The sequence below is a fragment of the Hesperophylax consimilis genome, chromosome 4 (genome assembly GCF_061612785.1).
Source record: "Hesperophylax consimilis isolate HC1 chromosome 4, BYU_Hcon_1.0, whole genome shotgun sequence".
In the NCBI taxonomy this organism is placed as follows: domain Eukaryota; kingdom Metazoa; phylum Arthropoda; class Insecta; order Trichoptera; family Limnephilidae; genus Hesperophylax; species Hesperophylax consimilis.
The window spans coordinates 27,548,055-27,836,412 of record NC_142839.1 but is presented as its reverse complement, the minus strand read 5'-3'; the positions used below and the strand labels follow the sequence as shown (position 1 = coordinate 27,836,412).

The 288,358-nt window shown below is 33.7% G+C and overlaps 1 protein-coding gene across 3 annotated transcripts; it reads left to right on the top strand.

The window, feature by feature from the left end:
* The first annotated feature begins 45,785 nt into the window (after nucleotides 1-45,785).
* Nucleotides 45,786-285,185, top strand: LOC149424497 (neural cell adhesion molecule 2-like). 3 transcript variants are annotated; one of them, XM_089631386.1, is made up of 16 exons: nucleotides 45,786-46,146; nucleotides 58,393-58,600; nucleotides 71,714-71,843; nucleotides 104,180-104,388; nucleotides 134,520-134,633; nucleotides 167,186-167,389; nucleotides 170,375-170,520; nucleotides 199,959-200,100; nucleotides 200,298-200,428; nucleotides 220,259-220,418; nucleotides 228,667-228,862; nucleotides 230,543-230,646; nucleotides 241,765-241,897; nucleotides 255,702-255,901; nucleotides 279,972-280,196; nucleotides 284,271-285,185. In XM_089631386.1, the coding sequence occupies exons 2-16, from the start codon at nucleotides 58,495-58,497 to the stop codon at nucleotides 284,498-284,500; spliced, it is 2,430 nt and encodes an 809-aa protein (XP_089487512.1). In that variant the 5' UTR covers nucleotides 45,786-46,146; nucleotides 58,393-58,494; the 3' UTR covers nucleotides 284,501-285,185. The 3 variants fall into 3 exon arrangements, with proteins under 3 accessions (XP_089487512.1, XP_089487509.1, XP_089487511.1); XM_089631383.1 differs by having other exon boundaries at nucleotides 279,969-280,196; XM_089631385.1 differs by having other exon boundaries at nucleotides 58,343-58,600; nucleotides 279,969-280,196.
* The last annotated feature ends 3,173 nt before the right edge of the window (nucleotides 285,186-288,358 follow it).

Genomic DNA, 288,358 nt, shown 5'->3' with positions numbered 1-288,358 from the left:
GGTTTGTAAGCCTAAAAATCCAACATATTATTTGATTAAAGACGTGCGTTGAATTCACCGCTAAACAATTAAGTAACTAAATTATCCACATTTGCAATGCGGCCATTGTATTCGTACGAAGAAACAAGAGCCCGATGGTATCGTGTGCGCCAGCGGTCTGGCCAACAGTCGGGTGCAAATACTCGGATAGCGTTTAGCATAATTACTCCCAAATCTCGCACCCGTTGCGCCCCGATCACAAGTCTGAGCAGAGATGAAGTGGTCGGGGCTACGGGCTACAAGGAGGTCCTTTTGACCCCACAGTGATTGCAGTAGCTGATGTCGGGGATACTGACGGAAATTAATTCAATAGACGTGAATCGGACGAACTGTAGATTGTGTTTTAGACAATGAGCACAAAACACGATCAGATGCGTAGTCAATATACTTTTACCTAATTATGACGGCCTCCGTAGTCGTGGGGTGAGGATCTCGACTACCAATCCGGAAGTCGCAGGTTCAAATCTATTTTAAAATTGAATAATTAAAAATAAAATAAGGTTTGTTTGCGGCACGTTCCAGAGTGAAAGATATTGTCATTATCACCCTGGTGTAAGACCATCATTCACAATTGGAAAGTTGCTTGAAATGGCTGTTTGGTTTTTAAATGACAATATGTATAGTTTTTACCGGAATGTCATCCTCTTCCTCTTCCCTATCTCACTCCCCTCTCCTCCCACTGGGGATCTCACTGCCTCCTGATGGTTGGGAGCAGCTGGGACTCTTGTGTGGTATTCACATTAAAAAATAAGAAAAACATAAGATAGTTCATATTATTACGATCATGAAGTTAAGTTATAACCGAAGCTAGTTACTATTTGTAAATGGTTTAAAATAAAGTTATTTTATATTTTACGTTGGTTGTACATTAAAATTAATTTTCTTATCTTATTTTAACGAAGCATTTTACTGCAGTATTTCCCATGTGCCATGTTCTTAATTTCTCTACCATTATTTTTATGTATGTATAGCAAATAGTTGACCCAACTGTATTATTTCTATGTATATACAGCAAATATTTTACACAATTGTATTATTTCTATGTATGAACAGCAAATAGTTGACACAACTGTGTTATTTCTATTTATGTACAACAAATATTTGACACACTATATTATTTCTATGTATGAACAGCAAATATTTGACACGACTGTATTATATCTATGTTTGTACAACAAAATAGTTTGTGCATGTTTCTATCGTTTTTTATGCATTTCGCTTCGTTTCTTTTACGTAATATTTTATGTTTCCACCAACACCAGATTACCAGTAATCTTGATTAATTTCAAATTCAAAATTTTTTATGTAAAAGCCCCTAAAAAGGTAGTTAAATATATATGTGGTCACGGAATGAGACTAACGGATTCTTCGCTAGAAATTTTCGTAAACTGTATATATATTTTCCAAAAAAATATTATAATGTAAGAAGAAACCACCAAATCAATCTTACACGCTGAAAATTATTGACAAAATAAGACTTCGTTTACTTGTATGTTGAAATGGGAAATGTAAAAAATACACTACCCTTTGTACTAAATAATTAATTAAAAATATATGTTGGTTAGACAGTTTATTTGACTGACTAAATAATGTGAATTAATACATTTGCACGTCAAAAACGTATCATTTTTCAATATCCCATAATACGTAACTATGAAATGTACAAACCTTTGCAAAAATGTCCAAATATCATTTAGTCCAATAACTATGTACATCAGACCTTGCGTCAGATCCGGCAGGTCTGATTTTTCTTACTTCTGTTTTTGCCAATTTTTACTATGAAGAACTAGTTTTTGATAATAACTTTAAAGTAAATTTTCAAACGACTAAATATGCTACATTTTGAGTTTAAAACCGCCTCCATAAACCCAATAATTAAAAAAAAAGCTTTTAAAAATTTATCATTTTTTAATTCGGAAATGGTTTGCAAAAAAAATTGGGAATTTCAACCCTGTAGGCCTATTTTCTTCGGAAAATGAATCCTCCCATATTCCAATAGATGCTGATGAGGTTGGAGGGGACCCACCATATTTTTCATATCTCTCACTTCTAGCCCTATTCTTTGTATTACATTATCGAAACCTTGTCTGAACATTTCATGATCAAAAACCCCCTGCCTTCCTCTCCAATTCTGAAAAGGAAGAAATTTATGAAGTTATATTGTTTAGTTCCCTTTACTTATAATGTTGTGATCTTATTGAAGAAAATGAGAATAATGAATAAACATTTAAATTTTAATTTCGATAAATTGATTCATAATTAACTGAAATTTTTAAGTATTAATAATGAAAAACACAACTTTTTTTTCAGATACGAAACTTTTTATCTAACCTGCGATCATGTGAATATAATGAGAGGAATTTCAGGGGAAGAATTTTTTTAAAATATACTTTGAATTTTTGTTGTTTTGAATATCTAATGAAATAGTAAATTACAATAGTAGGAAGGTTGCCTATTGAATAATATTACCTCATTTTCATGGCACATAACATTCTCAGTGCTTTTAAATATGTAGATTAGTTAGGAAATAAAAGGTTTCGCTTATTTTTACAATATATCGTTTATAGATAAATTCATGAAAATTTTGTAAGCGCAAAAGTTTTTTTCACCTAGTTAAAATTGTTTTTCTAGATCCCTTGATCGATGCGAAAATTAACATATCCATTCTCTTTGATCAAATACTAAAATGACACGAGGGGATTGTTAAAATATCAATAAATCAGAATTGCACCGATCATCGGTTAGTTTGTCAATCAAATGTGACAAGGGTTCAAACAACCCATCCTAAATATATGTATATCACGTACATATAATTTTTTATGCAAATTTATTTATTTATTTAATGTTTTTTGTACTCTTTATATATGCCCACGGGGCTTCTTTATTGGGTATATTAATATGAATACAATTTGTTCATAAGGTTATAAACAATGGTTGCAAAAAATCCTTACATTACAGTAACTTACAGTAGGATAAAATTAAAATAATAAACCGAATTTTTTGACGTTGAAAAATTGCAAGTCTGTTTTAAACATCGAATTTGTTACATTAAAGATGACGATATGATTGGTAAACTCATTTGCTAAACTATATGGGCGACGAATCGGCGAGTTTGCAATGGTGACATTGAAATACATCATTATGCCTAGTGTATCCAGTGTGTACTACATTGACTAGATAGATTCATCCGAATGTACCTACACTTTTTAAATAGAAACATAGGTCGTTTATCCTACGCCGATCCTCTTGTTATGTACTTTAAAGGTATTTAATAAAAAAATGCACTTTATTTGTTTTAATAGGATATTTAACTTAAAAGAAATTAATCAAAATTTTCGCTGTATTCATTCGATATTTTCAAAATGAATTTTATGGTGAGGTAACCAAATACCATTAAATAATAATAACAAATAATACAAATAGTTGGCTACACGTTGCAGCCACACGACATTATCCGAGAGAGGCGTTGTGGAACTGCGTCTCTGGCCATCATCATCCTGGGACTGAGGCAGGATGAGGTGGATATCCACTCACAGGCGAGAGGGTTCAGTTTTGCTTTCAACCACTTCTGCACCTGTAACAGAATTGTACATGTATAGTTGAAGAGAAAATTATGAAAGAGAATTTTTATTTATAAATAATATTCGACGGAGGTGCGGAAGGAGTGAAATTGAGCTGTGTGCAGGGGGTAACCTGGCAAGATTGAAGATCGTTTTCACTGCAGTCCTCGCAAATAGGTGATACTGCAGCTCATCAAGGTTTTGAGTATCAGGATTGTCACTGTATACTATTAATTATTGTACTATCATCCGCTCTCCTGCTGCTGCTTTTTCTTCTTACGAAGACAAATGGCAACTTCCTTTCCGATGTCCGGGTTTTTTTTACCATGGACAACATTTGGATATCGTGTCACACTTACTGAAGGCATGAATGAAAAAGAAAGACTCTGGGTTTAATTTGTACTTTGACGAGAAGATGCTGGAATAGATCAGATCACATCGCGTCAAAGCTTCGCTTCTTCCACATTTCTTCAAAAAAATCTCACTTTGGTGTCATATCCCAGTGATAAGTATCAACAAGTCAAAATCCTCACCAGCCAACACCACATCGAAAGAAGAAGCAAAGGTAACAGCTGCAGTGATGATGGCCCTATCAGGATCTTTCTCTGCCTGCAGTTTTCGAAAGTTATGGTTTTCTTTTTTTGTTTTCAGCAGGTCGATGCAACGAATTTTGGTTTTTGTTATTTGCAAGGCATTCTCCTGAGAAACCTGAGTAATGTTTTTTTCATCAAAGATTTTTTCCTAAGGTCAGTGTGACTTGACGCTGCAAAGTCGCTGAGATTTCTTTGTGCAGCATCTGTTGGGTATCCATCGATACTTCATCAAAAACTACTGTAACTTTGAGCCGTAATGAGCAGGGAAATACTGGATGTACCTGTCAGCTATTGAACCGAATGATGAGTTTCAAGGCCACACAACTTTGTGAAGTAGATGACTTTCATCCACTACCACATTTTTTTTTGTTCCTTGCTTCTCATCTTAGTTTACGGATTGAACTGACTATAATATTTCTTGCCCTTTCTCATTCCTTCTTTGGTGAATAGTGACATTAAAAATGATGACAGCTCGTGTGTGTGTGTGTCTCAATTCTTAATCTGACTGTTTTAGGACACATAACCCAACATATTCAACAGTGTTGTTTTGGGGATTGACAGTGATTTTTCTATTTATCAATAGCAATAGATTTTACAACTTAATAAAGGGACACCACATTATTGCCAGACGAGAACTGATGTGCCGAGGGCCTGGCTTTGTGAGTGGTGTGAAGGGATAGGGGGAGGGGGTGGTAGGGAGAGATAGGGGCCGGTCACTTAAACTGCAGCTGTTTAAAAAGGAACAATAAAGATGCCAGATTGATTGATTGATTGATTGATTCAAAATTGTAAAAATTCAAAACAGAAAAACCAAAAATTGCATTAAAAATTACGATTTCGAAAAGTTGATAAATTGTGAATAGCTGCGTTTTGGAAACTGTTGTCTATGGCGACAAGTTTGGACTTAAATTGTAGAAAATTTAGTTTACTTTGAAAATATACATATTATATGTCATAATTACAACAAAAACTAGTGGTTCAAGATTAAAATAGCTAAAAACTGAAGATGGGCAGAAAATTCAGTGTTTTTTTAGACTTATGACAATGTTGCGTTCGGCGCTCGAGGTCGAAAACGGAATATTCATTGGGTGAAACATCTTAAAAAACTCACCAAAAAATCAGAACTAGCGGATCTACTATAATGTACCCCTTTTCTAGCGACAAGGTTACTGGACTACTGTTTCTCATGAATGTTGAGGATGCCCATTGTTTGTGACAGCGTGTAACCGGTCAGACCGAAACAAAGTGGTAAAAAGTTATATAACGTTTTAGTCATAATTTAACGATACATATAATCCACATTTTGGCTATCAATTGAAAGTGTCATATTGTCTGCCCTTGGTAACTCCAACAGCTTTTACTCCTGTTAATAAAAAAACTTGTATGGAATCGTTATCTTTTCTGACAAGATTCGATTGATAAAGGTATTACTAAGTAGATACTAGTTTTATTCGCTTGTACAAATGGTCACTCGTTTGTCAATAAGCCTCTGATGGGGTATCCTTTGATTCAAGTGTACTCAAGTTTTTTTCATAAATCAATTTAATCAATTGTACTCCAAATTTACACAATAAACTGACAAACAACCCTTTCAGCATTTGAATCACCGTCCCCCGTTTTTAGTGACAAGAAAAAAGGTTCCAACATTTACGTGTTGGTATTGAAGGAAATCCAATGTTGGAATTGTTTACTTATTTGCTTAGACCCAAACGTGATCCAGCCATCACAATTATGTTTGTTTATATTCAAAGCATCCCTTTTGCTTGCATTAAAAAAATAATATTACCGAAAAATGTTCAAAAGCGGGTTTTTGGCATCCTAAAACACATTTTCATGTCTTTTATAAGACTTTCTTTTATTTCAGCTCGAAATATCGACTCGTATAAGTGTCACAAAAATATGCTTTTTGGTTAAAAATGCTTTTTACGGCAATAAAATGTTTATCAGCGTTATTTTTCAGGAAACGGTCTCCGTAAAAAAATGCCATGATAAAAAATAATTAATATTCGCGCACATAATAAAAATATTTCGCAAGACGCGCATTAACTAAATTTATTTTTTAAACTGACACAAAAAATATCAGAAGTCAAATGGAGATTTGTAAATTTACAGTGAAAACATGGCGTCAAAGTTTACTGGAAATTAATTAACCCTTTCAACTAGAAAAGAATTGGTAAGTATTTAATGTAAGACACAAAAGATAATTGTACTCAAGTTAAGTACCTTTTCCATGGTTTATTTTAAATGCGGGGTTGAAATAAATTTAGCAAATCGAATCATTGAAATGGCTAAACAAATGAAGTTCGTAATCAGTAAGGATGTTAGGTTTATTCCAACCTCAAGTCAACATCTGATCGCTTAAGCCATAGCTTAATACTTCGAACTTCCACCGTAGGAAAGCACGGGATCAACGGTTTAGCTATACTTACTTGTATCTGGAAACTTACCTACAAAGCAAGACCCTTAACCAGAATTGACCGATGGATTATTTTGCATTCACATAAGAACTGAAGACGTTGAAACCTGAAAGTTTTCAGATTCAAGAGTAAGAACAAAGGGCAATTATCTCAATTAATCTGGAAATTTCGGAACTTTCTTACAACCTTTCCTCTTGGGATTTCAATACGCAGCACTACTGCATTATAGAATACTCAATTTTATTCTCAATGTTTTTTTGTTTAACTGAAGTACATCCCGATCCTTTTGCGGTAAATTAATCATTATCTGCTAACTAATTATTACGTAAACTCTACCTGACAAGCTTTCCACGTTTTCTGAACAGCGAAAAAGGACGAAAAAAGTTTTAATAAAAACATATCAGTTATATTATTTGGTATTCATAACTAGACGCGCTCGTAGAAGGGGGGGTCCCAGCACCCGCGGTATTTGTCACTATTTAAAAGATTTGTTTTTGGTGTACAACAAAAAAGGTCTAACGCCCCAAGTTTGTTCACGATCCAAACTTAAATCATAAATACATGGGCGGCACGTGTGATGAATCTACATTTTCTACCCCCTTACAATAAACAACACTCTTAAGCAGTGACGGAGTGAGACAAATAACTACCCATTGCACAGAACACGTATCATTACTAGAAAGCCCTTTTTTCTTACAATGATTAAATTTCAATCTTCTAATGTTTAACTTTTATTGCTTTTGTCTGTAATTCAGTCTTGTTATTAAATCAGCTTAAAACTAAGGTGTGGAAAAAACTGAAAAATAACGTAGTTATTGCATAACAGTTATGTTAAATTGCGTGTTTATTATAAAACAGTTATGTTAAATGACATAGTTATTACATAACAGTTATATTAAATTACGTATTTATTAAATAATAGTCATGTTAAATTACTTTGTTATTACATCAAAGTTAACTTTTACAATTTCTTATTGATTGTTAGTTCAAAAAAATACTTTAAATGACAACAATTTACTGAATTGTTTTGGTTTTTTTGTGCTAGTGAATTATATCGGGTCAAATATAATTTTTAACTAGATATAGATTGCTTATTCCAGGGACCACATCATATGATCACACTGCCCAAACGTATAATTAAATAAAACACCTTTATGACTTTATTCTCCTTTTTTAAAGTATGAATGGACCTGTTTCGCAGCTAATTTAGACCTGTCTAAAGATGCCCGTCGTAATGTGATATCGGTCCGGTCAAAAAATTATAAGAATGTTAAAAAAACTATTTTTTATCAATTTTAAAAAATCATGTTAAAATGAATTATGGTTCCAAAATTAGAAACAAAATTGCTCGAGTAAATTTTAATTCTATTAAAACCACGTTTCTTCTACTTTTTAATTGATTTCTGAATCACCATGCTGCAAGAGAGAGTTTTACTTAACACAAGCAAGAAGCAGGTACACCTGTAATAATTCTGATAAATTCATCGGATGTTCCTTCTAAAAAAATTTTTTCATAGAACTATACTTTACCTATTTGGATTTCGAATTAAGCCTTAGACACGTAACGTATTTTATGTTGGGGTGACACACTACGCTATAATCTTACTCAAGAGAGGGAGTCATATCAATTGAGGAACTTCCGCCAAATTTCATTTCTTTGTTTGGGATCTATCACTTTGACAAATGACAATCGCGTAATTAAAATTAAATTCTTCTGACCCCTTCTCCTGCCGTAGGTTGAAACGCATATTGTCGCCACGCCCACATTTATAAGACGTCATCTTTTTAGGTGTGACAGGTCTGTATGCAATATGGAGTTATATAAAACGCTCTAAACTCATAGCATAATATGTCACCCCCTTTAACGCTGGAAGAAAAATATCTCTTTCTAACCTAATTTCATAGGTGACCGATGTCTTTAGCAACTTTCAGACTCTCAGGTCATCGTTATTTTTTTTATTTATTGTTTTTGTGTTTAATTCGTAGAACTCCATTTAATTTTTTTTAAATTAAAAAAAAAAACGTTATTTTCAATCGGATTATGTTATAAAGACATTAATACATTTACGTTCACACACAGTCTGTGTCCATTATGAACTTAACTAACAAACCAGGAGAGGTTTGTTCATTCATTTATAGTTACCTTATTCTCTGCCATTTTTTGGACAGATTACGTCAGCCTTCGTTTGCAGTACCTTCGTCTACATAAATTAAGCGATAAACTTTTATCGTGTACACAACATTAACGCTAAATAACACACCCTCCACTGGCTTGCGTACGTCTGTCTAGAAACAGTATCTTTTTCACTCGCTGTAGGTATTCATTATAAATTCCGTCCCCCGCAGTATGCTTGCTCAACATTGATTTATATTACCGGTTGTACTTGAATAATAGTGTGGAAGTTGGGAAATAAATCACAGACATAAGGAATTGTTGTTTGATTGAACTCCTACCATCTCCCTGGTCTTGTTTATAAGAAAGTGTTTTGTGGAACTACGGACCTACATTTGAGCTCCGAGTGGGTTAGACGGCATCCGCAACGTTCTTTGATAAATTAATTTATGACCGTCGCTTATTATTCTATACATTTTAATGATTTTATATAACAGTAAACGTTAATTTTTAGATTTTTTTGTATATATATATTTAATTATAACAATAGATTAAAAAACACGGCTTAAACAACTAATAAAATAAATTCGTGGTCAAGATTTTGCATAGTAATATGTTGGTGAATTTGTTCAATTCTTTCATCTAAATTTAAAGAGCGTGGGTTGAATTTCAAAAACTATTATTTAAATGGGGTTTTAAAACAATTATAAATAATGTCTTTGTTTAACACCTCTTGAAAGGTTTTAAATTTTTACTGACGCTTGTGACTTGGGTCATTATTCTTTTAGATTTTCCCCACTTTATAGCATTTGAAACACTAATCGCTGGGTAAAGCCTTTGAAAAGCTTTCAGACCGCCCCGCCTCTGGCCGCCACCGCCGCCCCGGCACCCAACCCAACATTCAAATCTCTCCGCACCCTTCGATTCATCCCCAGCGAGCCTTTTCTACCCCCGATTGCGGCCCGCAGTAGAACCAACCAACTTACTCCATTGTAATTAATCCTGGTACCTCTTAAAAGAATGGAATCGGTAAATGGCTTTTGCCGCAAAAAATCAGTAATTTGTTTCATCCCTTAGAGGGTTGTATTGTGTGAAAATTGGTGATTTAAAAAAATATATATGTATACTGATGGTACGCAAAGTGATGAGGATTTAAAGGGATGTAGCTTTGACTCAGAAGGATTTATTGGGACCCACAAGCAGTTTAATTCAATCTGCTTTCAATTTTATAAACCCATTGGATTTTATGAATTCTTTAGGATAGTGGGGAATAAAGGAATTCTCTTCTGGTTGTTTATCAAATAAAGAGGTTTTAATTTATTTAACTAATTTATTTATTTACAAATTCTCAGAAATTATTACCTTGCAAAAAACACTGTAGAATATAATATTGGGTGTTAACAATTTTGTAGGCTTCAAAGAGCAACTAATTTCATAAATATTTGCTAGTTATTGACTTTTAATATTCCTCATCTAAAAAAATTGTCTCTTGTAATAGTCCATACCGTACCTACGAGTACATCACATTATCTTTGTCTGTTTTATTTGTTTTTAACACACATATTTATGATTTTTGATTGTACTGTACGTTGATTTATTTATTATTTCGGGTCCTACTATTTAAATTCAATATTTATTATTGTATTCGCATTTCTTTTAATTCGTATCAGTTTTTATGTAGCTAAAATTTAAAGACATTCAATTCTTCTCCCTCTTATAATATTATTCTAAGCCTTTACTGATTTGTAACAAATTTCAGTAATTACATGCATTTTCGTTCATACTTATTTTATATTTTATGAAATGTTTTATTTAAAATATCTAGTTATTATTTGGATATGATGCTAATCTAAGTATTAGTATTTGTATTAATTGTAACATAGTTATGTTATTTGTACCACACAAAATAATACAAATGAAAGTTTCCTATTATACTTACATACTTATAATTTAAAAAATTATCACTTACAATTTTCATTAAGGTAAAATAATTATTTACTTAGCATTCAATGAAATATCTTGACACGTATCACAGTCAGTGCTTAAGTCAACACTTAATACTGAATAAAACTTTAGTTTGAAGTAACTTCAGATAGATACGCAGCTACGTGGAATATGATACTAAACCATTGTAATTAAATGTCACCACGAACAGAGAACTTCCTTAAGACTTAATAATGATGTCAAGGAATATAATACGTATCCCCACTGCATACCTTCGTAAATGGGTAAAGTTTTTCTTGATTTCGTTATTCTCCGAAGGTGTTTGGAAGCAAGTTTTTATGTGTGTCACGCACCCTGTGAAGGGGTGACAAAACAAAGCCATTACGGTTATTTTATAAAACCAAAGCATTATTTTCGTAGTGATAGCCTTTGAATAACCCTCAATTTAACAACAATAATATTTATTTGCATTTTATTCAGGTTTTCTCTTTTTTTCACGGGATTTTTGCATTTTCATTATATAAACTATGTTTTTGAATCGTTTTAACTGTTTTTTATTATTTAATATTTTTGAAATAATTAATCATAATTTCCATTTCTTAAATTTTCGGAAATTCTTCTGAAGACTTAACTAATATATTTTTTCTGAACATAGTATTAATATAAAGGTTTCTTAATTTTTTTAAAGATGTCTACGGTGGTAAAAAATACCATAAATAATCATTTGTCCTTGTATAACTTGTGTATACAATAATTTCTAAATTAGAATAATTATATTTCGTTGTTAATCTTTTGTTTTTCGTTAACTCGAAACAATAACAGAATAACTTTTGCGTACCGTTAATAATGACTGAACTTTGTATGATTTTGATATTAATTTTCAAACCCAAATTTAGAGTCAATGAACTTTTAAATAATTACTTAATCGATAAATCACCTGCCCTCGCGGTGTTTGCAAACATTAATAAATCAATTTCGGGTCTGCTGATACTGAATTCGTTCTCAAATATCTTTGAACTTCAATCATTCAATCGAATTTTTAAAGCAGAACACGATAAAATAAACCCAAATTGAAATGTTTCAAAAATTTTATTGAGATTATCACGATGTCCTCGTCAAAGTTTTAAGGAAAATATTGACTAAATTGTCCCTGTCTGAACTTCATGTTTTAATTCTGAAAAAATACTGTTGCATTTTCCTTTGTTGGCGAAGTAATTTGAACAAATTGGACTTAATCCCCCGGCACAACTGTGCTGTTTTTATTCCAACAGTTTAAGCCGAGCATTCAAAACACAGTAGTTGTAGAATTGAGGAATCCAGCAACAGCCGTAAATGCGGTAATCTCCAATTACTAGGGTCTCCGTATCGACGCTTACGCCGCGCCGTTTCCCCAAGGCGTGCTATGAGTTTTAATGCAATTGTTATTTGTTTGGGTTCTCCCAATTTACCCCGGGGAGCTTCACAGCAAATGCCTTGTTAAAGTACAATATTATAAATAATAAATTATAAATAAACTGTTGAGATGTGGCGCCTGATCCTTCAAATCGAGAACTTTGGTGAATTTTCGATTTCTTAGTTGTTGTACCTAAAACTTAAGTACACGTTTCTACAGCTGACTTCATTGATTGACTTTGTCTTGTGTATACTGTGCAGAGAAACGTGTCTACATTCACAACATTTAGTAAAGACGGGTTATTTCAGAGAATTTTAATAATTCTTCAAATTAATATTCAAGTTCCGTGAAAGATCTATTCAGGTTCTGTTATTATTTCATTTCTGTCCATTAACTGGCCTATAATGACTTGCATTAATTGCAGACATTCACAGGTCTTGCAAATGAACGTTTAAATTTGATGAATTGTTAAATTTCTATGAAACAACCCATCTGAAGTCATTCAAGTGTAACACATAAATTTAATATAACACATGTCAAATCTTTCAATAAGAAATTAATGTGTTCATAAAAAACTTGCAAAGCAAAAAACTGCAAGCTAGTGAGTATGTTGGATAGGTTGTAGACAATTTTAAAATATCATACGTTTTTAAATGAATGTTTAATTTTTTAAATGTTTAACTCTTTTTAATATTAACGAATCCATAATGTAGAAAAACGTTTTTTTGTTTCTTTACCAGCAAAACTAGCAGATGGTTATTTTTTTAAATTTTCACTTGGTTTTTTTTAATCTACGTATTTTCAACATTTGGAAGAGCAATTTTCAAAATAGCCGTGAAAATCTCAAACAATAATTCAAAGGGTAATACTGTATTTTTCTACTCTACATAAAAAAATAGTTGAAAATCGAGTAAAGAGGATAGTAATGTATAAATATAAGTATAAAAATGTTTTATTCTCCTTATCGCCGCCATCATTGCGGAAAAAGCTTCTCTTTACGACTAATAATTGTATTCATCCTCTTGCAATACATTTTTATTTATTTATTCAAAGCTACGAAGCCGGGTTTGTTTACTTCTCTGGATTCCTCTCACATCTCCCTAAAGGCGGTACGATCCTTGTTTATGCTAATGAGTTCATAAAATAAATTAATTCACCAAAACAATCTTACGGTAAAAGTTGCAACTTGAATACGGAAATCGCTCCTCAGAGCTACGTACTTAGTTAATAATTCCCACTGTGAATTCATAGCCGAACAACCTCAAGTAGTTGAATTAATCAAAGATCTAGGTTAATAAACGTTAATTCTCAACCGAAACAAGTAGTTAACCTTAGATTACGGTTAAACGCATTAAAATCCGATCGGCTGTTTGCTTAGGACTGCGTTTAATGTTTCAAATTATTACTTGCTTCATGCGGTCGCGGTACTAATATAATCGGTTGAACAATATTTACTCAAGCAGCAGGTAAACCTCAATAAAGGTGGGCTTATTGCAGGATTGAACTACATATATATACTAAGCCAAGTGAAATAACACTAACTTTATATCATAATAGAAGTGTATGAATATCATTAAATATTATGAACTTATTCATTTTGGCCGAATTCGTTCGCCTTACACTTGGCTTATAAAAACAATGAAACAATAATGACATGGAAATAAAAAATTTAAAAAGAGTTTTGATACACTAAATTCATTTTAAGATTTTAAACTTTTTTTAAAAAACTAGCTGACAATCGAAAAATCATAAAAAAAATGTTTCTAAATGAAAACAGTTGAATTGAATATTATATTACCTAGGTAAGCTTTGCGTCACATCATTGAAATTTAATTGCGCGGTGAGATCAAAATAAAATCTTCCGAAAGTGACACAAATCAATCGTCTTACGAGTAACAACTCAATTTGATTCATGTGCTTTTGCATTTAACATAACGTGCGATCAAATGTTTGTACAGTGGTTTCACAGAATTTTAACAATTCATAAATTTTCTAAATGAAAATTCAAGCTCTGTGAAAGTTCTATTTAAGTTCTGTTATTATTTTATAATGGACCGATTATTTTACAGTACTTGGAAAGTAAAATAATTTGAATAAAACTTACATAGAGTTTAAATATTATCTTTACAATTAAATAAGTTGTTCAAATTCTGTAAAACAACCCCTCTTTAGAATCACTGTCAACTTATTTATTTTTCACATCCCTGCAGAAGGTTTACGTCAATGCTGCTAATAAACGTTATGGTAATAATGAATTTTTGAACAAAAAATATTTTTTTATACGCATAAATAAAATTAATCAACGTAAAATCTCGACTTTACCTATCGATTCCAATGAAACTAGATTAAAATCATAATGCTTTTACATATCCAGTTCACCGAACATTAACAATTTCTTTCCTTTGAACACATTTTTTTTAAATTTTCATTCATTATTTCAAACATGCGTGTAAAATTTTAACGTTAGCGTGCCTTTTGATTGGAACGATTGAACTATCTCACCTATAGAAAAAATTATATGTTTATGTTGCATTTATGATTCAAATTCAAAAACGGATTTTGATTTTTTTGGTAAACCTTATTTACGAATATCCTAGAACCTAAAAAAACCAAATTACAAACTTCATTACATAGTATTTCCAAAAAAAAATTTGATAAATATTAAATGTTTTATTTATTCATACAGTTTAGTGTACATTTATTTCTGATAATTATGCAAAACTTCTAAAACCTTAATTATGTATGATATATTTTTTACTTTATCATGCATATTTTGGTATTTTTTCTGCATTATGTGTAAAAAACGCGTTCGACAAACAAATGAAGTAAAAGATGTCATCATTCAATGAGATGGGTTTTGGGTATTAAACAGATATTTTACAGATTTTTCAGAGAGATAAAACTCACATTTCATTAAATAATCACTTCCATGGCTCCAATAACAAAAGTATTTTTTTCAATAATGCTATTCGCGGCGCCTGGCATATAGGCAATAATCTGGACATCTCCCCGAGCCTGCCTGCGATGGTGTTAGAGTTGGGCCAGGGTAGCATGGTGTGGGGCGGGGGCCTGGGGCGGAACGCGGGGTACGGAGTTCGGGGTAGGCACCGCATTTTGACACGACAACTTGATTGGATCAGTGAGGTAATGTGAAACAAATCGATCACGACTTTCCGCCCACATTTCCAAGTAAGATCTTGAGAACCCATTTTTTTATGGCTCCAATAAACTTTCAATTTATTTAATACTTCTATTCTTGAGTTATGTTTGTCGTTAGATAGAAGGAATATTGATTTTAAAATAGATATAACTAATTTCTTTCAAGTTGTTTCATTAATAATAATAAGTATTTTTAGAAATATAATTTTTCATATAGGATCGATTATATGCATAAGTTACATTCACTAATTATATGGATTTGAAGCTATAAAATTTATTATGCGGGGCAGTGAAAAATTAGTAAAGAGTCATTTTTTATTGCATAGCAAATACTTAGTTCTATTGCAATATTATTGAAATAATAAAAACATGTTTCGTTTAATCAATAAGTTTTTAGATGCCGACAATGTACTCTATTTACTCATGCTGCCAAGACTGTATAATGTATTAGAAAAATGTTATTTTTGAAAACTTTTAGCTAATTCAGAAGTTCTGATCTTTACTCAAACAACAAGTTTTGACAAGTGAAGAAAAATTCCACAAATTTAAAAATTTCTCGTTCGTGGTGTGGTTGCTAGATCAAAATCCTATCTGTATCACCTAATTAAAAAAATTTCTGAGGATCACAAACTCTACAAACTTTTGGATCAACCTACCATTTTATTTGTGTATATGTAACATCTTTAATCCTGAACATAAGAAAATTATCGCAGACTAGAGTTAATCTTTCTTTGCTTTTGAATGGGTTTTACCTCTAACTACTGAAGCACTCTGAGTGGATTGAGCGATAGGTACTAGAAACTGCTTAAATATACTTAGAAACCAAGCCATTGAAATTAAAACTCTACGAACCGATATGTTTCTATCTTATGACAAGTTTTGTTGAGAAAAGCGGTGAGACAGTGGGTTTTTTGTTGAGATAATTTATGATTTTTGTTTGATTTGACCTGAAAGACTTTTTGTATGTAGAAATTTACAACCCTTCTTGATGATTTTTGATTCAACAACAGATAAAACATAGACGAATTTTTTTAAAGTTTTCTAGTGAAATTATGAATGAATATTGGCTTTAACGAGCTGTAAGTTATTTAAAAAAGGGCTGTAAGATGTTTTTTAAAGAAATGCATGGGTAAAAAAAAATAACTGCAAAAGCTTATTTACTGAATCCAAATTAAAAAGACTCCTTTACGATAAGTTATTTGTTTTTCAAATCTAATCTTAATAACGCTAGCCTTAATAATTTCAAAATGAAATTGTTTAAAAACAATATCTATGTAGTATATAAAAGTAGTTGTGTTACTATAAATATTAATAGAATTAGCAGTACCAAAACTATCGCTTAAGAAATGAAAGATTTTTTTTATAACAATATATACAGATAAATTTATTTTTATTACACGACTGGTTTTGGAAGAACCGTTCCTTCATCATGAGAATCTAAAAACCAAAATAAAATACACAATATTATACATTTTTGGGTGTTGGAGTGGGAAATTAACAAAAGAGAAGGGGTAAGTACAAGATTTCTGGAAAGAACAGAGCGGTTTACTGGAAATACGTCTAGAATAGGATTAAATGATAAATTTATTTGATTATTCAATAAACTACAGATTTTCTGATTTCAAGTGCTTCTAAGATATCTAGTTTTCTGCCTTTATTATAACGTTGAAGAATTTACAAATACGAGAGATTTTATAAAGGTAAAATATTTAGATAAGATTATTTAAATAGACTTTTCGTAGTACATTAGTGAAAAATCGATCGAAATAATTCTCTGGTAATGTTGAAAGACCATATAATAGCCAATTTTTGAAATCAACAGACAACTACCAGAATATCTCTATATTATATTATACATAAATAATTCTATAATATAAACATGGAGCGACACGAATAATTAACGACACATGGGATCGGCTTCTATAAATAAGGGTTTACATTGAAAACGCTAGGAGCACCTTCATAAGGGCGAGGTAACAATTTAGTAATGTAGGCATTCAAATAAATTTGAGAAGAATGGTTCGTTGTTAGGCTTTCTCTATCTCGGAATGGTGTCGAAACCAACTAAACCAAACATTATCAAGGAAGATAAAACGTCTTCTAAAAATAGAATGATAAATGTTATACGTCTTGGCATATCCTCAAACAACCAAAGATATCGTTAGGGTGAATAATAAAGTGGTCGTTCACCAAACGGTTATAATTATTTTCATTTTTTTTATTTGAAACACAGAAACTGCAATGCCTTGATCACATAATAAGGTGCACCAATTTTTGATCACTTATCTGACAACTACAAAGCATTGCACTATCGGAAAGTACTCATCACAATCAATGTCCTTGCAGTCAACTCCTCCGCTTAGCCCAGAAACATTTACAATACTTTGCGTGCCATGTGAAATGTTAGTCTTAGAATTACGCTAGGTACGTGATTCAACTGCATGTGTACACACACAGAGAGGGTTTAGGTGAGCCCATCTCTGCAGTGGTGACTCCAAGTGATTTGTATCGATCTTGTAATTAAATGGAGTATCAATTATTTGAGTTATTTCGGATAACAGTATGCAGGATGAAAATCTCTGAATAAATTAATGAAATCTGATCTTCAATGGAGGACTACTAAGAGTTTTGTTTCTGGCTTAAAAAACAAAAGCGAATATTCAAAATTTTCTCTCGTTTTATTTAATTAAGCAATAATGAAATGGTACGAAACTTTTGATGTTGTAAGAGGTAAAATTTCTATATCGTTACCTAAACTGGCTATTCAACAAGATCATGGAGACGAAAATATTAACTAGGTTACAAAAGATTCGTCAATTGATACATTTTGTTGGGATTTACTGATGTTTTTTAATTTGTTTTCAGAGTCCATCCAAATTAAGCTTTACTTTTTAATAGGAATACTCTTCGCGCTTTTCAAGCCACATATTCCAGTCACCCTAACTTTCCCGGAGAACCTTTTCAGTATAAGACCGATGTGTTTGTACCTCAGGAGGCACCTCGTTAGGGTAAGGACCGGAATACTCCCATAACTCATATTACGCTCAAGGTAGGCCTGGAAAAGCTTTATAGAACCGTTCTTGAATGAGGAAATAGTTTTAAAATAACCACACGCTTTGGAATGTTTTGAATTCATGCGATTCGGGCATTTTTTAAAAGTTCAAACGCTAAAAAATATTTGTCTCTAAAAATACATTTTTACCCATACATGGTAAAAGTTGTTCTTGAGTGGTTAGGTTCGATATATAGCAAGTACTTGCCAAATATACTAGGATATATTTATAGAAATGGACTGCAGTTCCTCATTTTGCGAATTTTGATAAAAAAATGATTTGCAAGAAATAAGTGAAAACGGTTTTCTTAGTAATAAAAAAATCATTTTGTACAGGTTTTTGTGTGATTTTTAGAACTACGTTGTTTCATAAAGTTTTATTTTGTTTTATAAGTTTTGATAATGTAATATATTTAATATATCACCAAAAAATTATGTCGTTTCCGGTTTGTAATAAAATTAAATGTTATTGAATTTCGACAAAAAAAAATATTTAGTCAAAAATAATGTATATATCTGAAATTTACAGGGTGTATCGGCACGTACCCGACAAACTTTAACCAGCTATTCCTTAGCATATTTGGAGTAAAAAATCTTATGTGCACTTTGCTGTCCGGTAACGTTTTTTTTAATAAAAAATTTAATATTCATATTTTTACCACGTGTCACCACTGTTTTATCCTTTTTCAAAGTTTGAAAACCCATCTGGCAATATTTTATTCGAATTCCGTTGAATAATGCACGTGTGTACCTATATTGGCGCACTTTTACAATCACAACGAAATGGCACGGCGCCATTCGTCTCATTTTTAACTATTATTATTTAGTGTGTGCGAAAGAGCGAAGATGCTTTTCGACATACTTGCTTATAACAGCTGTTGAACACGAAAAGCAATGCCAATGACAGTGATGTTGTGTGGAATTTTTTTTTTTTTGTTTTTAATTGAAAAAAAAATGGACAGCAAAGTGCCCATAACATTTTTTACTCCAAATGTGCTAAGGAATAGCTGGTTAAAGTTTGTCGGGTTAGTGCCGATACACCCTGTATATGGACATATTATAATAAACTTGTAGTAAAATCAATTGAGAACACTTAATAGCTCTAACAAATCTTGAGGTTTTTACCAAGAAAAAAGAAATAATTTTGACAAAATAATAGGATGGACACCCCTATTTCTAATTGGGTTAGGATCTCACCGCCATTATCAGGTTCTGTAAGAACCTCGTCCAGTACGAGCCTATTTTTTTTGCTATCATAAATTGATTTTCATAAATCGCTTGTCACAAACGGATTTCAAGAAATAAAATTTATTTTAGAAATTGAAAATAAAACTGAAAAATAGTTTTTGTTGTATTTATTTTGCATTTTAGTTAACATTCAAAAGGTCATCGCATTTTCTCAGTTCTTGTCTTCCCCCACAATAAAGTGGATTAGTAGAGTTTAACATTTGTTAGAACATTAAATAAATAATCCTACCCTTATTACTTTGTTACCTATATAACTTGACATTGTGGGTGTGGGACCGTGGGGGCTAAGAACCGGAAACCACCCATAACTCTGCAACACAACACAAGTAAAGCCTCCACGAGCTTACTGCGAGCCGAGCCAAAGGAGACCTACAACCTACAACCTTACAACCTACATCCCACGTAGCTAGTAGCTACTGGTACCAGCACTATCACCTTTCCTTCGGGTAACGGGGCACTAGGTACAAGGCACCAGGCACCGGGATGTGTTGGAGAAACCGTAACAATGTGGTTTGGGAACAGAGTTCGATCATGTTGAACAAATCAAAAGATTACTTTGTTCTTACACTGTTAACAGGTTGGCCTAAAATTTGGGAAGAAAATTAATTGCTTTTGTTCGAAGCGAATTCTCTTACCCCTTCACATCAATATTGTTAATAAATCTTGTAAAGTAGGCACTCGTACAAATCCACCTGTGCGTGACTGTGTTTACGCGTATTTAAATGAATCTCGTGTGAATTGAATATAAATTTGAGAATACAAAGTTTTTTTTCTAAAAAAATCATTCCCCAGCGTTGACTTATTCATGATCATATCCAAATACTTCAGAAAAAGAATGTGATGGGAAAACTCCGAAGTTTGTTTGGGTTATCCAGTCATATTGAGAAATTGTGTGTATCGGATCATCTTCGTATTTACATAATAAGGAAAAAGATATTCATATTTTCACACAATGTATCAATGCGTGTACATTATATGAGCAGATGTATTTTAGAACTTTATTTACGGGTGTGCGGAAAAATGAAACACAAAAGTTATAAAATCAACATGGTTGTCAATTCTGTAATATGACGAAATATGTATTATAACGAAATATTTTGCAGCCAAGAATAGTCTTCTGCTTTATCAATAAATCGTATTTTTGTTTTATTGTGCATATTTCAAGCTAAAAGCAAAATATTAATTATTTTCATCCACGGTACAATTTTATTCATTCAATATTTGATATGGTGGATTTGACATTTTAACGACCAAAGGTATTATAATAATTTTTTGGGGTATTATAAATACCCCAAATACAAATCACCATCATTCAATATTTATTTGTACCCTGCTGACACTTAGTGTTTTTAGAGTTATCATGTAAACTTTGGTGGCTTGTGCTCGAAAAATTCATCCTTAAAATATTTTCAATTTCAAAGTGAAATTTTTTTACCATGCACAAAAATAAAAAAAATGTAACTCAATAGAAGTGGCATACTTGGAACTTGTTTCAAACATTTTTAATTTACGTTTAAAATACCCAACTAAACTGAATAATATTTTTGTAATCAATATGTATTAACATTCTCTTGAGTAAATACATTATTTCGGTTTTAAATTGTAAAATACAGGCTATGTAAGCAATCGTATTTCCCTGGTTATAGCTAATTTGTCAAATATTTGTGAGGACGAGTATAAAATGAAAAATTCAAATTGCGAATTTGAAGCCATACGAACGAAATTTATTTTACATTATTGTTTTATCTGTGTTATCAATAAACGTTTTTAAATTTAATAGCGAACTCTTATTAAATTTTCAGTTGGTTACTTAATTTGGGAAGAATTAGGAGCAGAAACTGTTAGAAGATTTTGGGTTCGGTACCAGGATGACATAATGCATGAACGGGGTACTAACACAGAGCAGGGAGCAGGGAACAGGGCAACAGTCTTCGGGCTGCGGGCAGGAAGCCGTTTGTTAGAATCACCATCCGCCCATCACCGCCGGCACTCGGAACTTCACACCGCCCCTATATGGAAATTAGCCCCCGCCCTGGCCCGTGTAAAATACTGAGATACTCCCAGTGATCGTACCTCTTACCTACCAAACTTTATTTATCCAACTAACACAGTCGTTTATTTGAATAATTGCTCCAGGATTAGCTCGTTTCGTGCAATTACTAAACGGAATAAACAATAATGTACGCAAGTGCTGATAAATTTATATATCTATTTCAATTAAGAAGCGATTAACAATTGAATATTATATGTTACTATCTCTTGTGTCCGACTAGCTCACGTTTTCTTTTCAACTATATACTTAATTTTACCTTGGACAAGGTTTGTTGTTTTTATCACATAACTTCATAGTATTTCTGAAACTACGGTTTTTTTCTTTGAAATGTCCAATTTATCGCTATAAAACACGAAGAACCCAATTTTGTTCGGTATATTTAAAACAATTGATAATCTGCTATTTAATGGATGGCGCTCATTTAATTATTTCAGGAAAAAATACTTTTGCAAGTCATGCTTTAAATCGTATTAACATAAAACATAACAATAGAAACATTATAAAATAGTTTATCCTAGTATACACTCAATTATTACAAGAAAAGCATGCTGCCGTTGGAAGTAAATATACAGTAAATCACATGGGAGTCGTTCACATGAATCAGGGGTCAAAGTAATGCAGTTTTGTTTAACCACTATACCTTGGATGTATTTCAAATTGGTAGATGAAAACACAGTGTGTCGTACGTGTAAGTGTAAGTATACACGCAGTAATTTCAGAGCAAGAACTGTGTGTTTTTTTACAGAAACAGGAATACTGCGTCTTTACCTACCAAGAGAGATAAAATTTCAATAACACCAAAAAGAATATTCATCTTTTTTACTACAAAAAGAGATATTTAAAAAAATCTTTCGGTGAAACATAAAAACTTTCCACGCACAACTCATTTTTGCTAATTTTGGTAATTACTGTATATTAGTTACGACGCGTCGTACGCCGTCGCGACGGCAGCATATCGGCGTAATATTGTATCACCGATACAATATTGTATTTTGTACGCCAATATGAAAGTTTTGAATTTGAGTATTTGATTGAATTGAATTGAGCATCAAATAATTCGTCTTAATATGTTAACGCATAACTTGCAAAAAGTGTTTTTTTCCTTAAATAATAATAAACATCATCTATGAAAGAGCGGTATATGAATTGTTTTAAGTTCAACCTCAAGCAGTCGGTTTTGTGACTTCTGCTAATACTAAAAAAACCGTTTTATTAAGAAACTTTACACTAAGTAATTAAAAGTGCCTAATAATGATGATTTAATTAACTTCGGTGGCATTAAATTGCTACTTTCAATGGAAATTACAAATGTTCAAATCTCAGTGCGAACTGAAAATAGTTAACGGCGATCCACAGATTCACAGCAAACGTTATTATGAAAATTTTGAACCAATTCTTCAACTCCTATAATAAACATACTTTTTTCTAGGTTACGAACAAATGCCATCGAATGCAAGCGGGAGATTGTGTAAAATAAATTTATTTCATCCAATGTAACGAACAATCGTTATGAACCCACATGTCAGCATGTTGATAAAATAACTTGTCATTAGATTAATATTTTATCAGTACGATCATAAATGTCAGTTAAATGCATTCGCTTGAAATAGTGCATCACAAAATATTTCGATAACTTTTCACTAAACCAGTTTGAGAGCAAAGCTTCGCACTTGGTTATTTTCTACGTTCGAGTATATTGTTTTAGCAAGTTGAGGTGAAATTTTTAGAAGTACCTAATGACTTTTCTTGTTCGTTTATTTTTCAATCTCTATCTGTATTGGATTCAAGTTGAGAATAGAATATACGGTGCTAAACAAACCTCGGCTCCGGCCTGAGACAGATATTACAGAATTCGTACAAATTTTCGAGGAAAAGTTTGCAATTAACTCGGAATCATTATTATCCGAAAACAAAAACAGTGCCTACTGTTATTTATCAACGAGTTTCTCATCTCTCTGAGCAAATCTTTCCCGAGATTACTTCTATTGTTTGGTTGTAATCTTATTCATTCGAAAAATTATCCTTATATTTAATTGCCTTCTTTCAAACAGTTTCTTGCTGAAACACCACAAAGATTTAATGATTTTCACAGAAATATGCGAGTTGATATAAAATTCGAGATTTTGGTTGGTAACTTGAAATAACATTCGAGAATAAGTAGGTTGATCGATATTTTCAAGCATTTTCATACGTTTTATGCAATTAGTACATTTTTTTATTACAGACCTTAAGTCAGAAGAGAAATATTATTTATCGTAATAGCTTAATAGTCATGTATACAGAGGCAGTTCTGGGGATCCAGGAATGGTAGGTCATCTGAAAAAAATGTGTGACTAATCTTTATTTAATATTGTAAAAAATGCCCATCTGATATTATTATTATTATTAGTATTATTACGCCAAAGTCTGGACGGTTCCGGCCCTCTGATTGGTCAAATTCAAATCTTATGTTTCGAGTAAATTCCGCATTGCCTTCGCACAAAATAAATAAATCGTGCTTTACCGGCCCCGTGAGTAGTTTCCCTATTGGCTGACAGAACGCACACCTGGCTCTCTACCTTTCTTTACAATTCTTTACGTACAAATATCGTTTTAAAACGAATTAATGGAGTATCTTGATGTACGGCTGCGAAACATGGTGCCTATCCAAAAGAGATAAAAGGAGACTAGAGGCTTTTGAGATGTGGTCCTATAGAACAGTGCTCCGCAACCGGTGTGCCGTGGCACACTGGTGTGCCGTGAGCCGGACACAGGTGTGCCGCGGTCAAATTCAATGTATTTGATTAGATACTGTTAAAATACGTATTCACAATATAATAGAAACACTGATTAGAAAACTGTTATTCGCTGAAAAATTTGCACTTCGGATCAACGAAACAACCGATATTAAAAATAAAGCACAGTTGATAGCTATTGTACTTTTCGTTGACGAGGACTTTATTAAAGAACATTATTTATTTTGTAAGGAGGTTCCAGAGTGAACTACCGGTGAAGAATTTTTTCAAGTAACCGATGATTTCTTCAAAATATATAATATTAAATGGACCAATTGCATTGCTGTTTGCACGGATGGCGCTGCGGCAATGACGGGTAGGGTTTTGTCTCTTGTGTAAAACAAAAAAATTCAACGTTACAATTTACACACTGCTGCATACATCGAGAAGCATTGATGGTCAAAAATTTACCGGATGAACTTTTGAACACGATGAATGAATGCATAAAAATCGTAAACATAATTAAATCAAGAGCCCTAAACTCGCGAATCTTTGGAATACTGTGCAGAAATGGGAGCCGAATATGAATCCATATTGTTTTATACTGAAATTCGTTGGTTATTCCGAGGCAAAGTTTTGGCTAGATTGTTTGAGCTTCGTCACGAGGTGTGTGAGTTTCTTTTAAATCAAAATATGCCCAAACTATATCAGCACCTCGATGATAATTACTGGATAGCCAAACTTGCATACATGGCTGATATATTCGAGCATTTGAATGAACTTAATAACGAACTTTGGCAGAAAGAGTTGCAAAAAGGATGTTTGGAAATGTACCAAAGGACAAACCATAGTACAATTGAAAACAAACAATTAACTGTGGATCTGACCCAACAACATTTAAGTATGCTTCAGCAGAAATTTGGTCAGTATTTTTATTCCATTAATACGGAACAATACGATTGGATTCGAAATCCTTTTGCAATCAATGCAATAAATTCTACGGAAGCACTGCCTCTGCAAATTCGAGTGGAATTTACAGATTTAAATAATGACATGACATTAAAACTTCACTTCTCCGAAGAACAATTAGATGTTTTCTGGATTTACGTTAAAAAAGAATATCCTCACATTTCCTTCAAAGCATTCTTAACACTACTTCCATTTTCAACGACATATTTATTTGAGCAAAGTTTTTAAACGCTTATATTAATTGAAAATGATAAGCGGTCATGCTTAAAAGGTCTTGACCAAGAACTTCAGGTTGCGCTGTCAAAAATCGTGCCGAATTATTTACTTCTGTGTTCATTGAAACAAGCGCAAGTTAATTTAACAATTAATCGCTCATTGATTTATTATTATTTTATAATAATTATTAAGATTGCGTAAAAATAAATATGTTATATTTATATGTATGTATACTTTTCAAATAAAAAACAAGAAATTATTGTAAAATTTGTGTATCAATTTAATATCTATATATTTAAGCTTTTGGTGTGCCGCGGAATTCTAGGAAGAAATTTGGTGTGTCGTAGGTGAGAAAAGGTTGCGGAGCACTGCTATAGAAGACTGTTAAGAATTTCCTGGAGAGACCATATTACAAATGAGGAGGTTCTCCAAAGAATCGAAGGAGGAAGGCACCTGCTCAGGACCTTGTCCGAAAGGTGTGCAAGATGGATCGGCCATGTTATACGACAAGAAGGCCTCTTGCATGTCATAATAGAGGGTATGACCGAGGGGACCAACTCTAGGGGACGCCCACGCCGAGAGTACCTGGAGGACCTGCTGGTGGACGTGCGCTGCTCATCATATGCAGAAGTCAAAAGAGCTGCACAAGACAGGGAAGAATGGAAGAGGAGAGTAGATAAAATTGCTGCAAACCAATCCCAGGATTGAAACCAGAGAGAGACGAATTAAAAAAAAGCCAATCATTTGATTTAACTTAATGACAATAAACAACAACTCTTTCCTTTTTTTGTTATTTGTTTTTGGGGTGTTATGCCGTGTTGCGCTAACTCCTTCTTTAGCCAACGTTTCGGACAGCATTGCAGTGTCCATCATCAGGGCAGATGTGTTGTTTGAGGTTGTGTTAAAATGTGAGCTTATGTATGAGGTTGTGATACCGTGTTGCCAGCTCCAACCCTCTGAGCTAACATTAACGTATCATTTTTTATTTAAAGTGGTTTTCTTCGTTTAACTCTGGGGTTGGATCTGGTAACACGGTATCACAACCTCATACATAGGCTCACATTTTAACACAACCTCAAATAACACATCTGCATAAAGTCCTTTTAATATTAATCTAAAGATGAATTTCACATAAAATCCAAAAAATTACTCACTCGCAAAAAACACTTGATTTGACTGAGCTACAAGATAAATATGTTTGGCATTTTGTCTTCTTACTGCTGTACATCGTCTAGTCTCGAATTGATGGCCCAAGGAGCGAATGCTGTTTGTTCTTTAAATAATATGGATGAAAGTAATTATTTATTTAGCATTGGTTACAGCCGCGGAGTAAAGAAAATTTGCGGAGAAGTAAATAAGCACACATTTAGGCGAGGAAAATGGGAAAACAGAAAAAAGACCGTGAGATTATTTATCGAAACGTATTTACCTTCTCTTTGAACGAAAGCTTCAATTCGTACTTGTAACAATTGAGTACATATTAAAAAACAAATAAAAATTTCGTTCTCAAATAACTTGAAGAAAAAATTGCCTAGAATATTTTATATTTACCAATTGAAAGATAACAATTTTAATTTTAAAGGCTGCTTGAGGAAATTTTATTATATATTTTTTTAAATGTAACTTGTATTGTAAATAAGTAAATATATTTTTATTTAAAATATAAATTAAAATTTTTTATCATAACACTAAATTTATTTGACGCAAATGTCCATCGAGAAGAAATTAATTAATAAAATAATTACCCCTTTCAATATAATAATCAACGCCTTCCACGAAATTTCGATTACCGAAACTGACAACAATTTAACTAGCACCGAAATTCGTGGACTTGAAATTATCAAAATAAAAATTACAATAATTATTAGCTGGTTTCAAAATTAACAATATAGCCATTCATAGTTCGAAGTAGGTTATTTCAGACGAGCTGACTAGACTCGTGTTTCTAATTGATTCAGCTTCATTAGTTCTAGTGGGCTTGTATTGTTGCGTATTTACAACATTGTTCTTTTGATTAAAATAATAATTCCTCGCATTCTCTTCCGCTCCCGTTTATTCCCTCAAATTATACTTATTACATCATTTACAAAACAAATTATTTTAACCTCCAACCAATCTCAAGCCTACGAATGTTTTCTCTGTGTTTTTCCCTCCCTAACCCCATTTTCTCTTCAATAATAATGAATGAATTATTCATCTGTCAAAGCAACTCCTTTGATTTTACTTAGTGGGCAAGCATTTAAAAATGAATCACATTCAAATTTAAACGTAAATCTTACAAACAACCTATCCCAAATTCTGAACCAAATATCATGAAACATTTTAGAAAAATCTCAATCACATTCCTTAAGATGTAGCACCGCGTTTTCTTGCTTTATAACAAGAACCAATAATATTTAACGCAATAATATTCATAAATTTCACCTCAAACAATGATTATTAAATAAATTAATTAAAAATAACATTTATATTTCATTATTGATTATAATAAATTATTTCTAGAAGCGACTAAAAACCTATACCATGTTACCATGGTGACTACTTGTATATAACTTATTGGATATCAACGGTCATCGAACTTTATAAATACTTACATCATATGTACTTACACGTTACAAGGAAGATAAATTGTTGATTTTTCTTCAGTGATAAATCATACATAAATTTTCAGTGACGGGTAATTACACCAATGCATTTAAAAAGTTTTCCAGAACAATCCATCAATGCGATATAATGAATGAATAAGAAAAAACGCCTTTCAGAATCCATCTTTCTTTTGCTAAATTACCATAGTGTGCCATCTTCAAGCCGCGGATAAATACTATCTACTGACAAATTTTAACTAATGAAATACAAATAAAAGAGGCTGGTTTTATTTCTATGAAGTCTATTTTATTAATGAATTGAGATCCCGCCCATTGGCTGTCGGGCAACAGCTAACGACCTCAGTTGACGTCCTGAAAGAATAAAAGAAGACGATATTGTGTAAGCCTCCGTAGCGATGGTGAAAAAACCAGTGAGATCATGTTGATTTTGAAAAATAATTGGATTATAATAAAAAATTCTGCTTTATTGGGGAATTGCATTATTTCTTTCTGAAAGGGGGAATAGTATTAATTAAGAGAAAACGTTTGAACTCAAATGGTCAATATGTTATCTAGTCTACGATTCGAATGAAGAAAATTATATTAAAACACCCCTCTACGAATTTTACTTTGTGTGGTTTATTTTCAACATTTACTAACTTCATGTTTAAATTTTTTACAAAGGTAGTGTATTATTTTTAGGCAATCGTGAAAAAATGTTCTGGAGTTTGCTTTTTCAATTTTTTCTATCAGTGTTAGTTCAAATGATATCTTTGATGGCGTCACTTACCTAATGTGACCATATTGTATTATAACAAATATATGGTTTCCATTGCAAAAATGGCATATTTGAAATTAAAATAGAAATGTTCAGTAAACCTGCTGAAATAAATGCCAGAAGACAAACATTACGCTTACGAGGATCTTTTCCTTAAACAGGAAACACCATAAATGAATAGAAGATAAAAAAGGGGAGAATAAGACATGTCACAAATAATTTTGCAGTAAGTACCTGCGTATATTTCGATGCAGGAAAAGTTGCGCGATGAATGTTGCGTGGTCTCTACACATGGCAGGTATCAAGTAATAATTGTGTACTTTTTAGCCCTGCCAGTTTTTCAGATATATTTTTGCGCGTTTACCGGCTTTACGCTAAATTATCTTACCATCGTCAAATTGACTCGGGGATACTATTATAATGGTATTATTTAATTGTTACAGGTAATTTAATATTATTTTTTTATTTGACGAAATACTGAGAAGACGGCCAAATGGTGCGGAAACATGGAAACAATAACAAATGACTGTCGATCAAGTCAGTCACCAAGTGACGACGGGGTTGTGGAATTTTTTGTGATATTAATAATGTTCCTAAATAGTAAATTCCTAAAAATACTTTCAAATTATTTGTAACTAAAACCAACGTTATTGGTGAAAATATAATTAGAAGTTATGTGATATCAGCGGTGACGCGATGTCTTTGAACGCCGCAAAAACCCAACAATGCTTAACCGTCTGGAGCTAGTGAAACTATGGCATCCTCAATGGGCGTATGCTGTGAGGCTGAAGATAGTCGAGAGGAAGAAGAGACGTGGAAGCGGAAGGTGGGGAATTTGCCTGGCTAATCGGATTTGGTTGTCAAATACGGCTTAAGCCATTTAAAGCAACGTTTCAATTATGAATTGTGATCTTTCACCAAGCTCGCAAATATTATCTATATAACTTACCGTGCTCCTTAGTTAGCTTTCTGTATTCTTCGTACTTTTTAAACTCTCTGTAGTAGGCTGTATGGGTTGGGGCGCTAAGGGTGGTGGAATGGGGTGCAGTGCCGAGTGAATCCTCCCCCAGGGAAAGGTCAATAGAAGAACAATTAATTATTCGCAAAGAACTAAAAGAAATTAAGCTTTCTTCATTGAGCATTTGCAAAAGTGAGACCAAATTATATCAGCAGAATCTTCACTGGAAAATAATCGGTGCAGTTTAAAACATATTTATTTAAAATAAAAACAAATAGATGAAGAAATGGACAATAGGGAACCATCGAGTTGACTAAAATTCCAAAATTTGGCTTTGCTTATGAACAAAACAAATGTATTTAAAATTACATATTATACATGGAAATTTTTAATTGTAATATTAATTTCAGAGCTCTCACACCGATTTTGTTAAACATTACTATAGGGGGAGGAATATATACCTATACCGAAATAGTATATATACATATACTATTTCGGCAGCGTTCTTTAAAACTTGATTTCTGATTGGTAGTAAATTTCTGAAAGCTTTTACTAAGTACAAATTAGTTTTCAGTCGTCCAGTGAGCTTCAAATAAACGATGTTATACGACATTTATATATTTCGTTAGCATTCACAAATGGTTTTTATTTTGATAGAAAAAAAGAAAAGGTACCTATGTGATAAATAAATTCTTTTGCGATCATTCCAATAATTACTGTTGTACATACAAAGTTTACAAAATTTGGCGAAGCCCATCAAAAGCTGCCTGAGGGTTTTTATCAGCTTTTCTGGATTATTATAAGATACGCCTTAAAATAATTGGACAAATCACATTTGTCATAACCTTTCCCTTACTGTGCTAAAAAAATCCACGCGTTTCGGTGCTGTGTAGTCAATATACATCTCTAAGTAAGCGATTTAATATTCATAGCTAATCGCTTATGTTTATAATATTTTATATCAAAAGTGATAATAATTGTAATTTAATTTGCTGAAAACATGAAAAACCATCGGCAAATGCTAAAAAAACGTGCGTGGGGTCAACATCTAACGACGGTCAGCGACCAACTAATGGCCGGCTGGCACAACAGGCGCTGAACTGCACACACAGCTAGGTCGTAGGTATCGGTGGTCTAAATCAAAATACAACTGCGGACGTGTAAATTTCTCATGTTTCCACATAGCGAACTAAAGCGGGACATCAATAGCGTGTCATTTCCTAGCACACTCTCCGCGTAGCAGTGTCTCACGGTTGATTGTATTGATGTAATTGTTCCCGATTTTTAACAAAAATCTCTGATTTTTTAATTGAATTTGAAAACTACGTAAAATATTATTTTTTAATTGAGTGCATAAATGTATAACGGAAGAATACCTAAAATCTGAATCCAGAATTTATAATATTTATTGAGTTATTAAAGTTATTAGAAGCAATGTGTAGTAAATACACACCACAGATGAGGAAAGGATAAGAAAAGAATTTTTTTATATTTGAAAGTAGAAAAGAAAATAATTGGTTTTAGGAGAAAAGAGCGTCGAAACATGTTAAAGACGTCCAGAACTACTTTAGTCAAGGCGTATCAAAAGATTCGAAATAAGATATAATTATAATATTTGGCTAATTTATATAGCGCCGTTTTCGTGAGAAATCACCTCAAGGGCGCTAATCACCTCAATTATATTACGTGTGGTGATGAACGAATGTGGATGAAGCACGGATTACAAAAAGGATTTCCATATATTTTTTATTAATGTTCATTTTCTCACTTAAATACAAATATTTGGTTTTACTAATGTCGATTTCATAGTAAAATAAGATTCAAGGTTTGCGTGTTTTAAATCCCGCCATAACTATCGAAATCTGACGAGGTACGAGTGATGTCATAAGTAATTTGATTTTTTTGGTTAACAGTTACGTCAATCCCGCTCGAGTTGGTATGAAATAAATTAATTTTAATTTTAATTTTTAGCAATTTTTCCAAAAAAACATCATAAGCAGTCACCCGTGTAGGATTCTACACAGCGTAACTTGGAACAACATTTTCCACATTCTTGAGGCTCCGTAGTAAGCGTTCAGAGATGGTTTGAAAGGGAGATATGTAAATAAAAATGTTACGAACGTTAATTTAAAAAAACCAAAGCATAAATTGAGTGAAAATGGTGAAAATACTCAATAAAACACAACTCGTTTGAAATAGAGCAAACATCTATGTATTAAGTACAGAAAGAAAATATTTTGTTACATTTTTAAGTTAGTTGTAAGATTGTTAGTGAATGACACGGTTATGTCGAATTCGGTAACAAAATGAATAAAAAATAAGTAAAAAACGTTGAAAAATAAAACTCTATAAAACAAAAATATATGTGTTAAATTGATGGAGTGTGAGCCCAGACACGTTCTGGTAGCACATATTATTAATTTAATGTAAAGAGACATGCGACGTTGCGATGCGTATCCGTGTTTTGGTTTAATGTTATTATTTGTTTTATCGTTGAACACACTGTGATTATAATCTTAAACTAACTAACATGAAATTAATATCAACTAATATGGAATATTACACGTTCTAGCGGGCTTACATTTTTTGAATCATATACTAATTAATTATATAAAAGATGACGGGTACTTGTTTCTAAACAATTAAGTGCCATATAAATTACATATAATTGTCTAGTAAAGCAAAAAGTTCAAGTGAAAAATGGAAACTTTTTTCGTAATTGGCTAGATAATGAAATAATCTACCCGTATCGTGAAAAGCGACGTCTTGGGTGGGGTCTAGACGGGCTACTAGTTACTACCTACTCCGCTGAGCTTGCTGAGAATGTCCTCTTATTAGAGAGTTTATTCATTAATGGTATATTGGTTTAGCCAAAAGTACTGTAAGTATAGTTTGTGACAATTTTAAGCGAGGTCACAAATATCTACCTAGAGTATTTTAAACGAGGTCACAAGCATCTACCCAGAGTATTTAAAGCGAGGTCACAAACATCTACCCAGAGTATTTTAAACAAGGTCACGAACATCTACCCAGAGTATTTTAAGCGAGGTCACAAACATCTACCAAGAGTATTTTAAACGAGGTCACAAACATCTACCCAAACTTTTTAAACGTGGTCACGAACATCTACCTAGATTATATCAAGCGAGGTCACAAACATCTACCCAGAGTATTTTTAACGAGGTCACAAACATCTACCAAGAGTATTTTAAACGAGGTCAAAAACATCTATCCAAACTTTTTTAAACGTGGTCACGAACATCTACCTAGAGTATTTTAAGCGAGGTCACAAACATCTACCCAGAGTATTTTAAACGAGGTCACGTACATCTACCCAGAGTATTTTAAACGAGGGCACAAACATCTACCAAGAGTATTTTAAACGAGGTCACAAACATCTACCCAAACTTTTTTAAACGTGGTCACGAACATCTACCTAGAGTATTTTAAGCGAGGTCACAAACATCTACCAAGAGTATTTTAAACGAGGTCACAAACGTCTACCAAGAGTATTTTAAACGAGGTCACAAACATCTACCCAAACTTTTTTAAACATGGTCACGAACATTTACCTAGAGTATTTTAAGCGAGGTCACAAACATCTAACCAGAGTATTTTTTTGTGTGAATACTTCACAATGTCCTATCTGAAAATGTCTCTTTAAGGCATGGTAAGAGAGGAAGTTCTGGGAAGGAAAAAGTTATAAGGGGTGGGTATAAAGGTATAAGGCCTAAGGTAATCTTACCCGCCTCCCAAATTGAAAAAATGTTAAGTGTTACAAAAATTTCAGTTTCCCTGTTAAATCTACTCGACTCCACCATCTTTTCCACTGTGATAACAATAGCAGTAACCATTCATATTATCCCTCACCATTAGCGCGATTTCACTGAACTGCCAATACGCATTCAGACCTTTTAGATATTTTCAAAACCTCTCCGTCGTGCATCACAGCAAAAATAATTAGTTGTGAAAGAAACATAATGTATTTTTTTAAAGACAATCAGTATTTATTGAACCTATTACATTATATTCCTACAACACGTAAAATTTCGACTTTTATTATGTTTATAAAAGCCCTATAGGCGTTCAATAAACAAAAACTTCTTCCTACACATATATAAAGATAGTCCCAACTGGGGTGTAGTGAGGCTGAAGGGAGTCGGTAAGAAAGAAGATGGGGAAGAAAGTGGAATAAAAGTGCCGGCTATTCACATCTAGTCACCAAACGCTGCAGGCAACGCTTCGATTCTAAATGGTGCTCTTTAACTAGGGTGATAATCGCTTAATCCTGCTTTTTTTAGTTTAATATTTTTAAATCTTTGAAAATTAACACTATGAATTTTTTACCCATCAAAAATGCGTAATATTACACTGCTAACATATTTATGTACAAAAAAAAATTAAAGATAAATAATGTATTTTTCTTGATGTTAAATAATATCTCCCTAATTCAGAACAACTCGTATAAAGGTAGAGATTATTATATAGGATATTAAATAGGAATACTATCGTCAACATACATGTGCCGAAAAACAGATAACCTATTTACTATACGACGTCCTCGAGGTCATGGTCGAGGGGTGAAGTTTTGAGCTTAAATCCCGGCGTGCGGTAGTAAATTGTGTTTGTATTACTTAAAAATATATATTGTATATTTGCGGCACGTTCCAGAATGTAAGACACTCTCAGTATCGCCCTGGTGGATAACCACCATACAGAATTGAAAAGTTACTTGAACTGACTTTAGTCGTGTTTGGTTACCTGATTTGAATAACCAGGTACTCTTCCACCTTTCTCTTCCGCGTCGCCTTCCTCTCTCACTTCCTTCAACCTCCTACTTCCTCACAACACCCCAATCGGGATGCCCTAGTCTCATTGGATCTAGACGCTTATGAGCAGTTTGGACTCTTGTGTGGAAATCACATTAAAATAAAAAAATATGTACTGAATATTCCAAAAAAATCTATAAGAAAATTTAAATAATGAATTTTTTTTAAAGATTTTTTTTTCAAATATATATTATACATAACAACCAAATTAATTTGAGGTAAAATTAATTTAATGTTTTTTAAAACATTTAATGGCTGAGTATGTGCAATGGTATTTTTTATGTGACACCTCACAAGGGCGCTCCTGTCTGTATAGTGTGAAGACAGAGGAACTAAATCTAACCCGGGTTGGGCAGCGTTGTAAGGCGGGTTAAGGTAGGGTCTATAGGAAGGGAGTTATTAATGCCGGTCTTGAAGAGGCCCAGTTAATATGAAAGAGTAAATACGAATTGGGATAATATTGTTGTTTATTTCAAATGAAATATATTCATATCTTAGTCGATTATATTTGGACTCAAGTCCCCGGAATCCTGTATAAGTAGGTTAATATTAAAATTTCAGGGAACAACGCAAGAAAACCGACTCCATTGCAGCTTGTTTAATGTTAGGAATCGCTTTTGAACTTAATCCGAGTTTGAGTAGCACGAGCACCCATCTGATTTATCAAACTAGCGCTTAATTTATCGAATCCAGAACTCCGTCCACTGCATCTTCCTCAAAGTTTCCATAACCAACTTCTTATGCACTTAAACAACACACCGAAGCAAGGCAGATTTAACGTCTACCGCTCATGTTGAAGTGCAAACTAAAGCTTGTTAATGAAGATAAAGCGAGATTTTATAATACCTCCTTCGTGGCAGCCGAGCCTTTTATTTCTCAAAGCCTTTCTTTATCTTGCATCTAATGAAGACTTTTCCTCCCTTGGCAAGGGCGGCAGCAGCGGACGTATAATGTTTTGTTTTACCATAAACAACCGACTTAACGACCCAATCCAACGGCAATGAATGTCTCGGGGCACGTGCGGTCCTGGCTAGATTAGACCTTAAGAGATTATTTCGTGAAACTATTAAAACGATACACGCTTAAGCTGTAAATTCGGAAAACGTTTATTGGAACGGTCGTTAATTTCGATTGACTCAAAAAACGGATTTCCTAGTGCTGTTATGATTTGACACGGCTGATAACCTCTTGCTATTCCTGATAACGATATGATCAAGTTGTAAGTTTACCTTTACTCTTCAGATCACTCTGCAAAACGAAAAACATTGTAGCTATTAATACACAAGCGATAAAACATCTGAGAAAATAGTTCATTTTAATATTGGTTTTTGAAAACAACCTGAAATTTTATAAACATATGTAGATTATAACATATGAAAATTTCATGAAATAAAAAAAATATTTGTTGCTAAACATTAGCTACTCCTTTAAATTTTTGTTCTAGCAATTTACATTTGAGATAAGAAACCAAAAAAATAAGGAACTCTCCAGTCCATTAATCAGTCCTCGACACTGGCTAGTCCTAGTGAGGTTAATAATTAAAATGTAAACAGTGATACAGCATGTAAAGAAACAATAAATAAATAAATTTAAAGATATCTATAAATATCAATTTACCTTCTAACTAAAAAACCATTATATATTTTTAGTATTATAGTTAGTTTTAAAAGTCAAAAAAGTTTTCTAAGTTTTAATTTTTCTAGTCGATTTCTTTTTTCTGTTAAGTTAACTCCTTTGCTATTTTTATATACTTTACAGCTCAAACTGAGACACTTTTATATTACGGTGAGATATATGATTTAAGCGCTCGAAAGAAGGAAATATCACGCTTTGTTTTTTCTTCCAAAAGCTTATATTACACTTTCAAATAATTTTAATATTTTCCAAAAAGTCATCGAACCTGAAATTGTGCGGGTTTGCGACAGATTTGTCAAAGTTTGTGAATTTTTAAAAATTATTTTTTAAATTAAATGAAAAAAATGAAGCGATGATAATCTTTAGAATTCATTCGAATAGTAAAATATTTTAAAGATTCGTATAACGTGGAATTTCTACAGTTTACAAGAAAAAACAATCGGTAAACGACAAAAAAATCGTGAAAAAAATGATTCACTTTTCAAATCAGAATTCTAAAATATATTACAAATTATATACTGTTATATTAAAATCTCAAAGACTCTATAGAGAAGCTTTAACTAAAAAATAATGACATGTATTTACAATACATTATCATAATTTCAGTGGTTGGTTATTGATTTTCCCAAGATAAACTCTAGGTACGCTATACGCGTCATTATTAAAAGGTTTTTTAAATGTAAGAAAAAAACAATATACAGCTTAAAGTCACGTTTCAATTTCATCAGAAGAAAAGTAGATAGCAAAATTCGTAAAAGTAATATTCATATAAACCAGAATTAAATGACATGAGATGACGTCAGAATCAATAGAACCGAACAGAGCGTCTTGATGTGATGTTTTTTATTAATTTTTAAATAACGATTTATAAAAATAAATAAATTTTTAAATAACGATTTTTAAAATAAAACTTTTATATTCTGTTTATTTATTTTTTTACATTAGATCCACTAGTAATAATTCCCCGCCGGCCTATGTCATCTTTGGGGATGCTGTGTGTAGGGTATTTTTGAGAAATAAAGTTCTGGTAAGGAAAAAGGTACGAGGGGAGGGTAGGAATCATCAATCAATAAACAGGGCTTAACATATATACAGCCTTGAATAAATTACTAAAATTATTGTATAATCGATGACTGAAAGTGTGAAAAATGCAAAATACATGTTTTTTAAGAAATAACTGCTGTTCGCCATAAACATTTTACCGGACATCAGAAACCTGTACTTGTTTTAATATGTTATGTGTTTATCTTTTATAATCTAATTAATTAATATAATCTAATTTTTAATATTATGAATGTGTTTGATGCTCGGCAGCTATATGCAAAAAGTATCCTAACTCATCTATACTCAAATATACATAATTACTACGAAAAAATTCAAATACACGATGTACTCGAAGCAACAACAAAAACTTACTACAAATACCGATAACACATACTACGTCTTGTCAACGAAACTTTAAATACTTTACGACAAGACTCTACAACATTCTTTCAGACAGCATAAAACAATGTGATTCACAAAAAAATTTCAAAGATAATGTAAAAATTTGGATCAAAAATAAGAATAGGGCCTTCACCGGTGCATTCACCCAAATTCGCAGTTATTGAAGTCACCACATTATTGAGCGAATACATCTTAATACAAGTATAGGTATGTTCAAAGGTATTAGGAACTAACACAAAAAATTCTGCCTCAACACAGGCTAGCCTATTGAGGCGGTATTTGAGAAACCTCAACTGTATTTTTATTTTCTTTTTACCTTCAGAATATTATGTTTTTATTTTTCTGTTAATTTTATAACCTTAAATATAGAAGTTACAAATCAATGTACACCATAATATGTATGTATAGTTGTAATGTGTAAACTTTCTTTATTAAAAATATTATTATTATTATCTTAAATCGTGTAACGTAAATTACACGTGTTTGTACCATAACCGACCTTAAGCCCATATATTTCTTTGCCAATCTCCACTAGCTATTACACGTATGTACCCGCAGTATTTAATTTCAACTGCCATGCCAAACGTATAACTAAATTAAAGATTAAAATAATTACTATGTGTGCACGTGTTCAGTGATAAATCAAATTAAATGACTAACGATTAGCATGTTTAATCAGTTCCTCGCCAACATCGAAGGTGAAAAGTGTTTTCTTTAATTATACCTGAACACTCCCTATCCAGGTCACTAAACAAGAATCTGGTATCTACAGTCTAGATTGATATAATGGATATTATTTTCGTATTTCTAAATTAAAGAAAAACCCTATTATCGAAAATCTATTCTTTTAAGTTTACCGATTAGATGCCGCATTTCACCTTAAAAAGCATACAGTGAAATCTCTATTTGATCCGTAAAAAACTGATCCTAGGTGGGTGAGATATTATACCTACTCGAAAAATTGCGATATTTCGATGGCTGAGAGACTTGGATGCTGACGATTTTTGTTCATGTCACTTGGAAATTAATTACCGGACTAACAAGAGGACTAGCATCGTCTCCGTCACTCGCGTGATTATAAATGCCGCTGACATCCAAGAAGGCCGTCAATTTTATTAAAATATGATTTCATGCATGGCGATTTTTTACTTTGCATATTAAATATGTTTTTGTTGGAATTCTGTATAGATCTTCCTAAAAACACATGCTCGTATATATACCAATTGTTTTATGGGATATTTTTATATGGAATAATCATATCCCGAACGAGTAATGATGGTCTTCGTCATGCCGTGTACCATATGTAAAATTTACATATAAATGCAAATTTTAATGATTGCTTACTAAATGAGAAAAATATGTTTGATGCCTATGCGTCTACCACTAGAGGCGCAACTAGTAGCCAGGCATTCCACAAATAATGTGTTTCACACGGTAACCGGATAGAGCAGAACATTGACAAAACAGAACATGATAAAATAGGTGAGTTTAGTTTGGATTAAGTTAGGTTTCTTTCTGAACTTTTCTTCGGGCTTCTATTCTGTCACTCTCCTGTGTTGTCATTTAAACGTTTAACGCGGTCGTTAAAGTAATTTTAATCCATCTCAGTTTGTGGCGGATGGCCGTCAAATTCCTTCACCGATAGCGCCTGTCCAAAAAGCGCTGATATCAGAGGTTGTCAGTCAGAGTGAAGTTAACGTCTCCGGTGGCAGGGTGAGAAGGGGGTTCACAGTGGCTATTACTCCCGACAAATCATCTTTCTGACAATACATGTTGATTGTGAAGGAAATGTCTTGAACTCGCTCTCACTCTCTTATTTTGGAAAAAAATGTTTTTTAACCTGCCCTGCTTGAAAAAAAAAAGTATTAATCAGTGGCGGTCGGTGATTTTTTGTAGAAGGGATACTTGACATCAAATATTTATACTCGTCTAAAATTATTTTTATAAATCCATTAAGCTTCATAATTCAATAACTACAGATACAAAATATCTTAAATGTGTTATTCGTATAAACGAACAATAAACGAATAAAAAAACCACGACATACCTGAGTTTTCCTTCACTTAAACCTGAGGTCGATTTGACACTCCTTCTTCATGGAGTCGTCGATGCCACGGTCGTTAAATCTGTGCTTATTCCACACATTTGTATTGTTTTCATTACAAAATATAATACACAGCCAGCAAAATAATTTTGAGAATTGAGCACATCCACACAAACAAGAAAATTGAGAGTAAACTGAGTTTTGAAAATGTCTTAGAAACGATTTATTTCTTGAAGTTATCTTCAGAATGGGAGTCGGTTTTCAAGTATCCAGAAAAAGGTTTTTTTCTGCAAATGGCCGAGGCACAAAACTTTTTAGCATTAATGATTCAATTATACAACCACACATTTAAAAAACGTTGGCGAAGTATCCATCTCATTCATTTCTATTTATTGAAATTATGATTAAAAAGCAAATCGCAGGTTAATAATATTCAATAATAATTCAGCTTCAGTATTCAAGCTCAAAGCAAACTGTCACATAAAAAATAGCCTCGCAGCAGTATGAATGACTCTTTAGCGGCGTACTTCTCTTTTCTGAGCTGCAAAGATTGAAATCCGATTACGTCCATAATAAAGTTCGTTGGGTACAGCCAGGCATAGTTGCCTCATTCTCTCTTTTAGAGATATCTCAGAACCCTTTTTTTAATCCACTCCAGCATCAGAGGGCACTTCACCTCAAGATGATTCTAAACAGATAACCCACTCTCCAGCCTACTGCTGTCCAGGGAGAAATTTCTCAGAATACGGGTATTCCGACTATATGATATATGAACGTGAATAAAGCCAAGATTGTCTTACAAAATAGTGTTTTACATCCCATCGTATTATAATACGGCAAAGCGTGCCGGTAAAAGATGTAATGGTTAGTCAGCTATCTCAACATTCTAGAATGAGATTATTGTAGATGTTTTCCTACCTACCTTTTCTAACATGACACATACGTACCTGTCGAGAAGATTCAGTCAACCGCCCAATCATTTCATAGTTCATGGCGTTTGTAATCTTATTTACCCGCATACTATGTTTCCCGAAGTATTGGTCCCCGACCGCTGCTGGCCAACGTACTCGCGTGCTGGGTTTGAACCAAACCTTTACGGTCATAACGAGAAATTTATTTGTCCGATAAACCAATTATTATCTATAAATGAATTGTGCCTGATTTCAAAGGTCTCTTTTGAAATGTACAACTCTTATTAATTATCAAATTCCCACATAACAATTTCCTTGTGATTCCCTTGTTTTATTTCCGTATAGAATAAAAAATATATACATTCACCGTTGATTATCATCTTCCAATCAGGCTAGCTTAGCAATTAATACGTATACTGGTTCCAATGAGAGATAGTATGTGACATCATTATTCTAGCACACGAAGAAAAAGGATCCTGTTAAAAAAGTGTTAGCATGCCAATTTTATGATAAACATTAGTCATTCAGGATATATCGAGAACGCGTGCTTTTTCTTATAAATATAATGACGGAATGCAACAACATCGGTGTGTTAATATCAATATCAGTACTTGTTTGAACGCGTGTTCGGCTTTCCTCATAAAACACTTGCTTTTAACCGATACATTGTTAGGAACTCTGTCGATTCATTCGTTAAAGGCCTGCAGTCCTGTTATTAACAGGAAAACGAATAGTTTGGCCAGATTTTTAATAAATTAATCTGTTTAAATGTAATAATCTTTTTTTCGTTTTCAAACTAGACGCATGAGAAAGAAGAGGACAAACGTCGATGGCGTCCATACGAGCACTCACTGGGACTAAAAAATATAATTATAATTAAATCACTCATTAAAAACAGCAACATTTATGAAAAAAATTGTATGTGCTAATATAAATTCTATTTTTGAAAGCTTTATTTTGCGTTGAAATTGTTATTGTATTATTACGATTAAAATTTAATAAATCTGTTCCACTTACCTTTTGTAATTGATACTAGTTCACTCTGGTACAAACATTTTCAGATTAATATTGTATTGTTTTTGCCTCCCTACCCAAATGATATTAATACTTGTTTGAAATATACCAGTCAAATCGAACAAAGTTTTTCGTCAAACTACTTAAATATATTTTTAATTAATTAAGAGGTTATAGTCAACAACCAACAAAAAGATTAAAGACGATGACATTACAATATCTTATTATTTCACTGAAACTTTGTAATTAAAAAAATCTTTGTCATTAAATTCCCGACGAAAAAACAGGATATTTGCACACTCGCCCTCTTTTATAAATCTATTGATTAAAAAAACCTAAACGGTAAGCATTAAATTTCTTCCTGGACTAGATTTATACATGGACCTAGTCTCATATGTAACCAGAAATTGGGAGGGGTGGCCGCACACCTGGAGTCTTTCAAAGGCTTTATTTTTCTACCCTTTCCAATTCCTGCTCGCCTGGAACCTGCATTCATCATCCTTGACAGAGGACCTGAGTCAATCTGTTTATTAATATGCCAAATTTATTTTTCTCCCTTGGGTTTCGGCTACATTTGGCTGTTATTAGAGCTACCAATCCTCCGGGCATTTGGGCTTTTCTAAATAATTGGGTGCTTGTGGATTACTAATGATTCGGGAACATTGTGCTTCATTTGAAAAATATATTACATCATGGCGTGCACTATTTCTATACCGACGGTAATCTACATTATTATTCTGAACAATATGGAAGATTTAAACAAAAGGTTACGATAAATCAAGAATGATCATTTTGTTGATCTCATTTATTTTATACAATATTTCTGCCAGTGGGATAAAAATTTGATAAACGAGAAATTCCGCAAAAGATAAAATTCTGAAAATAATATTTTTTTCCACATACGCGTTGGTATGTTGTTAAATGGCATTTTAAATAATGTAGCATGAAGTCCGTTGGATTTATTTTCTTTTTAGGAATAAAGCATGTTTTTCATAATATTTTTGCGGTAAACCGAGCTTTAACCCGATGAATATAAAAGAGAACCTTTTTACATATGACCCCGCGTTTCCCTCAGATTCGTGAAAGCATACCATACCCTGCTTAACCCGTCGAAACCACTGGGATTCCTCATCAAAGGGTGACGAATCTCGGCCATATAATATAATATGAAATATTTACAAGTGTATAGTCGCATAGTCTCCGGGTGTGTGCGGGTGGTGCTCATATAATATGGGATATTGGTGTGTGTGGGTGGTGCTTATATAAAATGGGGTCCGACAACAAACATCAAACTTTTTCGACCGACATAAATCTCCATTCGTTTTATCTGTATAAAAAATGGTTTCTTCTTCGTGATTTGTGGTGATGAATACAAAAATGTTATATGATTTTAGACGTGTTGTAATTTCGATTACAGTTTACTTTTTTGCCAAATCTACCAGAAGTAAAAGTTCATTTGTTTCATTTATTTTCTTAGCGTTAGCGTTATTACAATTACATTCAATTATGTTAATGTTAGTTTAACAATTCATCTTAGTTCGGATTTTTTTTGTATACGGTTGATTTATTTGTTAATTGAACAGTACTTAAAAATCGGGGAATACAAATTGATAATATAACGCCTTGCGTCGTGTTATCGAAGTTTATTTATTATTTTGCAGCACGTCTCCGTAGAACAATGTGGAAATTACTTTTCATGCTGAAAACACATAGTTGTGTTAAGGCGAAGAACTACGAAGTAATGCAAAATCATGTGTTTTTGGTTTGAAAATTTGATCGCTTAAAATATTTAGCGTGCTTCGATTAAATACTGCTAGTAGAACACACTTCTGCCTTTGAAACTATCAAGATTTTTTTCATCAACTTCAAAATTTCCTTAAGAACCACTTTTCGTTTATGGGTTAATAATTTGGTAAATCATTTTTTTTTAAATGATGGTAAAACATTTAAAACCTTTGTGCTTTAACTTCGCAAAATAAAATAAAATACACTTTTCAGCGATGTTTTTTTCTTGTAAAACAGCGGAAACACGAACCTTGTCTACAGAAGTGTGATTGTTAGCGGCCACATTTCAATGTTTCAGGATGTGGTGCATCGCTTTAATCTATAAATTCGACACAGAAAAGGTAATGGCAAATTTATGATATTACTTTTGTAGGTTTTACAATAATCAAAAACAATATTATGTTATCATCTCGATACGTATGCGTTATAAACGAGTAAACTGGTTAACTCGTGTACGACCGTAAGCAGATGAATAAGGATATTCGAAAAGACGGTGGGGTGTTTTGAACATGAAGAGCAAAAGTTTTTTATATGAGTACCTACCGCTCAAGAGAACAAACTACTCTCAACCGTCTGTAACCATCCGAGGCATCCCCAATGTATGTTGAGAGGCTGAAGGAAGTGGAAAAGTGGAAGGAGATTTTAAGAAAGGAACGTGGAGAAATATCTGGCTATTCAGATCTGGTTACTAAAGAGGGCTAAAGGCAATTCGAATAACGTTTCAATTCTGAATGGTCATCTATCATCAGAGCAAAACTGTAAGTATCTACCACTCTGGAACATAGAAATATAACACAAATATTATTTTTAATAAATAAATTGTAAAATAACATAAATTACTCTGTTAATATCCTGACCTCTTGATTCCCAGCCGAGGGTCGTAACTACTCAACCAAGGACGCTGTCAATAAATGGTGAAAAGAATACCAGAAGAATAAAGGACACGCAATTGGATAGAAAAGTCATGAATGCCCCAGATAGGCAAGGAATGATCAGGAAAATCAAATATTTAGGGTATAAATTACTGAGGTTGAAAATATGATTAATTTTAAAAAGGAATTAAGAAATTGTGTTTACCTGAAATATTGATGTTTGATACGTGATTTAATATGCTTAAATTTAAAATATTTAAAGATATATATTATATTTGCCGAATTATTTTACATATATTTTTCTAAAATAATTAGCACACACTCCGATATGAGCAAACTTAAGATAAATAGAAAAAAATGTCAGATAGAAAGATTTTCACTGACTTAGTATGTCTGTATAAAATTCTAAATGATGCATTTAATAGTCCGGAATTGCTTGCATTGATAAGCTTTCGGATTCCACTATTTAAATAACAATACTTTATTGTAATACTATAAATCGACATATATTTTAGTACAGAAATGCTGGTACTAACCATGTATTTATCACTGTATTCCTTATTGTTCAGAATACTTATGGAGGGTGATAATTTATTTCAAGTCAGTGGACATCTTTAATTAATCACTTAAAAAAAAGGTTCCAGTTTAGTTATGTATAATAAATTTGAACTGTTTTAATATTTATATTTTTCTATTCATATGTAAAATCCTTTAAAAGGACGTTAAAAAAATAGTAAGTTGCGCCATATAAAAAGAGAGTTTGGCGTCCCATCCTTGTGGAAAAGTTACATATATTGGTTAAATAGTTATCAAAATACTATTTATTTTGCAAAATTCTCAAACGACAATAAACATTGTTTTTAAAAAGTAACTAAAAAAAAAATTTGTGTGCATTTTTTCTCATTGAAAAATCAAGTACGGTTTTTATGTTTAATATGGTGTAAGAAATACAATTTTAAACGGTCACTTTTATATGCTAATAATGTTAAATTGAATAATAATTAATGAATGGTACGTATATGAAATGTGCTATTTTCCTCCATGCAGCTGGCATCTCAAATTCGCTCAAATGAAAGCAACTCAATTAGATATACATTGAAGGTTCTAACGCTGGCGTACTACTTATTTATTCATGGTCTAATTAATGAGCTGCCATCATATTGTCCATTACCTCTCAAAACAATGCTGGCCCATATACTATATAAATGATAAATCATTAGCTACTCAGTCAGGTAGGCACGCGAGACGACTTGTCATCATCAAACCATAAGATCCATCACGTGAATAATGAAAACTTTCCCCGCATACGGAGCCATCTCAGTACAGGCCTCACTGGGCGTGCGCCTGCCCATACAGCCATACAGCCATAGAGCGGATAGCGCACAGCGTACACCGTACAGCCACTCTGCCAGCCTGGTAGGCTTCTCCGTCAACCACCCTCTCTAGTATCGCGTACAACTTCGTAGCGGTAACGTCCGTCCGCAGTCGCGCCGAGCTTTCACAGCTTTCACATCTCCCGAGCTTTCGACTGTTTCTCGAGCGAGGGTTTCAGGATATATACGCATCGGGCCGGAACTATACCAATACGGACGCGTGATCCGATTACAAATAATGCTTGTTATCGCGAATAAAAATGAGAATTTTTGGCACGCGCAAACGCTGTTTTTTAATTGCACTGTTCGGTGGGAGTTTTGAAGTGTCACCTGTGAATAAACGTTTGTATTCGTTTACTTTATGAATTATCAAAACTTTCATTTTCAGTGAAAGCGTTGTTTAAATAAGAAAAGTTTTCTCAGTTAAGTTTTAAGGTCTTAAATAAGTAAGTATTTTATGTTGTAATTTTATTTTGATTGTAAATCTTGAGACTTATTTTCTTTGCTTGAACCTGGTTTAATTCCAAATGTGATTACATAACTTTTTGTTTAATATTTTGATTTTGTACATTAATCTACTGTTGAGGAAAATCAACATTACTTAAGAAATAAGATTTGGTTCGGAAACATAATACGTAAAACTATAATTTTGATAAATGCAAATAAAAAGTTGGATCAAAATATTTTACCATATTTCCACGAATTCTATTTAATTTTGTGTTAGATTTTCAACAGCTTTAATGAGAAGATAAATTAAAATTTAAATCATTAAGTTAATTTTAAATTTTAGTCCAACAGCTTTCATTAAAGAAAAGGCTATAATAATAATAACTGGTGTTGATAGATTAAATCTATTTGACTTTATAGTTGAGTCAGGATTAAGTGTTTCTCGACATTTTCTGCTGATTTCGCTTTTTAGAAATTAAATCGGAATGTTAAATAAAATTACGTTAACAAAATGAGATTTTGAAAAATGTTTACGTTTCCAACATCAAAGGAAACTATCAAAGACAGAGCCTATTTGAAGAGCGGGTGAAAATCATCCGACCGAACCGGTACTTTTTTTCATATTCCCGTTTTTATTTTTTGCAGAACGCATATCATCAATTTAAAAGGCTCGCTTTGCGGGAGCTATCATCCAACTATGGTTATGATGAAGTACCTAGCATACATGAATACGTATTTTTCATATATTTCGCTACCCGAATGCGGCTTGGGCCTGCAATTACACATTTAAATTCATGCTTCCGTTCCCTTATCTTTCTGACGTTTTAAAACATCACCGAAATGGCATACGGCACGCTATTTGCCATTAGCTCTTTAGGCCAACAATTCATATTACAGCATGTGAAAAATATTGTTATCAGTAGACAAAAATGAAAAGCACTTATTATTTTATTTAGCTAATGACAGTGATCAAACCTACGCTCTTTAGCAATTCAACGCGAGCTAAATAGAATAAATTACTAAGTACTTTCGAGTGATAAATGGATCAAAAACTTCAAAGCAAATAAAATAAACTATCATTTTTGTTGTTCAATAGAGAACACAAATAATAAATTTCTGATGGCATGGAAAGAATCATAAATTTTTAACATAATTTAATGATACAATTCTTAAAGCCGTCTAGCATTTCTAAAAATATTTTACGGATTAAAGGAACGAGTCAAAATGAACAGAATTTATGAGCCAAATTTGTTAATTCAATTAAAGATCTCTCTGGCATCAAAATAAATAATAATTTCTGGAAACAGATAAACGTAATCAAGACCAACAAATTAAATCAATTATTCAGATTTCATTATATGCTTTCAACGCCTCCGGTACGATAGCAAAATCCACGTGATTTATATAAAAATGAGACAATATATTATTCTCATCTTGGGGATGTTCCGAAACAGCACAAAGAAGAAGTACACATTTGAATGCTGACATCCAATCATAATGCTCTGTGAAAGGGACGCAATTGGTTCAATCTTATCTCAATGCGTTATCCGAATGCCTTTGCCTCTCCTCCCTTTGTACCCTTTGACTTCTCACTCAGTTTTCTTTTATCGCTGGGATTCGTCATCCATAGAACCGAGGCTGGGCCGTTATTAAAGACCGGGACCGAACTGTGTTCGACATATTTCACGGGGAGTTGGCGATATCTTTCCCCGATCTGGAACGAAATGTTTTTTCCGATTGAAAATTTACAGAGACTAAAGAAAACTTAACTGATGATATAACAAATAATATTCATCGAGACAACTGCTGTTTAATATATTTGGTTAATATGGCAAGTTACAAAATTAATGTCTTTTACTAATATAACCTTAATTTATTTTTAACAAGCTCTTGAAATGTTTGTGAGAATTGAATCTAGTTATTTCCCAGTTATAATTTCTGGAAAAATTGATGGTGCAAATCACTTATAGAATTTATTATTGATTAAAACATCCATTGAGGGCAAGTTTGGAACGGGACTTTGGTCAAATTTCAACACTTTTTTTCTTAAATATTTACTATAATTTTTGAAATACAAAATATGGAACAAATATTATGGTTTAAGCTCAAAATACTCAAGGAATGATAAAAAGGTACATAGACATACAAACCCTAAATAATGAAAAATTTCCAAACATCTTATAACAAACGATATACAAGGGTGAATTGACTGTAAACCAAGGGAACGACCAGGTTTACGATTATGATAACGACGCATAAAAAGGCTTAATAGGTATTGTCATTGATCCCCATTCGGTACCGGTGCCCGACGGAGATAATTCAAACGCATGCCAAACAACGATGCCCAGTTGACATTTTAGTTTACAGATCGACATTATTTGCAACAACACAACTACGAAAATATGTGTCTTTTTTAACTCGTCAAAATGTCTTCTCTTCAAAGCTCTGGTTCACCAATACCCTTCCCCGACAAAACCCTTAAAACAGCGTCCCTTAATATGACAGTTCCATATGTATTAAAAAAATACACTGTATATTCAATTGCCAGATAGATGCAGGCCTATGTCCCGCCCTGACGCTTGGGTTAGTGGGCTCGCGAACCGCGAGTGTGACGGGGGTGGTTATCAGAAACAGGAACGACTATGATAAATAGTCTCCATAATGCGATAGCGCCGGATCGAGTCTGTATCTGTAATATTTCCCACGCATGTGGAAAACATTATTCAGATTTTTCGCGTTAAAGATGATCCGCGCCACTAAAGGATCCGAACAAAAACGCACCCTTGAGTGTGAATGGATTTTATGGGAGACTAGTGTGAATATCTCAATTTTGATGATTTTTTTCACTGGTAGAATTGACGTTCAATTGGGCATATCGAATATAAAAATCATTCTCACGAATTAACTCAAGTGCTACTTTTTACGTTCGTGTACACAATATAAAATTTGACTACTTACAGTAATTGATACACTGTGGGTTCTCACTCAACTACAACTAAACCATGATCTTTAAAATGTTGATGTTCGATTATTTTTTTAATGTGAACACCAGGGATCCCAAATACCTAAAATCGGTAGAACTATGGCATCCCCAAGTACTGTAATTGTGAGAATGGAGGGATTAGGGAGGATTAAGAGACGGGGAAAAGATTAAGAAACCCTTGACTATTCATAGCATAAGACCAAACACAGTTGATCCGTTAAAAGAAGTGTGTAACGTTTCGAACCTGAATGGTAATCTTTTCCAAGATGATAACAGGAGTACTCAAACTCATTATACCTCAGTTAGTTTGAGTACTCTTGGAAATAAAAACAATTTTCACGAAATAAAGCTGAAATAAGTTTTCAATTCTAGTATCTACTCAACGTCACATTGTATTCATTGAAATTTCGTGTTAATTTTAAATTTGTAATATCGTATTTGAGAATGAATTTAATAAATTGGAGGCCTTTTTCTAATAATAATAATAATAATAAATTATTGATTTTAAATTACCGTGTACCTACGGAAATCATGTTATGCTCTCCAATTGTCCAATTGGTTACAACAACTATTTTCACAGTTTATGCAAACTGATCCAAATACTAACTACATCTTTTAGACTTCATTCTTCCAAAGTGAATCGAAGTTCAAGACTTGTGAGAGAATACATTCTGGTTACGTAACACATTTTACCATTCGAATCTGAAAAATGTATTTTCTTACAACAATAGACTTCAAATCAGAATCAGAAATCAGCCTTATTTTTTTTTTAAGAAATACGAACATTCCCGGGTTACGAATAACCTAACAATAATTTACTACTCTCCTACTGCCACCCCAGTAAGCGGAAAATTTTGCTTGCTATGTCAAACTCACGGTGGAACCCAGACTCGATGTCAACTCAGCCACAAATTCTTCTGTTAAGATGTTAAGTTTTTCAGTTAACGGTTGACCTGAGTTTTGGTAAAAACGTATGGACCATTTTATAGGTCTCTTTCTTTGAGGATCTGGTGAACGAGCAAGTTTTTATGGCAATTTCTTGTAGGCAAGTTTGTGTGGGCCTTAATGTTGCAATAGTCATATTAGGCAATAAGTGTAAATGTATTTTTCATATATTTTCATAAATGTAAGTTTATATATTTATTTTAAAGTTATATAAATTATTGTACTCAGCCTTCATAAGCAAATAGAAAACAGCTTCATGCAAGTCGTATTCTGAGATACGAGAGCTTTCTTGTTTATCAACCTAATATAATCAAAAATTAACTTTTTTAGATGAATTTTTCGGATTATTTTGCTATATTCAAAATGCTTGGTTTTAAATATAAAAACCATGATTTGTAATATTATTTCAAATAAGGAATTATTCTATTTGGCCAAAGAAACATTATAATCTCAAAGACAATTCTCTTTTCAAACATTCTTCTGATAGGTAGAACCAAAATATTGATTATTCCGATTTGATATCTCGTAGAAGAATCCAAACCCAAGCGAACTCTGGCGGGGTAAAAAAACAGTATCAAACACGGCCACCGCCTTGAAACGGAAACGAAATGTACAAACAAATTTAGGGACAGATGCCAAATGGTCTACTTAAAATAGGACTTTGCTACGCGTAGTCCAAAATTGTTTGTCAAAAATATAGCATATTGAGTATAATTCTCAAAAATACAATGTATGTCTCACCTTTACTGTGTTTTTGCTCATGAAACGCTTAATGCCTAGTATTACTGCCGTTTTCGTAAAAAAAAATTAAAAACAGTACGACGATTTTTACCCTGAAATAATTTTTATACCACTGTTTTCAGAAATTTGTATAGAACATTTCTTCATATTAAATGCAAATTGTGATTTTTACCAAATAGTAGCCGTTTTGCTTATTAAAAATCTGTAACACAGATTCAAAAAAGAATTTTTTTATTGCCTATTGTTGTAGACTGCCTTTAATGACAATATCGATGGGACAAAATCTATTTCCGTCTCGCTCTGTTATATATTATGTGCGTTTCTGTTTACATCTACCCAAAACCAGTAATGTTGCTATTTGAAACGCAATTATTATAAACAAACAATTTTGCGTTTTTTATTTTAAGTCTATTCAATTTTGTCGTAGTTATTGCAGGAGATCGTTATTTTACATTGTAAACGTGTCTTGTTCTACAGCATTGACTGCCAACATCTTTCCCAACAATAATTTTGACGGATAAAGCAATTTTTTTGCAATGTGCAATAATCCTCATTAATATCAGCACCAACATAAAACAACAAAATGACTCCAGCTATAATTTTAAATAGTGATGCACACAAACCGCTATTATTATTTGTAGTAAGATAATGCCTTACTACAAGTATACAAGCCTTACTACAAGCCATTAATCTCAGTAATGCCCTGGTGAAAGACCACAATTCACAACCGAAAAGTTCCTTGTATGGCATAAGTCATGTTTGTTGACCAAATCTAAATATCCAGATACTTCCTAACCTCACCCTTCCACATATTCTTCTTTTACTCCAAAGCTTTTCACTCTTTTAGTCACATGACACATGTCGTAGTCTTACCGGCTTCGGACAGTTTTTCAAATAAAATAATTAATTAACATTATCTTTACCTTACAAAAGTGTTTTTAGTGAAAATTATATTGAATATCGTAACAAAACATCGCGGCTTGTTAAAAACACACACTCATAATTACACGTTATTATTTGTCATAATGAAATCATTATTAATAATTAATGTATTCATTTCATATAATATCATCACTGTCTGCGTTGTATCATCGCGCTGACATGCTATTTTCTGAGTGTCACAGACAATACTAGAATAGAAAATAATACATAACATTCGTTAATTATTTGTATCAGTTACAGACGTTAAGTAATAACGTCTCACGATATATATTTTCAGTTACATATAATAAAAATAATAATAATATTTATTCCAGGATGTGGGGAGGTTAGTGCAATTAGTTAGTTAGTACCTACATATATTTTCTTATTTTTTGGTACAAACTTTTTTTAAATCTGAACTGTAGAAAGTAATCTTTTATAGAATATTATGAAGAACGCTAAGCTTTTATGAATATGCTCAGCTTTTTCTGCCTGAATGTTAAAAAACAATTAATTTTTTTTAACTCTCATTACGATTTCCGTCAAGAGCTATAGAGTTTTTTTAAGTAACCAATATTATTTTTTAAATAACGATTACGGCCTCCGTGGTCGATGGATAAGGCCCTCGACTCGCAATCTGGAACGTCGCGGGTTCAAATCCCGGCGTGCGCAAATAAATTTTATTTGATTAATTTGTGTTTTTTAGAATAATATATAGTTTAGAATAATATATAGTATATTTGCGGCACCTTCCAGAGTGTAAGATACTGTAGTATCACCTTAGTTTTAGACCACCATTTAGAATTGAAACGTTCGTTGAAATGGCTTTGGCCGTATTTGGTGACAAGTTTTGAATATCCAGGTACTTCCCCACCTTCATCTACCCCATCTCCTTCCCTTTTTACTACCTACAGTCTCACAACATACCCCAATTCAAAATGCCACAGTCTCACTGGCTCCAGACGGTTGGGAGCGGTTGGGACTCTTATGCGGTTTCACATTAAAAAAATTAAAAATCATTTTTTCTACAATTCGTCAATAAAACTATTATTACTTACTTTAAATTAGAAAAATATTGTTGAAACTCGGGCTGATGTGGTTAAATTTTCTTTTTTGTCTGAATTTTAACGTCGACGTTCTGAAAAACTTGTTTGGAGAGGTGATGAAATATGCTTTCAAATTGTATTAGAAATGAACATAAATTTTTGATACCTTAAAAATTATAAATGCAAATTTAAAAAAAGTTTTTTAAAAATTGCTCACCTCACGTATTTTTGTCGAAACATTGAACTAAAATAATTTATAAAAAAAAAACTTTATTCTATTAAAAAAAAAATCACAATGCTCTTATTATGGTTGTTCTACATGATTTATGTAAGAATAACAATAATAAAACATAATTAAAATGCATATTATTATAGAAACCATATTATAAACATTACTATCATGTCACGTTTTTGCAGTTTCATACAAAAAAAATTTAAAAATCAACAAAGTTTCATAAATTTTCAATAAGTTTCATTTTATTTTATTAGTTTTATTTTATTTCATTAGTTTCATACAGGTGTTAGTACTTTTGTGGTTAAGATCTAAAATTGAATACAAAGCGTGGTGTTTTCTCTTTCTAACACTGTTTAAATTGTACTATTCGTCATAACAGCAAGGAAGACACAACTATTTCTATGACACCATATAAGCTGTTCCCAAAAGCGAACAAATGAACTCTTAGGATAATTACTGTTTATTCCCAAAACCGAAAAAAATAGCCTGAAAGGTTAAAGAGCAGAGAATAAAATTTCTAGTAAGGGTAGGTACTATAAAGACGAAAAACGTGACATATTAATTAATATTAAACCGAAATTTTATCGGAAATTCGAATTTGCTCCTCACATATTTGTTTTCAGAACCCTTATCATAAGATAATTTTTTAATTAACTTTGAATTTCCGAGTTGATTTTCTACAAATTAAATCAATTCTTAAACCAATTGTGTTCATTCTTTTTAATTATTCCTATCGGATAATTGTAAAATACACACACCGCCAATATAATCCGATGTTTTCGTACCGGTTTCATCAGGCAATCAGCCCAAATTGTGTTCGGCCCCCAATTAAGTCTCGAATTGTCCAACCTAAACCGTTTTAATGCCATTTTGATTCACCTGTTAAATTTGAATGTGTCCCATATAAAATAAACCGAAATTCCCAGAACCAAACTGATTCCACTATCGAAATTACTTCCAGTGTTGTTTCTCGTTTATTTTTTAGTATTTCCTTTCGATTTTATATTGTTTATTTGTTAATTAATTACTTTATATATTATTTATTGGTAGGCGCAATTAAGAGGTAAATAATAAATATATATGGCAACATGTACATAAATTTTAAAATATTTATGAAGAAAAAAACTATAATACATATATGGTAAAATATCTTTAAAAAAATAATAAAATATTTGGTTTGACTAAAAATTGAACATTCCTGACCAGAAACTGGAGTCGACAACTCTACTAACCTCGCCAAATACCGATTGGGTGAGACTGAACTTTATTTCGTATATTAATTGCTGTAATTTCATCCTATTTCAGAGAAATGCGTATACGTCCGCATGGATTGTGATTGTTCTAAGTTTATAGATTGACTTGTTATCGACAACTATTCTATCTGCCTGTAATCGTGTATCGGAAATTGGGTTAATTTCTGCTTCCGAAATTTGCATTCATTCATTACCGAAAACAAAAGAGAGATTCAAAAAGATATGTTTAAAAAACCTTTAAAATTAATTAAAAAAAAAAAATAATAATAAAAAAAATAATTAAAAAAACATTCTCAGATTAATAACATGATAAAATTTAAATTCTGCCATAATTATAAGCAGAATGTATTGCTTGTGCGATGATGGAGGATATGGCTATGAGAGGAATTGAACCCAAATACCTGAGTGGAAACAAATCAAATTTCTCAACTCAGCCACTAACTTGTAATTTTACGTATTAACTGATACTTGAAAGTCCACCCATACACCAAAGGGCAGCTCGGTGTGAAAGATTTGGAGTTGTGGGTGAGGTTCACTTTAGCGAATAGTGAACTCATATCCGTGTAGATGGTGAAATTTAGCCATTAAAAAGTATGTTGGTTAAAAATAAAAATAAAATTATAGAGGGAAAATGGTTTGTATTGAATTTATGCACGGTATAACTTTATTGGAGATACGATCGAATTTGTCATACAAACTATTTACATATACAGAAAATAATACTTTGGTTATCCGTTGATGTCTGAAACCAATAATAAACAAATTATCAATCAAATGGAATAATCCATTCCACTATGAAAAAACTTGATTCGATTGGCTTTGATTATAAATTAAGCTAATGAATGGCGAATGAATGATGATGCACAGGTACAGTAGAATCATTCTAATGCTTGCTTGTTTAATGGTGTACTATATTACCGTAGGACTAATTTGGGATAAGAAGAGACTTTGGGCGGGTGTTCCAAACTTCCAATTTGAACAATTATAGGTGTGCACAAACCATAGACATTCGAATTGATAGACCAGTTAATCGAATAAAGGGAAAGTATCTTCCTTTGTGTGATTTGTCAATTAATGAATCTAACAGGCAACTCACTTTGTAATATCACTATTCAGTGCTCGAAAATAAAATTTGCTTATAAATTTACAGTCCTTTTTGCCATGTCGCGCAAATTCATGGTAACTTAAAAAACTTGACAAATCTGCTGCACGCTTAGTACGCAAAAAATATAGAAATAACACTTGGTTTCAACTTAATAACCACAATACATAACTATTTATGTGGTGAGAGATTGTAGAAGATGCATTAAAGTTTCTTTTTTTTTAACCAAAGTTAAGTTCTCAGGTTAGGAAATACGCATAAATTATTAAAATAACCTAAACTAAACCATTAAAACCTATTTTTTGCATGTGCGACTTAAACTTCCGACATAAATACTTGTAAATATTAGATAGACAAGTTAAAATCGAGTTTTGTTTTTTTAAAGAGCAAAAGCGTACAGCGGACTTCGACAAATTTAGCAAAAACATAAATACAAATCGCAAGTCAAGTGCAAAATATATGGTCACGTGTTTTTACAGATTTCGTGTTATTGCAAGTCTATCAATTTGTATGTCTATGGCACAAACACCTTCAAATGTGCGCTTTTTGAAATGATTCGTTTTATGAACTGATAAAGAACGAGGGCTTACTGAAGTAATCTCTGTTTATTATTAATCGGAATCGGTAAAATGAATCATTTTTATAAAGGTAGCAGCCAATAAAAAATATTCGTTAAGAAATAAAATATCGTCGGTAGTTCGTATTCGAATTATGATATGACTGAAGGAAATAGTGATGGATTAGCGCAGTTGTTAGAGCTGCGCTCCGGCAAAGCGTAGGTCCTAAGATTCGAGTCCCAATTGCGTCCGTATTTTTTTCTGATTTTTCTGGTTCAAATTTTCGTTTGTGAATCGCTAGTATTTTCTTCAATAGTAAAAAATCCTTATGAGATCAGATCAGTTATTGAAATCAGGAATCAAGAAAGATATGTTTTTAACAAAATCAATCAGCAATTCCTACCTCAAATATACCGGTAGCCAAAATCTAATCGCTTTACACGTTCGTCGTGTTGTATGTAGTGCTCAAATCGTTCAAAACAGAAATCAAATATAACATAGTAATGTGCACACTAGTCAAGAGTGATTTTATTTTATTTTTAGAATTTCAAAACCCCTTAATGTTTATTCATTAATCCTGTACTGTGAAAAAAAACAAGATTTTTTTAACCGCGCCACCCGAAGATGTCGTCTCTGGTTAATAAATAGTAAAGGATCAATATAGCATAGGGTCAATGATTACACTTAAAAGGAATTTTAAAATACAAAAAAAAAATTTTGAATAATTAAAAAAAAAACTAAAAATACCATTTATGTTACTAGATCATTCATGTGTTAATCGTAGAAGTGAGTGCACATCTTCAAATAACTGCGCTAACTCTGTTAACTTATTAATTCGATATTTCTGTAGTCGTGACATGTGATCTCCCTATACCGTTGAGTTTAATATTGATTTATTATGACGAAGGCAAGTAATCACGAACATATAATGTCATTAAATGATAGTGGAATTTTTTGTATTTCTGAATAATTCAAAATTCAATTTCTCTAATTTTAGCGTAATTTCAGGTTGAAATATTATTTCAATATCTAGTACTAAATCCTCCTCCGAAAATGTAAGAGGACGTTCATGAAATAAATTTTATTCAATCTAATAAATTTAATTTAAAAATGGCGTAACTTTTAAGTTTTTTAAAATCTATTTATTATTAGGTTTTTAACTATCAACATTAACGTGAGTTTTTTTTAAATGTAGTTTCAATTACATCATTCACAATCTTAATATTTAAAAAAAAATGTTCTTCAGTTGAAAATATCGACCACATTTATCTGAGAATTGGTTTTACTTTATTAATATCTTTCAGGATTAGTTAATATATTTTGATATTTAAATGAAGCAGATTCACCCTCAACATTTTTACAAACTAATCTTTGCCCAAAACGCTTAATTATGTAGATTTTTAACCGGCTATCTAATTCAACAATTACTTAATGATACGTTTCAACAAATTCAATTTAAATCAATGTTTAATGAGAGAAAGGGCTGAAAAATACAGACAATTGGTCTTATTTTGAAAAAGTGCAGACATAAAACGCTGTACCTTGAAATCACTTGAAAAATTTGCACGCTATTCATTAATGCTGAATATGAAAAGATCTGAAGCTATTCGTATTATGCTATCACCACGTCAATAAAGCATCCAAATAGTCCCCTATCCCATCTGAGAGACTCCCCGCCTTCAGCGTTCTGAATGTCACTTTCTTTCAAAGCATTAGTGAAGTAAAGCGGGGATAGCTGGTAGAGCCTATGAGAAGGTAAACATTGCCTCAGTGTAGCGATAATATCGCTTTTCACGCCTGAAACTTTTCAGTTAATCTCACATAGATTGCTATCTCGTTGAGCAAAGGCTGTGGAAATATTTGCTTTGTTTCAGAGAGGGTTTGTTTTTAGCCATGAGAAATATTATAAAAGCACCCTCCGGCATGCATCTGTTATTCGATATAAAATTAGCGCTTTATCAGAAAGGGAAAAGGTTCATTGTAATTAACATTTGAGTATTATTAATACCCACCGGAACAGATGGTACTTCCTTCAACTGTTTAAATAGTCTTCAAATGCTTACGATATTGATATTTTTCAAAATAATTATATACTGTTTTGGTAAGATTTGTGAAACTAATAATCAAAAGCAATAACAGTTGCAAAATTAGTTGTTTTTTAATTTGTTTAGAATCAACGTCATTACAATTAATAATCTTGGGAAAATAAGTAATATTTTCTCAAATGTTGATTAGAGTCTACATTATTTTTCATTACTAAAATAGTATTACTTTAGCAGTGTTCAGATAGTTTATTTATCGATATTTTAAAATTTCAGATAGTGATAGTTGTAATGCAAAACTTAACTTATACCAAAACACAAGGGAAATGGAAAATATTATTTTACAACTTCTGTTTTTTTTTTATTATAGTTTATTGAACAGTACATGTTAAATAAATGGTTTTTTTTTATTTACGAAAGTGAACTAAAATAAAGTGCATCCCCGTGGGTTGAAAGATATAATATAATGTGTACCGCGTTATCAAGTGATTGTGACATAAGAGACTGCCAACACTGAATACCATGAGGAAATCAAACAAACATATTGGCAAGACAATCTTTACCTGGATTATTGCGGTCTGCTGTCATCTCACCATACCGATTTTCTCCACACTACTGGACAAGAATGGTAAGTAATTTATTTTGAATTTCATATAGCTTTACCCGCAAGAAATATTATTTGACGGCTGTCTTTGTAAATTTAAAATGAACGTCTTTCAGCTGTTTATTAATTGAAAGCTTCAAGACTTAAGTCAACAGCTTTTACTCTCCTTTCAAAACCACTCAGAACAAATCATCGTCAAAGGTAATATTATAATTTGGATCAACGACGTTTCCTGAACGAATGTAAGTCGGCATGCAAAATAATGTAAGAAACTTAGTCAACCAAAAGATATCCAGGTGGAGTCTTGCAGATTACAAGCTGAAATAAACTTTTTCGCGATATTATAATTCACGTAATTTTCGTGAAAATATATTGTTCTCTCTCCCTTCCCCGTTATTTAATCGTGCACTTCTGTGTGGCTTTCTGCGGAGTAGATGAGATTAAGCATTCCATCTGGACTCTGGACAGGTCACTAAGAGATTACTAACAACATGATTGATGCTCCATCGTGTGCTTACCGCTCCACGGGATGCTGCCAGTACTTGGATAACAACACGTTATTCTCGCAACTTATAATGAGGAATGAATAAGTTAAGTCTGTTACGTGATATTGTGTCAGAAAAGGTAATCTAAAAATATCTAAATTATAGTTTTCCAAAACGGATACAATAGTTTCCCATGATTTCGTTAATTTTAACTTATTACTTATTATCAAGTCCCGCGTAACAAACAAATCAAGTCATTCACACATTAGTAGATAGTCCTTAGACTCGCAGTCGAGGAATAGTTAATATATTCCATTCATACAAAAGGAATAGTTTTAAGCAATTAATCAATATAAAAGTTGAGAAGAAGAAGTTGATAAAATGGCTTTTTACATGATGAAATGATCTGATCCATCGATTCAACTCTCTGTTCCCTTTATATTTCTATTGAATCTGATTTTGTTAATCGTCTTGTCACATTACTGTGAATTTTATAACAATATTTTATGATTGATCGTTTATAATTTTCAATGCTTTTAGCAAAATTTTTACAGTCGAATTTAAAAAAAGGAAATTAATTGTTTTGATTTCCGGCCCAATTACATTACATGGGAATATACCGTCGATATATTAAATAGTATACACTATGTAAAGTACATAGTTGTAATTCTCAAGAATCACTGTCATAATAGGCAAACTGAATTTGTTCGCGATATACAACGTGTTACCATAATTGTATTCTTGGAACTTATAATTTTTAATATTTACAGGTGCAACATTATAATTTATGTTTGTGTCCAATCTAATCACGTTCTAAAATCTAAATCAATGAAATCAATATTCTTTTTTTGAAATAGTTAAATAATTGAGGTTTTTGGAGAGTTATTGAGCCATGATAGAATATGAAAATATTCATTTCTATTTTGTACATTCATCAAAACTACAAAGTACAAACTGACCAGTTCCCAGTAAGCTATCACATAAAATCCCTGAGGGGTAATTTGAGGGATGACCTACGATAAATTATTGGGTGTTGCGGAGTGAATAAATAATGTTGTTCATTTCCACAGCCATTCGGCAGACGACAGGATTGTAGATTAAAATAATTCCCTTTGATAAGCACAGACTCATTACTCGATGGGCGGATTTGATGTTTCCTTTGGAATTAGTTAATTAGTCGATCTCTGTAATTTTCTACATTGAAAAGGTGTCGAGTTGTTTCTTGCGTATAAAGCGAATACAAAATATAAATAGCAAATACATTATTAGCACTTGTGAAATGAAACTAAAAAGGGACGCCTTTGAGCGCCATCCACACCTGTTTGGCGGAAAATTGAGATTTCGTAAAGAAAAGTGCTCTTCCTCGGAAATCCTTTTCAGTGAAAATCCTCCAACACCTGTGACTTGATACATGATTTCTCATCAGAGGCAATATTTTATTTCACCCAGAGTTTTCATATTTAAAATATATTATGAATACGATTATTTTACCAAGAGCCGGAAAGTAAATAGTTTAATAAGTTGTTATTCCATTTAGAATCAAATGCAAACATCTTTATTTGTAGGTAAAATAAAATTTGTAACTTTAAAAAGGAAAACAAATTTTTAAAACTTCTTAAACTAATTTACAGGATTCTAATTGGTTTTGTTCGGCAATTTCTTTTGTTAATTTATGTTTGAATGGGTTACACTTTTTGTAGATAATTATTTTTATTTGTCTGTAAAATTATATCTAAGAATTATATACCTAGGAATTTAATTTAAGATTATTTTACTACTTCTAAAAATCCAAAAAACGATAAGTAACGATATTTTAAGGGAAGTATTTGAATTACTTCAACTAGCGATTCCTGGCATTATTTGGAGTAAATGTGAAACAAATTTTGGTTTCCAGTGCCTTTTATGTTTTTTTTATTTTTATATAGATTTTTTCAAAAACATTTTATTTAAATCCTCCACATGTTTACATTATTAACTCAGCAGTGTAATCACCCAAACGTTTACATCGACCCTATCTATCCAATTTATACTGTTTTTTTTTTAAACCATCGAAATGTAACCGGAGACCAAAATTTCGTTAAAATTTTTTTCTCCAAATAATGTCAGGAATCACTGGTAAAAGTAAGTCAAGTATCCCTTTATACTATGAAGATTGTTTTGAGAGTGCTTATTTCTTCAAGCAGTAATTTTGAATTTACTAGTTATCAACGCAATTCACCTGATCTAATATCAAACTCAGTTTTTCATCGAAATCTAAGTAATTGGATCTAAGATGAACACTTGAGTACTCCTAATGAATGGGCTGTACATTTTTACTCCAATGTTAAAATCATATGTTAAGAATATATTTTACATATCCTTGACGCCTTGACTAATTTTAAGGAAAGGAGAGATCAGTATTTTATTTGAATTTTAAAAATTTCTCCTTTCAAAAATTACTCTACCTATCACGAATGTTATCAATTGCTTACACTAACAAGTACTTACAAATACTTACACTAAAATTAGCATAAAAATATTTCAATTTCTATTTAGTGCATACTAACTTCTAAACCCTTTTAATCTGTTTTATGAATATTTTGTAAAATCCTTGTCATAAACTGAACACAAACTAGGTTCCCCAGAAAATTCAATTTAAAAAGTAATTCCATAGAAAGTGACAAAGGGAAATTTTATAAGCTCCGACATTCACAGTCCCAAATTAAATTACTCGAAATGTTTACAGTTCATTTCAGCAATCATACATACTTTCGCCTTAACAATAGGCTTCAAATACGAGTGAATGTTAACTGAAATACCCATTGTTCGCGCGCTGAAACTTTTCCTAAGAGCCTGAATTCCAAGTGCCGAGAATCGCAAGATAACCCAAATTATTAACTTACAAAATGCCATATCTACTGCCGCACCCCGCTTCACCGTGCCATCATTATTTCTATTGAAATATACTCGAGATATTAAATCTTATTGATATTACAAGTGGATGTTGTCAACGAGAAATGACGAGTTGAGAAATATGTCACAAGACGATTATTTCAACGATAAACTCATCTTTTTTTCTTAATTTATCGTCGTTCGTTTTTATCAAGGGCTTACATTATTTTTGCAATACATATTACGTATTTGTTTTTATATGTTGAGTTTACCTCTAATTTTTTTTTCTTTAGATATGTTTTTCCACGTTCCCTAGGGCAAATACAAATTTTATAAATGAAAATCAGTAAATTTACTGAAAAATGTTTGATTGTGAATTTCAAAGAAGGCTTCTTCGCCAAGCTATGATGAAACTTCCTTCTCAGAAAAAGAAACATTATGATTTATTAAGAATTGTGGTATACAAATACCTACTTTAAACTGTTTATTGTTCAGGTATAAAATATTCATGAGAAAAAAAAATAAGATAATATTTTAGTTCAGTTCAGTGCCGATAAATCGGAGTTATTTGAAATATAATTTTTACAATTTCATACAATAAAACGGAACAATTAATTGTACATTACCTATCTCACTAAGTGCGACCTACGAGTATTCTGAGGTAGGTGACAGGAATATATAATAAAAATATTTCATTGCCACGTTAATGACTGATTTAGGAAATGTTAAATTTACGTAAATATTAATGGAAAAGAATCAATAAAGATTCTAGTGTGTAAAGGAAGAAAAAACATTACATTTTTAGACATATGATTAATAATGCGACGCGTGACGATAATGTTATATAAAAATAATTAAAATAATATAAATTGTAACGCATATAGTAAAATAAGTTCTATCTCACAAGGTTTTCAATTTTCTTTCGATCTTTTCTCACTAGACATTCAGTTTTGTTTTTGTTAAAGAAATATATATTAGTTATTACTATGTTTTGCAGTTGCAGTTTGTTGTATGCATGAGGCGTTGAATACAGTGTCTTTGAGCAAAGGTTGTCGAATATTTCGGTATCAAAAGTCTCCCTTGTGTTTTTGCTATGGGTTATATATAAATTGATGGTTTTGATACATTAGTTCTGGGTTTACGTGAAGGTGTAATTCACTGCCTTGCTTGAGGTTAAGAACTCTCGAAGACTGGAAAAGCGACTTTGCTAGATGCCTGAAGGGCTTTTTTAATACGATTCGTGAGCTTACTTTTTGTATTTTTATATATTTACATAACACGATTTATGAGAAGAAATTAATATTAATTCGTCCTACATTCAAATACTTTGTCAACTTTTACACATAATATAGTATGTTAAGCCTAAAAATAAATTTTCTTGTTCCCTAAATTGGTTAATTTTGGGCCTAAGCATCATAAAAGTACTTTTCAACTTCCCCTTGTTCAACTTTGTTAAACATGAATTTAGCGTTATTTCAGTAGCTGTCTTCAATCGACTACATCTCCGCTAAATGTCTATTTTTAGTCCCAGAGTGCATAAACCCAAGCAAATTATGCAGGCAATCCAAGCAATGAGAAATCTTAATATTTCAATATGTGATCAGACGTTTTGAAATATCAATTCCCTTGTCTAATTCAAAAGGTAGTTTCTAGTAAGTTTGATTTGAACAATACTTTAAATTTCAAAGTTAATTTTCAAATTATTTGAAGTTCTGGAAAGCAACTGACCCATAATGATGTAATAACAGAATTTGATCAGGACTTTTACAGAACTTGAAAATTAACGTTGAAATTTGAGGAATTGTTCAACTTCTTTGAAACAACCCGTCCTCAGTCTCTTGATTATATTAATTTCAACCGTTGCACCAATGTTTCACCCATTCTCGATAAAGCAGCAATATTTTACAATTTCTTCCACCATTTTATTTTCATTTGTTATGTGAATGAAAACATCAGTACTATTTTATTTGGAAAATAACTTTCAATGACCCAACGCTTACAACTACACTAAATGTATGAATACGTGTAATTGAATTGCACTTATTTCTTCTTAACAAATGGTTTTATTTCATTTATAATATGTTATGTTTTTAGAACAATAATTTTGCAACATAAGTTTCCAAACTTTGCTATAATAATATAAAAACACCCGAAAAAAGATAGGGTAACTACTTAAGTATACCCCAAAAAAATCATTAATTCATAAAAATACTAGATTTAAAGGGAAGAAAACTATAAATCGAGAAGCAACAAATACAAGATAATTCAACTAATAATCCTTGGGAAGATGGACGGAACACATCGGGGTAGTATGGAAGACGCAGCACCTCGTGACTTTAAAACTCCCGTGACTGGTACGAGTCAAGTTCTATGGGTTGAGTTGGTGGCTTAGTTGCTAACTGGTGAGTTGTTTGGGGTCTGCAGTCTGCAGGGTGATTTTTTTCCTGGTGGTAGCCAATCTCCGACTGGAAAGGGTATTAGAACAATAATAAAAGATTAAATTATATTTTTTGCTTTTTAAAGAACCTTGAGGGTATATTTAACCTAATGAATAATTGAATATAACTGTAAAGATAGGTAATAATTATTTTTAAATTTATTGGTGCGTTTAAAGATCTTTAAATTAACATGAAAATCAACATATTATACACATGAATTAATCAAAATAATACTAAGAATGGTGACATATAGATCTGTTAATAAAATACCATTATCAGAAACTAATGTTATCGTTATCTGGATTCATGGAATAATTTCTTTAAATGTCTTTTCACAAGACAAACATAGAAGTAAATACATTATCAGGCCTTTAAAAATGCTTTGAAATATCAGGTTTCCTGCTAAATATCAGATTTTCTTAAGATGTTGTATTTTTTTATTTCAGAAAATTTTATTCTACAAATTTGGAGAGGGAAAATATTTCAAATATTGGGCTTGGTATGATTTCGGAAAATCATTCGTTAGATCCATAAAAAAAACATTGCAAATTTAATTTTCCGACAACAAACGGAAAACAAACGTTTTAATCAATAAATATTTTCCAGAGGGGTTTGTTTTTGGTGTGTGTTTTTTAAAATACCACAAAAGACCAAAGTTCATGAATCACAGAATAAATATTTTATTTTTAAAATAACTAAATTAGTAGAACCACAAATTTTAATATTGAGTCCAGGACATTAACCTTGCAGCAGAGCAGCGCCCAACAAGGCTAATGTCCTGGATTCAATTCCTAGACGCGACCGTATCATTTTCTGATTTTTTAAATGTTTTTATGTTCGTTTAAGAATTGCCAATATTGTCAAAATTGGAAATATTGTCAAAGTGTAAATATTACAATTTTAGGTTTTACTCACTAAGTTATTACAAAAATAAAATATTCATCCTAGACTTGCAGAAAAGTAAAAGATGTCATACTTTAAAATAAAAATTGGATATATTGTTTCAATATGCTATCTAGGTTGCATTTACCTCGGGAAGAATCTTGCGACCATACATAAAAGATATAGATATATATATATATATATAGCCACAGAAGACATCAACACGCTCAAGAATTTTTTCGACACTAATTTACTGTCACTTAATAATGAAAAGACATTTGTAATTCCATTTGCAATCCATACAAATGATACTCCTAAAAATTTTAACATTGTCATACATAATAATACTAAAATTCACAACCAAAACTATTGCAAATCAAACTGTACAATACTAAAAACAACAAATAAAATTAAATATCTAGGAGTAATTATTGATAAAAATCTGAAATGGAAGGAATAAATATGTCAAGTAGTAAACAAAATTAGAAAATTAATTTATATATTTTTTAGAATTAGAAACTTTCTGTCGATAAAAAATCTATATTTAATTTACTATGCCTTAGTTCAATCCACTTTACAATACGCTATTATTAGTTGGGGATCCGCGTATAAATGTAACCTTCTTCCAATTGAAATTATACAAAGAACAATTATTAAAATTATATTAAAAAAATCCTTTGACTACCCAACAGAACGCCTGTTTGAAGAATTTCAAGTACCTACATTTAAAGACCTATATATTAAAAACTCATTAATCAAAATTATAATAGAAAAAGATAAATATCAATTTTTAAATGAAAACAGAACGCGACTTAGACATGTTTTTCTATGCCCAAAACTAAATACGTCTTTTGCACAACATCCTTATACTTACCAGGGAAGAACTTTTTTCAATCGTCTACCAGAAGAAATCAGAAGCATTAATAATAAAACCCGAATACTGCTCTCTGTCAAGAGACACTTTAAAAATATTCTGAAAAAAAAAAAAAACTGCTGTCACTTAATTAATCTCACAAATATCCTTAGTTTTCCATAACTTCCTTTCTTTTTTTTAAATTTATTATATTAATATATTATCCTTCACTACTATCAAAAAAAATACTACAGCAAACATACATTTATGTACAATGAATTATTTTAAGTACTAACTAACAACAACATGTATGTACACTCCCCTTCCATACACAAGCAAATGCTTTCAATGGAAGAGTTGTAAAAAGACCCAAGATGAAAAATTAATTATGTACCATGTAAACATATTATTAAAAATAAAAAATAATTTATAAAAAAAAATATATATATACCTAATATGATTTGAGAAAATTAAGATGATGTTGGTAGTTCTTAGTCGAAAAATGAAACAGTTAAATATACCTTAGGAAATAGGGTCAGACTAGCCCAGTGATATAGCAGCGTCCCGGTAAGGCTAAGATCCTGGGTTCAATTCCTTGATACGACCGTACCTTTTTGTTTCAAATTTTCGCTAGAGAATCGTTAATTTTGTCTGCAAAGATTAAGCAGAATAAATTCTTTTGCATATTTACATAGAGGCAACAAACTACAGAGAGATGATATATTTTAGTGCGTTTTCCATCTATGAGCATTCGCCTCTCTCTTAATGAGTCTCTCTCTAAAACACGCGGGAGTCTGCAGCACAACATTCAAACTTTACACTTGGGACAAGAGCTTTGCAAACTCTGCATTGTTTTCCCACCAAAACAAATAGTTGAGCGGTTCCGGAGGCAGTTTCAAGCGATTATCGCCACTGGGGCCATTGTTCTGTAGATCTTTAGCCACAATTTCGGAAATCAAAGCTACACGGTGGTAAGAAAGAAGCGAAATAGATTAATTTTTTGAGAGACGTTAATTAATGTTCAATATTCCCTTTGAAAAGGAGACAGGAACTAATTCGACGTATTTATTAGAAATTTTATAAATTTTTCGGAAGATTTAAAAGTTTTGAAACCTGTTTCTGTGAAAAATGATTTGAAAATCAGTTTACTTTACGCTTTTAAGCGGAATCACCCAGTAAACCTTGAACAATATTATATTAACAATTTGAATGAACAGCAGTTGTTTATCTAAATCTTATGATTATTTACATTTTATTTCAATAATAAATTCCGTTTATAATCTAAAGTTTAAATAAATATTGTCTACATCGTAACTTCTGCAAATAAGTTCAGATAAAAGTTATTTAGGTATAAACTTGTCTGCTTTTTCTATGCAAGTTTACAGTATATTTATTTTATGTGTTTTTATTGCGTACCAGAAAAATATAATATCCACATTTTAAAAGTTCTAAGATTCTAACATCCATGGAACCTTCAGCTTAAATACCTTCCCGTGAAGGTACATTTTTCACCGTCGCGTCGCGTCGACTCTTGACGTCAATCTAACGCGTGAGTGATACACCATTGGGTTTCAGGTAATAAATTAAAATAAACCTTTTAAGGAATACAGGTAAAAAAAATTGAAAGCCTCTTCAGACGGAGGTGAATTGATAACGTTCATCTTGATTCCGTAAATGGTATATTGAATGGAAATGGTAAACCTGAAAACCGAGAAAAATTTGTATTATGATTTTCACGGAGCACATTCATCTTTTAATTAAAAGCTCCATCTTTCCGTACAGGGCAAAGAACAAATAACTTTCAATTGAATGGCGTTGGCAAAATAATGAACTTTTTGTGAAAAATCACAACACAAAAATATAATATATACCAAGGAACAATAATAATATTTGACATTTTCATTTGAGATATTCATCCCCCTCTTTTGTTCTTTTTTTAATATTTTTGCTCATCAAAGGCCACGCCTCTGATTACTCCCGCCCTGCCGCTGCCTCCGCCCTCCCCCGCCCACGGCCTCCCCGCCCACTCGTAAAGGATCATCATCATTAAGTAATATTCGCCAAAGGCGCTCATCTCCGACATCTTGCGGCTCTATAATAAAGCCTCCGGATAGCAGAAGGCATCTGGAGCCAGTCCTTACCAACTCCAATGCACTTTCCAGTAGTCCAGACCACATCAAAGAAAACTTATTTTTTACTAGAGATCGCGGAGATATTTTCATCTCGGTGGCATATTTTGCTGGAAAGCTCTACAACAATAAGATAGCGATTATGATGACACTCCGGCCTCAAAGCCTCATATCTCAATCTAGGAAAGAATTTTCTAAAAATATGTTGACTCGCATTAATATTGAAAGGATTTTTGTCAGAGATATTTTCTCAGACCGCTTTCTTTTCTTTGACGGAACTAATTCACAAATTATTGTATTGTTATTCAAAATCACACGGACGGTTTGCTAACAATATCCGTTCATAGACACTTTTATTTAGGTTTTCACACAAATGTTCTTATCATTCTACATTGTGGCATTATTTTACATGACTTTTTTGAAATTCCTGAATGAAAGTGTACGTTCCTTCAGCTCGATGCTGCCGCTACTAAGGAATATCTCTATAAAGGAAGATAACGCCGACACGCAATGTCCTGGTCAAATGCTTTTTAGCTTATGGAAGTAATTTTTATCTCTAGACTTTTCCTCGTTCAAAGAACGTTTCCGGAACTGCCTTTTTAACATCTTTATAATTTGGTTTTTCTTTAATTTTGACCGCCGTTTTTTAACTTGTTAAATTGGGAGGCCTTAGCATTAATCAAAACCTCATTATTGTACGTTAATGAGCTTGAAACATTCACAAAACTTTATTTCCTATTCAGGTTGTGAAAATTTCAACAAACGATCAACAACAACGCCTCAATAAGTTATGAATACTGAATAGTGATGAAAACCAACAATTTTCATAAAAAAGCTCCCCTCATTTATTTTACAGACGAATATTTTATCGAAAAACAAACAAACAACCGTTTTAGGAATCTTCGTTTCATTCGTATAATTAATATTCACAATTTGAGAGGCGGGTATGGGTAGCGCCGCCCCGGGAACCATTAATTGGATAACCAACACCCCTGCCGTAGGTCAGCCTAAGTGGTTCGCTACGTTTGGTGACTTAGGAGGTTTTTCATTATTTATTTTTGTTTTATTAATAGAGATTTTAATACTACTCTTACATAGAAGTGTCAGCTTGTATTTGGAAGAGGATTGCACGGTACATTATTGTGGTTATTTATAAGAAATTAATTGTATGATCGGTACTACGTGTTATAGTGAGTACATTACAGTGATAAAGTAAAAAATAGTTACATTATATGTTAAAAAGAGTGTAAGTATTTATATTAAGTAATATACTTTATACAGAAAATGAGTGGTATGGATTATTTAACTTTATTTTTTTTTTTTATTAGTAATTCATGTAGAAAGACTTTTTTGTTGTTGATAAGTTTTGAGATCGACGTATAACAATTAGGGCCCAATGGTCGAGTGGATAATCGAATAGTTCGATTCCCAGTCCTCATCTTTTTATTTTATTTGTCTTGTTCTGTTTCATATTTCGTTTTTTTTTTATAATTAACGGCACAAGCTCCATTTACGTACATGAAAGTTATTGACAGTTATGGTACAATATGGAAAGAAAGCAAAAATGTTTAGATTAAATAAGTTAACAATAAAATATAATACACAATAGTACAAAGTTAAAGAAATGAAGAAGAAACAAAAAAACTGTAAATCTCATTAATATAAGCACTCCAAAAATGTTTATTGAGTACAGATATATATTTTGATAGAAGCATATTAAAAACATCAGCTAACAATGGTTACGAGTTACCAGTGGTGTGTAATCAATAGACATATAGTAACAGAATTATAGCCTAAAACCGTAGTATGATTGTTACAATAATACATAATAGGACCCTTAATTACTGCTTATTTTATTACTATATTTTGTAGGAAAGGCTTGGTTAGTGCTAAATTAACAGTATTTTTTTATTGAAGTACTAGTACACATTGAATAATTTTTCGTGATGGAAATAAGCCGACGTAGCTCGGTGGTCTCAGAGCACCTGACTGGATGTTCAGAAGGTGCGGGTTCAATTCCCGTTGGCGGCATTTATTTTTACTCGGGAAATATTTTCAATTTGTATGGATATTTCAAGCGACTAATTATTGCTTATAATAATTTGTTATCCTTTGTGCTTTGCATACAAACCTTGTCTTATAAAAATTAGTCATTAAAAAATAATAATGGTAGGAACATGAAACGAATCAGCATTAATATATAAGGGCTCCAACTGATAATTGACAATTTTATATGAAAATATTTTTTATCAAAAAAAAAAATTCTGTCACTTCAACAATTTCAATTAATGTAATTCAAACTCAATTCGAATTCGAAAAATAAAATTCAAATTTTCGTCTCTTTCAATTATGTTAATATGATTATTAAAAACAGGGTTATATTCTCAGCAGAGTTATATTCTAGAATGCTTCTAACGAGAGATGTGTACAGAATTTTTAGTGTGTGAATATTTTTAAAATCGTTGGAAATCCTTACTATAAAACCCAACATTTTTATAGCCCTGTTAGCCATGGAAATTATATGAGATACAAACTATTATATGAGTTTTTGGTAAAAAATTACGCCTTTTTCAAGTACTTCCACTACAAAGATTAAGTCAACACAATGCATAATTATATATTATTGGATCTTTAATTCTACAGAACCTCATAACTCGGCATGTGTCAATATTTATCTGTTTATTACCAGAACTCTATTTTAAAGGGTTATTAAGGTGCTATTCCAAAATAAGATGATCATCCACGTCATTAATGATCTTAAACAGCTTTAAATCTTCAAAAAACTGTAAGGACACTGTAGAAAATGTTAGTAACTAGCTTATTTAGATTTGTTAGTATTATCTTCTTCTTTAATGATATATTCCATTTATGGGTATTATCTTCAACACTTCAAGAAAAGCTGTTAAAAAAATATTTTTTTTATCCATTGTTTATCTTCTTTTTCAATCATTTTTTGTAGGAATCAAACCATGGTCGTGACACCGTACTGATGCTAAAGAATTATGCTTTAGGTCAATAGCCAGGTAGCTACCGCGTCGTCTTTCCGAAATGTGGAGAAATGACAACACGTCGATTACGTTATGTGTTTATTGACAGAATAATATTAACTCAATAACATTAACTAAATTTACACTTTAAATACTAAAAATCCCTCATCCCACCACTACTGCTGACGAGTGATATCTTTCGTTGAACTCCAATATTGTGTCATTTAATCTAGTCTTAACTTCAATGCCTTCTGTTGAATTCGATCACTTCGTCAGCGGTCTTGGAAAATTCCTCTAGGCCCTAAATTCTATAAATCAGCATATTGGTGGACGGTTGCTTCTTAAGTTCTAATAGATGCTTGTTTATTAACCTCCTTATATATTGTTTCTTTTCAAATATTTTTGTGAGGTACGAAAAGCCACCGACTGCCAGGAACGTTTTAATATATATCATTTTCATCTAAATACTAATACATATGTTTTTCTTTCCAGTGAAAACCTTCGACATACAAGCTGTGGAGGGAAGGATAGCAGAACTGCCTTGTGACGTCACCTCCGTCGACCATGACAAAGTACATATGGTCTTCTGGTTTAGAGATGACGCCGGAATTCCTTTGTACAGGTACGTCATTTCAATATTTCAATCTTTCCTTAAAATTTTTATCTTTTAATGCTTTGGAGCTCCTTGAATTCTAATTATTTATTCATTTGTACGTTAAAAACACATTTTAATGAATATAGCACGAATATTAAATTTGTTTTGGATAAAATCTCGTTTGAGAATAAAACACAATTACGTTACTTGTTTTTGTCCATAATATGCAACTTTAAACTTTTCTCATTATTAGAACAATTCCATTGTTTTTGTCGTCAAATTCTGTAAACTGCTCATCACAATATTGTGACAAATAAAATGATACGTCATATATATTATTTGTTTTGTAAGACTCAACACTCAAATAATACACGAAAATATCGTTTCATATGACAACTCGGAATGAAATCTCTCGTACAATAATGAATTTCCATTTGCCGTTTCATGTGCTCGTACGGGTATTATTTTGAACCACTTGGCAGATATTTTGGTAGGTTTTCAATTATTTTACTTTTTCGAATACAATACATTTTTTTCCAATTTCGAACGATTCATTTACAATAATAATGAACTATTGTATTTCATAAAAAAAGTATTTTTTACAATACAGTGAAATATCATGTGAATTAATAAACTACTTCAACGTATAAAGGACTACTTATACTATTATCTTCTCTTTACTATTTAGTTAGCTCAGGGTTCCGTGATTAGTTAATTGGCTGATATTCCTATAACATTCATATGTAAAGAATCTATCATTACTACCAACACACAAAGCAATTTTCTAAAACATCTTGCTTTGTAAGATATTAAAATCATATAAGACAAGAATTTGTCTGAAGTGCAATTTCTGCTGAAATACAAAAGTTCAAAGCGTTAGTCTTAAAAGCAGTGTCTCTATTTAATTTCAAACAAAGTTATCATTCTTGCGAGTTCAGCAAATAAAGCAGTACAATACAAGCTCAAAGTATAAAATATTAAAGGGTTTGAGGATGATGATCTGGGATACAGTAAAATGTTGAAACTCGGAAGATGATCAAAATTTTCGTGAAGGCTTTTGTAATCCTCGCTAGGCATAACTGGAATTCCTCAAAATGTGATATTTCCCGTGCTCGGCAGCAAGTGTTGAATTTAGAGTAAAGAAAAAATTTAGAGTTAAAAGTACTATGCGTCCATTTTCGCCGTACGAAACCCGGGACTGGTTCACTACCATAAGTGGCCGTGCGAAAAGCCAGTCTCCAAAACATTTAACGATTCTCCATCTAACGATGCTAGTCTCCCATATGAAGACGGCTCTTAAGATATGTATCCACGTTCGTTCATATTCGATGATTGTTGACTTTTTTGATGTGTGTACCTTTTTGCTAGATGTTTTTGTTATTCAATATCAAGACAAATGTTCGATTTGAAAAACATTCAGGGGCTATACCGATGATCGACAGAAATTTACGATTTGACTGAGCGTCTTAATGGTATATCATGGCGTCGACGAACGACGAGCATGGTTCCAAATCAACAAGTTCAATCGAGCCAAATTGTCGAGCATGAACATACGTGTGTACATAGCTTTAGATAGATGATGTTCTTTAAGAAATAGTATTAATGTTATGTAGGTTGGTTAATTAATTCGACAAATTAAAACTCCATAATAAACGAAGAAGTAAAAAGAAGAAGATTACTGAAGAGAGTTTAAAAGGGAGATATAATATCTAAATAAGAATTTTGGGGGGAGCGCTCTTATATTTAAATAAAAATTATTATTATTAAATTCACTGTTCCAACGAAAATAGATATTACCCCGGAAGCTTTCTCAATTTTTTTTCGGGAAAAAATTGAATCCATTCGTGCTTCCGCATCTCACGCCCCTCCGCCAATATTCACTTTAAACTCTAAAGGAATTTTGTCTTCCTTCAAACCTACAACGCTGGAAGAAGTAATAAAAATTATTTCAAGCTCGCCTAATAAACAGTGCAGTCTTGATCCCATACCGACATGGTTATTAAAACAATGTTCTACTGTTTTAGCTCCATTCCTAGTTCATGTTTTTAATAAATCACTTAGCACGGGTGACTTTCCTGAACCACTCAAGTCAGCTGTAGTTACACCAATCCTGAAAAATTCACATCTAGACGCCGATAACTTAGGTAATTATCGGCCCGTTTCAAACTTACCATTTATTTCAAAAATCCTGGAGAAAATTGCTGCCACACAAATAACCAGCCACTTGAATTCAAATAAATTATTCGCAAAACGTCAATCTGCGTACAGAAAGTTCCACTCAACTGAAACCGGACTACTTCGTATGCTATCAGACATAACGCTGGCCGTAGAGTCAGGTAAGTTATCACTTATCTCACTCCTAGACATGAGTGCAGCGTTTGACACGATTGATCATGAATTCCTCATTAGGAGATTAGAGGAAACATTTGGTTTGAATTCCGACATAAAAAATTGGCTGGTATCCTATTTATCCAATCGCTTACAAGCCGTGAGGGTTGGAAATAAATTGTCCAACTTCGCAACACTTTCTTCAGGGGTTCCCCAGGGATCCGTTTTGGGTCCACTTCTCTTCATCCTTTTTACAAATGATGTCGCCAAAATAATCGAGTCATTTGATCTCTTGTCTCACTGCTACGCTGACGATCAGCAAGTTTATTTTTACTGCGCTCCAAATGAAATCAATAGTCTCAAGATCCGTATAACTGAATGTCTAGAAGCCATAACTCGTTGGATGTCTTCAAACAAGCTGAAGCTCAATCCATCTAAGACTGAGTTCCTCTGGGTAGCCACAAACAAACGTCAACATTTCATAGACAATTCACCTATTACTATTTCCGGCAGCGATATCATCCCAAAAACAACAGTTAAACTTCTCGGTGTCAATTTAGATTCAGACTTTTCGTTTAAAAGTCAAATAAATAGGACTGTAAGCACTGGCTTTTTTCACCTAAGACAACTCAAGTCTGTCCGAAGAAACCTTCCTACAGAAGCAACAAAACTACTTGTCAACTCTTACGTAGTCTCACGTCTCGATTACTGCAACGGCATTTATGCCAGCCTTCCAAAATATCAAATTGACAAACTTCAATCAGTGTTTAATGCAGCAGCACGGCTCATAACCGGGGTTTCAAAATATTCGCACATTTCAGAACACCTTCGTAACCTTCACTGGCTCAAGTGCCCTGAAAGAATCCAGTACAAACTGTGCTGGATGGTGTTTAAATCCATCAATGAAATGGCCCCACCCTACATCTCTGAACTATGCTTCCCGGAAAACACTGGTCTGAGGCAGTCAACGCTTAGATCAGCAACATCAGCAGCTGTAGGCAGACTGATGGAACCTATGCGCAAGCCAAATACTAAGTTTGGTGATCGCGCTTTCGGTGTGTCTGGGCCGAAGGCTTGGAATAGACTCCCTCCGGAACTAAGATCCATAACAAGTCCAACAGAATTCAGGTCTAAACTAAAAACTTACCTTTTTAAGTTGTCGTACCCTTAAATTAAATATACCAATCCTAAGAGAAAGTCCAGTTATATTCAATTTTTCAATTAAGTCCTAAACCCTGTATCTAAATTTCGCCAATAAACAAATAGATAATATTAATTAAGTGTTAATCTCAAGTGACCTACCAGGTAAGTATTGTACTGTATATTTTCTCCATAAATAGTTAAGTAATAACACTGTAGAAATGTATTATAAGTTTGTACAGCGCCCTTGAGGTGTTTTTGCACAAAAACGGCGCTATAAAAGTCATCCAGGTATTATTATTATTATTATTTTATTAATAGACTTTAGAAATACAAAAATATTTGATTATCTTCGAAAATAACATATAATTTTTAAGAGCTCAAAACTAGAAGTGTTCAAGATAGGTAAGTTATATTTCGCTAGAAAATCGGAATGCTTGCTTTAAAAATAGCTTATTAATCTTTTTGAATAAATAAATATTCTTAAATTAATTCGCCTGAAACTAAAATAAAATAATTTGAGACTGCCTCTAACTGCTGCTAGAGTCCAATCATATTTTTAAACGATTCAAAACATCAAAACATCAAAACATACAAAAATAAAATATAATTAAAGAAGTCTGCTGGCTTCGCGTCAGCATGGTGCCATAATCAATTATATCAATCAGAGATCACGTGTGCAAGATATCAATTTGTAACTTATAGCGACTTTACGCTTTTTCTCCTACTATTTTCTCGACTATTTGCAAAGTTTCCAACTCTGTATCGTCCGTACTTTATTATTCATACATATTAATATAGGTACTAATAGTCGACTGCGGTCAACTTCGGGAAGAGCCCGAGCTTGGAGTTTGACCACAGCGATATGACGACATAAAACACTTGTTTCAACATTCTATATTCGAGAAGGAAATTATCATTTTAACGTCAAACCTATCAAACGTGTAGGACAAACTTTTTAATAATATAACTTTGTTAATCCGGAGGCCTGCAGTTGCGTAATTTAACAGGGGAGGATGTATAATCAACTAAAGTAATCTCTAAATTAATCTGGTCACACTATCGTAGTAGAGGGAGATATATTTAATGCGGAAATTAAATATGTTTATATAAAACTGAGGGGGAGATTTAGGGAGAGAAGCGTAATTCAAATCGGGTCATTTCACTGACCTCTTACGTAATAATAACACTGAAAACATTTGCCTTACAACATTGACAAAAGAGTCACTGCTCAAAGAGTCTAGCATAGTAAAATCTTTGCAGTATCGGATCGATTGGCGTAACTACTGATGATTTTATGCCTATTTCCCGAGCACAGTCGCGTTGTTAATATCCAAACTTATATTGATAGCGGAATAAATTATAAATCAACGTGCGCTGCCAACACTAGAAGTATTTTTTAGGAATTGACATTCCGAAAGGTAAACGTTTATTTAAAAAGCAACATAAAAGTTAAAAATACTAATAAATTGACAATATCGAATTGAAACAATAACTTTAATATACATTAGCAGTCAGCATCTAGAACGGAAACAATTGATCGCGTCTTAGATGAATTATGGCGTGTATAAGATTTCTTTCAATTCTAAGGGTTTAGTTAGTTCACCTATATCCATTAATAAACCCGTTATTTTTCATAACGAACGACATTATAAAAAGTAACGCATATATTTTAAAATATTAATAATATCTCACCTATTACCGACGAAATTACAAGTGTTTACAGTTGTGCTTTATTTAATGATCAACGGATGAGTTATACAAAGAATCTAAACTATTCTGTCTCCGTAAACTATTTATTTTGCAAACTATGAAATACATCTTTAAAAACAAAAATAAATTCGAAATAAATGAAAACAGAACCAACATTAGAAATAATAATGTATTTTATACTCCCCAAACGAACACAAAACAAATGCAAACACACTGCAGTTTCATTGGACCTCGTACTTTCAATCTTTTACCGAAAAATATTCAAGTGATTACTAAACTTCCTCAATATTTAAAAGAATTAAAATTATGGCTTTTCGATACAGCAGTTGAAACTTTTTTTATTTAATTTGTATCAATTTATGTTTCTCATAAAATATTCACCATATATTACATATATTACAATAAACACTTATAACTTCACTATACACTATTATAAACACTTTTTATACAAAACGCTTATACAAAATGTAATCTTGTTTTTATTTTATATGCCCACAATTTCTAGGTACAATAAAATAATAACTTAAATATATTACCCACGCACAGGCTGTGCCTAAGTGGGTTCCCATTATTCTTATTGAACTATATAATATTGTATGTAATTAATGTAAAAATTGGGAAAAATAAAGGAATTAAAAAAAAAAAAAAAAAATGATCGGCCGCTAGGCGAAGATAGGCGATGTCCGGTTAAAATGGTGAAAGCAACTAATATCATCCGAATTTCACTGGAAAGGGAAAAGGAAATATTAAGAACACACGATCGCTTCGCGATATATAAGGGACCCTATTGATCCCACTTCTGGTGATACGTGATTTTTATCGTAACTGGTACGTAAAGGTTAATAGAAACGGCTGCGCGGCCTTTTTCATAGAAAAAATAATTTTATATTTGGGGCCAAAGTACCAAACCAAACTGTTTTTTTTAAACCAGAAGTTCAAGCAGTTAAACCTGGTTCGGATGTTGGCTATTTTATTAAGTTAAAAATAAAGGCCATTCAAGAATTCGATTTTTCATAGACATAGATTTTTCGGGATAATATAATGAAATAAGAAACAAACAAATGTTTTTTTAAAACTTTGATTGAGTCGAAATTTTTGTCGTGAAAACGTAAATCGGTAGTTTATAAATTAAATAATCATAAAATTTTTTGTAATAATTTTTATTTAAATAATTGTTTTTTTTAATTTGTGTTTAAATATTTTTTTTATATTTCAACATCTTCAAGTAGGGAAAAACATTTTTTTTTATAATTTGCTTTTTTTCAAATAATAAATGTCGCTTCTGTAATCATGGAGAATCGAATTCTTATGGCCTATATTTTATAATTTAAAATACAAATACATAAAATGGCTTAGATCCGTACTAGTTATTGCTATACATTGTGATTTAAAAAATATATTCAGCTTTGTTGGGTAATCTGTCCTCAAAGCGAGAATTATATTTTGTATGCTTTTGGGCGCGCAGCCATTCTTAATGCATTCAATTGCTGAAAAGTGGGCGGAGGCGCCGTTAATTCCCAACCCATCACGTCCCCGCCCTTGAAATGTTTTTTTACCCAGATTACGCACACGCTACATGACAAACATGTCAAACTGTAACATGGATAATCAATTTTTGCGTGAAGTTCCATTTTCCGTACAATTCAACGCTAATCAGCGGCAATAAAGTTTCTGTTGAAATATTCCGAGAATGTTCACATTTAAATGTGCAATTTTATGAATTTTATATGTGAAATCCGAGACATTGAGTTATTCGCACATTTCTAGGATAAATACATTTGAAATACCTTTACGTATGCCGAGAGTAGTAACCAGATCTGCATAGAAATTCCACCGCCAATGTAATGTAGAAGAGCTGATTCGGTCGAAAGGAAAGGCTTTTGATGAGCAAGCAGGAGGTCGCGGGTTTAAATCTCGGCGTTCGCAACCAAATTTTATTTTATTAATATTTGATATTTCTCAATTTATTCGTTTAAAATAATAGACTCTATTTATTTGCATACTATTTGCAGTACGTTCCAGAGTTAAAGATACTCTTGTATCGCCCTGGTGTAAGACCATCATTCCGAATTGAAACATTACACAACAAGTTTGCAAGTGGTTTTGGTTTTGATGACCAGATCTTAATAGCCAGGTACTTTCTCACATTCCTCTCTCCCATTTTCTTCCCCCCCCCCCCTACTACCTTCAGCCTCACAACAAACCCCAATTGGGGATGCCGTAGTCTCACTGGCTCCAGACGGTTAGGATCAGTTAGCTTTTGTGCTGTTTCACATAAAACAAAAGAAAATAATGGTAAGTACACGTACGTAATTAAAATTCCTAGATTTCATGATACCATCAGTATTTGCTTAGTAATGTTTTTTCTAAGAAATTTATGAATATAATGTGGTCGCTTTTTAATGTAGGTACATTTATCCGTTTTACTCTTAGATATTATGAGGGTGACCGGATAAATCATCAAAATGATAATTCATCACATCTTGAAAAAGCTATATAAAGTCATGGAAAGTGATGAAACAAAAACTTTATTAGCTGGGTTAAGTAGGTTAGGTTAGGTTAAGTTAAAAAAAATGTTTTCATCGTTTCTAATGACTTTATATCACTTTTTAAAGGTGTGTTGAATTGTCGATGTGTTGATTTATCATGGAACCAATATGAGATATTCTGGGAAAGCACTTGTCTTTTTTTATTTTTAATGAAGGTGATTGTTGATCGACCATGTTTTATTTAGCTGTTTTAAAAACATGTTTTAAAACTGTATATGTTTTTTTTTAAATAATAATAAACCTACCACTCATTGCTCTAAAACTATATGCTGACTTACGTATTTAACACAATTATTAGCAATATTTCTTCGTGCAACTTTCTAAGGTAATGAAACTACAAGTAAAAGCTACTACTACTTATAATGTTTCGCCCAGTTCTTGTACTCCTTGTATAACTATAATAATGTACGAGTAGCTTAACAATTGTTTGAGAAGTAAGCAATTAAAATACCTTTACAGTATTCTACGGAAATGGCATATTATTTATACATCTTTTTTGAAAAATGAAAAAAATATATATTTTGATTTTCTTGTTTGCTTGAAATGCTGGTTTTATTATTAAGCTAAGAAATTAATAAGTGGTATGAATTGCGGACTACGGAAAGTATTATAAGATTTGAAAATCTACTGATAAAGTTTATCATTTGAGTTCATTCGGGTATGTGTTTAGAAAAATACTTGAGGCGTGTTTTTATCCACATAAAAAGTTGCTTTCGAACATTCCATGTAAGTCATGATATGGTTACGAAATAAAATAAACCCAGGAACGCTTCCTTGTGGCACACTTTTTTTCACTATTCAGCATCTGTTTTCGTCAAAATCTCTTGAATTTTAGACTCAAAACATATTTGTTTCACTGCGTGAACAACAAGTTTGTACAAATAATTTGGAAACCAATAGTGTTACCATAAACGTTAATGCTTTATATTGAAAATGTTAGTTTATGTTAAAAATAATTACTACCTGTCGTAATATGTATCGTTTTTACATTAGATTATATTTGAATGAGCCCCCCTCTCAATCCGGTGCTTTAGCCTCCATCCCTTGCGGGTACCACTGGAAGCAGTGTGTGTTTGTCCTACAGCGGGGGTGGGTGTATTAAGTGGGTGGTTGGGGTTGTTTGGGCGGATAGGGTTGGCCAGCGTCCAAGAACACCATCTGCAACCCTAGACCAGCCTGACCTGAAGTTAAGGCTAGCGGTTAGTTTCCATAAAACATCTCAAAAATTAGATTACAAATAGGCTTCTTTCCAGACTTTATTATAAGAAAACGACGAACCGACAAGCTGCTGTCTAACTATTTATATGTTATTGGAATCTAATGAAGTTTTCAGAGGGTTTTCATTTTCTATTTTGATCCGTAAAATTAACACTTCAAAAGTTCATATCTGATAAAGTTTTAAAAAAATTGTAAAACTTTTTTAAACCGGAGCTCCTTTTTGAGGGTTTTTTTTAGCTAAGACTTTTCAATCATCCATTCAATAGTTAAGGAAAAGCTATAGAAATGGTTTTCACGCAGATTTATATGGAAACCAATGTTGCCTTACTTACTTAAAACATTTTGGTTCTATCACATTTAGCACGCACTCTGTCTCTCTAACACTATTACAATGCCCACTTCAATTATTATTATTGATTATTATAATTATTATTATTATTGATCGATTATTCGAAGAATTTTAAGTGCCTTCATTTAAAGAACTTTATACTAAAAATGCATTGATTCAAATCATAAAAGAAAAAAAACAAGTATTTATTTCTAACTGAAAACCGTACTCGACTTAAATATATTTTTCCATGCCCAAAATTAAACACTTCCTTTGCACAAAATTATTACACTTACCGGGCAAGAATTTTTTTCAATCGACTACCTGAAGAAATTAGAAACATAAATGTTAACATCCAAATAATAAACACGGTGAAAAAATATTTTAAAGACAAATTCACAAAAATAAAATTTTTTCCAATTGAATTAATCTTAAGAATAACTTATCTCAATTAGTTTCCTTAAGTAACATTCCATTTTTCAAATAAGTTTATAGTCATTTTATTTTTAATTACTTACTTACTGTAATAAAACAATGTACACTCCTCTTCCAGCCACAAGCTAATGCTTCTATGGAAGAGGGGTCTTGAAATATTTGATCATATATTGTAACAAATAAACAAAAATTTACTTATATAATAAACAAAATATTTTTTTCAGTGCGGTAATAATCGAATTCACAAACACTCAACTCAATATCCAATGCGTACACAAATTATGGTTCTTAACTAAGATCTTAATGGAAGTTTGTAATTATTTTTCTTACGATACAACAACCTGTTTTCTTAGCTTACTGTTTAATTTATATTATTAATTTCTTATAACGTTACAGTTTCGTAATAATCTTATTTGGTTATTGTATAAAGTTTTTATTATGGGAGGATTTGGCGAATGTAATTTTCATGATTAAAGTTAGTGTTTATCCGCGCTCTAATCCTGTCATGTGATATTCTATGATTATTATTTGATACCACTGTTTATGGAACTACAAAGCAGAGATAATCCGTAGAATACATAAAATAACAGCTATAACTGAATATTATTGTTCCACTTCGAACACCGCACAAGGCTTCAGCGTGCAAATAACATTTGCCAAACAAACCGAATAAGCTTGAATATTGATTAATGAAAGACTGATTCAAAAACATGGCAACGAAAGCGATACTAAATTTTATCTAATACTTTGTTAATTTAAAAAATTAAAGTATTGAAGTAATGTTCCGTAAAGTACCAGGTACCGAAATGCTTTTAAATCGACTGATTTTTTAAAGCTTCCTAATGTCTGAGCTTTTTCTTATTCACTTTATTTCATATTTCTCAAATCGGCCCACGGCATTCTTAACGGAAAATTATAAACTACAAAAAGCAAAAGATTTTTTAAATTGTGCTCGCCCATCGTGACAAAAGCAATCAGCTTCCTTTGAGTATAAAACCTCATTTAGATGCTTTCAAAACTTGGGACAAGTAACTTCGAACGTAATAAAATGGGTTGTATTCAATAACTCGGCTTGTTACCGGGACGAGGGAATATTCAGCAACTTTCTAACGGGGACATCATTTAGCAGACCTCTTATCAGCTGAGATAACGACATAACGACATCTGATCTTACTTTTAGCCCTTTGAGTTCGAGTGAAATGTTTCAAATTTGAGTAAATCAGCACTTCGTACAAAGGACCGATGCGTGACTTTTTCGACCTTCTAAATCGATTTTTACAAGTCACCTTTCTACGGTGAGCTTTGTGTGTATGGCGACTTGTGTATGGAAGTATATATAGCTTTATAGATTGAACAAATTGAGCCCCTGGAGATGCGCTTGGAAAAATATTTTCGCTCCGCATTTTACTTTCCATATTTCCTTGGGGAGCCGTGATTTCTTGCATTGATTATAATAGATTTTAATCTCCTTTCAACTTTTTTAATTTGTCGGGACGTTGTGTGACTTTATGAATAAATTGAAAGCCGCTTTCAATATGGTAAAAGAAAATGAGAGTTTCTAAAGAAAATATCTTTATACAAGAGGACATCATAGAATCGAAATTCTTCGAAAAATTCTCTTTACTTCGCAAAATTTGTTTTAAGCTGTTATTTATGGCGGTCTTTTTGTAGTTACATAGGTACTTCGGAGGAAAGCGATTAAGTTATTTTAAAACAAATTTTAGTTACAAATGTACCTCGGAGGAAAGCGATTAAGTTATTTTTAAAGATATTATAGTTATCTGGGTACTTTCGATGAAAACTATTACGTTATTTTAATAGAAATTGTAGTTTCTTCTCGTAATTCGGAGGAAAGCGATTAAGTTGTTTTAAAAGAAATAGAGTTTTTCTTTTCAATACTATTCCCGATGTTACGATTATTATTAGTTGCATCATAATACAAGATTTGAGATTAAAGAAAGCAAAAAAACCCTACCTACTCTTAAGATTACAATACACGATGTTAATTGCATTCAAATGATATGCTCACTGTGCAATGAACTCGAAAATGTCAAGTATATGGTATATGTGTATATGTCTGTTGATGCAATTCCAAAATGGCAATCTCAAATTAATAAACACATTTCAAAATTAAAATATCTTACTTTTCTAATAGATTTCAGGAAATTCCTAATATTAACAAATTAGAAATTTTTTGCAAGTTTATGTATCATTTGTATTTATTTTTATCATTTATCACATAATAGGATGGTGAGGTGCTTTTAACATATCTATTTAGTATTTACACATAACTCAAATTTATTATATGTTTGTTTATAAGATAGATAAAACATTTATTTACGTAACCAATATTATCTAAATTATTTACTATCAGTAAATTAAATATTCCTCCAACTCTAAATATACCAAAGTATTAAAACAAGAATTTTTTTAATAGAATAAGAAAATGGATAAAAATGTATTTTATAAAATTGATGCAAACACACATCAGTTTTCTCAAATACTTCAAAATTTCATAGGACAATATTTTTTGTGCTGTATATTACACACACACACAGATACACACAAACATATATACACACACTCACACTGGCAGTGCTTTTGTGGATTCTCGTATCTTACAATTACTATGGAAACTATTATATATATGCATACTAAATTAATCTTTTGTATTTTTTTGTAAGAACTAAAATAGGAAAATGAAAGGAATCATCAAAAAAGTGTAAAGAAATGTCCACATCAAATTTTCGAAGTAATGTAAAAAATTTCAATATTATCTACGATATGGTAGGAGATAAAATATTCTCGCATTCTCTCCGGACAGGGAGATTCATGTTCAGTCAACCGTAAGCAATGCTAAGAATAATCGTCTTTTCTGAGTACGCTCGTTTGTACATGCAAACATGCGCTCATAAACGTAGATTTTTGAAATTTTTTGGTTGCATTAGATCAAGGCTGCCCAGGCCCGCGGGCCACAATGTGGCCCGCGAAAGAATTATAAGTGGCCCGCGTGAACCATTTTCAAAAAACTAAAAATTCGAAAAAGTGTCGCGGGCCCGCGGTAAAACAAACAATGCAGCTTGCGCGCGGTCACCAGTGCCTTACTTTTTAAACAAAAATACACCGGTTTTTGATATAATATTTTTTGCATCCGAAATAGAATCTTGTTGCCACCCCCCTCCCCCCCCCATGAAATTCGAAAAATTGTTGTGGGGAATTACATATTATGTTTTTGGTTGCGCGGATTTTTTTCTCAGCGAAGTTCCGTAACAACCCCCCCCCCATGGATTTCAAATATTTTGTGGGGAGCACTCATTTTGAATTTTTTTTGTGGGGAATTATGTTTTATAGAAATTCTCTAACAACCCCCCCCCCCCCATGGAAATAGGAACCGTCAGGTATTCAGTGGCCCGCCAGTGATTCAAAATCGTCAATTTGGCCCAACTGTTAAAAAGGTTGGGCAGCCTTGCATTAGATAATTAAATTTCTTAAAAAAAAATTATTTTTATCCTTAGAAGACTTTTCACCCCTTAAATTTATATTTTTTATAATAATACTAGTGGGCCCGGGCAGACGTTGTCCTGCCACAGACCTCCTTCTATGTAGGGAAGTTAAAATTTGTGGTTGTATGTATTTTTGGATGAGAAATCTGAAATAAAAATAATTCGTTGAAAGTTTAATTTTTTATATCTTGACAACAACGCCCCCTATCAGGTCCAAAACTATCCTTTATTTCAAGCTGGAACCGACCATACACATTCAAAAAAGTTTATTGAAATCAATTGGGCGGTTTTGGAGATTAGCGTGTTCGAATCCAGTTACACGTGATTTTTTTTATATATTTGAGATACACTTATTTTCGTATATTTCTATTTATTCTTCAGTTGAATCGATGAAATTATAACAGAAGTTCATTTAACAACATTTTATCATAACATATTAAGAGAATCTATAATACTTCATTAATTATATTTCTAGAATGTCAAATAATGAGTATAATTTAGAATGATATTATGCACTGTAAATGATTTATTTTTAATTACGTTACAGTGTATCGTAAAAATTGTGCTTATATATTACCAATATTCTAACTCTTGAAAAAAGTCGTTAAAAATACATGTGGGTATCAGTACATAATTCATATTTACCGTACATCTCTCATATCTCTACTATCGCGTTTTTTTATTAGACAGTTTTTTTATGTTGTCGAAGAAAGAAACGAATAAAAACATTAAAAAAAAAATTTCAGATGTATCTCACAAATGTTATCATGGCCTAATGTTTAGTGTAAAATACATAAATAATCTTTATTTTCATCACTTATGCAAACCGAATTTTAATGATGGCTACAGGAAAAATTACATCATTTTTCTCCCGGTGATTCATTGCCAGTGGCCGCGAATTTTCGTTTTCCAATTTAAAATATTTAAAACGTTCGATGCAAACCAAATGGCGGCATAAATCAAAAAAATGTGTTACCAGTAATAACAACCTGGGCACAAATGGCCTACCATTACTGCCAACCTACGGCCAGTACTTGACACGTTAAGAAAAGGCCCACTCGCTCGCCGTAAATTAATAATAAAAAGAAAGCACCGATTGGGCCCCGAGCAAAAAGCACACTAAAACCACTCTAATCCATTTTATTACGAGGTTCATTACACGACTTTTGTGCTTAGTTTGTTTATTTTATTTGGAGTTTTCTTAGGAATTTTTCGAGTGTATGAGTTAGTTGTGGGTTTCTACCCGGTCGCCAAATAATATTCAATTTGTGTGCATGCCAACCTGCAATCATGGCGTGGAAATTCCGTTGACGTGAAAATAGTTTTGATCAATATTCAACATTAAACAAAATGGTACTTAAGCTGAGTTTGCGGGAAATGTTTTTATCAATTCGCTAACAACTTATTTTAATGGGCATTAAAAAGTAGTTAATGAAATATTTACAAAATTCGTAAAAGGATAGGTACACATTGTAACTTTCATCATTAAATTTATAGGAATATAAAAAAAGTTTAATTATTACGGATACAGCAATCTGCCTCTGAACATAACAAATTTAAATATGGGCTCGATTTATACTAACATGGCCAAAAAAAGGTTTCGGGATCATTTAAGTTTTCAAATAGGAACAAGGGGTAGTTGTTTATGTTCCCGAATGCAAATGGAGACTTGTGTAGTTTTGTAATTTATTTAAAAAATAAACAATGAGGTTGAACGAATAATGTAGGCCAAAACATGTCCATTCTTAATCTCAGTTACGTAGTTCAATGATAAACAAACATAGCGATATGATCGAATTATATTATGTAATTTCCGCGTGACCTGGAATGAATTTATTTATCTGGATACACGGAACATGCATAAAAACATAAATATTTCCTTACATATCAACGTATCGGATCGAATGAAGCAATAAATAATATCTATGGGCTGGGAAAAATAAGTGGCTATTTTCGTGACCACCAAAGTACGGATTTATAAATATAATGTGAGAGTTGGTTGGTTGGTTTGAGGCGGTAGTACTCGTATAGTGGTAGTAGAGTGTGTCTGTGTGTGTGTGCGATGGAAATTAAACAAAGCTCACACACGAGCGCTTATCCCGTGACCAAATGACATGCTATTCACATACTTTGCACGTGTTTTGTTTGGGGTTGGCGGGCCTTGTAATTTTTGTACAGAACATTACCCGTACGTCCATAATCCAGTCCATACGCCCAAACTCATGGCCTAATACTGGCCGGTAGCCGTGTTCGTGCCGCTCGGTTATAATTTTTAATTCCATATATGAAGGCCGTATTTATCGTGAAAATAATATTTATACATCCACAATCGTTAAATTGTATTTCCATAGTTTTTATCACCTCGAAATAGTTATATTGAATCCAAGGATTTTGTTTAGGGAAACTTTTATTACCTACGCATTTTTCGGAAATTAATTATTGGTGGGCGGGGTTCTTAAAAGTACCTAGCACACTAATCATAACTAAGTACCTTCATTAAGTCATTATTTGTTATTTCCTTTTCAGTTAACTCAAACATTAAAGTGCTAACACGAGTATACTCTATTTTCTAGGAATGTTTCGCCATTTTATCGTGTTATCATAAAACTATATCAAACTTTCATTTCGCGCTCGTCTGTTATATCTGAAAGAAACTATATTATTATTCTGATGATAACGATACCATTATGTAGATTGTTTTCTGTCTAAGTAGTGTTATATTATGTTAGGTAGGTGAACTTGAACACCTGTACTTCATTCATATTTAGTGATGATTTTTTTTCTTTCGTAACATGATAAAAACCTTGTCAATCAAAAAACAAAGTTCAAAATATGATTTAAAACTTACTCACATCACTGTAGGTTATTACAAATAGGTTCATACAATAATACATACATCATCAAACCTGATGATCAAACGGCACATTGTAAAGGTTCTTACAATGATACATACATCATTAAACCTGACAATCGAACAGCACATTATAAAGGTTCTTACAATTATAAATACACCATATAACCTGACAATTGAACAGCACATTGTAAAGGTTCTTACAATGATACATACATCATTAAACCTGACAATCGAACAGCACATTATAAAGGTTCTTACAATTATAAATACACCATATAACCTGACAATTGAACAGCACATTGTAAAGGTTCTTACAATGATACATACATCATCTAACCTAAAAATCGAACAGCACATTGTAAAGGTTCTTACAATTATAAATACACCATATAACCTAACAATTGAACAGCACATTGTAAAGGTTCTTTTAATGATACATACATCATCTAACCTAAAAATCGAACAGCAGATTGTAAAGGTTCTTACAATTATAAATACACCATATAACCTGACAATTGAACAGCACATTGTAAAGGTTCTTACAATGATACATACATCATCTAACCTAAAAATCGAACAGCACATTTTAAAAGTTCTTGCAATGATACATACATCATCTAACCCGACAATCGAACAACGCACTGTAAAGGTTCTCCTATTGAGGTGTTCACGAAGTATAACTACATTAAAACGATTCTGCAGAGTATTCAACTTCAAATTAAACTCTGCAAAAATATGTTTAGGTAGACTTTTAATGTTAACATGTTCCTAGAAATAAAATAAATTAAATTAAAAGCCATAGATATCTGTAAAACCCCTGGATTTCACAGTTCATTTATTTTTTCCCCTCTAAATCATTTTTATGGAAGTAGGTTAGGTACGTAGGTACTTACGGTTCGTTAAATTCCTTGGAAGAACGTCAATGTCGAGATTCAACAGTGGAAAAAAATTCCAACAATAATCTTCCAGGAAAGTTAATTCATTTCTAATAGTGCCTGCGCATTCAAATTAATGTCTGTCGTTCTGTCTTCATTTAAAATCCTGAGAAAAAATCGCCATCTTTCCACCTACATAATTTTAAATCCAATTCAATTGCCACCGAAATGTCAATTTTTTAAGGAAAAAAAATAACGGACCTTTGAGAATTCCTTTTTGCTGTGATTTTCGTGGAATCTGAAAAACTAATACAATTTACTGCCGGACTAAGCACAAACGGGGTACTTATATGTGTTTCATTTAAAATCTTTTTTTCAAATGGTCGATTGATTTGCCCCGTTCTCAATTTACAATATTAAATATTTTATTGTGAGTAACTTTGATGTGTTTCTTTGCATGTACGTTTAGTAATTATGGGGTGACATGTGTAGTGTGTTGGTATATGTAAGTGTGTGAACATCTTTCACGTGATGCTCGTTTTAAATTTGAGCTGTAAATAAATTCTTTTTACGCACAAGAAAAAAATTAAAATTAACTATGGTCAGTTAATTCTCGTTAATGGTCAAAATTTTAGTACGGCATGCTATGAGTGTAGATATTATGTACCGATACCTGCGATTCTTGTCGTTATAGCTTTCTATGCAAGAAGATATGAAGTTATATCCGGTATATATATTATTGATTTAAGCTAGAAACACCCAGCAAACAAACAGTGAACTTATTAATATTTGTTGTTTACAATTTTGTGGGTTTCAAAAGGCAACTAATTTCAGACCTTTTTGCCAATTATTAACTTTTATTATTTGTCTCTTTTTTTAAAATCTTGTCTCTTATAATAGGTATCTACGAGAACATCACATCCTTACAACACACATGCATACATTGTACGCATTTACGAACATACTTGATTTATATATTATACTTTGATTTATTTACCGTTTCAGGTCGTATAATTTAAATTCAATACTAACTAAAGTATTCGTATTTTGGTAATTCGTTTTAGTTTTTTTGTTCGATATTTTTCATATATTGTATTAAATTTTTCTATACCTAATGAGTGAATTATTTTCTTGTTTTACTGGTTTGTTACAAATATTAATAATTATGCATATACGTACATACTTACTTTTATTTACAATATCGAATCATTTGGACACGATGTTAATCAAAGCATAAGTATTATTTTTTATACAGTTATGCTATTTTAGCAATATATATATGTACACATATATAAATCCGTGAATCCTGCTGTACTTACATTCTTTAATGAAGTTTGAATTTTCTTGTAAAAGCCCAATAGGGCGTTAATAAATAATAAATAAATACTTTTGCAATGTCAGTAGGTTCCTAAACAATGTTCGACCACTTGGCAACTTTTACATAGAACGCCGAGAGCAGTAATTTCTAGTTAGAATTTAGTATTATTATATTAAAATTTATTTTTACCCTGCATGTAATATTTTACTAAATTCTGTACGTAATATTTAAAAAATTAAAATGTATTTAGCGATAGTATCTCCGGTATAAAATAAAAAATGTTTCAGAGAAAGGCGATGTCAGATGCAAGAGAGACAGCGCGCGTTCTAAATGGGCAAAAACCAAAATATGGTGTGATGATGATGAAAATCAGTGGTGACATTAGTTTCTAGTAAAATAAACATGGAAGACATTTCTAGTATGTATTATCTATTCGGTGATCACCTTTGACTCTACAATACCACATTTAAAAAGATACATGTGAAAACACATATTTTTCTGTACATCGTATATTGAAGATACTACAGCGTTAATTAATAATTAATACCTTCAAAATTTATAAACACATAGAGACCACATTTGCAGTCAGTACGATAGTAATGGTTTAGAACGGAAATGCCCGCCTCGAAGGCCTAGGACCGGTGTTGGACGGCTCGTCCACCCGAAGCTTTCGTTTACCTCAAAAACTTGTTTTAAAAAAATCAAGATGTTTAATCTGACTACGGCACGCGACGTGTGGGACTTTCTTTAAATCCCTCGGAGCTCGGCTCCGAACAACGCCGATTAAACACGCGTAAGACCGTGAATTACGCGCGTTAAATGATTTCCAAGTGTTGTGTATAATTGAAGGAAATTTATTTTATTCCAAGGTGACTTTGATTCGCCACTTCAGCGATAATGACATATTGTCGCGCGTTAATGCGTTTGGTACTTTGTGTTGACCGCTTAAACCAAATCTAAAAATTGAAACTAAAACATTTCAGGAGGGTATATTTCACAAAATTTGAACAATTCATCAAATTTCAAAGTTTTTAAATAAAAAAATTTATTCAAGTTACATTATTATTACAGAAAAGGTCCAGTCCACATTTTGGGCAAAAATAAGATTTTGTTGTCATCCGACGACTCAAATCATTCCCACTGCGGTGCAAGGCGATTTTTAGATAAAGACTTGTTAGAGAAGTCAAAAGATCTCCCTCAACCAGACTCTTCTGATCTGGCTTACCATGCAATTGGTGAGCAGACGCATCCGCCACCAAAACACGAACAAACCCGGGCACCCCTGATAAATCACCAAACGTAGCGAACAACTTGGGGTGACCTATGGCATAGATTGGTTATCCAATAAATGGTTACCGGGGCAGCGGTACTCATACCCGCCTTACAAATTGTAAATCTTAATATCCAAGAATAATATAACCTCAAAAACGTGACTGAACCGACTGTGAAGCAAAAACGTCAATTTATTTGTTTTACCGTGTGTGTACCTTGGTCTATGTACATTACGTATGTACTTTTTTAATTTTAGATTATTTTTTATTATTATTTAGTAGGTACCATGGTACGTTATTTCCATTTTAGTTGTGTTACTCTTTTGATGTTAATTTGATACTTATGATAAAAATTAAAAATATTTTTTTAATGGAATTTTTTTGGAATATTCATTACATTTGCAAGCAATCATTCACAGAATATATGTTTATTTCACAAATGTTATCTTTTTCACTTTATCTTATCTTTGGATTTCATTTAATATAATAGATATACAGAACCTAATAAACAATTTTACTCAACAATTATTTTATATTACCAAGGAACGATTCCACATGGCCCAAGGTATGGGACCGTATTGTACTTTGAGCCAAAATATGAGTTTTCGTAAAATGTTATTCCTGCGTTATTATAAATGATGAACATATTATACGCTCTAAAATTTGTTCATAAATAACTGATCTAACCGGTTCAATATAAAAAATAAGTTTTCTTTAGGAATTTACCATTTTATTAGACTTGAAAAAAATGGCCCAAGGTACTAACCTCTACCCTATCTATAAAACCGAAAAACTCGCAAACGGTGAGCCTTTTCTTATCTATTTAACTGTTAATGTAATTTAAAAAAAAAAACGATTTTCTTTATTATATATAGTTTTACAAGTGTTCAATAATTTAAATTCATATTAAAAAAAGTATTGAAATATCAGACAAAGTTGCGCACTGGAACTTGCCATTGATAAGAATAATATTGCTTCAATTGTAAATTCTAGTGCTAATAGTCAACCCTAAAGTTGATCAGTCGATGTCACAATGTGATAGTGTTTCCCTAAAACTGAAACTCTCCGGCGACGAGATATTATTATAGGAAACGTTAAATGAAAAAGGACTTAACGATGCGTGATTGATGCGAAATCGATACATCACTCACAAACCTTCCTTTAGGCTCAGGAATTTAATCCCAACAATAATAACACGTTCCTGCGAAAGCGCTTCGTACCAAATAACAAGCCCTTTGGGCCTGGCAAACTGTATGGAAATGATTTTCAATCGATAAACGTGAACATTATAAACACGTAGAAGATTCAGTATTGTTCTTTTACTGAACAATCACTCAGAAGCTAAATATTCGTTAAAAATATATGCCAAAATGAAATTGTGTCGGGAAAATAAATTGAAATTTCGAAAAAAATTATTTATCTTTTTTACCTTCTACCATCATGTAGAATCGCCCACTGAAGCTAGCGCACTTTACCCCCGTATATTAAACAAGTATCTACAAATGAACATTAATACATATTTAAATATATATATATTTTTTTTATTTAATTAAAATCAAATTTCATTTCTGCAAGTATTTTTTGGTTCTGCAGAATTTAATAATTATATTATTAAATATGATTTTAATTATTTTTTTTAAATTAAATGCAGTTCTACGAATTAAACACAAAAACAATAAATAAACAGAATTTTTTTTTTTCTTTATGTACACTTTCGTACAAACATTTATTAGTTGCTATTCATTAGATTAAAAGATAAAGGTAGGCACATGAAATACAATAAATTGAAGGTGGAATTGTAAGTTGTAGAATGAATTCCAATAAAGAGAAAAAATTGTATCTTTTTAAAAATCAGAACTGATTTGTCATTGATTTTTCACTGGTCTGCGATACTAATACTAATAATTAATTAACTTACACATTCTCTAGTGAAGTGTTATCTAATCATGTTGGTTTGCGATCCACATAAAACGTCATTCTTATTTTAGTACCCCCATACATTATCTTTGTCTACTACACATTACAGCAAGTAAGCCTACACACTTAAATTATCGTAAGTGCTCTGACAGTGAGTTAACTTTTTTATACCTGTTCGAAACAACCCATTCAGTTTTGTTTATTTTGCTGCACGATGTTTTCTTTCTTGAAAATCGGGTTCAGGTACTTTTTCGGGATTTTGTATATTCGAATTTTCACATTTATTCATTATTTCACGCAAAACAAAGTAAGCATAGACAACTGAAATTAGTATGTGTGATTTATTTTGAAATCTAACTCGTTGGGATTTTTACTTAGTTTGTACGCGGCAGTTTTTTTTTTAGCTCGGGTGAAGGTGGGGCGAAAAATATCACTGAGCATTAATTCAATGGTCATCAACTTTCCTGAAATTATGAAGCTTTATTCATTCACGCTGGTTTAGAGAAATACGTGAAGCTTTGAAAAAGCTTCATTAGTCATATTTATATGTTTCTGCTATCAGTATAACGTTATTGTTACTTCGTTTAATATACAAAGTTGTATGAACGATAAATCCATAATTTGCTGTTAATTTTAATAATTTTTCCATGATCAATTATTAAAAAAAAAAAATTTGTATTTGTCTATAACTCCGGGTCAATGAACTTTAGAACTTTTCTTTGGATTTAAATTCCATTTAAAAAAATGGAAATGTTTGTTTGAACAAATTAAGTCAAGTAATAAAGTACTATTGTGCTAGTAGTTCTATGAATAACGGACCTCGCGTCACATTGATTATTTCGTTTTGATAATTCGTAACCTTCATGCGAACTCTGGCGAAGAAAATGTACTATCCAAAGAGGCTACCATCTTGACAGGGTTGACAGGGCAGGGAATACACAATCAAATTTACTGACGGAAGAAATGCAAAGCGCTTGAGTTAAAACAGTGCTCAAGACAGTGACAGTGAGTTAAGACAGCTCGCTCTCAGTCAATAATATTTTTAGCAAGACATTTTTACGACTATCCCGTGATTTTCCGTGGTTTACGCATGTTTTAGTGTTGGTTTTGTTTTAATTGTATTAACGGTAGTTCAATTATTCTTATGATCGCACTTTGTCTAATATTGCTTTGTAACGAGTATAAATAAATAAATAGCTTAAACAGTGAAGTAAAAAATGTGCAATAAATATAATTTAGATTTATTTTTCCTGTAGGTATAAAAAATTCGTTTTGTTTGGGTGATTCAATCTAAAATAATATTTGTGTGCCTTTCTAGAGAAAATTGTGAATGTAAGCGGACAAAACTATTCATTCATATTAAAATTGCGTATGTACGGGCGCAAACAAATAATTCATCTTAATATTTTAAAGCATAACTAGCAAAAAAGTTTTACATACAATAATTAAATAAGCGCCATCTATGAAAAGCATATTAAGAATTCTTTTTATGTTAACCCTTAAATAAAATAAATGAAAAAACAACTGTATACTTTAGTTTCTTATTAAAACTGAAGAGGACAAGTGCATCGGACCTCAGATAGTAGTTGAAAAACAATATTAATCGTTTGATAGCTTTAAAGCAGTTCGAAGAATTCTCTGGGCAAGGCAGATGATTAGCATTTATAAGGCATCAAAGACCAATTCAGTTTTTCAAGCTAATTTTTTTCAGTTAATTGCATTCCATAGTATACAAGCATAAGCAAAAACCAGAAATATTTTCAACAAAATAACAATTAACTGTGGCATTTGATTTGATTCAATTGCAAAATGTCCACAGAATGTATTTTTTTTATTTATTATTTATTAACGCCCTGTCGGGCTTTTACAAAGTAAGTTGACAGTATATGTATGTAAGTGTAATATGTACATGGATAATATAGCTAAATATAATTTACTCATAAGGTAATTAGAAAAAATAATATGGTAAAGTAAATCAAAGTATGGAGGCAAGACCTTTTTTAAAGCTAATAAATAATACAAGTTAATAACTAGCAAGTAGGTCTAAAATTAGTTGCCTTTTAAAACTCACAAAGTTTTTTTTTTTTTTTTTTTTTAACATTATTTCTGGCTTTCACCCTTCAAGGGTGTTCTTGGCCATCATTTAAAATTATTGAGAAATGAAAGGTGAATTTAAATATTAATTTTATTTAAATAGGCAAATTTCAAAATTATAATGAAAATTGGAGTCGAGTTCAGACTTAGAAGAGACGAGATGTTGAATGGAGGGGAGGCAATTTTAGATAAGGCTTGATAGAATAGAGGATATTTGTTTAGAGAGGGACAACCAAAAAATATGTGATCTAAAGTTCCCACTTCTAGACCACAGAATGTACAATCTGGGGAGTCAACAACGTGAATTTTAAAAAGATGGGAAGGAACGGAACAATGTCCGATCCTCATTCGAATGAGTGAAGAAATTTCTTTTTTGGAAAAATGAGGGAATTGCTGAAACCACGGTTTTGATGGAATAGTCCTTTGTATTGAGGCATAGCAGGCTCCCTTGGATTGACTAGCAATGTGCCAATACTCCGACCAAACATTGCGGGATCTATCTTTGATGATGGAAAAAATGTCAGATAGGGGAATGTGGTTTACGAGGGTAACAACAGGGTTGGACGCTCCTTGTTTTGCCAAGGCATCCGCAATATCATTACCCATGATACCAACATGTCCAGGAATCCAAATCAGAGTTACAGTTTTACCATAGCTTTGAATGGAGGCTATCATCTCTCGAATAAGGCATACAAAATGATCATCAGGATGAAGAAGAGGACTGGATTTAAGTTTTTGGAGGGAACTGAGAGAGTCAGAGAGAACGAGGGAATGTTCAAAATTATTTTTGATTATATATTTGAGAGATTCTATTATAGCAATGCACTCGGCTGAAAATATTGAAAATTGATTTGAAATTGAATGAAATATTCTGTCATTAGAATTATTGTGGTAAACGTTAATACCTATACCACAGTTAGGAGAGTCGGGAGATTTGGATCCATCAGTAAATAAAAGAGAAAAGTTGGGCCATTTAGATGAAATAATGTCATTGAACATATTATTGACAGTTCGGGCCGGGAGATTGGAATGACTTTTAAGGATTCCGATCCCTTCTATTATTGTTGGGGATAGGGTGACGTGACTATATTTTAATTTGTATAAGGGTAGTAGATCATTTTGGATGATGTGAAGCTCTGAGAGAGACTTAAAATTTTTACAGATGTCAGGAAGAGGTTTAGTTGAAGCTCTGTTTGTAGATGAATGGGTTGAGTCAATGAACAACGAGACGCTGGGGATAACCTGATGACATTTAGAATTTAAACATTTAAGAACAAATTTGTCAGCAAATAGTTGACGCCTTAAATAAAGAGAAGGATCAGAACATTCTACTTGAAGGGAATTGATGGGTGACGATTGCATCGCTCCAGTTATAATTCGCAAAGATTTAGATTGAATTTTGTCTAATTTATCAAGTACATTTTTTGAGGCAGTACTAAAAAGTGGGCAGGCATAGTCAAGATGGCTTCGAATAAGTGCGTTGTAAAGCAACTTAATGCAAGTAGGGTGAGCACCCCACCAAACGCCAGATAATGATCTGATGATATTTAAATTTTTTTCGCATTTAGTAACTAAATTATTAATATGTGAAGACCATTTAAGTTTCCTATCAAATGTTACTCCCAAAAATTTTACTTCAGAAGCGTTGGGGATTGGAGAATTTTTAAATAAAATTTGAACGGGGGGGTTTTTATGGCGGTTTGAGAAGGTGACACACTGAGTCTTTTGGATTGAAAGTTCAAGACCATTTAACGTGAGCCATGTGCAAAGGGCATTCATGGCTTCGTTAAGATATTTGACGGCGAGAGGGATGATTTTGGATGATAAGAAGAAAGCTATGTCATCTGCGAACTCAATAACTTTTACTTGTGGGGGAATAGCGACATGCATATCATATGTGTATATATTATACAGTAAGGGGGACAATACATCGCCTTGTGGTAAACCCTTCCAAATAGACCTACTTTGAGGAAAAATATCTGGAAGTTCAATGAAAATTTTTCTATCTAGAAATAGATTAATAATAGATTGGACAAACATGGGGGGAAGGCCAAGGCCTAGAAGTTTTTTTTTCAAGATTGGGATGGAAACATTGTCAAAGGCGCCTTCTATATCTATAAAGACGGCAAGACAAACTTCCTGTTTAGAAATTGATAAATTAATATCAGTACTGATGATGGCAAGGTTATCTTGAGTGGATTTTTTTTTCCTAAATCCAAATTGAGATGGAGAGAGAAGCTGTTTACTCTCGACAAAAAATTCTAATCGGTTTTTAATTAATTTTTCATAAAGTTTACTGAGGGTGGATGAAAGAGCGATTGGTCTGTAGTTGGATCCAGAATTTGGTGATTTGTTTGTTTTTAAAATAGGGATGATTATTTGACAACTCCAGTCATCAGGCATTATACCAGTCTGGAAGATTTTATTTAAGATGCTTAAGAAGTGGTTTAGAACATTATCATTACTATTTTTGATTATGCTGTAAGGTATACCATCTCTGCCTGGAGATGAGTCCTTGACTGTTGATAAACAATTTTTTAGCTCAATTAAGGTGAACGGAGAGTCTAGCCAATGATTAGACATAGGAGTATTATAGATGGGCGTTATTTCATCTAAGTTAGGTACAGAAGGGGGGGCAATTTTGTCCAAAAATTCATCAATCCATTTAGAATGAGACGCTCGAGGAGATGGTGAACTGAAGGAAGATCTAAATCTTCGGATCATAGACCAAACTTCCGAAATTGGAGTGTTCGGAGATACTGAACTGCAGAAGTTGTACCACCCGGATCTTTTTTTTGACCTCAATACCCTTTTGGCATTGGATTCAGCGTTTTTGTATATAAGATAGTTCTCCATAGTCATATTGTAACGATAGGAAAGAGATTTAGCTTTCCGAATTCTTACTACTTTGGAACATTCCTCATCCCACCAGGGAGTTGGAGGGAGTTTTTTGAGAGATTTAGTTTTAGGGGGAGGATTTGATTTATTTATTGCAGTTATGAGCATTGATTTGAATTTATTATAATCATCTTTGACGGAAAATATATCGGTGGCGGGTGAATTTAATAGGAACTTGTCCATATGAGAGTTAAATTCATCCCATTTGGTGTGTTTCGTTTTAATTTTTGTCGAAATATGAGACTTGTCTGATTGGAAAGAAGTTTGATAAGTAATGGTGATCGGGAAATGATCACTGGAGCAAGGGTCGGGGGACACCACCCAAGAGGAGAGAGAAGCCAAACTAGTAGAACATATCGATAGATCCACTGCACTGGGGTTTGTGCTGGGGCGTGAGATCCTAGTAGGAGATCCGTCATTCAAAAGGAAAAGGTTGGATTGATCTAGGAAATCCATCACACTTCGACCATCTCGGTCGGAGAAAGCAGAACCCCAGACGGGGGAATGGGCATTAAAATCGCCTAATATAAAGAAAGGAGGGCTTAGTTGACTTACAATTTGCAACCAAGTTTGTTTATTGAAGTGGGCTGTTGGGGGAAGATAGACTGAAATAAAGGATGTGTCCTTTATTTTAGCTGCAACCATTTGGAAGTCAGCATTGGGGGGTTTGATATTATTTATTGGGGAAAATGATATGGATTTTTTAATAAAAAGGGCAGCACCGCCGCCCGAACCTTCCGGGCGGTCGTCGCGGAGACAGGAATACCCTCCCACATTAAAGTGGGTGGATGGAGTAAACCAAGTCTCCGAGATAGCAGCCAAAGAAATAATGTTGGAATTTAATAGGTTAAGGAGATCAGATTTGTTAGAAATAGCACTTCGGCTATTCCACTGAAGTATTCTGACATCCTGAAGAGTCATTTTGAATAAATGATTTTAATGTGGAAATAATAGTAGCAGCGTTGGACGGTAGATTAGTTTGAGAAGAAATAAGGTCAATTAGAAGCATAATAAGTGTTTGGATAAATGAAGAATTGTCTTGGGAGAGTTTTTCAGAAAGTTTAAGAGAGTTCATTAAGGACGGATTATAATTATTTGCACACCCATTTGTGGCATTTGAAAGAGGTGAACCATTGGGATTTAAGAGTAGTGAGTTGTGTTGTTGCTGATCGTATCCAGGAGCCGGTTTGGAAATAGCGTTTTTGTATGTGAATTTAGTTGAACGAGAAGAAGTTGTTGTAGTGGAGGGAAGAGGGTTGGATGAGGAGTTGCTGGATAAAGCCTCAGCAAATGATTTTTTGACAGGCGGGAATAGTTTAGAAGCCTGCAGAAAAGACAAGTTCTGAGAGGCCATAGAAATTTTAATATTTTTTTGGCGAGATTGTTCTGGGCAAGATGTGTTGATAGCTGTATGTGAGCCTGAGCAGTTAAAACATTTAGGTGAGGAGGAAGAAGGACATTGGTCAGCTGCGTGGTTTTCTCCACATTTAAAACATCTGGGTTGAGATCTGCATGCAGCTTTGGTATGACCAAAACGGCAGCAATTGAAACATTGAGTGGTGGGATAAGTATACATTTCAACTGGTAATGAGTTGAAGAATAAATATATATGGGAGGGAAGAGATTGACCTTCAAAGGTGATAACGACAGATTGGGAGGGCTTCCAGGAAATTATACCCTCAGAGGAGTCCTTGTAATTTAGCCTTCTGGCTTTTATGGGATTGCCAATGTGTTGGGGGGTTGAAAGTGAAGACAGAATTTCTTCGATGGACAGATCGGTCGAGATACCTCTGACCAGGCCCATGCGAGTGACATTGAAAGTAGGGATATATGCCTTAAACTTTGAATTAGATGAAATGAAGATATTTTTGATGAAACTGTTGGCAGCTGACCCTGAGAGGAATTCGACGGAGATTCGGAAGCGACCCTCGGCTTTTACACCTCCAGGCTTGATTGAAAGATTCTTGCTATTTGATAGGAATTTGCCAAATTCAAGAGGGTGGATGGTTTTTCCTTGCTCAGTTTTTTGGGCGTATACTATGAATGGGCCACGGGAATGAAGAGAATAAAAGTTTGTTGGAGGAAGTTGAGAAAGTGCTGGTGGGGACTGTGAAGTCGAAGGCGAGTCAAGTTTTATTGGGGAAGAAGGAGTAAATTTCCTTTTTTTGGTAGAAGTCAAAATGACAGAATCACTGTCAGAAATTTCTACATTTTCCCCGTCTGGGGGGTCCGGAGAGGGATCTGGGGGCTTTGTAGGGGGTCCAGGAGGGAAATCTTCCTCCATTATTCACAACAGTAAACAACTACAATAATAGTATGAAAAATGACAGAAGTAAAAAAGTTTATAAATATCTGGAAATCAGCAGCGAAAAGTGACTCCTGGAAGATCAAAAGGGAGAAGAAACCTCAAGGCACAACACACTACACTTTTTTTTGGCCAGAAAACAAAATAGAATGGAAAAAAATTAATTTTAGATAGAGCAAAACAAAACAACTGATGACAGCCAAATGTTATTCAACTCACAAAGTTATTAACGCCAAATATATCGAATAAAAAATAAAACAAGCTCAGGAAGGATATAAAAGTATGAGCTACAAATACATACACAATATAATACACCAGTAGGTTTAATTAATATTGAATGAAAATATATGATAATATAGCCTTCTTGTATCTACCTCCAGCGCAGTTAAATAGATCCACCAATCTACGTATCTATTACTACTTTAATTTAATCTAGGTGCATTTGAGTGTTTGAAAGGCTCAGTCCTATTATTATTATTTTAAACAGGATTTTGGAACGGGTAGCTCTCACTACATACCAATTACATCATGGCTGTCCATACTACTATTTGCAATCTTGAACATAAATATTAAGTCAGTTATAATTCTTTGATCTGAGAATTTTAATAAATTTTATTTTTTCATCAAGTAATTATAGTTTATGCTTTCTGTGGGAATACCGAGTAAAAAATTAGTGTCTTAGGAATTTATGTTGAATTTTTTCGATTGAATCTGAATGTATTTTAAAATGGGAAAATGTGGAGATATATTTGACTTACAGTGGGTTGCCATATTAATAGGGACACCTATGGAAAATGTGTTTTTTTCACTTTGTGTTCATAAAACACAGATGTTTATGATTTTAGGTGCGGTTGTTATTATTTATTTACAAGAACATTGAATTTAGAAAAATAGAACACCGTATTTGTCCTTAATGTAAGATTATTTTTTTTTTTTATTATTTTTAAACATTATCGAACAAAAAGTCAATATTTCGTAATTTCGCCTTTAGCCGCAATAAAAGCTTGTACACGCCGTGGTATACACTCAATGCACAATTTTGCAGTAATCTTTAGGTCAGGAAAATGATGCCACATCCGGATGAGGGTTTCGATGAGCTGCTGCTTTGTTGTGATCACCTCCTTGGCAATCTCCCTCTTGGTGAGCTTCTACAGGTTTTTAATAGGGTTCATGTTAGGGGAAGTCCCCGGTCAAAGTAAAACCTGCACATTTTTTCAGCCAGGAATGCAGTGACAGTCCTGGCTTTATGACAGGGTGTGGAGTTGTGCATAAAGACGTATTCCTGGCCACCAGGGAACCATTCTCCGACTTTAGGCAGTAATCGATTTTCCAGTATTTTTCTGTACTGATCCTGCCTCATAGTTCCTTGCACGATGTGGAGGCCCCCATCCCTTTGGAAGAGATGACTGACCACACCATGATACTGGTAGGGTGTTTGATAGTCTCTACAAGGCAGTCCGGATGAAATTTCTCTCCTGGGCGTCGTCGGACGAACGATGATTCTTCTTCTTCTTCAATGGCGCTACAGCCCATTTCGAGCCTTGGCCTCCTTTAACATGAGCCTCCACCGCCCTCTGTCCTCGGCCGTCGTCTTCCAATCTGCAACATGGAGTAGTCCTCTGGCATCTTTCCTGACATCGTCCTCCCATCTCAGCCTAGGTCTGCCCGCCTTTCGTTTGCCTCCCGGGTGTCCTGTTAGAACCTTCTTTGGTACACGTGTGCTTGGCATTCGGTGCACATGTCCGGCCCATCTTAGTCTTTGGAGCCGTAAATGAGTGAACGATGATTAATCCAACAAAATTTGGAATATGGACTCGTCAGAGAATCACACCTTAAAAAGGGCCATAATCAAACTAATGGAATTTTTTGAAAACCACAAAAATGTTAATTACCATATTCCAGTTCTCTATAGTCATGTTTTGGTGTGCGTTGGCCTATTCCAGTAGTTTTTTCCTCATATCTACTGTGACGCGAGGTTTTTTAGCTGGCCAATGACCAATGAGGTTCTCCTCAGCCAATATCCTCTGGACTCTCCTTTGGTAGACTTCGATATCTTCTTCGTTGATCATCAAGGTTAGACGAGCTACACTCTTTTTGCGGTTTTGGAGACAGACGTCTTTGATTTTGCGACCAGTAAGAGGTGTAGTGATTCGTTTTCTGCCACATTTCCCAATGTGATCCAATTCAAGGGGCAGGTTTTGATTGATTTTCTAATTTATCCTGTTAACCACAGACTTTAAAATACCTGTAATGGCTGCTATATCCCTTTGGGAATGTTAAATGTTTGTCAATAGTGTCTTCACTTCCGGAAATTTTCTTGGGGACGTGTCTGAAGACCTAGCCATACTGAAAAAACAGAACATTGGACTCAATATGGAAAAACTATTCACTGAAATAAGATATGAAAAAAAAAATTACAGAAATTAATAGATAATTAATAATTACTTACATTTTTGTATAGCTAAACTGTTAAAACTCGTAAATATAATTATAATGTATATTTATTTACCAGAACTTCAATCACGCATTTTCACAAAAATGTTGACCACGTGCAAAAAACCTTAAATTTTCGAGGGATGTGGCACTTTGCGAGTGTTGGCACTTCTTAAAAGTGTCAGTGGTGATACCAGCAACAAAAATAACGAAGGAATGGCCATCATATCCAAGTTATTTAGAAGTAGAGACAACGTAAACATAAAAATCAAGAAATATTGGAACTGACCCTATTAATATGGCAACCCACTGTAACTTCGGACTAAAAATGTATAAAAAAATTTGCAAAAAGATGCAATATTCCTAAAGCTTTCAGAGAAAAGAACTTCAAAGAATGAAGCCAATCATTATAATTCCTTTATTATTTATTGCCTCTACATGGAATATAATGTTTAATTTAGAGTCTAAAATTATGTCCAGGTAATTAATTTCTTCGATAGAGGTAAAGGTTGATTTATTAGTTTCATCTTGGCTGACTTATTTTGTATGATAGTACACCAATTAATTAGCCCGTTAAAGTAATTTGGTAGACAGATACAATCTTAAAAACAAAATTGGGCCTAAACGAGATCCTTGTAGTACACCATTTTTAAATTTAAATTGGTTGGAAAAGAACGAATTGATTTTTACTAGAATTATATCAGTTAGATAGCTAACGAACCAGTGTGATAGTTTTCCATCAATACCGAGCTTTATTGAATGCCTAAATAAAGTCCATATATATGGATTTCACTTGAGTTCTGTTAGCTAATGCGTTCAATATATAGTTTTTACATAGCGAGTCATAATCGTGTGAGAAATATAGAGATTTACAAATAATCCATGGCTGATAAATAATAAGATTAAGAAAGGGGCAATTTGATGGTATGGGCATGTAGAGTGTAAAGAGAAAAATATATGATGCGATTGTGAATCATTTAACAATTCGGTAATGCCCGAAGAAGACATGGCACGATCAAGTGAAACAGATACTTGAATCGGGCCGGAATAACAGAAGAGTATGAAGAGATTATTAATGAGGCAAGGAGTGTTGGCCAAAGTCAAGTTTTATATTCTGCATTTTTGTCTGCATGATGCACTTTATCGTTTCCACAATATTCATCAGCGTATCAATTTGGTTCCAGCTTCGACGTCCGGGGGGTGGGCATGTCTGAAGGGCGGCACTGGTCCGCCCCGGGGGTGTTCGGGCCACGCGCCAACTTCCGCCCCACTCCGCCCCCTGCCGCCCTACTGATACAGGATGTAAAGCGGCACGACGAGGGAGTTTACCGCTGCAGGGTGGACTACAGGAATTCGCAGACGATCAGTTTCCGGTTCAACCTCACCGTCATTGGTAAGCTGTTTTCCTTTATATCATTATGTTATAATAAAAAACTGGCCTCGTCCGAGATAATGGCAGAAATTTATATATATAATTCAACATTATAAATTTTACGTTCTTCTTTAGTTCTTAGATCTTAGGTCGAGTATAATTATTCTAACCGGGGGTCAAGCATGATCAAATTGATATCTTAACAATATCGGTTTCGTATCCAGACGATTTTATATCAATATCCTAAGCACGGTTGCGCCCTCGATACCCGAACTGATATTGACACCAAATTTATTTGGAAATCGTTACATGATGGCAACACTCGCAATATTTACTCATTTTAATGTTTCACTAAATTATTATAAATATCACACGTTTTAACGTCTCCAACTGGTCTCTGTTGACGCTTCACCTTGCGCTGCAGCAGCCGGGATAGATCATTCGTTTGCCACTCCTGGACAGACTGATCCCTAGATTCATACCCACCCACCCTTGTACGTTTTTTCTTCCCAGAACTTCCTCTCCTTCCTTTAAAAAAAAAATCTTCCACATAGCATCTCCAAAGATGACTTATGGGAAATAATTTTCCTCATGGCCTCCTGTGTGGGGTTAATGTAAAAAAAAACTTTTGAGATGTTGTATGGAGGGTATTTGAAGGAATGCAAGGAGAGGAAGTTCTGGGAAGGTAAAAAGTATGACGGTTGGGTGAGATTTCAGGGATCAGTGTGTCAGGGGTGACGGACATAGGAATATATCACTCTCACTGCGACGCAAGGCGATGGGTCGAGAGACCAGTAGGAGAGTTCAAAGGGTGTCTCCAAACCAGCCTCTCTGGTGGGCAAAAACATCCTGAATACATTTAAGCGAAATAATTTTTCTCAGGGCTTCCGTATGGGTTTAATTTACAAAATATATGAAAGACTATTGATACGTATGTAGATTGGATAAGCTTCTATAAGAACTCAGGACAATGGCAATTCAACGCACTTTTGAAATGTGATGCAAAGTCTTTAAAATTTTCATGACTTTATATATCTTTTCAAAAGTGTGTTCAATCGCCACTGTCCTGAGTTGTTCAGTTACCGTTGGATAGCTATGTTGCTCTTATATTTATTTGACAGTTGCAATTTTAAAACTCCATAGATAACGATGGAATTAACTAAAAGTTTCAGACAAAAATTCTGAGCAACTTTCTAAAATGTAGATTTCACTAATTAATCTGACTACTTGTATAAATATGGAATACACAATACTTTTAAAATATAATACCTTGTTTTTCGACAGCAATATTAGTAATTCCAGGCTGCGTAGCCAATTATATAATGTTGTGAACTTAAAATACTCAAGAAGCATGAGCTACCTTTTTGAAGTTGGATTTATTTGTCGCGTTAGACATTCATACATTTATTAATGCTTGATATAGATATAAGAAAAAGATCAACAAAAAAATCTTACAATAAATATTACGATAGCCCAAAAGATTTCCAATTTCGGAAATTGGAACCGAACAATTCTTAAAAGCTATTTCTAAAATTCTTGATGCATTCACTTCTGTTGATCAAAAATACATCTACAAACAATTTCCAATAACTCATTTTGTATATGCCAAACAACAATCAATAAATCAAACAAAAAGTACCACGACTGTGCCTGTTGTTTAAAAATTCCCAATTTCGCCTTTTAAGTTCAAAATATAAGCGTAAAAAATGCGCGTCAGGTACCTGATGAAAATTTAATATTATGCCCTCGAAAAAATGTTTGCTTACATATAATATGCAATCAATACAAGCCGTGCCAGAGCGTTCTCGCGTGGATCGTTCCCTCTGAAAGAAGATAACCTCAATTTCGGTTTTACGGTTTCATTTCGCTCATAACCTTGTTTATCATTATATTAATATGTTAGTACCGTGGCATTATCCTTCCTCCCCATCTCGAGATGGAGGCTGCGATCTTAACTAATCCCAGTAGACATATCCCAGCCTTTCGTAGTTATATTTCCCGTAATGATCACATTCTTAAATAATAAAGCAACCTTCAGTATATAACCCCTCGGTATTTTTTATTTTCATTATTATATACCTAAGAGTACCAAGGGTTAGCACCTGCTGAATAATACAATACTGGAAGACCAAGGGACGTTCAATAATTAATTAATATAAGTTAAAATTAAAAATTCAAGGGTGGAAAATTGTCTCCCTAAAAGAAAAGTTGGCTTCGCCTGATCTGAATAGTCAGATACATTCTAACCTATCTCGTCGTCTTTTTTCAGCTTCACAAAAGTTTTTAAATGGAATGCCATAATTTCAAGAGAATTAACTCTTGCTCGGAATTACATCTTAAAATACTTTGACAGATCAATACGATTTTACTTTTCAATGTTGTCTCCAGACATTTCATTGCACTATATTCACATTTTCTGCAAGGAAGTCAATAATTCTGGGATTAAAGTTCTCTGTTGCTTTGCAAACTAGGCCGTCACTACCACCTTGACTTCTAAGACTTTTGAAAATCGTTGTCTCAAAAGGTTTTTTTTCAAAATTTGTAACAGGAGTAGGGTTAGCTACTGAAACGAAAAAGTGAGGGGAAGCATTACGGTCGGTTAAAGCTTTCCCCTGATAATCTCTCGTGTAACAACACATGCTGTGCATAACTCTCTTCCGTTACGACTCTCGCATGTGGCCTGAACTCTAGGAGAAAAATCCTTCCCTTTCCCAGGAGACAGTTGCCATGACCTTGCCAACATATTTATCCACTTTGAACTTTTTCCGGGGTTTGCGGAAGTCATAAAAAGGGCTCAGAAGAAAACAGAGTTTAGCCGAAATCAAACTATAAATACCATATTTTGGACCTGTGCTTTTGCCACTTTTTTGTATGAATCGTGAACTTTCTTCTCCAGCTTGTGAGAAAAACAGCTTAGACAGAAAACTCTAATATTTCTGACATTTGAGAGTGTAAACCTTTTTCAGGTTAAGTTTTTTTGGAATGACTCACTGAGTAAAAAGTAAAAATGAAATTTTTTACTATTGAAGATAATATTAGCGATTCTCAAAGGAAAATTTCAAACAAATTTTATGTTTAGAATTTTTGTAAATTTGTTTTCTAATAATTGGATTGTAAAAAATTGAGCAAAAAAGAAGAATAAGCATCAGAGAATTTATTTTTCAATCTGCCTTTCGTATCATGTGTTGATATTTCACAGCGCGGCGTAGACTGGAATTTTGACACAAGATTTGTATGAACACCCGTATTACTTGTATATTTTATGGTTGTCAAGTGGTGAAAGTTATCCATTCGTTCATTTATACTGCACATTATTATAGAGAGTGTTCTTTAGAATCAACATCAGTATTCGCAGAACCAATTTCGCACGTTTCCTCAGATTCATGAATTATTTTCCTTACTGTACCTGATGTATGTCACTCCACCAAATTAACCCTTTGACTTTCTTGCATATTTCTTTGAAAGTATGGAGGGTCGTCTCTAATGGATTTTATACCCCACTTAAGTCGCTAGCTCCAAAATTTTACTACAAAACTTTACATTGTTTGAAGGAGCAAACCCCTCATAAACTACTGCCATGTGTTCACGAATCTTCTACGGTTATCCCTTCTTTGGTGGGAAATTTGATCACCGAGCGGTATCCTTAATCGTGGTATTCTTTGGTTTAGGCTCACACAAAGAAACACTTCCCATATTGCTACTTCAATAAATAGAAATACAATTAACTAAAACTGTGCAAGCATCATCCCAGGATAAATGCTAAAAGTCATAAGAATGGTAGATATTTTATTGAACGCAACTCGTAAATCCGAAGGGCAATTACAAAATACCAGGAATGAGTTTTTTTCCTTTTCAAAATCCCATTTTTAGAAGAATTTAATTATGTTCATTCTGAAACTCGATTTTTCTAAGTATTTCATTGAAATTATTCCTATATTTCTTCATAAAATCAACAGAAAACTGGTCTTCTTTGAATATCTGTACATTTCTCGTTACAAATATATTAGATAACTTTCGGTTAAAGTTACGTAAAAACACCACACTCTTATTATATAGAATATTTTGTAATCAGTCTTTTTTTTATTTTAAATATAAATAGCACAACTCACAGGTACCTTCCTATATAATTTAAAATGGAATCTTTCTCGTCTATAACAAAAAGATTCTTCCCCTAAAACACTTGAAAAAACAACAGCAAACAACTCGATCGAGATATTTTATTTAGATATCTTCCTGCGTATTAAACTAAATAGTGCCCATCCAAGAGCGAAGATTTTCCAAATTCCAGAATCCCTAATAAGCTGGCTCATCTCTTCATTACATCAGAATATAAAACTATTTTATGTAAAACAAAAATACGCCTTTTCTCCGGTTCTTAAAGTATGGAAGTTTTCTTACGGTCTGCGAAATAAAATTTTCCATATCATTTGATTTATGGCAAAACTCGAACGTTTCCTCGGGTCAAACTTTAGATGTATTTCAAAAACTAACCCTTTTGTTCTATGCAGTATTAGAAATATAGAAGATGTCCGTTCTTAGTAGAAACTTTTTACAGTACTGTGGAATAATTGTAGATATTCAAGAGAATTATTTGTCCAATAACAAACAACGATAAATCTATTGTAGCTCGCTTTACTGTCCGTCTTGCAAGTTTAACTTTTAATCCCGACCCTTTGGAGCAAGATTTTGTATTCTCAGCACAAAGGAATTCTAAAAAATGTTCCAATAAAACATCTCCAGCGGGAAACCACGACAATATACCGTGACATTATAATAATTGGGTATAATGCTTTATATCCTTGCTCTTTACAATGCTTTTCATTTATATCGGTATTCAATCACTAATAACAAGAAATATCAATATAATAAGCTAGAAGGACGAAGGAAAGTGGTCTAAATATAGGATTAGATACCAACAACGCATCTTAATGGATAATAGCTGTAAATAAATAAATAAATAATACGTGGACGAGACCGCTAGGGATCAAGGAAATGATACATATCCGATTTTTCCATCCGATATTCGGATGCGATAATCGGATCAGTCTAAGGCACGCGGTGCCTACTTTCACATAGAACTGAAATACGCATCCGACTTATTCTTCTGACTCATCAGTTTGAAAATTCTTTGTCGAATCCTAGAAATTAGAGTAGCGTTGGTAAATTAGTTTTAATGTTTTGTCTTATATGTAATGTTGTTGTAATTTCTTTTTTACTTTATGTTACTCTTAGTTTTTTTTTAAATTATTTCTTTATATTTTCTCATTATACTTGCTATCACAATTTTACAATTGTGTATTTTGTACCTACTTTACGATGGATAACATCTATTTACTGTCAGTATCTCCTGGATACTACAGATATTCTCCAAAGTACACTGCATCATGTTTCACTTTTATGTAAAAGCCTTTTTAGGCATATATGTAAATAAATAAATAAATTAATATTGACACTTTTATTTTGGCAAAACTTATTTATAACAATTTATTTATATACAAGTTCTGTTGTGTAATTATTATTACTAGCAGTTAAAAACCCGCTCCGCGGGTTTTTGCTGCTAGGCCCTGCGGGCGGCACTTGGTTGGGCTTCGCCCAGTTTATGTGATACTAACAGTTACATTTAATAGGTAGATATTAGATCATTGGGTAGATATATAATAGAAAGACATTCTGCACCATTAAACACCCCTCACCCCAACATAAATCTCGTCAATGAGAAAAATGTTTCCTCTTCCATACCACCGAAATGATTTAATTTTTAAATCGAAATTAAATTGCAAAATATTTATATGTAATTCGAAAATAAAAAAATTTCAACATATGACAATATTACATATAACTTTGGTAAAATAATATACTCTTACCAAAAGACTGTCAAAGTAATTACATTTTTTTTAAATATATTAAGAATTATTTTATTGGGATAAGTCCTAAAAATCTACATATTTGGGTGAAATAATATTACGCTCTTACCTAACGATTGTCAAAGTAAATACACCAAAACTCTCTTAATTCGCGAAAACCTTACAGGTGGGATAAATTGAGTCATTTTCATTTCAAGGGACACAAAATACAAAACTTTTTAAGCAAGTACAATTTATTATACTTTTATTTTTTACAATCTACAACATAATATTATACACTTTCATTAGGAAAAAATCTCTTTATAAACAATATTATCCGTATACCAATCAGTCAGAATTTGTATAAATAACGATGACTGCGCTCAAACTGTCCATAAGAAAATACTGGTTCAGGAAGTAACAGTCCACCCCGTTCAAAAGTTTGTCCTTGAGATTTATTTAATTTAATTTGACTGGAAAGTGTTTCCTGCACATATTGAATTATATTGTAACATCCGACAAAGTGTTTTAAATTCTAGGAATGAAAGGTACTGCACCTTTTCTGTTCCCTGTAATGATTTTGGCTTGAATTAAGTTACAGCTGAAATTTTTATAACAGCGCTTTTGTGAGATATCACCTCAGGGGCGCTTTCCGTTGAAGTACATCCTCATTGATTGCATAAACATGACTATTTTTAGGGCACAATATGGTACGTTGACTCAATCCTAAGGCATCAGCAGTTGTATGTGTCTCACCGTATATATAGTGAATCTTGACAAATATTTACATTGGGAATAAGCACAGATGACTCTAATGTTCCTTCTACAAAAGGAAGTTTGCCATCTTCCAAGTCCAAAAGCCATTTAGAAAATATATTTTCACTTTCTAAAGCTCTAACATTTGTTTTTAATTGAAAAGTTTTGAAATGGTACCAAAGTATGCTGCTTTTTATGCAAGCGGCAATTAATTGTCCTCGTGAAGTACGTCGACACACTGGAAGGATCTGACGAAAGTCTCCGCCCAAAACAATAACTTTGTTACCAAAGACAGAATCACTTCCCATGATATCACGTATAGTACGCTCAATAACTTCTAAAGCTACACCTGGTGCTTCATCCCATATTATAATATCTGCTTCCGTTATAATTTTCCGATTCTTTGATGTGACCTTACATGTTGTATTGTCCTGTAAATTGATGGGTAAATTAAAAGCAGTATGATAAAACTCTTTTACCTTTTCGTCTTAGAGTGTGAATTAAAGTTTAGTAAAGGTATGTTTTCCCTGTTTCGCCTGGGCCATCAATGAAGAAACATTCATTGTCATCATTTTCATGTGAAAAAACTTATTCAAAATAGAATTATATGCTTGAAGTTGTACGTCATTGAGTTTGGCAGCCATCAATTCACCTAAAGTGTTTTCAAAAATTACATTAAAATCAGATACTTGTCCAAAACTGCAACTTTCATCAGGTTCAGGTAAGCCCTGCATTCTGCAAGATGAATTCTCCTTCATAAGAATATCCTGTATGTTTAAGAGACAAAGATTAATTAATAGCTGTTTCTTCAGCAACACCACGATGAAAAAAATCTTCAGCCGAAGATCGAAGGGATACATTGTATTAAAATTAAAACAAATAGATGTCTAAGAATTTTAGGCATCAAATACAATGAAGCCTCCGTCATGCACTGCGTCCATTCTCGTATGTCATCAATGATGTTGCCGCCTCCCCGCTGTCGCCTCGTCCACTTTTTACCAGCTGAAAAGACATAGTTATTTGGTACATCTTGATACAGAATAGAGCGTCCCTCAATATCTTTAAGATTTAATTGGAACCACGCTGTTGTCGCTGTTAAAGAGGTATTCCTTGTAGATGCTTCCCTAAGAGCCTGTTCCTCCCGCCCCTCTACAAAATAAACAGATTGGCTGTCGGGTAAATGTAAAGCCAGAAGTAAAATTGAGTGAGATTGATCATGTATAGATAAGTGAGAAAATCTCTAAAAACCCAGTATAAATAAATAAATACTTTCCAAAGAGGAACGAATTTCAACATTAATATGAGCATCATATTTTTTGCTAAGGAATGCATTATATGGAACAACAAATCGATTGTCGATACGTATATCCCGAACAACGTGATTTTCAGAAAAATTATCACGTATCCTGTACTCTGGGTAGCCTGCGGAATTATTATCAGTAGCATCTTTAAATGATTTGGGGATTTTTTTAGAGCACTTACCGTATACCATGCAGACTGACCTTGGATTAAGTACGCCACATGGTCCATGAATGTTATTTTTTTAAATAATATGGTACAAAGCCGTTCTTCGGATGGGGTAGTTCTGCAGATACGGCATTATCAATATCAGAAGCTGTATACAACTTATCTTGGCTGCAAAGTGTAAACACACCATGTAGATGAGGGAGTCCTCTTTTTTGCTGTTCAATTGTATACACCCAACAAATTACCTTTCCAAAAACATGTTTCTCAGTCATATCATGAATAAATTCCTTGACTTTTAGATGGAAAACCTTGGCTACCATATCAGGCCTGTCCGCGGCCGATTGATAATGTTCCAATTCGGTTGGTATTTCTGGCCATTTGGGATTGCATGTAAAAGTTATGACGACGACAGGACGACCAAATTTACGTACCATTGCCATTGAAACTTGATAAAGTTTATTCACATGGCGTGGTCCACCAGTAAATGAAGATGGAAGAATGACTGTATTACCTGAACATACTCCTTTATCAGTGGCTAAATTTCTTACATGGTTTTGCAAACCTTGATAGCATTCCACTCTGAGGTGTCGTTGGTTTTTCCTAATGTAATCTAGGCGACCAGATTGGTAAATAATGTAACCATGAATTAAATGCTGTTGAAAAAGTTTACCCGCATAATGGATTGGATTAAATATGTTTCTTCGCACTGCTAATTTACTTGCATAAAACTACATAGCAGTTACAGTATGACATTGAGCAGTACAGAAATCAGCATGATGCTGAAAGCCTGGAGTCCAACCACATTCACCTGATGGAAATAGTAGTGGGAAAACCATGGGATCTAAATGCTTTAATAAAGTTGCCATCCTTTGAGGTCCTTCAACATTTTTAGGTTAAACAGCGATATCTATACCCGATGACAAATTCCCTTCTGTCTGCTACGTAAACCATGGCGATATCGTGAGAACTGGTTGGAGCATTGTACCTCTGATGAACGTGTAAATAATAGACGTATATCTCTCACCTGCCCACCCTCAGCCGCAATGCGTATTTCTTCTTCCTCGACAGCTTCTTTTAGTTCAATCATCAATTATTTGCATTATATTTTTATAGCAATCGGCATAACATGGATGACTCATACGCACTCTAACAGCCTCATCAGGATTATATAGATAAAGCTGAGCATAGGAAGGTATTTTACCTGTAACTTGTATTCTTCTGGAAGTCAGATGATAAACCTAACCAAATTTTTTTAAACAATATGGACCATTACCTGGGATATTAGCTATTTGCGCTCCAAATGAGGCAAATCTATTAGCACTGTATACATCTAGTAGCATTTGTATTGACAAACAAAATTCCTAAAGTTTTTAGATTGACTACAATCTCCTGTCAATCATTCGTTAAGTGCTGGAGGATAAGCTAAAATTTGTGGTATATGGCACTTCAATCGCTTGGTAAATTTCCCTTTCATTCGAACATTCCGAAATTTGACCAATTCTGGTAAAATATTGCCCACATACCTTTTAGCCATAGTAATTAAATTGAAATAATAATCTGAAAACAAAATAACTCTTTTTAGCGATTCACAGCGATAGTTTTTAAAAGAAATATCTACGGTTATCACGTCAATAATAATTCTGTAATTATCACATATAAACATGACAGCTGATGACAGCGAATGGGGTCGGTGTTGTAATATCAAAAAATAATTAATTACGTATTTAAGTATCGAGTGGAACTGGTTATTTTTTATTTAATTTATAATGGTGGATTTATAATTATATATTATATTTATTATTTATAATTATTTATAATTATAATATATCTCACATTAAATAATCACACTGACATTGTAAATTGCTTGACACTAACTGGCTATAAAAGTTTTTTACATTGATTGGAAATCCATATACGCTGGCAACACTGAACAATCTGTCTTTCGCGTGAATAATGATAAACGTCAAATTTTAATACGTAATTGTGGATAATTTTTACTGTAATGTAATGAATCCAATGGATTGTCAACTTTCTAAAACATATTCTCTTCGATATTATCCAAAAATCATATGAGCATCGTGTCTTAATTTTCAAATCGTGTCTTTTCAAGTTAGCGGAATTTAACCGAAACAGACAATTTAAATTTGACCAATCAGAGGGCCTACACCGTCCAGACGCTGGAGTATTAATAATATCAGATTACGCGTGACTGATATTTCGTTTTCTGAAAGCAATATCAAACATGAAAATATCGTTAGAAGGCGAAATTAATATTTATTTATAAATTGTCTTATAGATAATACCTACGATAAATGAACTTGCACACAAACAATTATATGCATTAAACGAACTATATTAATTATGTTTATATTTTAATCTTAATGTTTAGTATTTTTAATTTTTATTTGTATCTTTTTAAATATACATACACTTTTTCTTTATTTTTCAGTTTACTATTAATTTTAATATATTTGTTTTTAGTTTTATTTATCATTAATTTTTTTTTCTTTACTTCTTTTTTATGTCTCTATAAAATAGTATTTTTTAGTTCTTCTAAGTTATTTTTATTATTACTTCATTATGATTTATACTTACATACTTATGTTACTATAAAATAGTATTTTTTAGTTCTTTTATATCATTGTTATTATAAGTTCATGTATAACTACCACAACACGGGCATTAGCCTAGTATGGTAGTTAAAAAAATGTCTAAAAATGTAACTTGTAAACATTTATTAAATAATAAAAAAAAAATAATTAAAAAAAAAGAGTTGTACCTACCCCTGTGGGGAAACGGCGTGATGTTTAATTTTTTTTTCACTAACCCCACTTGAGACGCCTCGAGGAAAATAATTTCCGTTAGGGCCTATGTCATCTTTTGGGATGCTGTATGGAAGATTTTTTTTAATGAAAGGAAGGGAGGAAGTTCTGGGAAGGTAAAAGCTATGAGCGTTGGGTAGGCATCTAGGGATCAGTGTCTCCAAGAGTGACGGATATGAATATGTCCCTCTTACAGTGGCGCAAGGCGACAGGCCGAAAGCCCAGTTGGAGAGGATGGAGCTGGTGTACATGCCATCCTGAACACATTTCGCCCGATAAACCCAGACACCTCTGCTAAATCACAAAACGTAGCGAATCACTTGGCGTGATCTATAATAGAGGTGTTGGCTATCCAATAAATGGTTCCCGGGGCGGCGGTACCCAAACCCGCCTCCCAAATTGCAGTCAATTAGTTGAGTAAAAATATTATTGAATAGGTTTATATAAGAAAAACTCAATATTAAAACGAAGTTCTTCAATTTAAACTAGATAACAATAAATAAGTATCAATGCCAATGTAACGTACGATTAAGACGATACACTACTTAGTAAAGCAAAATCATGTGTTTTTGGTTTGAAATTTTTATCGTTTAAAATTTTTTTTAGATCCTTAAATTAAATAAATACTAGTAGTAGTACAAGTAGGCTTTTGAAATGGTTGAGTGTTTCTTTTGTTATTGTTTTATTATTTTTGTAATCCCTGAAAAAAATGTATCAGGCCTTTAAAAACTGCTTAAAAGTTTAAAATGTCCTACTTACGAACTCATTTTCATTTACAGCTTTATTTTATAATGTGGCAAATTAAGTTGTTTATAAAATGATTTTAAAACACCTTGATATTTCGGCCTGAACGTCCTCAAAATATATATTTTTTTTTTGCATAAATCAAAACAGGCGGATGGAATTAAGCGTAAATTTAAACCTTACCGCCATCTTCATTAGCGGATCGATTGAAAATGTTACACGACGCATCATCTTAAACGAGTACCATGGTAGGGAAATAATGGACTTGGCGTCGGCTCGATTCAAAATGTTATACGACGCAGTGCATCTTAAACTAGTATCATGGTAGGGAAATAATGGACTTGGCGTCGGCTCGATTCAAAATGTTATACGACGCAGTGCATCTTAAACTAGTATCATGGTAGGGAAATAATGGACTTGGCGTCGGCTCGATTCAAAATGTTATACGACGCAGTGCATCTTAAACTAGTATCATGGTAGGGAAATAATGGACTTGGCGTCGGCTCGATTCAAAATGTTATACGACGCAGTGCATCTTAAACTAGTATCATGGTAGGGAAATAATGGACTTGGCCTTGTCTCGATTCAAAATTTTATATGACGCAGTGCATCTTAAACTAGTATCATGGTAGGGAAATAATGGACTTGGCCTTGGCTCGATTCAAAATGTTATATGACGCAGTGCATCTTAAACTAGTATCATGGTAGGGAAATAATGGACTTGGCCTTAGCTCGATTCAAAATGTTATACGACGCAGTGCATCATTTTAAACGAGTACCATGGTAGGAAAATAAAGGACTTGGCTCGATTCAAAATTTTACACGACACGAGAATCGGACGTGTGTTTGGTTCACCTGATCCGATAGTCTGATCAGACGATCGGATATGTATTCCCGGCCTTAGAGTTGTAGCGCCGATAAATATTATGATTTAGACATTAGCATTTCAATACGTGTCAGTTTTCTCAATGTATTTCTTGATGCGAGTCTTTTCGGTCTGAAGTTTGGAACTTTGAATACACCCAACACTTGTGAAGGATTATCTTTGCGTGATGTTAAAAAACATTTCGTTCCTGATCATGCTATAAAAAATGGCAGAAACGAGAAGGAAACATTTCTACCACGTGTTAGCCGTGAGCTAATCTACCATTTAATTCGATGACCGAATACTTTTTCCGCATTTAAGAAATCTCGGTAACCAATTAATGTGAGTAAGGTTTTCCAATTAGCTGCAGCTGTCCAAATGTGGCTGGCTTTCTCACGCCACAGCCGGAGAAGTGAGACGGAATGAGAAGTGAACGGGAACAAGAACGTGGTGTGAGCCGGAGTGAGGTGTGATGAAAAGGGGCGGCATTATTAAATCTCCGCTCCGCCACTGGACATTTTGATCATAAATAATTCAGAATCCGCAGTACCAATTTCACACGCCGTAAGAGGTTTTTTTCCCTTTGAATTTGAATATTCGTAAATCTTGAGGCGTGAATTATTTATATTAAGTATTTTGGGTGTCCAACCTTAGACAGTAATAGAACGAACAGGCATCGGAATGTCATTGGCCACACAAATGTTACCCACTCGAAACTAGCGTTGTGATAGACCTACAAGTATCGAGTTATTTGCATGTTGTTGCATTTTTGAAAACACATGAGATTTATTTAAAAAAAAAAAAGTTTTTAGATTTCAAACTCCTGCCTAGAAACAACAAAAAACTGTGGGGTAAATATTTCCCTATAATTAATAACATGATGATTAAAAACTAAAACTTTATTCCACTTGTATATTATTATCATTTAAAATCGTATTAATTATACTCGTTCCAATGAATTTCCAACAATAGTTAGCGGTTACAAAATGTGTTATCTATATATGTACTATATATATTGTATCGGTTCAAATATTGAATCGTCGACTAGATTTAATGGAACATTATTGGTATACTAGTATTTAAAAAACCGCTCCGCGGGTTTTTTGCTGCTAGGCCCTGCGGGCGGCACATAGTTGAGCTTCGCCCAGTAGTGATACTAACAACAGTTACATTTAAAAGGTACATATTTGGTCATTCACAAAGAGAGGGTGAGTATATATGGTTAATAGATTATTACAATATAGCGCCCCTGAGGTGATATATCACAAAAGCGGCGCTATACTAATTGTCCAATAAATAAATAAATATAATGTTCACATTTTAATAGATAAAATAATGTAATCTTATTAAACTTTATTTCAAACACAAATAACTTTGTTTACATCACTTTATTATTTACAACCACTATATGTTTCATGAACGAAGTTCACCTCATCAGGAGTAAGTATACTCCGAGGTCTTCACTTCGAGGACTTCAATCTATACTTACTCTTGATGAGGTGAACTTCGTTCATGTAACATGTAGAGGTTGTATGTAATTAAGTGATGTAAACAAAGATATTTATGTTTTAATAAAATAAATAATGCCATCACAAAGTGATAAGCTTTCAGAAGAAATCTTCTTATTAAGGCGATGCACTACGTCGTGTGACATTTTGAATCAAGCCGCTAACAATAACACCTCTATGTAGATGGCGATAAGGTTTAAATTCCATTTCAACACTATCTGTCTTTTTTGATAAATACAAGAAAAAAACATCGTCAAAGTGGCTTTTATTTTATTTGGCCGATGTTCAGGCACAAATATTTAATTGTTTTACGATCATTTTATAAAGAACTTAATTTGCCACATTATACAATAAAACCGTAACCGAAAATGTATTCGTAAGTAGGAGATTTTGAACTTTAAAGCAGTTTTTATAGGCCTGATATATTCTTTTTTCTAGGCTTATTAAAATACTGGATCATCTCGTGGGCCAAAATGTGTTTTACTTACAGTATTTAATTAAAGCATCTTAAACATTTCTAAGTGATCTAATTTTCAAACCAAAAAAACATGAATTTTCATTCCTACGCATGGTATCGCCTTAAACTCTTGTTAATGGTCAAGTAATTTTGAGTATTGTTGGCTGCATATTTAAATATTCGCACAAGTCATTTGGTTCGTTCTTGTACCGCCAGAGGAGCAGAGTGGTCGAATTTGCCTGCAGACCCCCTATTCGGGATTTGCCCGAAACACACGATATAAATTCGACCAATCAGAGGGCCTAGATCGTCCAGACGAGAAGCGAAATAATACGCAACTAGCAGTTAAAAACCAGCTCCGCGGGTTTTTGCTGCTAGGCCCTGCGGGCGGCACTTGGTTGGGCTGCGCCCAGTTTAAGTGATATTAACAACAGTTACATTTAATAGATAGATATTAGGTCATTCACAGAGAGATGGTGAGTATATATTGTTAAAACACGGAACAGGAAGGAGTTAATGAATAATAACATGCTCAATTTAGGCATAATAAGAATGACAGTTGTTTGAATAAATGAAATTTTACGTATTTGTGATGGATTATTTCAAATGAAACACTATTATTGACTACATGTCTACAACTGATATTAACTGTTATGGTACCTAATATAATTTGCTCATAGGAGACTTGCAGTGCTTAAATATGTGTTACAACCGTCAATGTCTATAAGTTGAATCAATATCGTATAGTTTGTCACAACAATTAAAGATAGTTACAACAAAGTTGACTGAAATAATACATTATTACATATTGATTAATTGTACCCGTGTTTATGGATAAAAGGAGGGTAATTGTGCAATGTGTTTAGCAGTCGGTTTAATTAAAAGGTGTGAATTTTACTCCAACTGGTGGTAATTCTTTTCCTAAAACTGTTACTGTATCTAATAAAGTTTAAAGTTAGATTATATATACACCTTCATCAGGAGAGTAAAAATCTATATATAAAGGTAGATTATTACATTATAGCGCCCCTGAGGTAATATCTCACAAAAGCGGCGCCATGCAAATTGTCCAATTAATAAATAAATATAATGTTTACATTTTATTATGTACGTATGCATTGATATACAATGGAAATAGATAAAATAATGTTATCCGATTAAACTTTATTTTATTAAAAAACAAATAACTTTTTTAACTTCACTTTATTATATACAACCAATACATGTTTCATGAACGAAGTATACACCGAAGTCAAAAATTAAATATAGATTACAATTGGAAAAAAGAAGTGGAAGGAGGGGGGAGGGGTAAGAGTAGGCTGGGTTTATAAGAATTAGGAATTATAATATGAAAGACCAGTTAAGTGGGAAAATATTTAAAAGAGAGTTTATAAAAAAAAAATCTTGTTAATTACATCTACTTTTATAAACATGTTCTCTTATTTCTAAAATTTCGAAATTATTTATTTGTGATGCTTTATATCCTGTGTGAAGTATTTTAAGACCTGAAATTTTGCATATAACCATAAAACAATATATTCATAAGACAAATAACATTTAATAACGGTTATTCTAATAAATTGATAGTTGAAATACTAAATAAAATAATTAAACATATTATCTTCAAACGGTATTTTTACCCTAGTTCTTAAGATATAAATAAACAATGGCGTAGAATTCTGTTTGTGGATAACGACACTTCTAAAATTATATATACATATAAACATTCCTGGTACTATTCAACCGGCGTTTTACACTAATAACAGAATGAATAAATATATTCTTAATAATATAGATTGCGAAAATCAAACAAAAAAATCAGGAGTTTATAAACTCAATTGGGCTGGATTGTAATTTATTTTACAAAGGTAGAACCAATAGAAACTTTGAAGTCAGAACTAAAAAACATCTCAGGGTTCTAAATGGAAATAGTGAATATGAGTTTGCAAATCATCTTTTGAATCACACTTTCGATAAAAATTCAGGTCTTAAAATACTTCACTCAGGATTAAAGCATCGCAAATAAATAATTTAGAAATTTTAGAAATTAGAAAACATGTCAATATAAAATCAGATGTAATTAATAAGCAAAAAAAAATGATAAATAATAATGAAAAATGCCATTGCAAAGTAGAACTAAACTTCCACAAGAAATCTTATTATTAAATGCTTGATGTTCAAGTAATTTTGCATATTTAAATATACGCGCCAGTCATTTGATTCGTTTCTTCACCGCCAGAGGGGCGCTCTGTCGGCCACCTAGCCGCGATGTGTATCGGGTATCGGCCATATTGAATTAACGCGTGCCTTTTTCGTCAAACGTCAAACGTAATCACGTAATTGTGGATAATTTTCACTGTAATGTAATTAATCCAATGGATTATGAACTTTCTAAGACATATTTTCTTCGATATTATCCAAAAATTGTATGAGCAGAAACGATATTTTTTAAGAAATATCGTATTACATGTGGCGATTCTATTTCAGTATGAAATGGTGTCTTAATCTTTAAAGTCTTATTTAAACACAATTTGAATTTGACCAATCACAGGGCCTACACCGTCCAGACGCTGGAGTAATAATATTATCAGATAATCAGATAACACGTAAATAATTGCTGTTTAAACTACATATATAAATGTTTTTTTCCTAAATAAAATAAAGAGAATGCATGAAGCCAAGCCATCTAGTACCAATAATAATTTTTAAAGTGTGATAATATTATTCTTCCAAACTTAATTTACTTAACTTAAACGGTTTAATTATAAATTGAAAATGTCTTCATAGGACGAAAATGTCACAACGCGTAATAATAATTACCCATTATAACCTATTTTTAACACATCATTTTTTTACTAAACAATAATATTATTTAATGTAAAATACTTTAAATAGAAGCGGAATTCTACAGATTAAACTTGATAATAATAAATTAATTTTATCCTCCCTGTATAATTTCATGCTCCACTGTTTCAAATTGTATTAAATAATCATTCAGCGTTTTTATGTTTTTAAATAAAATTCAATTCAACTGTTAGACATGATGAATAATAATAATTCTCAATTCGTTTGTGAGAAGCCATTTTTATTTTAAAAGAATTCTATATTTGTGAATTTTGACAATATAGAAATACCCATTCACATAATTGAAAAAAAAATCACAAAGGAAATACCAATACCAATATATTTTTGTTCAACGATCTTTATATTCAATAAATAATTCTGTTGTCTTTATCTTTCAACTTTTTTTACAACGAAAAAAATTCTTAATCAACAATTTACAATATAGTACCTACCGTTAATAAGTAAGCACTTAAAATGCGTAAGTTATACCAAGGTAACAATTTTGAAAGATAATTAGAAATAATGTTGCCTTTTATATAACTGTTAGTCTACTCAGATACATTGAAATAAGATAATAAATGCTATTTTACATTTTATACATAACTAGTAAATTCACTTTTATATAACTTTTAGTCTACTCAGATACATTGAAATAAGGTAATAAATGCTATTTTACACTATATACATATCTAGTAAATTTACTTTTATATAACTGTTAGTCTACACAGATACATTGAAATAAAGTAATAAATGCTATCTTACATTATTTACCTATCTAGTAAATTCACTTTTATACAACTGTTAGTCTACTCAGATACATTGAAATAAGGTAATAAGTGCTATTTTGCATTATATACCTAACTAGTAAATTCACTTTAATATAAATGTCCGTTTGTAGATGTTTAACTTTGTGAAAATGTATTATTTTCCATGACACATAAAGCAGTTAAATATATAGATTTTTGAAAATCTGACGTTTCATTCTCACCTACATTGAAAATAAGAATAAAGATAAATACAATAAAAACGTTTGGCGTATCTTTGTGAAAAGCTCCTCAATTACCGAATAAATTCATGGATTGCCCTCAAATGTTGTAAGTACTGTAAATATACCTTGTCTTTTTTTAATATTAATCAACTATTAACTATAAATAAACTATTAAAATAATTCATATAGTTATTATTAAACTATTCATGTCACAACTAATAAAATTTTCATATCACTATTAATAAACTATTCAGATAGCTATTAATAAACTATTCAAAACACTATTCATATGGCTATCAATAAACTATTCATATCACTCACCACTGGCGCAATTTCACCCAAATGCCAATACTCGATATTTTTTATAGAATCAAAACCTCTCCTTCCTGCATCAAAGCTAAATAATTAGTTATGAATGTATCTGATAACGTTCTTCTGTAATTTTAAGTGTTTATTCGTGAATGGTACTAATATTTTATTGTTTTTAACTAACTAATGTGCCTTCTCTATTACTTTATAACTGTTCGAGTATAAAATCCATTCTACATTTAAGATTGAAGAGAGTTAAAAGTAAACGTAAAATAAATCATAATCGGCTCATTCATAGATGGCGCTAATTAATTCTTTCACATTTCGTAAGTTATGCTTTAAAATTTAAGACGATTTTTTTGTTTGCGCCCGTAAATACACAATATGAATATAAATAAATGGTTTTGTCTTACAAAAATGCAATTCTTTCAAGAGAAGCTTACAAATACAATATTTTATCGGTGATTCAATCCAATATTGTATTTGGACGTCTTTCTTGAAAGAGTTTTGTTTTTATACAAATGAATACTATTTATTCTTATTGCGTATATACGGGCGCAAACAACTAATTTGTTTTAATTTTATAAACCATAACATGCAAAAAGCTTTTTTTTAATAATCTAATTAAACCAACGCCATCTGTGAACACGAAGATTATTACGAACGTCTCGTTTAACCTTAATAGTAAAAAATTGAAAATCCGATCAGGAATTAAGATATAATTTTGCTCTGATGATGGACACTGTGACGCTATACAAAAAGATTTCTAAAGAAGAAGGAAGCGCAACATAGCATAATTACTCAAAAATTAGGCACGTTAAAAAAGAATGCTCCATTTCTAATTTTACTTGAATCTACGTGATGTACTTATGAACCTACCTACGTATTTATGGATAACTTATACTTTTCCTTAATTACTTTCCCAGGCTTTCAAGGATATGATTCGTACAATATAAATAAAATAATATCTATTGGGAAACGAAATTCCACTACCTTACTCAAATTTCCAACAAACGATTGTTGTATTTAATATTTCCGAAGGGGTTCAACACGACTAGACAGCCCATCACTTTGGGTCAGTTGCTCCATAAATAAACAATAGCGATCTTTTTTACGCCTCCCTTCGTCTCGAAATTTTTGCTATTCTGGATCAAATTGTTTATTTTACTTATTTAAACCAGCAATAAACGATAACTTATCTTGATCTTGAAATCAGAAAATCCATGAGCTCGAAAAAAGAACTCGGTTATCTGCCTGGAATTTTTATGCCAACGCAATTATTTTCAGCTCAATCAAATCCAGTTCTCTTCTTCATCCTGATGATCACTTTGTATGCCTTATTCGAGTGATGATAGCCTCCATTGAAAGCTCTGGTAAAACTGTAACTCTGATTTGGATTCCTGGACATGTTGGTATCATGGGTAATGATATTGCGGATGCCTTGGCAAAACAAGGAGCGTCAAACCCTGTTGTTACCCTCGTAAACCCACATTCCCCTATCTGACATTTTTTCCATCATCAAAGATAGATCCCACAATGTTTGGGCAGAGTATTGGCACATTGCTAGTCAATCCATCAGGACTATTTCATCAAAACCGTGGTTTCAGCAATTCCCTCATATTTCCAAAAAATAAATTTCTTCACTCATTCGAATGAGGATCGGACATTGTTCCGTTCCTTCCCACCTTTTTAAAATTCACGTCCTTGACTCTCCAGATTGTATATTCTGTGGTCTAAAAGTGGGAACTTTAGATCACATATTTTTTGGTTGTCCCTCTCTAAACAAATATCCTCTATTCTATCAAGCCTTATCTAAAATTGACTCCCCTCCATTCAACATCTCATCTCTTCTAAGCCTGAACTCGACTCCAATTTTCATTATAATTTTGAAATTTGCCTATTTAAATAAAATTAATATTTGAATTCACCTTTCATTTCTCAATAATTTTAAATGATGGCCAAAAACACCCTTGAAGGGTGAAAGCCAGAAGTTATGGAAAAAAAATACTATTAACATTGTGAGCTATAAAACTTTGAAAGATAAATACATCTAACTGTCAAAAAATATAAAGCCAGGTACAGATATTTGCAACACAACAAGCAATGCAACAAAGAGTACAACAAATTACCATACTGTTTATGTCGCTATGCGCACGAACTGCGCACTGAAAGAGGATGCTACGGGCACTCGTAGGTGGCGCGTTCGATCCATTGGTTTTTGGTTTTCCGAACGAATACAAGGGAATCTAGGTGTACGCGGTGTATCTAAGTGTTGAAAAATATCGCAGCGTGGGTGGATCCTTGTTTGGTGGTCGCAATGCGTCCACATATGCGAGCGTTGTAATTTTTGTTGCATTGCATGGTGTTGCTAATATATGTACGCTGCTTAACTGTAATCTTCTAACTAACTGTTGTATTCCCACAAATAGTTCTCCAACTCGTCGTGGAAGAAGATTTTAAGTAATAACCTGGTTCTTTGTGGATTAATTAATACTTCTCGTATTACAATGGTGACTTGATAATCGACCTAACTAGGAGCTCTAAATGAAATCTAATTTTGAATTTCTAAAAAAAAATATTTTCACCGTTTGTCAGATCACAACCTCTATATTATTTAGAATGCTATTCGACGAACGATAGTTTGGCAAGCCCTTCAGCAAAAGGCAAAATATCTGTCACGCATATGTAGTAATAACTGAATAGCAGAACCTTTTTCAATGATATTATTACATTTAGGATTCAATATTGATTATTATTTACTTTTTGCATAGTTTTAAAAAATAAACAAAAAATTTTGTATTTTTTTAACATCCGCAATACTGATTTTTCAAAACATCAATCAGAAAAATATATTGAACATCGGCTGGTTAAACTAATATAAATATTAGGGTGGAGACCCATTACATTATACGCATCAAAGTGTTTTAAATAACACCATATCACTCACCATGCAATCCCAAACAGACCTGTCACACCTGACAGATGATGTATTATATGTGTGGGCGTGGTGACGATGATACGCCGTGAACTGCTTACCAGCTGATATTTGAAAATGATGCCATCAGATTAATTTGATCATGATCACACGGCTGTCATCTGTCAAGGTGACAGATCCCATAAAAATAAATGATATTCCGCGGCAGTTCCCAAATTGATCTGACTCCCTCTCGTTAGTGTGACACCTAACCACATAATCTACATAGGCCACTCCCAAATAAGCGTTGTAGATGCGCATTTCATGATATGTCTTAGGCTTTATAGGTAATTGAATTAAATTGATTATTTGTCGTAACATAACGTACATCTCTCAACCCTTATAGCCTCGAAGGGTCAGCATTCTTGCCAGTGAGTGGGGCATTCATCTTCGTATCACACCGCATCCGTCAACAGATTCTGCACAACTATGAATAATACGTCTGACGTGATTTGTTGGGTGGCCCCATCAACGCACTGTGACAGCCTGTGAAATGGGAGGGGTCACTTCATGTACCCAGGATAATTTAAAATCATAATGTACGAAAATAGTTGGGACAGAAAATAAATCTCATATATCGTATGATGGGTGGGCATTCAAAGCTTTATTATTAAATTTGAATATGTCGTAGGCGTCAAAAGTTACGTATTCGAGTATTTAAAAAGTCAATTTGAATACAATCTACACTTGGGTACTTTTTTTAGCTCTTTATTAAGGCGCTTCTCCAGCGATAAAATGTTTTTCAAACATTGAACAAAAAGAAAAACATATTTGTAAAAAGCATTAACTTTTTGGCTCGCCATATTTAACATAAATTTTGTTTTTACCACTTTATTTTAATTACAATCAACCGGTTTCAGAAGTACCTTTCCTTCATCAGGCGAATATTAAAACTAAATTATAAGATTTATCATAAAGGCAAAAAAATATAAAACTGAGAAGCACTGGACATCAGAAAATCCATAAATCATTATTGTAGTTTATTAAATAATCAAATAAATTTATCTTTTAGTCCTACTCTGGACATATTTCCAATAAACCGCTCTGCTCTTCAGAGAAAACCCTTAATTACCCCTTCCAATGCTCCAACACCTAGAGATATGTATTTATATCAGTATTTTATATGTTATAAGTTAGTATTAACAATCTCCTGATAAAAGAATGGTACTTCTGAAACCGCTTGAGTGTAATGAAAATAAAAGTATCATTTTTTTATGATAAACTAATGTTTATAAGACAAGGTTTTATGCATAGCATAAAGGATAACAAATAATTTTAAGCAATAATTAATTGCCTGAAATATCAATACAAATTTAAAATATCTCCCGAGTAAAAATAATTGCCGCAAATGGGAAAAAAAAAATGAAAATACAGTTGGTTGTTCACAGGTGAAAAAAATATAATAAGCAGTTATTGTTGATTGAGGTACTAGTACATATTGAATAATTTGGCGGGTTGGAAATAAGCCGATAAAGCTCAGTGGTTCAGAGCATCTGACAGGACATCAGAAGGTACGGGTTGATTATAATTATTTGAAAATAAAAGTGGTCAAAAACAAATGTAAGTGTTTATATTGCGAAAAGAATAACATTGGGTAGGGGCAACAACTATTTTTTTGTCGTGTGTTTTCAAAACATTTTGTCGCTGGAGATACGACTTAAGAGGTAAATTTTTTTTTTTTTTTTTTATATTTACTCCACACAGGAGGCCCTGAAGAAAATAATTTCCCTCGGGGCCTATGTCATCTTTGGGGATGCTGTGTGGAGGGTCTTTTTTTGGAGAGGAAGGAGTGAACATGGGTCTTGAAGAGTCCCATGTTGTAAGAGGGAGGAAACACAGAGGCCGGCAGTTCGTTCCACAGCCGAGCTGTTGAACCTAAGAACGAATCGTAGAAGCGACCCGTTCTCATGTGACAAGTGTCAACTGTGTACAAATGTTGGGCGCGCGTTTGGCGTGTATCCCGACTACGCACCGGTGCCGAAGGGATCAATGACGCTAGTTCCTCAGAGCATCTTCCATTGTAATACCGATAGAACAAGGACAGCATACCTACTTGACGCCTGTGCTCTAAAGATTGCAGTCCGTTTGTTAAGATTGGGGAATCTATCAAACGGACCGCCCGTTTCTGCACAGAGTCAAGGGTTTTTTTCAGGTATTTTGGGGCTCCAGACCAGAGATGGCTGCCAAATTCGACAGTAGGGCGCACTTGCGATTTGTACAGGGTGAGCAGTTGTGTACTATTAAAGTATCTGCGGGCCCTGTACAGTACGCCCAGCTTCTGAGAGGCCAACTTTACTCTGGCTTCGATGGAGCCCCCGTACCTGAGCTGGTCACTTATAGTTACACCAAGCATATCAATGGAAGGCCTGTTCGGAAGATTGCTTCCGTTGAAGGAGACTAGATTATCATTTGGATCCCTTTTAGACGTAATCAGACAGGATTGGGTCTTTGAAACATTAAATTCGACGAGATTATTTTTACCCCAGGAGGAAATACTCTCGAGATAACCGTCCATTCTCTGCTTCAAAGCCCTCCGAGCCGTTGGAGTTTGTGTGCCTTTTGGGGGCTTGTCAAACAAAAAGCTATCATGAACTGTACTGTCATCCGCGTAACAATGAATCGGTGCACATGTCAAAAGGTCATTGATGTGCAACAAAAACAAAGTCGGAGACAGAACCGATCCCTGTGGGACGCCAGCATTTATGGAGTGCGAGGAAGAGGTGAAACCGTCAGCAACTGCCTGAATCGACCTATCCCTTAAAAAGTCAGCAATCCACGTACACAGGGATGCGGGAAGTCCGTAAGAATGCAATTTGTTGACAAGTCCTCGGTGCCAGACCCGGTCAAAGGCCTTGGATATGTCTAGTGCGACCGTTTGGGTCTCACCGTGACGTTCCAGGCACCGCCCCCAAACATGCGTCACATACGCGAGAAGATCACCGCACGAGCGGTTCCGCCGGAATCCGTATTGACGGTCGTTGATAATTTTGTTCTTCTCGAGGTATGTGAGCAGTTTGTCGTTGATCACACGTTCCATCACTTTGGACAGAACTGATGTGATCGCTATGGGGCGGTAGTTGGCCGGGTTGGAGCGGACACCTTTCTTGGGAATAGGGTGAATGACCGCTTTTTTCCAACCAGAGGGCACAGTGCCACACTTCAGGGACATTTTTAAGAGCTTTGTCAAAACTGGAACTATTTCCGCAGCACACCTCTGCAATACCAGGGCAGGTATTCCATCAGGTCCACTAGCTTTGTTAACATCGAGCCCCCGTATGACGTGGAGTACATCCCGATGCCGGATCCTCAGCTTTTTCATATAGAAGCCGCAGTGAGGAACCGACGGCGGAACAGCACCCCCGTCGTCGAGGGTCGAGTTTTCCGCAAACATTTTCCCTAATAAGTTAGCCTTTTCGGTGGCGGTGTTTGCTAGTGAGCCGTCAGGTCTGGTAAGAGGTGGCAAACTGGGTTTGCAAAAATTTCGACCTATTGAGCCCGCAAGCGACCAGAATGCTCTGCTGCCATGCGGGCAGGCAGCCAGCTTTTTGCTGATCTGCAGGTCGTGTTCGAATTTCGACCTATTGATGATTCTCTTGCATTCCTTTGCCGATTTGTTGTATGCTGATCTGCTTTCGGGCGTTCGAGATGTGTTGTAGGCTCGGTAAGCCGCGTTTTTTCGTCGGACTGCTTCGGAGCATTGTCGACTGAACCACGGCTTTGAGCCCACACCAGTTTCTTTAGTAGTCGATTGTATGAAGCCATCCATCGCCGATTTGATGACTTCACCAATCTCCTGGGCACATCTTGAAGGGTCCGAAGTCCGAAAACAAACAGCTGACCACGGAAAAGCGTAGAAATGGGCCCGCATACCGAACCAATCTGCTGACCTATAGTGCCACACTTTTCTCCTCAGCCTCTCATTGGTTGGTCTGAGGCTGACGGGGATTGATGTCGTCACTAGGCAGTGGTCAGATGATCCCAGAGGCGCTGTGACGTCAATCTTATAACCGTGTGGCACAGTAGTTAAGAATAGGTCTAACAGATTGGAGCGGTGAGTCTGGACATCAGGAACCCTTGTAGGCTCCTGTTAAATGTTATTTTTAAAGTTTTTTTTTACTACCCTTCAATAATGTTTCACTTTAGTACTTTGCTAAAATATATTATTTGTTTTATGACTTTTTGTGTACCATGTTGAAACTTTTGCTTAAGTGTTACTTTTGATAGTAGACAATTTTTTTTGCAGAATAGGGTATGTTAGCATTTTCAAGAAAAACTATTTATTATTTGTCACATTCAAGTCACCAAACAATTTTATTAAAATAGTTTCATACACAATGTTTTGCTCTTCTGATGTCATTATTATTTATTTATGGTTGGGAATGTTGGGAAATTTGGGAATCATGTTTACGAGAGGTGGAAAGGCTAATAGTGAAAATGAACATTTGTTTTAAATTGATAAATTAGAATTATATTTCATTTTTAAATATTTTTTGGTAATGTGAGCCTCACTGAATATTGAAAGAAGGGTTAGTCCTCGTAAAATTCTTGGCAAAAAAATCCCTAGAAGCGAAGTTAGCTGTCCACAATGGAGTTCTAGTACCTTACCCTGATGCACAGCAGTGAGGCATGTAATTGGCAGAGGAAGGATGAAAAATGAGAATTACTGATTTATTTAAATCCTGTTAAAAACGTGATTGAAAACCATTTCCTAATAAAAATCGAGTCAATTCAGAATATATGTTTTCACGTGTTCATGCAGGTATTCTTTTCCTAATAAATATCATGACGAAATGTTACAACATTAACATTTTTATGAACACGTGTTCCGACATCCCAATAACACACTCGATTTTTACAGACAGTTTATCAGGAAACCTGTCATTTCATTCAGGTTAAAGGCCTGCAGTCCCATTTTTATCGAGAATATGAATAATTTGACATGATTTTTAATTAATTATCAACATTTGGAATCAGTAAGTTTTCTCTGCGTAGACTAAATTATGTAGAAATTAGATTCTTGAGGCGTATTTTCAGTAAAACAATGTATGATCGTATTAGAAATGCGGAGATTTGCGAAGAATACACAGCTTATGTAAGCGTACTGAGTAACATTAAGAAAGGGACGCTTAAATTGTTTGAGCATGTAGAACGAATGATTGGAGAAAGGAGTCTAAGGAGAACGTATGACGCGAATGTGAATGATAGAAGAAGTCGGGGCCATTTGAGCCGGGCCATGTAAAGAGTCAGGATAACTGAAGTAAATGTAATGTGTGAGACGATTAATGAATGTGAATGAGGCAAGAAGTGTGTGCCAAGACCATGTTGTTTGGCGGTCTATGCTGCCTACTTCTTCAGACAAGCTGCGTTAGTAGTTAATTTGTGATGTGTGTCATGCGTTATGTACAGAGATGTGCAAAATGGGTACCCAAAACCATTTGAAATCCAAAATAGAAATGGGTCAAAACTTTTCCATTTGAAAATGCAAAATGCAAAATGGTTTTTAGAAAAGCATTTAAAATGCAAAATGCAAAATACCTATTTTCAAAATACATTGAAAATGCAAAATGGTTTCTCAGGTCAAACAATTAAAATAATTATAGAATTTTTAAACAGTTTTGTCATTTAATAGTGGACATCAATGTAGAACAAACATATTGCATGATGGTAAATCAAAAAATGTCACGACTATAGATTATGAACCACAAAAATTTGCGCGGGACAAATGTTGCCAACGTAAAAACATAGAAACTGCTATCTAACATTTAATATTATAGCGTCATGGCCCCATGTTCAGTATTTTTTGAAATGGTATCACTCGATTGCCAGGGCTTCTACGAGGGAGCAACTTGAAAAATGTAAATTATCTCTCATAGCGAGGTTGAGGACCGACTGACATTCGGGGCTTATGAAAAAAAGATGAGTGGAGATAGTAGGAAGAATGTTGCAAAAAAACATTTAAAATGGAAAATGCATTGAGAAAAGCATTTAAAATGCAAAATGCTAAATGGTTTTTAGAAAAGCATTTAAAATGCAAAATGGAAAATACCCATTTTGCATTTTGCATTTCCATTTGAAATGGATTTATTTGAAATAAAGCACATCTCTGGTTATGTAGACTGTCTGAACAAAGTTAAGGTGTAACATTGACTAAAAATTAAAGTGAGGTTAAAATCTTAAAAGACCTTCGCAAATTTTGAGTGATAGCAACAACAAATCACCATTCATACTGTAACCACCTTAGCCAAACTTTACGATTAATTCAAAATGTTTTAAAATAGTTAGGTCAGTCGCAAAATGTACCAGTCACGATTCGGGATTCCCGACACATTTTACAATTGGATCTTGGACTACGTGTTTAACAAATGACCCGGGCAATGTAAAATAACGCAATGTGTTAGCTTTCTGTTAAATAAATAAAACAATGAAACCCAGCAGATATCACGTCGTCCCCATTACTCTTGGAACAAAAGCAATTTTCACTCAAAGGAAAATTCATATAGTCCCCCTAATATTATTTATGTAATACTCAAAACCCCGCGCCGTGAGAGCTAACAGACGCACGTTCCGCGGACCTTGTTCGCCTGTGCGCCTCCTCGCCCGTTCGCCCGATGCTCTCGCGGCTTGCTCTTAGCTTAATGAGATGGGAGAACGGACCAGCTGGCTAATGAAGGGATGTGGATGTAGAAGATGGGAAGTGGTAGTGGACCTCCCGGCTCCCATGCTAATTCACATTATTACCGTGCGAGTCAGAAGTGCAAACCTTATTCCGATACCGCGGCAAACTGCACGCGTGGGAGATGAATATATTTTACGATTAGCAAACATAACATCGTAGATTGTAAGCCTTCTGCGTACTCAGAAAGCCTGTTTGGTTTTTGTTGTTCATGACTTTCTGAAGTAATTATTGTTATACACTCCTGCCACATAATATTGCATTTTGCCTACCAAATTTAGTTGGCGGTTACAATTACATTGTTTCATGTAACATTGATATTTATATAAATTTATTTTTGGGAAAGATATTCTTAATTTTTTTCTGTTTTCCTATTAAGAATAAAACTTTATCAATTGTTTTATTTTAATTCATCAGTTTTCTGTTTCAAACTTTCGTTTGAGAGTAGCTTATATTGCGTTTTCCAAATGCAAGGAAAACTAGCTTTGGAGCTATTTTTAATTGAATTTTAGCGCTAGATCAGGCGATAGCCATTGTTATATTTTAAAATGTGATTTTCATGTTTAATCTCGACCGTATTTCCTCCAGATTTTTTTAAATCTATGTTTTGAAGGAATTTTTTCAAAGTTTAATTTTTGTTCATTAATTCAATTTTTTATCATTTTATATAAAATACACACATACCTTTGTTCTTTCAATTTAAAGTAGCAATAACTTATAATTTGTTGAAAAAATTTTGTTTCATATAATTCTCCAATTATTATCAAACATCAAATATGTTCTATCACTGCCAGTTTTAATTCTTCCCACCTCAAAGTTTTGCAGTATGAGAGTGGAATATTTTGGGAGTCGGGTTTGTGTACCGCCGCTCCGGGAATCATTTACTCGATAACCAACACCTCTGCCAGGTCACCCTCAGTGGTTTGCTACGTTCAGTGATTTGCAGGATTGCCCGGGTTCATCCGGTGAAGTGTATTTATGATTTTTCTGCCCACCAGCAGCGTGGCGTGTCAAATCGGTAGAGGCTGGTTTGACCTCTCTAACTGGTCACTCTACCCATCGCCTTGAAGGGGAAGGATAAACTCATAAGTGCATCACTCTTCGACAAACTGATTCCTAAATTCCTACCCAACCGTCATACTTTTAACCTTCCCAGAACTTCCTCTTCTTTTTTTCCTTAGAAAAGACTCTCCACACAGCTTCTCAAAGGTCTCCCCAACCGGCCTCTACTGATCTGGCACGCCACACAGCTAGTTGGCATGCGCATCCTGAACATATCCGATGAACCTGTGCACCTCTGCTAAACCACCAAACGTAGCAAAGCACTTGATGACATAAGCCCTGATATATATTTAAGTATTCCTTACTCAATCTGTAAAAAATATATATTAATTTGATTGTCTTTAAAAAAAACTACTTTTCTAAATTTTTCTTGATATATTGTACCCTTAATTTCCTCACGCTTACTTAATCTGTAAAAAGATGAATTATTTTAATTATCTTTAAAAAACAATTTTCTAATTTGTGTACCTATGTTAATATTATGTTTGTATTTATTTCAAAAGTTTTTGATTATTGTTAAATCATTAGAACTAAATGTAAAGACTCCTCCCATAAACACGAGCTCCTGGAGCTCAACTTATGGAGAAATAGAATAATAATGAACAAATTATTTATAAGTCTGCATATTGTTATCATTTATAATGTTAAATAATAAATAAAAAAAAAAATAAAAAAAAATATATATTAAACCGTGTTTTTTTAATTTATTATATTCACATGTATTTTTTTAACGTGGTATTAATAATTGTACCTGGTTTACATCCAAATAGGTACGTGCTCAAGCTTTATCTAAAGTTCAGTGATCACTCACCCCTTGATAAATGTCCTCCCTTGTTACAGTGCCTCCCGGGCTGCCCGTGGTGGTGGAGAGGTCCGGGGGCATCCTTGACGGCACTCGAATAGGACCAAAGGAGGAGGGGGATGACCTCATGCTGACCTGCCGAGTGCGAGGAGGTAAGCTGATTAAATTATGTCATTACTGCCAGGAATCTAATCAGGACATGAATGTTTCAGTTATTAAAACTTTACTACTTAGCTTTGCAACTGTATTATTTTTTAATACTTGTGTATTCACTTTGAAGCATCATTTTAATTAAATTTAAATAATTAAAGTATACTTTGTAAACTGACGAAGGAACCATTGGTTCTGAAACATGCCGGTATGTTTTTATACAAAAAGTGGTTCAAACAAAGTTAATTATTTTCGTTGTTAATATTTCCCTAACTGTCGCATTTTTACAAGGCACAGATTACTTAGTTTCAACTTAATTAGTATTAGGAACAATGATTTATGTCTGAATAGATACTAAAAGACGCATTATAATTCCATTTTTATGCAATCAAAGTTCAAAATTTATTTATATCTCTTTGCCGCCATTTTGAATTATTTTGTATGGAGTTGGAACACTTGAAAAAAGGCCATTTCAAAATAAAAGACCATACTATAGTCCGTAACATATGACGTAGGAACACTGTTTTTACACTTCTTTGGGCAACATTGTGAGGCTGTTCCTAACTCCCCCGTTGGACTGTATCTCACCCACAACATTGTGAGGCTGGTCCTAACTCCCCCGTTGGACTGTATCTCACCCACAACATTGTGAGGCTGGTCCTAACTCCCCCGTTGGACTGTATCTCACCCACAACATTGTGAGGCTGGTCCTAACTCCCCCGTTGGACTGTATCTCACCCACAATATTAGGCGACGTGGTCAGTAGTGAGTAAAGTTTGCAAAGGAATGGAATAGGTACTTACCTGGATTATCAAATATATAAAAAAAAACATTGTAAACCGAAAATAGAGATCTTTCATCAGGGCGTTCCTGGGAGTACCCTTTACTCTGACAACGCGTATGAGAAATAATAATTACTTTTATATAATAAAATTGTTTGAGCAGGATTAAGAGAATGGATTGAATTGAATAATAATATCTATTTTAAATGAAAAGTGTTACTTTATTTAGTCTTTACATGAGCTTAATTAAATGCTGTTCGCGAGCGCGCGATTCGATTCAGAATGACTCACATCAATGCACGAGCATTGCCGAGGATTACCGAATCGCGCTCGACCCACACACCTGCACAGTTTCTACCTAACCGTGCATCCACACATTCGCCTACAGAAACATGCAGAACTCAGTTCGCCTTAATACTACCGCCGTTCGAGTGTTTCTCATTTCTCGTTACCATATTTAGCTTATAGCATAGATCCTGGAAACGGTCTCGCGGCAGCGCCTTCGTAAATATATCTGCTCTCTGATTTGCAGATGGAACATATTTAACTACAATTTCTTTATCATTCACTTTCTCGCGGATAAAATGGAAGTGTATGTCTATATGCTTCGTTCTTTTGTGAAATACTGGATTTCTGACTAATTGAATTGCACTTTGGTTGTCAACGTAAAGCGTTGTTTCTTCATTACATGGACATCCGATGTCCGATAACAGCTTTCTGATCCAGACTACTTCCCGAGCTGCTGCCGATGCAGCTACGTACTCGGCTTCCGTTGTACTTAGCGTCACCAGTCTTTGACGCTGTGACGACCACGTTACGGCCCCGTTCGCGAGACAGAAAACGTATCCTGTTGTCGACCTTCGCGTTTCTACATCCCCGGCGTAGTCAGCATCCGAGAAACCTATCAATTTTGGTTCACTACCGCCGCTTTGATATTCAATACCATAATCAGTTGTGCCTTTTAGATATGCAAATATTCTCTTTACTGCTTGCCAATGCGATGAATTGTGCTCGTTCAAATACTTGCTTACTGCATTTACTGCGAACGCGATGTCTGGCCTCGATACAGCCGCTAGGAAAACCAGAGACCCTACTGCTTCGCGATACGGTACATTTTTAGTTTTATTGTTTTCCACAACTGGAATCAGTGCTGCGTGCGGATCCGCTGGCACGCACACTGTTTTCGCATCCGCCATTCCGAATTTTTCAATTATTTTCTGCGTGTACGCGCTCTGATGAATCATCAGTTTACCTCTCTCTCTATCCCTTTTTATTTGTAAGCCGACAAAAATATTCGAGTCCTCGACTGTTATTTTAAATGTTTCGCTTAGTCGTTGAATAATTTCCTTAAGGGTCTCTATATTGTTCGAGGCTACTAGCCCATCATCGACGAATAGCGCCAGATATACTTTGTTGTTTTTAATCCTTCCAGTAAATACACATTTGTCTGCTTCGCATTCTACGAAGTTGAATTCGTTCAAAAACTTGTTGAATCGTTGATTCCAACATCTTGGGGCTTGTTTGAGCCCGTAGAGAGTCCTCTCGAGCTTGCATGCGACGTTCCTTTTGTCTTCTTTCAGCTTCAGTCCTTCCGGAACTTTCATGAAAATTGTTTCTTCTAGTTTGCCATACAGGAATGCAGTTTGAACGTCAAATTGCATTACTTCAAGATTTTCCGCGGCTATCGTTGCCAGCAAAATTCTCAGCGAGTCATATCTCACCACTGGGGAAAACGTTTCCTTGAAGTCAATCCCCTCTCTTTGCAGGAAGCCCCTTGCGCACAATCGAGCCTTGAAACGATGTGACTTCCCGTCGACATCCGTCTTTACCCGAAACACCCATTTCGAGTCAATTAGTCTCATCTCCGGCGTTTTCTTCACGAGTTCCCACGTACGATTTTCTTCATGAGCTTTAAATTCGTTTTTAATAGCACCCGCCCACTGCGCAGCTTCAGTGCTATTCGTCGCTTCTTCGTACGTTAATGGGACTATGTACTCCGCCACATTTGCATTGTGTTGATACCTTCTAGGAGTTTTAATCAGTGCTCGATCTCGCAGGATTCTTCGATCTTCACAGTCTTGATCGTCCTCTTGTTCGTTTTGGTCGTTTTCCTCGTGTTGATACCTTCTAGGAGTTTTAATCAGTGCTCGATCTCGCAGGATTCTTCGATCTTCACAGTCTTGATCGTCCTCTTGTTCGTTTTGGTCGTTTTCTTCGTTGTTGATCACATTGTCGTTCACGTTCTCGTTCTCTCGTGCCTCGTTCTCTCGTTCCTCGGGTCGTGAAAGAATTGTTTCGTATTCCTCCTCCTTCTCGTTTTCTTTCGCCACTGGCGCCCCGATTTTTTCGTTGAACACAACATTTCGAACCACACTGACCTTTTTCTTTTCAGGATCATACACTCGGTAATTCGTCGATTCTTCCGTATATCCGACGAATATCTTTTTGCTCGCTCGTGCATCAAATTTTCGTGTGAATTGTTTGGGAGTGTGCACATACGCGTCTGATCCAAAGATTCGAAGATGTTTCAGATTCGGAGCTTTTCCAATCCACGCTTCGTACGGCGTTACTGCACCACTTGTCCACACTGTTCGGTTGAGAACGTATACGGCACAATTCACTGCTTCCGCCCAAAGGGTTAATGGAAGATTCTTCGCGATTATCATTGTACGAGCACTTTCAACAATCGCCCGATTGTCGCGTTCAGCTTTGCCATTTTGCTCCGGATTGTATGGCGCTGTTGTCTCTCGCTTTATTCCGCATTCTTCGAGGTATTTATCCATCTGGTCATTGCAAAATTCTCGGCCATTGTCGGAGCGAAGAGTTTTCATTTTTCTTCCGAACTTATTTTCGATCATTTTTTCGAAGATCTTGAATTTTTCGTACACCTCGGATTTCGTTTTTATGAAGTACACGTGTCTGTAGCCGGTAGCTTCATCTTTAAATGTCAAAAAATACCTCGATCCTCCGACAAAATTCGTTGACATCGGCCCACAGACATCTGAATGCATTTTCTCGCCTGGCTTTATTTTCTTATTTCGCTCCAGTTTCTTGTTGAAGGGCAGCCTGTGCGATTTCCCAAATTGGCACGGTTCACAGAAGACGTCACTTTTGTCTGAAAATGTTACTCCACTCACGAGCCCCTTTTCTGCTAATTCACGAATCGCTCGTTTCCCGACGTGTCCCAATCGCTCGTGCCACACAGTTAAATTTGTCGTAGCTACGTTAGCTTCTTCTGTGCTTCCTTGTTTCGTGACCTTGAAGAACATGCGATACACGTCATTGTTTTGTTTCATTCCCGTCCCGAGCACTTCACCGTCGCGATCCACAATAACCCGATTATTTTCGAAACGCACTCCGAGTCCCTTTTTTGTACATACTCCGACGGAGAATAAGTTTTTTCTCAATTTCGGAACGTGTAGCACTTTTTCAATTCTCGCATCTTGCCACACTCCATCGATCAATTTTTTAATTCGCACCGTGCCTTCACCAGCGACGTCGCATATCTGATTGTCACCAAGCGATACTGTAGCGCCCGTGTTATCCGGCTTGTAGTCAGTCAGCCAGTCACGTCGGTAGGTTAGATGTTTCGATGCGCCGCTGTCGATCAGCCAGACCTCACTTTGATCGATCGCCATTACGCCACTCTCCGTCCACGGTATAAGCGCGCTATTTTTCATGCCCGACGCGATCAAACTGCCTGTCTCTCCTACAAACGCGCAATCACTTGATGTTTCGCCGTCGTCACGTGGCTTCCGCTTATTCCGACACTGACTCGCAATATGTCCCATGCCTTGGCATTTATAACACTGCACTTTCTTCATGTCCTTTTCAGCACTTTTTGTTCCTCGCCCACGACGATTTTTGGCTATTGCAGCCAGCGCTTCCGACGCTTCTTCTTCTTCGCCGCTGAGCCTCGTGTCCTCTCTTATTAGCCGTTCCTGGAGATTATCAAGAGTTTGTCGCGCAGGGTCTACGCTGTCCCACGCCACCTGCAGCGTGCTAAACTTTTTGGTGAGACTCGCGAGTATTTTTGCCATTATCGTAGCGTCTGATACATTCTCACCGACGTCCTTCAGTTGACTCGCCATATTCATCACCCTGGCCACATGCTGAACCGCAGTGTCTGCTTCGCTCATCCGATAAGCGTGAAATCTTTGTAGCAGACCCAGCTTGTTTGACGCGGTTTTCTGCTCGTGAATGAGACACAATTTGTCCCACATCTCTTTCGCAGAGATGCACGACAACACACACACTTGTTGAGCCTCTTCAAGATTTGACAGAATTATGAATTTTGCCGTTGCGTCATCTTTCACGTTTTTCTTCAGCGCGGCCGCATGTCCATCGCCGGCAGCAGGCTTCTCTCTCGTGCCATCGACGACATCGAGAACATCGTTCATCACAAATAGTGCACTCACTTGAGCTTTCCAGCCCTGGAAGTTTGTTCCATCGAAAGGCTTCACACCCTTCACCGAGATGCCGACCGACATCGTGAATTTTATTCACACTTCACGCTCGTTTTCAAACAGTTAGCTCTGACACTAAAACAATGGCCGACTTCCGTTCCGCACCACGTGAGACTTGTCGAATAATTTCACTCGCGTTCTCTTAATTTTTAGTTATACGTTAACTGGGCCCATAACCTGTTTGAGCAGGATTAAGAGAATGGATTGAATTGAATAATAATATCTATTTTAAATGAAAAGTGTTACTTTATTTAGTCTTTACATGAGCTTAATTAAATGCTGTTCGCGAGCGCGCGATTCGATTCAGAATGACTCACATCAATGCACGAGCATTGCCGAGGATTACCGAATCGCGCTCGACCCACACACCTGCACAGTTTCTACCTAACCGTGCATCCACACATTCGCCTACAGAAACATGCAGAACTCAGTTCGCCTTAATAAAAATTTTAATTTGTAGAACTACATTTTTTTTATTTTTTTATTTTTCAATTTATAAAAACAGTTTGGCTGTGCACTTATTATTATTTCATGTTTCGTTAAGAAGGCATTATGTTAAAACAGCTTGATAATGCTTTCAGAAGGCGAAACAGCTCTAACGCGTGATAAAAATTACAACAGAACTTGTTTTTAAATAAACTGTTTTTTTTAAAATAATATTATTGAATAGACTGCACTTTTTTCTTCTTTCATTCGCTCTACATGCCCAAACTATCTAAGAGACCCTTTAATAATCTTACTCACTACGCACCTTTCATTCATCTCAACATTTTTAACATAGTCATGCATGATTTTACCACACATGCGGCCCGCACTTTTATTTTCGGTAATGAATAAATGCAAATCTTGGAAGTGAAAATTAACCGCTTCCCGATATCCGAAAGATTGAGCTGAAACTCTACAGATAGACTCGTCATCAATAACAATGCATTACATCAAACTTTGTTGAAAATTTCAAATAAACAAGCGGACATGTACGCTAGGGCGGAGTGAAAAAACTTTTTTTCAAATTTCGTGTTTCCTATATTACCAATGGGTGCCTTGGTAGTACCCTATAAAGTACACAAAATATCATCAAATTCCAACTTCATCTTCAGGTGGCGCACTGACCCTAAAGTTCTACAAAAAATGGTGTTTTTTCAGATTTTGTTAGTAAACAAGCACATCATCTAATCCAGCTTAAACGTCACAAAATGTATTTTAGTTTTAGCCATCTAACTTATTCCTCTTCCCCCCACCCTTTGACACTATTTTGCGTAACAACAGCTGCAGTCAATCAGTAATTAACAGACATTAGCACGTTTGTTGGAACAGCTGCAAAAACTTGATTGTGATTTCTTTGTAATATGCCTAAAACATTAAAAAATTCAATGTGTTCTATGTTTGGTGGCCCAAAAAAATTAAAAGACAATGTGTTGCCAACTTATTCGGATGAAATAAAGTATTATTTGTGGATTAGAAATGACTTGCAGTGGTTATCAAATGGAAAAGATCCTTCTGTGAAAGATATGTATATGTGAAATAATTGCAATTGATCTAATTACGTTGTGGAATAAAGCATCTATTCCTATTGTAACTGAACGTTAAATTGTGACTAAACTAACCCGGTATTATCACAAGTACAAATGCTTGAAATGTCGAGTACCTAAAAAGAAAACTGAATTTTATGAATATGCAACAAAAAAACTTTTTGATATTGCTGTTTGCAAGTGCATTTGTGTCGATTTTTGTAAATGTTTAGTGAAAATACCCAAGAAGGAGCTTAGAATTCCTGCAAGATCAGAGAAGTGGCCGCAAAATGTATATCGGCTCATAAGATATATTGGCATCCAAGGCTTTGGAGCGTAGGCAATTACGACTGATGAGGCAAAATAAATTACTTCAAAATCAGACTGTTGAGAAACCTCTGAGCCCCTCACCAGAGACTTCAGAGACCTCGGATGATAGTGTAAGATTATCAGACAGCAATCAAGATCCAGACATACTTTTTCCGACATACTCCACGCCATCCACATCGAAATCACAAACAAATCAGATGAGGCATCGATTAAAAAATCTTGCCACTGCCTGTGACAGGACTGGTGTCTCCGACAGATCAGCATCAACCATCGCCAGTGCAGTTCTTCAAGATATTGGTTTTATTTGTAAACAAGATTTCTCAAAAGTAATAGATAGAAGTAAATTACGACGCGAGCGCCGAAAAGTTCGAGAAGAGTTGCAAAGAAGGCAGATTTCGAGCTTCGGGAGTTCTGACGGTAAAATAAGTTGGTTATATTTTGATGGTCGGAAAGACAAGACCATTTTGCAGGAAAAACATGATAACAAGTACCACAGGAGAACGATTACTGAAGAACATATTTTTTTGCTCTCCAAGCCAGATTCTCAGTAGATTGGCCACGTCGCGCCTGCCTCTGGAACCGCTAATTCTATTAAGGATTCAATTGTAGAATTTTTAAATTTGCACTTCGAAGATTTATCAACCATTGTAGCCATTGGATGCGATGGAACGGCTGTAAACACGGGTTTCAAGAATGGAGCAATCGCATTGATTGAAAGACATTTAAATAGACCATTACACTGGTTTATATATTTGTTGCATGCCAACGAATTACCACTGGGTCATCTTTTTAATACTTTGGATGGCAGTACTTCAGGTCCCAATACGTTCGAAGGAGTCATTGGCAAGATTTTACAGCACTGTGAAGACCTTTTTGTGGTGAAAATTGATAAAATTACGACAGTCTTACGCGATATCGAAAATTCTAAGCAATGATCAAAAATATCTGTATGAAATTTGTCAAGCTGTAACACAAGGCAGCGTAAAAACTGATTTGGCTAATAAGCAACCAGGAAAGCTGGCACACTCTCGTTGGCTAACCTGTGCAAATAGAATATTGAGACTATATGTAGCAACAAAGTTTCCAACTCATAGTCTGGTTGAGATTGTTATGTTTGTGATAAAAGTGTATGCGCCAATATGGTTCACCATAAAAACAAAACCTTCATGTTAAGATTGTCCGAAACTTGTCCCTAGTATGATAAAAAGATGCTCCTATTTAAAAAATGAGCTGAAAACAATTGTTTTTCGAATAATCGAGCGGAACTCTTTCTTCGCTCATTCTGAAAATATTTTATTAGCGATGCTACAAGACGAAAGACAGCATATAAAAGAATTAGCAGTAAGAAGAATTTTAAAGTCCGACAAAATGCAAAGGAGAAAAAAGTAAGGACATTCTTGATTCCAAAACTAAACTTCGAAGTCAACGATTATTATGATTTGATAAACTGGAAGACAGAAAAAATATTCTAGCCACCATTCAAAAAAAATACGGTGACAGTGAATTATGGGACAAAATTATGAGCGAACATATAAATATCCGGATTGAAAATTTTCCCTGTTCCACACAGGCTGTGGAAAGAGGTGTGAAGCTGGTCACTGAAGCTAGCTTGGCTGTTTGCGGAAGTACAGCACGCGATGGATATATTCGAGCAAGAATAAAATCGAGAAAAGAAATGCCGAAATTCGAGACAAAATTACACTTTTCCTCTGGAATTCAGGGAGCTACCCCATACGCATATGACACGACTGAAGGCTGAAATGATCAAAAAATATATATATTAGTAATGTTCCTTTTATTTTAATGCAATAATAAAGTTAAATAATAAAGTTAAATATGATAATAATTTTGTTTTAAAATTTTAAAAAATTTCTAGAATTGATCATTTTTTCAAAATTTCAGGTCCTCTGCGCCACCTGAAGATCATATGTAAAAAAAAATAAAAAATATTTTTCAACAGCTATTTATCTACAGCAACATTAAATGATATAGGGTTTTTGAAATTCTAAGAAAAAAATTTTTCGACCTCTTTCACTCCGGGCTAATGTACGCATATCTCTGAAATCGGATGACATTACAGCAGTTAAAATTCGAATTAAAAGTCCGTCCTACCCAATCGGTATTTGGCGAGGTTGGGAGAGTTCTCGACTCCAGTTCTTGGGCAGGAAGGTTAAATCTTAAATTTTATCAAATCTTTACTTAAGGAAATATCGGAAAAAGAACTAGCTAATGTATTTAAAACATCACCTTAGTCGCTGAAAACGTATACTAACATATATAGTCCCCCTCAGCACAGGATCTCCTAGTAAGGAGGACTTCAATGATCTGTTTTATTTTTTTATTTTTTCATGTGCCATACAAAAATGTACTTACCTAATTATTTAAAAAAGTAACTTAATAAAAAAAAATCTTTAGTCAAACAATTTTTTTTTAAAAGACATTAAAATTATGTATTAAACATATATTATTTACTATTGTTAACGAAAACTTTCTTTTTGCGGGTTGATTTTTTACTAAATTACGTGAATTGTTAACTTCCTCGCAACACAAAACTCCAACTCTATAATTCTGTTCGCATATTAACATTTTTATTTGGAAGTTTCTGTCTACTGAATTCATTTTAACTTGACGGGCTCATTCGTTCGCGGTAACTTCATTAGCTTTGACATGTTTGCTGCGTATTTTCGCTATGCCCACTGCACACGACAGGATATATTCATAAATGAATAATATTCGACGCTAAATAGAGCGCTCCCTCCGTGCGGTGGATGTTTGCAGAAACTTAAAATACAAGCTAAATTCCATTTTGCATGGTAAAAAACAAAGACACAACAACAAATTCCACAGAAATGATAAAGTGGATGTTTTATTTCTATAAAAAATAATGTTTTTAGAAAACAATAAATTTTGAGAAAACACAAGATATAATTTTTTTATTTGAGTACCGCGATGTTATAATAATATTTTTATAGAAAACATATAATTAACGGCCTCAGTGGTCAGGGGGTAATGCTCTTAATCTGCTATCCGTAGGTTGCGGGTTCAAATCCCGGCTTAACCAAGTATATTTTATTTAATTGATTTGTTTTATTTCACAAGTAAATCATTTAAAATATTAGGTATGTTTGCGGCAAGAATGGAAGATACTCTCAGTATCGCCCCAGTGAACGACTACCATTAAGTATATCTATAAGTTTATTGGCATTTTCAACATTGAAGGATTGAAGAGTCGTTTTAGGCGAGAACTTTAAAATGTATTATAATAAATTTTGAGAATTTATTTTTAAGTAATGTAAATTGTTTCATTTATCTACAAACTAAATATATATATATAAGTTCAATTTACATGTATTTTTACTACGCCTGTCTTCATTGGGTTTTCCCGTACCGAGACAGGCAAGTTAATCATTATTTTATTAATTTTAATAATAGATTCACATTTTTGGTAAATCGAAAGCCAAAATATTTGACAAAACTAAATCAGGTTGGTATTGGTAACAGTCATGGGCTAGACAACATTTTAAATTAGATTTTGGTGAGTTTACTTATTATTGCTCGACCTTTTAAATTAGATTTTGGTGAGTTTACTTATTATTGCTCGACCATTTAAATTAGATTTTGGTGAGTTTACTTATTATTGCTCGACCTTTTAAATTAGATTTTGGTGAGTTTACTTATTATTGCTCGACCTTTGTTGATGATCCAATGTATAATCATGATCGTCTTGTTTTGCCAGGTAGATTATTGTACTCGGATATTGAAATTGAAACGTTGTTTGAAATGGCTTTGGTGGGGTTTTTGTGACTAGATCTGAATAGTCAGACGTTCTCTCACCTTCCTCTTCCCCTTCTCCTTCCCTTCCTTACAACCTTCAGCCTCACAACATACCCCAATTGGGGATGCTAAAGTCTCACTGCAGTTAGGACTCTTGTGCGGTATTCAAATGAAAATAATAATAAAATATTTTAAACCCAATGTATTTTTAAGAATTCTTTGGTTTTTAGCCCCGTGTATGTGTTTTAAAAAAAATTAATTGTTTTATTTTTAAAAATTTGAGTTAAAATTGTTTTTGTGTAAATTTGTCGAACATCGTACAAACTTTTATTAGGATTAACTTTTTTTTAAATATACATTTATAAAGATAATAATCTAGAAGAATCCCAGCAATTAATCAGTGTTTTCGTTGCAATATGTTGGGAATGTTGTGCGATATACGAAACAGGCGAGAGAAAGGGAAATTTGCGAGTCAAAAATAATTTCAGGAGATGTTTTTGTTGCAAATGTATTCCAGAATCGCCTGAAATTCTGTGAAGTATTTATTAGTTGCGTCGTATTTTGTAAATACCCCGGGGGAATTTCTATAATTCCCGACAGCGAAATTCTTTAAAATATACCTTATAACTACACATTGTTAACATTTGTACCTCACCTTCACCTTTATTTAGCCGATAAATTATTTCGGGATTTACATAATTGGGTCGTTTGCTCTGGTTCATCCCGTGGGATGAAACGGGTTATGTGACCCATTTTTGAAATAACTCCCATAATAATTTTGAGCGGTATTTTTGAAATTCTTTCTTCGAGTTTGCTTCTAATGCTGACCCGAAGCTCGCGTGGGACAAACTAGAATATCGAACAGTTCGAAGCTATGGCGTATAACCAACAACGTTCAACACTACGCCATTACTGATGTATCTAATGTAATATTTATATGAAAGTGAATTTGTGATTTAAATTTTTCATAAGTATATTATCTATTTCTGATCTCTCTATGATTTATATCGAGCTTTTTATTTGAGATTTAAATGTTAAAATTGTTGTTAAGAGGTTTTAATGAGAGCGAGATTTTAGTATAGAGTTTAATACCACAACATAGGAACCTTTTTTGCCCACGTGTTGTGTTTGTAGTAGATTATTGAAAATGTTTTTTGACCCTGAAATCTAGTGTTTCTAATATATGTGTTAGTTGCTATATTTTGTGCTTTGTATTTATGAATGTAAAGTATTATTTTAGAATAGAGTGACATGATGTAAGGTTTCGTCGGTGCGAGTTCGTTAGGGGACTTTTGGAATAATATTCACTATGGCTTTTTGGGTTTTAATGATGTGATTTTAGGATATTGTCATTTGCACTGCCTCATCCGATAATACTGCATTCTAAGAGCAATTGACAAAGAACCATATGGATATTTATCAAGTGTTCTGTACTGAAGACATTTCTGGTGGTTTTGAAGACTTTAATTTTATTATTTAAATATTTATTATACTCAGTTCATTTAAATTTTAATAAATTTTTACAACTGAATGAGTGGCAAGGTCAACGTTTTCCAATAAGGGACAGTTATTACAATTCCCAATGAAGTGATGGAAGCAATGAATTTTTAATTTCAGGTCTCCTTTCGAGTTTTGTTTTTTTTTTTTTTTTTTAAAGTGATAAATTTGGTTTTATTCGCTATATGCGTGTATGTCTAGCCATTTTATTTTATTTTCTTTAGTGTGCCTTCTGATTTATTAAATGTTTCTGCCCAATTATTCTCGTTTATTAGAAGAACCGTATCAAAACTTATGATTTCGCCATAAAATTCTATGTGGCAAAGGTCATTATTGCAAATTAAGAAGAGGATTGGACCTAAAATACTTCCTTAAAGCACCCCGAATTTGATATCAAGAAACTCGCTTGTTATATCGCTTTACTGTTTGCTTTCTATTTTTCATATATAAACATGTATATATATTTTAAATTGCTAATCCTTTTATTTTCTAGTTCTCTTTTTAAGATGTGATTGATTTATTGTGTCTAAGACTTAAGAAAGGTCGAGGAATATGCCAATGCATTTTTTGTGTATTTTTAAATTTTTAATATATTCTGTTACTTAGTACCAAAATTGTTTCTTTCATAACAGTTTGTTTCTAGTTAATTGATGAGTTGATTTTTGACGTTGCTTCTAAATTTTTTAAATAATATGTTTAGAATTATAATTGGTCTATAATTGTTGATGTCTTGTTACCGGCCATATTTTATATTAAATGCCATCCCGAACTTTGCAGATTTTCTGCGCGCCAATACTCGGTCCTCGAGTAATGTTCGGGATGGGCAGAGCATGAAACTGTCGCCAAGGCATGGGCACACAAAGGATTACAGGTTCTACTGATTGTAGTGAAATGAAAGCAGTAGTTTTGTTTTTGCACATTATAAAACATGGAGAATATATTTAAGTAAACATGTTACATATTATGACTCGGCACTTACCCCCAGGGATCAAAAATTGGTTCTTAATTCTATCTAAAACTGATTAACCACTTAATTACGGAAAGTGAGCGGGGAGCTTCCATACGGCCGGCGGTGGTCTGTCCCAGACAGATCGAGCTGGCACCATCAGGGCTTTGGTCCAGGAGACGGGTCCAGCGTCTCCGACAAGGTGGCTGATAAGCGGTTCTGGAGCGTATCGGGTCTATCGTTTATGTAACATTAATGGAGCGAATCCATCCATTGAGCTGATCGGCAGATTACTTGAGCGGGTGCCGTCCGGGCTTGTGATTTTATTATCCGTATCTTATTAAGAAAAATACGGCTTGTATCGCGCCACTTGAGGTGAATGCTTCATTTCCCGGAGTCCGCGGAATAACGATTTACAAGGGATCGCGTATATAAACTTCAGTAGAACATTATTTGTGATCTTCACGAACACACACACGGTCATCCATTATACGGACGTTTATTTAATAGAGCCTGCACCGACTTGGTTTTTGTAAAAAAGAACCGAATAACCCGCATCAGGAATACTGATGTACACTTTTTTAATACGATCGCCCATCCAGGGTAAAAATGAATTATAATCTAATTGACTGTGCGATCATTACACGGCCGTCCCGCTCGTGTAACAATTCCAGAGTACCCAGCGAAAGGAAACGGAAACAAACAATAGACTGCCCGGCGGTCTATTTGTTGCCAGACCGTGCTCTCTATAATTTTAATCAAAATTAATGCTATGAATGGTACTTGTTCTGAAGAGGTGTTTTAAATAATTACTTTTAAATAAGACTTAACACCGCTTCATAACATTACCCCCCGCGCCACACAAATGTTTGTCCCCAAACATTAATACAACTCTAAAAAAAACTACAACTGCGATAACTAAGCTTGAAAAGATCCTCTGGGTTTCTAAAAAAACCAATCAACAATTATACATGAGCATCATAATTTGTAAGATAAGTAAGGAATAAGACAAAATCTACGATTTGGATAGCAAAACTTATGATGAATGGGTGTGCCGCAGCTTCAATCGCACCCATCGAGCGTGCAGCCGGATGGTTGAGCCTGCGATTCATCCATTCTAGAACTTAAAGATAACTTAAGATTAATGTAACTTAATTACAAATTTTAGAAGATATTACGTGAACGGAGTCTGCAAGCACCCACAGTATCGGAATACCGGGTGATGATAAATTGACGATTGTCGAAGACTGCCGTTAGCGTTACATCTGTGACGGAAAATATTCTTAAACAAAATTGTAGGTAAACCTGTAGGTATATAAAAAAATATTATTGTTTTTCTCAACACATCTAAACAACTTAAGCGTTAAAGCTTCACTGGCCCTTTAATAGGGCGATAAGCCACTCAGGCAACACTTTTTTTTTTAGGGAGGTAAACCAACCCTCACTTTTCACTGAGTCTACTTCTCCGTTGGAGATAAAACACACTTCGAAGAAATTCTATCTACTCTACCTGACCTGGTTATTGGGTAAGTCTTTCGAAGAGAATTTATACAATAAGACAAAATAATCATCCTTGGAAAGCATTATTTCGTAATAGTAGAAAAAACTTTTAACCTTTACACACACGCAGGTGTGTAAGGTGGTTTAATCGAGTGGAACTGTCAACAACCAATCTTATAGATGTGGTGCAATTAGTAGTAGTATACATCCATTGTTGTAAATGGAGTCATTGGTCGAAGATTGTATACATCCATTGTTGTAAATGGAGCCATTGGTCGAAAATTGTATACATCCATTGTTGTAAATGGTGCAATTGGTAGAAAATTGTATTATTGTACTAATTTATAGATAAAACTTACTTTTACTAAATATAACTAAAGTTATAGAAGGAATTTAAGGAAAAGACATATGCTGAACCAGCTCTTATAATTGTATCATTAATTACTATGAAATTATTAAACAAAATATCAAGAGTACTAACATAAGTATACCATTTCCAAACATGACAAGATAATTATAATAAAGTAAACAAAAATATATTTGGTAAAATTCAATTCTTAATAATAAAATTTTTAAAACTGCTTAGAAAACAAAGATGTACTGGACCGGTACATCTTCACTTTCTAAGTAACGGGCGAACGTATACAATATGCACATAAGTATATATTAAGAAACCTAGAATATACGGGGATAGTGGGAAAGTATCACCGTGCATTCCAAGATTTGGGCAGTTTATATATCCCATGCTACCTAACTTTCACTTGTTTAGTCAAAGCCATATTTCACGTCGTTTTTTTTTTTTTTTTTTTTTTTAATTATTGTCTTATAAGCTTATCTGAACAACATCATTGTCGTGTAACAAACTCGAGTAGGATACTAGAGTGTTATACTAAATTTATTATGTTTCTTTCTATTATTTACCGATTATACTAACCATTTTACGAACTTTCTATATTTTCTAAAAGAAAATTAACTAGGACAGGACTAAAGACTGTCATAATGCTGGGTCGCTCCAACTCGGGTGATCAAGCCGCTTTGTGCTCCCGTGCATTGAAAAATATTTGAAATATTAATTAATTGAGAGTACTTGGTAGGGTGGCCAGACCCACCAAAGCACTATCGGAAACATATTAATCCGGTATATTTTCTGACTTGACGATGTCTTTCACGTGAAAGTTACCAGTTTCCTTACCTTTGAGGTCTGCTAATGTATAGATTAAGTCTGATTTTTTCTTCACGACTATATTTTGCACAAAGCGTGGAGCTAGTTTCTGTGCAAAGTAATTTAAAGCGTTTGATTGGACGAAATTTCTACGCCAAACCCTGTCTCCGACTTGAAAACTAACATTTTTTCTCCGCAGGTTATAATGGTTTGCTCCTTTTTGATAAGCTTTTAGTAAAGCATCTGAGACTTGCTCATAAACTGATGACAGTTCTTCTAATTTTTGTGCGTAGATTCTCTGACTAGTACAATTTTGTGAATTAGATTCCGTATCAGCTATAGGGTTACGATGCAAATCACCGTCTAATATTTGCTCCCGACCATGCATTAGAAAATAAGGTGTAAAACCCGTAGCGCAATTTACGGAATTGTTCATAGCTGATTGTATTTGTGGTAAAAATTTTGACCAATTACGGTGGTCTGATTCAACTAATATCGATAATGCGGTGCCCAAAGTTTGGTTATATCTCTCTACCACATTATTTTGAGGGGTATAATAAGAGTTATAAAACGGAGGAGGTATATTATAATTATTTAATAAGTCCTTAAATTCTTTGGATACAAACTGACGGCCGTTATCACAAACAATGGTGCGCGGTACGCCATGTACAAGAAAGATACTTTCTTCTAAACTCTTCACAATGCTTCGCGCGGTACCTTTGCGCAACGGGAACAGCCAGGTAAACTTTGAAAAAACATCGACACAGGATAAAATAACGGTAAAACCAGAGTAACTTCTCGGTAATGGACCTACCAAATCCAACGATAACATTTGCATTGGACGTGTAACTTTTTTTGGATGTGATGAAATACCGTTAGGTGAGGCCGTACTGATTTTGTGGGCCTTACAGACCGTACAGCGATTTACAAATTGTTTAATGTCTCTGTACATATTTGGCCAAAAATACCGTAATTGTGCTTTTTTATAAGTTTTAAAAACGCCGGGGTGACAAGATCGAATAGACTCGTGAACACTACTTAAAATGTCTAATCTTTTTTCTTGAGGAATTACTTTTTTCCACGCAGTGTCTTCACACAGTGCTAAACGAGTTTTCGTGTGACGAAATAGTTCGTTTTCCCGAATTTGGAAGTTCTGAAAACGTTGGGGAAATTCTTGACAACCCTTCCAAATATTTTGATACCACTCATCTTGAATATTTCCTGAATCTATAATGGAGATTTCGGCAAGATCCATTCGCGAAAGGACATCTGGGACTATGTGTTGAGTACCTTTACGATGGATTACGTCAAACGAGAATTGGGATAGGCGTGAACTCCAACGCGCGAGACGACCGCTGGGGTTGGACAGAGAACCTAACCATTTTAGGCTTGAGTGGTCGGTTACAACTGTAAAATGAGTTCCTTCAATGTATGGTCTAAAGTGTGTAACGGAGTCTAGTACGGCTAAAAGTTCGCGCTCAGTTATTCCATAATTACGTTCGTGAACGTTTAAGCATCTCGAAAAATAAGCAATAGGGTGCTCCTGTCCATCTATAGTTTGAATTAATACCCCCCCAATGCCTACGGAGCTTGCGTCACAGTGTATAGCGAAGGGTTTCGAAAAATCTGGACAACTTAAGACTGGGGCAGAAGTAAGTGCTTGCTTTAGTGCAATAAATGCGGATTCAGCTTCCGGTGACCATTTAAAATTACTAATTCCCTGATTTGAACCAGTAATACTTGTTAAAGGAGCTGCAATGCTTGAAAATCCCTTGATAAACCGTCTAAAGTAACCGCACAGGCCAACAAATGCCCGAATTTGTTTAGCATTTTTCGGTATAGGAAAATCTTTAATACTATCTATCTTACTTGGATCAGTGCGAAGTCCCTGGGAATCCACCATATAGCCCAAGTATTTAAGCTCGGCTTTACAAAATTCTGACTTTTTTAAGTTAATGGTGAGACCCGCGTCTCGTAGACGTTCGTACACCCGATTTAACAAGTTTAAATGTGATTTCAAGTCTTCCGATACTAATATAAGGTCATCTAAATAGCAAAAAACATTATCATCGAAATCAGGTCCAAACAATGCATCCGCTAGTCTTTGTAATTCGCTAGGAGCATTTTTCAAACCAAACGGCATGCGAGTGAACTCAAAGAGGCCCCGCCCAGGAACAACAAATGCTGTCTTTTCACATGATTTTTTGTCCAAGGCTATTTGCCAAAATGCCTTGGAGAGGTCAATCGAGGAAACATATCTGGCACCGCCCAGTTTATCTAGGATACGCGCAATATAGGGAAGAGGGTAACTATCACGTACCGTGACGTTATTAATTTTTCGAGAATCAAGGCAGAATCTAGCTGTTCCGTCTTTTTTTGTTACAATTATTACTGGACTGGACCATGGTGAACGAGAAGGTTGAATAACCCCTAATTTTAGCATTTCATCAACTTCTGTTTCTAATTGTTTCTGCCGTGCGGGTGAAAGAGGGTAATACCGCTGTTTGATGGGTGGTCCTGTTGTAATTATTTTGTGTTTAACTAAGTGTGTTAGACCTAACCCCTTTTTTTCAAAAGAAATTGACTCGAATTTTTTAACTATTTTAGAGAGTTCCCTGTTCTCTTCAATAGTTAGGGATGAGGCTGGCCGAATAGCCCGCAACCCACTAATATTTCCTTCCGAAACAGGAAGAGTAGCTTTCGAAAACAGTTCCGGTGCGATGTGGAACTCCTTCCAAAAGTTAACTCCTAGAATAATTGAAGGCGACAATGTCGGGATGACGTAGAAAAGAATTTCCTTTGTGGATGATTTATACGTGACCGGCAATGACATTGTCCCTAAGACTGGTTGGTTTGAACCGTCCGCTGTATAAACACTAAACTTAACTTTAACTAACTTAATACCTAATTCCTTAAAAATTTTATAACTATTGCCTCCTAGACATGACAATGAAGCGCCGCTGTCTAGCATTCCACTGTAGAAATTATTTATAATATGTACATAAGTATAAGGACGGTTATCATTTTCAATAGCCATCTCCCGTGGCAGCGGGCCCACTGTTCCGGTTGATGGGGATGAAAGAAATTTATCAACTATTCGGAGCCAACTCTCCCACTCGCTTTTCCTCTGCGCCAAGGACGGCTTGTAGCAAGAGAGACTCCGACCTAGTTTTTTGACTTTTTATGAGCTTTGTCATTGATAGCTCCCACTTTAGGATTGTTAGACCTTGAATTTTTCTTCCTGCAATCTTCTATAACGTGTCCCGATAGTTTACAATATGAACAGAATGGTTTATTGTAAAACGTTCTAGAATTTTCGTGTGCAGTTTTTGTATATGTGTTAGAAGTAGAAGAAGACGGTTTATTGTATTTATAATTATTATCTCTGTTTCCAAGACTAACTTTAGTATAGTTGTTGGAATAATTGTTGTTATTTGGTTTTCTGTACTGATTTTGGTTATAACCTTGGTGTCTATGCATATTATTATTATTAAAATTAGGTGTTTGTCTAGCAGTACTATCAAATTTCTCCGGTTTATTAGTGACAGGTAAGTCTACTTTTGGTTGAGAAACGTTGAAAGATACGAAATCATCCGACAGTGATGCATAAGATTCCAAGTTGCCTGCATGAGTAGTCAATTGCTCGAATGTCGATATATCTCTTGAGACTAGTAAATTTGTATACATAGGCAATAAAGCTTTTTTTGCCAACCGCAAAAGTTCTAATTCCGGTAGTTTAGCTTCAAGCATATTGTTTAATGATTTCATTCTGAGAGTGAATTCTAGCACTGACATACCTTTAGGTTGTGTCATGTTAAATAGTTTTACCTTAAGATCTGTTTGAAGGTCGTTTGCTTCAAATTGTCTTATCAAAAGTTTTGAAAGATCGTCCCATTTCAAATCCTGAGTGTAAATAGACCTGAACCACAGGAGTGCTAAACCTTCTAAAAGATCAGGAAAAACGCGTACAAGATGATCCTGGTTAAAATTTTTTGTCCTACATTTCTCCTCAATTAATAGTAAGAATTCCCTTACACTACTTTTTCCGTCATATTTCAGTTTCCAACCGTCTACGTTATTTGAGTGTGAGTCCCTATAAATAATCTTCGTTTGTTTAATTATGTGGGCTTTCTTAATGGTTGTGTCGTCTAATTCAGAATCCGATGATTCAGAATTCACTTCACTTATAGCAGGTATTTTAATCTCTTTATTATAAGCGCGCGCCTGTAAACGTAACTCATGAGAAGTCGACGATGGATCAATATTCCTGTCTTTAAGTTCTTTAATGAGAACCTCCTTCGAAGCCCCATTGATATTTGGTATTGGTATTGGTGAAGACATGATTACGTTCTTTGATGTTCAGATAGAAAGAAAGAAGTAAAAGAAGAGAAAAATAAATATTTAATTTTTTTTGTTTATAAAACAAAAGAAACTCTTCATTGACGGCTGTAGTATCATTAGACGTAATATTAGCTCAACTTCTATTGTACAATTGTGAAAAAAAACAAAAAAAAATTGTTAAAAAAAATATGCTCCACCCTAATGAGAATTGCGAAAAATGGACCACCCTATTATATTGTGAAACGTTATTAAACGTCGGCCTAATGTAATTGTCAATCAAAGATATCATTTAATTTGGGCGAAAAAAAATGACGTAGGTATGTATATAAATAATATTGAGTGTTTGTTGACTTACGAGTAATTAAAACGCATATCGATTGTAATGTGGACTTACAATTTGTATTGTAGAACGCCGACATAAATGTTTTTAATATTATGTATATTAGCGTAAAAATCTAATAATATTATAAAACGCAAATATGCCTTGATCAAACAAGTGAATGACATCGTAAAATAATCGTAAATAATTATGAATTAGACAGTTTGACATAACCTCCCATATAATCATCTTGTTTACCAATTAGTGTTGACATAAAATTTGACAGCTACAAAAGCATAGATAAATCATAGATTTCATGAAAGATGAAAGTTTACGCAAGATTTTACCATAGAATAACGCAAATTATGAATTATCGTTACAAGAATACTGAGTGTATTTGAGGTTATGAAACAATATTCAAATCACTTGACATATGTGATACAATATTATGTCAATTAATCATGAAACATTTCACCAAAATCAGCACAACATGCAATCACCACGAGCCAAAACACGTTGGGCGCCAATTGTTACCGGCCATATTTTATATTAAATGCCATCCCGAACTTTGCAGATTTTCTGCGCGCCAATACTCGGTCCTCGAGTAATGTTCGGGATGGGCAGAGCATGAAACTGTCGCCAAGGCATGGGCACACAAAGGATTACAGGTTCTACTGATTGTAGTGAAATGAAAGCAGTAGTTTTGTTTTTGCACATTATAAAACATGGAGAATATATTTAAGTAAACATGTTACATATTATGACTCGGCACTTACCCCCAGGGATCAAAAATTGGTTCTTAATTCTATCTAAAACTGATTAACCACTTAATTACGGAAAGTGAGCGGGGAGCTTCCATACGGCCGGCGGTGGTCTGTCCCAGACAGATCGAGCTGGCACCATCAGGGCTTTGGTCCAGGAGACGGGTCCAGCGTCTCCGACAAGGTGGCTGATAAGCGGTTCTGGAGCGTATCGGGTCTATCGTTTATGTAACATTAATGGAGCGAATCCATCCATTGAGCTGATCGGCAGATTACTTGAGCGGGTGCCGTCCGGGCTTGTGATTTTATTATCCGTATCTTATTAAGAAAAATACGGCTTGTATCGCGCCACTTGAGGTGAATGCTTCATTTCCCGGAGTCCGCGGAATAACGATTTACAAGGGATCGCGTATATAAACTTCAGTAGAACATTATTTGTGATCTTCACGAACACACACACGGTCATCCATTATACGGACGTTTATTTAATAGAGCCTGCACCGACTTGGTTTTTGTAAAAAAGAACCGAATAACCCGCATCAGGAATACTGATGTACACTTTTTTAATACGATCGCCCATCCAGGGTAAAAATGAATTATAATCTAATTGACTGTGCGATCATTACACGGCCGTCCCGCTCGTGTAACAATTCCAGAGTACCCAGCGAAAGGAAACGGAAACAAACAATAGACTGCCCGGCGGTCTATTTGTTGCCAGACCGTGCTCTCTATAATTTTAATCAAAATTAATGCTATGAATGGTACTTGTTCTGAAGAGGTGTTTTAAATAATTACTTTTAAATAAGACTTAACACCGCTTCATAACAGTCTATATGATAGTCCCTATTTTGAATTGTGATGGAAATCTGCTTTCCGTAATGGATTTGTTTATTATGAAGAGCATGGATCGATAAGTTCTTCTTCAGTATTTTATTTTTACATTGTGATTCCATCACTACCAGATGAAGATGTTGGTTTGAATTTAAGTAAAATTAGTTATAGTTCGTGTTTAGTGGTTGGTTTTAATGTAAATTTCTTCCATTGAGAATTTGAGTATTTATGTATGTTCTAAGTTTTGAGGTATGGTTATTTTTTTCGCTAAATTCAAGCCAGTGTTAAAGGCCAGTTGTAATCCAAGCTTCTTGATAATTTTATTATGTATTTAATACAGGATTGATTTTGAGTTAATGGACGGTTGTTCTTTGAATTAATATTAAGTTTGTTTTGTTTATACAATATTTTGTTACATTTTATAGTATCTAGTAATGTTGGCCTCACTGGGTGGCTAACCCGTGCTGAGGCCTTAATTTTGTAATATAAAAAATAATTTACGTTATACATTTAAAGAGAAATAAATATAATCTTGTGTGTTTGTGAGTGATGTGTGTTTTAAATTGGTTTTGTGTGTTACGTGTAGGTTTTATTATTTAATGTTATGAAATATTGGTAATATTGTCTTTTTTGTTCTTTAATCCATTTTGTAATGTTATGTATGAATTTATTTTTGTTTTCCTCAATTTTATTTTCAAGTGTGAGACTGTTGAATGCTTTTATAGCATGGTATTGATAGTGTCTTTGTCCAAAGCTTCTATTTAGTGTCCGAGTTTTTATGTTTGTTTTCTACGCCTGTCTAACGGGTCTGTTAGTGATATTTTGTGTATGTTGAAATTTTGTTTTTTTGGTCAAAAATATAGTTTAGTAGTGTTTTAACGTATAATTGGCGTATATCTTGTACGTCACAACTGTTGAATATTTGGTCTGTTGCAATCAGTCTATGTTTTTTTAGTATTACCTTTAAGATCGTTTTCTGTGCGACGTTAAAGTGAAATGTTCGATAATGGTGGATTGATGTATGATTGTACAAATTTTTTGTTCATTTTTGTCATTATGTGGTCAGCGCAAGTTTTCGTGAGAGCTGATTTATTCATTTTACGTTGTATTAATGTTGGTTCACTTATAGCAGCAGACTTCCTATGGGAGAGGAGGAGTAATTGATAATCCTGTGTGTAATGTTTTTAACCGTCTCCCCCAGCTTCTTCTTAACGGATTAATATTTTGTTACGTTTGATTTGCAACTTCTCGCGGTTTATCAACCCTTCAATCTTAACGAATTAATATGTCACGTTGTGTAATTTTTTGTTTCGACAGTGATTAATTCATTGAAGGATCCTTTTAATTGGTTGTGGTAACTTTGGTTCTTTTTAGATGAGGCGTGTTACATTCTGTATGGTTTGAAAATAAGACAATGACCGACTACCCTGATTTTAACTATCTTTTCCTACCTTGTTTGCTCGCCCAAACGTTTCCGGTTTCTGCAGTCGATAATGTGCTAATATAATGAGACAATTAATTACAAGTATATGAAATTCGCTATAGACAATTCAATTCAAGATGCACAAAATTCTAAGTTAATGATTTGACTATGGATTGTTAGTTTTGTGAGTTATTTCTATGAGTAGGTATTTTTGGGAATAGCTAGAGACAAAACATGTGTTGCTTTCGATTGGTCTCCGTCCAAATCCCATCCATCAACGTGACCAGCTCGAGAGCAGCCAAGTTGATGGTCCAATCCCAACACCTCCAGAAATTAATTGAATATTGCTCAGCGACAGATGAAATAATGACATGTCTTGCCTCCTGCCGGAGGGTGATGAAGGTGGGATGTGGGTCCTTGTTGGTAAATGATGATGTTGATGATGATGATGATTGAAGAAGATTCATCTTATACCGTTCGGTATAAGGAGCTGCTCCGGTCCGGTGGCATGATAGCCTGGTGTCAGGAACCATTTGGGTCACGTGGGTAGCGCGAGGTTTAGGTCGAGTCAACCTCCCCCAAATCGATGATGAGTTAAGCTTCGCCAGTATGCCGAAAGTTAGGAGTCCACTCTACTAACCTCAAACATTAACATATACTGAAGTGGTTTGCATCAGCAACGTCAGGAGTTCGGGAGTCCCTTGAACACCCCTCTGGTTTACGCTCGTAAGAATAATGATGAATTCAGCTTCAGTTTGTTCGACTTCGCCTCTGCAGTCACGCTACTCCAAATAGCTCCTGGCTCCAGTCTATACAGCTTCTCGTTCCAGTAGAGGTAATGACACATATTTATCATATGTACAATACAGAACATACTTCAAGTCTTTCGTCCACACTCAAAATAGTCATGTCAATATTTAATTTGAATGGGGCGTCCATCCGACATAACGAGTGTTTCCGAGACGGGAGATTTTACCCCACTTCAAAGTCATGGTCACTCGCTCTATCGTTTGTCACCCTCCGCTCGCTTCAAATATCAAAGAATGGTAGAAAGTGATATCCTCGACTTCCGGCGCTAAGGATCTGGGATACTGGAATCATCAGGTCGTGAATCTGAAATCATCCGATCTCCGTCAGCTCAAACGGTTTCAGTCGGAGTCAATTTCCAACCTAATTCTGGATGACTTCTCCTCCTATAGTGGGGTAAGTACTTATTAAATTTGGCAGGAAAGACGTCAGAAATCGCCGAAACAACTTCATATTCGTCACGATCCCTTCGTTCTGTCAGCAAAAAATCCTCCCCATACGCCAGACAAGAATAGCAAAGCCCTTATCCGCTTTGTTCCTTCGTCTACCAGCTAACTCAAGTAGGAAAGCCCATTAGCAATCTTCGTTCCCTTCGATTTGAACTCCGTTAAAAGCGTCCTCTCACAAGCTGAAAATACTCGAAACAGGGGTCTATTCAGGGTGACTATCTAAGGCTGGTCCGCCAACTCCTTCGACAGAAACCGATGCTTTTACGGGAATAACTCAACCACACCTGAGCAGGGGAAAAGCCGGCGCTGCTTTACTGAAAATAGACTTTATCTCGGTATCCAGGGTTATCGACTTTGCTAACACAAAAGTCCCTATTAGGCAAGCCAATCACAAATTTCGTTCCCTTCGCTTTTGTCGCTTTGGTAAGATAGGACAGCCTACGGAAAATTTGTACGCTTCGTCCCCGCCAAACTTATGAAAAATGAAAATCTCACTTGATAGAATAGGAATGCCAGACAGATGCATTCTCTCGGCGGCTAGCTTCAATCCGCTGCGTTATCCCGATTCAAAATTGAATGAAAATTATATGCTAACAGAGAAACCCCTGTAATAACTACAATAGACCGTAGCCTTCACAAAGTTCGTAAAACGGACTTGGAAGTAGGTATTAGTGGTACGTAGGTATACGCACGTGGCTCTAATAGTTGAAATAATGGTGAACTCGCTGTACATGGCTAAGTGAGAGTGATGGTCGAATAAGTTATATTTAATTAAATATATTCTATGAATTCCGTGAAGAATAAGTTGAATTCCCAAGAAGGATACGATAGCTCATTGTCAAATAACAGGTATTGAAGCATATAATTAACCGTTCCATTCGTTACCACTCCGCCTATAGGTATCTGATTGCTTCGACTAATAACCATTCGCCGGACTATAAAAACACCGCATAAATACAATGGTTTGTATTTTATACATTTTGACGCTAAATATAACTACTGGAGAATTATTAAATCATTTTAAATTGCGAAAAATAGTCTAACTCATAAATAATGTCTATTGTTGAATGATCTAAAGCTAAACTAACCAAGTCCCTGGCGGCCCCAACACAATACGTAATTTATGGCCCCTCTTGCTAACAGGGTCCGACCTCAATTCTTCTGCTGAAGAATTTTAACATAATTACCTATAGTATTCAGGTTAAATACTCTTACTTCAAAATACAATTGAATTATTTGGTTAACATAAAGGAAAATAAGGGTTAGTAATTAGATTATAATAGACTTACCGATACATCTTAGTGTCAACAATCCAAATAATTATAAGAAACAACCACACACACATGCAGTAAAATACTCATGCTGTTAGAAAAATCACTCCTTCTACACTAAATGACTTTAGCCGTGTTCGCGTCCCGACGATTAATTCTTGTTGACGCGCTTCCTAGTTTTTATTGACTCGACTATCTTAAAACGCTTACCGATCCTGATTATTCCCGACCGTCTCCCAGACCTTGAAACTCTGAACCCCTTGACTCTATTTGATCGTCTCCCAACGCTTTCAAACTGACTATCTTGAACCGCTTTTTTCACCCTCGACTATCGACTTCCTTCTCCCGTTCTTCAACGCTAACTGTCTCGACCGTCTCCCCGCGCTTTCAAATCCAGACCCCCTTCCCAAACCAACCCCCAAATCGCCATATGCGATTTCTAATTTATGTCTCCTGAATTCTCGAAATTTCGTGTATCCAAGGGCAGAAACGCACTAAAAGACCCCATCAATTATGAGCTCTAGAACCCGTCACATTAATTTAAATCGTTTCAAAACCAATAAATTGTTACTTCTCAAGTAAACTGTCCAATTCTTTGTTCAAAGGATGAAACACGACTCTCCTCAGTCCAGTGGCGTGTCGGCCCACCAGCATTTTAGCTCGGCTTACTATTATCAACACGGTCTAGGATGTATTAAATATCTTCTATTTATAAGTTTTATTTTTAAATCTTCTTGCAGGATTTTAATTTAACTAATCAACTTCCAAACTCGTCCTGTTAAAATGTTATTTTCCTCGCTATTCATAATTATAATTCGTCTAAATCCTTAGAACAATTACGTAACTATATTTAACGGCGTATTTCCTACTTAGAAAGTCACTTAGTAGCATTGCTCAACCTAGTTGAATTGTTTCTTATTGATCTTGTTAGGGGTTTTTTCCTATCCGCCCCCTATACTGGCAAATCTGCTACTGCACTGGACTAAATCTGAGAATTTTAGCACCACCTCGGAGGTCTCTGACGATACAGTGCATGTTCCAAGTTTTTTTTTCCCACCATAATAAATGTAAGCACTTGCTCTTAGAATAACTTTAAGGCCAACATCTGGAAGTCTCTATTTCGTGAGATCGACTGAAATTTCTCACCATAATAAATCAATAATAAAAAAAATTATCCCAGGGCGAGTCCATCACATGTGCTTGTAAAAGTTTTTGTTAATACTACGAATGTTTTGATGAATTATGTTTAGGATCGGTAACTCGTCCTGGAGTATATGGTTTTACCTATCGGTATTTGTGGTGATTATTTGATCAGGTTTCAAGTTTTTTAGTCGTGAGGCGATAAAAAAAATAACGAGTAAAATATACATATTGGTTTTTTGACATTATCATAATAGGTACATCGTTCAAATGTCTTATTTCAACAACCTGTAAATGTTTTGTTTTTCTTTCAATAATTTTTCAAGATTTTACCCAAATATATTTAAACTATTTTTCTTGGGATTTTTTTTGATGTTCCAGTTAATATTTAACATTTACCAAGTTGAAAAATTAGTATATGAACATCCTTTGATAGAAAAAAAATCGCAAATTATGCTCCAAAAATTATAAAAAAACACACCTGGTTCTTATTTAATTTGTTGTAGATGTGACAAATTCAATGTGTTTCTTATGCTACTTTAGGTATTTTTCTACAGATGTTTGCTCCATTTTGAATATTATTAAATATTTTCGCTAATGCATCAATTATCATCGTTTTTCAATATTGGCGCATAAATTAACATTTTTATTTACGTATCTTCCTTTCAAATCGTCTTCTTCTTCTTTTTGAACGCTTACTACGGAGCCTTAACATTTTCAAAACTAGTGATAATTGAATTAACTCCACTCAGGAGTCCCTGGGAGAGCCTATCATTTTTTTAGATTTTGTGTAGAGGATACTGAACCTGGATTTTGAAGCTACCCGAGTTGTAAGAGAAACGAAACACAGATTTGTACTTTCCATTAAAAATCCGATAGAATATTCGATTAACACAGCAGTCACAACTGATATATTACGGAAAAGATAACAAATTTTATGAACATGTAAAGGTCATGGGGACTGTTTTGCTATTTTTTGACATGCGTCAATAGATAGTTGCTGAACTGTACGTAAGTGACGTTTAAAATGTCCGTGTTCAATGCAGAATCGTGTTGATTGGAGCATGAAAAGTGCACGGGATATCCCACGAGTAAACTTGTTCTCATAATAAGCTTACCTCTTTCACTAGGTATGTTCCATACATATAGCAAGTTGCCAGTTTTGGAAAGGTTTAATAGTTTTTCAACGCAATTTAGGGACCTCAGAACAGATTGTCGTCAAAACTCAACAGTGGGGTGCTTTTACAGAGTTTACATAGGAAGATTTTGCAAATTAAATTTGAATTTATCTTCATTGTTTTGCCAGATATTCCCTTCACCGTCAGTCCTGAAGCAAAGATAATACAATCTTATGAAACTGACGTAACATTAGGAAGCCGGGAGAATGCGGCATCCTAAACGCGCTCTTAGCTTTATCCCCGACCAAGGCAAAAATAAAGTAAAATCTGGAAGCTTTCAATATTAGCATATTATCTTAGCGCCGACGTTATCCGTGTTCTTGAAATCAAAACCCAGATATCAGGGGCGTAGCCGTACGGGAAATCAGATGTTTCTTAATGTATTATTTTTACAGTGTTACTTCAATAGTGAATATAAAAGAGAGTGAAACCGTGAATATAAATTTAAAAAAAACAATGAACATAAAAAATTCAAAGCTCTTCGAAAGAGTATTTAAAAAACAATTTATAAAATACCAGGAAGAAAACATATTAATCTCGGATAAACAAAATGTAATTAGAGAAAAAAAAGAGGCACAAAAAAGGCATTGACATATTTAATAGATTATACCTACGCACACATAACAATTTAGATCAAGGGCATAAGTGCAGGGCCGATCCAACGCTGACGCAATTGATTGCCAAGGCGTTGATAAATTGATGACTTATTATAAAAAAATGTCATTGCTTATAATATATTTTATACCTAATGAGTTAAAAATATCATTTCGTTCCAACACGTAACGCCCGATGGCCAGATCCTTGATATAAAATGGCATATCCGTATACCTACCTACTCGACCGCAGATCATTGTTCTTTGAACAATTTTGTAGCTGGGGTGCCCGCGTTCATAGGGTGAGGTTTTACCAGGTCTCGGCAACGGATGCGTCTGCCTACCAATCGTGTGGGGGGCCGGAATAGGAGAGACCGGTAGAGGGAGACCCTTAGATCTCTCCAGCCGGACCCAGACCATTGCCTTGCACCGTAGTGGGAGAGAGTCACTCCTGGAAACACTGACCCCCAGATTCTTACCCACAACCCACCCCTCATATCAGTTTTCCTTTCCTTGAAAGAACCTCAATACAGCATCCCCAAAGACGACATAGGGGAATTATTTACAACAGGGCCTCTTGCATAGGGATAAAGTAAAAAATATATAGGTATTGCATATTTTGGTACGTATATTCGTTTTAAAGCGTAAAAAAATATATAATTTTATTAGGGGCGCCAAAAATTTTACCAGTGTCAGTCGCCATTTGGTTAAGGGCTGGGCCTGCATAAGTGAATATGAATATATGCCAAAAAAACTTTTTTTTTAATAATTAGAAAACATTAGTATCAACAATAATCGAAGGAGATAGGGTCTCATTAGCTCAGTTGGTAGAGCGGTGCCCACGCAAGGCAAGGGCTCTGGGTTCAAGTCCTCAAGTCCTAGATATGACCGTATCTTTTATATTTCCGATTTTCGAATGAGGATCGCTAATATTGTTTTCAATTATTAAATATTACAATTTGAGGTTTTACTTTTTAAGTTATTCCAAAAAAAAAATAATTAATAATATTTTAATTAAATGTTTCTTTTTATGTCTTGCTTGATTGGCCTTACTTACAAAGTACAGAGTAGTTAAGGCGTGTGAATAAGTTACACTCAATATTTATTTACGTTTTTACGTTCCGCTAACACGGTAGTAGGACTAGGAAAATCTATACCGAGGTTTTCAAAACCCTGTATTAAAATGACGTGTTAATGTATATTGGTATGTTATACATTATTATGTATGTTGTATGTTTGGAGAAGAAAACAGTTATATAGCCTAACACGCTTAACTTTGCTGTCGATAGAGTCATAAGTCGGTAGTGTCAATTTAAACATTTATAATTTGTCTACGTTTGTTCATTAGTTAAGTTTGTCATACTGTGGAACAGATTTAATCTTTTTTTCCCCACATCATGCAAGTGTTCCCAACAGGGCATAGCAAATAGTACAAACACCTCAAACATATATTGTTTGACTAAATTCTGTAAGGAATGGTACATGGTAGAGGACAAGGGGTAAGGAAAACAAGAAGCAAGAATAAAGACTCCATTCAGAAAATGATGTATGCACGTTTCAGAATGCTAGATTTTCAGCGCGGTGTCACGGCTCTTGAAGACTCTGCTTTCCACGTACAGGTAATGGCCGAGCATTATACTCCTTCGGCGACTTTTTGTTCGCCGAGACAATAGGCCCTCTGAGCGTTTACATTCAGGCAACACGGTCCGCAAGAAGGGCATTTGTGGACAAAAAGCGACGCGCTGAATTTCCACGATGTTAAATGTCGCCGCACTCGTGGCGCGCGGACGCGGCCGGTCCCACTCGTGGCGTGCGGACGGACGTACTCTGGGCGTGCGGACGGCCGCACTCGGGGTGTGCGGGCTCGGATTACTCACGGGTCCGCCCTTGGAATATCAGTCCCGCCGCGCTGAGGGCGATCACTCAAATTGAAAAGCTCGCCCACCTCAAAGAAGTGATATCTTTCACACCATTCTGTTTGAGCGACGGAAAAAACATAAAGAATATTATTTCTCTTTGATAGTTTGGTATTCTATATACCTATCTGATATTTTTCTTTCTTCGAAAAAAGTAGGAATCTACAATATCTTGTTTATCATAAAAATTAAATGTTTCTCTAACACATCAAGTGTTGTTAAATGATCTACTGAAAGATATTCACGAATTTCGTTATTGCTCTGTTCTGTTCTGCAAAACAAACAATTATTTTCTTTGACAGTTTTGTCTTTGTTGTAAACTTACGCAAACAACATTGTTGTGGAATATTTATTTTGAAAATAAATTGGCAGATAGATACTTTCGTTAACTTATATATCAAAAATAACAGTCTTAATTTTATTTGTTGTAATCTAGCTGTACCTTGTGTACGAGTAATACTTACTACGAGGTGTACTAGTATTTGTGACCAAATCGTCAATCGTTCAGATGAACGATGACTATTTGGCATAATTAATTTTATTCACACTAATAAAAGGGGTTTAAATTTTATCCATTTGGTAAACAACCGTTTATGTAAAAACCTTACCAATAAACTAAATTGACCTGAATTTAACATCCAAAAAATGTTAGACACATAGTTTATACAGCGCAAAAGGGTAGTTTAATTGTTGTTAGACTTGTAATTTTGGAATATTTCAAAGGTATTTTAGCTACCAGTTCTTTTTCAAAATATATTTTTTTAGTAAGATTTTAGCGACTGGGAAGTGTTTTTTTTTTATTTATAAGGCTGCAAGTCGATTATAATTCTACTTGGAAACGTAAACTAACCTAATCATTGCATAACCTCAACCACCCCACCGGAACATTCCAGCTAAGGAATAAATACGTTATTCGATATGATTAAATAATGAATAAAATAATGGGATTTGTAAGGTTAGGTTAGTTTAATTTTTTCGAAAGAAGCAAATATTTGGGGTATAGGGGTATTGGCATCAAATGAAAAACACGCCTTACGATACACCACTTAATCACTCGGGTTTCGTTTAATTCAAGCTTCATCAGGGCTTACACAGTTGATAAATATCTCTGGCGACGCTTTAGCTAAGTTAAACCTGGTTTGTTGTTATGTATTGATTCATTAAAAGTGGTGTATGCATTATAAAGTGAATTTTTAATTTAGTACAGGTAAATTAAGATTTCTTCTATATACCTATTCACATAAAATTTACTCATATAAAATATTCTTTATTGTCTGTAACGAATTATTTGACAAACTATCAGTAAAGCACGAATATGTTGGGAGGAAGTTAGAACACGTGTTTAGAAAAATAATAATCCTTTCGCATCTCGTCTATTACATCTATTCGGACAAGGCCACCTGCGTGACCACGTGTTCAGATATATCCGAATGATTTATATTATATTAGTAAATGATAACGCAGTCACATTTTTAACAGAATCTTGATTTAAAAAAGTCATACCCATTGTTCTCCGTGCACTGTTGTGTGTGGAACCCATAAAAACGTTTCATTTTCCAGGTCGACCCTCGCCCACTGTCCGATGGCTCGTAAACGGCGTCCTCGTAGACGTGGAGTACGAGCACAGCACCGGCGACGTGACGGAGAACCGGCTGTCGTGGCCGGCCATAGGCCGTCAGGATCTTGGCTCCACCTTCACGTGCCAGGCCACCAATAGCATCCTTGTGGAACCCCGCGAGGCCTCCTTCCTGCTCGATATGAACCGTAAGTTATTGGAATTTGTCGCCAGGACGAGGGCTGTTAAAACAGCGTGGACGTGTGATGTTTAGGCATAAAAAATTACTCTCTAATAAAAAATTTAAGAAAAACAAACACAACAAACTTTGTTTGTGGTACAATTTTTATTAGAAATAGTGAAAACTTCATTTTAATCTTTTTTAATTGGTTAGATACACCTGACATGATTTGTGAGCTGTGCCTCATCAGGGGTTAATTAAAACTAAATTACGAATGAAGACTTACAGATTTAGTGGTAGAAGTAATGGGGGAGAGAGGGGGTATTTACAATGGAAAAAAATTTGAATGATTTTCAGCTAAATTTGTTTATATTGTAAACCCTCCCCTTCTCCCCCCAAATTTCTATCAAACTACATCTCTTTAAGCTTGTATTTGTAAATTAGTTTTAAGTCTAACCCTGAGATAAGAATAGCGCACCAAAGATTTCGATTGTACTCAAAAAGTGATTTTAACTATGTAGTTATTAGATTTAATTATAATTTAAAAAATGTGTGCATTATGATATGATATCTATGGTAAAATATTAATATGTTGTAATTGTAGTGACATAATTAGGTACAACGTTTGATAGCATACATTTGAAAGAATACCCAGAAAAATGCCAGATCAATTAGAAAACAAGTATGCTATTTTTTTAAGTTTTGAGTCAGTTTTTTAATCAAACAAATAAGTGAAGCCGATTAATTTTCAATTTACATTTTGCTTTACTCTACTCCTAAGAAAGCTTTTTGCTTTTGAAAACAGACCATAAATGTTTTTTTTAATGTTTATGTGCTCTTTTACGAAATCCCCTTGTTATTTTTTTTAAACATTAACCACTCGAGTGCTTACATCAATAACTGGAATATGAGTTGAGTGATTACTGTTGGAGTTGGAAATTTCTGGTCCTCATTTAAAAAAAATTGTACCTCTGAATTTTAATAGGAAAACTACCAAAACTACATAAATGACTACCATTTCCCCGAATTCCCGTTACTCTCGTCTACCTTATTTCTTTAAATATAAAAGTTTAATAAACTTGGGATAAGTCATCTCTTGTGTACATTTGAATTTTTTTCATTAACATAAAGTTCCATTAAACATTCATTAAAATTCAAGAAAATTTCCTTAGAGTGTAATATTTTATGTGTTCAGTCATCCCATTTAAAGTCTAACTTCTACTTTCACCAATTAAAGCTGAGCGAACTCCAGAATGAATTTCATTAAAATTACCCCTAGAGAAGGATTACTCAATTCCATTTTCACTGTCATGTTTTGACTGAGCGCTCACTAACTCAATGCAAATGGAAATAGCAGATGCTTATAATAACGCTTGCACTGCCGTAATCCAATCGTACGTCAACTGGAATGGATTCATTATACATTAACTCACACACAAAAATATTTTTTCCTCGGGACCCATCATCGTTGGGAATTCTAGATAGAGGGATGAGAGCCATATTGTAGGAGGTAGGAAACACAGAGGTCGGCAAATCGTTCTTCAGTTGAGCTGTTGAATTCAAGAGCATGTCGTAGAAGCAACACAATATCATGCGACAAATTTCAACCTTGCTCAATTGTTCAGCGCGCGTTTGGTGTATTTTCCCGACTATACATTGGTGCCAAAGGCAATCGCTAGTTCCACGGAGCATCTTCCATTAAAATACTGATAGACAAGGACAACATTCCTGATGCTTTTGCCCTAAAGATTTCAATGATATATGATTTATTTTACATCTTGGAATAAAAATCAATTTGATATAATATTTGTCAATAAAGTTTTGAAATGCTGTCATTGCGACCGACTCAAAAAACACGCAAACGTCACTTTGACATTACTAAATATTGAATGCAGTGATAAAATTATGTTGTAAACACACAATTAAAAGTTAATGTAATTAAATTTTCGTATTTATAATTCCACAGACTCTTTGGTTGCAATGAAAATACTTTTCTTTCACTTAAACATGAGGCAAAACTAGTACAATTTGCAAAATTATGATTCAAAACCACCCCGTAATATTTGCAGTGCATAGAAAATGTGAGTTCATTCAAAGCATTCAAATGTTTTCTTAATTACACACTTTATAAAAGTTTCAAAATAATATGTTTACAAAATTTCTTATTTCCATGCTTCAAAATTCAGACCACATAATATCCACTTTGCTTTTATGTTCTTCTGTTATATTATTTACATAATTATATATCAAATAATTATTTATATAAATTCATTGTCATTGTAACTTTTATAGATAAAGTTGCCGAATTCCCCTGCACGCTAAATACGCAAAAAAAATAACAATTTGTTAAAAATTAATTATTACAAGAAACAACTATTATTAATGTCAGGTGAGACGGTAAAATATGCATGAATGTTACATTTTTTCTCGTTCAAAAATAAAATTTTTAAGTGCGGCCACTATGTAATTTGACTTCACATAGTCTATACTGCATGGCTGGTCGAATCAGGAGAGATAAATTCATACATCCGTCACTCCTGGACACATTGACCCCCAGATTCCTACTCATCCCTTACATTTTCCTTCTCAGAACTTATCTCCTTCCATTTCCTTAAAAGACCCTCCACAAAGCATCCCAAAATATAACATAGGCCCTGAGGATTTTTGTCAGCAGGTAATCCTGTGTGGAGCCAATTTAAAAAAAAATACTAAAAATACTAAATTACTAATATATATATAACTTCATTAAAAATATGCCCTAATTTTTCAGGTTTCCTAATATTCGAAAGGTAAATTTCTCCTTGAAAGGCAATTATCCTGAAGCGAATATATGTTTATTAAATATTCATCTTCACAAATCCTACAATTATAATTACCAGTAATTATAATTCCCGCAATGAGTTTATTAACTCCTGGGAGTACGATGCTAAAAAAAAAAAAAAAAAAAGTTATTTTTCACGGGTTGCGCCGGTTTCTCAATAATTTAAAATGTTCATGTTGTTGTTATCTGCAGTGCGCCCCCTGACGGTGGATATGGAAAAGCCGAACACTCCAATGGCGGCCGACAAGCGCTACAGCGTGACGTGCATTTCCGCAGGCGCACGGCCCACTGCTGCCATCTCTTGGTGGAAGGGCAAACGACAACTCAAAAAAACTAAGGTAATCAATATGTTTTATTAGATAATGTAACTGTACAGCAGACAGAGGGTTTAAGACTATTTCAAAGTATTAACAAAGCATTTATATATACAAAACGGTTAAATAACGGTGTACAACAATATGTTATTTCAAACGATTTGAATAATTACATTGCGAACTCCCCAATACAACGGTTTCACACAACGGCATACCAATACTTAGGCGATTTCGATATATCTAATATTAACTTTGCAAATTTTGTGGATCACGTAAAAGATTTATTTCAACACTATTCCTAATTGGAAGTTGTATTTTTGTAAACTAGTCAGATTGCTGTATTTTTTAATATATTTTCTTGTTTTCTTGTTATTTTTTTGGGGTGTTATGCCGTGTTGCGCTAACTCCTTTTTTAGAAACGTAAGCTAAAGAAGGAGTTAGCGCAACACGGCATAACACCCCAAAAACAAATAACAAAAATACTTTTGGCTGTGAAAATCTTAAATTTTTGTTTCTTGCATATAATATTACTTTTTGATGTAATTTTATTTTTATTATTTCTTTCTCATGTTTCAAAATTGTCTGTCATCAAAATTGTACCACCTACATGTAAAAGCTCTCTGGGCGTTAAATAAATAAATATGGGTAAATGTATAATATATGTTTCTTGACATTAATTAATACATCTCTAATTGAGCATAACTCGTGTTTAGAGAGAGATATGTAGGGACTCAATACCTACCCTTTATTAATAATGACCGGCCAGTGGCTGAGTTGGCATCGCGTCTGGGTTCCACACAAGCGTTGTGAGTTCAATTCCTCTATTGGCTAAGCCCTCCATTACGACAAAGGCAACATTTTTCGCTTACTATAGTGGTAGTAGAAGATTTTTCAAATATTTTCAGGTTATTCGTAACCCAATATTTGTCTTTTTTTAAATATGTGTAACGGTTTGGTGTAGAATAATGAGAGTTTGTGTGTGAGAAATGAAAGAATGTTGGAGAAAACAAACAGTATAGACACCTGTGATAAAGATCCGATCAGAATTAGTAAATTATTATGTTTTTGAAAATATGATCTTTATGACGAATGCTTTATGAAACCCAATTTCTTTGTGGACAACACTTTTGAAAGGGTTTTTTTTTAAGTAATTGAGTATCAAGTATAATATATATTTACTTGGGATCTGCTGGATTTGCATGCCTAACAATGGTGTATTATATTTAGATGCGATATGACGCGAAATTATAGGTTCCTATTTCGTACGTCAATTATTCGAATTTTGCCTCTAATGCTCCCAAAGCTCTAACGCAGAAGACTACAAAAATCCGTTCTACGCGCACCGATTATCGCGGTCTAGTGGAACACGTTTTGACGAGATATTAGTACCCACTAGCGCCTCTAATTGTATAGCTCTATGATGCCTAAGTATTACTAATTGTACCTACCTTTAAAGATTGGAGTAAAAATTAAAACAACATCAGTTGAAAATGTTGCATTACCATATTTTTTGTGATAAACGTTAGGTTAGGTAAGGTTAGGTTGGATTAGGTTTATCATAAAAATTAAGTGTAATCGTTAAATTTTAGTAGTATCGCCCTGGTGTAAGACCATAATTCAAAAATGAAACATTGCTTAAAATGATTTCAGCTGTGTGGGTTTGGTGACCAGATCAGAATAGCCAGGTACTTCCAGAACTTCCATTCCCTTTCCCTCCCCACTACCATCAACATACCCCGATTGGGGATGCCATAGTATAACTGGCTCTAGACGGTTGGGAACAGTTGAGACTCTTGTGCGATATTCACGTAAAAAAAATTATAAGAATTAAATTTATTTTGTACAGGTAATTGCCTACATAGATACAAATAATACATAAGTACACAACACTTAGGTACATACGATAAATAATATTATTTACTTTATTAGAATAAATAATAGTTATAGTATTAAAGTGAAGAGACCGAGATAAAGATTTATTAAACTTTTTGTGTTATATATCTATTGGAAACATGATAAATCATCACATCTTTAAAAAGTTTTATAAATTCATGGAAAGTGATAAAACAAAAACTTTATTAACTGGGTTATGTAGCTAGGTTAGGTTAGGTTAGAAAAAAAAATTCTTTTCTAATGACTTTATATCACTTTTTAAAAGTTTATTGAATTGTCACTGTGTTGAGTTATCATGGAACCATATCTATTATATTAATAATTTCATCGAGAATAATCTATTTTTTATAACAAACTAATTTACGAGACAAGGTTTTAAAAGCATAGCACAAACGATTGCATATTATTTCTAGGCAATAATTATTAGCCTGAAAAAAAAAACTCTAAAGAAGCAAAAATTGTTGAATGAAAAATACCAGTACACATTGAATAATTTAACAGGTTTTGAATGAGCTTACGTTGCGCAATTGGTAGAGCACCTGACCGGTAATCAGAAGGCTTTGAATTCAGTTCCCATCGGCAAGTATTTTTTCACTTCATGTTGGTGTTCCAGGCTAAGAATATTCACCATGAAAATTCACCGATGAAACAAGACAAAAAGGGTTTGAATCAATTTTAAATCGCCACTTAACAATGGATATTTAATAAAGGTCGTTCAATAAGCAGTTAACTCACCCAAGTCTAGCGATCTTCGTATACATAAAATAACTGTACGTTAGACCAAGAGAAATATAAAATAACTGTACATTGTACCTACTAGTAGCCATAGACAGTGCATGAATTAATTTTACTGAAAATTATGTCTCAAAACAAGTTCGTCTAGCGAGACAGGTTATGTCCGAATCAACAACTTTTTATCTTTATTTTTGTGCCATTATACATTTTTTATATTACTGTTCATATTTATAATCCTTTAATGTTTTTGTTAATAAATAAAGTGTCGGGTAACTTAGATATAAATTTAGTTTATTTCTGCGCATTTAATATTACACAAATGCTTTTATTCAATTCCTCGTGTGCTCAATGTGATTTGTAATTCTAGTTATAATATTTAAATCTTTCATTAGTTTTTTTAAGAAATGTTTCATGTTGAATATACTGAATCCGTCAGCATGTATAAAGAATGTTGTCAAGCCAAGTACTGTTCCAAAAACACGTATTTGGCGTTTCGCACTAAAATAATGTTTACCGTTTAGGTGAGTCAAAGCTTTCGGCTACCGATTTACATTTTCCTTTGAAAATTAATGTCACAAAAATAAATTCACTTATTATAAGATTTTCACGGGATTTTCTGTCTAATATTTGGCAATATTTCGGCTCAACTCTACTTACCCTCGAATAAGATTAATTATTTGATAGATTTATTTATTTTCTCTCCGCTATAGTCAGAACGAATCAGAAAAATGTTTATTGCGTGGATAAATCTTTCCGGTTGAAGGGGGATTCGCCTACACTTTCACCTGAAACTGAAATTACCCTTAAATCTTTCTGTCAAACGCCCAAAGCATACGTCTTCCTCCGAGTTGCATTACAATATCCCGCTATTTAATTTTGCGCAAAGTGTGCTGAGAATTTTAGAATTCAAGCAAAGAAAATATTTCAAGGGGAAAAATAATTTTCAGGTGCCTCTATTCAGAACCTGTATTAAGCATATTTTTCATTGTAACAGCACTAAGAAACATTCTTTGTATTACAATATATCTATATTCCATGGTTTTATTTCCAAACCTTATCTGGCTCACCGCGCACTTTTTAAGTATAGTTATCTTCGATGAAAAGGCGCCGCAGGCGAAATTTTTTTTAACAAAAGCAAAGTTGCATGTTTGCCAGGGGAATATCACCACACGTTTTGCAAGCTCACGGCTAATCTGTTAGTAGCGTGGTAGATTTATAAAAAAAATTACCCGGACCATCGCGGGTTCGATCCACTTCTAGATTAATCTGTGAAAAGGATGAATTTCAATTTTCTGACATTATTTGTAACCTTGGAATGCGGTATTACTTGATTAAAAAAACTCCTGTTCTCTAGCTATTCATTAGTTTAAGTATTTTTGAAAAAATATTAATAAACATTTTAATTTTTTTAAATAATAATCACTAATAATTGAAAGGTTCATCTGCAAGATTCTTCCAATGATGTATTTACGACTTAGTTGATTTCAATAGGAAAGTGTTTTTTTATTCCTTGGACCCCATCTCATCCCTCGTAATAACATTCTGTATAACATGTCTCTCTCATTGCCATTTGATAACCATTTCTATATACTATTAGTATGTGTCGGTAAGAATAATAGTGTTGTAACTATATGTGTTTAGGGTGAATTGCCTAATACAAAAAAAAAAAAAAACTATATATGTAAATTTCAAGAAAAACGACATTTTGTAAAATGTTTTCCATATTTACGTTTTACATATTGAAGTAAACCAGTTTGTACCAATAAACTGACGCTTTAAAATATAAATAATAATTTTTTAAAAATTTTAAACAAAATTGGAGTTACACCACTTTTGAATAAGTGATTATTCAATAGTGGTGTAACTCCAAACGGTCGAACGGTTACTACCCATTACACAACTTTTCTCATCGATGTATAGTTAAAGTGTTTGCTTTTATTTTTAGTTGAATGTACCCAACAACGTTTTACGAAGTGAATAAATTAAAATAATACCAGCCATGGAATTAAATAAATAAATTTATAAATCGGTGACTTTGCAGGTCTCGGGATTTGTACGTGTCGTGTTTTCCATTAACGAATTACAATAAAGATTACGGCGTTGATTTAGTGGTTGCGTGGAAAACACTTGCCAAGCAACTACGTGAATAGACGTCAAAGGATCAACCCCACATTTTAAATAATAATTCAATCCCAAGAACCTACGTCTTAGAGCTAATTCAATTTTTGTGCACACTTTAGGTATTGTAATTCTCGTCTGTGCTCATATTACATATACAAAGGCGGCTGTAACTTAATGAATACCAATTCAACTCCGCGGCTGGATGTGAGTGTTGTTTATGTGGGTGGTTTATTTTACAAGTATGCTTATCGCTGTTATATGATAATAAATTGTTCATATAGTTTAAAAAAAAACGATTAAATTCGTACCTCCTGTTAGACATCTCTCAACTACATATGTGTACTGGACGGGAGTCCGCACAAGACTGTAGATTTAGGCGCCGGGTCCAAACCGTGTCTTCAACCGATGAGATGCTCCTTTACGGCCGATGATGATGATTGTAGTTGATATTGGTGATGAAATCTGCCTCCCGCACCCAGGCTTGGTGAATGGTGGGCACTGGGTGTGCTTTCGTCTCTGCTCGCTTCTGGTGTTGGCGGTTTTCCAAAGGAGGGCCGGCTGGTCTCGAAGAGGTAACACCAGAAGATCTTGGAGCAGAAGACTCGGCGAGGTGAGGCAGATGTTGAGCAGGAGTCACTTGTTGATAAATAAAACGCTTGGTTTTGGTGGTAAAGATGAACTGATTTATTTTGAATTATGTGGCTGCTTATATTTAATTAGCCTGACTCGCGCCCGACATTGGGCTAGGAGCCCAAAAGTGGTGGGGGGTTGTACCCGCGCCAACAATGAGTTTATAGCCTCCGACAAACTGTTGCATATTCATTTTGTCGGCAGCAATGGTGATAGTGGTCGCTTAAATTTGCGAGTTAGAAAAGATTTTGAGCGCTTACATGAATGACAATTACATAGTTTAAAGGCATAGTAGTTATGAGAATGTGTATCTTGACAACTAGATTTTTTGTTTGCCAAGATACGACAAAAAATAAGAAATGTTTGTAAAATAAATGTGTAAAAATGATCTCAAGCGATCAAATTTGTAAAACATGTTAAGTTAGTATTTTTCCGAGGTCCCCCGTAACATAGCGCTCAGAAAGAGATAAGATTCACTATGCTACGAGGTTCCTGGATTTTTGTACACGCAAAAAAGGTAAAAAATATTGTTCAAAAATGGGTTTACATATGGGTGAAAAACAGCTTTTTTAATATCTCCTCAGCGGTAGTATATCGAAAATAGTGTTTATTTGACTACCGCCGAGGGGATGAACAAGTAAAATATACATATTTGCAATGTTTAAAAATTGATTTTTCTATGTAAAATTTACATAGAAAAAATGCTGGACATTGATCCACGCGGCAGGTAAGCCGGCGATGTGGTATCGAAGCCATTCGGAGTCAAAGTTTTCAAGCCGCTTGGGCCGAAAACTGGACAAAATGACCAGTGGCGGGGAGTGGTGATTTTGCCAGTGGCGTGGAGTAGGGACATTTTATAAAAGTAAACAATTTTTATGAAATTAAATAATATGGTCAACTACGTCCGTTACAATATGTATCGTTGTAATTTGATAATTACTCGTAATGTCCTTTCAGTTACAAAATTATTTATTTATTTTAATTAAGTTTTTGACGGGTGCTTATTAATAAAGATTCTTTAAAAATTAGTTAAAATCGTGTCTACTGTTTTAAATCAGCAAATTACTAAAATACTAATTTGTTCGTAAGTCTTAAATTTTATGATATAATATTAATTCATTGCTAGTTAATTTTCTTACTTTTTTGTTTAAGTTGTGAGCTTGGCGCGGAATATATGAGCTTTTTGTTTTAGCACTTTTTCTACGCAGGTAATCTAATGCATTTTGTGTTTCTTAATCCTTTGTTCGCGGAGCTCATACATATGGCACTTTGGAAATAACAGTGGCACAACTCAAAATACTACTTTTTTCAAGAGAGAAGTTTGAATATATCTTTTTGTGTGTTAAATCAGTTTATTCACAATTAAAAAAAACATTGTTCTACGAAATTCGGGAAACTGTTATGCAATTTGTTTGCACAACAGAAAACCTAATTTTTTATATTTTTATCACAGTTTTATAGGTATTTATGACAAAATTCGATTTTGTACCATTATTATTGCGGAAATCTTTTGAAATTTTTAACTTATGCCCCAAACCAATTTTACTAATCGTTCATAATTTGTTTGAAAAAAGGAAATTAAGTTTTGAAAATGAGATTTAACCCCTCCAGCGTTTTAGGGTCATATATAACAAGGCGTCCATATTTTATCAATATATTTTTATCTTTTTTCTATCATGCAGAAAAATGTTAAACTATTTCTTACTTTTAATATATAAACGAGATAAAAAGAAAGTTACAGTTTTCTTAAAAATCCCCCAAACAAAACGAACATGTTTTCGAAGTATTGATTTTCTCAATTTTTCTACGATTGGAGTATAAAAATAAGTAAAAATGTGGTTTGCGTTTATGACAACATTTTTAACGTTTGATATTAAAATTTTATTGTTTATTTTAAATGTGTACGCTGGGAAGATACATTTATCTAGTTTATATTTATAGTATTTGTATAGTATTTGTTTTTACGGAAAAAAACAAGATGTATATTGCGTATTTGAAATACGCCGAAAACATTGCTAACTAAACAAAAGAGTTGAAAGTACTGAAGGGTTTTGATAGGTAACAACAAATAAAACAGAAAAAATCAAAAAAATATGTTTCTGCCTCTCACATAGAAGGATACACAGTAATTATAATCAATAGTATAAGCATCAGCAATAGTGGAAACCCTTCTATTTTGATAAGGCTAATGATAACTAGCAGTTAAAAACCCGCTCCGCGGGTTTTTTTCTTTTAACTTTTTAAAAATATAATTTTTACATTACGCCATGTTTTTTTGTATATTTGAAAGATATAAATTCTACCTAATTTAAAGTTTGCTCAAATAAATTAGCTCACAAATTGTATCTCTAGCTTCTGAGAATATACTTTTTTTGGACACGAGGACTATTATTATTCACAGAACTACTAATACATTATTACCTCATTTATTGAATTCTACGAGTACCTACGAAGCGAAGCGTCGTGCTCTGTCAAGCTATCGTTAATAATAGTAAACAACTTTATAATAAATCCGACGGAAGATAAAACGTAATCGTCGTTAAAAACAACGAAAGTTTAACACGTGGTAGTGTTCTCCAGTGACTTTTTAACATTTTACCGTTGTTTTTTTAATAATATAAACTATAAAATTCACTGCATCCCAAACCAAAGTGTTGTGTACAACGGATAAAGTGCGCGGATTGGCCGCTTTAATTATGAGCTCACCATTCAGGGCTCCTATTGGTTGCGTTTGTGTTGTGAATTTGTGATACCCCTTGTTTACAATCGAAACTATCTAAATTCTCTGTATTAAATCCTTTTAAAGTGACAATTGTGCGTCGAAAGAGATTACTCTTATCTCGCAAAATACTTTTTAGTATACATTTGTGTATTTTTTCTTTTAAATAAAATTATCCAGAACCTACAAAAAAACATATCCGATAATTTCGTGAATAAAACAGAAACTTTTCGGTAAAACCGATAGTGGATTTCGTAGATACATTCATAGTGATAAACTGTTTAAAGTTATTTGTGCTCAATTAGTGCAAATATAAAAAAAATCGTGATATAAAAACTCGATACGGCGACTTTTGTTTTGATTTACATAGAGCTAGACCGATTGCCCACCTACGAATTTTCAGGCGCAAAGCTGAACAGAACTAATACTTTGTTTCAAACATTGTTTTTTTTTATGTGTCCTTATAAAGTAGTGTTTAATAATGAATCGTCCTAAAAAACGACACATAAGCACCATGATGTCTCCTAGTCCAGAGGATATAGGAGGAAAGTGCGTCACGATTGAGGATGCGGATGAAAACAGCTCGGTTACGTCATCCAAAGGCTCGGACGTCACCGAAGCGGAATATCCTTGCGCTTCAGGAGTAGATGTGCTCAATGAAACCCAAGCACATTTGACAGCTCTTCAACTTGTGTTAGCAGAGAAGCAATCTAAGGTCTCAAAAGACCAGCAGCTGAGGATCGCTAGAAACGTATCGGAAGTTTTCAGATCCGTATCTCAGCTGTTGTTGGAGCGAGAGACGATGCGTGCGGATTTAGCTACAGTTACAGCACAACTTAGAATGGCAGAAATAAAAATACGCCACGAGAAGAGGGAAAAAAGGCACCTTGAGCAAAAAATCATACAATTAGAGTCTGATCTCGGGCCTGTAATGCGGAGAGTGGCAGTGGCAACGGAGGCTACCCTCTCTTTTGCTGACATCGCCCGAAAACAGCCATATGATGCTCACCAACCCCCACCAATCACTCAACAAGGACATCGCGTCGGACCACCAAGACCTGCCGTTTGCATCTTTCCAACGGATGCGGACGCCACAAAGGACAGTGACGGTACGAAAAAAATGATTGAAGATACAATTCGGCCATCTGAACTAGGCGTTCGGGTCACGGGAATAAAAAAAATAAGAAATAAAGGCATCCTGATCAATACGGCAACCACGGGCGAACAACAAAAGCTATTAAATGCACCTTGCTTCGACAACTCGAGCAAACTGAAGGCCCGACTACCGTCAAAGCGTCTACCGAGACTGATATTCTTTAATGTTCCCCGGGACCTGACCGACGAAGATTTTTTAAGGATGGCTCTCACTGGTATTCCCAACGTTGAAGACATTGAAGAAACTATTGCAGGCTGTAAACTAAGTCACCTGGCTGGTGCTCGCACAGGTAACGCTTGTCACCGTATCTACGCAGTACCCGCTACCGTACGTAAATTTCTAGTCGAGCAAGAGAAAGTATTTATAAGCTGGACTATTTGCCGCGTCCGAGATTTTATTGGCCTTACTGTCTGCAGAAAATGCTACATGATTGGTCACTCATACAAGTATTGCAGAGATACCAAACCCACATGTGGACATTGTGCTCAACAGAATCATACTGGTGAGTCCTGCCCAAATTCCACCATCAAACCAGTTTGCGCGACATGCACCAGATTTGGTAAGCCTGCTGATCACTCAACTGGAGATAGGGACAACTGCCCGGCCTACATCGCTGCACTCAAGAACGACCTTGCAACTATAGATTATGGAGTGTAACATACATGAGCATAAGTGCCTCACCATCGAGAATTATAATCCCGTGACGAACTGTCTACGAATAATGTATATGAACGCGAGAAGCATCCGTAATAAGTTTGATGAGATCGAAGAAAAAGTAAGAAGTTCGCGGTACATTGTACACGTGCTCGTCATTACGGAAACGTGGCTTAAGATTGGAGAGGAAAAGTTTTACTCCCTGAATGGTTACAAAAGTGTTTTTGCTTCTCGCCCCAACGAAGGAGGAGGCGGCGTAGCAATATATGTGATTGATACTATGAAGTGTGCAATTATTGAAAATTTTTCAAATGAAAATTCCTTTTTAGGTATAACGCTTAGTAGCAGTGATAGGAAACCAGTTAACATCTATGCTATCTATCGAAAACCCAACACAAATATGCAGGATTTTCTAATACATCTAGAAAAAATACTGAACGAAAGTAGACAAGATACATTAATATTCGGAGACTTTAACATTGACATATCCATATCCACACACTCTTCATTAAATTTTTGCAACATCTTACAATCTTACAATTTTTCAATACATAACAAAACATTTCCCACGAGAGTCACTGATACAAGCTGCACCTTAATAGATCACATCTTATCAAATAGGCAAAACATTCAGACTACTATATCGAATATTGATGATCCACTTAGTGACCATAATATACTTATTGTTGATTATAAGAACAACTTAAAAAAATGTTTTAATAATAGAACCAAATCCCGGATTACGAGACCTATCATCAACAGTATGTCAGTAAAATCCTATCTTCTTGATAACAATTTCACGATCAACTTAAGCAACTCAGAAGACCCTTTTAAAAGTTTCAATTATCACATTAAAAAGGCAATAGAATCAGGTACAACTACACCAAAAACAGGATTAAGAAGTCGGGTACAACTGAATACTCCGTGGTTTGATTCCAAATTAAATACATTAATCAAAGAACGAAACCAGATTCACAAGCAGTGGAAACAAGACCCTGGTAATCTTACTCTTGTAACACTTAAAAAGAGATTGAGAAATACCATTACTAATTATAGGCGAAATCTAAAACACAAATATTATGCGAACAGCTTTCAACAAAACCAAAATAACCCCACTAAAACCTGGAAAATCATAAACTCTATTCTATCAAACCGAACACATAAACCAACTAACGAAATAGAATCCCTCGTGGTAAATGACTGCGTAATTAAGGATCCGAGCCAAATAGCATCCGCATTTAATGAGTTTTTTCTCTCAATAGGAAAAAAGCTAGCAGCTACCATTCCGTCATTCCCGGATGACTGTAATACCGTATTTGTAGAACCGAAGGCTTGCCAATCCTTGTACATGGCTAGGACAAACAAAGATGAGGTACTGAGGATCATCTCTAAAACTAAGCTGAAAGCAGCACCGGGACTCGATGGAGTAACACCATCAGTTCTTAAGACTTGTAAAGAAGAATTAGCGGGTCACCTTACAGAACTTTTTAATTGGTCACTGTCCTCGGGAAAGTTTCCAAATGAATTAAAGTTAGCGAAGATAATACCTATACACAAAGGAGACTGTAAAACATGTATCTCTAACTACCGTCCTATATCACTTCTATCGGTTTTTTCAAAAGTATTTGAGACCATAATCAAAGATAGACTCCTTAAATACATATCTGCGAATAATATCCTTACACCACAACAATATGGCTTTCGGAAAAATTCTAGTACTCAATGTGCCGCCTTTGATTTTATCTCCAACCTTCAACAGTATATAGACCAGGGTGAATATGTGGCAGCCATATTTATAGATCTCAAAAAAGCCTTTGATACGGTCGATCATGAAATACTCTTAAAGAAATTGGAATATTTGGGAATTGTTGGGAAGCCCCTAAATCTCCTCCGAAGCTACTTAGATGATAGATTTTGTCTTGTTGAAGTCAAAGGTGTCTCGAGTGGCTTAGGTAAAATCACATGTGGAGTGCCACAGGGATCAATTCTTGGGCCTCTGCTTTTCTTGCTATATGTCAATGACATAACTAAATGTGGTATCTCTGGAAACCTCCAAATTTATGCGGATGACACTGTAATCTATTATCACAGTACAAGCCTGAGTGACCTGGAGTCTCAAATGAATGTAGATGTCTCAATTCTAGCTAATTGGCTGCGTATTAATAAATTGAGCCTCAATATAAAAAAAACGCACTACCTAACTTTTGGTAATAAGGATTATGTGCCCATGAATATCACACTTGGAACTGAGAAGCTCCAAAATATAGAAGTCACGAAATATTTAGGGCTATTAATAGACTCTAAACTTTCGTGGAATTCCCATGTTGAGCATGTGAAATCTAAAATATCCCCAATAACCGGCGTACTGTACCGACTCCAAGGTCTTCTCTCTACATCTCTACTAAGGGCCACATACTATGCGATGATTCACTCCCATCTGAGTTATTTAGTTAGTATCTGGGGCACTATTACTAAAAAACAAATATCAGAAATACAAGTGATTCAAAATCGAGCAATAAGGAATATCTACCGTCTACCGTGGGATACACATATCAAAGATATATATTTAAAGACAAACATACTTCCTTTTACGGTTCTACCTAAATACAATATCACTTGTACAATATTACAAATCATACATAGATCCTCACACACTAACATCAAACCAGCATTTAATTCAGACATACACCAGCACAAAACACGGTCCCAAAATCTAATACACCTAGCATCGTCTACCCACACAACAAAATTTGGTATTAACTCATTACAATATATTGCATATAGACAATACAATACATTACCTAAGGAAATAAAGCAATCAGTAACTAACAAAAAAATATTAGTTAAAACGCTTAAAGATTATTTCCTGAAAATGTTTTTAAACCAGTGAATTTTCGCTCGCTTTCATATGTTGGTTTACTATGTTTCATGTGTATGTCTCTCAGTATTTCTAAAATCTCTATTCTTAACAATGTTTTTTTCCTTTTTTATTTATTTTTCTTTTCCCTTTCAATATGTTGTATTTTTTTAAAAGTGTAATATCCTTGTAAAATGTATTTTATGTGTCTGTACTTCCCGTAATGAGTTTTATCTCAACTCATTGGGAATAATGTGTTACTTACCATGTTTTTTGTAATACATTATAAATAAATAAATAAAAATAAAATAAACGTAGCAAAGTTCTCTTTTACTCGACATTTCTTATGGCATTTCTTCTCTCTGTAAATTTGTTTTAACGTTCGGTTTCAAGATGGTGGCTGTTTTAATTGTTTAATAGAGACTATTTTTACACTATCTTTTTTATTTCAATATTATGCCTGTATAATACACAATATATGTACAGGGTGAGGCAAAACAGACAATGAAGTTTTGAAAGGCTATTAGGAAAACGGTGCAGATTACAGAAAAGGTTTTTTTTTAATTTATTCACTAGATCATGCCATTTTATGCATCATGTCTTGAAGATGACGGCCCCTAGATGATGAAAAGATGATGGCCCCTAGCAGCGATACATTGATGAAGGCAATTGCAGAAATTTTAGGCACATCTTGTATAGACGCGATTTCCTCCCGAATTCGATCTTTGAGATCTTTCGGGGTGTAAGGCCGATGTTTAAAAATATTTTCCTCCAGGTAACCTTACAGGAATAAGTCGCAAATTACAGCCGGAAGATTCGCTGGGTGGAAACGAAAGAACGGCCATTTTCAAGAAACGTGAGGACGGCGAAGTCCTGGTATCGTCCGGAACAAATCATGGTAACAATTGAAAACGGCACTATCCTCCCGATAGAGTGAGGGGCCTCCTAGGTTCCTACTCCAACCACACCAGCCCTTCAAAACTTCAGTTTCACCCTTTTTCTGCATCCTGTAAATACAAAGAGACCTTTGTATATCAATGACATTTCCCTGGGCAAATCGTATAAAGTAAATAATAGTTTAATTTCAAATTTATTATTATTTTAATAGAATTTTTTTTCTGAAAGCTTATCACTTTGTGATGTCATTATTTATTATATTAAAACACAAATAACTTTTTTTTTCATCACTTTAATATATTTATAACCTCTACATGTTTCATGAAAAAAGTTCACCTCATCAGAAGGAGTAAACATGTAGAGGTTATATATTCATATTAAAGTGATGTAAACAAAGTTATTAGTGTTTTAATATAATTAAAAAATATAACATGAATTGTATTATTCATATTTTAATAGGTAGGTATGTAAGTACCTACTTATAAATCTTATGCTTTCTGTTTAAATTTTGGTAAATTTTTAAAGACAATTAGCATCATACTCTTTTGGACGCGAGGTTTACTGCTTACGGAACTACTAGTTTAGCAATCATTATCAGTGACAATTAAACTTGATTACTAAGGATTGATACTAAGGACGGGTTGTTTCGGATAATTTGAACAATTCATCAAATTTCAACGTTCATTTTCAAGTTCTGTGAAAGATTTTTTCAAGTTCTGTTTTTATATCAGTTTTGTCAAGCAACTAGCCTACAATGATATAATAACAGAACAAGAATAGGACTTTCACAGAACCTGAAAATGAACTTTGAAATTTGATGAATGGTTCAAATTCTCCGAAACAACCCGTCCTAAGTAAATTATGCAACTCCTGCTCTTCTTCATACTTTGTTATTATAAAAAATGTAACACGTTTATTTAATAGCCGTTATGTCAAAAGATATCTATTTTATAATCTCATCTCTTCCTAGAAGGCAGCTGCTTTTATTTTATCTGCCTTAAACAATTCTTGAGGAAGCGAATTAAAGGATTAAGCATCTACCGACTAAAATTCTTTAGAATGAGATGATAATAAAAGGCTTTGATATTAATGTGGAATCAAGAGTATCTTATTGCTGCCCGGAGCGTAAACTTGCTAATCCATCTTAAGTCCATAATTCATAATAAACACGTACGTAGCTGCCATCAATATGCCGTGTTACCGTGTAATTAAATTTAATTAAATCGATAAAGTCTAGGTGGTGCAGAAGCTCGCACACACGAGCCGAGCCATAACAGAGTCATTGAGTTTATAGGAAGACATATTAACCCGGCTCTGGGTAAAGGGGTGTAATAATCGCCACCCTCTCATCTCTAGTCCACTTTGGTCCCCATGCCCCTATATTCTCTTTACTTCATTATATTATGTTGAGCAACTAGAGAGGCACCACGTTCAAAGGTGTCTTCCTTCATAAAATCATTTATTTTTTTACATTAAAGAGTTCAGGTACTTTTAACAGTGTTCAGAATATAAATTCCAAAACGTTTTCGTAGTAAAACATATATATTTTAGGTAAAAACTTTTTAATCACTCATAACGGTTCAATTTTAAATATTTTGTGGTACCGAGAGATGTTGCATCATATGACGTCGCAGGATTGTCAATCTCATCCCCGACGCCGTTCCAGGGTATCACAGTCGATGATAAAATCCTATATCAATACGATCTTGCCTAAATTTGTCATCCATGGTCAGTTGGCGATATTTGCAACCACGATCAACAATAATTATTGATAAGAATGTTTCGACGGCCAATAGACAAACATTAGCGAGGGCCTCCATAGTATCCGATAAGCTTCAGTTAACTGTCAATATACACATCTTTTTTTTTAAATATCCTTCATTGTAGAAAATTACTGGCTTATTAACGAACGAAGTTGAACTGACGAAGCTCTTAGAATTGAAAGAAGTAGTATACGCAGTGATTTGAATCCGTTCCGGCCACGGACGTTTAAAGATCTCACTAACTAATTAACTCCCTTTTTGTGTCAAAAAGTATATGCGGACTGCCAATGCATATTTAAGTAAGTATTTCAATTCAACATTGTCAATTTATTCATATTTTTACATAGCCGTTTGACGTTTGACAATGTGTCGTTTGACAAATGTCAATTCATACCCAGATCTATCAGTTGAGTGTTGCCATCGTATAACGATTTCTTATGTATTTCGTGTCAATATCGGCTCGGAAATCAAACTGCAACCATCTTCGAACTCGGGATATTGATATAAAATCGTCGGAAGTTAAGTTATTGATCCGTCTTCGGACTCGGGATATTGATATAAAATCGTCGAAAGTTAAGTTATTGATCCGTCTTCGGACTCGGGATATTGATATAAAATCGTTAGAATTTAAGTTATCGATCCGTCTTCGGACTCGGGATATTGATATAAAATCGTTGGAAGTTAAGTTATCGATCTCATTTTGTAAAGTTATCAATTTGAACGCATTAGACCTCCTGAGCGGTATTTATGACGACGGGCGGATTGTTTTGATTTCGTGGTAATAAAACATTTTTCAAGATCGAGTCATAATATTTAATATTGGAATTTCTAATACTAATTGTATCTCGCTAGCTCCGTTCATTTTAATGCATCAACATTTCAGTTTTTTTGAAGAAAAAAAAACACTTAAAACGTTAAAAATATAAGCATGCGTACTTATAACAGCACGTCATGAAGCTGTAGTATAAAAAATTCCACGCCTCTCAAATCTTGATATATTTAATAAGGGTTTAAATTTTTTTGTCATCTGTATAATACTGGTAAATATTATGTAAGCCAGCTTATTTAGTATTCTAGATCCGTTATTCAAAGCAATCTTGTGAAAGCTTTAATTCAATTCTCTTCTGTACAATCCCCTCCAAACAATAATGTGATGTCACGTGCTCTCTCCTACACCTTGCCTTGCCTACAAGATATTTATGTCCAGGTGCTTCGCCTTGGCACATAGCAAATAGGTGTCGCTTTAGCTATTTCATTCCGCGCCTTGGATAAAACTCTCTTTTCTTTGTAACTCAATGGAGTATTTTTATTTTACCCTTGTAAACTAACGATTTGCAAAGCTAGCTCAGCTCAAACAAATTGGAACATTTTTACACAAAGGGTCGGCGTGTGATAAAAATGGCCTCTAAGTTGTTCCTCAATCCGTGCCATACACGTGGTACAATCAAACGGCTTGTATATACAGCACTATTCCCACCTTACCTGTAAACAACTGATTCCCAATCTGGGCCATATCGCCCACCAGTAAATTTGAGCCGCTTCTGAGGCGGTCAACAGTTAAAAGTGCTTTGGAAAGCAATATTATATTATATTATTTATATTACATATATTACAATAAACACTTATAACTTCACTATACACTATTATAAACACTTTTTATACAAAACGCTTATACAAAATGTAATCTTGTTTTTATTTTATATGCCCACAATTTGTTTATTTATAGGTACAATAAAATAATAACTTAAATATATTACCCACGCACAGGCTGCGCCTTAGTGGGTTCCCATTATTCTTATTGATTTATATAATATTGTATGTAATTAATGTAAAAATTGGGAAAAATAAAGGAATTAAAAAAAAAAATTAAAAAAAAAAAAAAAAAAAAAGCGATTTTAATGTGACTTTGGGGTGAAGATATGCATTATTTGTGTATTTACTTTATTATAAACACTATAGAAAATGCAGCACTTTTTTGTTAAGATCTACGTTTGATGTAATTTATTTCTCTGATTTTCCAAACGCTATGAATCAACAGCATTCTTTATCGGTTTGTCCTTGAGTGTAGCAAAATTTTCTCCTGCGTCGCTCTCTATATCCCCGTATAATTGATATTTTCAATGGGTTATATTTTATAGTGGTACGCGACGAAACGTTGTTTATATGGGAGGAGGGTGATGAAGAAAAAAATACTTGAAAATTGGGCAAGTTGAAAACCTCTAATATAAGCCAAGCCACGTGTTAAGTTACACTTTGCAAAGAAATCGTACACAACAGGATCCACGCTTTATTTTGTTACTTTTTAGAGAGAAAACACCCTTCGCAGTAAAACCCATGATTATAAGACATAAAAACGGCACTTTTTGTATTCGTTATACGATAATTATTATGAAGTTTGATTATTTTTGTATGTTATTCAGCGCAGGAAATTCGACGTAAGGGTGTTTGGGGGTAAAATGCGCTTTCTCTGGAGCGTGATTCTACATAATAGATTTAGTTAAAAAAATTCGAAAATTCCAACATTTTAAGTTTATAAATATTCTTCAACGGAAAAAGACTTCGTTATTTAGAGGATCTAGAGTTCAAAACCGTGTTAATATCGGTCAACCCCGGTAGGATTGGTAAAACTCAACCAAGACATGAAAATATCATACAAATAAATAATTGCAGTGGAATCGAAATTTAAATTAAAAATCTATTTAAAATGCGGAAAAATATTACAATAACTCTTTTACATCTCTAAAACAGCTTGCTCGCTTATTTTCTCACGTCCCCCGAGATGGAGCTTTAAAATTTAGATATTGTGTCACTTAAGAAAGATATATTTTTATTTTAAATTTTGTTACTAAAAAGTGTTTTTCGATTACTAAAAACGATTTCTGAAAATTCAAATAGTGAGATCTACAAGGAGTTGGCTTTTCCCAAAAAAAATGAGATGAATAAATTAGAAAACAAACATATTCAAAGTATTAAACTAACCAACTTTGAATATGTCTCAAACTCAACTTTGTATCAAAAAAAAAATCTTAGGTAGATTAAATGTTCATGTTATTCTTTCTGTTTGAAATAATTTTCACAAGAGTATTGCAAACATCTCGCTAGCTTGCGTGATAGATTGTTCGGTGAAAGGTACGAACTTATAACATTATTAATCCGAAACATTGATTTTCCGGGACATGTTAGTTAGATACCACAGGCTGATTACATTATTTGTTGTCACAGTCTTGTCATCAATTATGTTTGGTAGATCGATTGATTTTGTTTGTTCTAACTAAATTAGCTTCGTTCCAAGTCAAACAGAATCTTAATATAGAGTTTGTAGTTCGTTATGCGTTTGAAACAAAACTGGGCAGCAAATGGGACAAGTATTCAGTTCTTTGATGAATGAACCATCAATAATAATCTTTTGATGTGATATTCTGACAAATATTCACAAATGGTAGATATTTACTTGTGAATATATAGTTTTTGTAACCTTTGCACATAGGTTCGTGATATATGGTTGTACTAGCTTTTGTACCCAGATTCTCCGGGAATTTTATTCTTATAAGAACGTTTCATTCTACCGTTTGTTTTTTTTTCGATTTTCTTCCATCTGAGAGCATATTATAAAAAAGCTATTGTAGAAAAATAATTATTATGAGAAAAGCAATTCCTGTGATACAAAGCGTTAGTAAAAATGTCGTTATTCGCCTTCCATAATTGTTTTTTCTACGATAACAGTTAATTATCTACCAACCCATAAAAGCTTTTGTAAATATGTACAGTTATTTACATCCGTAATATTGCAGTATATTTATGTTGTTCGGGAAATTTACGACACTCAAAATGGTTTTCTAATTAAATCTGTTGGCCAGTTATCAGCACATAAATACGTTTTAAAATGTTGAATTTATCTAATATTTTCATCACATAGTATCAAGGGACGTACTTGACTTACTTACAGAGTGGAAGATACTACCAGTATCGCCCTGGTGTAAGACCACCATTCAGAATTGAAACGTTGCTCCAAATGGCTTTAGCCGTGTTTAGTGACTAGATCTGAATAGCCAGGTACTTCCCCACCTTCCTCTTTCCCTCCCCTACTTACCTTCAGCCTCACAACATCTCCCAATTGGGGATGCCATAGTGTCACTGGCTCCAGACGTAAGCAGTTGGGACTCTTGTGAGGTATTCACTATAAAAAAAAAAATTACTCTAACCAGTGATTCCTCACATTATTTGGAGTAAAAAAATGTTAGAGAAAATTTGGCCTCCGGTGACATTATTGATGTTTTTTTTTTCAACTAAAAACATTTTAAAAATAAGTTGGTGAGGAGTTGGGTGAATACTTGGCCAAGTGACGACATCTGATAGAAAAAATGTTTGTTTTTGAAGAAAAAAGTAGATATTTGACAGCAGAATCATGTCTTAATCATTTTCGTGTTTTATGTTTTGACGTAGATTCAGTGACAATATCATAACAATTGTAAAAAATCACATTAATACTTTACACCAGTTTACAGCTGCCCAAAGCCTTTTTACGTACATGGTAATTTTGAAGCCATGTATCAAAATAGCATAGACAGACATTTGAAATGAGTTATACATTTTTGAGTAATGAAACGACGAGTTTTTCCACTTGCCCCGTGATGAGGCGATAGTGGGTTCATGCAAAACCTCTTAGAAAACAAGGCAGTGACACTGAATCAAATCAGCCTCTTAACTGTAAAAATTTACTTTTATGCAGTTTTAAATTAACATAAACTTTTTAAGATGTGTTAATAAATAAGAATAAATTGAAATAAAAACTTTTATAAAATCCCAAAAATTAAGGAGGCTGCTTTGAATCAGTGTCCCGGCCTAGTGATCTAGGAGGTTTTGGTTTATGTCGAGAAGGAATTAAATCGACTTATTTATTCATCGCAATGTGAATAAGATGCATAACTTCACACCCAATAAGTAATTTATTAGTTCTCTCTCCAAGAGGTAACAAAGACTGATGAATTTTATTTTTGAAGTAATTAAATTACAAAAGTGAACCTTTCATGCAGGAATAATATACATTTTGTTTTTTTTTCCTGTTGAAAGGTTTCCGTTAAATGCCGATTTTAAGTGTCCGTTATTTCACAGAAATTCGTCAAATTTAAAAATTAATTATCAAGTTTCATGAAAGTTCCATTCAAGTTGTGTTTGTATATCAATATGGACCAGTTGCTTCTCAGAACAGAAACAATAACGGAACTTGAATAGAGTTTTAAAAATTAACTTCGATGTTTGAGGAATTATTCAAATTCTGTGAAACAACCCATCCTATCAGCAAGAGAGGACAACTATCGGGTTGTAAAGCATGTCAAGTATAATTTGTTCTCAGTGTTAACCGAGAACTACAAAAAAAATAGTACTGAATGCTCATTTGATGACAATATTACATTTAAATTTATGCAATAAAACTAGGCCTCAGATGTTTTGCCAAAAATTCATCATTTTATAAGCCAACAAACACCTCTTTTTTTTTTGTTTGAAATTTGAAATTTTTTCTTCAAAGACCGGCCACACATACTTTTCTTTCTTTTTTACAACTTTCTTATCTTGAATTTCTATGTCCTTTGACAAACTACTTAAAAGTAATTTGCCTCGCATTAAAGAAATAACCCTGAAACGTGTTTTTTTTAACAGTGAAAATCGTTTATCTTCTCTTCCTTCTGGAAAAATTCGTTTCAGCTCCATGATATGGCAATTTTCAGTTCCTTAACGAGAAAAGTATATTTTCCGACAATCGAGTATTATTGATAGGTAAGAGCATTTCACAAATCCAATATGGATCGTTAGTATCAAGGTGAAATAATATTTTTAATAAAAAGGTGGTAAAGTGGTATCTATTTATATTATACGTCCATACAGGCTGTTACAAACACGTGATATACAATACATAATAATTTGGTGGAACAATAATTATGAAGTTTAATTTTCTATTAAAATTTCCATTCCGAAGAATTATATAATTCTTACTTTAATTATTATTACTGATGAGTATTATTATAGTCTTCTTGGAACTATATTTTATGAGAAATTAACTCAGTCCTGATATTTTTATTGATATTAAAAATATTTTTCGATTGAAAAGTTCTTGTTGGTATGTTGAAGGTGATTAAGTCCAGTATATTAGGGCTGTCTAAAATTCCATTAACAATTTAAAAAAATTATAATTCTTTCGTCGAGTGGTTGTAATCTATAGTTTCTATAGGTAGACCGAGCTTATATCTAAGATAAAATATATTTTAGAAAATGTATACTAAATTATTTTCTATGATATTTTTATGATTGAATCAAAGAAGTTTGAAAATATTCCGAAAATACGTTATTTATAACTAACTACCTACTAATAATTTTGAGGGTGTTATATAATTATATTTTAACGACGTTAGCTGGTTTATCGACCAAGAGAAGGCATGTGGCTTGGTTCTCCGCCAACTATTGTGCAATGTGCTTAAAAGTATGCAGTTTGAAGTAAATTACCAAGCATCCCTATATTATGTTTAAATAACATTTACTAGTCGCTGGACTACAAGATTCCTAATTGCTTCAATATGTTACCTACTGAAATCAAAATATAAAAAAAAAACAACTTTGTAATATTTATACATTATAACTGTACCTATTAAACCAATAAACCAAAAAAAAATGTCAAACAAAATATTATGTTGAAGAATTGGCTCGCTGATTATCTCTAATACAAAGAATTTCTAACTGCATATAATATTTAGTTTCTATATTATGTTACATCTTTTTAGGCTATACCTTTAATGCATACGTTTTTATTTTTGTTAGATACTATCACTATACCTATACCTCCACATAATTGATATTTAATTTTTTATCTCTGTCTTAATATTATTATTATTTTATAATGTTCAAATATGTATAAATATTTTACTAAATAAGTTTTTTTTCTTTCAACGTTAAAAGCACCCATTGACAAACTACTAAAAAGTAGCTTATTGGGATTTTCTCTTTTCCTGTATCATTTATTTTATTTTTTTATTGATTTTTTTAAATATATAAATAGTGACTTTTGTGAAGAATTGGAAATGAAAAACGGCTTCCGACAGAGAATCCATTACCATCTTCATAGCCAATAATCAATGCCGTTCATAGACAATCACCGGATTCTACAGAAGTTGGTGATATAGAGATCAGTTAGTTACCATTTGAGTTATTATGTTAATGACATTGCGAAACTTTGAGCGAGGGGAGATTTCAGTCCGTTTGATATTCAATTAACTAGTTTATCGAAGAATCAGGATGTGCACTCCCAAAACAGAAGTGGAAGTTAAAATAGGCGTATATACTAATCGAAATGTGAAAATCGATCTTCAATAAGGAAATCCAGAATTTTTTTCTGATAATGAATGTTCACTTTCTAACTTAAATACTATTATTTTTAGTGTTTTTAACAATGTTGAATTCATAATTAAAATAATTTTCAAAGCTTGCATTTTTCAAAGCCCGTCAGAATTGTTCAAAATCTGACACGGTACGTGCTCCGATTTTGTTGGTAAGCTATGTAAACAAAAAAACCCAATTTTAATATTTAGGGAAATTTAAAAAACACATGTATTATTTTAAAACAATTTATAAACCGCAGTAGTAAACCGTGTGCGAGTACATGCACGTCAATTTGGCACAAAATTTAAGTACTATATAGTTTACGTGCTGTCAGAACCCGCTGACCAATAACGGTAGTAATCATTTTTATATGTTGATTTATTAATTCTTTGTATAATTATATATAATTAAACCTATGTATTGTGATTCAGAATTTGTTGATCTATACGAATATATGTTTAAACCATCACATTTTTCACTCAAGTTTCATATTCTCAAGCGAGAGATCAACCATATTGTAGATGGTGCAAGTGGAATCTTACGTCCGTTGTTATAAGAAAAACAGCACTAATCATTAAAACTTAGCTAGGTGTGCTTTAGTAACTAATAATAATAAAAATATTTTGCTTATTTGTGTAGCGCTGCTTTTGTGAAAAATTACCTCAATGGCGATGTAAAAATATATTTTTTAAATATTAGTACTATTGGCTTGCAACTAATATTTCTCATCATAACCTGCGAATTACTTATTAGATATTTACGACTAAGACTTATAAATCCTAGCCTACAACTCGTGACTTAAAATGATCTGGGCCTCGATTCTCGACAAAGTCATTCCACTCGAACAACGAGTGGTTCGACCCACTCGTTGTTCGAGTAGAATGACCTTCGACGAGACTCAAAAATAAGAACGTCGTCTAATGCATGTACGGCGATTGCGAGCGGCTTGGTTTGGAGAATCGATACCCTGGGCGTCGAATTTTCAAAGCGCCAAGGCGCTGATAATACCTAACCTATCAAATTGCCTTTAAGATTATTTTTCATAAGAACCGCGCTATACAAAATTACAAATCATCCAAATATCATTGATTACTTAGGCGTCTAACGGCCCCAGGAGCAGTTTGGCTCTGCGGTCTGAGGTCCGGCCCTGCGTCACACTTACATTGTCCCTTGGTATGTTTATCAATAGAACTTTGACATTATTAGGAGTAGTAGCAAGGAATTGCGAGGAAACTTATTTGCGGATATCAACAGTTAGAGTATAAATACAAGAACATAAAAAATACCAATGCTTGAGTAGAATATCGAATTTATAGAAATGATTGCCTGAAAAAGTGAGTTTTTAGTTTGGATCTAAAATCTGTTGGGTTGATTACGCATCATAATTCCTTAGGAAGTTCATTCCAAGCCTCGGAACCGGCTTCTCCAGATGCGCGATCACCAAACTTAGTGTTCGGACTTCGCTTAGGTTCTTTCAACCTTCCAATTGCAGATTACAGAGTTTATTGCTTTAGACTATTATTTTCTGGAATGCATAGCTTGGAGATATGGCCCCATTTTGTTGACAGCTTTTAGCACCATCCTTCGTAACTTGTACTGGATCTTTTCAGGATACCTCAACCAGTGAAAGTTTTGGAGGTACCCCAGTGTATTTTTCCTTACTAACAGACATCAATTTAGATGATGAACGAAACAATATTACTTTCTTAGCTACAGCTGTCAAACTGAAATTCATGAAAGAGTTCGCGATAATATGTCGATGATTTCTATGGTAAAGAGTCAGAGCTCCACTATCGAAAACTCTAGAGCTTCCAATCCCTGTAACTTTACTTACAAGCATAACTACTATAGTGCTCTAAAATTACATCCGATTTTCCAGGGGGCGGTCATGCAGTCAGCTTTAACAATTCTGGGCAAATAAATGTAGAATCTATATGCGTAAGGGGAAAGCTTGCAATAGACAGAGGCGACTGAAGCAGTCAAATAATTAACGTATTGTCGAAACAATGGTTGCCACCCCGGCTAGAACAAGGGGATGAAAATTATAATGATGACCATAACGCAGCCAATTTTGTTCCTGTATTTAATTATTTTCATTTGATAAAGTTAATTTATATTCTAGTAACTATACTGTAAAATTAGTACACAAATAGTAGCACTAAATATCTTTATATTTAAATAATATTAAAGGTAACCTGTAAAATCTTCCAAATATTAATATAAACCCAACTTAACCTTACTCTTACCCACGCTTTATTGCTTTTAACATTAATTTCTTTTCGTATTGAGCATATTAAATCTATGTTTCCCGTTTGACATATTTAAAAAAATATACATTTTCCGCATAATACCGATGCAGCGTCCTTTTGTCATAAATAAAGCTGTGACCAAAATCCGTTTCCAGGCCATAAAGTCTATGTGAACTCGTTCGTAGCAAATAAAGGAAAAGCCGCATGAAATAGACAGACGAGGGTTAACAAACATCCAGGTTTAACTTAAAAAAAAACTTAGCCACTTTAATATACGAGGTAATGTAATTGCTCTCCTTCGAGGAACAGACTTACGTATATCTTGATTATTTATAATTTTAAAGTAAATTACGTGATTACTTGATGTACCTTATAAGAAAATCTGATGCCATCGTTGCTAATCAATTTGTTCTTTTGATGTTGAATTTAAATTCGCACAAAGCTCGCCTGATTTGCGTATCACGTTACATTTATCAAATCACATTAGATGTTTTCCGAGAAACCCAGGAGTACGAATAATATTTCTCGAAAGAAATGAGGAAACTCGATAGAGTTTATGATCGAAAAACGTTAATAAATTATAAGACTCAACATCCTTTTATTTGCGTAAGCCTTCGAGACGATTCCTTTTTTCCGCTTCGGGGGATTCCTGCTTGTGCGGGTTTATCTGATCAAAAATTAATGTAACATGTCACTCAACAATTTCTATTGATATATTATCGGGATATTTATTATTTCATGGGATATATTTTTACGTGTTATAAATAATAAAAATAAAAGCATTTTTATCATATTTTGGAAAAAATCTAAATAATCTCAAATTGCGTTTTATATTTACAAAACCACATCATTGAAGCTTTATTTGAGAATGTGAAAATATCGCCAATATTTATTTCAGCGACTATGCTGTTATTTTGAAATATATTGTTTTTCGAATGGTAAAAGTTAAATATTTTGTTTTCAATATGATAAATTTAATTCTTTAATTTAAGTAAGCCATGCATAATTATATCGATGTGCCTCCTACCTCTTGCGACAAAGTTAAATGTTGCCCGAACGAGTAAACATTGAAAGCGTTTAAAACGAGCTTTACTTTGTCACTCTCCGATATTGTGATATTATGTATAGGTACGTCAATTAACGCGACTTTGAAAGACTTGATTATGAAGTAAATTGCTTTAAAATAAACGTACGTAAGACAAAAGCTGTTTTTGTCTCAATTCTTAAAATTACATTACTGAAATATTATTAAAGTACATTAAGTTTAGTGGTTTCTTATAAAATAGATGCACGAACTGAGATTATTTTTATTACGTAAAACTATATGTAACACACAGATATATTCATTGGAAAACTTAAGTTTTTAGTCCCACGGGATTCGAGACACGCGAGTCATGATTGAAAAGTTCAAGTACCCAATCGTTTTATGTTATGTTAATGGATGTTTTCATTTTTATGTAACCTTAAGCTTTCAACTCTTTTGAATTATGTCAATGGTGAACTCATGATGAATACGATCATATCTAGGTAAGGTAGGCAAATTACCTCACCTTTTACTTACATAGGAAATACCGCCTCATATTATCAAGGATCAATCATCTCATATCTATGCTAGTTGATTTAGTTGAATTGCCGCAACCAATTGGCTATAAATTAAATTGGCTATATTTATGTTTAGTTACTAGATCTGAATAATCTTCTCTTTGCTCCTTCTCCACTTTTATAAACAACTAGTCGTTCACCAAATGGAGATGCCATGCTATGATTCCCACTGATTTCGGGTAATAAGAACTCTTGGCGGGTGTTAACTTTAAAAAAAGGTGAATAAAAGCTTGATTTAAAAAAATACATGGCGAGATGTCTCTCCCTGTTTTATCACGGACCAACAACTGTTGTGTTGATAAAACTCATCCGCATTTCAATCCACTTAATTTACTCGCAACATATTCAGATCGCGCGATTTAGGTCGTGTCTCACGTACGCGCGCCGTACGCCGATGCGTTTTCCCAATAAGCCCTAACGATCTTCCTTAGAAAATCAACTTAGCCCGTTGGGGGCGCCGGGGGCGCATGGTGCAGGGGGTGGGGAGCCATCCTTCTGTTTTACGACTCCGCAGTACGCGACCGACTCCTTTGATTGGATTAATGTTACGACCGGATATCTAGTCACGGTTTTTCAGTGCTAGGGATTACGCTTCTTCTGTTCGGGTCTAATCGAACTTTGAAAGTCGCTCGCTAGGATTTAAAGGAAAAGCGATTGCGAACTAACAGTTTTTACTAGAAACTGCGACTTACTAGTACGCTGGCAGTTAAAAACTGCGAGTGACTTGCATGATAGCAGTTGAAAATTTAGAACGCTTTAAATGGAATCATTTTTAAAAGTACCGATTATGTTCATACAGTTTATTAGACACATCGTAAATAATAAATAATAAACAGATAAAGAAAATAATCTATGAAATAAATGGTGTTTTTAATCAAACTTAAATCAAACCCATTGCATTGAACCTTACATAAACGTTTAAAAACAATTTCGGATGATGGATAGCCACTTTAGCTCCTCGTTTAAATAACAAAAGTCATAAAAGTAGGTATTGGTTACTCCCAAATATTATTTACTCTCCTATATTATTTGTAATTCTCGTGCGAACCCAGCCATTCCTTCTTCATAAAACCATTCAAGCAAAAGACGCTTAAGTAATGAAGTTGTTGTTCTTGCTAAGTCTTTCCTGGAGACCAGCCATCCGGTGACAGTGCTTCTTGAGGAAGCAAAGCTGAATGAGCTTCAACAAACTGTTTACGGAACGCTTCCGTCATCGCTAAAATATAAATAAAATAATAACCAACCTGCAATTTTAACTTCGCGAAACGATATTTTATTAGAACAAAAATATTATCGCATTCAGGAAACGTGTAATTTGTGAAGTTTAATGGATTGTGTAAACATCGGTAAATCATTAACCACTACGGTGCTTTTTAAATCCTTTTAATAACGGACTTTCCTAAGCCTACACACTGCAGCTTGAAACATCTCGACGCAACTGCTGAAGTCCCAAAAATGTAAAAGCCATGAGAAGCATTGTCTTTCTTTACCATATCTCTTACGTCGATAATCCTCTCAAATATCAGTTTATTAAACTTCTATTTGACGCCCCTAATGGTCTGATTGAATATTGGAGTATTTTTATTTTACCATTCACATATACCTACAAATAAACGTTTATCATAATGGTGATGATAAAATTTTATGCCATAATTCAGTCGTTTCCAATACGCCAAAATAAAATCGTTTAATAAAAGGGGGTATTAATTTAAGCCGCAATTGAAAAACCGCGCTTCGAGTCACTTAACTCTTTTTCTTGCCTTTTTCTCGCGCTTGGGAGAAACGTTAACTCCACCGAAAACGAGTACGTTACGATCTTTACGTGAAAGTTTAATGGTGGCTGAAATTCACTCCGGATTGGTATGCGAGCAAAGGGCTTTGTCCCAATCAAATTTCTCTCGTTATTGGACTTTGCCGGAGGGTAACAAACTTATAAAGACACTTCTGAAAAACACACAAAATACTATATAGAACCCAGTGCCGGATTAACCTTAAATAAAAGCAACTGCCCATGGGCCGCTTCATTTAAATAATAGGTAAAAACTATTAAAGCTTTTCCAAATATTATCACATCTGCGGTCATAAAACTACCGCCCGCAGGAAATTTTCACAATGTGGCAGTTTTCACCGTTATGTATAAATTCAAGGGAATTCAGGTTGTTTCAATACATATTTAGTAATTACTTGGGCAAGAAAGAAGATAAAACTTGTTGTAAGCTTCCTTGTGGAATCATTCCACTTTCGATTTTTTATATTCACATATCATCTTGAATGGACAGCGATTTCTTTTCCTGCAAATTATGATCGTGTTAAGAGATTATTTGAGAACGTGGTTACGAAATTTCCAAGCTACCGGCCTCTGCAAGACGTAATCCGGTACTGCCGCAGTCATTGCTGAATGTAAAAGATTCACATTTGATGTTTTATTAACTTGAAACCTTTTCGAATCAGTAGCAAACAAGGGCAAGACTTCCGTTTGTTGGGAAACGTAACATAACCTAACCGTTGTGTTCCTAGTTATGTGGACTAAAGTTTAGTAAGGTAAATTAGTCGTAATTATTCAGTAATAAATCACTCTGCTCTGATGATAAAATCTACCTAATAATTATTGTGTGCTTCGAGTGTGTATGAGGTATGAGGTAAGGAGGTAAGAGTGGGTACGAAGGCATTATAATATAATCATTAGAATGTTATCGTAATTTCGATACTGTACCGAATTAATCAAAGCATTTTAGTTATTTAAAAAAAATGTTTTGCTATTTATGACTCCGCTTCACGTGAAATTTCGTGACGTATTGAAACCTGTTATTTTTTACAGGATGAGGCAAAAGAAAATGTGACCATCAGTGAACTGAGCTTCATACCCACTTCAGACGATGATGGAAAACCTCTCACCTGCAGGGCAGAAAATACTCTCCTTGGAATCTTCATAGAAACCACCTGGAAATTAGAAGTCGTCTGTAAGTATCAACTTAAGATTTTCCTACTTTTTCCACTACATGAGTACATCCAACCGTGTTTCTCGAATACGCCTTTAAAAAAAATCCTTTCCATTTTCTGATATTTATTCAACTGTTGACTAATAAGACTGGGGACAGTTCGTGGTAATTATTATACGTTTATGCCGCATAAAACAACAAAATGGTATTTTTTCTAGATCCTCCAGTGGTAAGTCTGAAATTGGGAAGCACCCTCACAGCCGAGGACATCAAGGAGGGAGATGACGTTTACTTCGAGTGCCATGTCCACTCCAACCCCGCGTGGAGGAAGCTACATTGGATGCACAATGTAAGTAGCTTAATTCCCCTTCTTACTAAAATCATCATGTGTTTAGTTGAAGGAGACAATTGTGCCACATAACTAAGAGTAAACCTGTTCCAATGCAAACGGTACATCGTGGGGCTTTGGTTTTTTTCGATAACCAATACCCCTGCCATAGGTCCCTCCAACCCAAGTGGTTCGCTAGGCTTGGAGATTTAGCAGGGGTGCCCAAGTTAATCGAGTTAGGTGTATTCAGGATGCGCCTGCCCACCAGTTGCGTGGCGTGCCTGATCGTGAGAGGTTAGTTTGGGGAGACCCTTTTACCTCTACAACTGGTTTCTCTTGACCCATCGTCTTGCGCGACAGCGGGAGGGATAGATAGATAGTCACTTCTGGACGCACTGATCCCTAGATTCTTACCCATCCCTCATATCTTTTTGCTTCCCAAAACTCCCATTCCTTTCCTTAAAAAGACCCGAAGAATGAAGAAAAATAACGTAGGATCAAGGGATGATTTAGGCAATGTTTTTTAGTAAATTTGATCTCTTTTATTTTTACATTTTCTTTCTCTCTCCTTTTTTATACCTATTCTTCTTTGTATTTCTCAAGCAACCCTTTCCCACTTTTTTCATGTTTTTTTTCTTCTTTCATCTTTCTCTTTTCTTTCTATTTACTCCATTTTCTGTGAACATGGGATCGCAATAGCTTTTTATTTTCCCGTCCATTTAACTATTGATACCCATTTTCTGCTTTCCTAACAGATCATTTTTTAGCATGGATATCATTGATTAAAATAAGTTACGACATTTTGCAATCAACAAATTTTTAACCTTTTCAAATACACCAATGCGGAGCCAGTGAGTTTGGGAACACAATTGCGTATTCAGCACAAGGGATGGAAGAGGCTTAACCGGATACATGTAAATCGGTATATTACCGATCCCCAAATAAGTTTCATTGTAACGATGATAGTTTTTTCTTAGCATTATGTGTTGATGAAAATAAATGAGCGTCAGCATTACGTTTGTGAAACGGTGGGTAATGTCGATTTTATTTTATTTTTCGTTCACATTGAAAATACTGTTTAGTTTCTGGTTGTCAGTAAATACCACTTGGCCAGTCATGAAGAGTACTGACTACGTTACTCTGCCATAAAGCCGCATAAAACGTGGCGGGTACGTTTCATTGACTCTCGACGGTTATGCAAATATGAGTTGTCAATATGACAAACACTCGCGGCGTAGCTAACAGCACGTTAAAAAAGTGCTCATTTAAAATATTCTCAAATTATTCAAAGCGAACGGCGAAATGGTCTGATTTCGATGCACGCGTTTGAATATTCATGAAAATCTGTGATACATATCCTATACAGTGTGTAACCGTTTTAGTTGTAGCACGGCGGACCCGGACACTGCCATTATTCAGTTAGGTAGGCTAAAAGCCAATGGTCGGCGTAAACAAACGATATAATTTGGCCCCAGTCAGCGCATACGGACTAACGAACCGATAATAATATGCCCTCCACATAAAAGCCAAATTTAATAACCATTAGCTGTGATGCGATTAAGATAATGCGGGAAGCAAACGTCTCTGTCGCTAAAGTGGTTTTTTTCTAGAATGTTTCCTACTCTGATTTGAATAGGTTCTAATGCCCTCAACGAATCTCTCTAAAAATAATATTGTCACAATTGCTTTGAATAAGAACTTGACGTGGGCGTCTTTTGAACGACCAATTTGTGGAACTTTAAGTTTTGCTACTAGAAATTTGGCATTACCTTAAAATAGCCTAAATGTACAATGTGGAAAAACTTATTTTATTACTATTGATATACATTTATTCTGGCAAATATTCAATTCCGAGTTAAACAGTTTCTAATACTCATGGGATGTGAGATATCTGATAAACTTGAAGGTATTAACAGCCCTGCCATGATATCCTCTTTGCTGCCGCTATTTCTATAGTTTAGAAAAAAATGGAAGAGATTACAACGAATCTATCGACGGTATCATTATGCTAATAATGAATTTAAATTTGATTATATGCCGTGGTGGAATTAAACCGACCAGTCCTTGATTATTGAGGTTGTATGATATAGTTTATACTATATTATATAAAGATTGTCTTAGTTGAATAAAAAATTAATATCCGACATTCCTGTTTTTTTTTTTTATCGGTGTATGCTTGATGAATATTCCATTAAAACGTACTGCTAAGCATTCAGCCTAAATCTGTTCGAATAATTGAATATATTATATTTTGAAATAGAAACAAAGGATAATACGTGTTACATACCGGGGTGCTCCGTTGAATAATACTTGTCAAACAATTAGGACGGAGATAATTTGAAACTCCAAAATCCTTTAGGATATCCACTACCAAGTTGCACATTTTAGGTATAAACAAAAATTCTTTCATCACCAATTATCAAATAATGTTTTTTTTTCGAAGGTAGGAAATACTTTGGGGTTTTGTAATAAACCACATTTTTATTAAATTAAAAACTGACAACGAACCAGGTTTCGAGATAAGCGAGACTTGGCTTTCATTATTGTTAAATCATTTTTTTTGCTCATGTGTTGCATTTAGATGCAACACATATTTCCCTTTGCATTCAGATTGACGGGATGATCAAAAGCGTTTTTAAAAACAAAAAATTATAATAATACATAATTTATTTATTCCCCACGGAATTGATTATGGTTACACTGTTTATTTCCACGGAATTGACTATGGTTACACTATTTATTCCCACGGAATTACGTTTATGTCCATACAAACATCCAGCACACATTCAGGAAAGCAAACTTTAGGGACACTCACGAACCTTCAGATCCTTGGTCCTTTATTTATGTGTAAATCTTGATGAAAAACTTCATGATAAATTTATCTTCTTGGAACTTTAAAATTCCACCTACGAAGTATCTCAATGGTTGCGCAAATTATTAGTTTGCTCATGTGAGCATAAGAAAGTTGAAATACAGTTGGGTCGTATATCACCCAAACAGAGAAGAGTACAACATACTCGACACTCGTGCATGTATTCCGGGTATACTCGTGGCTTTATCAAATGCCATAAACCGGAACGGTACTAAGTAAAGTTTATTGTTTCCTTCCATTCATATTATTGTTTAGGACGGCCGCGACGTTCGAGTTTATGGGCCGAATAGAATAAAGGGAAGGGGCTTTATTGAACTTTTCTCATTACCTCTCTTCTTTCACTTCTTACTTCTCTTGGCTCCTTACTTCCTTCCTGACAAGCGGCTCTAATTTCTATCTGTGTTTGCTCTCAATGCAAACTTGTCTTCTCACACGGTTCATGGGAACACATTATTACAAAATTATTACTTTAATTACTTATATTTATTTATTTATTTATTGAATATCAACGGTATAAATATACCATACAGCATAATTCATGTCAAAGAATAAAAATTAACTGTGGCATTTGATCATAAAATGACGACAGAAAGAATAAAATGAATACTAGAAGGAGATACAATTACATACAAAATATTATCAACAAGTATGAATAGACTTACGTTATATTAGTAATGATTTAGAAAATATGATAGTACATCCTTCTTGTACCTAGTTTCTGTGCAGTTAAACAGATCCGCTACATCTGTGTACCTATTACTACCTTCATGTAATCTAGGTACAAGCTAGTATTTGAAATGCTCAGTCTTGGATAATTATTATAGTCAATATAAATTACATACTAAAATAATAACTCTAATTTTTTAAGCGGTTCAATATCAGACGGCTATAAATCTATTGACTGTTTATCGAAAAGGGGAAATGTTATAGACAAAGCTGTAATCTGCATATTTTGTATCAAAATGTTTATTACAAACTTTCAGTACTTGCAAGATATTATAATAACTATTCGTGTTCTAGAAGTATTCTTTACTCTATTTCTTCTTGTCTAGTTTATCTAGTTGACGTGATTATTACCTTTACAGCTATACATAATTAGTTATGAACACTTTACACGCATATATTTAAAACAATGAACATTTTAACATAATAACTCTCGCTAAAATCTTTTAGGCGCTTTGTTTTAAAGAAACACTTAACTTATTACCTGCCTTAAATCATCATTTGACTTAAGTTACACGATAATTTTCAAGGATTGTATTAATAACCGTTCTAAATAAATATAAAATCTTCACGATAATTGGCTTGGGAAAACAAACTTTCCGAGTCTTGTGTATTTAAAAAGACGTATTATCTCGATTCAATTTGTTCCGAAAAAACTGTTAAAACGATTTAAAACTTTTATATTAAGCTTTCACCGTTCTCAAAATGAAAGTGGGAGAGAAAGGATTCGATTCGATTTATTCAGGATGAAAACAAGGAATATTAAATCTGGTGGGAATTTTCGGATAGAAATTCGATGATATAAATAAGGTAATTGCCGGAGTTAAGAAGAGGCGGAATGGTTCCCGTGAAATTAATTATCCTTTTGTCAAATGCATGAAATCGAGGACGGAATGGCCGATGGCGGGAAACGGGACGGCTCTATCATTCTAAGATTCAAACTTTTGTGGAATGTTAATGTAATAAAAATTAAATCTCTTTGGAAAGTTCTGTAATTTCTAGTTTGGTGGAATCATAAAATCACAAAACATTAATTATATATATATATATATATATATATATATATATATATATATATATATATATATATATATATATATATATATATATATATAATTAATGTTTTATATATACATAATATATATATATATATAATATATATATATACGTATATATATATATATACGTTGTACCTTTGATGCGAATCTTGTCTACGTCACTGGAACCCTCAACTAAAACAAACTAATCCCTGTCGGAATAAGTTTTAAACTAAGGATCAAAACAATTGTCTTCGAGTATTTGGCGAAAAACTTATTTTAAAGTTTTGTTTTTAAAGGGTCGTCACCATTTTAACACGAAAAAAATACAAAATCTTTAAACACGTTTCATGCCAAACACAAATTACTTACTACTTTCGTACAGAATAAACTTTATCCTTAAACTTTTTATATGGATACGTACACCAATTGAGCGTTTAGGATCACAGGGGCCTAACTACAAAAACTGGTGTTTTGAGTTAAGCCTGGTTTCGATAATGCCGTAATCATATTTATTAGTGACTAATCTATATCTCGTTCATAATGATGTTTAAGAAAAATGGTTGGGCAAATCCAAAAGTGAATATATAAATGTTATTCTTTTGTGACATTAACGCAAAAACATATGGAGGCTGTGTGAAGGGTCTTTTTAAAGGAAATGAAGGAAGGAAGTTCTGGGAAGTTAAAAGGTGTGAATGGGGGTTGGGTAAGTATCTAAGGATCAGTGTGTCCAGGAGTGATGGACATATGAATATGTCCCTCCCACTGCAGCCTATGGCGATGGGTCGAGATACCAGTTGGAGAGGTCAAAAGATCTTCACAAACCAGCCTCTCCTGATCCGGCACTCCACGCAGCTGGTGGACATTCGCATACTGAATACATCTCACCCGATGTACCCGTGCACCCCTGCCAAAACACCAAACGTAGCGAACCACTATCGGTTTGGGTTATCCAATAAATGGTTCCTGGAGAGGTGGTACCCAAACCCGCCTCCCAAATACGAATACCCTGACCATATTAAAAAAGAACCACTACCACCACCACCACAGTAACCGAAAAATGTCCGCGTCTTAATGGAGGACTTAGACAGACGATGAAATATGTCTGCAGCAAATTTATAGTTAGGTTAGGTTAGGTAAGGTTTGTTTTTTTTATTTTTATAGTGAATACCTCACAAGAGACCCAACTGCTCCCGTCTGGAGCCAGTGAGACTATGGCATCTCCAATTGGGGGATGTTGTGAGGCTGAAGGTAAGTGGGGAAGGGAGAGAGGAAGGTGGGGAAGTACCTGGCTATTCAGATCTAGTCACTAAACACGGCTAAAGCCATTTGGAGCAACGTTTCAATTCTGAATGGTAGTCTTACACCAGGGCGATACTGGTAGTATCTTCCACTCTGTTATTTTTTCAACAATAACTCTTGGGTTTTGCGAGCCCCAGATGCGACAATTTTGCTTATTGACGAAGCTACCGAGGAGGAAATGGGCCTAGTCACTCAAGTTGATTTGCATTTGATTCACTCAAGTGAATTTTAATAATTTCTATGCGTTGTTGAAGCGTATATCGTTTCATTTTTATTAATGGCGTAGTTTCTACTTGTCAAATGTCAAAAATGACAGCTTTAAAAGTAACATCTACCGAAATAGCGGGCTATTCAAAAAAACACCTCTTATTGGCAAACCCTGAATCTACAATGGATGTGACTTGCGCATGTATTCTATGTATGTCAAATGCATAAAATATCCGATAACAGATAAAAGGTGGTCTATATAAAATGCGGTCTACATAGAAGGCGGTCTGTGGCAGGACAACGTGTGGACTTAGACAGACGATGAAATATGTCTGCAGCAAATTTATAGTTAGGTTAGGTTAGGTAAGGTTTGGTGTTATTTTTTCAACAATAACTCTTGGGTTTTGCGAGCCCCAGATGCGACAATTTTGCTTGTTGACGAAGCTACCGAGGAGGAAATGGGCCTAGTCACTCAAGTTGATTTGCATTTGATTCACTCAAGTGAATTTTAATAATTTCTATGCGTTGTTGAAGCGTATATCGTTTCATTTTTATTAATGGCGTAGTTTCTACTTGTCAAATGTCAAAAATGACAGCTTTAAAAGTAACATCTACCGAAATAGCGGGCTATTCAAAAAAACACCTCTTATTGGCAAACCCTGAATCTACAATGGATGTGACTTGCGCATGTATTCTATGTATGTCAAATGCATAAAATATCCGATAACAGATAAAAAGTGGTATATATAAAATGCGGTCTACATAGAAGGCGGTCTGTGGCAGGACAACGTGTTCCCGGGTCCACTAGTCTATCTATATAAATAAAAGTTTAAAGATTCGTTTCTTCAAAATTTCAAATCTCCGAAAATTTTCACCGATCGCATTGAAATTTTGACATAACGTTGCATTCAAATACGCGTGTGTTTTTATATAACCACAAGCTGTACCCCGCCACGCTACCCGCTGTTGTACTCGTGGGTTTAGTTGATTTTTTTTCATTTCACAATACGTACACCACCTACGCAAAAATATTAGTCTTCTAATTTATTATTCTTGTTTAATTGACTTTCCTTTGAACTATATTGACTTTGTTGAAAATACATAATCGACTGTGGTTTGGTAAAACCCTTCAAGCTATAAAATGAGAATTATACAGGAACCAATAAAAAGTTAATTAACAAATTAGTAAAATTAATTAAAAAAGTGTGAAAATTGTTATATATTTTTCAAAATGTTCTATTTATAATTATGTGAGATTTGAGGGCTAAAAAAATTTTACGCGTTATTTTAATAAAAAAAGTTATTATTACTTTAATTTTTTGTATTAAAACTGCATTAATCAGAATAAATTAATTTACCATGTTGAAAAGAAACAATCCCAAAAATGTGGCTTGAATTGTTTTACCACGACAGGGTCGAATATATATGAACTACTCTTTAGATTAAATATAATTGCGTGGCGATTTTTCCGCCCGGGCTAGAAATAGAGCTGGATGGCGGACTGGAAATGTTTGAAGCTGTCGCTAAAAGGTTTTCCCAACATGACTTGGCACTTTGTTGCATGAGGAAAAATGTGTAATTGCTGCATCCAATGCAAAGCGTCCCTAAGATGAAAGAACTAGAAAGGATACTGCGTTTCACTCAAATTAGCCGAATCTACCAGTATGAGAACATACCTTATTAAGTGAGGTGGGTACCGATATTAAATTATCTAAAAACTTGCTATTATACTATTATATAAATAAATATATATGTATCAAGTTATATACAGGGTTTTCCAATAAGAGGTGTTATTTTGAATAGCCCGCTATTTCGGTAGATGTTACTTTTAAAGCTGTCATTTTTGACATTTGACAAGTAGAAACTACGTTATTAATAAAAATGAAACGATACACGCTTCAACAACGCATTGAAATTATTAAAATTCACTTGAGTGAATCAAATGCAAATCAACTTGAGTGACTAGGCCCATTTCCTCCTCGGTAGCTTCGTCAACAAGCAAAATTGTCGCATCTGGGGCTCGCAAAACCCAAGAGTTATTGTTGAAAAACTTATCTTTCTTCAACGTGTGACTTTTTGGTGCGGTTTATGGTCCGGCGGACTCATTTGACCTTATTTTTTCGAAAATCAGGCTGGAGCAACAGTTACGGTGAATGGATTGCGCTATCGAGAGATGATTAATGATTTTTTATGACCGGAATTGAATGGTATTGATCTGGACAACGTTTACTTTCAACAAAACGGCACTACGTGCCACACAAGCTACGAAACCATTAATCTTTTACGATTGAATATCCAAATAACACCTCTTATTAGAAAACCCTGTATATACATAGATAACTTGATACTATCACGTGTTAGTGATAGTTTCAACTTAAAACTGAAATATTTATTTTGTACAGAATAACAAAAAAAACAACATATTTCAAAAAAATTTTTGGGGATTTTCACAAATTTTAAAAATGTGTGAAAGTTTCAAAGTTTTATTTTTCTGATCTTGATAATTGTACAAAAAATGTTTAAAATGTTTGTTTTCTTTCAAAATAGTTTTTAAAAATGATCTCAATCTACACATTCCGAAGCGATTACAACACCGAAAACGCCAATGCAATGAAAACGCCTCAGAATTCACGAATAAAAACGAACATGTCGTTTTGGTGGCATATCGGAAATCTCACATTTTAAATTGTTATAGAAAATGAATTCGTTAACGTAAAAATAAAATAAAAATACGTTCACCATCGTATTTTTTGTGGACTGTAAAAAAACAGTGATAATACTCTAAATAAAAATAAATTTGTTTGAAACCACATTAATTTAATAATATTATTGCTCTACCGGTTTCAGAGGCGACTTTTCTTCATCAAGAGAATATTAAAACGAAGTAATAATATTATTAATATAAAGTGGTTTCAAACAAATTTATGTATTTTATATTGTAATTATGACAAACCACAAAGTACATTCTCTTTTCGATTACGTAAAAATACTGTAAAATATATTTATGGCTATGGTTGTAAAGAACATTTTTATGTGAAAAAACATGGAATAGTCTGAATTCTCGACAAATCAGTTCCAACTTCAGCCGTAATCATCACCATAGCTTCTTCAAGATACCACACCACAGATCAGATTGTGGCACAGCACAGCATGATAAGAGGAAAGGTGTTTTTGAATGAAATTTCCGAAACAGTTGATAAATGTAATCACTTAACAAATTTTAAGAATTTCTAAGTTAATATGTCGAAAAATTAAAATTTATATAAATAAAATTAAAATAAATTAAAAAAAAATTTAAATAGAGGCAATTAAAATAATTTATCGCTTGACTGAATTCTTCGAACAAACTGTTCCAATTGTGAAAATAACAATTACAAAGCAAATCCGAGTTCTGAGATTCACTGAAGTTAAAGACAGACAAACATCTGAAATTAGTATTTTTGTTCGATGTTTGTCTGTTTTTACTAATAATATTAAAGATAGACAAACATCGAATTTCAAACATCTGAAATACTTATTTCAGATGTTTGTGATTAGTATTTTATATGATACTATATTATCATCAAGAATAGTAATTTTAATCACAAACATCTGAAATAAGTATTTTTTATGATAGTATAGTATCTTAAAACTATTCTGATTAAAATTTTACACAACTGATAAACACCCATTTATGTGTGGTAAACGGTTGTTTATCCGTTTTGTAAAATTTAAAAGACGTTTATTAGTAAGGCCTTAGTAGTTTTGTGACCTAAGTTTATTTATGTTTGAATGTATGTATTTACATGTTGTTTATAGCTGATACTTTAAACATTTAAAAATTTTATTAAATTAATCAGAGCTTCGCTGTACATTATTTTTCTGTTTCATGCTTCATTAATGATATAACAGAAGGCATGACAAAGGTTTTATCTGCGGTGTTCGTATATTGTATCTTTTGGGGTTATGTAATCTATGAGAGCGGCCATGCACCTAGACGATTCAATTAAACACCTGTACTTGCAATTTGGGCGTTCAAAAGAGTTTATGGGAATAAATCACATACCCGACATACGTGACACAAATATCGTAGTGTACCTGTACGTTCGGAACTACATTCTCGTAAAATATATGTGGCGGTAAAACATACATACGTCGGTACTAAAACACGGGTTTGACAGTAGTTTTATGACAATAAGATAATTTCACAGATTTTTTTTAAATGTCGAAAAAATTACGAACGTAATGGCATTTTTTTTTCTTTCACAAAAGAATTATATTCGAAAATTTATATTTTACCATTTAATATTTGCCGCGAAAACGATTTATTCGTTATTGTTTTATTGCCAACCCTGTACGAATCTCAACAATTGATTTTGGAGTTTCCCCCTGGGCTAGAGATCCAAAATCCCTGATAAACTTAGATGATTCTGTTCAAAGGAGAGCTTTGTCTGATTTACAATCCATTATTAGCAGACCGATTACTATATCTAATGCACTGATGCAATTTAAGCATGCTGAGTGTATTCTACAAGTAATTCAACGGAACCTGCTTGAAAGAACTAGTAGCGTTGATCCCCTGAGCAACGATACAAGTACTCGAAACACACTTTTATATTTTTGCTTCATTACAATGGGTCGTTTCCACGACTCGTTTTAGTGTAAGTAGGCTCGCATATGGAACGAGCTACCGGCATCCATTTCTTCCTTCATAAAACCCGAGCCCCTTCAAGACCCGAAATTATAAATCCCTTGCCACAGCGAACCCGAACCCACCTTACAACGCTACCCAAGCGGGTAACGATATAGTTTCCCCGTCTTTACACTGTGCAGACAGAGGCCCCCTTGTGATGTGTAGAATAAAAAAATGCAGTGTGTGGCAAGCCTACGCATGACGGAAGTGAAACTTTTAGTATTCTTCTCTCTTTTTTTTCATATCATATTATTATTATTCAGAATGCTGTACATTATAGTTTTAAAAAGCATAAATTTATTTATAGGCGTGTTGTTAACAAATGAACGTTTAACTAGATTCCTAATATTGACATATTTATAAGTAGCATGCGATAAAAAAAAATTAAAAGTTATAAAAATATGGGATTCGAACCCGGGTCCTGCATAACGAGTGTCGAACGCTCTGCCTCTAGACCGCTAGGAGAGGTATCTCGCGCGACGAGAACCACGTATACAACGTGTACTCCTCAATTGACTTGTCTCGGGCAAATTTTCGTTTTCAAACACGGCAAATGAATAATATCACATAACGTCTCGTTAACGCTTTATATAGGGTCGAATCGAAGATATATCGGCAGTGTGAAGTCATATCTGTCGTTTTTCATAATATTTCCGTATATTTGTCCGTTTTGGAAAAGATCTATTGGGTCATACCCGTATGGAGTCTGAATTTGAAAAACATTTCTAAATTTTTAAAAACTCACTTAGGGCTGTGTTTTTTACTAAAAAAACTTGTTGCGCACGTCTGCCGAGGGTAATTAGTTGCGTTATCGGCCTTGATTAGTAATTTTAATGATTCAAAATAAAAATAATTAATCAAAATACCGAGCGACTCTACCGGCTCGATTTTCAAGCTATATTTCGACCAAAATATCATATAGGTACCGACCGTTACTTCTAGCCAATTACTCGAGTGAACATCTGCCGCTCTAGAGTCTCACTAAATAGATTTAGACATTTCGGGAGACTCTCGGTTAAAATTAACAAATTTATGTAATTTTTTACTACATTATTACAAATCATGTAGATATCTTCTTATATGTATGCCTGACAAAGTCGCAGCACGAGAGCATTTTATCACTTTTTCTCGTATTAAAAAAATCACAAAAAGATAGAAAAATTAGTTATAGCGGGGATCGAACCTCGGTTCTTCACGACGACAGTCGGGCGCTCTGCCTCTAGACCGCGAAGCTGAGTATCTGTATCCAGTCGTCAATCCCAAAAATACTTGAATCTGTCCTGCTCTCTAAACTCTCACCTGAAATCAATAAAGTAATTTCACATCGACAACACGGTTTCATAGCAAAAAGATCTACTCTTACAAACTTAATGATATATCAGGAATATATAACTAATTCCATGAAAAATCGTCTTCAAACAGACGTAGTGTACACAGAATTTAGTAAGGCTTTCGACAAAGTCTCACATAAAATTCTTTTAAACAAACTAAGATCCCTAGGTATAACTGGGCATATTTTAAGATGGTTCGAAAGCTACCTTCACAAAAGAAAAATATCAGTAAAAATCAATTCACATTTTTCACATCACTTTGAAATCTTCACCGTAGTCCCACAGGGGTCACATCTGGGCCCAGTGTTATTTTCTTGTTTATCAACGACATAACTACCATCTTCGATGGAGTTATGATACTTTTATTTGCGGACGATTTAAAAATTTACAAAACAATAACAAATCATAATGACAGTAGCGTATTGCAATCAAATCTTGCGAGGCTACAAAAGTGGTGCACCCTTAATGAACTGTTTCTCAACATTGAAAAATGTCAATCAATAACTTTTACCCGAATCAAAAATCCCATCAAATATCAATATAGCATCAACAACAATGTCCTAAAAAGAGTCGAACAAATTAAGGACCTTGGTATTTTATTTGACAGTAAATTAACTTTTGTTCCTCATATAAATTAAATAACCAACAAGGCCATGAAATGCCTGGGGTTCATTCTGAGGACGATAAAAGAATTTAAAACAATTAATTCCTTCAAATTGCTTTATACTGGGTTGGTAAGAAGTAATTTGGAGTACAACTCAACAATCTGGGCTCCATTTTATAAGACTCATCAGCAAAAAATCGAAAGAGTGCAACATAAATTTCTAAGGTTTATTAATTACAAACTCGGAATACCAATCGAAGAACATAATTATACATGTCTAATGTAATTACTACACCTAAGCGATTTAACTACAAGACGCACAGTGAATGACTTAGTTTGCCTTTTCAATATATCAAATGGCAACCTGGACGCCCTCGATTTAACGAGCTTAATTAATTTTCGTATACCTACCCGTGATACCCGTTTAAATGTTCTATATTTTGTTACCAAATCTGCCAATAATTACTTCGTAAACTCTCCAATTCAAAGGCTTCATACACTTGGAAACAAACATAGTTCAATCGATGTCTATCATTTCCAATCGGTTTCCAAATTCAAAACCAAAATATTAGAACTTTTAAAATAAAACAATAAACATCTAGCTATTGCACGTCTTATTGAATTATTTCCTCAAGGTCGACAAAACAGGCTAATACCTACAAACTATCATGTTTACATTTGCTTTTTGCTTGGTTTTATATGTCTAATGGTGAATGTTATATTATTGCTTTACTATTCTATATTTATAATCTACACAATATTTTTTTATATAGACTATGTAAAATGGCTGACCGATCGACCTCGATTTAGCAGGCCATTACAACCAGTCAAACGCAGTATATTTGTTAACAATACTGCCAATAATTATTATTTCGTTAGCTTTCTAACTCAAAGGCCTCATACACTATGTGTCCTATTGTATCATGTTACTGCTGCCACTACCTAGCATTTACATATAAACTTTACATTTCTTATTAACTAATTTTAGTCTGTATAACTTAGGAGTAGGAATATTCTTATTTTTGTACTATTTACTTGCTGTTATAATATGTCAAATGGATATGGTTATATGTATTTTTACAATTACTTTTGTGAACTTGCAATCTTCAGAATATTATTTTTTTATTTACTATGTATGTTAAAGCCCAATGGGCGTATAAATAAATAAATAAATATTAGCTAGGCTCCTATAGCGAAATGATCACGGTTTTTCGTGACGGTCATGAGTCGGTTTTACTCCGGTCCTCGAAAATGCATAACGCGCGTAAAGAAGTTTTACTTCAAAAATAAAAATAACTTTAAAATAAATTTAAGAAACACCGCCGCTTCAACGTAGCCAAATTCTAACGGTTTAAGAATGGCGGTTTTAGATCGTTTTTAAGTTAGAAATTATTATGAAAGAAAATTTTAAAAATACACCTTTTTACTATGATCAGAATGAGAAAAAAATCTTATAATAATCCACAAATGTCCTTTATTGTGGTCAAAAAAGTTTTCCATTTTCTCGTGCATATTGGAGGTCAGATTTTCCGCATAGGCCTTACCCTGAGACATACCCTATATACTTCCCATGCTTATTACGGTTAGAACCTAGCTCTCGGTGGCGAGGCCATAAACAGAAAGCTGCAATCAAGGCAAGAGATGAACTTACAAATATGGATGATAAATAAAGAAAATATGCTTGGATTGTAGAATTTTGGATGAGGTAAAATACACGGATGCTAGCTTTCTTATCTCTGATGTGACCTATGGACCTTACGTTCCAGAGAGAGGAAATGAATTAAAGCATTTGAAAAAATATAGTGCTGAAGGCAAAATTTAACTTATTCTCTGAAAATATCATAATACAGGTAGAGAGTATTTATCATTGCATTCAATTTCAAATGAAGGTTACACGCAATATTGATTAAGTAACATTTTATACTTTTATTTGAGTTGTGGTAATTTTACATTTTATTTTTGTTACTTTATACCTTTCTTTGAGTTGTTGAACTCTTACATTTTATGCTTGTTACTTAATACTTTTGTTTGAGTTTTTGTACTTTCACTATTGTTATTTTTGTTGATGGCACACGTTGTGCCGTATATATGAAAAAATTAAATTAAAATAAAGTAAGGAATGGACATACGAGGTAAATAAATAACCGGGCCAACCATGTTTCTTGAAATGGTAAGACTTTGACGGAATCCCAAGGAAGACAACCTATCATAAATATGTATATTATGTCTTTTTTTAAAGTTATTTTTATTTTATGGATTCTAAATGACAGTGTCTAAAAATATCAAAGCATTTCGAGAAAAATACTTTTGATCCTAAGAAACTTACGCAAAGAATAATCGATGCGGAGAAGGTTTTTTATTCATTCATTCAAGTTTGAATATTTTTTAGCTTTTGTTTTTAATGTACTGTAGAAGGAAGCAATTAGTTTATGTAAAAAGAATCAGAATACAACGCCCCAAGTACAAGCAGTTTACTTTATGGTTATGTAGTATATTTTCATTAGAAAAGCGTTCCTCGGTTGAAACCAATTATTCTCATAAGCTTTCTCAATCTTGAACACAGCCAACTCTTCAGGAACTGTCCGCTGGGAAAACTAGAATTTAATTTATTAATGTAAAAGCTGTGTAGAATTGTCTCTGTAACGTGAAGGTTTACGGTGGCGGCTGACATTTGATTAGAGAAAATGTGTTATGGATTGCCATACACTTCTACCCTCCCGACCTCCCAACCTCCCGACAACTTCACGACTCTAACGGGAGTGCCTCATTTTGTTTGTTGATTCTATTACACTGCTTTTTATTACGTTTTAAAGTGCCTACCTACATACCTTAGCTATTATAAAACGAAAATTTTGTTTGTGCGTTCTGTTCGAAACTGTAAATTGGTTTGGAGATAAAAATATATTAACAGAATTCACGAAATTTACATAGCTTTTATTGTTTGGGTGGCAATGCTATTTACATAAATGCTAAGCTACGCAGTTTTCAAATATCCATTCAACTGTTAGGTCATAAGATGAGATCCCTTATTTTTACTTGAGTCTTTAAGAAATCATTAATGTTGTTCATTTGTTCAAGAAATACATAACAAGTAAAAAGAGTGTTAATATTATTATTTTCTTGACAAATATTATAATTTTATTGAAAATAAAATTATCATCAAAGCGAAGAAACGATTTTTATTTATAATGAAATTAATTAGATTTAAAACCATTTGGTTCTAATCGTCAGAAAGATCAACCCATAGAAATGTAAATAATTGTTTTCAGAGGGTTCAATTCAGTAATTTATAATAAACTTTTACGTAATATTCTAGTGATTCAATATTAATGCTTTTGTTAAACCTTTTTTACCTTAAAAAACCTGCTTAAAACCAATCAAATTCCGAAAACATTTTTATTATGTGGAATGCGTAGGTGTAGAATATTGTTTTTGGGTAAAATTTCCCCGAGAAATGCCTTCTCCGCTACCAACCTTTCCGCCATCCACGCCAACAATCGGCGTCATCTTTGAGTTTCTAATAAAACGTTGAAATAATATAACTTCATAAAGTTCCGGTTTTATTATTACCACCTGGCAAAGAATATTAAAATCCAGAGCCGAAATGAAATTGCTCCTACACGGCGTGTTTTTTTTCAAAATCCGCACGAAATGAAAATCTGATGCAAAATCTCCGGGAGCGAAGTCAGTTCTGCGCGAGAAAAATGCCTCATCAAAAATTAAAACCCCAACATACAACTTTGGAACGCCGCGCCGTGCGGGGACTAGGATTAGCGCATACCTTCTCACGTGCCGCACACGCATGCGTCATGACGCACGTGTTTGTGTACACTTAGTGCGGCATTGAATACCCGCCGGCGTTTTTTACCTTTGTACAATTTGTATACAGTACAAAAGAGTCCATTTCCGTTTCTTCATTTCCTCTTCACACCGTCAGCCCCTCTTCCCCCAGCAAAATTGTCACGGCAAAAGAATGTGCCCACATAATGTTCTTTGGAGGTTTTTTTCCTTCTGCGATTGCTGGAGCCAAGCCGTGTTGGGAGTATTGGGAGTGTTAGTAGCAGCGCGCGGCAGCGGCAGAACCGGCGGAACATGCGCGAGGAAATTGCTTTTACTCCGAGAACACCCCTCTCTCGCTGTCTAATCAAATCCAATAGGGAGGATTTCGGATATTTTGACCTAAGATTTTGCGGTTTATATTGATATCCTTATATCCAAGGTATTGAAGATGCTGATAAAGCCATTTTACTATATTGAGGGAGGCGCTGCGACGCAAGTACCTAAATATGCTTTTGCGTCGGCTTTATGAATATAAACGAGTTGCGACGATTTCGGTTTCGCGTTTATCTTGTCATTTGTCGTCGGTGACATAATCAAGCACATGATGTTAGAGAAAACTGATATAAAGCAATCTGGTCTAATTATTTGTATTCCTGTTAAAAACGTGCACGTGTTCCGATATAGTATTTTGAATGGGCTGATATTTTATTCGGAAATGACTTGCAATCAATTGCACGTTTTTAACAAGATGTTCATAAATCGGTCATACTCACTTATCTTCGTATACCCATCGACAAAACCTGCGACCTATTTAAGTTACTACTTGTCAATTGCCGTTTTCTGTCCCATAATTTTTCTCGATTTTTTTTAAATTAAATTTAATGATTACTTTGAATACATTGTCATAAAACTTACAATCATTATCTATCTAAATATATAATGTGGCGTACAGTTTTATTTATTAAAAATATTTGTTTTAAAACTTAGAGGCTTAAGTTTGTATAAACAATAAGTATGGTTATCCATCACAGCCAATTCCTACAAATAATAATATTGAAAGTTATCTAAAGTGAAAACAAAACTACTCGTAGCGCACTCTTAATCTCACAACATACACTATTGTTTGTTTATTCCAACTTAGTTTTAAATGGTTGCCTCCCGACGGTATATAGCAACGCTTTACACAACATTAATTTAATAAAATACTGACGTGGAAACTATAATTTTTGTGTGGGTTAAAATTCGAGCAATAAATATTTTTTTATATTTTTTTTTAGTATCACAATTTCTGGCGGTAATATATAAAAATACTCTGGATAAATCCAGTTCTTTTGAGAGTCATTCAGGCGCTTCAAGAGTACCTACCCTTGAGTGATTGTTTAGAATCACCCTCCTTCGAAAATTTTAAGTCCTAGCGGACACTAAGATAGCTGCTTCTTGGCTACAAAAAATGTTTTTTTTTAAAGTTTACAAGGCCAGCTTAGTATTCCTCTCCTGTTGTAGGACTGGAGATGCTTCGCTTTGCCTCAGAATCCCCGGCGCTTGTCAAATAATAATTGCTTCTCTTTCACCCTGTTAGGACTGGCGTGATAAATCTAAAAGTTCTACGCTTTTTTATTACTTTTATGTCCTACGAAACGTTGTGTAGGCAAAACATATTTTTAAAGCAACCGATGTACGTGGTGTAACCTTTCAAACCAAATTTATTTTGATCCAGAGAGTTAACGATTTGTTTATGTTAGTAAAACATTTTCTATGCGATTATGTTACTTATTTAATTCCAATATTCATCCAATTCCAGTCTTTTTCTTACATTAGCTTCACACGATAGGCCTTGAGGAAAATAATTTTCCTTTGGGCCTGGGTCATCTTTAGGGATGCTGTGTGGAGGTTTTATTTTTTAAGAAAAGAAGGAGAGGAGTGAGAGGAAGATCTGGGAAGGAAAGTATGAGGGGTGGTTAGAAATCTGGGGGTCAGTGTGTAGTGGGGAGTGACTGACGTTTGAATTCATTCCTCCCAATGCGGTGCAAGGCGAAGAGTCCTGCTGAAGGGGTAAAAAGATCTCCCTCCACCAGTATCTTCAGATCCGGCCCGCCACACAATAGGGGGGCAGACGCATCCGCTGTCTAGACCAAGACAATCCCCAACTCATAAACCCGTGCACCCCTGCTAAGTCACCAAACGTAGCGAACCACTTAGGGGTACGTATGGTATATAGAGGTGTTTATTATCCAATTAATGGTTCCTGGGGCGTGACGTATCCATACCCGCCTCCCAAATTGAACGACGTCTAATCAGATATTAACGATTTTAAAAAAAAGTCGTGTTGGGTAGCCAGGTCGGCCAACGCGTTACTCTTCTCCACTTCACTACACTGATGCATGCATGCAATGTCACCAGAATGGTTCCGGCGAAACACTAGGGTACCTTTCAAAAAGGCCTTTTTTCGAAACGTAAGTGCATTATTTCAACAGATCAGTTATCTATAAGAGAAGCCTTAATAAATGCTTTTTTAAGGTTATATGTAATAAATAATATGTAATAATATCATAAATTTATTCATAAAGAAATATTAAATTTTAAAAATCCAAATACTGTTATAAAAAACTTATTATAATTTTAAAAAATCAAATAATTTATAAAAAATATAAATGCACTGTCAGCAATAATTTATGTGACATTTCAGGAAGTCACTTTATCTTCAAGTATCTTGATTTTTTTTTCAAGATAATTTCTCGTTATTAGGTAGGTACTATGTCATTTTCATTAGAAGTTTTTTTGGAGATAAAAAAAATATCACTTTCCTGGCTTACCTCTGATTTTTGTACATAACTTTTTTTATCTGTTTTCGTTTTTAGTGTTTTTTTATATTTTATTTTTAATAAATACATTTCTTCTATGATTAAAATAATTACATAACATGTATTTATCGGTGACCGGATAAATCATCAAAATGATAATTCATCAAGTCTTTAAAAAGTTATGTAAATTGATGAAACAAAAAAATATTAACTTGGTTATGTAGGTTAGGTTAGGTTAGGTTAGGTTTAATTTTTTTCATCGTTTCTAATGACTTTATATCACTTTTTAAAGGTGTGTTGAATTGTCACTGTGTTGAGTTATAATGGAACCGTATTTATCTGACGATCTCAAATGAAAAAAAAATAAAAATAGATTTGTTATGAACCCGTTGATAAACGGACTTCGTTATTACTTGTTATTATGTAACATTAAAAATAATAGTAAAATAACTTTCCTCGAGTTTTGCAATATGATGGAAACCTGTATAAATGTATGATTGTTTGTTTGTTCAATTGTTTCAGGGTGTCTTGCTGAACCACAACGTGTCAGCCCGCGTGGTCCGCAGTAACCAAAGCCTGGTCCTGCAACGCGTGGCGCGGCACAGCGCGGGCAGGTACTCCTGCTCCGCCACCAACTCTGAGGGGGAGACTGTCAGCAATCAATTCCTGCTCAGAGTCAAGTGTAAGTACAACAAAATTCTTCTTAAACTTCATAAATTTTCTTGCGATGAGCTTTGTACGTAGCTCTCCTTCTGATATTTTCAGTTTTCCGTATCTCATTATCTGAATAAAGGTAATCAAAATCAAAAAAGAAATTAAATAACAATCTGAAACTGAAACCATCTCAACCAATCAAAAACCTTCAGAGGGTGAAACAGCTGCCACGCGTGATAATAATTATACCGCAGAACTTGGTTTTAAATAAATTGAATAATAATATTATTGAAAAGAAAATATTGTTGAACAGGGTTACAACTCAAGCGATATTGGGTAGTAAAACTAGTGTGTATGTGTACATAATAGGAAAAGGGTAAATTTGTGAGATGTCCGGGCCCCGGGGGGAAAGGTCACTTACTTCAGGTGATCCTACATTATTGTACAAGTAAAAGAGATTAATAAATATTTTTGAAATTCCAACGTTTTAGGGAAAATTTCATTTAAAAAAAACCATTGAATTGTTTGTATGGAAAAATGAATATTCTTCTATATAAAAATATTTCTTTATGATAAAATTACAATGGGATTTCGAATTTCATCAAGTTTATTAAGTGTATTTATTTATAATGGGTTTTTATAGATGAGCTTACTTACGTGTGAACAATCATTTATAATAACTTATTTAATACACAAATTAGAACAAGGTGCGGCAGAGAGGACGGACAGTTTTAAAAAAATCATAAAATAGTTAATTTTTACTCAAAAACAAATTTATTTATGGAATCAGGTTCGCAAGGAAATAGCATTTGAGACAGTCAAGTGTGGAAAATCACATCAGGCATGTGGTGGCCGAAATCGTTGATTCAGTGCTGGAGGCGTTCTTGGAAGTTCGCGTAGACTCTCTCCAACATCGCTTTCTCAACTTGGGCGACTTCCACGCGAATTGCGTCCTTCAATTCGTCCAGAGTTCGGGGCTTGTTCTCGTACACTCTAGTCTTGAGACACGTGTCCCCATGTCCCCATTTTCAGGAGTTCGAACTGTTCGCGGAGCTCCTCTTGGTCTTCTGTTGATCAGTTCACCACGCCTGCGAAGTGATTCAACCCAACGAAGGATGGTGTTTCGAGAGGGAACAGCTCTATTCCGATAAATGTTGAAGTGGCGACGAAACTCACGCTGTACGACGGTGACTGACTCATTATTTCGGACGAAACCAATCATAGGCAAAAACGCGGTGCTCCACCGTCCACGGCTCCATGACGATAACTGGTAAAACAATGCTAGGAACTAACGAGTCAAGCGGCACCCCCTCACTTCTCTCGTAGACGGAGGGGGAGAGTACTACCCATCTCAAAAACGTCCGTCCTCTCTGCCGCACCCTGTAAATACAATTACAAAAATATACTTATTACTCTACTTATATTATAATGTGCATACCTCTAAATAAAGATTCAAAAATGTACAAAACTACTCAAATAAAAATTAGTACAAACAGAGGCAAGAGACAAAAGAGACTCGAATAGAGACACAAATAGAGACCAAAGTAAATCATAATATAACTAGCCCAGTATATTTTTTAGCAACGGCAGAATATTTTTCTGTATCCGTACAAATTATCGACGAAAATGTCTACTTCAGCACACTATTATATACATTTATACAAACCCCGATACATTTGAGTAATAGGGCTAAAATAGCGACATTATTTTTAAATTTATTCAGGTGAAATATAACAATGGGAATTGGAAGTAAGTGCACCCCGGACTTACAGGATGTATTATAATATAATTTGAAGAAGTATGTTTCATTCGAGTTTAGACATCTCACTGAAAGCCGCAATGAAAATTATTTTTAAAATATGCGCTGTAAATAATTTGCTCCGTTATAATACTATTATGTTCGTGCCAAATATTTGAGTAGCAGCACTATTTCTATTATCTGTCTACTTTGTTTTTAGTTCAACGTTCAGTTACCTTTTATCCTTAGCATTTTCATACTTTGGAAACTTTATTCACTTTGTAGGGGCTCGCCTTTTCAAGTTGCCCGGGCAGAGGAAAGTTTGGACAAATTGTTTCAATTGCCAAAGTAGGAGGCGCTTCCGCCACTTACAATATTGTAATTAATAGGCTTTTTGAAATTAATTATCTAAATTGTACCTTCGGTTTCGATTCTTCATTTTTGTTATATCAATTTTTTAATATTCTCATCGCTAGAGACAAGTTATTCAAAAATCATGACTTTTTTATTTCTTTCGTGAGATATCAGAAGTTTATTCGCTTCCGAATGTCTTCCGGTTTAAATGAACCCGTATTTTTATGAGGTTCGTTTTACTTTTTGAATAATTTATATTTCACCCTTCTATAACGCTTCAGAAAATAACTGAAAGATTTACCAGAAAAAACTACACGGCTAGGTTTTGGTAATATTTTTGTGAATATTTCCACGAAGAGGGTGTCCTTAGTTTTTCAGTTACCTTTATACTTCTTTTATTATTTTTCTGGCTTCTGGAATTTCATATAAAATAACGCACCAAAACACAAAAGTATAATACACAATCCCGTCAAATGGGAATGAAGTTTTATGTCATTATTATCAACTCACCGCTTCTTGATATACCTAATCCGAGCATCTTCAAGACCCGCATTTATAAATCCCTTTCTACTGCCGTAACACTCTTCACAACGCTGCCCAACCGGGTGGCAACATATTGCCCCTGTCTTTACATTGTGCAGACAGTGGCACTCTTGTGGAGTGTAACATAAAATAAAAAAATTAAAAAAACGGGTGACGCCATGAACCGAGATTCTAATCTGATACCTCTAGTAACAATTTCAGCATTAACAGATGTAGTAATTTACTATTCATATTAAAAAAAGTGTTTTTACTACGTAACATTGTAATAAATAGGATTATCATATTCTTTAAATCTTTGGATTGTCCAATCGTTTGAATATTTTTGTTTGAATTTGTTTTTTTTGTATTTAATCTACCTCAAATAAAGGAAATTAATAATGGCGTAAAGAAACACATTTTCACAAAATATTTGTAATTCTTTTTGAATTAATATTATGTTTCCAATAATCCGTCGTATTTTGATACATTGAAAAGATTACAAAAACCTTACACACTTTTTGTCGACACCGCGATAACTCAAAAGCACGCGATTCTTTAATTTTATTCGTTGACAAATGTGCGTCCCGCTGGTCCACGAAATCGGATTATGTTTTGTTCAATCGATGAAATTTTATAACCAGAGAACACCGGTGTTATTCGGGGTCCATCCTGCCGAAATTTTCCCCGCTGTGAGAGCTTGCTTGATTTATATCCCAGAATAAAAATTGTGAAATATGAAGCACACAGACTGAACAAACGGAGCCTCTTTTTCCTCACCCCAAACCATGGCCGTTCCGCGCTGCTAGCGGGAGGTACTGGTACTATAATAAATTACTCCATGTATGTACTTACAGACAAATCGAATTTAACAATTAAAAAACATCCAAAAAGTCGATTGTCATTAATCGCAATTCTTGTTAGTTTTCAAGAACTTACATCTTGATTATTAAATTGTGTGGTATTTTTAACTACCAAGTGCTGGAAGATTTTTTTTCCTTTTTTAGGAGTATTGGAAGATACCTCCCGATATCGGAATAGCAGTGTAAAAATATGATTGACGTTTGAATTTATTCCTTCCACTGTGATGCAAGGAGAAGAGTCCTGCTGTAGGGATAAAAAGATCTCCATCAACCAGTCTCTTCAAATCCGGCCAGCCACACATTAGGGGGGTAGACCTATTTACCTATTTATTTAACATAGAAAAATAAAATTTAACACAGAAATATAAAATATGAAAAAAGAAACATAGAAATATAAAATATGTTTTAAGAAACATAGAAATATAAAAATAAAAGTGTTTTCACGACGGAGTCGTGATTTCATACATCTCAGTGAAGAGATTAAAAAGATTTTGTTTTATAACTATTATGGAATCTTTAAACATGTCTAAAATATTCCAAATTTATTGCCAAAATGGTGTAGTCTATTTATAGGTGTATTAACTTCAAAGTTAGTTTTAAAATTGTCACAAAAAAAGGTCAAAGGTAGCAGTTTGCCTCGTATTTCTGGTCGGTGCGTAAAATTTTATTTTGGTGAGAATTTCAGGATTGTCAATGCAATTATTAATAATTTTATTTAATAGTACGAGGTCAGAGATGATCCGCCTATCTGACAGTGTTATTAAGTTAAGACCTAGACAATCCTCACATCATGAACCCGGGCGCCCTTTCTAAGTCACCAAACGTAGCGAACCACTCGAAGTGACCTATGGAAGGAGTATTGGTTATTCAATAAATGGTTTCCGGGGCGGCGGTATTCTTCGGCGGCTGTAATTGAATTCATGAATGAATCAATTGTTAAAATATTTTGTTTTGCGATATTAATCTCCTTCGCGAAATCTGTTTTCCAGAAATGCATGTACACTTGACTTTTTTTCATTTATTCTTTCAAATTTAATTTGTAAAAAAATTTTGTCTTTTTTCTGCTATCAAAATTTTACTAAACAATTTAAAAAAAACTGTTCATTTATAAACAAGTTCTGCTGTGTAATTATTAGTTCGCGTGATCAAACTATGGTGAGGACCTTCCAAATAGACGATCAATTTATACTTCTTCTGTATAGTTAATTATAATGAAAATCAAATTTCCTTTATTTTTATTATCAATCCACTTATTGTTTTCCTAGTAAATTGTTCGAAATTTTTGATGGTTGTGACCATTTAAAGTTTACCTACTTATTGTTTTGTTTAATTTCTATTACACAGCAGAAATAATAATTACACAGCAGAACTTCTGTATACATAAACTGTTATTTTAATTGCTCGTACGTCTATTTGAATTTTACTTTTGTTTACTTGAATAAATGTATAAATGAAGTGGAATCTTGAAAATGAAAATTAAACCACTTACCGATATCCGATCGAGCTAAAACTTGGCAGACAATTACAGATTTTAAAAGTGGTAGATACTCTCATTATCGCCCTGATTTAAGACCACTATTCAGAATTAAAACGTTGCTTGAAATGGTTTTTACCGTGTTTGGCGACCAGATCTAAACAGCCAGATATTTTCCCACTTTCCTCTTATCCATCTCCTCCCCCTCCCCACTACCTCACAATATACCCCAATTGGGGATGTCATAGTCTCACTGGCTCCAGAAGGTTGGTAGCAGTTAGAACTCCTGTGCGGTTTCACAATTATTTATTTTTTTAAGATAGACCCGTTGATGACAATGCGTTTTGGCAATCACGCATACGCACCCAGAAATAAATATCCTCCCAATTGGGATTTGTCTCAGTTGTTACCGCGGGTGCCTCCAGTGCCTAGGGAGGAAGGATCTATCCTTAGTCAAACCAAAAAAATGGGTATTAAATAAATTTTAATTAATGAAAATAGACTTTGTAAAAAAAAATTTTATGGGATATTTTTTTTATAAATTATTGAAAAATTAATAAACGAAAACTTTACAAAAAAATGTACATTTGACATTGAAATTTGTCTGTTGCCATGGTAAATTTAATTCCATCGTATTATTTTTATTGATCTAAAAAGACCACACACACCAAACTCACATAACAACTATTTCAAAAGCTTTTGTCTTTTGAATAAATATTTATGTGTAGGTTAACTAAAAAGTTTGCAAGAAAATAAAGCTACCATTAATTATTTATACATTATTTCGGAATTTAGCTCGGTAAACTTTTGGTTTATTTTACATTGAGGAGCTTTTTATATTATTTATTAATAGATCAACCTACCCCCGCGAGGCCATCGATATGACCACCAGATAAGGGTGAGTACATTTTACCGCGTCAATTCATGAATCCCTGGTGTTTTTTATCCATCAACATTTTAAAGTATCTATTTTATTTAAAACGAGGCTTGTCCGAGATCGATTTCCACGGATTTGATTTTCAATTTCTATTATTTCTCCAAATATAGAATTTTGTGTAAATTTAAAAAAAAATTATAACACTGAAGGATCTACCAAGGATTGAAAACTCGACCTAACTTGATCTCACCCAACTACTTCAATCGTTCATTAATGTATCCGTTCAAACTATACTTTATCGAAATTGGCTAAAACCCTTCTCATAGAAACCCAATACGACTCTATTTGTGATTTGACGTTTTCGTTTCATAATGGAAGTTTTAATTCAGTTTTGGCACCCGACTTAAATCGTATGAAAAAGGCCGCGAACCGTTCATCCATTCCAAATTAATACCAAAACTAATACTTCTCTTGAACACTTCAAGCTCAAACAATATATCTTAAATTTAAAAAAATCTCTGTTCATTAGCCGAGTTGAAAAGGTAATTAGGTATATGAAATTCCCTTGATAGGAAAAAAACGCAGGGTACGATCTGAAAATTATAATAAAAATAATTATCAATTATACAAATAGTATTTATTCCGTAATGTGAGGAGGTCAGCGCAATCACACACATCTCTTGAACACACAATATGTAAAGTCCAAACAACAAGAGGTATGCATTATTATACTGCACACGAAGCCTTTCCATGGTTCTCCCTGTGTAGTTGGCCCAGAGCAAGCATGTATGCAGGTCATAAATATTATAAAAAATAAAACTCGTTCTATTATTTCACATCGTTATTCCATATTTTCTTTTCCCTCTAACATTCGTTTTAACGTATCTTCTTTCAAACCATCTTCTTTTCGAATGCTTACTACTAATCCTCAACCCAGGAATGAAGTTTTCTCTCAGCAGATTACAAAACTTTATTTCTCGTAATTAAGATGACCATATAATCTGAAAATTTTTGTGTTTACCTAGACATTCTATGAATTGAAAATTCTATGCATGTTTCATGTTGATAGATTTAACCTTTTTTAAGGGTTTTCTCTCGTTCATAAAATACACTGATATAATAAAAGTTAATAGATTAGTTAGTTTAAAGCTCACTAACACTAGCACAATGGATAACCTTTAAACTTATCGATTAGAGCTCATATTTGCTTCAAAATAAATTCATAATACAAGTGTGATTCCTTGAAGCACTTTCTAAAATAATTATTTCAGAACACTAGATTTTAATCTTGAGAGCGAAACTTCTAATCACAATCGATCCAATTAATTCAGTTGAAGAGAACCAAAGCATTAAATAAATATGGTGTTTAGTTTCCATTGCATCAGACATTTAACTTTTTTTTTGCCGCCGATGTTGGATCAGCAGTCTCATTAAATAAGTTAATATTTTCAAACGATTTTATTCTGAAGTTTCTTAAAGGATCAATTCCACTTGTGTTTTCAATTAATGAATCCAATGAACGGCACATTTACTACTAGTTAAGTTATCTACTTTTCACTAATGTTGGAGTTTAAAAATCTTTACCCTATGTCATACATAACGAGATGAAAAATTTAATTTTTAATCATAACGATTTTGTACAGTCTTTTTGCTATAATATTTACAGAGTTGGCTGCTCTGGTAGATGGCAAGGAAAATTTGGATTTTTAATGGACAGAAAATTTGTATTAGTTTTGTTAAGTTTTAACTTTATCAGAGTTCTAATTAACATAATTACAAGGTTTATTTATTTAAAACCTGGTTAACCCGGAGCAAGACAACTTACTTCACAAACTTTACTATAATTTTATCATGGTTGTAGGAATATACAACACATGTCACATGTTAGTAATGTACTTTGGTAATCCCAAATACAATCTGCGTTTTCACGTTCAAAACGCACGACTTAAAATTTAAATAAAGACAGTGAATAATTAGTTTAGATAATAATAATCAGTTCCCTCAAGGGCACCTAAGCTTTAAACATTCCCATTGTTGGTGATAAATAAAATGTGTTCTTGTAACCAAATTTTCTACAGGAAAAAGGCAATTGAATTTTCCACCCAAAGTAATTCCGATGACCGAAAAATACTGTTTTCTAATGTGTTAGGTTTATCATCGTCATGGCACTACATTTTACTAATGTTTTCAACCAATTGTAGTTGTCTCCTAGAGCCTTTATACCTTCTCATTCTGCACCAAGCATCTTCCATGGAGACAGTACACATCTTCTTCCTCATTCGGCTTTTATATTTTTTAAAGTTCTGTAATCTAGCATTTTTCTTATGGCCAGCCCACCACAGTCTTTGAAATCTTCGGAATCACCCAAGGTTTCGTGTTTCCTTAGATTCTCGATTTATCTACTTTTAGTGCAAATCCGATCTTCTTGAGTGACGTTATATTTGTTTACAGTTGCTCCGATTTGCATCAAGGCCAGTGCCGGAGTCATGGCGGTAGGCGCCGCCCGCGGAGAGCGAGTGCTGGTCCTCTGTGACGTGGACGCCGACCCGCCCGCGCGAGCCTTCAAGTGGAAGTTCAACAACTCCGGGGAGACGCTGGATGTCGGGGCGGACCGATACACCTCCAACGGCAGCGCGAGCATACTAAAGTGGGTCAAATTATACACTAAACAGGAGTGGGTCAATATTAATAATAATAACAAATGTCATGCATTAGTTGAACACACAAGATGGGGTTATTGGTGCGGAATTTCAAAGCCGCTCGAGTATTCCGAAAATCGAGCTATTACGGCTACCCTCAGACCAGCCGTGTTTACCCTATATGTCATACGATGTGCTGTTTTTGAATATGCTTTATTCCAAGGTTTACTTGCAAGAAGCAACCAAATTATTCTATTTTTTACAAGCGATGTAATTAATTACAAAATCTTCTAACTTTATTGAAGACTTTGGACTTTTAATTTTTTTTTTAATTGGGCTGTAACCATGTAACTAAATTATCTTAACTGAAATGTTGTAACTTTGTATACACCGATATACCTATTACAATACATCAGGCCGGATTGGCATAAAAGTGCCTTGGTCATATGAGCACAAATTCAAAGTGTTTAATTTGTTGTTAAATTAAATAAGACAGTGGTTTGAAAGTGCAGGATCCTTAATTATGTAAGTAAATGGTGGTTGTATTCCATCCCGAGTCTTTTACAGATATTCATCCAAGGGTGACTTTGTTTTAATCATATCCACCACAATATCTTTACTGCCCACTCAAAACTATTATATTTACTTTAAAATGTTGTTTAATGACTAAATTATTATTAACAGTGGTTCTGTGTTTCCTTTTTGTGAGCTTACAATATATTATACGCATGGTTACATAGTGTAAACACTGCGGTGGTAGGACTTTTAGGAAGGATCATCACTCTTTTAAATATTATCTTAGTTAATTTGTGGTAGGTTAAGCTATTAGATTAAAGCGTTATATTAATTAATTGTTATTAGTATTACAAAGTTCAACTTGCTTTCAAAAGGATCAAGCAAAATAGATCTAGCTCTAAAATATCCTGGAATAGATTGTTGAAATAATTTTGTACCTACTTTAAAGGGCTGATATTATTTTAGATTCTCACGGCCAATAGCGTCATGTTGTTGGACTTTTGAATTAATGAGTTAATTGTATTGCATTTCTTCTCTATATTGAATCGACGTTTCTAACAGTCATTCAGTATCTGTCATCGGTGCATATAGTCAATCTGCATGTCGCTGAGAGAATGTTGCAGACGTCATGTTGATAAAATTACTGTGAGACAATTGGCAAAGCGTTGGATTATTCGATTCAATCACATCAACCAAAAACATATTTAGTTTTAACATTTTTATATTTTAAAATGAAATTATATGGGCTGTTAAGATTCTTTGCGGGAGATGAGACAAAGTAACGATGGATCAGGAACTTGGCAAACTCGGATTATCTTGCCCTAACAAAATTACGGCGGTGCGTACAAAGAAAAAGAGCTGAGTTACAAAAAAAAAAATAAGAATCTGATGTAGCGTATGATTTTAGGGTGTATTCAATAGGCTTAGGAAAATGTTTTATTTATCCCATTTTTAAAAGTCTTCCTCCATAACAATTTATATTCGTTTTATCTTTTTATTTTTGTATTTGCAACGTACATGAAGGTTTAAGGATCTCACCGTGGTATTAAAGTTTCTTGAACCTTTTTACGTCTTTGAAATGCTGGTTTCATTTTTAATAAATCTCGTTGCTTTTATTTTCCAATCAGGTTATCGGGACGTGACAGAGATTGTAAGAAGCTCCATTGTTTCAGGTATACGCCGGTAACTGACTTGGATTTCGGAACCCTGTCCTGTTTGGCCATAAACGACGTCGGCCACCAAATGGTTCCGTGCATTTTCCAGATTGTTGCAGCCGGTGAGTTGGAATTGAATATTATTTTCACCACTTTTTCTTTTCCCCGCTTTCTAAAATTGTACTTAAGGTACAACATGCACCGTTTAAAAAGTTTTTAATCGCGTCTTCTCCGTGCTCAACACACTTTAAGAAGGATTTTTGAAGGTGTATTGTTGAAATAAAATAAACGCAAATTTATTTATTTTTATATTCAATAATATTGTTATTGGGTTTATAAAAACAGTTTATTTTTAAACAAGTTCTGCTGTGTAATTAAGAAGCCCTCTGAAGGCATTATCAAAATGTGTTTACACAGTATTGTGTTAACACAGTTTGATAATGCCTTCAGAGGGCGAAACAGCTGTCACACGTAATAATAATTACACAGTAGAACTTGTTTAAAAATAAACTGTTTTTATAAACCCAATAACAATTTTATTGAATATATGAAAAATGAAAATTAAAATGGAGTTCTACAAATTAAACTTAATAACAATAAATAAACGCAATAACAATAATGATATATTTCTGTACACTTGTTTGAAACCTTTGATTTACTTTTCCTGTATATTTATAATTTATGAGTTTTGCTTATTTATTTAGTTTAGTTTTATAAGCATGCAGGTAAATAGATTTCTAAGAAATTTGATAAAAAAACTTTATAGATTGACAAACAGTGTCACTAAATCGACATTTATTTATGTATTCGTTTATTTAACACAGATCCTCTGTCACAACGAACACTGTCGGTTATGCAATTTGTTTTAATTTTTCATCAGATCTGTTTGTGTTTTGGTATTATATATTTCACACACCCCCAATTTATTTCAATACAAAAATATATGATGGCAACATTCAACAGCTAAAATTAAAACTTACTCATTTACATATATGACACCTCACAAGATCGCCCCTGTCTGTAAAGTGTAAAGGCAGGGGAACTTTATCGACACCCGGGTGGGCAGGGTTGCGAGGCGGGTTAAGGTAGGAGCTGTAGGAAGGCATTTGCTAATGCGGGTTTTGAAGAGGAGGAAAAACAGCTGTTGCCGGTGGCTCGTTCCACATACGAGCCGTCTTACATAAAAACGAGTCTAAGAAGCGGCCCGTTTTCACGATGCCAACGTCAACTGTGAATAGGTGTTCCGCTCAGGTGTACTTCGAGTATCACGCACGTGCACCGGTTCACTGAAGATCAATGCTGCTAGCTCCTTAGATCAGGCTCCATTAAAATACATGTAGAACAGACTCATCATGCCCACATTGCATTCGTGCATTGGAGATGGCAATCGGTATGTTAACAATGAATTGTCAATCAGATGGAGCTGGTCTGATAAACCTACTCCAAGCATTTCAATGAAGCCTTTATTAGGAAAGGTGCTTCAATAACATTGCACTAGACAGTTATTGATCTCTTTTTTTGCCGAAATTAGACATGTTTGGGTTTTTGAGACGATATAATGAACCAGGTTGGCCTTACCACAGGCACGAACCTATTCGAGGTGGTGGTTAACTTTTCGTCTCAAAACTACCCGAGCAGTTCGTACATCGTAAGTGGAAGGGAGCTTGTCAAAAAGATAACCCTCGTGAACTTTGCTGTTCTCAGCGTATTTATGAATTGGTGCACATTCAACGAGATCATTTATGTGAAACAAAATCAGCGTTCGTGACAGCACGGATCCTTGTGGCACTCCTGCATTGATTTGGTGCGGAGAGGAAGAAGAGCCGTCAACTACGATTTGAATTTTTCTTCCCTTGAGAAATTCCGCAATCCAACAATACAGTGTTGGATGGATCCAAAACGACGGTATCTTCCCGACAAGCGCCCGGCGCCAGACCCTATCAAAGGCTTAAGCTGAAGGTTTGAGTTTCTCCAAAACGTTCCAAAAATCGACCCAAATATGCGTCACATATCCGAGCCGATTGCCACATGACCGGTTTTGACGAAATCCATATTGTCGATTGCTTAGGATTTTTTTATTATCGAGGTAAGTGAGCAACTTGTTACTAACCACCCTTTCCAATACCTTTGACAGTATGGAAGTGATGGCTATGGGGTAGTAATTGGAAGAGTTGGAGCAGTCCTCCTTTTAAGAGATTGGATGGACTATCGACTTTTTCCAAAAATCTAGGACATTTCCACTTTTGAGAGAGAGTTAAAATAGTTTTGTGAGTTAATTCTGAGGAAGACCTCTTAAGGACCAGAGCATGTATTACGTCTCGCCCGCTGGCTTTGTCGATTTTCAAATCGATGAGGGTTCGGAGAACCTCCCTGTTCTGGATCTTTGGTTCCTTCATTTGGAAACCGAAATGCGGAATGGAAGGGGGAGTCTCTCCGTTATCTTAAAGAGTCGAGTTTTCAGCAAAAATTTTGCCTAATAACTCAGCTTTCTCGCGGGCCAAGTTAGCCAGCTGACCATCGCGCATCGGGCTCGGTCAGAGGTGGCATAGTAGTTCTTCAGAAGTTTCTCCTAATTGAACCAGAAAGCGACGAGAAATAAGGGCTGAGGGCAGTGTGCCAACTTTTTAGCAAATTTTTTTCTCATGATCGCTCTTAGCTCTATTTAGAATTATCTTGCAATCCTTTTCCCGTTTTCGATACTCTGAAAGGTTATCCAAGGAGCCAATTATTTCTCAATCAAGGAGTGCATTATAATGCACTCCTTGATTGATGCCCAATTTTTGTTTCAGTGAAGATCAAACCACAAAGAAAGACACTGAAGAATGACCGCATTCCGTCTGAAGAAATATATTTACTTAAAATTCCAAATATTTTTTTGTATTAAATTCATTCGTAGAAACCGTAACAAAAAAAATCGTCTGAAAAAAACAGAAGCGATACTTATATCACAATAACCTGAAACCCCAATTAGCTAACAGAAGTTTTCTTTACAGAGCATCTCAGAGCATGATATGACATTACGCTATCAATTATTCAAAGGACTTCCTAAGAATGTAACAAAAGCTGAGAAAAGTTATTTTCAAACTGTTACCATACGCTTCTCGATATAGCTTACTTCTCGGAAACCTCATTTAAAGACTTGTTATTTGAACGTCTACGATTCGCTCGGCTTATGTTCAATTAACTCGCTTTTGCCAAACAATTAACGTTTAATTTAATGATTAATTAGTCTAATTTCTAAGACGAAAATATTTAAAAATTGAAGAACATGTTCCAGCTGTTTCGTACAATAATAAAAACAGACTTTCAAGCCACTCCTGCGGACCAATTAAAAACACAATGGCTTATGAGTCATACAGCTTGACACGGATAACTTTGCAGCCAGTGCATATATATATAATATATTTGGAACATTTCATTTTTATGTAAATATTCTTGTTTTAATTTTGGTCGAAAAATAAAATAAAAAATACAGTGTGTGGCAAGCCTACGCACGACGGAAGTGAAACTTTTAGTATTCTTCTCTCTCTTTTCATTTCATTCTCTCTTTTAATAACGCTTCGGTTGTAGGCACGACATCCCTACATCATATTTCACTGTTAGTATAATCTCGCCAATATGTTAAACAATCCTATCATGCTATTACAACAACAATACTATTTTGTGAGATATTTATCCACTCTTCTTGGTTATGTTTACCTTACGTTAATGTCATCAATGTGTGATTCAGACTCTCTTCTTCTTTGGTGATTTTCAGGGGATATTTCTTCTTGTGCCACGAATGTTTTTCTCACTTCTATCTCGTCACTACTCATTTTTGACACAAAAACTCTGTTGAATTTATTCTCCCAAATCGAATAAAACACAATCAATTACGTATTTCACTCGTATTACACTCACCGCGCAGTACAAGAAGCAAGCAGCTGATGCCTGGCGTAGCGTCGTTGGCTAGAGAGAGAGGAAAAGAGAGAAGAGAGAGAGAAAGAACGTTTGTCAGTGGCTCCCTCACCTCAGTAAGCGACTACGGAGAGAGAGCGACAGTGAACGGTGAGCGGTGGTGGGGGTCCCGTACCCCCACTACCAAATGATCACGGTTTGTCGTGACGGTCATGAGTCGGTTTTACTCCGGTCCTCGAAAATGCCTGACGCGCGTAGAGAAGTTTCACTTCAAAAAATTTGAAAAAAATAAAATTTATATTTATCCATTGCACATAGTTATGGTAATAAATCAAAAGCTCTTCCGTGAGCAGTGAAAGTTGTTGAAAGTTGTTCGTCCTAATACCTCACTTTTCAATGAAATCCAAAGCATTGATAATAATGTTTCATACATCGCTATTCATATAAGTTTCATTTGCATCTCTTTACATAAAACGATCAGGTTTCAAGAAACTCGTTTTTAAATAATTTGCACGCTGCCAAAAAAAGAATGGTCCTTTAGAATTGAGTAAATATTTTAGCCGTCTGCAAAGTTATCCCTGTCAAGCTGAACCAAGCAACCACTCCTCGGGATCTATTAAAATCACAATGGCCGAAGAACCAAACTCAGCAAATGGCGCACATTTAAAAAAGCTAACGATCCATATTAGCGCGCCTTTGTCGGAAACGTGGATCATAAATTTTCTATTTATAAATACCTCAACACTCTTTAATCCGCAATTACTGCACAATGCAGTAATATTTATAATTATGCACATCCGCCGGCAACGGGGTTTGTTCCATAACTCGCAATTTAGAGATGGTCTTTATTCCTGCCTCGGTTAATTTGTCCCGGTATCTTCGCTGTGTCTGGAACTGGCTATTAACTGTTAAAAAACCGGTTCCACATTGGTATCCAGTATCTGGAACAGCAGTGACGGCCCATTTCAGTTATCAACCAACTCTAGATTTATGCTCGATAGCGGTTATATATAATTATTGCACATCCGCCGGCCTCGGCGTTTGTTCCAGAACTCGCGCAATTTAGAGATGGTCTATATTCCTGCCCCGGTTATTTTGTCCCGGTATCTTCGCTGTCTCTGGAACTAGATTGACTGTTAAAAAACCGGTTCCACATTGGTATCCAGTAACTGGAACACCAGTGACGGCCCATTCTAATTATCAACCACCTCTAGGTTTATGCCCAATAGCGGTAATCAGCGGTAATACTTTACACTTTACTGTTATTGGCGCCACAGCGTCGGTTCCCATATTGCTTTAATATGAATATTATTAATACCGACAACGTCAATTAACTATTATTCGTCGATAAATGGTGTAATTAAAACAATTCTATTGTTATAATAAAATTATCAGTGTAATTAATTTTACTGGAACATTTTTTTAAATTCTGTTAATAGTTATTTGTAAATATATTCAGTTTTCGCTTATAATCCTCTTAAAGGCTTAGTTTTAATCCAGCTTGATTAAACCATAAATTTCCGATTAAAAAGCAATGGAAAAAAGGTACCAACCTGGTAATAATTTCACACGTCAATAATTTAATGGCAGAAAACAATTTTTCGGGTGACCGCGACGTGCCATTTTTTAGAATATTAAAATACACAAATATAATATACACGATGTACTTACGTCATACGGCTGGGTTAAGTATGTAATGATCTGCCTTTTCTAACTTTTCCTTCTCTTCTTTCTACGATAAATTTTCTTTAAGTCCCATAGGTAACTTTTCCATAAGGCTTTGGTTATGTATATCCGGGGTAGGAATATCCTCCCTGTCGTCTTTACAAGCCTTTGCTCCTCTCTTTATTACACACCCCTTCAAGTGTGTACATCCTAGTTTGTCTACGTGACGCACGATCTTGAACGTACTCATTTCACGTGACGGTTCAGTATAAAAAGGCTTCACCGAACGTTGTGTTGTTTTGTTTCTCGGTTTAGAAACCTAGTTATCTATGTATGCGTGGTATCCCTTGGTTCTTTTGAGATAGAGTGAGTTGAATCCATTACCGCTGTGTTTTAAAGCCATTTCATAAACCTCATTCTCTGATTCGCCTGCTCACTGACTAGCTACGTGATTCTACCTGTCGTAGGGTAATGTGAGTATAACAAGGTGTTAGATTTTATATGTGTGATAAACAAACGATAAATTTATGGTGTTAGTTGTCGGCGCCATCCAAGTATATATTTTGGGAGGGGAAGGAGAGGAAAGGGGATGAATTTGTTCAAGTTAAAGTTGGCTCCTCCTCTTTACCAAGCAAAACCGATTGATGATAATTTGAACAAAGCGATCGATATCTGCGTGTCTGGATATCACAACCGGCCGGGTCTCCCCTTGTTCCAAATCGGCAACCGTCACGCCAGAATAAAGAAAACCAGGTCTCCTTACCAATTTCAGAATTGCCCCAACCTCATGCACCTCCAGGAAAATCTACTTTACTGAGTGTAGAAGGGGAAAACCATGACATCCCTTGTCACGAATCTAGTCGCGAAAATGTGACACGTAAGGTCCTAAGTTACGCGCCACCTCCAGAAAACGTTGTAACTTCCACGTCGTCGGGAATTTACATCCCTTTCTAGGTCAATAACATAGATAGCACACGACGATCTTGTCGACATTTAGCCTGCTTTTAGCGATAGGTTGTGTGCCTACCCATTCAGCCAATTATCATGTGAGATATATGTAAGGTCTACTCGAAATACCAAATTTAGGATGAGGACTGTCTGTATTTTAATATTTGGTTCCAGTATTTATTTTATGAGGTTACTAGCACCCTCATGTATTAGGTATGGGTAACTTCTATTGAATACCTATCCTCTCAGGTAGGTATAAACGGATAATTGGTTTGATTTTTGCATTTAATTTAAAGAGGCTGCCTACCTCTCGAAAGGTACCTGTTGAGAAAAGTTGTTCGGTTGGTAGTTTTATTTCGGAGATTACCATCTCCCTCTTTTGACTCTAGATTTGTTTTGTGCATCCCAATTTGTAGCTTAGAAAGTCAAACAATAGATGAAAAGTATTAAATTTTGTTCTGTCTGGTCGCATCCGATCGCTTTCTATTAGGGCGGTCATACGCTAGCAAAACTTCTCCTTCGACTGACTGTACACTGCCGTAGCCTAAACGCCTCTATCCCTCATAGTGTTCGCTATTTCAATTGTACGCCAGTGTTGTGGTAGGTACCCTGTAGATAGGTATTTTTATACTGCGAATTTATATTGGTTGGCCTAATTTGTAGTAGGTATTTTATGTTTCGTCGGCGATTCAATACCTACCGCAGGGACAACGTCATGATTTGATTCGTAATGTTTTAAAAGAATAACAGATCGGCAGGTAGGTAAATTCTGGATATTAATTATTAATTCGATATTAATTAAAACAAAAGTTATCGGCCTACATATGAAAAGGTCGCTAGCTCGTCTCTCGCTCACAGCTGATTGACAGTTCGCCTAGCACATTCCTTTTAATGATAACACTATTTGGGCGGCAGGTGTCGTAAACTTAGTTACTGTACCTCGGTTGTATCCGTCTTTTAAAAGGGTCCTCTAGAATTTAATAAATAATATAAAAAACTCACCCTGTTAGTCACCTCCAAATCCTGGTGTGAAACTTACCTGGTTACACACTACATAGCTAAATCAGTTTAATTTTCGGTCCCCTCCATATCGGCTTCTTTCCTCCCTTTAGCGAAATCCTTGCAATTCGTTCACTTTTGGTCCCCTCCCTACGCCTATAAAAGGGTAATTAAATAATTCTGTAAATACAATTGTACCTCCCTAATCTCTGTTGGGATTCGAACCCGAGTTTATGATTTGTTTGATTCTCTGGATTTCGGTCTCCGTGGATAGAATGCCATCTCGTAAAATCAATTCCTCCCTAGCCCGATTAAAAAACTTCCTGCCTTTAAATACGTTCACTCTGTTTTACAACGCAATCATTATTATTATTATTTTCATGTTTTTAAAACAAGTAATTTAGTTTGAACTACATATTTACGAAATCACGTTTAATTTAACACATTTTATATTATAATCGCGATCGCCCAACTCTTAGCGCCCCTGGGGTGATTTTTTACAAAACGGCGCTCTACAAATTATCCAATTATTATTATTGTCATTATTATTAATTGTATTCTCACTGAGTTCACCCACTTTCACTTCACACAAACACCGGTTCAATTATATTTCACTTTAATTCAAAAACCAACAAAGCTTTCTAACACCATCTGAATTCACTAATTAACTGTAATCTCACACATCACTTCTGATTTGTATTCATTTCTCGGGGCTGTCAACGTACCCAAGTTCAAAACTCGACTGCGTGTATTTCTTTCTTCCTTCCCGTGGGAACGTGTTTACGGCCTGCCTGTCAATAAATCTTCTCATATTCTAAACAATTTATTTTTTTTGAGTACGTTTGTCTCGTTTATTTTGTGTGAGTATTCAATTCATCACAAGTAATACCTTCACACAGCCATACACATAGGTATACAGATACCACATTATTACTGTTAAAAACTACATTACCGAAACAAAAGTTGACATTTGTTACAGTTTACCATTTTTTTAGAATACCGTGCAAGAGCTGCTCCCAACCGTCTGGAGCCAGTGAAAGACTATGGCATTCTCAATCGGGGTATCTTGTGGAACTGTAAGGTAGTGGGGTAAGGGAAGGAGATGGGGAAGAGGAAGGTGGGGAGTACCGGACTAGTCAGATCTGGTCACCAAACACGGCTAAAGTCATTTTAAGCGAAGTTTTAATTCTGAACGGTGTTCTTACACCAGGGCGATACTGGCGATAATATATTCCACTCTATAACGTGCCACATGCATATTATACATTATTTTAAATAAATAATTTAATAGAATATTTATTCTGAAATATTCTTATAATTTTTATTTAAAAATAACACACATTAATCAAACAAATTAAAATTGTGAATTAATTTTTATAACTTTTTTTTCTATTTTCCTTATTATTAGTGTAACTCGCTCACCAAGCACAAGAACCAGTTTATTCTTGGTGAGATTGCGATAATAAATATATTTTGTACCCATATGTATTTTATATAATACCACTGTACCCACTTATATAAATTTCAAAAAAACACATATAAAACACAAAAAAAAAAAATACAGTAATAATTAAAAATGCAAAAATTTTGCTTTAAAGGGTGGAAATGGATGTGGGGGTGTTTTTTCTTAATCTCATGTAGCGACCTTCCTCCTATTTCGAAGGAAAGTGTGCAGATTTTCATCATTCAAGTTACTGTTGAAAAACTGCTTTGGCAGTTTAGCGGGTATAAATAATAAAAAATAAAAATAATAAAAAAAAATAAAACTGCAGATTACTTCGGAAAAAAAACACACACAGGGGCACTCTTCTTTATAGGATATAATAGTGGACCACGCAAAGCTTCGCTATTTCCAATATCTTTCTCGGGCGTATGCGACTTCTTTCACCATTCATACAGATACATAGGTATACAGATACTATAATATTACTGTTAAAAAACTACATTACATCGACTTTTATTTCGACTTCGTATCTCATATTGTGTTAAGTATTCCTCGGGCGTCCCTGACTTTTTTACCATTCTCTTAACACTCCTGGCACCAATAAATTTTGAGCGATATCGGTTGACTACTTTTTGAGTTTTGCGAGCACAAATATTATGATTATAGATTTATATTTTAATAAAAACTTTATCATTGATTTTCACATTTGAATAAACCTTGACAATTTTATAGAAATGTGTTGATTTCACAGTGAAACCTCCAAGATGAGCCACTTAATATGAAAAAATTTTGAAAATTTTTAATTTGGCAATTCCACTGAGACTTACGTTACGACGAACGTAACGAAAAGATAAGTAACTGTATTGTACAGTAACTCACTCAGCATTTCGTCTATCTGTAATTTTTTTTGTTTGTTGCGTCCGGTCAACTCTGTCAAGATAGTTTCCGTGTTTGATAGTACCTTTGTTCATTCCATAGACATTTTTCCACCATTTTTAACATTAACATTAGCACAACATAATATTTCTTTCCCACATCTGGAATGTAAAATCCCAAATAAAATAAACATCTATCAGCTTGATATTTTAAAAACAATATCCTTCAATAATGGTACAAATTTTAGGATTAAAAATTATTTCTCTCTGTAAAATGTATGTTTAAGTGTCGGTTCATTTTTATTGACCAATACTCTTAAGTGCCTACTTTCCGAAGCCTTTGAACATTGTTTGTTTAGTTTAAGATCTCCCAAATTTTATTGGCTGCAGGCTGACTTTATGGCCAACTGGGATGTAATAATTGCACGGACATCTTTGAACAAGACAACGCTAATATTGTAAACCTATAATAAAATAAGAGATTGCAAATTGCAAATGCATTCCTAAGATGCTGTAAATATATTTATATTGTTCATATCATGTCCCTTTGAAATCATTGTTTGTCTTAGAAAAATGTATTTTAAACACGCCAACCACGGCGTTCGAGAAAATAGCCTTAGTAAAGTCAACTTTTTAATGTATTTTTAATTTAAAATAGTAGATACCCCAAGTATGAGACAGTCAGTATCGGAGAAGCAGTCTCGGAGAGTGATTCTTAGACAGTCAGTATCGGAGAAGCAGTCTCGGAGAGTGAGTCTTAGACAGTCAGTATCGGAGAAGCAGTCTCGGAGAGCGAGTCTTAGACAGTCAGTATCGGAGAAGCAGTCTCGGAGAGCGAGTCTTAGACAGTCAGTATCGGAGAAGCAGTCTCGGAGAGCGAGTCTTAGACAGTCAGTATCGGAGAAGCAGTCTCGGAGAGTGAGTCTTAGACAGTGAGTGTTTGAGACTCAGGTTCTGAGAATAGTCTGTGACAGTAGTCTGTCAGAAGTGGTAGGTAGTGGAATACCACTACTGATTTAGGAAAATTAGACCCTTAATCTGGTACCTACCAGTAAACTTCAACTGTGGCTGATAGTTAGTAATATTTGTGTTTATTTTATGTTAAAATAAAACGGATGTGAAGAAAACGCGAAAAAAGTGTTTTCCTGCCTACCATTGGGTGTTTTTGTACCGATATAGTAGAAACAACCTTTACGTTGTAACTGTTGGGGCTGTCAACTTATCAATTAATTCATTATTTAATTAAAATTACGTGATATGTACTCTTTTCATAACTGCTGCTTGTGACGTAATGAGGTTCTGCTGCATGCGTCGTTCATGAGAAAGGGGGGATAGGTTAGAACGTAACTTATCGATCAGCGATGTACTGTAATGTCCATTTCCATGTATTTATATATTTATATTCCTCCCAGGACGCCCCCAACCCCTGACTAACTGTTCGCTGAGCAACAGTACCGGAGAACTGTCGTGTGAACCGGGATACGATGGTGGCCTGCCGCAATACTTCCTACTAGAGGTCTTCAGTGGATCTCGAACCCATTCTGTGTAAGTATATATGTATTCCAACTAAATTATAATTGACTGAGGGTAGAAAAGTCCTTTTCTAACTCGACAGTTTTGTTTTTCGCCTGTTTGTAAAATTGATTGTGCGTTCTGTTTCCGATTCAAGATGGTAGCCGTTTTAGTGGTAATAGTTGTTTCTAATTCTCATTTTTTAGTACTATGGTACCTACATGCCTGAATAAAGTTTAATAAAATAATTTTCGTTGAGAATTTTCATTTTGACGTTTCTTTGAAAAAATTACATAATTCCTTATTTTAAATAAAAAGAATTGCACACAAAACACATAATTTATAATTTAGTATGTAGGTATTTATGATTTCAGAGGAAATTTCGACTTCAACTAAATTCAATGAGAGAAAAATAGAAACATTTTTGGACGCGAAGTCTACTGTTCACAGAACTGCTAGTATTTTTGTTTTACCAAAAATACATTTTTTTTTTTTTTTTTTTTTTTTTTTTTTATTAAATTTAATATAATTACATTTAATACAATATAAGATATGGGTAGTCCCACAAAGCTGTGATAATCAGCTTGTCTGTAGGTTCTACCATTTAATGTTATAACATAATACACATTAGCTTAAGTTTAAATATTAATACCAATATAATGTTTAGGATAGATAAAGGTTTTGTTCATTTATTAACCACTTTTTTGTCAGTTTAGGGCAGGGTTCCTCATTATTTTTCAAGTTAAAGTTTTCGTTAAATTTGTTATAAATCACAGGTATCAAATAGTCAAGTGTTCTGCTACCATACTTATTTGATATTAGTGGAATTTTTAGGCCTTTTTTTCAGTAAATCTTGTTTTGTGACTATGCACCAATGGCTTTTTGTACGCATTTTCTCCCGCATTATCCATAATTATAATAAACCAGAGAAGTCCTATAATTGGGAGTAGGCCCTCAGAGCCATACAGTAATTTTAAGTTGTTTCTTTGTTTTTAAATGCTAGGTTTAACAATTTTTTTAATTATAGCAGTTTGTAGATTTTGAATGAATTTAATATTAATATTACTCGAGTGTCCCCAAGTTCGAATTCCATATCTAAGTATTGATTCGACCATAGAATGATATATAAGTTTGAGAGTACATCGAGGCAATACAAATTTTTATTTATAAAAATTACTCGCCAAACATCGGAGCTGGTTACAAATTTTGATCACACTTTTGTCCCATTTAAAGTTATTGTCTACGATTATGCCAAGGTAAGTATATTCGTTTGCAAAATCAATTTTTTCACAGCAGCAGATATTATCCATTTTTTTATGTATACAATCAAAATTATGTGCAGTTATTTTAGGTAAGTTCCACATTTTCAAGCTCGGTGATCTTATATACATGCATTTAGTTTTTTTGACATTAATAATTAATCCTACATCATGAGACCATTTAAGTAGTTCGTTAAAGTCAATTTGTAATTCTTGAATAGCTATTTCAGGGTTTTCATTAGAGACAACTAGTGCAGTATCATCAGCAAAAATAAATCTACGGGCTATTTTAAAAAGTTTAGACATGGCAATTACATATATAATGTATAATTTTGGTCCTAAAATTGACCCTTGTGGCACCCCTGATTTAATAAATCTAAAATTACTCATTACATTCAAAATCTTTACATACATTTTTCTATTTGTTAAATAGTTTTTGAAAAATGATAGGAGTTTACCACGGATTCCTATGATTTCGAGTACCTCGATTAATTGTGTATGGCTGAGTGTATCGAAAGCTTTTGAGAAATCAATAAATAATACTAGTACATGTTTTTTTGAGTTAAGCTCTGAATTTATATAATTGGAAAATTTTTCGAGCAGTTTATCACAGCTTTTTTGTTTTTGGAAACCATACTGACATTCATCAATAATGCCCAAATTATTTAAATATTTATCCAAATTTATAGATATATATTTTTCTAATATTTTTTCTAATGCGGGTAATAAGGAAATAGGCCTATAATTATTTATTACGGTGTGATCTCCATTTTTAAAAATGGGCCTTATGATGCTGCATTTTAGTTCAGCTGGAATGTGACTTGTGTCAATAATTCTGTTAATTAGGTGAGTAATTATAGGACTAAATAATTTAACATGTTTTTTTAGATCATACATGCGAATTAGATCCACGCCCGGTGTCTTTGAATTTTTCATTCTTCCGATAATGCATTCAGTTTGTTCTGTATTAGCTCTTGGTAGGTACATTGAATGTTGCAAATGTTCTTGCTTCAACTCAGACGCTCGAACATTGCATTCGTGCAATAACTGATTTACACCGTCGTCAAAGAATTTTGCAAAGTTTTCTGCCACCACATCCGCAGTTTGGGAATTTAAGAAATATTTAGATATGACTTCATCACAATCTGATTTATTTTTCCTACCCAATACTTGATTTACTTCATTCCATGTTTTTTTAATGTCCTTGAAACAATGTTTAAATTTGTTATTATAGTATATTTTTTTTGTGTTTAATATTTTTTTATTTAGTTTATTTCTGTATTTCTTGAATTCGATTTCATATATTTTATTGTTAGGCGTGTTTTTCCATTTCCTCCATAATGTATCACGTAGTTGTATATTTTCAATGAGATTATAATTTATCCAGCCCTTTTGGTTATTACGCTGTTTATTTGTATTTGATTTTGTTTCAGTACTTTTTTCGTAAATATATTTGAATTTCGATTTAATTTCTTCATAAATTAAGTTAGGTTCCGTTATGTTTAGTATTTCATTCCAATCAGTGATTTCAATAAGTAGCTCGACTTTTTTTTCCGATATTACAGTATATTTCGTATGGTGCGATTTATTGGTGGTACCTGCCTCATAGGTAGTGAAACGCATCGTTGTTGCAATAAGGTAGTGATCCGCTATTATAGTTTCACATACACATGAGCTGATTTCATTTGTCTCTCTCTTTCTTACATAAATATGGTCTAGACATGTAGCCGTTACATAGTTAGTCAGTATGGCTTCTCGGGTCACGTCATTAATACATTTTAAAAATCCAAATTTAGCCATAATGTTTTCATATTGCATTACAATTGGTTCCTGATAATTTAATAAGTTTATGTTCGTATCCCCAAGTACCATAACGGATTCTTTAATTTCAATATTTCCCAATATTACATCAAGCTCTTCGAGAAATATTTTTTTATTTGAATTAGGTGGTCTGTATATTGCCAATATATGTAGACGTTTATGTTTTTTGACAGAAATAGTTCCGTAGACACATTCAAATTTAGTTGGCATTATGTTAATTTGTTCAAACGTTAGGTGATCTTTCACATATAAAATAATCCCGCCTCCCGATTTGTTTTTTCGACAAAAGTAATGAGAAGTAAAACCCAATATTTTGTATAGATGTATGTCATTTTCATTAATCGACGTTTCACAAAGCGTGATTATATCAATATTACTCAGAGAGCTAGAGATAACGACAAGAAACGTATCCCAATATTTTGATAAGGATCGAATATTTAAGTTGATTGCAGTTAAATTATTATTTCCCGAAACATGTTTTTTGATAATCCAGTTCTCAAAACTTTGTGTGCGTTCATAAGCGATTTCAGAGGTGTCAAAATCTACGTTCAAATCACCCATATTGAATAATATTTTAAAAGGCGGCAATAGTATTTAAACAAGTGTGAGGATTTATCAAGGCAAATAAATTGTATAAATATTTTTACGGAAGTAAACATTACCAATATATTCCTAGTTAGATTTTTGCTTTGTTCAGTAAGTTTTTGGTTAGATAATTGACAACAATAAATATTTTTTCTACATGTATGGGTATACCTAGGATAAACTAACATCAATATACATTTCAATACTCCCGTGTTAACACTATAGATACCGGACAATAAATTAGAATATAATATATTTAAAGAAGAAAAAAATATCAAAGATATGAGATACTCATATTTCGGAAGTAAAAGATATACATTATTGTGCTTATCAGAAGAAGATGTTAAGTATTTAAATAAAGTTTTGGTTAGAAGCATTGATTTTTTAGAATAATAATACATATAAACATACCTAATCATAGTCTATGCGACTTTGCGCGATATGCATCATCTTTTTAAAGTAAGTGCAGTTTGTGTTGTTTGCTTTATGATTAGTGTTAAGGGTCATCTTAAAAGTATTGTTTTGGTAAATACAGTTGCTACATGTTTCTTCCGAGTTTTTGTTTGGGCATTCCTTCCATTCGTGATCCTTAGCACAATGTAAGCAGGTCGCGCTTTTGTCTTTGCTCAAACATTTCAGTGCAGTGTGTCCAAATTTCAAGCAGTGGTAGCACTGCGTCAGGGGGTTGGCATCTTCCACTCGTACTCTGCTGAATCCTATATTGATTTTTTCCTTTTCAATGAGGTAGGACCTCAGTGCTCCGCTGGTTTCTAGAATATAGTTAGTGGGTCCATTTTGTACTTTAGGTTTAAACATTTTTATTAGTTTTACAGTGTTCTTTGTATCATTTTCCATTATATCTTTGATACCTTCATTTTGGGTTTTTAAAGCCTCGATTATATCTTCTTCTGTCAAATCTGCCTGTAGATTTCTTATGAAAATTTTTGGGTTTTTCTTTTTTAGTTCTTCCGCAACCATATTTTTTTTGAGCGTTTTGTTAATTTCATCCGTCAATTTTTCTGCGTGGACTTTAGTAGGGCAAGATATTATCAGTTTATTTTGGGCGGCTTTACGAACTCCATTTACTGCAATGCCTAAATTTGCTATTTTTATTTTTTTGACAATTTGTTCTTTTATTGCGTCTGATGTCATATTTGAATTTTCACTTTTAATAATCAATGAATATTTCGATTCCGGGATTTCTTTTAGTCGACTTGCATAGGTTTTTTTTTCCATATAACTTGAATTTTCAATTTTTTTTTTCTAATTTTTCTATAAGTTTGGTTTGCAGAGAAACAATCTCGTTTTGAAATGAAGTTTTTTCGTGCATCCATTTTTCTTCTAGAAGTTTGATGTTTGTTTCCAGATTAGTTTTGGCCTTGGAGTCCTGCTTGGTAGAAATATTTGAGATTTCTAGTTTAATATGTTCTATTATTTGTAGCACGTCCATAATGGGTTGGGTTTAGTGACCGCAGTCACCTCACTCGCGGCAAAATACTAGTAACGGTGTAACAATACTCTAATATTGTAAAGACGAAAGTATTTACGTATACGTCCACACACCACCGCTGTGGCGAGTGCAATGATTATTTAATAAGCTAATTATTAATAAGCTAATTATTAATTAATAAGCTAATGTCTGCTGTACACACTTGCTCTACGTGCTTACTTACGAAAAGTGTACTTTCCAAACATTTTGCGAAAACGAGCTGATACGATTAACGCGCGTGACCCTCGTAAGTTAAAAAAGGCTCACACATTCGTCAAATAAAATAAAAGGTAAATTTTTTTCAATTCAAGTTATTTTCATGAAATTTCACCCACTGTCGTCAAACATTTGAAGAAATAACATTTATTTGTGGTAAATTTCATTATGATAAATTTTAATTACCATTAGTCTGAGAAAACAGAAACCGTGTACGCTATACAATGTACTAACAAGCTCACTCAGTAATTTCAAGAATGTAGGTCACTCTCACATTTGGCGAAAATGCTTCAGGTCGTACATTATGCTGAAAACCACCATATCAAATGTATTACAATGTATAAGCAGCTGTAACGTACCATATAAAATTAAAAAGCTCTAATTTAGAAAGCATTGTTAATACCTACTAGATTCTGCTTAGAAAACTGATTATAAATATCTCCTTAAATTAAAATTGCATAAGTAATAAAAAATGAAAAAGCCCTTATTAAGGTGTAAAATAGAAGTTTAAATGAGAATTGTAATATACAGCCCTTGTGTAAAACAGCGAAGGATTAAAAATACAAGTTAAGTACATGTGTAAATAACGGTGACCGGATAAATCATCACTATGATAATTCATCACATCTTTAAAAAGTTATATAAAGTCGTGGAAAGTGATGAAACAAAAACTTTATTAACTGGGTTTAGTAGGTTAGGTTAGGTTGGGTTAGGTTAAAAAAAAAATGTTCATCTTTTCTAGTGACTTTATTTCATTTTTTAAAAGTGTGTTGAATTGTCACTGTGTTGAGTTATCATGGAACCGTAAATAACAAAACAAACAATGAGATCCTGGAACTAATACAATATTTCATGATCTTTTCTGAATTAAGCTGAATGAACCAATGCAAATGAGAATACCCAAATATCTCGTTATCATCATAAGTAGGCAAATAAATGGTTGACAAATTATAATGTGAGAAGGTTAATTGAAGAAACACGAAATACATATTATAGAACGCAGTTAAGAGAGACGAGAGGAGATTTATTTTAGGCTACAACAGTATATAGGAAAAAAATTATCCTCCTTTTACAGAAAAGCTCACAATAAAAATAAGTTTTTTTCTGAATCACCTTTATTTCCATAATGTATCCTGTTAATATAATTGTATGGAATCTCACTGCAAGTTACATAAATATTTTAACCGTAAATACCGTTGCTTTAATCAAGATTAAAGAATGTACATTGTTCATGCCGAAAGCAACTGCTTACTGCAAAACGTTATCTACAAAGAATGCAAATATAACCTATCTTTGTATCGTTTCGGAATAAATTTCCTCGGTAAGTAGCAGCAGGCAGCGAGTGGATGAGGTTGGGCCAACTTCCGAGTTGTGTAGTGATGCGGCCTATCAACATAAACATTCACAACTAAAATATTGGCCATCCGTGTGAGACCGGCCTAAGCGCTGTATTTATTCTACCTTAGCAGAAAATCGATTTTCTTTTTTCATCTTCATTTGACCTTAAAATGTATATTCAGCATAGGAGGGAAAGATAGCGAGAAGCAAGTTATCTTGTTTTCTGACCTTTATTCTATGCATCAATTTATTTAAGACCCACCATATTAAATCTTGTCAACGTCTAGTTTATCAATTTGGATTTAAAATAAGAATTCAAATATATTATTATTAAATTGAAATGATACGTTAAAGTTTTCATTTTTATTTTATGAATTTAAAAGTCACTTCAAATTTGACATTTTAGCGAATTTTCTGCTGACGTGTTTCACAGAAAAAATATTATTTTTTTGAGAAAACTGTATAGCGGAATCTCCTCGGAACAGACATTGCAATAATTTTATTAGTTGGAGTATCTCGTGAAGAGATTAAAAGTGAAGGCAAGTGAAATGGACCACTTGAAAGAGCAGATTTTATCCCTTTTGAGCAACAATAAAACTGTTCACGCAAGAATGAGTTTTAATTAAATGTGGAGTGCCTATGTAATGAAAATTGGGATCTACTCTGTCGTGAAGGCATATATCTGGAATGATTTCTGGCGTAGGTATATTGTTCAACAAAGAAAATTATACGATTCCTGTTTCGCATTTTAGTCTTAAACATTAATAGCATTTTTCGGAATTATTTCTATTGTGTACTCAAAATAAATTTTGAAGGTAAGTATTTATTTGCAGAAATATAATTTAACAGGTTGAAGGCGCGGGCAGCGCGGCGCTTCAGCGAATTATTCCTTCATAAAATGTTAGTCTTCAATATTCAACTTATCGCTTTGTCGTCTTACGTTTAACACATTAAATTACTGAAACGAACATCCGCTCTACCTTTTTTAGTGAATTCGAAAAATATCACTTTGTTAATACCCATGAACTACATACATCACAACAACCTTTTAAATACTACATTATGTAGATACTCTCAGAGTCGCCCTGGTAAGTCCCCATAATTCACAAAATAAACCTTGCTTAAAAGGAAGCCACAAGCCAAAAATGTGTATACTCTTGGTATACCATATATTGTAGGTAATAGGCATTAAAATTGCTTTACAAACGGAGTCTAGGATGTTCGATTTCAAGCACAAAACTGGTTTTTATTTATTTTGTAAATAATTTTATAAGAAAGCAAAAAAGTTAATCAAAGGAAACTGTCACAGATAATCTTAGCTATAGTAATGTATTTTTTAACGTTGTTTCCTTTTCACGTTCATACATTTCTATTGGAAAAATATATTTTTTTATTTTGTTACATTTATGTTTTTATTTGTATTCTACTCAAGCGAAACGATAGGAAAAATCTTCAATTTATCTAAAGCATATTTAAATCCTAAAGCAATTTTTTGGTATTCATAATTTACACCAATTCGTTATAAAGATTAATCAAAATAGTGATTTAGCATTAAGCTTCGCCTTATAATAGTATCGTATTAAACCTCAAACATTATTACATTTAATGTATACTGGTTTCGCTTGGATCAAGCCACATAAGGACAATTTTACTAACTAAATTATAAGACAGGTTAGTCAGTTCTATGTAGATAAAAAGACATTTTTATAACCGATAACTCTCTTTTACAATTTAGTTATTATAATTGTAATTTTATCCATACGAAACCGGCTGACGTAAAAAATACAGTAAACTTCGTGGTTTAATACAAAATGTGCGTTTGATTTTAATAAACTCGTAATGTCGAACCACAAAGAATACTATAAATATGTATTTATCCGATTTGAAATACTAAATAAAAACACATAACTTTAATACATGATTACATTCCTGTAAAGTTACACGTTAGAAGATAAAGTACTTAAGGTCCGTTGATATTATTGCCGAACTAATGACATTACTTCTTCAATTATATTACACTATCCAGCGATGAACATCATTGGATCATGTTAGGCTTGCTGCTTCAGAGAATTCACATTGAATTTGGCCTCTGTGACAAAGCGATTAAAATAGTTTTAGTTTTGTAATATTGTACACTTCTTCATGGTGCCTTCTTCCATCGTAAGATGGCTATCATATTGACCAGTCTCTTCAACAACATTTCTTCTGAGGTAAACGTTTTTCATTTAAGCTTCAGTGAATTCAAGATTGTAATAAATATATTTTTAACGTGAACTGAACTAACGTAACAAATTTTTTTTTTAAATTCTGTAACAATTTTTTTAAATTTTTGAACAAATCTAAACGAAACATGAAACAGAACAAGACACAGAAAATAAAAATATAACGGTCAGAATCAGGAATCGAACTCAGGATCTCTCGTCTTACCGGTACAGCGTCTTAACCACTTGGCCTTTGGGACCTAGTTATTGAACTTCATATTTGTCGATCTCATAATTCAAATTTAGAATTAACAATATTATCTTGCAAATATTTTTTCCCATATTTTATGGTTAAGACGCTATCTCGGTAAGACACGAGACCTGGGTTCGATTCCTAGTTGTGACCGTTTTCTTTTTATTTTATGTGTCTTATTCTGTTTCATGTTTCGTTTAGATTTGTTAGTATTATTTTCTTCTTCAATTAATATTATAACTTGTATTTTTTTTAAATCTGATTGGATTCACTGTTTTTTAAACACGTGAATTAATTAATTAATCGATCGGTGGCTGAGTTGACATCGCGTTTGGGTCCCACGCATGCGTAGTGTATTCAATTCCTCGGCTGACTCAGTCCTCCATCACAGCACTAGCAACATTTGTGGTAGTAGGAGATTTTCAAATATTGTCAGGTTATTCGTAACCCGGGAATATTTGTATTTTTTTTAAGAAAAAAAAAATTTAAAAAAACTTTCCTTGGATGATTATTAGTTCCTTTCTTGTATAAGCTTTGTTTCTTATTGCTAGTACAAATTTGGTCATTCGATGAAAACCTGTTCATTGTGTTTTTACATTACATATTTCTTATTCATTTCTAATATTGCAATGTTTTCCTTGAGAGGCATCCATCTTAATAATCTTCATTATTTGTGATCGCAGACATCCTCGTAAAATTTAGCAATGAATGTAATACAGAGTACACCCCCACCTCCACTTAGCAGAAAGTTTTTCGGTGTAGAAGTTGGTTGGTTGGAGGGAGCCGGAGTTAAATTATCTCCAGCTGCAATGCGCCCGTCCCAGGTTCTTTCATGCAGCTAGCGTTAAGGAAGGATCTAATTAGATTAGAATGGTTTAAGTTGGGCAGCTCCTCACGGCACTGGCACCGGCACCGGCACTGGCACCGGCACAGGCACCGGTACCGGCACTGGAGGAACTCTCCTCGGACCTGCGATACGATTAATGGACGGCTAATCCCGAGATTGTTTATGCTGCTTAGTTTATTATGTATTATATGCTCCAGCACAAGCATAAAGGTTTTCAGAATAGAGTTTGTGCTAGCGAAGCTCTTTGTCACTTTATACAAATAATGCTTTCAAGTTTGTAGAAGAACCAATTCTTATAACAGAATTAATTGGAAGAACCATTCTTTGACCATAAATTTATAATTCGGAGAACCATTAATTTAGAAATAAATTATTGGGAGGACCATTTCTTCTGACAGAAATTAGTAAAAGAACTTTTCTTTTAACAAAAGCTATTTGAAGAACTATTTCGTGTGTTAGAAAACGATCAAAGAATCTTTTCTTCTGGAGTTATTGGATGAACCATTGCATGCAACAGAAGAATAATTTCTTCTGCCATAAGTTATTATAAGGATAATTTTTTTTTCTGACAGAAGACATTCGAAGAAATTTTATTTAAACAGAACTTACTTGAAAGACTTTTAACGGGAGACATTGGCAGAATCATTAAATTTAACGTAGTTTTTGCAAAAACGTTTTCTTTTAACAACAGATATTAGAAAAAGTTCCACTTGTAATTTTGTAGTTACATAATAACGTACAAACACACTGCTTAGCTGTTGTACTTTTTTTTTCTAAATATCTGCACCTTTACAGTAGCATTATAAAAGTTATTTACAGGTACCTACTATGAACACTCTAATTTGGAAGTATTTTGTTGATTCCAAGAAGAACTTAAATAGAATTATATTTTTTTTTTTTAAACTTCAACGTAAGTTTTCTCGGTGAGAATTATTACCATTATTTTAACTTGTGTTTTATTGCTCAGAAAAATGACACTTGTGCAGTAATTAAGGTGGAATGCTACAGTGGTGTTGCAAACCAATTTCCTAGTTCAATTGTCTAATTCCCCCTTTATCACACTTAAGAAGTTATGTTTTTACTTGTTTTCGATTACAATTTACAAGTATTTAATTTCCTCTACTTCTTCAATGTTTTGACTGCCTGTGTTAAGATAATAAGTTCTTTTAATTTTGCAGATAGAGAGACGTTTGCTTTTTGAGAGACGTTTACGTTTTGCGTTTTGCTTTTACTTCCAAAACAGATGGCGCTGTTTAAAAAAAAATCATGTTTCTACCTGTTGCAGGTGACATCTATATAATATATGTATATAAAAACACACGCGCACTTAGAAGTAACGTTGTGTCAAAATTTCAAAGCAATCGGTGGAGAACTGTCGGAGATTTAAGATTTTGAACAAACGAACATTAACATTTTTATTTATTTAGATAGAAGATAGATTTGAAATATTTCGCGATGTTCATTATGAATTTTCGACTTGCATCTTTGGTATTATTTGCTATAATATATAAAAATGTGTCATCTTGACAGCCGTTTCTCAATTGGTGGGCATTAAGGATTACTAAACACTGTGCCTAGCGTATTTTTTGTATCTGTAAAATGTGTTTTCGCAACATGTTATTTTTCAGCCAACAATACTAAAACAATCATGTCTTACAAAAGATTAATAATTTATTATTTAGTTTCATATCGAGCTTGAAAGCAGCTAATATGGTATTATTTTCGTGGATTTACTTATGAAGTGAAGTCAATGTTATTAATTATTATATTATTGCGTTCTGTTGTCAGGTTCTGGTTCCACGTTCTATGCTTTATCATGGTAATACCTTTGTTGCTATCAAATTGAATGAAGTAACAGAGTTACCCAGGTATGCAATTCGCTTTCATCAAACCAAATACTACAGTACTGTGGGGCTAAAAACAAAATATCTTCGTGCAAAATAACATCACGTTTTGTATCTCTTCAGCTCTTTGTGGGGATAGTGTTTTGGTCTTGTGAATATTCCGCCCTCAGAGCGAACCCTTCCATAGAATAAACATGTTTCAATATTACCATGGCTGGCAATACACAAATGAACAGATACGAACACCAAGAGGTACCTACACACAGGCTGATTTAATTATTAGATGCTTAAACAGGCGAATCATTTCTGGAAGGGGATCTTCAACCATTACTTTTTCAGAGAAAGACGAACACTGTTTAGAAATCCTTTTTATTGTTCTTCGCGTAAGCCCATCTTTTTTATTGTTTGACGTGCTTGGGGGTATAGTTACCCTAGAACTTTTTTTCAAACGGAATAATGTAAAGGTTTATATGAATCAGGGCCGACGACTTACTGTTTTTGACAGTGAAAGCTTATCGAAAAATGAGGCCACTTCGGATAGGACGACTGACTCCGGACATGTGCATTGTGAATGACATTCGTGTATCACGTCACCTTGAAAAGAAAAGGTTCACGGTTATCGTTTAACAGTTTTATGCTGGCGTTTGTGACTGATATACGTGTGTTGTTAATTTATGGCCAGTCTTCTTGAGGTTGCTTAACAATTCAATTTCATCGAGGTTTTAAAATTGTGATTTTATGGGTGTGGTGTATTAACTACTAACTACGAAATTAAAAAAAATAAATAATTACTAGGCATGCATATTTTCACGCATATATACAATAAATATTTTTTATACCATCATAAACGTGTTTTACCTGTTAGTAAGTTTTACGTGGAATACCAGTTGTCAGAAGTCATACATAGTTAAGTACGGTTTATAATACAAATGCTTTGAGGATAAAATTCTCTAAATAAATATTCTAAAATTTTTCTCTGGTTTCTGGTTTACCAGAAACTCTAAAAATCATGAGAAAATTATTTGTCCGGAGTAGCCTCTCCAAACGGTATTTTTTTTTATTACTTTAATTAATCTCTTTGTTTGATAATGGTTTTATCAATGCTTGTTTCAGATTATTTTTAATAATTCTACAAGTATAAATCAATATTCCGTTCAAGATTTAATTTCTATTTCATTTTAGCGTGCATTAGAATTTTTGGTGGGAATATGAAATAAAAAGAAATGTCTTGCCATATTCCTAGATTTAAGAAAAGCTTTCGACACCGTTAATCATAATTTACTCATTAAAAAAATAACTCGACTGGGCTTCAAAAAAGACACACTAAAACTACTATCAAACTATCTTAAAGACAGAACACAAAAAACAAGCACAGTTCCGCAGGGAACTGTGCTTGGCCCGATTTTATTCTTAATTTATATAAATGATTTATGTAATTTTGTAATCCCTGGTAAAATTGTTTCTTACGCCGATGACACGGTAATAATAGTGGATGGTAATAATTGGACAGAAACTTTTTCGAAAGCAACTGTATGTATTTCACTTGTTTCAAAATGGTTAAAATACAACAAACTTGTCTTAAACTACAGCAAAACATTTTACTTACCTTTTTACAAAAACATAAAAAAACAAACAAAAAAAAACCTTAAAATTAGAATCCATAATGCAACTTGCAATCAAGACATGTGCTTCCTGTGCAACGAACTCGCTAAAGTCAAAAATATAAAATATTTAGGAGTATCAATAGATATTAATCTTAATTGGAAATCACATATTAATCAAACCACTTCTAAACTAAGATATCTTACCTACATATTTTATAGACTCAAGCAAATTTTAAACGCTGAAAAATTGAAAATGATCTACTTCTTCCTGGTGCAGTCTGCAATCACTTATGGCATAATAGGATGGGGTGGTGCACCTGATACATTTATTAATCCCCTACAAAACTTTTTTAATTGGAATTTGACTACTTTCTCCTCAGATTCAACATGAGCAGTCAAGTGCCTGTGTTCCCCTGGCCACTGGAAGCCCTAGAGTCCCCGGGTGAGTACCCCGGCCTGGGTCCCGAGGCCTCGGGGGGCGCGGCCCTGAGGCTGGAGGTGTACGCGGTCAACGCCAAGGGGCGCAGCCCCCCTGCAACTCTGACGGGGCTGCGGCTGGGCGATGCAGAGAAACAAGCAGGTTGGTGATATGTGACCTTGCCGCTGATACCTCCCTTATAACATGGCTTTGTGATACATGTGAATACCGCACAAAAGTCCCAACTTCTCCCAACCATCTGGAGCCAGTGAGACTATGGCATCCCCAATTGGAGTATGTTGTGAATCTGAAGGTAGTGGTTAAGGGAATGAGATGGGGAAGAGAAAGGTATGGGAGTACCTAGCTATTTAGAACTGATCACCAAACACTGCTTAATTCATTTTAAACCACATTTCAATTCTGAATGATGGTCTAACACCACAGCAAAACTGAGAGTATCTTCTGCTATTCAACGTGCCGCAAGTGTACTAATTTTTATTTTTAATGCATAAATCATGAAATAACACATAATCATAAAATAAAATATATGTATATATGTACCTACCTAATACTTTTCAATTAGAATGCTACCCAAGCAGCAGTTAATCTTATGTTTAATGTAATATTTTATTTTATTGTATTTCTTCTCTTTGTTATTCATATTTATACAAACATGTTAGTAGGCTTAGGCACCAGTTAAAAGTACAAATACCTATTATTTCATTATTATTTTAATACTATACTTATCAAACAACTTATCAAAATGTTAATACTCATCCTAATTTGACTGTCCTAAAACGGGAATCCTCCTAGTTGGGCAGTCAAAACATTTCTTAAATAATGTATATAAATGTATAATCTTTTACTAAATGAAAAAATAAAAAAATAAATAAATAAAAAAATTTACAAACGAACCCGCGACCTTCGGATTACCAATCGAGAGCCTTCCCCCTCGACCACCGAGGCTGTCAAAACTGATTCAAATTTAGTTTATTTGAAATACCTATCCATAGATGACGTAAATATCGTGACCTAATGTACCCTTAACCACACTCTTCTGGGGTTGAAAAATTCCAGATATCACTTAAAGCAACAAACAAACTGAATATTTCTTATTCGGGAGTGGCGACATTTGTACTGGGGGCTGGTCTCGATAATATTAAAATAGAGATCGCGTCAACCACCTTTCACAAATTACGTAAAAAAAAAACCCACATGCGACAGTTAACAGATAATCTTTTTTTTCCTAATTTCAAGAATTTTTCCATTTCAAATATTGAAATATACTGGATAACTGTTCATATTTAGAATATCCAAACATTTTTTTCCCTGTTCATTGACCATTATTTTAAGGACATAAGGAAAATAAGATATATTATACGAGTAGTAAATGAATAAAGGTCAAAATCTTCCACAATATCTATAGAATATTATTAAATAAAATATTATTTTTAGTCTCTTTCTTGTGAGTCGTTAAATTAATTTTACACTGCTTTGAAGTTGCAGTCGATCAAATTTTGTGAAATTTTGCATCAACATAGGGTGTAAAGGCACGTACTTCACTTACTTTAACCAGTGATTCATGGGATTATTTGGAGTAAAAATGTTAATAAAATTTAGGTCTCCGGTGACTAATGTCTTTTTTTCAAAACTTTTCAAATTTTTTTGGTCACGTTTTTTACTCTAAATAACGTCAGGAATCACTAATTAAAGTAAGTAAAGTATGTTCCTTAATACCCTTTATGTTAACAAGATTCTATGCGACCGCCAATTTCCAAAATAATAAGCTTAATCTATAGAGTTATAAATGTGTACGTTGGTCAAAAAAAAATTAACCACTCCACAAGTCCTCTAACGGCCTTATTAAAAGTATTCAAAACCAAACCTTCTTAAAGTTACTATGCCAAATGAAAGCTGGCCAAACTTTATCCAACCTCGATAATTAATTCTTACCATATTTTCTTACTCGAAATTTGAGGTCTTCAGTGCTTCAGCTTTCTAAATAATTATATGGCTGAGTGCACAGCCTTACTTTGGAAGTACTTAATCTATTTTGAATCTTGTCTCTTAGACGGGAGTTAAACTCAATAAGTCGGAATCTATTTAATGAAGAAGCAAAGATGTTGCAACGCTGTGATCAATATAGTCTGGGTCTCATATGAGTTTAATATTCTATATCCATTCTGATATACATTGGTCATAAATCTAATATGAAATAAACTAGAGCAGAGCTATGAGATACAGCTAGAAAGACCTTAGTAATAAGTTATTTTATTACAATGGAAAACTATTATAGTACACACATATAAAATATTGGATTACAAGAGGGCATGCCTTTAAGGCGCAGCTTAATGCCAAATCACTATTTTTATTAATCTTTATAACGAATTGGTGTACACTGTGAATACCAAAAAATATGCTTTAGATTAATTGAAGGTTTTCCTATCGTTTCGCTTGAGTAGAGTACAAATAAAAAAAAATTACTCAATAAAAAAATATAAATGTAAACTAATAATTTTTTTTAATAGAAATATATGAACGCATAAAAGAAACGACTTTTTAAAAATACAGTATTATAGCTAAGATTATCTGTGACAGTTTCACTTGATTAACTTTTTTGCTTTCTTATAAAATGATTTACAAAATAAATAAAAACCAGTTTTGAACGTTTCTAGACTCCGTTTGTCAAGCAATTTTAATGCTTTTTACCTACCTTTAATATAAGGTATACCAAGAATATACACATCTTTGGCTACGTAGCTTCCTCATCACAAATGAATTGACAGGTTTCCTAATAAACTTTCAGTAAAACACGAATGTGTTATGAATGTCTCGCAACGTCCGAACCCGTGCTCATAATATTTTCGCATTTCATCATTGTATATGATCAGAACAAACGCAAGTGTGTGAACCCGTGTTCCGATGTATTATAACTGTACTAAAAGTTTATTATTAGGAAATGGCCTGCAATACAGTTTTTAACAGGACTCATTTTTCTAAATGTATGAGGTAAAGTGTAGTGTTCATCAGCATGAAAATATAACGACCAAGATATTATTTTATGACTTTGAATCTCATCTCTGTTTGTATTTTTACTGAAATCGTGTTTGACTTAACACTTTTACACAAATAAGTTATATAATAATGGTTTGATAATGATGATTTCTTTAAAATACAATTTGATTTCATAATAATGATTTCTTTAAAATACAATTTATTTCTTCTCAGAATAATGGCAAAGCGATGAATATAGCTTATATTATTTCATCCTTATAACGGTTGACCTGTTATTTAATATTCTCTCTCTCAATGGCACGCGAGTCTATGAACATCGAAATATTATTGTAATCTTATTTTATTGTTTGATAGAAACTAGTTGTAATCTTACATCTTATACGTCTAGACAAATTATAATATTACTTTGTATTTTATTATTAAATTCATGAATCAAAAACTCATCTTGTCACAACAATAACTTGTGTTATTTCAACGATATTTTTTTTTATTTCCCTGATAATAAAACTCGAGCATGTATGAACATCGAGGTATGTGTATTCTTTAACTCTGCTTGGGATATCTCTGTGGTTAGGTGGACTAAAGTTATCATGTTATTTTATTTATTTCCCATGAACCGTAAACTGTGTAAAGTGACTTACACATCTAGACAGATAGTAAAGTTGGTTGTGTATTTTATTGAGGTAACAAAATTAGAGATTACCCAAACTACACGTATGGATTTAGGATTGAGAAACTTTTTTTCACTGAGGCCCTAATGAAAATAATTTCCTTCACGTTCTATGGTATCTTTGGGGATTCTGTGTAAAAGGGTATTTTTAAAGAAAAGAAGGAGATGAAGTTCTAAAGATGAAGGAAAAATGTATGAAGGTTGGTTAGGAATATAGGAATCAGTGATTCAGGAGGGACGTCTAAATCTATCCCTCCCACTGCGGCGCAAGGCGAAGGGTCAAGAGAACTTCTCCTGATCTGATATGCAGCTAGTTGATAGGTGCATCCTTAACACACCTAATACGATAAACCCAGGCACCCCTGCTAAGTGACCAAACGTAGCGAACCACTCGGGGTGACCTATGGCAGAGGTTTTGGTTATTCAATAATGGTCCTCGAGGCGGCGGTAACCAAACCCACCTCCCAAATTATGACAAACTAAACTAACTGTCATTAGCGGACCATAATTATTAGTACAGGATGATCGATTTTGAATATTCGAAAAGATTTTACACTGCGTTATTTTTATTCGTAAATTCCAAAAAAATCATATCTGGCGTCATCATGGTATATGAAGGAATTTATCTATCATGTCTGACGTCAACATGGTATATGAAGGAATTCATCTATCATGTCTGACGTCAACATGGTATATGAAGGAATTCATCTATCATGTCTGACGTCAACATGGTATATGAAGGAATTTATCTATCATGTCTGACGTCAAGTTGGTAAATGAAGAAATTCATCTATCATATCTGACGTCAAAATGGTAAATGAAAGAATTCACTATGTTAGTATTGAAATCGACTCATTTGCAAATTTTGAAAGAAATTACACATTCAAATATTCATTAATAATTATTATTTTCACTGCATTAAAAAATGACAACACTGAATAACTGGTGTTATTTCAGCAGCGATGTACCACAAAGCAATGCAAAATCACGTGTTTTTTGTTAGTAAATTAGATCGCTTAAAAATATTTTAGTTGCTTTAATAATTAAACACTGCGAGTCTGATGACTAGTCATTACACTAAATGTGACTGGGAGGTTGATAATTGTGTGAATTTGTATTGTACCCAAGGGTTGGAAAGTTGTTTGGTTAAATGACACCGCGCTAGAGTCCCATGGCTCTAATAAATATAATAAGAACAAAAAATGTATAAGCTTGCAATTTGGCTGCACACAGTAGGTACTTAATCTTGCCTTATTAAAACGATATAATTATCAAATGTATGTCTCCCGTTGTTGTATGGCTAAGATCCTTGGCTATGAATCTAGAGGTTGTGGTTTTAATTTCCAAGGTTATTATGTAGTATTTCACTTTTTATTAATATTAAATAATGCATATTAAGTAGTAGAACTTTAAATTGTAAATAACAGTTGTTTTATACCGTCCATAAAATTCAGTGAACGTTGTTTAAATACTACCTTAACCGTCGTAATAAAGTAAATCATTCTTAAAGTCTTTTACATATTATATATTTATGTAGTTTATACAATATACTTATAAACAGTGCAGTAGATATGCCTGATAGAAACATTCCAAATATAATATTATATTAGAAAAAATACATTATTTTATAGGTACATAGTAAGGAGTAATATGAAAGTATCTATACAAATTGACACCTTCTTCCAATGCTCTTTTGCATATCCAGAGTTAAAAAAGATGCACCAAATAAATCAACTCTTAATAGTTAATGACACGTTTTGGCCTTTGAAATAATCGAGCCTTTTTTTTAAGTCTTTGGTAAGCTCAGAAAAAAAAAGGATTAGGCTTGTAAAAAACTGCTTTAAAGGTCAAAATTTCCTACTTACGAATACCTTTTCGGTTATGGTTTTATTGTATAATGTGAAAAATAAGTTTTTTGGAAAATGTTTAAAAAAATACATATAAAATTTGGGAATTTAAACCTTATCACTATTTACATAAGGAGTGTTATTGTTAGCGGCCCGATTCCAAATATCACACGACGTGGTGCAGCGCCACAGTTCATCAGCAATTCTGTTAATTTAATACTCCCCAATAATAGGTACCTAGGTACCTAAACATCGAGATATTTGTATATTATTGCTGTGAATATATACCACAAGCTCCGTTTGTGTATTTCCATAGAGGTAGAGTTGCATCGCACAGAGCTCGGGCTGCCATCTCCTCATCGTAATATTGCTTTGTTGGGGTATATTACGTCCCTCACACGTCTCCATTAATCTACCCTCCATTGATATCATATCAGGCGGGCTTAACACTTTGATTATTACGACTCCGTTATCGCAATACCAGTTACTCCCGGCTTAATAATTGTTATCGCTCACCTATTGATCGTTTATTTAACGTATTATGCCAACAACTAACATTTAAACAACGTTTGCTTGTCAGCAGGTACATTTTAACGAAAAAATATATATTTGATACATTAAAAAAAATTCCAATGGTATTTTATACAGGGTACCTACACTCTCTACATATATTAGAACTTACTCGACTGACATAATGAAAAAACAAAAATTAACCGGCGATTCCCGAACTTATTTGAGAAAAAAATTTAATGGTGTTCTGGTCTTCGAAGACTTTTTTCTTATAAATTTTTTTCAACTTAAACAAAAATCTATCACATATGCCACTGCTCTCCGCTGAACACTAATGGGCGTTTTACATGCCCTTTAATCAAATAAAAATCTTTGCTTTACACCTTACACGATCATCATTGTGTGAGCAATATTCTTATTAAAGTTCCTAATAGACGTAATCTCAGGAATCAGAATATATTCCATCTAGAATTATTTAAGAACAATATTGCATACTTCAATCCATTGTCTAGAATGTGTCGTCTGTACAATTCTATTGAGTGTAACTACATAGATATACATTAGGGTGTATCGATTTTTAACTTTTTTTTTGTTTTCAAAATCCAAGTTGAAAAAAAGTTGCTACTAGGTACCACAACTTACCACAACAAGTTTTGGATTTTTTAAAAAATGTTGAGGTCTCCCGCACAAGGCCTAAAGTTTTAATTTTTTTCAAAAAATATCAATTTTTTTTATAATTTAAATAATTAAAATCGTAACTCTTGTGTTTATTCCAAGTTAAAAAACAGTAATACTAGGGCAAAAAAAATAAGTAAGAAACGATTTTTTTTATAAAAAATCGATTTTAGGACTCCCGCACAAGCCCTAAAATTTGTTAATTTTGATGAAATATTGTAATTTCGTGTACATATATGAACCATGTTTTTTTTTTAGTTTAAACCACCGGAATTAATTGTAATATTAATATTAGTGTTTATTTAGTGTTTATTTTTTGAAAAAAATTAAAAATTTAGGCCTTGTGCGGGAGACCTAAACATTTTTTTAAAAATCCAAAACTTTTTGTGGTAAGTTGTGGTAACTAGTAGCAACTTTATTTTAACTTGGAATTTGAAAACAAAAAAAAGTTAAAAATCGATACACCTATACATATATGCACATAGTCTCGCTTATTTTAAAAAGCAAATTAGCAATAGATTGTGAATATTTGTTTTTTTTATTTACTCTATTTGTTTTTTGTTTTATTTTTGTTTATTTTGTTTTTTGGATCATATATTTATCTGTATGTTTTGTTTTTGACATCTCTTTTTTTACCTTTGCTCACGTTTTGCTGTTTAAATTTTTTTTGTTAATACATAGTGTATAATGACACTTAAACTGTGCATAATGTGAACATTTTTAAGTGGACTGTTGACATATACGTTTTTTGCAGCGCTTATCTAATGATTTTTTTTCATGTTAATAGTCTGTAAATGTTCCTAAACAATAAATAAATAAATTACGGCGGCACTAAATCGTCAAAAATGGCAACAAATTGCCAATTTTGCCCCAGTGGCATCATTAGGGGTAGGTGCATATATATTTTAAAAAGTTTATTTATTATTGGTAGTTGATAAAATAGATCCGGAACAATTTAGCTTAGGTTTTTTTCACCGTATTCATTTGCATATTATTTAGGAACCACCAATCCTTCATTTTGAGTAAATCTTGAATTATGATCTAGTTTTTTTTCTACCGTGTATTTGTAATTTGTTGGGCAATTTATTTTTAGTATGCCATCAAAGAGTAATTTATGCAGAATCTAAATTAGGTCACCAGTAAAACTTGACTTAAAGAAAGTTAAAAATCCAAATCGTTCCCTACAGGGTAGTTCTCTTGCAAACTTTTCGTCGGAAGGGAAAGATTTCCCTGAATTCTCTGGTGTGTAGAATAATCAATATCCGATAGTTAGACGATGAGTTGGTGGTATTGCATTATTTGATTCTAATGTGAAGAACCTTAACTTAACAAAATTAAACTCAAAACAACGAGCTAATTGACAGTTAAGTTTTGAAAATATTTGAAAACCATCAAATCGACGATCAGTGCCATTTTGAAATTATTTGGATGCGTTCCGTCAAACCCCGATTTTCGGCCCATTATAGCTTTTCACCCATTTTTGTCAAGCATAACGATCATACTATTATGCTCGTCAGCTGATCAAAATCTGAAACGGGCCGAGAATTTTAAAAATGTTAAATAGCGCTTTCCGTCTATTTGATGGTCGTCAAAAGTGATGTGGTTTGAAATACTCATACCATTATTAGTTCAAGCTAAGAATTTGCTGCAAAATCAGAAATGAAATCACTTGTTCAATATTATTGTATAAGTTTAGTAATTTGGTCTGTAGTTAAGATCATTTCTTTAATAATTTAACATTTTATCCTAAAAGCACATTTTCATTTTATTTAAATCCCGTTGCAGTAAAGTTTTTAGTGAGAGATATTCGCGCTCACGGAAACTTCTAATTAGTTAACGAAGAAAACACGCAACTCGTTATCTACTGAGAGCATAAAACAAAATACCTTGTTTTGTTCATCAATCCTTACAACCAGATTCAGTCTCGCCCTTTAACGTGTCTGGGATATCATAATAATAAAAGGTTTAATAATTTAACAAGAAAACAAATTAAACGTTTATTCCTGTAATGAATTTTACTAAACATTTTTAACATCGTTCCACTTTGGAGCATTATAGGTACATAAACTCATTGTTCCATTTTATTGGAATACCGTATTTTAATAATTTGTTAACGTTATACGCATCAATGTAATATATCATCGAAGAAGAAGAAGATAACATTAATAAATCAAAACGCAATATGAAACAGAACGAGACAAAGAAAAATAAAAAAGGTAACGGTCTCCACTGGGAATCGAACCCAGGATCACTGTCTTATCGGGAGTAACGAGACAACACCTTTTATTTTCTAACGCTAATTATTATTTCTTGTTCTGTTTCATGTTTCGTTTAGAGTTATTAATATTATCTTCTTCTTCAACGATAAACTCATTTGTGTCTTCCCCTGACATACATAAATGTATGAATAACGTTATTTAAGTGATATGTGTCAGTTTGAAGAAGACGTTCTTCTAATAAAAATTGAAGCAATGTTAAAAAATGTTTTATTAAATTCATTAAAATGGAAAAAAAAAAAATTATTTCTGTATTACAAAATTTAAATGCAGACCTTTTTGAACGTAAACTGTTAAGTTTGATAAAAGATCTGAAACATTTCAAGTCATGTAAGCGACATTGTGTTTCGATTCGGTTAAACTGAAACTCCGTAATGAAATAGCAGGTTTGCTATGAGCTAAGTCCATGGCTAAGTCCTCGAGAAAGTATTTTATGAATTTTGGTTCAAGGGGTAAGTTCTCTCTCCGTCTAACCACAGCCTCGCTTTATTATAATGTCCCGCCTTTGATCCCAAATATTTCCGTTAAAACCCGTCTTAGCGACACCAACTAAATTTCTACCCTATTCTAAGGAACGTGTAACCCTTACTTACAAATTGGGAACCTATAAAATAATCTCGATTTATTGATTTTCTTTGTTGCCTGTTTATAATGCTACTTTAAAACAATGTTTGTCTCCATTATCGTGGCAGCTATTCGTTTTCTTAAATGCGTTTCTTTTCCTAAATGACATTTTATTGGTCTTTAACAACCGGAAAAATACTTCTCCGAGCTATCTAGGCCAACTTTTGAAATAGGTAAATCGTTTTGTCTTGACACACTCATTGCCTTTAGAGTTAATATTTTATTCGTTTGCTTCCTGAACTACAGAAGTGTATTTTTTCAGTGATGAAATAAAAATTTTACATTGATTGTTTTGTCTTTCTGGGGGTATTTTCAATTGAAAATCCATTTTGAGTTTTGAAATAATATTATTTTTGACATTTAAAACACTTGACCAAACTACAACAAGCATGCTGGTATGAATTAAGTTAAGATTGCATATCTGAGAATATTTTACTATTACATTTTTTATTCGAATCAGGAAATCGGTAACTGGTATTTATTCCATTATTCTAGAATAAACTTACCTACCTTATAATTTATCACCTGTCTTTATTTTATTTATTATTATTATTATTTTTATTTTATTGAAAAAAATAGGTAGACAAACAAATGCCAGCTGAACATGCCAGCTCGTCTGCAGGATCATATTATATCTATATATTTTAATAATCATATTAATATCATTGAATGAGTCAAAAGAATTTTTTTGAGTTTTATTAATTTTAGACATGGAATTCCTTTAGAATCTTTATATTATGAGCTTTTGTCAACGAATGCCCGCTCTATTCATTCCCCGGCGGGATTGATGAGGTTCATATGACGACGTCTGAGGCCCTAGAATGGCTCGCAGACCTAGATGTTCCCCTCTGACCCCCCCTCCCCACAACACGAAAGAAGAAGAAGAATGAGCTTTTATTACATTCATTGAAATTGTTGACATTAAGTGACAGAATAATTTTTTTTCTTCTTATATTTCAAAATTATAAATTATCAATTATAAATGATCAGTTGGATAGTCCTGATTAAGTTAATTTTGATTCACTTTTATGTTCTTATCATTAGATCAAAATTCCCTAGTAAGTACATATTATTGTAAAAATCATACTTATTTTTGTTATTTGTTTTTGGGGTGTTATGCCGTGTTGCGCGAACTCCTTCTTTAGCCAACGTTTCGGAAGGAAGTTAAAAAGAGTTAGCACAGTTCTAAAGAAAGAGTTAGCGCAACACGGCATAACAACCAAAAAACAAATAACCAAAATATTTCTGGCCGTGAAAATCTTAAATCATATAATCATACTTATGTTTCAGGCTACAATTCTGTTATTAATAGATTATACACCACTGCTATCTCGTATTTAATGTTAGCTGATGTTTTTAAAATGCCTCTATCGAATTATGAATTTGCACTGATTAAACATTTTAGTAGAGCTATTATTAATGAGATCACTGAATAGCAGTTTTTTTTTGTTTTTGTTACTTCTTTGTTTCTTTTAATAACTTTTTATTAATGTGTATTATTTTTCTTGTATTACATAATCTTATATTTTTTCCTTGTTGTTCTATGACTATCATTAACTTTTATTTATATAAATGGCACTTGTGCCGTTAATTCTAAATAAATAAATACGTATTATTACATATATTGAGGTGATTGCACAAAAACGGTGCTATACAAGTAATCCAATTATTATTATTATTCAGGTTGAATTATAGTGAGATTTTAATTATGCCTGACTAATGTTGTAATAACGGAAGACACTTCAGGTTTATCCTGAAACAACGAGCTCAGTGTGTTATAAGTTCCAAGGAATTGTGCGATGTTGTGTTGCAGAGTTTGGTCGGTACTTGTAACATACAGTGGACTCTCGATTTACAGGAGTTAATGGTAAAACAAATAAACTGGTTAATCCAAATATGTTCAAAAATGCTTCATAGTAAATAAATAGGTACATTTATGCAGCCCATGTTTTTCTGCGTTTTTTTCTGAATTTCCAGCAGCGATAACAAGACCACAGGTCATCGATGAAATCCAAACTCGTTTAATTACACTTAATTAACACGTACCCGGTGTATACAAAGCCTTTTGAGTCGAATCCTGTTAATCCGAACCCAGTTAAAGTCGAACCCTGTCGAACTGATCCTGGTTACGCTGCCAAAGATAATCCGATAAGCCCAACCCCGTTCAAGCAAACCCTGTTAATTCGAACCCAGTTAATCCGAACTCGGTTAGGTCGAACCCAGTCAAGCTGTACCTGGTTAAGCCGAACCAGGTAAAAAAAAAATCATTAATAATATTTGGCTAATATATATGGCGTCGTTTTCGTGAAAAATAACCTTAAGGGCGCGTTCCGAATTTCTACCTATTTATAACATATTTCCCTTGAACAAGTTTTTTAATCTCTAAGTTTAGGTAAGGAAAAGGTTTGTGGGATGGGTAGAAATCCGGGGGTCAGTGGATTCAGGAGTGACGGACGTATGATTTCATCTCTCTCACTGCTGTGCAAGGCGATGGGTCAGGAGAGTTCTGCAGGAGAGGTCAAATGGACTCCCTCAACCAGTCTCTCCAGATTCGGACCACCACGCAGAAAGTGGACAGAAGTATTCGCCGCCAAGACCTAGATAAACCTCACCCCCATGAATCCGGGCACCCCTACTAGTCACCGAACGTAGCAAACCACTTGGAGCGACTTACGCTGCCACGGTAACTAAAAACAGACTGTCCTTATTTGCAGCGGCAGTATGTTGGCTATCAAATAAATGGTTCCCGATCACCATACTCCCCTCCCAAATTGAAAAGTAACTATATGAAATTCCAACAATAAAAAACACATTATTTAACAAGTTATTGGTGTAAAAAAATCACAGTGTTTCTTGAAATGCTACTCAATACATTTGTCTAGAAATATTTGTTCTATTTTAAATAAGTCATGCTTTATTAATTTTTTCTTCGATAATCGTATTTACATATCCCCTTTTCATTCAATTTTCTTCTTCTTTTTGAACGCTTACTACGGAGCCTAAAGACGGACCTGGTAAAATCAAGAATCCAGTTGTAGTGATAAAATCATCAGCGACGAAGTTAAGGAAGCAAGGCCCATTGCTCCGGCACACAAGAGACAAAGAGGGAAAGGCAAGGGGGCCGGGGGCTTGGTAAGTGTTGAAAGTTCGGCGTGAGTTTTGCACACAGCTTTCGGCAAGCGGTCGACTACGATCGATCCCGTCTAAGTGCTAATGTTCCCGTTTTCCGCTGGTGGTATTGCTCGCCTGAAATTCTGCATTCGCCAGGAGGCAATGTGCTGAAGCAATCATTAATGAAGTTCCCAATGCATTCCGAACTGCGCTCGGTATCATAAACTGACATTTCACTGCTTACCAGTATGTATCTCTCTTCTGCAATTGCGCTTAATTATTCGACAAGATTGCACGCTGAGTGGAAATAATTTTTAAAATTTTATAAATGTAACTATAATACGTGGGCAATTTTCGAGAAATTTCATCTTCAACAAGGCAAGAAACAAGTAAAAACGTTAGCACAATTTGCTTCAAAGAACTTAAGGGTGAAAGTAATAATAATCTAAGCGTCCATTGATATTTTAAATATTTTACTTGGCGTTATTTTAAATATTTTACTAAAATATCGTTAGAATATTGGATTGAATCACCGATACAATATTGTAAAGAATTTGAGTTTGTATTTGGACAAAACTATTATTTCATATTCATATCGCGTATGCACGGGTGAAAACAAATAGTTTGTCTTAATATTTTAAAGCATATCTTTCAATAAATATATTTTATTAAAATAATTAAATTAACGCCATCTATGAACACGTTATTTTGGTACCTACTTACGAACGTTTTTAACTGTGAAAATAAGATTTGCAATTTGGTAAAGTGACTTTATGGAGGGATACGTTTTAAGCATCGAATAAAGAATGTGCCTTATGGGCGTGTTTCGTGATCCAAATATTTACCTAATCGATGCATACATTTTTAATAGTAAACTATGTTTACGAAATTCAAATAGAATGGAGATCCATGACGTCAGGCGAGTGAAATTGAAACGGAGGCTATTGGGCTAAATGGAACATTAATTTCCATTCAAATTTGTGTGGATGACACTTCTAGTGTTATTCTTTATTCTGTGGTTTTAAATATCTCCTCATTTTGTCGCATATCTTATCAATCTTAGGTCATGTGGCAATGAATTCTAGATTTTAAGGCATAAAGATTGAGATGTTTCACAGAAATGCAAATGTAAAATTGGCATCAAATGACCACAACTGTCATGTTAGTATGCTTTTAGCTGATCACAATTTCATAGAAAGCTAAATGGACGTACAACGGAGAACTTTTAAATTTGAAGGATCAACGTGGCCCTGATTGACCATTTGATGACAATGTTACATTTGAATTTCTATGAAACACCTTAACCTAGAGATGCTTATTATTACGAATCGCCGAACAATTGTATTGCCCGTTAATAGTCTTGCGGGCAAGGTCTTCAATATTCAGAGCAATTTGGCTTTTCCCGTCAAGATGGCGGTCATGTATTCGAAACAAATTCACGAAATAATTTATTTACTGTTAAGGCGATGCACTACGTCGTGTAAAATTTTAAATCAAGCCTCTATCAATAACACCCCTTACGTAGATGGCGATAAGGTTTAAATTCCCGCTTAACACCATCCGCCTGTTTTGATTTATGCAAGAAAAAAACATGGCCAAAAAGTGCCTTTTATTTTATTTTGTAGATGTTTATGCATAAATATTAAATTTTTTTCCAATCATTTTATAAATAACTTAATTTTCCACATTATCCAATAAAATCTTAACCGACAATAGGTTCGTAAGTAAGAGATTTTGAACTTTAAAGCAGTTTTCATAGGCCTTATACATTATTTTTTTCTGGGCTTATAAAAAGACTTGTCCAAAAAAATACTCAATTATTTCAAACGCTAAGATATATTCTACTCGCAGTATTTAATTAAGGCATCTGAAACATTTCTAGGCGACAAAATTTTCAAAACCAAAAACACATGATTTTGCATTACTACGAAGTGCATCGCCTTAATCGCGTTCGAAATTTTGACAGTTTTTGTAACGGGTAGATTTCGAACAGAGATTCATATATTATGTAACAGAGTGAGAAGGAAATAGATATGGCCCGGTAATATTGTCATAATATTTGTATTCGAGCGAACTCACCGGCAATACGGGGCAATACGTCGACCGGAATATATAATGAACGACAAATTTCACCGATAATAATGACGCCATATCAGTCAATATTCCAAATGGTAAGATTCAGTTGTTGACATTGTAAATTTCATTAGTGGGTATGAACACCTACCTATTAAAACGAATATTGATCTAACTATACTGTACCTAGTGAAGATTAATAATTTACTCTGGTAGCAATTTCTCATTCAATTTGACATTCAAAACATTTGTTAGTCGATCTGAGTGAGTTTTGAATGAACAGTTCTCGTACTTTAGTGAAAGGTTGCTTTTCCTCAAACATCTGATTAATTATAAGACTATTTAGAAGAGATTATGTTCAATGGTGTGCCGTATATATACCTGCATATTTATTTTAATGATTTACCTTCGTCGTGTTTCACGTTCATACCTAGAAACTTTTTTATGATTTTCATCAAAATTTATGGAAAAATCTGAACAATGTTTGTCAAAAAAAAAGTTTTTGCAAACTTGATCTAATTCAGTAAAGTATATGGTAATATTAATAAAAAATGATTTTTTTAATTATTGTAGTTTCTTGATATCTCCCTTCCCTTTTCCATCCCATTGTAGTGCAAGGAGATATTCTGAGAGTCCTGCTAGAGAGGTCATAAGGCCTCACTCAACCAGTCTCTAGGTCACTTAGTGGGCAGATGCATCTGTCCCCAAGACCCGGACAAACCTCACCCCATGAACCCGAACACCCCTACTAAGTCACCAAACTACTTGGGGTGACCTATGGCAGAGGTTTTGGTTAAATGGTTAATATATGGTTCCCGGAGAGGCGGTACCCATAACAACTTCCCAAACTGTATTTATTTATCTTAGCTTTTCGGAATAAATAATTAACCCCATAAGGTTCACATTATGAGCGTGACATTCGAGTGGCTCAGCTCTCAACTCATGAGCAGTAAAATTTAAAATATGTCCCACACCAAGCAACAAACTGCGAAACTTGTTTTATATACCTGTTCCGTTCTGTTATTAAATTTAAATATACATTTTCGAAAAATAAAATAAATTTAAAAAATAAATAAATTGAAAATGAAATGGGCAATGGATGGAGATAACGCGGTGACCTCCAAGATGGACGATATATTAATATTATACTTTTTTAAGTAACTATGTCTTCATTCGGGACCTACCTAATTTATTTTTTCTCTCTATGTAATAATGTACATATTACCTCACGCAATGTTGCAGACTGGGATTTAACTATCTTTCCAGTCCTGCTGGATTGAAAACTTAAATCTAGCTTTCAATCAATCAATCAATTAGACAATCATCATGAATCAATCAATCAATCATCAATCACTATAAATGAAATATAAATGTTCGTTTGCTCAAAATCTTAAAACTCCGAAAGTTCTTCACGGATCGCTTGAAATGTTAACAAAATATTGCATTCGATTACACGTGTGTTTTTATGTGCCTATATTATCCTTTCCTCATCTGTGGTGTGTATTTACTACACATTGCTTCTAATAACTTTAATAACTCCATAAATATAATAAATTCTGGGTTCAGATTTTAGTTATTCCTCCGTTATACATTTATGCACTGAATTAAAAAATAATATATTACATTAGTTTTCAAATTCAATTAAAAATCAGAGTTTTTTGTTAAAAATCGGGAACAAATACACCAATACAATCAACCGTGTGATACTAAATACGCGAAGAGTGTGCGAGGAAATGACACGCTATTGATGTCCCGCTTTAATTCGCTATGCGGGAACATGAGACATCCACACTTCTGCAGTTGTAGTTTTTGATTTAGACCATCGATACCTACTACCGCACAGCTGTGTTTGTGCCAGCCGCCAGTCGCGCCGCTAGCCAGTTGGCCGCGAACCGTCGTTAGATATGGACCCCTCGCACGTTTCTTTAGCATCTGCCAATGGTTTTTTCATGTTTTCAGCAATTAAATTACAATTATTATCACTTTTGATATAAAATATAAAAAAAATAATCGATTAGCTATGAATATTCATATTTTTTCGATATTAAATCGCTTATTTTGAGATGTGTATTTACTACACAGCACCGTAACGCGTGTATTTTTTTTAGCACAGTAAGGGAAAGGTTATATAGATGTCACCTGTGACAGGTAGAAACATTAAAAACATAAAAGCTTTAAAAAAACGGCTCCATCTGTTGGACGTAAAAGCAACACGCGCTATTGTTTCTCTATCTGCACATACAGACTGATCCACAGCAACGCGTGGCGGGGTACTCCTACTAAATAAATAAAATAGTGAATATTACAATCAATGGATAACATATTATAATCGCAATAAATAGCTAAAACATTCTGAAACAAATAGATCAAACACATCTGCCCTGATGATGGACACGTAATGATATCTGAAACGAATGTGTAGTGTTTCTGATGTTTACTACACTTTATATTGAAGCTCAAGGCTCGTTAGATGGTTGAAACTCTGATGGTTCGTTTACAGATTTATTACGATAAATGCTTATTACAACCGAGCTGTACAATCGTGGATTGGTAACGTGTGCTCGCTAGCGGGGTAATTTTCCGTCTGGCGAGCGCCGCGCAACGCTCGCCCGTTTACGCGACCGGTTTGGAAGTGTTCGGCCTTCCCGAGCAGTTCCGAACCGCCTGTTCAGTGTTGCTAGACACTGCAGAATGTATAGGAACTATTTTTTTTCAAATTCCCCAAACTAGGCAAATTCCTGTTTCATGCTGGTAACATAATACAAGTAAGAACATTAAAAAAATACAATCATGTACATACACATATTATGTACTAAAACTAATAAAAATAACAAAAAAAGCAATAAAATATAAAATAATATGAAAAGAAAATAACGGATTTTGGTGTCTTGGTGTTGGTTGACAATTCTGGAGACAATTCATGCTGGATTACAGCAGACTCTAAAATCTGCTTCTCCAGTCCTTAAGTCCATACCTGTCCAACGCAGTATATACGCTAATTTTCCCGGGTTACGAATAACCTGACAATATTTGAATTTGCTACTACGACCGCAGTCAGCTGAAAATGTCGCTTGTGGTGTGATGGAGGACTTAGCCAGCCGAGGAATTGAACACACTACGCCTGGGTGGGACCCAAACGCTGAGGTCTGACCTAAAAATCTGTATCTATACTCACTGCTCACTGGCAAGGGTTTTCTCACTATATCACGATCGCATTATTGATAAATCACCGGGTCGTGACCTTTGATATCAAACATCAGATCAAAAGTCACACGTACTAATCGTCAGAAGGACGTGGACAAATCCATAATAATGGTTGCCGTAATAAATCTCTCCAAATTACCGTTAGTCAAATTAAGGCTTGCGCCGTATTATATACGAGTGGCGTTGGGGGCTGTTTCATTTTTACGACGAATATATATTTTTAACGCTCGTTCGAAATTACAGCCTACTGGCATTAAAAATAAATTACGACCAGTTCTTAAAAAAATTGATTAACATCGAAATAAAAATTCTCTAGTTCCTTCATTATGAGCTTTTTTATATCAATTAGTACCTACTTCTTGCGATATACATTACACAACTTCAACCGTACAATCATATCTGAACACTTTATTAGGCAATAAAATGGAATAAAACGAAATGTCTCAATTATTTTTAAGCCAGATGTTGGCTTCTGTTCACGAACACAAATTGGAAACATTTTGTCTATTTTCAATTTGCTAGACTATAGAAAACCCTGCCTGTTACGGTAATCGTTATTGATTTTCATCTATTTCGTGGTAGGCGATATTATGATAAATTTATTTATTGAAATTTTAAAAGCATCCAATAATTCGTAACAAACCTTGTTGGATCGAGTACCTTCACTAACCGTTTAGTAAAATTACAAAACAATACAATATAAAAAACATACAAATGTTTTATTTTGTAATACATATATGTATATGTATTTTGTGTTTTGTAATATGCCATTAGTTGTGTATGAAGGGGGTTATGTTGAAGTATTTTTCAACATAATGGAATGAATTCTCTTTTACAAACTACTAAGGACTCGTGTAATATTATTTGAGTTACCTTCCTTCTTGGGGAAATAATATTGAAATGTATTTATTTCGTTTCACTCTAGAGCTGTTGTGCTGGTACCTGTTTGATCTTTAAGTCTTCGAAATCTGATCATTAAAGAGGTATTATTTTAAATGGTTGAATTGCGAACAAGCTGGAAAGCTTATAAATCAACTTCTTAACTATAGAGCAGAAATCTGTTATGAATAAGCATAAACCTTAATTAAACAAAAATCTTATATACCTCGGTACCTACATATATTATTTTCCAATAAGAAGAAACAGGCTTGAAATTAAACTGAGTTGTTACAATTATAGAAAGAAATTTATCATGCTTGGATAGATTATTTTTATTTATATAAATAAAAATGTAAGAGTTCGTTTGTTCAAAGCACAGACATAGGAATGAATAGACGAGAAGATAATGGCGAGGGGTAAAATCAACTGTTGAAGAACGAAGGGGGTAAAGCTGACTGTGATTCGTCAATAAATCAATCTGACAGTAAATAGGCATCTCGCATTATAATATCACCATTTAGTTCTTAAAAGTAAAATCTGCTTTTGAATGAATAGACATTTTTACATGGGAGCGCAAATTACTCGCCACGTTATGAACAAATTTGCGAAGTCCAAATTCGGCAAAAAAATTCGGTTCTATTTTCAGAGTCGAATATTTCGTTTAAGTATTTAGTTAAGACACTTTTATAAATGTTCATAATTTACTTCCCAGCAACCAACCAGCTTTGTGTTTCGCGTCCAGACGTTTCTCGATGTGATAGTATATGTTTCTACAACTGATCCATATTATACGATGTGAATATGCTTAAAGTAAAGTATAATAATGCTTATATATGGAATGTAATACGACAGTTGGGTTTATTCTCTTTTACACATCTATTTTTACAAGTTTTCATAGCACAAGTCAACATTTTGCCGTGTTATTTCGTAAAATGAACCGATGATGCCTCGACCATAGTTCGCACAAGAATGATGACGTCACGTTTTCAAATTTCACTTGAGGCCATACGCGAGCACAGCCGGCTCCAATGGAACCGGTATGGGGAGTGGGGATAATACGCTTTATATCACTTAGGGCAGGTCTACTAATATTCATATGTCTATGGTTCAAAGTCTTAAATCTCCGAAAGTTCTTCATCGATTGCTTTGAAATTTTGACACAACGTTGCATTCGAATATGCGTAAAAAAGGTAAAAACATGTTTTAAAAAAAAAACAAGCCATCTGTTGGACGAACATGTTTATTTAGAAAACCCGCGCTGTTGAATGTAAAAGCAATACGCTGTATTGTTTCTCTATATGCATGGATAGACTGTGCCACAGCAACGAGTGTCGAGTACAGCTAGTTTATTAATAAATAAAAACTTCCCAGTCGTTGAACTTTTTTTTAATTACGTCATATCGAATGAAGATAAAAAATGTTTTTAACTGTGCTGTAAAAGAACTAGCAATGTTGAATTTCGTCAGACTGACATTTGAAATTCCCGTATTGATTAAGTGAGGTTATTGCGTACATATTATTTTTAAATTGACTAACACTTGAAAGTGATATTTGTAATAACATAAATGTTTTATGCATAGGTTAATATAAATCCTAGAAATCAACGTTTATATTGCGCAAACATTAATCCAAAATATCAATTTTATTAATGATTTTTTTTTTTTTTTCTTAGTACTTAAATAGATTTCTTAAATAAAAGGAATCTGTTTCCTAAATTATTTTCGACGTTTGGATAAAATATACATTTTTTTACAATACGAAATTTCATTTTTTTATTTATTTATACACAAGCTCTGCTGTGTGATTATTATTACGCGTTGACAGCATTATCAAACAGAATGATAATAAGAAGGCGAAACGGTTGTCACGCGTAAAAATAATTACGAAGCAGAACTTGTTTTTAAATAAGCCGTTGTTTTATAAATGGAGAAATAATTTTGTTGAATATATAAAAGAAAAAAATGTAATGGAGTTTTACAAATTAAACTTGATAACAATAAATAAATAAAATAATATATATATATCACTTTTTTCATGTTTGAAATTAAAATAATCCGATTTATAAATATTAATGTTTATATCAAATACAAAAATTTAAAGCCTTATTTTATCCATACATGTTATTTGATTATACGACATCTACGAAAAAATAAATATATGGCTTAGAAAAAAAAACTTGGAGAGATTACAAAATTCGATGAGAACTTTTAATTACACAACGCATCCCTCTTTAGCTATATAAACAAAGTATACATACATCTTTCCGCGAACTTTTATTAATGGCAGTTTCTATTAGTAAGGTTTTTATACATAGTTGTTTATCAATTTTATAATTTTATAATAATTAATATTCACCACATTTATTAGAAGGCTGTTAATGTATAATGGATACTTACTTCTAATATTTGCTTGATAAATAATAATATTGCCTTCTGTATATTCATTCGGTCCGTTTTAATAATGTATGTTTTCTAATATTTGCTTGAAAATTAATAATATTGCCTTCTATATATTCATTCGATCCGTTTTAATGATGTATGTTTTCTAATATTTGCTTGGCAAATAATAATATTGCCTTCTATATATTCATTCGGTCCGTTTCAATAATGTATTTTTTAATATTTTCTTAATAAATAAAAATATTGCCTTCTGTTTATTCATTGGTCCGTTTCAATAATATATTTTTTTAATATTTGCTTTATAAATAATAATATTGCCTTCTGTATATTCATTCGGTCCGTTTCAATAATGTATTTTTTAATATTTGCTTGACAAATAATAATATTGCCTTCGGTATATTCATTTGGTCCGTTTCAATAATGTATTTTTTCGCTAAAATAATAATCACTATTGCTTTATTACGAAGCTATCCGGAGAAAAATCCTGTTAAAAACGTGATTGCAATCCATTTACTAATAAAACATTAGTCATTTCGGAATATATCGGAACACGTGTACCTACATGCAGGTGTCCTTTTCCTGATAAATATAATGATAAAATTTCATGATTTTTATGAACACGTGTTCCGACATCCTATAGCATATTCGTGTTTTACCGACATTTTATTAAGAAACCTGTTAATTCATTCGTATTAGAATTTTTATTAACACGTGATCCGACATCCTAATAGCATATTCGTGTTACCGACAGTGTACTAGGAAACTTGTCAATTCTTTCGTATAAGGCCAGCAGTCCCGTTTCTAACAGGAAAATCTTTTGACTAGATTTTTAATAAATTAGCAATATTATTTAGTAGTAGTAGTAGTAGTAGTAAGTTTTCTCCGTGTAGCACATAATATTAGCTCGATCGATTAAAGTGATCATTTTTACGTTGTCATTCACACTTATCTTCGTCATTCATATGTATCGTAAATCTGAGATGGTTAGCAGAAATTGCCACCTGGTAATAAACCATACCAATGTCATGTTTCAGAGTGGTAGGTACTTTCAGTTTTCTCCTGAATCCATGATAAATGTAGCCGTCTTTAATGACTACATCTGAATGGCTAGTACTTTCCACCGCCCTTTCTCCTTTCTTCACAACATACTTATCATTATTGGAGATGTCATGGTCCCACTGGCTTTGGACATAAGAAAATATAGCAGGATAGAAAATTGGTTTTAGTGTTAATTAAAAATGATCTCAAATTAATAAAACCGTTTAGAAATTAGGATAAGTTAAATACATTTTTTTATAAATTTAAGTAGTTTTAAAGGTGCTAATTTCAAGATTTTTCATTTTTCCCGCGTGCAACCATCCATCATTTACCATTTTATTTTATATGGGATGAGGATATGCACATAATACATTTATTAACCCGTTACGAATAATTAAATAGAAATGACACATTTTTAACTGAAATATTGAGCAAACGATCTTAAATTATGTTATATCCATAAATTATATGTATTTTGTAAACTCTTAAATATATGTACAAAACAAAAATCAAAATAAAATAAATAGTAGGACAAATCGGAAATCTATAAATGTTACGGTAATAGGAGGACAAATCATAAATCTAAAAATGTCATGAAAATAGGAGGACAAATCGGAAATCTATAAATGTCACAAAAATAGGAGGATAAAAAGGATACCTATAAATGCCACAAAACAGTTTGGAACACTTTGAATTTTAAAAAATAAACCCCTTATGCTAAATATCAACCAATTCAAAATACATTTTTTTAATATTTAGCGCAAAACATTAATTATTTTCAATTTATTTTCACTTTATGAGGATGTACCTATCAGAAATTTTCAGAGTTGTTTTGCAAGTCTAAAACTCAAAAAATGTATATTATAGTCCTCACACTAAATACCAAATTAATGCAAACGTGAACCATTTATACTGGTCTTTGCACATTTAACATTTTATCAAAACTAATTCAAATGTGTAACGAAATATCACTATTTCTAAAAGAAGTAAAATTGTGGTTGAATAATAGCGTTTCTATATATTCAATGAATTTCTTCAATGATTAAATATTACAATTTGAAGTTTTTGTTACTTGTAAAAAATTCAATAGATGTCGCAAATCAAAATAAAAATTGATGTATTTCTTCTTCACGACACTATCTAGATTGCATTCAGTTCGGGTAGAATCTTGCAATAATACATAAAGATAGCAGCTTATAATATGCGTTAAGAAAGTGAAGATAATGTTGGTAGCCCTTAGTTGGAGTGTGATACAGTTAAATATGACCTAAGGATAGGGTTGAATTAACTCAGTGGCAGAGCAAAGACCCTGCAAGGCTGAGGTCTTGGGTTCAATTCCGAGATGTGACAAAATCTTTTTCTGATTTTTCGATTTCACATATTTCGTTTGAGGGTCGTTAATATTGTCTTCAATGATAAAACAATATTATTTGCTTCTCGCCTAAAATATCCATCTAATATTATCACGCTTCAAATATCAAACATCAAAATATCCATTTCATACCTACTTCTGTTATATTGCTTTTATAATGTGTATTATATCACAACATTATTTATATAAATTCGTTGTTATTGTAATTATAATCTTTGTTTTACTTATCTGTATCAAAGTAACTTCGAAATTTCATTAAAGATAATAACTTCCAAGCTGTTATATTTCCTTAAATAATTTACATTCATTAGTCGTATTACTTATACTACCCACATTCGATGTGAGTTCTCATTTCATACAATAAATACTTTGTAAAATAAAGGATTTAAAAAAAGTGAAGTTGGTAAAACGTTCACCCGGCAATCAGAAATTTCGAGATCGAATCCCGACATTGTTTTGTTTTCTGAGTGTTTTGTTTACATTTTTTGCATAAATAATAAAAATAAAAATTATTAAAATAACCTTTATTTCGTCAGCAGTGCACAGTTCAATGCGGCTGTCAGCAGGTTGGGGAGCACTGGTCGGGGGACTGCTTTCCCTGGTGGTCCTGGGGGCGCTAGTGGCGCTTCGGGCCCGACGCTCCCGAGGCGCCGGAGCCCCCTCAGCGCCCCCGCAGGACAAGCGCTGGCCCCCGCCCGCCCCCAAGGCGGCGCCCCCCGACACTGGAGACGACAGGGACCCAGATCTGATACCGGCAACTTACGGTAAATATATTTTTTTAATGTGACATTTTCCTGTGGCGTAGAGTTATGATAGCTACAAAGGGAGTATGGGTTCGTTAAATCTTCAGTATTTTTTTAAAAGTATAAAGCAAAAACCCACACTAATTAATGCTATTACGATGCACAAAACTCTTAAACTTCTCATTTAATTGCCCAGGTAGCTGAGAAATATTCTCGCGTCTAACTGGGAGCTAGTCTTTTTACTAAAGGTACACTATAATGTCTTCATATGGCCTACGGTTTTATTCTGTATTTTATCTATTGTAAAATGATATATTGTTGAATAAGGTCTATAAAAAATAATTACTTTTTCGAGCAATATTCTATTTTCATATAAGTTTCTCATAAATTTTTAATATTTCGCAATATTTTATTCTTAAATAAATTTCAATATTTTTTAACACGATCAATATATTTATATATCAATATATTTATAAATATTTATATAATTTTCTCATAAATGTCAATATTTTGTATTCTTATAGAGGTAGAGTTACAAGAAGGAAATCCATCATTGGTTAATTTTAGCTATACTACACTACACACTTGACATGTATGCTGATTTTCCGAAAATAAATAATTGCTTTAACATGTTACACAAATTCTCAGTACCTATGATACTGAAAACTGTGACATTATTCTTATACATATTCCTTAATAATGTGCTTTATTCAGTATATAATTTACTTTAATTACCACTTAAGTCATAATTATGTACAAATTTAATTTAAATGGAAACTAATTATAATAATAATATATTGGATATATTGCAAAGTAAATAAGTAAGTTAAGGAATATTAATTGAAAATAGCAATATAAAAAATAAATTATCAGAAAATCATGGTCAAAATAATCATTCAGTTTGTTGGCTTTGGAGTAATTCCTTCAGTAATTTCATATTAATCATACAATATAAATTATAAATTAAATCCTCAGCATGGGAGATACCAGTGAGGATATCATTATCGTCTACTTTTAACAAAAAAGGAGTATTAAAAAGCATTTATTATTTTTATTAAAAAAAAATTCAACCGCAACCAGCGTAGCGTTGTTTAGCATCAACATATCAAATAGTACAACAGACCGGCTAGCAGCTAAGTGGGCAAACGCATCGGGTTCCCACCCAGACATAGTGTGTTCAATTCTTGTGCTAGCCATGTCATCCGCCAATGAACAAGCAACATTGGCTACTCATAATGACAGTAATTTTAAATATTATTCTTCTCGTAAAAAATTTTATATTTTTTTAATTTAATACATCTATTTTTATTAAAAGACGTATTTTTTTTGTTTGACTGAGGATTTAACCTTTCTCGCGTAACAAACATCGAAACCACTCATCCATCGAGGCCGTCAAATATAGGCGATTAATTATTGTCTGAAACGTGCATTTTTTAAGTACAATGGAATCTTTTCTCGACACAATTTACTCTTTAAATCGAAATCCAGAAAGGCCGGCCACGGGCTGACAAATCGCTATGTGATATTCATTCCCGCTTTCCGGAACATTCAGACAACAAATGAATTTGAGAATGAACTGTTATTGTGCCAGTTCGATTGTACCCCGCCATTAATTCGTTTTACCGGTCATCAATTAATACTGTGTTATTTTTTTTTATTTCAATACACCTTAATCGGCGACTATTTCACTAGAGTTAGCCGTGTTTTGTGTGACTTCCGTAATATACGGGCACTTTTATTATGCGGGATAACGTGGCACGGACGCGAACGCTCGGGAGCCCGGCCCAACACGTATTTTCATATTTTTTTCACGGCGAACCGCCTATTGTTCTAATATGGGCCAGTAATAAATTCGGGCAGTCGCGCGAGCACGGCTTTTGTACGCCCCGGTGTCATATAACCTACCTTTACTTTTATGGAGTAGGTGGTGAAAATGGCATTCATTGCGTCATAATAAAGCCAGCGCTGGTGATTTTATCTGCAAAATGCGATAAGGCACCTGTACGGATGGGTGGCGATGCGGTGGAGGTAGCGGTGGAGTTGGGTGGGGTGAAGCTGGTAGCTGAGCTGAGCTGGCTCGGAGATAAGCACCACCCTGAATATATCAAGCTGACCTCCTGAAAGTGCACCGAGCAGGGAGCAGTTTTATACAGGAAGGTCGAGCTTCGAGCAAACTTCTTACAAGTCCTCGAAAGGACTGACTAATCAATATTATAATAAACATATTTCATTCCCTGTGCAACATAAATTACTATTTTATGTTTCGATAAAATATACCCATATCAAGATACATTATTTGATTCGCTCAAATGATAAAATCCCAAGGTTTCGTTCTTTGTAAAACAATCTCATTACATTTGCCAACATTTAAATTCGAGTATATTTACTCGTATATCTGATAAAGAAATTGTTTTTGTTCTTGAAAGGGGTTTTTCTTTACAACTTTTCTTTCAGTAGACGTTAAACTCTTCCATTTAGATTTAAATTATAATTTTACGAGCATTTTTATTTAAAAATTATTCCACATCATTGCTCTGTTCTTCTAAATTTACCTTTCTTACGTGAACTAAGATCTTCTATCTTTTTAAATTGCACGGTACCGGTAACAAATGAAAATGAATCCTTAAAACTTTCATGAAAAATTCGGCTGAAGGGAATAGCTGCGAAGTTCCCTCGGTTTAAGCCTCACTTTGTGATTTCATTATAACTTTTGAAGTAATTTGGTTAAGCTGGTTAATTTTTTTGTTCTACGTCTTGGGTTACCTTATTCATAGGTTTAAGAAAACCCAAGACGCTGAGCAAAAGTATATAGCATAGGTTTAGCAATATTATAAACCTTATTAGAAATAATGAGAGTTCACAGAGAACACTTGCTCTCTTGTCCACCGAGCTCAACCAAACCCATCTACAATGTGTACGAGCACATAATATGTGCATATAATATTTAGTTTTAACTTTACGTATTATGCCAAGAGACATAATTCTGTAATCATGTGGACTTACATATTCTTTAAAAGTTTATTTTTTATTCAAAAAATTCTTCATGCAGCTAAGATTTTTTTCTTTGAAAAAGATGAAAAATATTTTAATGTGTTATAATACGTTTTTAACAAGGCTTTTCCAGATCTCATATTGTACATGAATTTCAAGCACCAATTCCCCGATAAAGTTCCAATTTTTTCTTTCAATTATTTTTGTCGATTTTATTTTTGCCCCGCGATTTTTCATTTTTCCCGGAGACCTAAAAACACGTAAAATAAAACAAATCTTCGCACTGATCTGAGGTATCGTAAATCTTCCGTTGTCCCGATTTAAAGAATTAATCGCCTAGAAGCTAAATACCTGTCCAAAAGGGACATGTATGAGAAATGATCGGTGTTTCCGACTCGCCAGGGCGCTGTGCTTACATTTCATTTATTTGCTCCCATTTTTCGGGTAAACAAGCCCCAAACGGGATCTCTGCCTTTTTCAAACAAAGATTTTATAAACAAGTAAAAATACATCCCCGAGGAAAAAGGTAAACAACAACCCCTCACTAATTTCGCCTCAAATTATGAAAATGTTTTTTTTCTTTCATTAAAATACATCTTTCTAAATAAGTTGGTTTCGAGCAGCTAGATTGAAACCGGCAGGAGCGTGGCTACACGCCACTTGATTTATTTTATGAACTTAATTTTTGGGAGCTTTTTTAACGACCTGGATAAGATAAATCGGCGTTTCAAATGACGTACTTCTCCCTTCCCGCTGAGTTTAGGCAAAGTTGTTGCAAATTTGCATTTAATATTGTAGTTGCTATGGTAATGGATAATGATTTGACAGGCTGAACCAAGGTTTGTAGTGGGGCTGAACCAAGTGTATTCAGTGGGCTGAATAATAATACTGAAACTCGTTAACTGCTTTTAATAAAAAATAGATTTATGAGTTTATTGTAGGGTTTTCATAGATCGAGATGCCAACAACCCAACGAGTTGTTGGCATTACATTGACAAGACATATTATTAGTATGCATTGTGTAATTCCCTTAATTAAAATTAAAATACGAAATAGGTATATAAATATGGTTCTCTAACGCGCCAATTCTTTGAATCTGTCTAGAACCGGTTTCCTTATATGCGCGCACCTGGGACACGGACGGGGGCCCCAAGGAGGACAAGGGGGCCGCCGCCCAGTACGAGGAGATGCCCACCCTGCGCATGTCGGGGGAGCCACACTCCCTCGTGACGCGCCCCACCATGGTGGGCCCCTTCGCCCCGGACTCCTGTCTCAACCTGCAAGCCTTCAAGGAGAAACTTCTGGACACCAGACTGCCAGAATCATGTGTATAACTCTACTAAATGTATAAGTGTTTTTATTTCAGGTCAATTGGAGAATGTTTGAAAAAATATTTCAATTCGTTTTGTCAATTATGTTTACTGTTAGACATCGTATATTTTATATTGTATTTAAAAAGTCTGTGAAAGTTGAGTATTTCTACTACCTTTACAATTAGTCTCATCATTTTGTAACTTAATAATTCGTTTAAAGAGCGTTTCAGCCCTGAACAATTTACATGGTTGGAAGATGAACGTGGGTAAGGAATGGTATGTAAATAATCTATGTGTGTAAATAAACTACGTTAAGTCTTAATTAAGCCCCTCAGAACAAAACATTTCAAATGTCAAAATTGCTTGTTAAGTATACGTGTTAATTAATGTTATTTGATAAATAAGTTTAAAATCATCCTATTTCATTGCAATCATTACGTAAGAGCCGACACATTGTTGAAGTATTAACTCGTGCATATCTAGTTCAAAAGTTTATCTTCATATCATATTTACAACACTAATTAAAGTTACGTGAAATAACCTATCAATACGTTTTTTATCGAAGTTTCGTAAAAATGTATCTTGTCTTCGTATCAAATCATACTTTTGTGTGATTTAATTTTGTATACAATCTTATTTTAAGTTTTTCTAAATCTAAACATTAAAAATATCAAGACTTTCATATCATTTCCCAAAGTAAATTAAATCTGGAACAATAAATTAATAAATACGTTCATTTTATTTCATGTGTCTCGTTTCTTTTTTACGTAATTTTAAGATTGTATTTTCAGTGTTTATAAAAAATTATGGAAATGTAAATAAAAAGTAAAATTGACTCTGGGTTTCATTAAAAAAATAATAACATACAAAGTTCTTAAAATATACCAGCTAGAACAAAATATAATTTTACGTACAAAACGTGACATATGTTGCCTTTTATTTGTTCATTATTGGAATTATTTAATTATATTTCAGCCAAAATCATCTAGATGTTTAATAATAATATTATGTTCGAACAAGTACGAGTTAGTCGCAAGTACGGTGTGTACCAAGCGCGATATTACAATGATACATATTTGATTCACTTTGTTGCACTTTCTGAATACAAATTTTATTCATGGTGAGTTCCGTCGACTCTGCAGAAAAATGTGCATCGTTTGCAACTGAATAACGTACTTGTATTGCAAGCTGTAAGTCGAAAATTTTCTCATGCGACATGCTCTTTCTTATGTCGAAAATCGCACGAGAACGTTATGCTTGTTGAAAATAACATATATTTTGTAAAGGATTATTACGGTTAAAATATTTTCAAATGGATTGGATTCTGGAATTGTGGTAGGAAATTTCATTCAAATGTGAGGTTTAAGAAAGTAGAATAGAGTAAAATATTACTCTCGCACAATATGGAAAACATGACAGATAACGATGCGAGGAAAAGTTTAAATTGTCAATGTTTTTTTGCTACAAGCTTCATTAGGAAAGCTGAAAAACTTTGTGGAAATACTTATTTTAAACACAATTTAATAAAATAGAATAAAGTAAAAATATGATTTCCGTTAATATTTATGGAAACCATTGCAAAAATAACGTAAGGAAATATAATATTATAATGGTTTTCTGAAAAGAGTTCTAATACGAGTTCTAACTTACTGAATAACCCAATAAGTGTTCAATCATATAAAAAGGACTTATTTTATCACTTGATACATTTTTTCAAGACTTTTTTCATTGCGGTAATAAGTTAGGCAATAATAAAACTTTTCAAATGATATTTTTATGTTATCGTGGTGCTCGTTGTGAATGCCTATATCTTGTTGCCGTCGACTAAACGTGATTTTTATCGTTTGATTGTAACGCAACAATTTCTTCTGATATTTTCTCACGTGCGAAACAAATCTTCTAAAATATGTGGCTTACCGCTAATAGGATTTACGTTTCCTTTAACGGCTTCACAGGTGATCTTTTATTGGATTAGACTGAACGCCAGCCGACACGAGTGTTACCAAGTATCGTGAATTATTACCGGTGATTCTTTGTTTCAGTGTTTGTGTTCAAAAAACTGAAATAATAGTGATCATTAACGTTCAATGTATTGGCCACATGACATTCAAGCTATCGTATCTGGGAGCTTTCGTTGTTACGAGTTTTTATTCAAAGATTATGGATTAGTGTCATGGGAATAGCAAAACGACGCGTGTTGTAAATTGTTAAGTAGACAAGCTTGATAATCTAGTTTTAATAATAAAAATACGATTTAATAAATTTATGCTTTATTTTTATATCTACGGATCATGCGATGTTCGACATTTTTGTCATTATCGTAAAATTTACATAAAGTCAACCAAATAATACATTGTGATAAGAAAATCCTTCGGTACTCTTTTCCTTCCGTTCCGAAAAGAACCTTTTCTTGAGTTGTCTAACGGAAATAATAAGGAAAACGCGTTATCAGTCAATTATAACAAGCGTTTCCTTTCCGCATTTGGTTCTCCCTTATGCTATTAAAGTGCTCCTCACTTTTTCGTCATTACAAAACTTCCTTATTTCGGGAAAAGTAAAAAGCGCCTCCATTATTTTTTATCAAGAAATGTTTGTGAAGGAATAAAATTTTATGAAGAAATGTTTGTTCCGAAGATAAGAGGAAAGTTTGTTAGCGGCTTTAACTTTTCATGAGTGAACTGTGTCAAACTTGCCTCAGGCCCAAAGTCGCGTTTACACTGTACTTCGCGTGGAACTAATTCCTAGGAAATGCGATCAAGGGTGTTATTTCTTCTCAATTCCATTCCTTTATATTTATTTTATTAAATTCTCCCTGTGTTTTTAGACGGGAACAATCTATTAATGGTACGTTTTTACCGATATTATAAAATTTATTTTATCGTAAGTCATTTTTTGTTTTTCTCTCAATATTTGTTGAAAGCAATGTATCAGGAGAATTATTTTTGGGGGAAATTCAATTTATAAGTCCCTTGAGGCAATTTTATTATATTGAACTTCGCATTACCATATCCAATGTTTTTGTTTTACTTTTTTATTAAATTTTCTATTTAATTACCTGCGTACGACATTCCCACCCAAGTTTATTAACTTTAAAAGTTATAAAAAGTGAAAATTAGGCCTTACAGGTGGCGTTTGAAAAGAAACCCCAAATACCAAAAAACAGGCAGCTCATTCCTTATACGCTATTTTTGTTTGAATCTGAAGTAAAATGAATGATAGGATTTAAAGTGTTTTGTGGAAATTTCAGGGGTTTTATCATCACTTGCACAACGAAAGAGCTTTTTTTAATTTTTAGGTTGGTAAAATATGCCTTCATAATGTATTATTATTATTAGGTAGGTGATTCCGTGGCACAAACCACATTCTGTATCCAGATAGCCGCATCACCACAGTCCTATTGGCTGGAATATCTTTGAAATCTTTGGCTCCTCGTGTGGTGGCTTTTTTTCTAACTTAACAGTAAACATCGCTTTAGGTTTGGACGATTAACTGTTTTACCGATGTTCTATCAATAAATTGAATATCTTGCAACATGTTTTTATGTCATTAACCTACATTAAAATGTTTGTTTTTATTTACCGACATAATTTATGAAATTAAACTGATTTTAGTTATATTATTTTCACAATTTTTGTTTTATATTTTACACTGTTTTGAATAAATATTATCCTCTATATAAAAACAGAGTTAGGCGCTTATTTGAGAATTATTAATCATTATTTTGCAGTCACTTTTCTGAGTCGTGTAATTTGTTCGCGTATCAACGATATACTTTGGTAAAGTCAAGTAACAGATGATAAAACCAATTGTCTATAATATCTTTTAATGACAACTAATAGTATCTTGGGAGTCACTTCAATATCATATAATGCACTAGTT

Excerpts from the sequence above, each read along its gene's own strand:
- LOC149424497 (XM_089631383.1), top strand. The coding sequence starts at position 58,495 with ATGAGGAAATCAAACAAACATATTGGCAAGACAATCTTTACCTGGATT. Across the intron at positions 134,634-167,185 it reads GACCTGCCGAGTGCGAGGAG|GTCGACCCTCGCCCACTGTC; the intron begins GTAAGCTGATTA and ends TTCATTTTCCAG. Across the intron at positions 167,390-170,374 it reads CTTCCTGCTCGATATGAACC|TGCGCCCCCTGACGGTGGAT; the intron begins GTAAGTTATTGG and ends TGTTATCTGCAG.